At 41.0% G+C, this 288,358-nt stretch overlaps 1 protein-coding gene and 1 non-coding gene across 2 annotated transcripts; both read right to left on the minus strand.

The window, feature by feature from the left end:
• Window positions 1-6,060: 6,060 nt before the first annotated feature.
• Window positions 6,061-162,077, minus strand: IMPG1 (interphotoreceptor matrix proteoglycan 1). The gene is given in 19 exon segments (XM_052646034.1): window positions 6,061-6,135; window positions 7,567-7,639; window positions 17,006-17,171; window positions 34,479-34,698; window positions 37,672-38,216; window positions 92,030-92,108; window positions 93,088-93,164; window positions 95,330-95,577; window positions 96,939-96,959; window positions 101,390-101,448; window positions 109,366-109,518; window positions 113,301-113,319; window positions 113,321-113,355; window positions 113,357-113,404; window positions 113,995-114,046; window positions 116,750-116,778; window positions 117,044-117,210; window positions 122,833-123,066; window positions 162,011-162,077. Coding segments are annotated over 19 exon segments (2,367 nt in total).
• Window positions 162,078-239,403: 77,326 nt separating this feature from the next.
• On the minus strand, window positions 239,404-239,476 carry TRNAC-ACA (transfer RNA cysteine (anticodon ACA)). Its single transcript has one exon. It is a non-coding gene; the product is annotated as a tRNA-Cys (tRNA).
• Between the last annotated feature and the right edge of the window lie 48,882 nt (window positions 239,477-288,358).

The following is a 288,358-nucleotide window of genomic DNA, read 5'->3' on the forward strand; positions in this document are numbered from 1 at the left end:
TCCATTTTAACTGTTCTCTAGGAAAAGAAGTTTTTTTTTTGTTTTTTTTTTTTTAATGCAGAATTCTTGCTTTTTAAGGAGGCCACAGTACCATAAAACTGGAATAAAGAAAACTTAACTTCAGTTTTCTTACAAAAAGCAAGGCACTTAGAATGATCAAGGCACTGGTGTTTTTTATCTGAAAGCTGTATCCTTCCTTTACTCACTTTTTTAGAAATTCATGGAAATTTCCATCAAAGGTGGAAATTCCCCCCCCCCCCCCCCCCCCCCCCCGCCACTGTTTTGCAACGTCTTAGTTTGAGTAAAGTAATTTACCTGAAGTTCTAGAATTCTGGAGAGAGCCTTGATGTGTCTGATACAATCTTTGATAGAGAAGGTACATAGTATTCTGCACAGATTTGCTCTGCTTTTCTATCACATTGTGTTGCTATAAGAATATGTTCTTACACTCCATGAACAGATAAAGGAAATTTGGATCATTTAAATGCTTGAAAGTTTTGAGATAACTTTTGTTTCATTTAGAAAAAGAAATAGGTTTTAGGAGGCAGTTTGGCTTAACTGACTGAATTCAGATATTTCAGTTTCATCTCAGTTGCAGTTTTATATCAGAATCTTGTCCAAGTTGTTTCATGTGATTTTAATCTAGTGTTCTGCTGCAAAACACTCCTGTTTTTAAAAAAAAATTCCTATTGTCTTTTTTGGCCTTTGAGATTCTGGTAATTGTAGAGCTCTTTTATAAGCTTTGTAATTCAAAAACCCCTCTACTTAGAAATTGCTTGTTTCATGTAACTGATAATTTTAAAAAATGCTTTTGTTTGCGTGCTGTTTAGTTTTGATCAAATGTCAGCAGTTTCAAGCCTGATATTTCTAACTTTCATATTAGGAATTTGGAAACAGAAATACATCAAGGAGTTATGTTGACATAGTCCTAAGGAGTCTTGTTTGTATTTTAGAATAAAATTAGAAAATAAAATTATTCTCTGTACCTTTTTTCCCTGATGTTCAAAGACTCTAAACCTTTGAAATGAATTTCCAGTAATTTTTTTTTTCTCCTAGAGAGAGCCACCTCAGTTAGGAAAGTATTTCCCAGCTGACTAGGTTAGAGCTTGTGAGCCAGACACTGTTTTCGGAATTGCTTCTCTCATAATATGTCTTAGTGTAGAGATATTTATTTATTATGACACTGTGCAAATGATGGTCTTCTGTTAAAGAAATTAAATGGTCCTGTCTGTCCTGTTGAGAACGTCGATGTGATCATCCTTTGAAAGCTGTATTACTGCATAGACTCACCCACCCCTGGGTCATGCGGTCCCTGTGATTTGGTGACAGAAGGTCTGGTTACTGAAAATAAATGTCCTCTTCTTCCTCTTCTTATCACTTGGCTTTAACTGGTGTTTTTATTTGTACAGGATAGTGAATTAAAAGCTTTTTTTTTTAACTGGTAGCGAGTAGAGTCCTGGAAGAAAATTTAGTAACCAAATAGATTTGTAATGCCTTGTGTCTTTAGTTCTGTTTCCAGAAACAGTTTTGTGTGTGTCCAGGATCCATGCAGGCACTTCGTCACATAGGTTAAATTATGGAAACGAGAGAACGTAAAGTTGTGAAGAATTTGTGGGAAATGTATCACAGTCCGTGCCCATCTCAAGCACAGACTGGAACCTAGTGCTCTGAGAGCAGTTTACTTCTGTTTTTACAGCTCAGATCCTGTCCGAATCAAGTTTCTTTATGATGCCACAGATCATTGTCTAGGCATTGGAAAGCTTTAGTTGCTCAAAGGGTTTGTGAAATGGGCCTGACCTTTATGCTCTTTGAATCACTGAAGGGTACAGAAAAAAGTTTAGCTAAGAAATAATAATTACGAGTATTTTTTAAAAAAGAAATATATCACAGCAAAGCATTGTTACAGATCTTTATAGTGTTTTACTTTAATAGCTGATAAAATTATCGTCAGTCTGAAGCCTGAAGTCATTTTATTGCTAATTGTGTTACACAGCTGTCCTGGAACACATCTATTTTAAGTAGTCTCCTGAGTGAGTTCTGACTCCAGGAGACCTGCCCTAGTTCAGATAGACTTCCAGTCACCTCCGTATAACAGCTCCACCCACGCAGAAGCCCCTTTGCTGGAGAAGCCTAGGACCCTTCATCCTTTGAGGGAAATAGTGGAGGTGGCGTTCTGAAAAATGTGGATGCAGCTTCTTGCAGTGTTCGCAGTCAAACCCAGAAATGCCAGACGAAAACTGGATGAATCAAATGTAAATTTTAATTTTAATCAGTCATTTTCATTGGGATACAAAATTAGAAGTTTAAACCAGCATACTCTACATTAAGAGCCAATTTTTCTTAATGCTTGTCTTGCTCAGTACCAGTTCCTTCCTTAGCATATGCTTTGTAAAGGTAGATGTCCATAAAATATTAAAAATGAGAAAACAGAAAGTTTTCACATTCAACTATAGTGGAATTCCTAAGTCATTAACACATTTAAGATACATATTGTGAGCTATGGGTAGGCTCCGAGAAAAAGTTTCTCTAATACATGGTAAGAGAGAAGTGAGTTTTCTTAGTTGTGAGTCTGAGTAGATGGCACCGTCTCAAAGGATAACATGAGGAAGAAGTAAGAGTGCGCTTAGGAGCACAGGCCTGCACAAAAACATTCTATTGTAACTTACTTTCTGCGTCCGATAGTGACTTTTTATACAGCTTTCCAGCAACATAGTGAACCCTTTTGTAGAGAGCAAAACAGAAGATCATGTCAGATCACAAAAGAAAATAGCATCTTACGTGGAACCCAAGTGGTATTTGTGAAAACTTAGAGAATAGAAACTCACAGGCTCAAAGAATAATGAGGATTTTGTAGTTTTATTAATTGGATTTTTAAACAGCTATTTTCATTCACAGGTTATTGCAGTGGTTCTCAGGGGATCCAAATAGGGAGATCTTTGGTTTCTTCACCTGAACCACCTTGAGAGTACCGGATCAGTAGAATAAATAGTATTGGATTAATCAGTCAGTGAATTATCACAGTGTTAGTGCTAGGCTTGACTGCTTTTACGTAAGAGGTTAACAGAGATCCAGACAGCCCAAGTAATTGAGTTCTAGACCGTGAGAGAGAGACATGCCTTCACTCCACTCGTGGAGCGTGCAATCAAAGCAAGCAGACTTCTTCGAGTAACCCCTGGGGGTTTGCAGAGGGTTGCTCCCCTGTCACTCCCCATCTTCAGAAGGGGTGGCAGCTTTTGTCTGTGTCGCATAACCACCAGTAACAATTACTGAGTGTTTTCATTTCTCCTAGAAGATAAATTAACAAGGGAGGGGAGGGCAGAGGATACCTAAAGATTACTGTAAGGACAAGCAGGGGCAGGGGTCGGGGGCAGCTGTAACAGTAAGGAGAGAGAGGAGTGGATGGGAGAGAAAGAACAGGGGTGCATCCTGAAGAGCTGCGTGCCAGGCGGAAAGCACTGATGAGGTGTAGGGGCCCGAGCGCTCCTAGATCCTCCCCAAGTTGTAGAATGAACTGTATGCAGTACAAGAGCAGAACGCATGGCCCTGTTGAGCCTGGACCGAGACAGGCCTGGTGTATACATTCTTAGCATATAGAAATGGTATGCTGGGGAAGGCCAGTGGACATTCTGTGCATAAGCCTTGTGGAAGGATGAAATAGAGATCCTTTGAGAGGTCAAGCCTACCCATTCCTGGACCAGATCTGGAGGACAGTGAAGTTCAAGCCAAATCAGTGTAGTCTTCCTTCCCCATGACTAGCCTAATGTATGTCATAGTCTTCAACAGGAGATAACCAGGAAAAAGTTCACATCAAAAAGAAAATCTTCAATCCTAACTTTTACCTGTACCGGACTCTCACCTTCAGATCCAAGCAGGTGTATTACTTGGCTGTTTCCTTTTCATTTTGAAAATTCAGTGAATTATATCTGTTACTTAACTTTTTCTTATTTCCTAAAGATGTGTATCTGACACTGTCCTAAAATACTGATGTCCTGGAAATACAAATAATAAATGCTTTCTATGTAGAACTTCCTCTTGCTTCTTGTGCTTTTCATACAGTTGCAAGGTGTTGCAAAGTTGTAAATGTTACATGTGTTGCCATGTTGCCTCCAGTCCAGTGGAATAAACTGGAGAAGCTAGGATCTTGAAGTTGGTCCAGTCACCGGAAACTCTTGTGCCAGGAGGCGAAGAAACAGGCAAGGAACCTGGGTGATTGGAAGGCCCTTGAGCTCTGACCCCAAACTTCTGGGTTCTCCCTCCAGGGAAAAGCAGGATCATATGTGAGCCACTTTGCCTAGATTAAAGAGAAACCAAATCTTGGCTGCCTTTCCCCAGACCCTCATCAGTCTCTTTGTGAGGTGACACAGGATATAAAAACTGGGGACCCAAAGAAGAGTCCTTCTCCCTGAGAGACAGCTGGTCTCTGAAGGCTGACTTGTGTGAAGCCTACCGTGATCCAGAAGGGTCTTCTGACGGCAGGGAGGCGGGCTGGCTTACCTCAGCAGCTCCTCTCTGAGGGGCTGGAAAAGACCAAAAAGTGGGTGATCCAAAGGGTGGGGGACACTTGCTTCCACAGGAGCCCTTCCCCACAGAAGCTGGAGTCTTGCCCACTTCTCTTTCCTTAGCCAAAGCGACATTCTCTGTAGTAGTTACAGCACAACTGATGTAGACGGGGAGGCCACGTTATGGGGAGGAAATGGCGTTAGATTTTCATTTCCTGTCTTGATGGAATTGTTCTTGTATGCTTCTGGTTGGCCTGTCATGCTTCTGACAAGCACATTTTCCTCTGGGGAGTTCCAAGGCCATGGAAATGAGCAGGTGCATGTCTTGCCACCATTCTTGGCTTTGCAGCACTTTATCAGGACACAAAATGTCTCCGTCCCATATCATCACTCCTCACTTTGGGGAGGATTGGGATGAGAATAGGGGTGAAAGTTACGCCTTTGGAAGACAAATATCAGTGATTTTTTTTCCCAAGGGCTTGCATGCTTAAAATCATTGATCGTAATCTATAAAGCAAATCCAGGAGATACCTAGTAAACACACATTATAAATCTATGGAGATATAGTATATATCATATTTTATTGAAATTAAAGTTTTACATCAAGTATAATTGATAGTTGGACATTTGAGAGAGATATGCAGGAATTCATTTTTCATTAAATGCACCTTACAAACTGGCTGAACTGGAATACCTTGATGCCAGTCTACCTATGCACACACCACAGTTAGTGTCAAGGATTACCCAGTGAAGTCACCAAATTGTAGAAAGATATAGTTCATCCATGTTGGGAAAGAGGAATTAGTTATGTCACAATGTACAACCTCACTTTTTCCCCCCAATATAATATCTTCCTTTAAAATATGTCTATGTAGTTATAAGAAAAGTAAGATTTTTTCCATGGTATGTATATCCCAGTTCTTCAAAGGAACAACCTAGGAATTATTGGCAGCAAAATTATCTACTGTGTAAGCAGCAATTTCTTATACGACTAGTATGCCTAAGAACTGAAGAGGTGTGTGAGTTACGGACACTGAAGTGTGGAGCATCTGTGTACTCACCACAGTTCATGTCCCATATGCATTCATTCTGCACCTCCTTGCATGCGTAATCTTTTATGTTCATCCTAACACGTGAAGAGCTTTATTCCCCGGTATATGGTCAATCCCACCCCCCTGCCCCCAAATAATAAGTTGCACTTGTAGATGGTCGGTGAGCAATATTTTAAGGGCGGCTGGACAAAAACCTGGTCTGCTATCACCTTGACTGAAACACTGAGAAATAACCAAAATATTTAATATGTTTCACTGATTGTGTTTTGAGTTTTGATAATAAGCTTCTTTTTCTTCAGAATTTATTGGTCTTCAAGTATATAAGTCTTCTCTATTTGAAATGTGATGTTTTCTGGTTCTTAGTGTTGACTGCATGCCTGGATTTTGATGACCAGTGGATATGCCTGCCTAGGTTTTCAGAATTTTGAGAGAGTGAATCCAGTTTTCCTTGAGAAAGCAAGTCATTTCTCTTGAGATAGATTAAATGATAATATGTATACTTCCAGCTTTTAATTTCCTTCCCAATCTTGATAGTTAAATTCTTCATATCCTAGTCAGTAATTCAAATTTCTTTTCATAGTTACCTGGGAAATAAATATTTTTAAGAGATTAAGAAATGCCATCCAAGGTCAAACCAGTGATTCATTCCAGTATTACCTCTGCTGGTAGATGAGATAATATGCTTGTCATTTAGGATATATTTTTTGAAAGGTGGGAGATGTCCTCCCCCCAAATATCTCTAACTTTACAACCTATTGAGAATGTATTCAATTTCTTCCTAAACTTTCTCAGACTGAATCAGTATCTCGAAACAGGAGTGGCAAGTAGCTTGTGAATCAGTCACCATGTGCCCTTCCAAGCATTATTTTTCCAGACTGCTGCTTCATTTGAAATGTGGTTTCTGATTCTCCCTGGTCCTTCTGGATTCAGTTGGTGTACACTTCATCCGGGAGATTTTATTACCAGATCCTGTGTCCTGTTGTCATTTTATGGCCCAAGTCTGACCCTTTCCTGTCTTTTCAATGTTCTTCGTTTTAGGCAATAAAAATGGCACACATTATTCTTTGTGCACCCTTGGATATATGTGTGTGTGGTGTGATGGCCTCAGCATCCTTCTTGACTGTATATGGACTGTATGATGAGTTTCAGTTGCAAGCTTTGTCATGTTTGTTTCCATTTAGCACTGTGTGTGTGTATATATATATACATATATATATATATATATATATATAGAGAGAGAGAGAGAGAGAGAGAGAGAGAGACTTCAGGTAGACTGGGCAGGACACTGGCTGATTAACACTCATTTTTACCATGAAGATTAAGTATAATTTTTGAAACTAGGTTATTTTAGGCTATCAATTGTCCAAGGTATTTTTTGAAAAGTTATTTTAAAAGCTCTTATGCTAACTTGGTTATTAGATAGGTTATTTCCCTTTGTAAAATAAAATTATAGTAAAAAAAATATTGAATGGATGAGTATTGTGAGAGAGACATCTAGAACACTGGAAGAAACCTTTATCTGAGGATGAACTTTTAGGAATTTTTGATGCTGCTCGTTGTTCACAAATCTTGTTTCTCCTACATGTTTTTGTTTTAGCTGATTATTTGAAATAAGACATTTCACAAGATTTTATGTGTGTGTGTATATATATATATAATTACTCAACTCCAGGTATATAAATAATGATTATGAAAAAGTCAACCTGTTGAAATGCATTTGATAAACTGCATGTGTATCTTTATAAGAAAAGGTTAGAAATATAATATGCTTTTTTTTCCCCTGAAATCTTACTGTTGTGTCTACATATTTCAATTAGTGCCAGCCTCTGTCTATCCTTTTTGTACCAGGAATTGCCTTTTTCCCTCTTAAAACACAAAATTAAAAAGCCTGGCAAATAAAGGATAAGTGTTTTTTCTTATCTCTATTTAAAATATGAGTCAGGCCCGGAAATATTTTTAATTTCCTTCAGAATTCTAATTCAACAATTAAAACCAACATAAAAATACAGTCTTACCTTGTTATCTTGCTGACGTTGGAACTTTTTAACACCAGGTTCATACACTCGATTTTTAGATTGGTCTAGTGATCTACAAAAGAAAGCAAAAACAAAAGATATCCTGCTTCCTGGATTTACCAATATTAAGAGCAGCTACAGTTTTCTCATATAATGTTTTAAAATGATGATGACACGTGAAAATAGCATATTTTTTTGCAGGTGTCTTCCATTGGAGTTGGAGGAAACATGCTTCCTGCATTCCCCCACCCCCACTGAGTTTTGCCTTCCAGTTGGCTTACTATTCCATCGGCAATGGTCTCAGAAGGATTGCACAAAGCTCTTGGGAAAGAGTGATGTTTATCTTGCAAGATGTGGGGTTATTTTTGAACTCAAATTCTGACTTGTATTTGCTGAAAAACAACCCTGTAATAACATTTTGTCCATGCAATTTAAAAACGTAATGTATTTAAAATTTCTATGTGTATAGTTCCAGACTCTCATATATACATGTCATATAATCTCTGATAATACTGTACACACATTTTGCACCTTGCTTTTTTTTCCTCTTTAAGTTACAAAATGAGTGTGGTATTTGTGAGATGTTTTCTGATGTATATTTCCTTATCAGTAAACTCTTTCCCTTCTGTCAATATTCTTTCCAGTATAGTTTCAGGGAAAGGGGGAAGGAGGGAGACCCTGTCCCTGTCCTTGTGTTTGATTGGAAGAAAGTGGAAAACTGAGATGGGTGGTTTGAAGAGGATGAGTATCAAGTTCCTGGTTCCTCCTGACTCCAGCTAAGGTAGCATTTTTGGTTCGTATTTGCCCTAGCTGGGCAAATTGGGGGCTCTGAGAAAACCAAGGATCAGGCAGATACTGGCGTCAGGACTAAGAGGTCACCGCTGAGGGGACCATGGCAATAGAAACTTCTCAAAGGATCTTGTAAGACAAGGAGAGCCGTCTCGCTCTGCCATACATCCAGATACCACCTAGGAGGAGAGGGGAGCTGGGAGGACCTGTGAGCTGGGCTGTATATCCCAAGGGAGCCGAGTCGCCTTCAATGATTATTTAAACTATTAATCAAATGCAGTTTTATAAACTAGATTGGAGTATATTAAACTCTCAGCTCTCCCTCTCATATTTCCCCCCACACCTCCATTATCCAGTTGAGAAAGGGTTCAAAAGGGAGTTAGGAATAGCTTATAAAGGAAAAAAAAAAAAAATGGACCTTCCCCTGCCCCACCCTATTTGAGGTATAGTATGTGAGTAAACTTATGATCTTGCTGTAGTTGAAACATTACTTCCATATTATTAAAACCTCCTCATAGATGTCACTTTTTACCATCATGTACTTAATCTGGCCCCTATATTTGGAAATGGTTTCCATTGCTATAATGTCATAGAGGACATGTTAGGCCCTACTGAAGGACGAAGTGGAAAAGTTTACTTCGGAAGAGGGAGAGCCATGTGTAGTTCACTCTGTTAGACGCAGATTCGCATGTTCAGTGCATTTACAGTGGTAATTGTGATTAATAAAAGCCAAGCTCATCAGGCCAAAAAAAGAGACCTTGGAAAATGGAAATTTCGTTTATTCTGGGGAGCAGTTTGCCATGTTGCTAGCACAACTGATTCTATGTATAAAAATTGAAACTCGAAGGAAATGAAAAATGTATGGTCTATGTTCATAAATATTGAACACAGGAAAGGAACTGGAAGAAAAAGGTGAAAATACAGCAAATGACAATGACTCGGCGCTAGAATGAAGCCCTGAACCAGGTGCAAACATGTGCTGTGTGTCGGGCCTCCTCTTCCCAGCAGGGCCCTTGCCCTCAGTACACCCTTCTCATCTCTTTCTTCACTTTCAGGTGGGATAACAAAAATGCAGCCAAGTGTACGGTTCTTTGGAGCATGCTGCCTTCAAAGCTGTAACACTCAGTGTCCTCAGCTGATTTCCCTCTGAGATTAGTTGTAAGTTCCAGGTAGGGAATCAATGTATCCTTACAGGGCTGCCCTTTGTTGATAATCGTCACACAGCACGGAGCAGCTGACACCCAGGAGCATCTAAGGTATTGCTTACCAAACCCACGAATTTATTCTTCTTGTCCTCATTTTAAGATGAGACATTGAGGCTTAAAGTGGGGAAATGTAGCTTAAGGTCGCAACTAGTTTGGGTAGAGCTTAAACTTGGAACTTGGGACTAACTTTAAAGCCTCCAATCTCTTTTTCTTCCAGCTTAACTGAGATATAATGGACATCAGCTTTGTATAAGTTTAAGGTGTAGAGATGTTTTGACTTACATACATCATGAAATGATGACCATGATAATTTTAATGAACATACATCATCTTGGGTAGAAGACAAAATTAAAGAAATAGAAAAAATATGTATTTTTCCTTGTGATGAGAACTCAGTATTCTCTTAACTTTTCATTTATAATGTCACAGCAGTGCTAATTATACTTACCACACTGTACATTACAGTCATAGTACTTATCTATTTCATAACTGGAAGTTTGTAACTTTTGACCACCTTCATCAAATTCCCCCTAGCCCAGATCCTGCCTCTGGTAACCACAAATCTCATCTTTCTGTGAGTTGGTTTGTTTTTGAAGTGTAACTGACCTGCAATACTATGTTACACTGTGATTCAAGATTTCTGTACATTTCAAAATGATCAACACAGTGTGTCTAGCTGCAGCGTGTCACCCTATACATTTATTACAGTTATTGGCGATATTCCTCACACTCCACATTTCATACCCATGACGTTTATTTTGCAACAGGAAGTTTGTACCTTACCTGTGTGCTTGAGTCCAGGCTTCCCATAGCCCACCTGTTAGTCCCAGCCATCTTCCAACCAGCCAGGCGGCTTGTCTCCCCCATGTAGGACCCCAGGACTGGGGCGTCAAATCCGGAGCTCTCACTGTGGACCACCCAGGGAGGGTGTCTACCGGTGTCATCTCCCCTTTCCACGGAGCTCCCTTCCAGGAACACAGGTCTGGACCTGATCGCTTTTCTTCATTTCCTACCTGATGCCATGTGGATCTTTCTCACAGCCTTGGTTGTACAGGCATCTTTCTGCCAGTTTCCAGTTATTTTTCAGGGAGAACTGTTCCATGTGTAGATATATTTTTGATGTATTCATGGGGGGATTTGTTCATGGCTCATGTCCTCCTATCCCACCATCTTATATAAAGTAATTATTGATGGTGAAAGTGTGAGTGAAGTCACTCAGTCGTGTCCGACTCCTTGTGACCCCATGGACTATAGCCTACCAGGCTCCTCCCTCCATGGGATTCTCCAGACAAGAGTACTGGAGTGGGTTGCCATTTCCTTCTCCAGGGATTGGGGGTTTGGTTTTGTAGTTCTTTTTTTTTCTTTTACTCCCTTTCTGATTTATTATCTTCAGTGTTACGTTTGAATTTATTTTCTCCTTTTTTGTGTATCTATTATAGATTTTTGGTTTGTGCATACCATGAGATATCATTTAGATAATATATAATAAATAAATATGATTTATATAAAGTAATCATATATATAATTATTTTAAGTTGCTGATCTCTTAAATTCATATGCACTTTAACAACCCAGCGTTTTTACACCCCTAGATCATGTTTACCGTTTTTGTTTTACATGTTTTACATACTTTTGTATATTTCTAAACTACTTACTGTGAATATAGATGATTTTACTGCTTTTGTCTTTAACCTCCCTATTAGCTTTATATGTGGTTGATTTATTAACTTTACTATATATTAATATTTGCTTGTAACAAAAAGAGTTTCTTTCATAATTTGCATATTTCTAGTTGTGGAAATTTGTGCTTGGTAACATCCTTTTAACATTTCTTGTAAAACTAGTTTGGTGGTGCTGAATTCTTTTGGCTTTTTTGATCTCTCCATAAAATCTGAATGAAAGCCTTGCTGGGTAGGGTACTCTGGGTTGTATGTTTTTCCCTTTTATCACTTTAAATATGTCATGCCCCTCCATTCTGGCCTGCAGCGTTTCTGGTGAAAAGTCAGCTGACAGCCTTACCTTCTTGTCGCTTTTCCCTTGGTGCTTTTAGTGTTCTTTTTCTCTTCAATTTTTGCCATTTTAATTACAGCGTGTCTCAGTGTGGTCCTCTGTGGACTGTTCCTGTCTGTGACTCTCTGTGCTTCCTGGACCTGAGTGTCTGTTTCCTTTCCCAGGTTGAGGAAGTTTTCAACTTTCATGTATTCAAATATGTCCTCTTCCTCTTCATCTCTCTTCCCCTTCTGGGACCCTTATAGGCTTGATGTTGTCTCGGAGGTCTCTAAATCTGTCATCATTTTTTTTTTTGGCTCAGCTTCAGGGATTTCTACATCTCTATCTTCCAGTTCACTCTGTATCATCTAATCTACTATTCTTTCTAGTATATATATATTTTTAATTTCAGTTATTGTATTCTTCATCTCTGGTGCTTGTTTATATTTCTCACTTTGTTAAAAGCTTTTAACTTCTCACTTTATTCATCCACTCTTCTTCCAAATTCTTTGAACGTCTTTGCAATCATTACCTTGAACTCCTTATTGGGTAAATTGTTTATCTCCACTTCACTTAGTTCTTTCAGGGTCTTATCTTGTACCTTTGGAGCATATTCTTCTGCTTAATTTGCTGCTTTCATTTCTGTGTATTTGATTTGTTGGTTACATTTCCTAACCTTGAAGAAGTGGCCTTTTGTAGGAGATGTCCTGTGCATCCAAGTGGTGCACTCCCCGCTGGTCACCAGAGCTACACGCTCTAGACACATCCTTTGCGTGTGCAGCATCGGTTCTTCTGTTGTGCCCGGCTGACTGCTGCGGATGGTCTGGTAGATGTGCCTGGTCCTGGTCTATTTGGTTGCCAAACCCTGACTTGTGTGGAGGCTACCGGTCACTTGTGGGTGGGACCAGGTCATTAGGTGGCTGACTACATGGCCCTGACGGGTGACAAGCTTAGCACTAGGTCACTGGTGGGTGGAACCTGGCTCTAGGGTGGGTTGTTACAGAGCCAGTGGTCCAGGATCCAGTGTTAGCCTGCTGGTAGGCAGAGCCAGTTCCTAATGTGGCTGGCCTGGGGGTCTAGGATGTTCTAAAAGAGGTGTTGGCCCACCCATGAGTAGGGCAGCTGACTGAGGGCTCCAAGGTGTCTCAGACCTGGAGGCAGCTTGCTGATAGAGGGGCCTGTGGCCCAGGGGGATCTTCGGGCTGGTGCCTACCCACTGGGGGGTGAATCCAGGTTCCAGGGTCTCTGACTAAGGGCTCTGGGGATCCTGGAGTTGTTAGTCCACTGGTGGGTGAGGCTTTGCCCTGGGCTCTCAGAATGGCTAGGGGCTCAGGAGTTCCCAGGCAGCCAGTCTGCAGCTTGGTGTGGCTGTGTCCCCACCTATCTATACTTCATGTGTCATCTGATCCTCAAATAAGTAAATTGCCAGAGTCACACAAATGATGCATCTTGTGAGGACAGAAATAACTGATGAGACAAGGAGCAGGTGGCAGGGGTCCAGGAGAGATGCTCAGAGCACCACTGGGCTCTGACTTTCTTCAGTGAGAATCTGTCTGAAGCAGCTCATGGGGGCAGTGGGGTTTATCTTCATGCTGAGGATATAATGCTGCTGCTGCTGTTGCTGCTAAGTTGCTTCAGTTGTGTCTGACTCTGTGCGACCCCATAGATGGCAGCCCACCAGGCTCCTCTTTGCCTGGGATTCTCCAGGCAAGACTACCGGAGTGGGTTGCCATTTCCTTCTCCAGTGCATGCATGCAGGCTAAGTCTCTTCAGTTGTGTCCGACTCTGTGCAACTCCACGGAGAGCAGCCCACCAGATTCCTCTGTCCATGGAATCCTCTAGGCAAGAATACTGGAGTGGGTTGCCATTTCCTTTTCCAGAGGATATAATACTCAGGGCTTAATACTTCACATTTGAAAAGGGATCTTTAATCAAGGAGTTGGAAAGAGTAGAATTGAGGGGATGTGGCAGATTTCTCTTCTCCACCCCCCAAAGAAATTGAGTTTCTCTTCATTCTTCTGGTGTCCTTTGCTCCAACTCTCCTTCTCTCTCCCTCCCTTCCTATCTGTTGGGCTTCCCCGGTGGCTTAGACAGTAAAGAATCAGTCTGCAATACGGGAGACCTGGGTTTGATCCCTGGATGGGGAAGATCCCCTGGAGAAGGAAATGGCCATCCTCTGCAGTGTTCTTGCCTGGAGAATCCCATGGACAGAGGAGCCTGGCAGGCTACAGTCCATGGGGCCCTTTCTCCCCACCTCCCTTCCTAGCTATTACCCAGCATCTAACACGGCAACGAGCACATGGGTACTCAGACATGTTGCTGAATTGAACTGGCGTAAAGGGCGCCTTCTTCCTGTGTGACTGCATTTTGGGGTCCGTGTCAGCCCCCAGAGGCAGGCACAGGTGGAGGCAGCAGAGGCAGCAAAGCTTCCTGAGAGCTTTCCGGATTGCCACATGCGTTGCTCTGCTGACCTCATTCATAACCACCCAGAAAGCAGTCTTTCTTCCTCCAGAAGAAGGGTGACTAAAACGACAAATTGTATAGCCATCTGAAACAGGAAATAAGGTTGACTAAAGTAGAAATCATAGTCATTGTTGGTAAAGGGCACGGGCAACCCCGTTCTCTTCCGCATCTTATCGGGGCCTTGCTCGTTACTCTCTCTTCCTTTCCTCCCCCTTTCCTTTTATGTTACGTGGGTGAAGCAGGAACATATTCACATAAGTAAAAACTGTGGACCGCAAATCTGCTCCTCCCCATTGTGAAGTGGAGTGATAGTTAAGCGAACCTGTTAGTCCACATATTTGCGATGATTTCAAAAGCATATTGTATTTACTTCCTGACCCCTTGCTCAGTCCCCATCTCTCCGAGAGAGAGAAGCTTCATCTAAATTATTTCATCTGATTGATGCTTGTCATTTGTCTGTCTCCGGTATTCCTTTGGAAAAGGTGTATGGATTCATTACATATTCCAATGTATTGTCCATAGATTACAAGATGAAGTCAAGCTGATACTTTTTAAGCTGACCTGTCTCTATACTGAGACATGTCTCTCAATAGTAGGCTTCCCTCCTGGCTCAGATGGTAAAGCGTCTGCCTGCAATGCAGGAGATGTGTGTTCGAGCCCTGGGCCAGGAAGATCCCCTGGAGAAGGAAATGGCAACTCACTCCAGTATTCTTGCCTGGAGAATTCCATAGACAAAGGAGCCTGGCAGCCTACAGTCCATGGGGTTGCAAAGAGTTGGACATGACTGAGCGACTATCACTAGAATGAATCGTATAACATTGTATGAATTGTGACTGACAAAATGGCAATGCCATATGGTTGAACCTAAAATACTTATAAGTACATATTCCTGTTATTAATAATTACATAAATGGCATTTATCCTGAAATTTACTTTTCTCATTTAATGAAATGTCTTGCTCTTTTTCTACAGCAGTTCTAGTAGACTATGTTAGTGCTTTTAATTGCCATGTTTCACAATGAATATAACTCCGCACTGTGGATTTAACTGATCCCCTACCGATAGGCTGCACAATTGTTTCATGGCTCAAAGCAATGATTCTGTGAACATTGCAAAGTGCAACTATTTTTGTAAGGATAATTGTCTAAAAGTAGAGTGTCTTAGTCAAATTTAAAATATTGACAACTTTCTCTTGCAATAAGGTCTTCCCGTTTTTTCTACTGGTAACGCCTGATAGAACTAGTTTTTCCCTGATATTATCTGCACTGGATGCTATTAACCTTTTGCTAAACTCATGAGTAACCAATGATATCTCCATATTGTTTTTAGATTTCTCTACTTGTAGTGAGATTGATTATTTTTTTCCTGTGTTTCATGGGTCATTTGGATATCTCCTATGAACTGTGCCTCTGTATTTTTTGCTCATTTTATTATTAGTATGTTTACCTTTTATTGATGTGTAGGAGCTCTTATTAGTAGGGATATTCATCCTTTATCTATAAGTTGTAAATATTTTTCTCCCACCTCATTGATTATCTGTTTATTTTATTTTTGGTGTCCTTGCCCCTGTGGAAATCCTCTTCTTAATGTCTTCCAATTGTCTTCTTGGATTGATGTTTTATTCAGGAAAATTTTTTTTCAAAGCCCAATTTGTAGAAATGTAGAAAAAAATCTCCTCATATTTTCACACTTCCAGTTTTAGGTTTGAATCTTTGATGTTGATTTGTGTGTGGTAATAAACTAATTTTAATTTATTTTTCTAAATGGAGGGCCAGTTTTATACTAACTAGTGCAAAGAGTTGACTCATTGGAAAAGACTCTGATGCTGGGAGGGATTGGGGGCAGGAGGAGAAGGGGACGACTGAGTATGAGATGGCTGGATGGCATCACTGACTCGATGGATGTGAGTGTGAGTGAACTCTGGGAGTTGGTGATGGACAGGGAGGCCTGGCGTGCTGCGATTCATGGGGTTGCAAAGAGTCAGACACGACAGAGTGACTGAACTGAACTGATTGCTGTTAACTCTATACTGATCTGACTGATTTGAAATGCTTGTTAAAATAAATTTCCTGATATATAAGGTTTTGTTTGGGGCTTATATATGTTTTATTGATCTACTGTCTAGGTCTGTATCTATCTTAATTCTTTAAATCTTATTATTTTATGTATTTCTAGTTTATAGAGTGGCCTCCCCACCACTGTACTTCAAGATTTTCTCTTGTACATTTTTATTTCCAGAACGTCAAATTCCATAACGAATCCTGTCAGGGTTTTAATTGGGATTAACTCAGGGAAAATTGACAGCATCATTATAATCCCCCTTTATTTGAACAGATACTCTGTGTTTTGTGTTCTTTGTAAAGATGTTTAATAAATGCCATTTCATATACCCCCTGCAGCAAGCCAGCAGGGGGGGTTTATTAGTCTCATTATCCAGTGAAAAAATTGAGGTTTAGAGAAGTTAAGAACTGTGTCTTGCTACTTGCTTAGTAAATTGCTGAGCCAATTGCTTCTTAACCCCTACTGGATAATGGTCTTTAAGATACTTGAAAGTAATAGGGTATGTTTCATCAAGAAAAGGGCTAAATTTCTCTCATTTCTTGTTGATTGTGTAAGCAGCTAGCCATGAGCCCCCCAGTGGGAAATTGGGGTAAGTGTCCATTAGATATCATTAGAAACTGACATAGGCTCATTTTTCTTCCCTTATTGGTCTTAATGAAACACTGTGGAAAGGTTGAGAACAAGTGGTTCTCAAAGTGTGGTCCTTGGCCCAGCAGCAGCAGCCGTGCCTGGGCCCTACCCAGACTCAGTGAATCAGAAACAGCCTCGCATGGCCTGGCCATGTGTATTTCCACAAGTACTTCTCTGACAGATTCTCGCTGAAGTTTAAGAATCATAGGTTTAAGGGACCGTGTGAAGACATTCTAATGATGGGTGTCTCAGAAGTCTAAGGAACGAATTCTCGGGTCTCAGCGCCGGGATGCTGGCCTCACCTGCATGGTGTTCCCTTCCCCGGGATGTCTTCACAGTCCTCTATGGGAGAACAGGGGCCTGGGTCCCCCGATCGACAGCGACACTCAGCTTCCTCGGTCCACTCATTCCTCACACACTGGGCGAATTCGCCGCAGGCCAGGAATTTGCAGGGATCTGCTTGATCCGCTGTAGAAAACAGGGTACATTTTACTGATGCGTGGATGCCTGAGCAGTGGGACCAGCAGAAGTCAAGACAGAAGATGGAATAGGTTTGCCATCGCCCCACTGTGACGTGAGGTGTACAGGAGTGAGAACAGAGTGGAGCAGAGAGAACCAAGCCATTTCTGTATCTTTAAGGAATGAGGTTACAGACACAGGTGATGACATATTTTGCTCCGCATTTAATTTTGCACAAACTGGTGTGCATCAGAGTCAGCTAGAGGCCTTGCTGAATGTCAGACTCCTGAGCCCCACCATCACAATTTCTGATGCAGGAGGTGTAGAGACCAAGAATCTGTATCTCTAAGGCACTAACAAACAGAAGAGGGAGGCTTCCCTGGCAGTCCACTGGCTAAGCCTTCTTTCTAATTAAGGCGGTACAGGTTCAATCCCTGGTCAGAGAACTAAGATCCCCACATGCCTCATGGCCAAATCAAGCAACCAAACAAAAAACCCCAAAGGACCCACAAAAAACAAAGGCAATAATGTAACAAAGTCAATAACGACTTTAAAAATGGTCCACATTAAAAAAAAAAAAATCTTAAGAAAAAACCAAGAACATTTAAAAAATTCTCTGATGTAGATGATCTTAATGTATCTGATCTGGGGAGCACATTTTGACAACCACCTCATTAGAGAATTAAATTTTGTTTTCCCCCTGGGCATATATCTGGAAAAGACAGAAACTCTAAATTCAAAAAAATACACCCACCCCAGTGTTCATAGCAGCCAAGACATGGAAGCAACCTAAATGCCCATCAGCAGAGGAATGGATAAAGATGCATATATATATATATATATATATATATATATATATATACACACACACAACAGCAACATGGAGGGACCCACTTACTAAGTGAAGTAATCAGAGAGAGAGACAAATATCATAGAGTATCGCTTATATGTGGAATCTTAAAAAGAAATGATACGAGTGAACTTATTTACAAAACAGAAATAGATTCACAGCCACAACAAACTATGGTTACCAAAAGGGAAGGGAGTGGGGAAGAATGAATTGGGAATTTGAAATTAACAGATACACACTAGTACATATAAAATAGATTAACAACAAGATATTGTATGGCACAGGGAACTATATGCAATACATTGTAATAACCTATTATAGAAAAACTCTGAAAAGAAAAAATACATGTATATTGTATGTATGTATAACTGAATCATTTTGCTATACACACGAAACCCTAGAAATCAATTATATTTCAATAAAATTCTTTCTCTTTGTTAGAATTTTTTTTTAAGGCAAACATTTTCTGCAGCAATTAGTTGGTGAACACATATTTAAGATCAGGGTTACCTTTTAAAGTAGTAGTCAGTAGTTTCCAGAACTTCCTGGCTTGAAAATCTCTTTCAGTCTCTTGCTGATCCCTAGAGGTTCTTTTCTTTGAAAATTCAAATAGACCTCAGGTCTTTCTTTGTTTTGTTTTTAGTCATCAATTGTTCTTTTTCACTCTATTCTTTTTTTTTAATACAAATTTATTTATTTTAATTGGAGGTTAATTACTTTACAATATTGCATTGGTTTTGCCATACATCAACATGCATCTGCCACAGGTATACACGTGTTCCCCATCCTGAACCCCCCTCCCTCCTCCCTCCCCGTACCATCCCTCTGGGTCGTCTCAGTGCACCAGCCCCAAGCATCCAGTATCATGCTCCACCCACCAGAACACCAACACTCTATTCTTAATTCTGTAGGATTGTCTCAAAATCTTGATCAAGTGGATTACAAATCAACAGACAATTATAAATCTCAGACTATTTAGCTCTGGGAGAATCGTGGCCCCTTCCAGCCCCTTCCTTGTCTTTTTGGAGTTGAGCACACCTTGGTCTCCAGGGGAGAAGCAAAAGGTCAGTATCATCACATGCTGAGGGCAGAACCACAACAGGCCACGGGTCCCCAGACCACTGTTTTTCTGCCTAGAAGGGTTTCCCATTGAATCGCATCAGCTACTTATCCTTCAGATTATTTCAATAAGCACCTATCATGTGCTAGGAACTAGTGAAGTGAAAGGGAAACTTGCTCCGTCAGACTGCGACCCCATGGAGTGTATGTAGTCTGCCAGGCTCCTCTGTCCGCGGAATTCTCCAGGCCAGAATACTGGAGTGGGCAGCCCATGGATCTTCCCAACCCAGGGAGGGAACCCAGGTCTCCCGCATTGCAGGTGGATTTTTTTAACATCTGAGCCACCAGGGGACCCAAGAATACTGGAGTGGGTAGCCTATACCTTTTCTGGTGGATCTTTCCAACCCAGGAATAGAAGAGGGGTCTCCTGCCTTGTAGGCGGATTCTTTACTAGCTGAGCTACCAGGGAAGCCAGATAGGGACTAGGGGACAGGCAATCCGGTATGAAGCCACTCTTTCAAGAAGCCGAGGGGGGACAGTAAGACACACACACAGATGCTCCTCTACAAGAAGCTAAGTGTCTCGTCCAGTATAAGAACTCTAACCACGAGGATACATTAGAGATAAGGGGCCAGGGAGATTGCTGAAGCCTGTGTTTAAAGTGGATTGCATTTGGATGTGCAAAGACTAGGAGAGGAATTGCGACCGGACCCAGCATAAGCGGAGGCACGGAGGTGGGAGAGAAACAGGCATGTGAAGAGGGTGCAGGGCAGCCCAGCAAGCGGGGAGCAGAGACTCGTGGACGGGAAGGAAGGGAATTGAGCCTGGAGAGCTAAGTTCAGGCCAAGCTCTGGTAGGGCTTGAATGCCGTGCTAAAGACTTTGGACTTGACAGGAGATGAGGGGCATGGAGGATCTGAGGGCAGGGGAGGGCTGTAATCAGACTTGTGCTTTAGAAAACATGTACATAGATCTCAGAAGTTTCAGAGTTAGGATCGTTTCAGTGATCGTCTGAGCTAGTATTTCCCAAGCGGGAACATTTGCAGAGCTCGATTTCAGCCGGACTTCATGTTTTATAGGGCTTTCCAGGTGGTGCTAGTGGTAAAGAGCCCACCAATGCAGGTAGACGTAAGAGATGTGGGTTGGATCCCTGATTTGGGAAGATGCCCTGGAGGAGGGCATGGCAACCCACTCTAGTATTCTTGCCTGGAGAACCCCATGGACAAGAGGAGCCTGGCGGGCTAGAGTCCATGGGGTTACACGGAGTCAGACACCACTGAAGCGACTTAATACACACACATAATAAAAGTAGCCTTGGTGGCTAATTTTTTAAAAAAATGCTAGATGAAATAAACATAACGGGTTTCCCTCTTTCCCCTGGACTTTGGCCCCAGCTATAGTCCCCTCTCTTTCTCCTTGTAAACCTCTCCGAGTCACTGATCAGCTGAAGTCTACTGCGCATCTTAAGTGAAGGCTGCAGTCAGCTGCTTTGCCAAGTTTACTGACCACACAGAAGCCCAGCCTGTGGGTGTGGGCACCTTGTGGCATGAGATTCCACTGACTCTCATGTTCATTTCTGATCCAGTGCCTCCTTGTGGTGGAAAAAGAGAGCGGGGGAGGTCAATGACACCAGTCCAAAGAGTGGGCAAGAGCAGTTCCTTGAAAACATATTTTTGGATCTCCCAGCAAGGTAGACCTGCTAGGTATTTACGTAAAGTTGTATTTTTCTGCAATTTGAGGTTTCCTGTGGACAAAGAGGCCTGAGTAATGCGAAGTTTCCCTGCCTGACAGTTCCTAAAGCCGGCCACGTAAAGGAATCTTTGTCACTGTTTAGAAAATAACTCACATTTACCCTGAAAACCCAGGGGATTCACGTCCGGGGTCTGGCATAATAAATAGCAGCTGTCAGCAGCTTGACACCCGGGCCTGCAGCCCTGAAAGCGGAGGCCGCGAGGGGATAGCGGAGTCTCCGCCACCCTCTCTCTGCTGCGGAGAAACAGCTTTAACTTGGGAAGGAGGCTGAACGCACAGGCCTGCCCCTCTGAAACGGAATAGGAAATGTGGGGTAGCCACATGAGTTTCTATTTTAAAAAATGTTTCTGTTTTACCAATATTCCCTTTGGGCCAGCCAAGCACAGTCTATGCACCAGTAAAACTGAACCAGACACAGTAAGGCAGAAGCTGAGAAATGAATTTATCCACATTTGGGGGCCCTGAACTGGGTAAATCTGAAGAACAAATGCACTTAGTTAATAGAGTACTTGCTTTCCCTCCATTTTTGGGGGGACTAGCCTACAGAGCAGTGGCTTCTAGGTGGCACTAGTGGTAAAGAACCCACCTGTCAGTCCAAGAGATGCAAGAGACATGGGTTCGATCCCTGGGTGGGAAAGATCCCCTGGAGAAGGCCATGGCAACCCACTCCAGTATTCTTGCCTGGAGAATCCCATGGACAGACGGAACCTGGCAGGCTGCAGTCCATAGTGTCGAACGTGACTGAAGTGACTTAGCATGCACGCATGCAGAGCAGTAGGTTTGCATTTTAAAGGTCTTGAAAAGCATTCCCAAGCGCTGACTGAGGAAGGTTGTCTCTCAACTCTACATTATGTAATCAAAACGCATTTAATGAACAGTCCCTGCTGCCTGCAGGGGACACTTGGAGGCACTTTACAGTTAAAGCTAAAAAGATTATGATCCAGGTCATCAAGCAGTTTATAAATGCATAGGTCCCTGATGGTCCAAGACTGTCTTTTTCAAACCCTCTGTTACCGATCCCAAAGGTACTCTACTCATCTGCTCAGGCCTGAACACAGACTCTCCCTTCCTGCGAGCCCCTGAGGGTCTCAGGCCCACGTGTCACTAACTCTGGATCATTGCACTCACACGCCTTCCCCTAGAACATCACTTGTCCCAAATCCTTAGGTCTGTGTATTGATGCCCTTTCTGCCCTGTACTTCATCATTCTTTACCATTTTATCATCCCCTTGCCTTGTGCTGCCCTAACACTCAAATGTTGGACAGGAGGTGAGGCATCTCCTTTGATAGGGTTCCGTCCTAGGGCAGGATTTCAGCTCAGTGTGGCTGAAACCTAGGCTTCTTGGGGCTGCTCCCGGCTGAGGGCCTGTTAGGCCTTTACTGTGGACTTTTTTTTTTTTGCGATGAAATCTAGTGATCGCTAGGTGGCGCTCAATAACAAAAGAGGTAGAAACAGACTCGGAATGAAATTAAACCGTTAATAGGAGTCCGAACTGATTTCTGTCTCCTTAAAAACTGCGGAGAAGAACTGAGACTCTTGATGAAAGTGAAAGAGAAGGGTGAAAAAGCTGGCTTAAAGCTCAACATTCAGAAAACTAAGATCATGGCATCCGGTCCCATCACTTCATGGCAAATAGATGGGGAAACACTGGAAACAGTGACAAACTTTATTTTCCTGGGCTCCAAAATCACTGAAGATGGTGACTGAAGCCATGAAATTAAAAGATGCTGGCTCCTTCGAAGAAAAGCTATGACCAACCTAGACAGCATATTCAAAAGCAGAGATATTACTTTGCCAACAAAGGTCTGGCTACTCAAAGCTATGGTTTTTCCAGTGGTCATGTATGGATGTGAGAGTTGGACCACAAAGAAAGCTGAGCAGTGAAGAATTGATGCTTTTGAACTGTGGTGTTGGAGAAGACTCTTGAGAGTCCCTTGGACTGCAAGGAGATCCAACCAGTCTATCCTAATGGAGATCAGTCCTGGGTGTTCATTGGAAGGACTGATGCTGAAGCTGAAACTCCAATCCTTTGGCCACATGATGTGAACTGACTCCTTGGAAAAGACCCTGATGCTGGGAAAGATTGAAGGAGGGAGGAGATCTGGACGACAGAGGATGAGATGGCTGGATGGCATCACTGACTCAATGGACATGAGTTTGAGTAAGCTCTGGGAGTTGGTGATGGACAGGGAGGCCTGGCGTGCTGCAGTCCATGGGGTCGCAGAGTCGGACATGACTGAGAGACTGAACTGAGCTGAAAAACTGCGGTGCTGAGCGCGCCGGGAGGTGCAGGGAGGTGAGGTCTGTCAGGAATCGGGCGGTGGGAGGAGCAGCTCCAGAGGACCGGTCATAGAGCCATTAGGACTCTGACCACCACGGCAGCTCTGGCCTGGCCGGCTGGAGGGTATATTGCAAACTGCTAGCTCATCTTTTCCCATTTCAGAAAGGCAGAGCCGGGGCTCTGGAGTTCCCAGGAGGCTGAGACCAAGTCTGAAAGGAGTGGAAAGCAGGGGCCCCATCTTTCCCCAACCATGGAGGCTTTGCAGTCCTGGTTTTGTTGGTGGGGAGGAGGGGGTGTCATTCGTTTGCTTGGGGCATCAGAGAATGACACACTCACACATCCCAATCCATATAATCTGCAGGGGGACTGGATACACAGTTTTGACCGCCATACTTTTAGGAACTTAAGAACATGTTTTAAATTCTTTGAAATCAGAAAAAAAAATTTAATACAATGCAGCCTGGATTATATTTGTCGCTATACCACTGCAGATAGGATATATAATTTTAAATATTAATTAATATTAATGTTTGAAATTAATATGCATGAAGCAAAGGGTCTAGAGCCCAGGGAATCCTTAGACAGCCTGACCTTCTGACTGCTCGTTCTTAAGTCATGAGTATCGATTCAGTGCTTGGTGCTGAGTGCTTAGTCATTTGAATAACTATGGTGCCCTTCTGGGGTTTCATCTGAGATATAATGCAGATGCCTCACCTTCCACACATGTCCATCTGGCTTGTTTTCCTAAATTCTGAGGACTTCTGTGGGCTTGGCTTCACTTGCTGTGGAGTTAACCTGCTCATCCTTGCTGTCAACGCCCAAGCACCCTGGGCGAGAAGAACTGGCTGCTAGCAATTGTTTGTGGCCTTGGAATGTGGGTTAGCATCTTTGAGACCCATTTCTTCCCTCTATAAAAAGAGGTATTTAAAGAAAGTGATCACTAATATTCCTCCAGATTAAATATAATAAATCTCCCATTTGAGGTGTCCTACTGGAACAAAGCTAGCAGGAGATGTAGCCAGGCTCCAGAATTACTGTGCAGGTCAGTGACTAAAAGAACTTAAAAAAAAACAACAACTACATTTAAGTTCATATTTATCATTTTACTATTATTTTATTATTGGCAAGAAATGTTTTGCTTATGACTTATTGCTGAAGGGTAGGATTAGGAATAATTATTTGATGATACATAGGACCATGCTCATGGCTGTTGGAGCATACACTCCAAGTTTGTGGAATCGAGTCAGTTATCCATGGGACTTTTTTCTGGCTTGAAGGGGCATGTGATAAGAAGCTTGGGTTTCAGTTCAATGTTCTACTATTCTCAAGAACAACTACTGCAGCCTGTTTATAGTAGGCTTTCAGGAACACTTCCAAGGCAAACACACGTAGCTTATCCTGGACAAAAGGCTGAAGAATGATCTCCTCTCTCAGTCATTTTTTATATTTACCAAACCGAGGGATTCTGGGTGCACTGATCTTAGGGCCTGAGTGTCCCAGGACAGATGGGGACCCCGACAGCAGCATGGGAGGTGGCCCTGCAGCTGGGCAGAAGCCCAGGCTCGCCTGGAGGGTTTGCGTTAAGGGTTGGATGAAGGACCCTAGCAGCTTCTTAAGGAAGCTCCATGGGGTGGTTGGGGTGGGCTGAGGGCACAGGTTGAAACTCCGGAGCGGGCAAAAGCTGTCTGGCCGTCCAGCTGGCACTGTGGTTCCCTAGTGGAAGCAGGCGTTAGCAGAAAATCCCCTACGATGGCAGCACAGGAAACACAGGGCAGCAGGAGACACAGCCAGAGACGGAGATGGGGGAGGCTGGGGAGAGCCTCCTGGAGGAGAGCCCTGAGGCTGCCCCAGCTGGGAGTGCACTCCTAGCAGGGACAGCAGAACATGGAAAGGGAAGCTTAGGACTTTCGTTTCTGAGAATTTTTTTTTTTTTATCCTAGAATATGGTAAAATATTGTAGGAAATTTCGCTTGGTGAGATGTAGAACCTAATAGTTCATTTAGGTTTCATTAGCCTGAAGTGTGTTGTCACCTTTTCTAAGTGGATTAAACACTTGGTTGCTTAAACCAAGTGATTAAACCCAGTTGCTGTTGTTTAGCTGCTAAGGCATAAGCCGACTCTTTGCAACCCCATGGACTGTAGCCCGCCAGGCTCCTCCGTCCATGGGATTTCCCAGGCAAGAGTGCTGGAGTGGGTTGCCATTTCCTTCTCCAGTAGGAGGAGGGTTAATAAGATTCCTTTTCACAAAAAGGCAGTAGGTAGAGTTGAGGGAAGCACATAAAACTGCCTTTGAATTCAGTTCCAGCCCTTGGTGACTGTTTAACAGTAAAACGTAAGTTACTTACACTTTTAGGAAACACAGTTTCTTCAACTATGGAACGGGGGTGGGGGGGGGGGGGGAAATAACTTTGTGTAGTTATTTATTAAGATAAAAAATTTGTGTTAATTAACAGCGATTACCATTTTTATTGTCATTGTGATGAGTGACAACTACCACCTTCGCAGAGCTGGTGACTAAGTGCGAGTCTTACAAATTATGCACTTTCCAGAGAAAATGAGCATTGACCCACATTCTGGCTGGAAGCATCTTGGATGCCAGACTGTAATTAATTTCAATGTTTACCACTTACGAGCCTTGAGGTCTGCCTGTTTCTGAGGAAGATTTTTAGGAATTCAAGAAGAGAAGAAGTTGGAATAAGTTACAAGGAGTTTTGCATTTTTGAAATCTTCAACCTGCACAGCTAACTGGCGTAAAAGCCCTACATGCTTCTGAAGAATTTTCATAGCAGCTTAAATGAAAGACGACCCTAGTGGCCGGGGATGCCAGCAGAATACTGAGCAAGCTGTGATTTATTCAGCTTCTCAGTTGATAAATCAGATGGTTCTAACATTGGTTTAGACTTTTTATATCACAGATTCATTTATTCAGGGAGTTTCAAAAGGTGAAAGGCAAACCGCATGCTGTACCAACAGCGCGTGGCTTCTCCTACCTGTCTGCGCCTCTGAGATGCTCTCTGCCCTAACCGCTGCTGACCCTTCTTTAGAGGACGCAGCCCCACATCCTGGTGCTGATCTGAATGTGGAATGAGACTCACCTGGAAATCTCCGGAGGATTTTCAAATTCTCTCTTCCTGCTCTTTAGTCCCCAAGTAGTAAAGGAAGAATATTCCCCCCTCCCAGCACTGCTACCCCAATCCACTTTCCACCCTGACATTAGGCCAAAAGAAAAGAAAAAGACTGGATTGGGTTTTGTTTCAAATTTTGCAAATACACCTAAATAATTGGTCTGTCTGGGCACTGCCTATAAATATATTACAATTGGGGCAAAGAAAAGAAATGCTACATCCTCTGACTGTTAAGCCGTCTGGGACTGTTAAGCTCAACTCATCTTTACCCAGGCTTCTTTTCTTGACCTCTCTTTCCTTACTGTGAAACCGAGAAGGACCCTGTGGGGCTCCTGGCCACAGAAACTTTTCTGTGTCCCCCATTTCTTGTATGGAACAGACTCCAGCCTCCATGACCTTCCCTGAGTTCCCAAGGGCAGATTCGAACAGTTGCTAATCACAGAAGGGAAGGGATACAGTCTTGGGAGGAGCAGCCAAGAATCAATAGCGTAGCCTTCAGGCAGGGTCCTGGTTCCGCTCAAGGGATATACAGAACACTATCTTTTGAGGTCTTTATAGAACTCAATGGACATGAGTTTGAGCACGCTCTGGCAGTTGGTGATGGACAGGGAAGCCTGGCGTGCTGCAGTCCATGGGGTCGCAGAGTCGGTCATGACTGGGTGACTGAACAACAAGAATAGAACTAAAACCCCCAATAAATAGAAGAATTAGCTTCTTCATTTCAGGGAAGGCCACCTGAGACCAGCCTTCAAGAGACCTCCTGAGACCAGATTAAAGGAGTGCGTGCCCTGCACACAGCCTAGGCTTATCAGCAACCTCATACTTGAACCACTGCTATAAAACTCCTTACCAAATCCCACCAGGTTGCTACACACAGTCTTGAGGGGCATGAATCCACTGTGTCCCCCTTTGCCTGGCAAAGCAATAAAGCAATCCTTTTCTGCTTCACACGAAACTCTTGTCTCTCAGGTTTGATTTGGCACCAGTGCACAGAGGCCAAAGTTTTGGCATCCAGAGTAAGACTTTAGAAAACTTGTAACGTCTTCCTCTATCTGTTTAAGATGGAAATCTCTTTAAAGCTTCCTGCCAGAATTTGGACTCCTTACTTTCTGCAGGACCTGGGAGCCATCCCTTTGACCTGTAATCATCAAGGAAGATAGCACCCCTTACCTTCCAGTATCTGTGGAAGGGTTAGAGCCTTGCTCCAGTTTGTAAGATGGGAGGTGGACAGGGCGTGTTGACTTCCTCATTTCCCATATCGTTGCTATCTCACAGAAATGTGGCCTCTGCTCCTGCTCCTCCACTAGATTGCTTTTGCAGAGGATTCTAACGACCTATGAACTGTCAGCTTAAAGGAACTTCACCTATTCTTCACTCACCCAAATGCATCCTTTCAGTATTGTCCCCACTCAGGCCTCCAGACGCCTACTTCATAGGTTAGAGGTCAATTCACCTAATATCCATTTCCATAAAATTGGCTTCCCCAAAAATGTCTTTTGAAATATTTTTATATCTTTAAGGCATTTTATTAATTTTGCCCTTCATCTTTTAAAAATGAGTTACTTTATGTGTCCTTTGTAACTATTTATAGATTTTTAACAAGTATTTTCTAAATTTTCAGCATTTTATGAATGATAAACTCTATGTGTTTTTACTTTATCATCTTGGGAATGCTTTAAGCATTTAGTTTGAAGACTTTCACAATGTTTTTTTAAAGTTTAAAAATCCATAAATCATGAGGGGAGCTGGGGGAGAAAGAACAGAAAAATGGGCCCCAGAGAAGATGCAAATAGATTGAACAGGCGCTGTTAACAACCTGGCTTTGAGCTGCTGTAAGCAGATAGGATGGGGTTCCCGGGAGATAGAACCAGGCATGGCTTTATTGACATAAGAGAAGCCACCTTGGCCTAAGCTATTTTGTGATCTAAGCCTGGCTACAGTGTTTGCCCTTGAACAGTTTTCAGTAATTAACCTTAAGGGAACAAAAGAATGCAGAAACAAACAGCAGGAGAAATAACAAAGATAACGTATCAGTTTTAAAGTTACAAACCTGTAGCAAAGACAACAGATCAGTTGTAAGGACTCCCAGTTCTGTTTCAGTGGGAAAGATTAGCCTGAAGCTTCAGCCTCCAGGTCACCCGGAACCTGAGGGAAGATGATGTTGACCTTTTCTGACCCTGCTGACTTCCATCAACTAAAGTTCTGACTCCGTTAACCTTTGTCCTAATTTTGTCCTTAATTCTCCTCTTCTCAAGCCCCTCATGAATATGCATGTACCTTCGGCTTAAAACTTCCCCCGCTTTGCGGTTGGGGAGACACTGCTTTGGGAAGGATCCATGGGGTTCTCCTTACTGCTGCACGTAACGCGTCCTTACTTCTATTCTTTGGCTGCTGCTGCTGCTGCTCAGTCGCTTCAGTCGTGTCCGACTCTGTGCGACCCCATAGACGGCAGCCCATCAGGCTCTCCATCCCTGGGATTCTCCAGGCCAAAAATACTGGAGTGGGTTGCCATTTCCTTTTCCAATTCATGAAAGTGAAAAGTGAAAGTGAAGTCGCTCAGTTGTGCCCGACTCTTCGCGACCCCATGGACTGCAGCCCACCAGGCTCCTCTGTCCTTGAGATTTTCCAGGCAAGAGTACTGGAGTGGGGTGCCATTGCCTTGTCCGCTTGGTTGTGTTATTTAGCTAGACACCCACCAAGAGGGAAACCTTGTGTCTGGGATAACACTGCCTCATTCTTGCCTTCCCTTCCTTCTATGCTGAGCATCTATCTTTACTTTGTATCCAAAGCTCCTTTCACAGTGGGAGAAGTACCCTGCCACTCCTAGGAATCTCTTTACTTTCCTCTTGCCCTTTCTAGACTAGCCCCACCCTGAAACTGAGCTGGACACTGTGGGGTTCCTGGACATGGAAGCCTCTCTGTGTTCCCTGTTTCTTTTCTATTGAAACAGAGTCTAGTCTCCATGACTGCCTGAGCTCCAAAGGGCAGATTCAGTCAGTTCAGTTCAGTCGATCCGTCATGTCTGACTCTGCAACCCCATGGACTGCAGCACGCCAGGCTTCCCTGTTCATCACCAACTTCCGGACCTTAGTCAAACTCATGTCCATTGAGTCGGTGATGCCATCCAACCATCTCGCCCTCTGTCGTCCCCTTCTCCTGCCTTCAATCTTTCCCAGCATTAGGGTCTTTTCTAAGGAGTCAGTTCTTCCAATCAGGTGGTCAAAAGATTGGAGTTTCAGCTTCAACATCAGTTCTTCCAATGAATATTCAGGAATGATTTCCTTTAGGATGGACTGCTTGGATCTCCTTTCAGTCCAAGGGACTCTCAAGCATCTTCTCCAACACCACAGTTCATAAGCATCAATTCTTTGACACTCAGCTTTCTTTATGGTCCAACTCTGACATCTATACTTGACTACTGGAAAAATCATAGCTTTGACTAGATGGACCTTTGTTGGCAAAGTAATGTCTCTGCTTTTTAATATGCTGTCTAGGCTGATCATAACTTTCCTTCCAAGGAGTAAGCATGTTTTAATTTCATGGCTGCAATCACCATCTGCAGTGATTTTGGAGCCCAGAAAAATAAAGTCAGCCACTGTTTCCACTGTTTCCCCATCTATTTGCCATGCAGTGATGGGACTGGATGCCATGATATTAGTTTTTTGAATGCTGAATTTTTGATTAGCAGTGTCCTGATCTGTGATCTCCCTTACTATGTGCTGGGGAATGGGCACTGCTGAGAATCAGCCAAGCCTTATACACCAGAAGAGACCACACCGGCTACAGAGCCAGAGGCTGTATAAATTAGAATCTGAATCCTTGTTGTCTAGGAAGCTGAAGTAATTATCTTCACTAGGGGTCCAGGGAGCTGAGAGGCAGCACAATCAGGTGGTTGCACTGGTTTACTCTACGAGGAAGACATTTTAATCAGCTTGCCTGTCAGTCACCATGACAGCTTACACTCAAATACACCACCACAAGCAGAAAGTCTGGATTAGCTAGTCACGCTGAAAAACTGGGAGCAAAATAGCTGTCATCTTCTAGATTTAAAAAAAAAAAAGAGGAAGAAAACTATTGAAAACCATGTGCATATTTTCCCTTAATAAGGGAAAGCCCATTTCTTCTATAATCAAAATACTAATTTTGTGCATATTTCTCCAAACTAAAATTGTATAGGAGAACTAACGCTATAAACACTTTACTGTACAATGAGTATACGGGTGTTCTTTTTGTTTTAAGAACAACATTTTACATTTCAAGTTCAAGAAGTTTTATAAAATGAATAAATTCGTAGAAGTATGGAATTAATGAACTCTGCAGAAGCATTTTCATACTGTTCATGGGGTTCTCAAGGCAAGAATACTGAAGTGGTTTGCCATTCCGTTCTCCAGTGGACCGCATTCTGTCAGACCTCTCCACCATGACCTGTCTGTCTTGTAGTGTTGGAGAAGACTCTTGAGAGTCCCTTGGACTGCAAGGAGATCCAACCAGTCCATCCTAAAGGAGATCAGTCCTGAATATTCATTGGAAGGACTGATGCTAAAGCTGAAACTACAATTCTTTGGCCACCTGATTGGAAGGACTAACTCATTTGAAAAGACCCTGATGCTGGAAAAGATTGAAGGAGGGAGGAGATCTGGACGACAGAGGATGAGATGGTTGGACGGCATCATCGACTCAATAGACATGAGTTTGAACAGACTCTGGGAGATGGTGAAGGACAGGGAGGCCTGGCCTGCTGCAGTTCATGGGGTCACAAAGAGTCGGACACGACTGAGTGAATGAACCATAAAATAAAGCATATCGGAAAGTGCTCATTAGAAAGTCTTTGAAGGAAAAAGGAATAGCTTTGACCCCAGCATTGTTGTAAGGTGACCATCCTTGGCCACTGGGCATGTTCCTTTGGGCAGGGACTTTCACATATTTACAGTTCATAACTGTGGTAAATGAACGGTGGTTGTTTTGGGTTACACGTGTGTAGAAGATGGTCACGGTTTAATCAGTCTCAGCCAGTTGCTGGTCACTTGGGTGACTCTTCACTTTGCTTTCTGTGAAATGACTAAACCAGCGAGGTAGGAGGAAGCCCCACCTGCTCCCACCTTGTCCAGCTCCCTGTCGAATGGAAGGAGCATTTCTGGGGGTAGATGGCACAGCGGCTTCTCAGTATAAATAGGATCCCTTCTGAATACCGGATTTATCCACTTTTGATTTATGTAGTTCATAAAGTTCTTTGTTATTTATTTTAAACTTTTATAAAATAATTTTTGGCTTTCTAAATCTGCTGTCTTCCAGCTCGCTGGTTTAGGGAGTACTTATGTCCTGGCTGGCTCACAATAGTCATTCTTGGCAGACCTTGTCCATCTATCCATCTGTCCATTCATTCAATTATTCTATGAGTCTCCAATGTATCAAAAATTCAGAGCTTCTGAATTTTCCAACTGTCTAGCCAGACAAAGAGTAAGGTAATGTTCCAGGCTGCCCAATGCTTTCTAGCTTCCCCTACTGTTCTACCATTAAAGTAATCAGTGTAAATTTTGGCTTCAGGAAGGACCAGGTGGCACTAGCAGTAAAGAAGTCTCACCTGCCTGCCAGTGAGAAGACATAAGAGATGCAGGTTCAGTGCCTGGGTCAGGAAGATCCCCTGGAGGAGGGCATGACAACCTACTCCAGTATTCTTGCCTGGAGAATTCCATGCAACCATAGGGCTGCAGAAGAATCAGACATGACTAAAGTGACTTAGCAAGCATGCAGGGACTAAAGTCCATGTTAGCACTGTCTCATTTCTCTTGCTCTTGGCTTCTTAGAGGAAAGGCTGCACAGCAGAACTGGTCATGAGAAATTGGTGAAATAATTTCAGTTGACCCTCCACGCAAATACCTTGTCATGGTGCTTGTCATTGTTCCCACTGGTACCCTGTTCATATCACAAAGTATGAGCCCATTTACTAATGACGGGGCTATCACATTAACCACTAACATTTGTTAGTCAAACACAGTGTGTCAACAGTGACGCCAAGTATTGTAAATATAATTTTGATTGGTCCTCACAACTGTCACTATCTCCATTGTTCCTGTTGTGGAGATGGAGTGTTGCTGTTAGTGAAACCAAGCAGGACACTGTGGAGCTCCTGGGTATGGAAGCATTTCTGTGTCCTCTGTTTCTCGTTTGTAAGGAACAGACTCCAGCCAGCATGACCTTCCCTGAGTTTCAAAGGGCAGGTTTAAATAGTCCTAATCAGGGGAGGCAGAGGGTGCTCAGACAAGGGAGGAGCAGTCAGGAAGCAACAGTGCAGCCTCGGGGCAAGATCCTGGTTCCGCCTCAAGGGATACACAGAACAGTATTTTTGAGCTCTTTTAGAAACTAAAACCCCAAACAAATGGAAGATGTCAGCATTCTTCCTTCCGGAGAAGATCAGAGTATGATAACCTCTATAAGCTCATCCAGACAGCACCTGAGGACAGATGAAAGACACCCCAGAAGCTTATCAGGGGACCTCTTGAAGCCAGAATAAAGGAATGTAGGCCTGGTAGAACCCAGTCCTTATCAGCAACCCTGCCCTTGGATGATTGCTATAAAACTCCTCACCAGATCCCTCCCCCAACTCTGGGTTGGGACACAGTTTTGAGAGGCATGTGACTGCTGGCCCCCTTTACAGTGACATTATTCTTTTCTGCTTCACATTTGGCACACATGCACAAAGACTGCGTTTCCAGCGTCTTCAGCATACAGATTCAGGACCATGGTCTTACAAAGGCATGGCTTTCTGCAGTGCTTCCTCCCAGCATCACCAGGGTCTCCTGTGCATCACTGGCAAATGCATTACCAGCCTCCTGCCCTGTTTCTAAGAGGCGCCCGGTTCCCCTGCCTCAACTGGGCTCCTCGCTTGATCTCCTGTTGTTGGAAGGGTCTCTCTGCTGTCTGTCAGCTCCGCAGGGAAGAAAGGGAGAGGACTGGGCCCTTGCCTCTCTTATGCTAACTTCTCCCTATATATGTTTCTGTTTTCAATTGACTGGAAAAAATTGGTCTTCTGATTTCAACTGGCAGGGACCCCCTGGAAGTTTTCAGGGGAAGAGGAGGTATCTTACTAGCATTTAGGAGGTCTTTGATTTCCTAGGGGGTCCAGAGGGTTTGCTTAGCTGCTTGTATTCAAAGGTAAGTGCTTCGGGGCTCAGCACCTTCAGGGCTTTCTGTCTTTTTAATAATCCTATTTATTAAGGTAGGAGCCAATTTTCTTAAAGTTGCTCAAAGTTCTGCTCGGTCAAAGATAAGTATCTCCCAACAGAGGCTTTTTGTTTGCATTTTGCCCAAGGCCTATCTCTCTGCTTTCAGTCTGGGGAAATCCTGGGAGGATGTTAGAGACCCACTTCACTAATTCGTGGCCAATTAGGAAGCTTTGTTTTGAACCTGACTCGAAGGTCGCTTTGCCAGTAGATTTGGAGCCTTGCCCGCTTGCACTCCGGGGAATTAAAAAAATTTCCTTCAGTTGGTTAGAAAACAGAATTTTGAAGCTAATGGTGGAAACAGTTCCCACTTTGGGCATAGCTTCTTACACTGATACAATACACTATGCTTTATTATCAGAACAAATGTTTGCTTTCTATTATGTAGCTTCAGGCTAAGTCCCTGTATCTTTAATTTTTTTTTTTTTTTTCACCTCTAACTCTACTTTGTTGTAACCTGCACACCTGGAAGCTGATCTAGGGTATACATATAGAAAGGGACAGGATTCTCCTATTGGGTGATGGTGAAGTGGGTATTTTCGAAGTTGGAGTTTTGGTTTAATGATTAGTTTTCTTTGCTTGGGACGTTGTCTCAGTTTCATCCTGAATTATGCTATGAAGAGGTGATGACCGTAGTTAAACAGGACTGGAAGGTTTCTTAGGTGGTTGCTGTTGACTGATAAAGTGCTTTTGACTTCTGGAAGGATGTAAATTAGCTTAGGTGTGGCTTACATTAAAAAAAGGAAAATCTCTTAGGCATAGCAAAAGTTTGGTTCTGTGAGGAAACTAAAGTGCCCAGATTGTGAAGCAAGAGGTTTGCTTGCTCTTTGTTTTTTAATGAAGGAAGACCTTAACTTGCATGTCTTAGGGCCCTACCTTTCTATTATATTGATTCATAGCTTCCGAAAGATTATTTTGCTAAATACCATTATAAGTTGATTTTTTGTGGCCTCAAACTTGAGCTCCATGCTTAAACAAACAAGCAAAACCAAAAACACTCCCACGATTTTCTGGGTTGGATTCTTTTACCTGCTTCAACGTCGAGAGAGTAGCTATCTATTTCCAGATCAAGTTGTTGGGCTGCTGTGGAACGAAAATCCTCCAAGACACCTCGCACCGCCTTGGTGAGGTTATATGGCACTGATTTAGCAAACCTCACTTTGCTATTCACAATCACGCTCCCATTTCTGAAGTTAAGTATCTCAAGTTGCTTAAAACCCGTAAGATTGGATCGCAGATATGGAACCAGCTGCGAAAACAAAAGACAGTTTACTCTTAATGGTGTTCCAAGTGCTCAGCTGCTGCTAATTCCATTTATACTCACATTTCATTATCTGAGGCATAAATTTCAGTTCCTTTTTTATATTTGTGTTTGGATTTAATGTGAGACCAGAACACCACTACTTAGTGGTCTGTTTGCAGTGATTATGTCCCATATTTCCACTTTTCTGTGTATTAAGATGGATGGGCAGTGATTTTCTTCATGATGAATTGTGAGAACAGAGGATTGAAAAAGAAATCCTGGTCAACACTGTCAGCCAAGCAGGGATGCCAGGTTCAGTTATTAAAAAAAAAAATCCAAGTAAATAATAACATGTGCCAAACGGAACAGTAGCAGATTGACCTACGCCTGGTAAATGGAGCATCTGTTTGGAAGCGACCAATTTGAAATGACCTACTGAAATAAACAACAGCATAAACATGGGCTCATTGGTCTGTTCAGGGTGTTTCATGTCACCACCAACTCCCTGCAGTGGAAACTGAAGAACTCGGTCCTCAGGAGACTAGGTGTCAGTCGTCAGATTGCTGCTAACCAGACGTGTGACTTCATCAGTCCACATAACCTACTAAGTTGTACCTCAGTGCTCTTATTTGAATTGTGAGGGAGAAGAAAAATGGCTCCCTAAGGACCTTTTTCAAGCTAGAATTTAAGTATCTTAAAATGATGCTTCAGGGAGTTGTGCTTCACATTGCCACACCTGCCTCCTGAGACCCACAACCAGCCTTTTTTTTTTTTTTTTGCCACACCCTATGACACGTGGGAACTTAGTTTGCTGACTAGGGATCTGAACACTGGAAGCACAGAGCCTTAACCACTGAACTGCCAGGGAATTCCCCACAGCCATCCTGGAGATCACTTTTCAGGAATGTCTGAAACTCAGTGATGTCTGCTTTGTTCCTGGCTCTGAAAATGGGACCTCTCCTTCATGAACTGACACCCACAGACCCAGAGAGGACACAGATACAAACTCTAGTCTCCCAGGCTTGGCCCAGACCTGCTTTTCCTTTGTTCCCATCTCCACCCAACCAGACTCTGACTCAAACCCACATGTTGGTACCACCTCCAGTTAACCGGCCCCTCAAGGTTATTATGAAAATATAATGAAATTTTATACAGAGTGTGGAATTACTCCTATTTTCTCCCATGTACTTTGACTGGACTCATTCTTTGTGTCTTAACATTGCTTTGGCCTCTAGTGGGAATTCCCTGTCCTCACTTCATATGCAGACAACTAGCTGCTCCCTTTCCCCAAATCCATTCTCCTCTTCTTCATGGCTAAGAGGCTGCCTTGCTAGAGCCCACATTTCCCACCCTCCTTTGCAGCAAGGTGTGGCCACATGACCAATTCCCACCAATTGGATATGAGTTAAAGAGGTGTGGGCAACTTTGGCATCACTTGCTTAGGATATTGCTTGCCCCGGGGTTCCTCACTTTCCCCTTCTCACAAGTAGAAACAGAGATGTATCAGTTACCAATGATTCTACATGCAGCACAGCAAAGGAGACACCAACATGAAGAACAGACTTTCAGACTCAGTGGGAGAAGGACAACGTAGGATGATTTGAGAGAATTGCATTGAAACATGTACATTGCCATATGAAAAACAGATGACCAGTGCCAGTTCAATGCATGAAGCCGGGCACCCAAAGCTGGTGCTCTGGAAAAGCCTGGAGGGGTGGTGTGGGGAGGGGTGTGGGAGGAGGGCTCAGGATGGGGGGACACATGCGTACCTATGGCTGATTCATGTTGATATATGGGAGAAACCATCACAATATAGTAAAATAAATATCCTCCCATTAAAATAAATAAATAAATAAGAAAGATGTACCAGTGACCCAGCTTTGGATGTGAGAGTAAGGAAACACCCTTGGGGTTGGCAGAGTTATAAATGGAGGGAATGTGAGTCCGGGGATGACTCTGTAGAGCAGAGTTGTCCCACCCACCAAGTGAAAGAAAATAAACTCATATTCTATTTAAGTTGCTATATTCTTGGTCTCTTCATTATGGCAGCCTAGAGGCATCCTAGTTAATACACCTGGACTTGGTACCCTGGGCCTCTGTTCCTTGAGATTGTCCCAACACCAACTCACCTCACTTGGGGGAAGTGGGTACAGCACAAAGTCTTATTTAAAGTTCACTTGAAGAATTGGTTTTAATGTGGTTTTAATTTGCATAGTGATTTAACTTACATGGAGCATACAAATATTTTTTTCTTATTTTCAGAAATTCTGTAATCTTTGTGATGGGCATTGTGTACTTGAATTTAATTATCCATGGCTGTGAGAAGTTCATAGTTTAGCAGTTTTCATTGTGTATGTATTTCTACAAAAGTACGTGAAGAAACAAAATAAATATGCGATTTTGGGGGGGTGTTTCATAATCAGAGTTATATGCTTTTTGATGGTCTCACTTTCTTTGTTAGTTGTTGGGATGCTGAGCCATTTTGTCGTTTTATTTTTTTGTTGGTTTGTTTTGCAAGAACATGAAGGGAACTAAAAAAAAAAAAAAAAAAGATTTCTTATACCTGAACACTTGACCTCATCTCTCCTGGACTTTTCTAGCCTTGAAACTTTTTGTCAGATGGCTGGAAAACAGAATGAACTTAGGAAAAGTCTGCTTATATTATTTATAAATTCCAAGTTCAGTTCTTGAGTGGTTATGTATTATTCCCAGGAAAACGAAATCTAGAGGAACTATAATGAAAAGGTCTTAGAAATGTTTGTTCCCAGATAGCTGAGTGGCTGCCTCGTGTGTCTACCATAGAGTTCTTGTCTATTGGATCCAAATCCATCTCAGCACTCTAGTTGAATGCTATCAGCAACAGATATCTCAGAAGCTTGTCCCTTCCAAATTGCATTGCTCAAGACAGCAGTGATTACATTATAAAGTAACAACAAAAAGGAAAGGAGACACACAGAGTTGTAAGCGGTGTCCACTTACCAGTTCTGTGAATCGCTGCTCCAGAGCTTGATATTCAAGCGAACTCTTGTTAAACAGGTCAGTGGAGAAGGGCATGTTGGCTACACGCAAACTGAAGAACACCACCAACTCTGGGCCCCTGGCAGCAACAGTCATGGTGCTGGTGGTGATGTAGTGCAAACCTGGGTCAGGAGTGATGTTCTCCAGGAAATAATCCGGGCTGGAAACATACCCACTGAATCCTGGGAACTCAGAGGAGGTAGGAGTGTTAGTGAGATCCATTCCATCTAAGTCTTCCATTGCATCTTGGCTGCTTGTACTTAACCGGTCTTCTGAAGATGTAGGCAAGTGTGGAATTTCCGGAACCAATGGGCTGATGGCAGAATAATCATCAGTGGGGACAGTAAGCCGTGGGATTAGTACTGTCTGGTCAATGGACATTATGTCTGTGGCACTTTGATCAGTCTGAGAAAAGACGCTTGATGCAGTGAAAAAAGGTAGAGTTTCTGATAGGGAGGTAGAGGTCACAGCAGGTGGAGCCCAAGAACCATCTGTGGGCGAAGCTCCTGAGACCAATTCATTATGTCCAAGCAGCCCCACAAAAAATAGAAAGCAAAAAAGAAAATCCAAAGTTAAAATTAATTTGGAAAAGATAGCATTTGAATTAATTATTTTAATATCATATTTGGTTTTACTTATTTTTTAATTTCTAGATTTTTTCCAAGTTTTATTGAGATATAATTGATATACCTCACTGTATAAATTTAAGATGTATAGCATAATGGTTTGACTTACATATACAGTGAAGTAATTACCATGTTTAATATCACATTTCAAAAAACAAATTGGTACAGAAAGGGCAGGCAGCCCTATATCCACACTTAGGGAGACAGAGGCTTGGTGTCTATAACCATTTTATTCAGGTCCAATACTTGTGGATATGTGAGTCTAAAAGAGCACCAATTGCCTAGAATTTTCAGAATTACTGCCCAGTGAGACACAGCACACATAGGGACCAGGTGGTAAAAAATGACTAGGTCAGCAGGTGGTACAAACCACAGATGGCTTTGGGATAGACTTGGATCCCACATACTCATCTGGAACTCTCAGCCAATTAGTTGGGCACTTTTGGCCTGAAAATTTTGTTCACTTTCCAATCATGCAGTCTGAATTTTATGCAACTGGATTTTTTGGGGATCACAATTGTCACATTTTGGTAGTTTTACTAATCAAAATTTAAATCATGCTTTTCCAAAATTGGATAATCTAAATGAACAATTTGCCTGTTTGCAAAATAATATTGAAAGTGTGAAGCTGTGGGTTACACACAAATAATTTTGCATTGGCCATGCAAGTAAATATTTGATACTATTTAAAGGTATTTTCATTCCTACATGATTATATCTTGATAATACTACGACTTTGCATTACTTTCTTGAGTAAGTACATATTGAACTACTGAAGTCCACTCCCTTTTTGTTGCAAAATTAAAATCAATAAGTATTTATGAACTAAAAGAGTGGTTATATGAAGCTTTCAGATAAAGAGATTGGTGGGTTATTAAAATATTCCAATAAACCTAAATTCCACAGCTACTGACAATATTTAAGGCATTAGGTAGATCAAAACAGGGAGCTTTCTGTGATTACGTTGGTGGCATTTTGGCAAATATGTGGGAAAGCTGTGCTCAAATTCAAACGCTAAGCATGATGAATGCACTGTCTGGAGGCAGATATAATCTTTGGACTCTCAGTAAGCTAATTTACTAGAGTACAATCACCCAAACTGAAATTCCAAGTGATAAACAGCTCTGAAAGGTGGAATCATATTACTTTTATTAGTTTCTTAAAATAAAAACTGTCTCTGGTGGATTGCAAGCAGATTTCAAAGAAGTTCCCCCTTTCTTTCCCCCTTGGAGGATGCCTAGGTTTGTCTACTATTAGAATGAAGTTTCCTAACATCTAAGATATGTCTGGACATACACTTGTAGTTTTATTCACATCTCCATTGCTATGGACTGAATGTTTGCCTCCTTCCAAAATTTATGTGTTACAGTCCTCATCTCCAGTGTGACAGTATCTGGAGGAACAGTCTTTCAGAGGTAATTAAGTCACGAGGATGGAGCCCTCATGAATGGTATTAGTGCCCTTATAAATAAGAAGAGACATCAGAGATGATCCATCTCTGCCATGTGCAGATGCAGCAAGAAGGCATCTGTGTGTTAACTGGAAAAAAGACCCCTCTCCAGGAACTAGATCAGTCAGCAGTTTGATTTTGGACATTTTAGCCTACAGAACTGTGAGGAATAAACTTCTGTAGTTTAAGCCACCCAGTCTATGATGTTTCGCTATATAGTAGCAGCCCGAGCTGTCTAGACCACCCATGGAAGGACCTGGGATGAGTGAATTGAACACTTTGAGTACTATCAGTGGTTTGATTTGACCTCTTGGTGTTATGGAGAAACACATTTGAATTCATGTTCCTGGGATGCGACCTCAGCACCCTTCCAGATGACCAGGGCCAGGGAAGAAGACCAATGACATGTGTCTTCATTCTTCTCTGGGTCAGTGTCTCACTACTCACCCCTTTTCCAGTATGCAGACTTCAGTCAGATTAAAACAATCTTCAGCATTATGTTATCAGCCAACAAAAATGAATTTCTTTTTCCCTTTGTAGCCTCTTCATATTAATCATTCACATTCACAATAAACCCAACCAAGTTCGTTTCACTGATAGAACAGTTGGCTATTTAAATGTACATTGTTAGGTGAAAGACAGGGTTCCCACTGGAATATACTTATACTAAACCATCATTTCTTTATCTGAAATTTAAACTAAGTTGGTTATCTTGTATTTTTCTTTGCTGAATTTAGTATCCCTATCTAAGTGTGATTTTAAAAGACTCGTTATATTGGACTTCCCTGGTGGCTCAGACAGTAAAGCCTCTGTCTACAATGTGGCAGATCCAGGTTCGAGCCCTGGGTTGGGAAGATCCCCTGGAGAAGGAAATGGCAATCTACTCCAGTACTATTGCCTGGAAAATCCCATGGACAGAGGAGCCTGGCAGGCTGCAGTCTATGGGGTCGCAAAGAGTCGGACACGACTGAGCGACTTCACTTCACTTATGTTCTCTCAGCTTGATATTGAAACCAGTAAGGCTATAGTCAGAGACTGACAGAGACTGAGCCAGAACTGTGTTTGAGGTCAGCAGTGGCCTGCCACAGGGGCAGGGGCTCTGGGTGTAGCAGACTTGGGTATGGCATAAGCCCTCTAGAGGAGGTCGCCATTAACCCCACCATGGAGCTGCTGGGACTTACACAGGACTGGGAAACAGACTCTTTGAGGACACAAACAGAACTCTGTGTGCAGCAGGACCCAGGAGAAAGGGGCAGTGACCCCACAAGAGACTGACCCAGACTTGCCCGTGAATTTCCAGGAGTCTCCAGCAGAGGCATGAGTTGGTGGTGACCACCTGCAGGCTTTGGGGCAGTGAGTGTAGCAGTACATGTGTGGGATCTTTTGAAGGAGGTCCCCATTATCTTTATTACCTCCACCATAGTCTGGCACCAGGTAAATAGCAGGGAGGGAACACAGCTCCACCCATCAACAGAAAATTAGATTAAAGATTTACTGAGCACTCCCCAGGAGAGTGAAAAAGTTGGCTTAAAGCTCAACATTCAGAAAACTAAGCTCATGGCATCCGGTCCCATCACTTCATGGGAAATAGATGGGGAAACAGTGGAAACAGTGTCAGACTTTATTTTGGGGGGCACTAAAATCACTGCAGATGGTGACTGCAGTCATGAAATTAAAAGATGCTTACTCCTTGGAACAAAAGTTATGACCAACCTAGACAGTATTTTCAAAAGCAGAGACATTACTTTGTCGACTAAGGTCCGTCTAGTCAAGGCTATGCTTTTCCCTGTGGTCATGTATGGATAGTAAGTGTTGGACTGTGAAGAAAGCTGAGCACTGAAGAATTGATGCTTTTGAACTGTGGTGTTGGAGAAGACTCTTGAGAGTCCCTGGACTGCAAGGAGATCCAACCAGTCCATCCTAAAGGAGATCAGCCCTGGGATTTCTTTGGAAGGAATGATGCTAAAGCTGAAACTCCAATACTTTGGCCACCTCATGCGAAGAGTTGACTCATTGGAAAAGACTCTGATGCTGGGAGGGATTGGGGGCAGGAGGAGAAGGGGACGACCGTGGATGAGATGGCTGGATGGCATCACTGACTCGATGGACGCAACTTTGAGTGAACTCCAGGAGTTGGTGATGGACAAGGAGGCCTGGCGTGCTGCGATTTATGGTCGCAAAGAGTCGGACATGACTGAGCGACTGAACTGAACTGAACCCCACCCATCAGAATAAGACCTAGTTTCCCCCTCAGTCAGTCTCTCCCATCAGGAAGCTTCCATAAGCCTCTTATCTTTCTCCATCCGAGGGCAGACAGACTGAAAACCACAGTCACAGAAAACTAACGAATCTGAGCACATGGACCACAGCCTTGTCTAACTCAATGAATTTATGAACAATGCTGTGTGAGGCCACCCAAGACGGACGGGTCATGGTGGAGAGGTCTGACAAAATGTGGTCCACTGGAGAAAGGAATGGCAAACCGTTTCAGTATTCTTGCCTTGAGAACCCTATGAGCAGTATGAAAAGGCAAAAAGATAGGACACTGAAAGATGAATTCCCCAGGTTGGTAGGTGCCCGATATGCTACTGGAGATCAGTGGAAAAATAACTTCAGAAAGAATGAAGAGACAGAGCCAAAGCAAAAACAACACCCAGTTGTGGATGTAACTGGTGATAGAATCAAAGTCCGATGCGTAAAGAGCAATATTGCATAGGAACCTGGAATGTCAGGTCCATGAATCAAGGCAAATTGGAACTGGTCAAACAGGAGATGGCAAGAGTGAACATTGACACTGTAGGAATCAGCGAACTAAAATGGACTGAAATCGGAGAATTTAACTCAGATGACCATGATATGTACTACTGCAGGCAGGAATCCCTTAGAAGAAATGGAGTAGCCATCATAGTCAATGAAAGGGTCTGAAATGCAGTACTTGGATACAATCTCAAAAAATGACAGAATGATATCTGTTCATTTTGAAGGCAAATCATTCAATATCATGGTAATCCAAGTCTATGCTCTGACCAGTAATGCTGAAGAAGCTGAAGTTGAACAGTTCTATGAAGACCTACAAGATCTGCTAGAACTAACACCCAAAAAAGATGTCCTTTTCATTATAGGGGACTGGAATGCAAAAGTAGGAAGTCAAGAAACATCTGGAGTAACAGGCAAATTTGACCTTGGAATACAGAATGAAGCAGGGCAAAGGCTAATAGAGTTTTGCCAAGAGAACGCACTGGTCATAGCAAACACCCTCTTCTAGCAACACAAGAGAAGACTCTACACAGGGACATCACTGGATGGTCAATACCGAAATCAGATTGATTATATTCTTTGCAGTCAAAGATGGAGAAGCTCTATACAGTCAGCAAAAACAACACCGGGAGCTGACTCGGATCATGAACTCCTTATTGCCAAATTCAGACTTAAGTTGAAGAAAGTAGGCAAAACCACTAGATCATTCAGGTATGACCTAAATCAAATCCCTTACAATTATATAGTGGAAGTGACAAAGAGATTCGAGGGATTAGATCCGATAGACAGAGTGCCTGATGAACCATGGACGGAGGTTTGTGAGATTGTATAGGAGACAGGGATCAAGACTATCCCCAAGAAAAAGAAATGCAAAAAAGCAAAATGGCTGTCTGAAGAGGCCTTACAAATAGCTGTGAAAAGAAGAGAAGTGAAAAGCAAAGGAGAAAAGGCAAGATACACCCATTCGAATGCAGAGTTCCAAGGAATAGCAAGGAGAGATAAGAAAGCCTTCCTCGGTGATCAGTGCAAAGAAATAGAGGAAAACAATAGAATGGGAAAGACTAGAGATCTCTTCAAGAAAATTAGAGATACCAATGGAACATTTCATGCAAAGATGGGCTCGATAAAGGACAGAAATGGTATGGACCTAACAGAAGCAGAAGATATTAAGAAGAGGTGGCAAGAATACACAGAAGAACTGTACAAAAAAGATCTTCATGACCCAGATAATCACAATGGTGTGCTCACTCACCTAGAGTTAGACATCCTAGAGTGTGAAGTCAAGGGGTCCTTGGGAAGCATCACTACGAACAAGGCTAGTGGAGGTGATAGAATTTCAGTTGAGCTGTTTCAAATCCTAAAAGATGATGCTGTGAAAGTGCTGCACTCAATATGCCAGCAAATTTGGAAAACTCAGCAGTGGCCACAGGACTGGAAAAGGTCCGTTTTCATTCCAATCCCAAAGAAAGGCAATGACAAACAATGCTCAAACTACCGCACAATTGCACTCATCTCACATGCTAGTAAAGTAATGCTCAGAATTCTCCAAGCCAGGTTTCAACAACATGTGAACCGTGAACTTCCAGATGTTCAAACTGGTTTTAGAAAAGGCAGAGGAATCAGAGATCAAATTGCCAACATCTTTTGGGTTATTGAAAAAATAAGACAGTCCCAGAAAAACATCTATTTCTGCTTTATTGACTATGCCAAATTATCACCACAAACTGGAAAATTCTGAAAGAGATGGGAACACACGGCCACCTGACCTGCGTCCTGAGAAATCTGTATGCATGTCAGGAAGCAACAGTTAGAATTGGACACAGAACAACAGACTGGTTCTATATAGGAAAAGGAGTACATCAAGGCTGTATACTGTCACCCTGCTTATTTAACTTATATGCAGAGTACATCATGAGAAACGCTGGACTGATTGAAGCATAAGCTGGAATCAAGATTGCTGGAAGAAATATGAATAACCTCAGATATGCAGATGACACCACCCTTATGGCAGAAAGTGAAAAAAAAAACTAAAGAGCCTCTTGATGAAAGTGTAAGAAGAGAGTGAAAAAGTTGGCTTAAAACTCAACATTCAGAAAACTAAGATCATGGCATCCAGTCCCATCACTTCATGGCAAATAGATGGGGAAACAGTGAAAACTGCTACAGATTTTATTTTCTTGAGCTCCAAAATCACTGCAGATGGTGACTGCAGCCATGAAATTAAAAGATGCTTACTCTTTGGAAGAAAAGCTATGAGCCACTTAGACAGCATATTAAAAAGCAGAGACATAACTTTGCCAACAAAGGTCCATCTACTCAAAGCTATGGTTTTTCCAGTAGTCATGTACGGATGTGATAGTTGGACTGTGAGGAAGGCTGAGCGCCGAAGAATTGATGCTTTTGAACTGTGGTGTTGGAGAAGACTCTTGAGAGTCCCTTGGACTGCAAGGAGATCCAACCAGTCCATCCTAAAGGAAATCAGTTCTGAATATTCATTGGAAGGACTGAAGTTGAAGCTGAAACTCCAATCCTTTGGCCACCTGATGTGAACAACTGACTCATTTGAAAAGACCCTGATGCTGGGAGAGATTGAAGGTGGGAGGAGAGGGGGACGACAGAGGTTGAGATGGTTGGATGGCATCACTGACTCAATGGACATGAGTATGAGTAAGCTCCGGGAGTTGGTGAAGGACAGGGAGGGCTGGCGTGCTGCACTCCATGGGATCGCAGAGTCGGACACGACCGAGCGATTGAACTGACTGACTGAAGGCTATAGTCAATTCTTTCAAAGTAAAACTTTCTTAGAAACCTTACCACCATTTATAAATGTATTTTAAATAATTATGTTTTCACCAGATTCTTATGCAAAACACATGGCAACAGCAAAAGCCATTCTGATCTTGAAGTTTTTACACGGCAATGGAGATGGCAAGCACAAAGAGCCAAGGCCACTTATTTCATCATGGGGGATGCAGAACAGATCCAAAACAACCTGACTTTTTAGGTATCAGCCAAAGAACATTATGCAAGTTAAAAAAAAGAGAAGCAAAAACAAAGAAAATGTTAAATTCCAGGAAAACAGAAAGTAAACATATTTAGGGCAAATAGGTCTGCTGTGAATACATAATGTAAGCCCTGAATATTGATTCAATAATAGTTGTTACCATGCTGAGAGGGAAGCGTGTTGTAGAACCTCAAATTCCTAATTGCAGTAATAGGAAGTTAGTAAATAATATATGAAACAGATGGCTCCAAGGATACATATCATTTAGAAATAAGGCAAGAATAAATACCAGAAGAAAAAGCGGAGTTAAAAGGGAGTACTTTTGGTAACTGGGCCTGCACAGAAGGGAAGTGCGAGGTAGCAAAATGCCATATTTGTCAGAACACTTTAATACGATTTGGCTTTAGAAAAAATTACACTTTTTATTTTGAGGCCACTGAATATTCAAATGCAGTTCTAAGAACTGTAGAGAGGGGCATCAGTGAAAATGGCAGAGGAAGGGACTCCAAAAGTGAAGTTGGCCTTCACGTTGGAAAGTTACAGGTCGCAAGTAGCTGTGATACAATGAGAAATACATATTTGTCTCCGCCTCCAGTTCCTGACACAGAGCTCCTAAATTTCTGAACCTTGGGCAGCAGCAGCTGGAAAAGTCTGTAGTCAAATCTGTTTCAGGGAGGAAATGGGAGCCGTGCATGTTTGCCTGCTTCCCCTGTGCTAAATCCAGGGTGATGATCACAGGAAGGGCTTGATGTTCGTTTAAAACTGCTTTCGTTTTCTGTGGCTCTGGGGGACGTGTGAATGATGAATGCCATTGGCTGCCAGAGCTGGGTGACCTGGGAGTCAGTTCCTCCTATGGCAGCCATAAAAACTGGGAAAGCTCAGTTTATAACTTGTTGATCAGAAGTACAAGTGTCAGCTTGGCACTTTGGTATCTATGGTAGGGGGCAGTTTTGAGGATCTGAGCTCTTTATCTGTGGGCTCTGTACCAACTCCAGGTGTTTAGTGTCATAAATGAGTTGGAGGACACCCAGTTGATGTCTGGAAAGTTAAGCATTGATTTTAGGAAAATACCCTACACATTTGATTCTAGAAGTGCTGTGAATAGAAGAATAGTTCGTTTAGTAACCAAACCCTCAGGAACTTTGATAACCAGAGCCCTCCTCCAAGCAGTTACTTGATGATACATTCCAGCCAACTGAAAGATAAATCAAAACAGAGAACTTAGGAATGGAGAAGCTGTGATAGAAGGTTTGAGATTGAGCCTTAAATTCATTTAAACGTGGAATTCTGTCCAAGAAGCCACAGGAGTTGTAGCAGCAGAATCAGTTTTAAATTTATAAACTTTGACAATGTATAATAACTCACCTAATTATCAATACTTGGGATATGGGGGAGTGAAGACGGCTGGACTGTATTCTGATAATCCTGCCTTTTATAATAATACATCAAAATGCTGTTTAATGTTGGTACATAGACAGGAAATGTGATAATGTCTCAAATTAATATTTTAGGTAATCTTTTTTAGCCTTTAGGGATCTTTCAGTAGTGAGTATATCATAAAGTAAGGAAATATTTATCTGAAATTCAGCAGTTTCTTAAGTTTTATCTCAGTTTCACTTTCTTATGTTAAAGTCAAGTAAAATTAAATGCAGTCCATTTTATTTGAATAGCATTCCAGAAACATTTCATATTTGTAAAAGCACTTAATCTAGCCTATCTTTTAAAATGTATTGAGAGACAGCTGGAAAGACAGATTTAGCATTTAAATATTTGTGAGCAGCACAGTTTTAATATTATTTTATTTTCTCTTTTTGGTAATTTTCTTCATCCTTTAACACTTTAAATAATGAGCATGTATCACTTAAAAATATTAAAAAAATTTTTTGTAAGTCTATTGTTTAGTCTCTTAACATAAATATATGTAATTTTTTCTTGGTGAAACTTGAGGTCACTGAAATCTCCAATATTATCTTTCTGTGCACTGTGAAATATATAAATACACATTACATAAATAAACATGTACAGAAATATATAGTTTTAGAAGTGTTTCCTGTAGATGTTTTAGATTTTGTAAACTTCAGATAAAAAAGAGCTCCTTGGTTAACTGAGGTAAATGTAAAATTTCACATGTGCCTACTTATTAAGTAAAAATCTTATGCAGAGAGTCACCACAGAAGTAAAAATATTTCACTACCAAATCTTTATTACTGTTAACATTAAAATAACATTTCAATTAAAACTGAAATTGTTAAGAAATTTAATTCCTACACCTTGGAGGACCTCATTGTGCCTTATTACTATTTTAGTTAGATGTTTCTATGGGGTTATGGCCTCAGAATCTAAACTCTTGAGAGACAGGGGGAGGGATAGATTGGGAGTTTAGGGTCAGAAGATGTAAATTATTATATATAGAAAGGATAAACAATAAGGTCCTAAGCACAGAGAATTATATTCAATATCTTATAATAAACCATAATGGAAAATAATATAAAAAGAATATATATATAACTGGATCACTTTGCTGCACAGCAGAAATTAACCTTACATTGTAAAGTAACTATACTTCAATAAAATAAATAAGAAAAAAGAATATTGAGAGACAGGACAGAGGATGAAATGGGAGGAAACTAATATTTATTTGATATCTGTTATGTTCTAGGTACTGGAATATTAAAAAAAAACTTCATTTACTTTAAGGCATTTTATACATTTCCATAGGATTTTACACTTTGCACTCACTACTTGATGTCTTTGAAATATCTAATTATGTCTTCTTAAGTGATTAAAGTGAGTAATTACGAGAAGTGAGTCAAGGCTATGAAGACGAAATTCTTCTGACCAGAGGTCATCATCAGAATGAAGTATGGCTGTCAGTGTATTTTAACAAATCAAGCAAGGCACAGTTTTTTCAAGTTTAGTTTGTTACAGTTTCCCCTCATTAAACAAAAATGCCTAATCTGTGATATCTTATTACACCAAAACCCTGGCTCATATAATATAAATACTACAGAGCTCAGTCACATCTGACTACTTCCTCTCTTCCTTGTAGCATAATTTATAATAGCTTTCAATTTAGAAGCTTAGAATCAGCCCTCTAGGAAGAAATTACGAGTATGACTTGGAAAAAAAGAACAACGATCCTTGGTTTGTTGATGACAATAAAATTACACTGAAGAAGTGACTATTTTGGGCTAAATGAAGTAACCGTGACAGTATTGTGGTAGTGACTGAGGATGAAATGGGAGGAAACTAATATTTATTAGTTTTAATAACATGGTCATAGTTTGGTTCTGAATGGCTTTTGAATCATTTATTCCAAGATTATTGAAAAGGTGTTTTTCCAGCTTTGACTTGCAAAGAGAAATAATCGATATATTTTCTCTTTACTAGTAATTTCACATGTGCCTGTGGGAATAGTAAAGATTACGATTACATAAAATGTGCATTTGGGACTGTGGAAAGCTCACAACACATTACCTGATACGGTAGCCTCTCATGGGGTTACTGATAGAACTACCTCCTGTTAGTAAGATCCCTATAGATTCCCCTTCCACACAGCAGAGGGCTGACTTCCATAGAATGCTATGGCAATGATGACGCAAGACCCTGAGGTTAGGTCATAAAAGATATGACTTCTTCCACTTCGCTCTCTTGGATGAATTGCTTTGAGGGAAATCAGTTGTCATGTTGTGAGAACACTCAAGCAGCCATGTGGAGAGGCTTGAATGAGGAACAACTGAGACCTTCTTGTGGGCAGTCTGCAAGGTTCTGAGTATGTCATCTTGGAAGCCGATCCATTAGCCCCATCAGTCAAGCCTGAAGATTATCGCCTCAGTTGACCTCTTGGCTGCAACTTCATGAGCAACTCTGAGCCTGAACCACTCCGCTAAATTACTATATAGATTTCGAACTTACAGAAACTGGGAGTGACAATAAATGCTCATTGTTGCTTTTGGCCACCAGATTGTACAGTCATTTTTTATTGCAGCAACAGATAGCCAATCCACACAGAACCCCTTAAGGACCTGGTGTTGTAGGAGTTTAGGTCTCTTACTCTAGCTTTTATCAGAATACCACAAAGGATCTGGATTTGGTTTAAGATATTCCCTTTTTTTAAAATGAAAATTTTAAAAACTTTAATTTTTAATTGAAGTATAGTTGATTTACAATGCTGTGTTAATTTTTCAGATGCAGAGCAAACAAATCAGTTATATATCTGTTTTATATATATATATAAAATATATACGGGCTTGCCTGGTAGCTCAGATGGTAAAGAATCTGCCTGCAATGTGGGAGATCTGGGTTCCTTTCCTGGGGTAGAAAGATCCTCTGGAGGAGAGCATGGCAACCCTCTCCAGTATTCTTGCCTGGAGAATCCCATGGACAGAGGGGCCTGGCGGGCTACAGTCCATGTGGTCACAAAGAGCTGGACACGATTGAGTGACTAAGCACACACACACACACACACACACACACACACATGTAAATTCATATATATATTCTTTTCAGATTCTTTTTTCTTATAGGTTATTATAAAATAATTGAGTAGAGTTCCCTCTGCTATATAGTAGGTCCTTGTTGGTTATATATTTTATATACAATAGTGTGTATATCTTAATCCCAAATTGCTAACTTATCCCTCCCCCTGCCTTCTCCTTTGGTAACCATACATTTGTTTTCTATTTCTTTGGACCTACTTCTGTTTTATAAATACATTCATTTGAATTATTTTTTAAGATATCATATATAAGTGACATCATATGGTATTTGTCTTCTCTGTTTGACTTACTTCACTTAGTATGACAATCTCTAGGTCCATCCACATTTCTACAAATGGCATTATTTCATTCTTTCTTATGGCTGAGTAATATTTCATTATATATGTATGTATGTATATACATATACCATATCTTTCTTCTTTTACAGGAATATGTCATAATCTACATAATATATGATGAAAGCTGATGCTAAGTTGCTTCAGTGGTGTCCAACTCTGTGAGACCCCATAGACAGCAGCCCACCAGGCTCCCCGTCCCTGGGATCCTCCAGGCAAGAACACTGGAGTGGGTTGCCATTTCCTTCTCCAATGCAGGAAAGTGAAAAGTGAAAGTGAAGTCGCTCAGTCGTGTCCGACCCTTAGCGACCCATGGGCTGCAGCCCTCCAGGCTCCTCTGTCCATGAGATTTTCCAGGCAAGAGTACTGGAGTGGGGTGCCAGGGCTTTGTCAATATTCTAATCTGCAATGGGGATTAGATGACAACCTATTTACAGGAAGCTTTTAGAACATGGTGTATGTTTGTGTTTATGGTGGGAAGAAGGGGAGGACTGAGCAGAAGGAAGGACAGATAGACAGACATATCTTGCATGTTCAGGAATGTGGTTTCTCTCCTCAGTGTTGCTGCTCTGACCTAATTTACCTAATCTAGGTTACCATAGACAACCTCCATGCCAGGTGCCCCCAAGCCAACCAACTCACTACCCCTTTTCCTGAAAATATTTTGTAATGCTCACCACATGATCCTGAAATGAGCTTCATCAAAAATATAATCAAGGACACATACACTTTCCAAAAATCAATGCATGGTTCAAACTGTAATATAAACAAGGGGGCAGGGGGATGGTCAGGGAGTTTGGGATTGACATGTACACACTGATATATTTAAAATGGATAACCAAAAAGGACCTACTGTATAGCACAGGAAACTCTGCTTAATATTATGGAACTATCTAAGTAGGAAACAATCTGTAAAAGAACAGATACATGTGTTTGTATAACTGAATCACTTTGCTGTACCCCTGAAAATAGTACAACATTGTTACTCCAATATAAAATAAAAAGTTAAAAATGTAATATAAAAGATAAATAGAAAATAATTTACAATAGTATAATATGTAATTTGAAAGGCATTACAGCATCACAAGACATAATAAACTAGTCAGATTCAATATGTACTTACATGTAAACATCTATAAACATCACTTCTATAAACATCTATAATCACCAGGGTCTTCCCTGGTGGCTCAGACAGTGAAGAATCAGTCTGCAGTGCAGGAGACCTGGGTTGATCCCTGGGTCAGGAAGATTCCCCTGGAGAAGGGAATGGCAACCCACTCCAGTATTCTTGCCTGGAGAATTCCATGGACAGAGGAGCCTGATGCGCTACTGTCCATGGGGTCGCAAAGAGTTGGACATGACTGAGCATCTGACAGTTATCGCTTTCCTAAACATCACTATGAATTCTACATCTATAGTGGCAGATTCAGATGTTGCATCGGACACAAATACAGTGATCACCACTATGGTAAGAATAGTACATGGTTTTCTGAATTGGTGGCTAACACTTCATAAAGTTCCCTATACATATTAGTTGAATTTGCAGGAAAATTCAGGTTAAATTAAATTTTGCAAAATGTATTTTGCAAATTATATAAAAAAGTGTCGGGAAAAAGTGTGAAGGACTTCAGTGTCTTATCTAGAGCACTTTCTGGGTTTTCTGATCTATAGGAGTCCACACCATTTATTATTTATGCAATCTTTTAGTTGCAGTATACCTAGATCACTGCAGATGGTGACTGCAGCCATGAAATTAAAAGACGCTCACTCCTTGGAAGCAAAGTTATGACCAACCTCGATAGCATATTCAAAAGCAGAGATATTACTTTGCCAACAAAGGTCCGTCTAGTCAAGGCTATGGTTTTTGCAGTGGTCATGTATGGATGTGAGAGTTGGACTGTGAAGAAAGCTGAGCGCTGAAGAATTGATGCTTTTGAACTGTGGTGTTGGAGAAGATTCTTGAGAGTCCCTTGGACTGCAAGGAGGTCCAACCAGTCCATCCTGAAGGAGACCAGTCCTGGGTATTCATTGGAAGGACTGATGCTGAGGCTGAAACTCCAATACTTTGGCCACCTCATGTGAAGATTTGACTCATTGGAAAAGACTCTGATGCTGGGAGGGATTAGGGGCAGGAAGAGAAGGGGACGACAGAAGATGAGATGGCTGGATGGCATGGCCAACTCGATGCACGTGAGTTTGGGTGAACTCCGGGACTTGGTGATGGACAGGGAGGCCTGGCATGCTGCGATTCATGGGATTGCAAAGAGTTGGACACAACTGAGTGATTGAACTGAACTGATAACTAGAGTAATGCAAATTACTCTTGTTCATGAAAGACAAAGGGTTTTTGTCAGGGGGAATATAATTGACTGTTTCCATGTGGATATTGACCAATTTTGCATAAACTTGTAAATATATTTCCTCGTTTTTAAATTGCTGATTGTGCATTGTTTGAATTCTCCTTCAAACTGCTCATCTTACTGTTGCCTCATTATTAATAGTTAATTTGTAACATACAAAATCTTTGACTTGTTTATTTTATATATGAGAGTAATGAGTAATGGAAGTTTTTAATAAAGTTTTACATTAACATGGGGCTACCCTGGTGGCTTAGTGGAAAAGAATCTGCTTGCTAATGTAGGAGATTTGGGTTCAATTTCTGGGTTGGGAAGATCTCCTGGAGAGGAAATGGCATCCTACTCTAGTATTCTTGATTGGGAAATCCCATGGGCAGAGGAGCCTGGTGGACTACAGTCCATGGGGTCACAAAGAGTTGGACACAACTTAGCAACGAAGCAATAATAATAACAACTTTAACAGGAGTCAAGGTATAGGCTTAGAAATTTATAGTTTTTTTCCCCTCATATATATGAATATATGGAGATGGAATATTTGAATATTTGATTCAATTCTGCTTTTATTCCAATCAATCATTTTTAAAATAAATATTTATTGCATACTGAGTTGTGGCCCAACACGCTCTTAATTTTTGGTTACATGGTATGTACCAGACACAGATCTTTTATTTTTTAGAGTTTTAAACTCACTTTTTTCCTATTGAACTACAGTTGATATAAAATGCTGTGCTACTTTCTGCTGTACAGCAAAGTGACTCAGTTGTATGTATATATATACATATATGCACACACACATTCTTTTTTATATTCCTTTTCAGTGTGGCTTATCCCAGGATCCTGAATATAATTCCCTGTGCTATAGAGTAGGACCTTGTCGTTTATCCATTCTGTATATAATAGTTTACATCTACTAACCTCAAATTCCCAGTCCATTTCTCCCTCTAGGCACAACTGTAAGTATTTTACATACTAACGAAATCTTTGTAATAACCCCATGAAATAAGCACTGTGATACCATTTCATAGAGGGAAAACTGAGGCACAGAGATTGGTTAAAGAACTTGCCCAAGGTTGCTAGTGGTTAGTTCAGTTCAGTTGTTCAGTCGTGTCCGACTCTTTGTGACCCCATGGACTGCAGCACTCCGGGCTTCCCTGTCCATCGCCAGCTCCTGGAGTCCACCCAAACTCATGTCCATTGAGTCAGTGATGCCACCCAACCATCTCATCCTCTGTTGTCCCCTTTTCCTGCCTTCAATCTTTCCCAGCATCAGGGTTTTTTCAAATGAGTCAGTTATGGCTAACTGGAGTTTAAATGCACACAGTCACACTCCAGAACACTCCTCACTGCACGGCTGACACTAGAGTGATGAATATGGCAGGCCCAGCCCTTGTTTCTGGGAACTTTCCATCTTCAAGCAGTAACTGTACAATCAGAAGTGTGCCAAGTGCCGCCAAAGGGATCACCCGGGGTGCTTTGGAAGACATAAAGGGAGGCCTAACTCTCACTACCTGGTGTGTCTGTGTTTGCGAAAGGAGGCTGATACAACCTGCCCTGCTGACTTTAGGGGTGTGGTGAGAAGCAAAGCCAAACACAAGAAAGCAAAACTTAGCAAGTGCAATTCTTTGAACCGCAAACTGTGATCATTTATAGAAACCAAACTAGTGTACCCTGGAGACACGTCTGGCTTTAGGAGAGAGTCTCTTCAGAGAACAGCCTTAAGCAATGTTCATTGTGAACTGCTAAGATCAAAGCAAATCATTTTTTAAGAACAATGCAAACATTTTAGTGCAGGTTTGAAAGAAGATTGTTTACCTCACAAAGTTTTCCATAAGAATGTCATCAAAACACTGAAGGTATATTTAATGAGAATTTTGTTAATTGCAATAAGTATTCAACGTTGATTGAAAAGTCAAACATGTATTTTAAGGGATGATCAGAGGATATCAGAGGAAACTGATTTTTATGCAGACTTGTTTTTCTACCAGTACATGGAAGAAATACAGTCTAGATAAGAATTTTAGAAAGATGCTGCCTCTTTTTTAGGGGAAGTAGGAAGCTGTAAAATCACAGGGGAATCAGATCTAAAATGGAGTATCCCTATAAACCAGTCAGTCTTAAAGGAAATCAACCTTGAATACACTTTGGAAGGACTGGTGCTGAAGCTGAAGCTCCAATGCTTTGGCCACCTGATGCAAACAGCTGACTCTTTGGAAAAGACCCTGATGCTGGGAAAGATTGAAGGTAGAAGGAGAAGAGGGTGACAATGGATATAATGGTTGGGTGGCATCACCAATTCAATGGACATGAACCAGGCCAAATTCTGGGAGATGTTGAGGGACCGGGAAGCCTGGCGTGTTGCAATCCCTGGGGTTGCAAAGAGTCAGACACGACTTGGTGACTGAACCACACTGGTTTGGGAATGTGCGTGCTAGGAACACATGCTCTCTCAGGGTAGAGCCTGGGCCTTTGTTTAAAGGAGCTCCTTGCCCAGGGACAAGGCACAAGCCAAATAAGGACTCATGCTTGGCCTGTGAATGAGAAGCTGACATTCAGGGGTCAGTTAGTGGTGGTCAGTCACTGGTACGTACCCAACTCCTAGAGCAGGCTGAGAATATGGGTTATAAAGCAGGGTCTGGCCATGTCCTAAGCACATCTGAAATATAAGAAGTTCTGTTTGAAGTATGTTTCTGTTGTCTAGAAAAAGCACATAAGAAAATGCTCAACACCACTAATTACTAGAGAAATGTAAATCAAAACTACAATGAGTTATCACCTCATGCTGGTCAGAATGGCCATCATCAAAAAGTCTATAAGCAATAAATGCTAGAGAGGAGGTAGAGAAAAGGGAGCCTTCCTACACTGTTGGTGGGAATGTAAATTGATGCAGCCACGATGGAGAACAGTATGGAAGCTCCTTGAAAAACTAAACATAGAACTTCCATATGATACAGCCCTCCCACTCCAAGGCATGTGTACAGAGAAAAACAAGGTTAATAAGGATGTGTGTACTCTAGTCTTCATTGCAGTGCTATTTACAGTAGCCAAGATATGGAAGCAACCTAAATATCCGTCAATAGAGGAATGGATAAAGAAGATGTGGTATATAAGTCGGATGCAATATTACTCAGTGGGTAAAACAAAGTAATGCCATTTCCTGAATATTCACTGGAAGGACTGATGCTGAAGCTGAAGCTCTGATACTTTGGCCACCTGATGTGAAGAGCCGACTCATTTGAAAAGACTCTGATGCTGGGAAAGACTGAAGGAAGACGGGAGGAAAAGGGGACGACAGAGGATGAGATGGTTGGATGGCATCACCGACTCAATGGACATGAGTTTGAGCAAGCTCTAGGAGATGGTGAAGGGCAGGGAAGCCTGACATGCTTCAGTACCCGGGGTTGCAAAAAGTTGGACACAACTGCGTGACTGAACAAGAACAATAAATGCCATCTGCAGCAACGTGGATTGGCCTAGAGACTGTCATACCGGGTGACGTCAGTCAGACAGAGAAAGACACATATTATATGATACTGCTTATATGTAAAATCTAAAAGAGGGATGCAAATGAACTTATCCACAAATAGAAACAGAGTTCCAGAGATAGAAAGCAAACTAATGGTTACCAGGGGTAAGGGCCGGGGAAGGCATAAATTGGGATTGACCTACACGTATATAAAATAGCTACTGTATAGCACAGGAAACTCCATTCAATACCCTGTAATGGCCTAAATGGGAAAAGAATTTTAAAAAGAGTGGATATATGAAAATATGTAACAAATTCACTTTGCTCTACACATGGAATAACCACAACATTGTTAATCAACTATACTCTAACAAAATTTTTTAAAAAGTGAATGCAGTTTAGTTTTAATCGGGAAAAATTATGAATGATTGTGATATGGATGTAAAAGATTACTGGGTGTCTTTTCAAAGGAATTCTGAGCATCAGTGGGCAGATTTTAAGGGGTTTTCTAATTCTAGAGAATTCCGTGCTTTTCATTGTCTTTGGGTTATTTTACAACTCCATGAGCTATAAGAAACTAAAGGTAATGCAATAATTCTAGTCCATAGAAATGCAAGTGAAGTTTGCCTGATGGGGAGGTCATTGATTTCTCTCCTCTGGAAGAAATGATTTCAAGCATTATATTTTACTGCTGGGTAGATTTTGACCCAGTTTTGCATTAATTTGCAAATTCATGTTACCATCCCTGATTGCTTATATCAGGGGTTGGCAAACTTTTCCTAAGAAGGGCCCAATAATAAATGTTTTATGTTGTATGGTTCATCTGTTCTCTTTCAGAGCTACTACTGTAGCTTTAAAACAGTCAGTAGACCAAGGGGCTTGGCTGTGTTCCAGTAAAACTTATTTATGGGGGTTGAAATTGAATTTCATGTTCTTTTCACATGTCACAAAATATTCTTTTGATTTTTTTTCAGCCATTTAGAGATGTAAAAGCCATACTTAATGCAGGCTGTTTGGAAACCCTTGGTGGGCTGGGTTTGGCCCACGGGGCTGTTGTCAGTCCCTGACTTACATTTTGCCTGTCTTTGAATTCTCATCTGAACCAATTGTAACATCTTATCTGTCCCATTGTTAACTAATGAGTTGGATAAAATCTTTGACGTGTGTTCATTTTATATTTGAATGAGAGTCATGATTTTACCCCTTTAGAGAATTATTCTTTAGTGTTTGCCAAAGGCAGTCGGAATGAAATTCAACTGAGGTATTTGGAGACCATGACCACAGGCTGAAAGACTCTATGTCCTGAGTGAATATTAAAATCTTGGCAAATTTTCAGAACTGTATCTGTATCTGGGCCCTTCTGCAAAGGAACTGAACTGCACAATTAGATCCTCAGAGACGGCCCCTGCATTGTTTGAAAAGATTTCCAGGTCATTCTAACATGCAGTCTGGATGGAGAATCAGTACATTTGAGGAAGTGGCATTTAAAAATATTACTTGATATAGCAATGATAAGTTGTTTCTTTGAGAAAGACAGCATTTAATAAATAATGGATAGAACTGTGATATTAACAATATATAATATTCTTACAAAGAAATAGAGGAAAACAATAGAATGGGAAAGTCTAGAGATCTCTTCAAGAAAATTAGAGATACCAAGGGAACATTTCAAGCAAAGATGAGCACAATAAAGCACAGAAATGGTATGGACCTAACAAAAGCAATATTAAGAAGAGGTGGCAAGAATACACAGAACTATACAAAAAAGATCTTCATGACCCAGATAATCACGATGGTGTGATCACTCACCTTGAGCCAGACATCCTGGAATGTGAAGTCAAGTGGGCCTTAGGAAGCATCACTACGAACAAAGCTAGCGGAGATGATGGAATTCCAGTTGAACTCTTTCAAATCCTGAAAGATGATGCTGTGAAAGTGCTGCACCCAATATGCCAGCAAATTTGGAAAACTCAGCAGTGCCACAGGACTGGAAAAGGTGTTTTCATCCCAATCCCAAAGAAAGGCAATGCCAAAGAATGCTCAACTACCGCACAATTGCATTCGTCTCACACACTAGTAAAGTAATGCTCAAAATTCTCCACGCCAGGCATCAACCATACATGAACCGTAAACTTCCAGATGTTCAAGCTGGTTTTAGAAAAGGCAGAGGAACTAGAGATCAAATTGCCAACATCCGCTGGATCATGGAAAAAGCAAGAGAGTTCCAGAAAAACATCTATTTCTGCTTTATTGACTATGCCAAAGCCTTCGACTGTGTGGATCACAATAAACTGTGGAAAATTCTGAAAGAGATGGGAATACCAGACCACCTGACCTGCCTCTTGAGAAATGCATATGCAGGTCAAGAAGCAACAGTTAGAACTGGACATGGAACAATGGACTAGTTCCAAATAGGGAAAGGAGTACGTCAAGGCTGTATATTGTCACCTTGCTTATTTAACTTATATTCAGAGTACGTCATGAGAAACACTGGGCTGCATGAAGCACAAACTGGAATCAAGATTTCTAGGAGAAATATCAATAACCCCAGATATGCAAATGATACCACCCTTATGGCAGAAAGCAAAGAAGAACTAAAGAGCCTCTTGATGAAAGTGAAAGAGGAGAGTGAAAAAGCTGGCTTAATGCTCAACATTCAGAAAACTAAGATCATGGCATCCAGTCCCATCACTTCATGGCAAAAAATGGGGAAAAATGGAAACAGTGACAGACTTTATTTTTCTGGGCTCCAAAATCACTGCAGATGGTGACTGCAGCCATGAAGTTAAAGATGCTTACTCCTTGGAAGGAAAGTTATGACCAACCTAGATAGCATACTAAAAAGCTTTGCCATTACTTTGTCAACAAAGGTCTGTCTAGTCAAGGCTATGGTTTTCCCAGTAGTCATGTATGGATATGAGAGTTGGACTGTAAAGAAAGCTGAGTGTCAAAGAATTGATGCTTTTGAACTATGGTGTCGAAGAAGACTTTTGAGAGTCCCTTGGACTGCAAGGAGATCTAACCAGTCCATCCTAAAGGAGATCAGTCCTGGGTGTTCATTGGAAGGACTGATGCTGAAGCTGAAACTCCCATACTTTGGCCACCTGATCTGAAGGGCTGACTCATTTGAAAAGGCCCTGATGCTGGGAAAGATTGAAGGCAGGAGGAGAAGAGGATGATAGAGGATGAGATGGTTGGATGGCATCACTGAGTCAATGGACATAAGTTTGAGTCAACTCTGGGAGATGGCGATGGACAGGAAGGCCTGGTGTGCTGCTGTCCATGGGGTCGCAAAGAGTTGGACATGACTGAGCCACTGAACTGAACTGAACTGAACTGAATATTCTTTTAAAGCATAATAGAAAGATCCAATTACATGAAACAGAAGATTAAGAATATGAACATATTTAATCTTTTCTTAAAGTTTTTCTAATTGTTTGGAAACTGGCAAGTTACGGTTATTGCAAAACTCAAACATTAATTTTCATTATTGGACCCTTACTTCATTGCATAAGGAATTCAAGATGGACTGAAAACATAATAACAACCTGGTAAGTGTGATTTTCCACTCCATCTTATAGTGTTCTTAGTTTTTTGAAAAGGAAAACTTAGAGAGTCTTTTTAATGCAGGACCTCTAAATTTTCCAGATTTCAAAGTTTTGAGTAACTTAGCTGCTACTGCTAAGTCACTTCAGTTGTGTCCAACTCTGTGCAACCCCATAGATGGCAGCCCACCAGGCTCCTCTGTCCCTGGGATTCTCTAGGCAAGAACACTGGAGTGGGTTGCCATTTCCTTCTCCAATGCAGGAAAGTGAAAAGTGAAAGTGAAGTCACTCAGCCGTGTCCAACCCTTAGCAACCCCATGGACTGCAGCCTACCAGGCTCCTCCTTCCATGGGATTTTCCAGGCAAGAGTACTGGAGTGGGGTGCCATTGTACTCACTAATTGGGATGGGTTAGCTCTGAAATACCAAGTAGCTATATACTTCTCTGACTTTTTATACCTCACAAAGTATTTTTATGTATTTTGTGTAAAATTAGCTTTGAAGATTTTAATACATATTATAAGAGTTAGTTACATTGCATAAAATTTGTAATTTATTTTCCATTTGAAATCAAAACTCTTCTCATTATTTGACTCTTGTAACCCCATGGACTGTAGCCAACCAGGCTCCTCTATCCATGGGATTTCCCAGGCAAGGATACTGGAGTAGGTTGCCATTTCTTTCTCTGGAGGATCTTTCTAACCCCGGGGATAGAACTCATGTCTCCTGCATTGCAGGCAGGTTCTTTACTGACTGAGCTACCAGGGAAAGTGAAGTGAAGTTGCTCAGTCGTGTCCGACTCTTTGCGACCCCATGGACTGTAGCCTCCTAGCTCCTCTGTCCATGGGATTCTCCAGGCAAGAATACTGGAGTGGGTTGCCATTTCCTTCTCCAGGGGATCTCCCCAGCCCAGGGATTGAACCCGGGTCTCCCGCATTGCAGGCAGACGCTTTACCATCTGAGTCAGAGGGAAGAACTCAAAGTGTTCCTGAAGCCCCACTCAAATACTCACTAAATACAAGCTGTCTTTGACCTTTGTCTTGGTCCTCCCTGCTCCTCTTTGGGGGTCTTCAGAGTCCGGTCTCTTCTCCCCGACTCTCTGCCATTCACAGGCAGTGCACCCCACGGACTGTGGTGAAAAGTACGCATTGTTGTGCTTTCTCCATCTTTCCTGTTGGTGAGACCCAGTGTAGTCTTACATTGCTGGCATAGGTCCTGCTTGCTTTCTATCGTCTATGCCCATTCTTTATTTCATTTACGTCTATTAACCCCTCTTTGAGAAAGGCAAGGTAGGCATTGTTGTCCCATTTACAGAGAAAGACTGAGAAAACTTAGAAGTCCTACTCAAAATTTACTTGGGCTCCACCCTAAAATTCAGTTTTCCTAACTTATCCATTTTACTTCCACCAAGACCCTCCTGCCCCAAAGTTGTTGCTTCTCTGCCAGGGCTTTCATTCATTCGTGTATGCATGCTTGCACTGAATTCAATAAATCTACTCAATATCTACTAGCTGCTGGCTACTTACAAGGCGCGAGGGCAGAGGCAATGAACAAGATATATACATTCAGTGCCTCAGTGCTTATAGTGGCCAAAAATATGGCAATGACTCTATTTATTGAGAACCTCCTATGTATTTACGTATGTATCTAAAGTCACATCTAAGTTATAAGGTGCAGATAAAGAAATTGAGGCATAGACAGATGAATACTCTTAATAGAATCAGTCGTGTGTACTTAATAAGGCTGGTGTTGGGACCGTGGGAGACCCATCGTCTCCAGAACAACCGATAATTTAACAAGGTGCTGGATCTAATATACGCCGTGAAGAATTGGAAGGAAAAGAGGTGGGTAGGTGGGCGGGTGGATGTGGGGACATCCAAAGAAGTGGCTGTGGTGAATCTTTGTGAATTATAAGCTACTTCCAACAGAGGACAATCAGGGCATGACAATCAGGGGGCATGTGGGCTTACTAGCACCTGATCGATTGACTGAAGTCACTCAGTCGTGTCTGACTCTTTGCGACCCCATGGACTACAGCCTGCCATGTTCCTCCGTCCATGGGATTTTTCCAGGCAAGAATACTGCAGTGGGTCACATGATGTAAAACAAAAGGTTAGTTTTTTACTTTTCAATAATGAATCTCTAAACTACTTAAATCCTATTTTCCAGGTAGTTTAACTGTCTTCGGGAACTGGGACAGGCAGGTCTACTGACAACAGTGTTCACCACCTCCTCTCCATTTTGTTTAGGGGGGAGGGTCCAGGAGCTGAGATTTGAGGGAGCATTAAACAAGGAGTCTAGAGAGACTTTCTTTCAATGAAAATACAGACTTCAGAAATTTCAAGTTAAGGAAAATTACAGCAGCTATATTTCTTAATGATTTTGAGTCTGACAGTTTAGCAACATTGTTGTTTATATTCCTCATAAAGTTTCACAATAAAAGGGTAATTGTATTTATCAATATTAGTGTACAATTTTTCTCGGGAGAGCAGCTCACCCCATTCAACCTCAGGCCCTGACGAGGCTCCACTGAAATTAATGAGCCCAGGAGAAGAAGGGGAAGACCTCTGAATCCGAACACTTGTGAGGGCGAAAAAGCAGGTTGAATGAAGCTGGAGAAATGGGACTCAGATTCCATAGGGAATTAGCGGATTAGCTACTCCAGTTCCCAACTGAAGAGGCCTCACCACGCATGCCTCATGTGTTTCAAGCAAGATTGTTTCAGAGCCAATTACACACTTGGGGAATGCTGAATTTTAAAAACAAAATGTGGTCTGCTGAATAAAACATAAATCTCAAATTTTGGGTTGTATATTTTTTTCTGTTGATGGTTTATCAGGAAGAGAAAACAGTATGTACAAAGGCACAGACACGGAAGGGAGCAGGACGCTCAGCAGATGGGGACTGAGGGCTGCACGACATGGAGGCACTGTGGTGCTGCAGGTGAGGGCGCGGAGAGCAGAGGGCCTGGGGGCACTGCTAGGTTTCCAGCTTGAGCACTTTCATTGTTGGTGGTTGTAGTCACTGGTTTAGATACTAAGTCGTGTCCAACTCTTGTGACCCCCAAGGACTGGGGGCCCGCCAGTTTCCTCTGCCCGTGGGATTTTCCAGGCAAGAATACTGGAGTGAGTTGCCATTTGCTTCTCCGGGGTGTCTTCCCAACCCAGGGATCGAACCCAGCTCTTCTGTACTGCAGATAGATTCTTTACATTCTGAGCTAGTCACTGAAACAGGAAATACTTGGGGTCGGGGGAGGGGTACAGGGGGGTGGGGTAGGGGTGGGGGGTGGGAGGTGGGAAGGAAACTTCAGTGTTTTTCATTTATAATCTAAAATGGAAAGGAGAAGAGCTACTCATGCATATTATGGCAAAATTTAGAAATTAATTAATTCAATGCGAAGGCATGGGAGATCTTTGAAGATGTTAAATAAAGCCCAATAGCTATTCTTGTGGAGTGGAGTTTCTCTAAATGTGCTCCAGGCCACCAGCAGCACCTGAGCCCCCAGGAATTTGTTAGCAATGCTAATTTGCCCCACTTCACACCTACTGAATCAGAAACTCCATGGGAAGGGCCCAGTAATCTGTGTTTTAACAAGATCTCCAGGGATTCTGATTCATTGAAAAGTTTCTGAACACTGTAGAGGAGAGGTCTATAATTTATTATGGGAAAATGTACAGTGGTTAAAGTACAGTTGAGTCAGTAGATAGGTGGCCTCCATGCTGCTGCTGCTGCTGCTAAGTCACTTCAGTCGTGTCCGACTCTGTGACCCCATAGACGGCAGCCCACCAGGCTCCCCCGTCCCTGGGATTCTCCAGGCAAGAACACTGGAGTGGGTTGCCATTTCCTTCTCCAATGCTAGGCAATGAACTCCATGCTAGGCATTTACAACTAGCCTCTTGTTTGCGTTTCCTGAAACCAGAGATAGATGGGCTCCAGGTTGGGCATTTATCATCAGCCTCCTGTTTCCTTTCTGAAATGGAAGTAACAACACAAACAGGGTAAATAGCCAGGCTTTGCCTCTGGTGGACACCTTAAGAAAACAGTCCTGGCAGGCACAGAGAGGGCATAAACTGTGGTTGAGTAAAGGATCAAGAGATCACACATTATCCATGGGATTAGGGAGACACTTCACATGTCTAGAAAGGCTTCTTGGGGTTCAGAATTCAGGGGATACTGTTAGGACCAAACAGGCGCCATGACAGGCTTCAGAGGGCCAAGGTAGGCCTAAGTCTCCTTTACAGAGGGGCTGAGTTATTGCCGAGGAGGAGCTGAGATCATCCTCTGCAGGCGCCAGGACTCGACCAATCAGTATACTCCCTGTAGCCTGGTTCAAGCTTATCAGGACAGGGACGAAACCCCCCCCTGAGAAAGCCCACGTGTGCGAAAATCTAGCCAATTAGCAGATGCTAAGGAACCCTTGCAACCAATCCACCCCTGTCAACTCCCTGTCTTTGTTTTAACTCTATAAATACTCCTGTAATTCAGGGCTCAGGGCCCTTGTTCCACTCCATTGCATTGGATGAAACTTGGGTCCTGGCTCGAGCTAGAAATAAATTCCCTTTTTGCGTTTGCATTGCTGTGGATGTCTTGTTCTCTCAGTTCTGGGGATTGGGACCTTGGGCATAACAATACCAAGCCATTATGAGTCATGCTCCTCCCAGACACCTTTGCATTGGAATCTATCTTGAAAAAACTTGCACACTCATGTTGGGGAGGGTCCTAGGGCAGGTCAGGTGTAGAAAAAGAAACCGAATAACTGGCCAAAGGTCAACAAAGGCCCAGAAGAACTGCCCTAATAAATGGCCTAACTGCCTCTTTACTGTGCCCCTCCTGCTTAGGGAGAGGCCCACACCCTTTCTCTCTGGGTGTGCGTCCCTGCCTTGCTTCTATCTTAACTAAACAAATGGTTTCTCTGTGTGCTCTCCCACCTGCTGTGCTACGCCTCTAATGGTAAACTCTGTACCTGCTTTTGTAGTTCTTGCCTCCGTGAGAAACATGCATTTGTCACTGGAGTCAAGAGCCAGGGAAAGATGGCTTCTAGCCTCTCGCCTCTGCTGGTCTGGTGCTCAGAATTCCCGGTTTTCATCCAGACCGTGTGTGCGTGTGCTTAGTCACTCAGTCGTGTTCAGCTCTTTGCAGCTGCATGGACTGTAACCCTGCAGGCCTCTCCATCCGGGGGGATTCTCCAGGCCAAAATACAGGAGTGGATTGCCATGCCCTCCTCCATGGGATCTTCCCAACCCAGGGATCGAACCCAGGTCTCCCACATTGCCTGTGGATTCTTTACCGTCTGAGCCACAGGGATTCATCCAGGCTACCCAGGTTCAATTCCTGGGCAGGGAACTAACATCTAGATTCACACTACTGCTCTTCAAGATCACAGCGATGCAGGCAGCCCAGCCGATCAGCCCCTGAGGAGGATGTAAAGCAACATTGTTCTCAATCCTCGGAATCCCTACTTCACCCACCAGTGCCCCTTCATTATAGTTTACTGGTAAAGACTTGGGTCCAGAAAGGTTACATGAACATTTATGTTAAATACCAAAATCTGTAAGGGAACTCTTCTTTAGAATTAATTTATTAAAGACAAGAAAATTTAACTTTAGACAGCAGCTTTTTACTCTAAAAGTAAGAAAGCTATAATAAGATCACATTGAAGTTCTTTCAGAAACATTCTTCCATTTGACATATAAAATGCTCTTTATATCCGTGAATGTCATTTTGGGAAAAAAATTAATGTTTCCTGCTGTATATCTATAGAACTTGCTAAAAAGCAAATATATGTTAAAAGCATGTTTGAATTCCCAGGATGTTGTCAATACAGGCTGGTTAGGATCTTTCTTTGCTTACTGCTTATTGGAATATAAATCCTCCTGAGGAAGGCTGGTATGATAGTTTTTAGTGGTTTTTGTCAAGTTACAGTCACAGAAGTCATTTGTATATCAGCTGCTTAAAACCATAACATCTTGCCTCAAAGCATTTTGTAAGTTGGTTTTGTAAATACATATTTTGAAGACATTACTAGAGTACACCACATTTTATCAACTAGAGGGGATCCTTATGTGCAAAGGAGGGAAGAATGCAAGAGACTGGCTCTAAATTTCTGTTTTTCAAAGATAGTTTAGAAGCAAGAACTTCTGGGGGGCTATCTTAATAGTCTTAATTTCAAACTCAAATTTCGAGGCACCACTCAGCCTCAAGTGATTTATAAAGATCACTTAAATTGCCTTTAGTCTTTTGGATGCCTGGCTAATTTTGTGCTCTTGGTATTGACAATCATACCTAAAATATATTTCATCCGCTTTTATTTTACAATGGATTTTGAATAATTTTCAAGATTTATTAAAAATAATAAACTGTATTTGAGGAAATAATAGCCTAATCATATATTAGCATTAAGTAATAAAAATTCAGCTCCATAGGACATTGTAGGTGGTAGGTTCCGGGGCAGATTTATAGCATTCTGCAAAGGCTGAATGTACAGAGAATGTGAACATTAAGAAGAGAATCTGAATAACTCAGGCAACAGTTTATTATTTATTACCTGAATTAAGAAAATACATTCAAATGCTCCACATCTGCTGGGAGGAATGCTTGCATCATTAATATCTTTCTGAGAAAATCATCTCTTTCTACTTTTAATTTAACATTTTAACTACGGATAGAAGATAAAGTGTCATATTGATGAGGTTCACATTTTACGTCTATGACCTTGAATCAACTGTGGCACTTGTGTGTATCAACCTGCAGCCCCCAAAAGAAAGGCTGGGACTATCCCCTTATTTAAAATCCAGGGACATCATCATTGTCATTAACATCCATCCATCTTCCATCACCCATTCCTCCACCCCTTCATCCATCTATTCATCTAGAGTGTGTCTAGAGAGGCAAACAAGGTAATGTTAAAAGCCGGTGTCCAAAGATGGAGTGAAATTGCTTCAATTCACGTACGACTAAGGTGGATAACTACATCAGGAAGATGTCAGTAACAATGAGGAGTGTACCAGGTGATTACGCTGTGTACTACTTTATAGAACCTCATAGGTTTGGGTACACAAGGAGCTATTTACCTGGGAAAATAAGCAGTTCTGTTGCAATTTTAAAATTACATAACACAAACAGAAACAGACTCACAGACTTTGAAAACAAACTTAGAGTTACCAAAGGGGAAAGGCGGAAGAAGTGAAAGTCGCTCAGTCGTGTCCGACCCTTTGGACCCCAAGCACTATACAGTTCATGGAATTCTCCAGGTCAGAATACTGGAGTGGGTAGCCTTTCCCTTCTCCAGGGGATCCCCCCCAACTCAGGGACTGAACCCAGGTCTCCCGCATTGCAGGCAGATTCTTTACCAGCTGAGCCACAAGGGAATCCCAAGAGTACTGGAGAGGGTAGCCTGTCCCTTCTCCAGGGGATCTTCTGACCCAGGAATTGAACCAGTGTCTCCCACACGGCAGGTGGATTCTTTATCAACTGAGCTATGAGGGAAGCCCAGAGAGGGGAGGGATAAATTAGGAGTTTGAGACTGACATATACATACTACAATATGTAAATTAGTCATTTGTCAGGAAGCATTTAATGGGAGGCTTCCTGTGTGCTGTTTTGGATCTGTCATGAATCCTCTGTCCCTTATTAATTCCTGAATATTCGGGAATTAAGTGGAGCAGCAAGCTACTCCTGGGGGCTGAAGTAGGCATGCATTTCCATACAGTGATAAACAACTATTTATGACCCTCTTCCTTTTTATGAACCATACGGTAAAAGGGATTATTTACAACCCTCTCTCTTTCATATGGATGACCTCATGTTTCCTTGATAACTTGTAAGTTTTGATTTTCTCTCTGCTGAAAATAGTTACCTTGTAAGACAGTATAAATACCCATACAATGTTGAATAAAATACTTTTGCTCCATCAGAGCTTTGGTCCCCGTATCTTCTCTCTCTCTCCCCCTCTCTCTCTTTCTCTGTCTCTCTTTTTCAGGCTAATTCTCTGGAGTGCAGAGGCCCTCTGGGTTCACTTTCCTGCCCGGGCTTCTAAGACCCTCTGGGGAAGGCACTCTGTGCCTTCACCCCATCGAAAGGGCGCCTGAGGCCTTCGTGAACAGAGCAACCCCCATGTCAGGGACTTTATTGGTTTTCTGCATAAACCAAGGAATATCAGCCTTTTTCTCTCTCCTTTACTTTCTTATCGTCAACTCCGGACCACCAGATTCTGGTCCATTAAAGGACCTCAACAATCATTAACCAGAACCCACTGTACAGCACAGGAAACTGTACATAATTCTGCAAAAACCTGTACGGGAAAAGAATCTGAAAAATAATGGAGATATAGTCCATAACCAAGCCACTTTACTATACATCTGAAACTAACACAGCATTGTAAATTAACTATAACATAGTGCGCACTAAGCATGGCCGAGAGGAGCTACCCAAGTCCGAGGTCAGGGGCAGCCAGGAGAAGCCATCTCACGCCCGAGGCCAGGGGTGGCGGCCGGGAGGAGCGACCCGAGCAGCGGTGGCTGAGCGGGCACAGGAGGGCCTAGAGGAGGTATCCCACGTTGAAGGTCAGGAAGGGCAGCAATAAGGAGATACCCTTTGTCCAAGGTGAGGAGCAGCGGCTGCGCTTTGCTGGAGCAGCTGTGAAGAGATACCTCACGCCCAAGGTAAGAGAAACCCAGGTAAGATGGTAGGTGTTGCAAGAGGGCATCAGAGGGCAGACACTGATGCCATACTGAAACCATACTTATAGAAAACTAGTCAATCTAATCACACTAGGACCACAGCCTTGTCTAACTCATGAAACCAAGCCATGCCTGTGGGGCAACCCAAGACGGGTGGGTCATGGTGGAGAGGTCTGACGGAATGTGGTCCACTGGAGGAGGGAATGGCAAACCACTTCAGTATTCTTGCCTTGAGAACCCCATGAACAGTAGGAAAAGGCAAAATGATAGGATACTGAAAGAGGAACTCCCCAGGTCATTAGGTGCCCAATATGCTACTGGAGATCAGTGGAGAAATAACTCCAGAAAGAATGAAGGGATGGAGCCAAAGCAAAAATAATACCCAGCTGTGGATGTGACTGGTGATAGAAGCAAGGTCTGATGCTGTAAAGAGCAATATTGCATAGGAACCTGGAATGTCAGGTCCATGAATCAAGGCAAATTGGAAGTGGTCAAACAAGAGATGGCAAGGGTGAACGTCGACATTCTAGGAATTAGCGAACTAAAATGGACTGGAATGGGTGAATTTAACTCAGATGGCCATTATATTTACTACTGCAGGCAGGAATCCCCCAGAAGAAATGGAGTAGCCATCATGGTCAACAAGAGTCTGAAATGCAGTACTTGGATGCAATCTCAAAAACGACAGAATGATCTCTGTTTGTCTCCAAGGCAAACCATTCAATATCGCAGTAATCCAAGTCTATGCCCCAACCAGTAACACTGAAGAAGCTGAAGTTGAATGGTTTTATGAAGACCTACAAGACCTTTTAGAATTAACACCCCCAAAAGATGTCCTTTTCATCATAGGGGACTGGAATGCAAAAGTAGGAAGTCAAGAAACACCAGGCAAATTTGGCCTTGGAATGCGGAATGAAGTAGGGCAAAGCCTAATAGAGTTTTGCCAAGAAAATGCACTGGTCATAGCAAACACCCTCTTCCAACAACACAAGAGAAGACTCTACACATGGACATCACGAGATGGTCAACACCAAAATCAGATTGAATATATTCTTTGCAGCCAAAGATGGAGAAGCTCTATACAGTCAACAAAAACAAGACCAGGAGCTGACTGTGGCTCAGATCATGAACTCCTTATTGCCAAATTCAGACTCAAATTGAAGAAAGTAGGGAAAACCGCTAGACCATTCAGGTGTGACCTAAATCAAATCCCTTACGATTATACAGTGGAAGTGAGAAATAGATTTAAGGGCCTAGATCTGATAGACAGAGTGCCTGATGAACTATGGAATGAGGTTTGTGACATTGTACAGGAGACAGGGATCAAGACCATCCCCATGGAAAAGAAATGCAAAAAAGCAAAATGGCTGTCTGGGGAGGCCTTACAAATAGCTGTGAAAAGAAGAGAGGTGAAAAGCAAAGGAGAAAAGGAAAGATATAAGCATCTGAATGCAGAGTTTCAGAGAATAGCAAGAAGAGATAAAAAAGCCTTCTCCAGTGATCAATGCAAAGAAATAGAGGAAAAGAACAGAATGAGAAAGACTAGAGATCTCTTTAAGAAAATTAGAGATATCAAGGGAACATTTCATGCAAAGATGGGCTCGATAAAGGACAGAAATGGTATGGACATAACAGAAGCAGAAGATATTAAGAAGAGGTGACAAGGATACACAGAAGAACTGTACAAAAAACATCTTCAAGCCCAGATAATCATGATGATCTGATCACTAATCTAGAGCCAGATATCCTGGAATGTGAAGTCAAGTGGGCATTGGAAAGCATCGCTATGAACAAAGCTAGTGGAGGTGATGAATTCCAGTTGAGCTATATCAAATCCTGAAAGATGATGCTGTGAAAGTGCTGCACTCAATATGCCAGCAAATTTGGAAAACTCAGCAGCAGCCACAGGACTGGAAAAGGTCAGTTTTCATTCCAATTGCAAAGAAAGGCAATGCCAAAGAATGCTCAAACTACCACACAATTGCACTCATCTCATATGCTAGGAAAGTAATGCTCAAAATTCTCCAAGCCAGGCTTCAGCAATACGTGAACCGTGAACTCCCTGATGTTCAAGCTGGTTTTAGAAAAGGCAGAGGAACCAGAGATCAAATTGCCAACATCTGCTCGATCATGGAAAAAGCAAGAGTTCCAGAAAAACATCTATTTCTGCTTTATTGACTATGCCAAAGCCTTTGACTGTGTGGATCACAATAAACTGTGGAAAATTCTGAGAGAGATGGGAATACCAGACCACCTGACCTGCCTCCTGAGAAATCTGTATGCATGTCAGGAAGCAACAGTTCGAACTGGACATGGAACAACAGACTGGTTCCAAATAGGAAAAGGAGTATGTCAAGGCTGTATATTGTCACCCTGCTTATTTAACTTATATGCAGAGTACATCATGAGAAACGCTGAACTGGAAGAAACACAAGCTGGAATCAAGATTGCCGGGAGAAATATCAATAACCTCAGATATGCAGATGATACCACCCTTATGGCAGAAAGTGAAGAGGAACTAAAAAGCCTCTTGATGAAAGTGAAAGAGGAGAGTGAAAAAGTTGGCCTAAAGCTCAACATTCAGAAAACGAAGATCATGGCATCTGGTCCCATCATTTCATGGGAAATAGATGGGGAAACAGTGGAAACAGTGTCAGACTTTCTTTTTTGGGCTCCAAAATCACTGCAGATGGTGACTGCAGCCATGAAATTAAAAGACGCTTACTCCTTGGAAGAAAAGTTATGACCAACTTAAAAGTATTTTCAAAAGCAGAGATATTACTTTGCCGACTAAGGTCCGTCTAGTCAAGGCTATGGTTTTTCCTGTGGTCATGTATGGATGTGAGAGTTGGACTGTGAAGAAGGCTGAGCACTGAAGAATTGATGCTTTTGAACTGTGGTGTTGGAGAAGACTCTTGAGAGGCCCTTGGACTGCAATGAGATCCAACCAGTCCATCCTAAAGGAGATCAGCCCTGTGATTTCTTTGGGGGGAATGATGCTAAAGCTGAAACTCCAGTACTTTGGCCACCTCATGCGAAGAGTTGACTCATTGGAAAAAACTCTGATGCTGGGAGGGATTAGGGGCAGGAGGAGAAGGGGACGACAGAGGATGAGATGGCGGGATGGCATCACTGACTTGATGGACGTGAGTCTGAGTGAACTCCGGGAGTTGGTGATGGACAACGAGGCCTGGTGTGCTGCGAATCATGGGGTCGCAAAGAGTTGGACACGACTGAGCGACTGAACTGAACTGAACTGAACATAAAATAAAACTTAAAAAATTACTTGATATATTGGGAGACAGTCACCTGTTTTTAATTAAGTGGAAATAATAAGGGGACAGTTTCGAAGTGCAATGGCCTGTGTGTTCCCACAGTACTGGAAATGAAATGGCTGGATAGCCAGAGCTCTGTGTTGGGTGTAGATGAGCAATGAATTGCAGCAATGCCCCTCTAACATTTGTTTCTCTAGCCTCGGGTGGGAGTTGGGTAGAAGCACTGCTCTTCTGCATCTGTGGGCAGCCTCTCTCCTGTCTGGCTTCTCAGTTCCTCTGTTAACTAATAGATTCCTTGCATTAAATTATCTTTCTTGTAAATAATACTTTAAATCATTATAAAATTGCTGATGTTTGACTTTTGACCTAAAAAAAGGGCAACCTAATTCCTGAAAGAGTTTCTGGTTTTTTTTTTTTTTCCTGGTTAAATTCTGACTCTTACAGGTCAAATAAGGAAGGAATCCTTTCCACTAAAAATGGACTTTAAAATGCTGATCCTGAGACCACGTTGTAAATCAACTCTACTAAAAAAAAAAAAAAATGCTGTCCCTGGCAGAGGGGAACGCAGAGCGCAGAGAGCACAGGGGCCCGGAACACAGTGTTGGGACTGGGAGGAGGCAGAGGGCAGAAGATTTGCCTGGCCTGTCCAGGGACCAAGTTAAGGTGGCCAACATTTTCCAGCTGGGACCAGATCCAAGGTGATAATCTTACACTGACTGGGTGGGTCATTAGGGAAGAAAAATTTAAAAATTAATTCTGAACCCTTCTGAAAAGCATATTTCAGTGAATGCCTGGAAAAATGAATACATTTCCACATCCCAAAGAATGCTTTAGTGACTTACAACAAACCTTTTTGCCATCCTTGTAAATACCCCCGTCTGTACTGTTTATATTGTTATCTGGTCTATTGCACCCCTGCCACTCCATGACCTGGCACCGGGTTGCTGTACAAAGCTTGGAGGGCAGTATTGTTCATAGAACGCAAAGTTAGCAAAACTTAGTTCTATTTGCCCTGGGCCTTCTGGGTCCTGAGGCAAAAGGAAAAATGTGTGCCCCTGTATACACTTAGGAAAAATTAGCAAAAGCACTGCCAAAAAACCCCCCAAACCAAGCCAAACCATAACTGTCTATGAAACACTATGTTATTCAGTCATTTGCACCAATGTCAACCCCCAGAAACCTGTCTGAAGGGGCACAAAAGCTGCACAGGTTGGAAATGCCTGTCACTTTCATATGGTAATGCAGGATTGTAGAACCAACAACAGCTTATCTTTATTTAAAATTTTGATATTTTATTCCTCATGAGTTTTTGCATTATTTTTTTAATTGGAGCATAACTGTTTTACAATGGTGCGTTACTTTCCTACAACAAAGTGAGTCAGCTATATTTATACATATGTCCTTTCTTTCTTGAGCCTCCCTTCCACTCCATATATCCCACCCTTCTAGGTCATCACAGAGCACAGAGTTGAGTTCCCTGTGCTATACAGCAGCTTCCCACTAGCTCGTTATTGTACACATGGTAGTGTACATGAGTTTGAGTAAACTCTGGGAGTTGGTGACGGACAGGGAGGCCTGGCCTGCTGCAGTCCATGGGGTTGCAGAGTCAGACACGACTGAGTGACTGAACTGAACTGATCTGAATGTATATATGTCAATCCTAATCTCCCTGCATTAATCTTGATTTTTTTTGGAAATCTTACGTTTCAGTATTATCTTGATGACTGAGTCTTAAATCTGGGCCTCACTAAGCCCGGTCCTGCTGGGGTGCCACTTGTCACACCTGCACTTCAGGCGTGCTGAGGAGATTAGGTTGAGAGAAGCAAGAGAAAGGGCTGAATGTCTGTGCAGGAATTCATTAAGGAATTGAGAAAAAATATTCCAGTGTGCATTTGAGGTCCTAATAGTTCCTATAATAAAGTCTGAGGAAGAAAAACCAGGTCCATGGAGTCCTTGGTAAATTGACTTTATATTTGCCAGGTGGTGGGCACCCTGAAGACACAGATCTGGATGGGGATCAGGATAAAGATACTTTATTGATTATCATGGGTTTGCCAAGAAAACTTGAAATGGGAAAATGGCCTTACAACAGAAGAGAATGACATCTGTAATAGAACCTGCCTTGAGAGCACTGGAGGATTTCATTGCAGATTTATTGCTATCAGCTGTAAGAGATGTCAGATTGGATCTCTAGTCCAGCCTGTGCTTCCTAACAGGAGAGAAAATGAGAATTTCCCAGGGGAAAATGAACTGAGAAACTCATTAATTTGTGTGTGGAGTTTGCAAACTTGAAAAACAAACACAAAACAAGCCCACAAACCAACAAACCCCCTCAGATCAGTCTCATGAAAACAGGAGAGTTTCATATCTCTCATATATGATGAAACAACAGATTAAATTGCTCCAGAAATGAGCCTTCTGATATTTTCTTTCTCTTTTTTTTTTTAAGTTTATTTTTTTGGGGGTGGGGGCTGTTCTGTGCAGACATGTGGGATCTTAGCTCCCCAACCAGAGATGGAGTTCTAGGCTCCTACAGTGGAAGGGTGGAGTCCTCACCATTGGACAGCCAGAGAAGTCCCCAGAAATGAGCCTTCTACTGTAGTATGCCATCTCAGGAAAGTTTTCACAGTCTTTTTTTTTTTTTTTTTTTAGATAGGAATTAAGGGCACCCGTGAATCAGCAAATGGGCCTTCCCGGTGGCTCAGGGATAAAGAATCTGCCTGCAATGCAGCAGACACAGGAGATTCGGGTTCCGTTACTTAGTCAGGAAGATCCCCTGGAGATGGAAATGGCTACCCACTCCAGCGCTCTTGCCTGGAGAATTCCATGGACAGAGGAGCCTGAGGAATACAGTCCATAGAGCTGCAGAGTCTGATGCGACTGAAGTGACTGAGCACAGAGTAGGGATCAGTGATGCCAGCTGGCAGGTTCCACTTTCTGAAGGGAGTATTAAGGCAGTTGGGGCCTGGTACAGCAGCACTAGTTTCCTATTTTTCTTTGCGTATGCTTAGCATCCTCTTTGCCTCAGAAGCAGCCACCTCATTGGGAGGAACCTTAGAGGAGGGATTCACCCGGGGTGAAGTGGAGAAGAGTCTTGCCCCAGCCCTCATTGCAGGAAGATGGGGAGGTCCTCTTGCTCAATTTCGGTCAGACATTAAAGTCTTGCTACGTATTCTCATCCTTATGTGCATGACAGTTATTCAAAATATCCAGTTCCTTAGAGCCCTGTGAAAATCCTGTGTAAAGTTTGTAAGCGAGTCAGCTAATTGCAGGTACCCAAGGCTTTGATGTTGGGAGGGATTGGGGGCAGGAGGAGAAGGGGACAACAGAGAATGAGATGGCTGGATGGCATCACTGACTCGATGGATGTGAATCTGAGTGAACTCTGGGAATTGGTGATGGACAGGGAGGCCTGGTGTGCTGTGATTCATGGGGTCGCAAAGAGTCGAACACGACTGAGTGACTGAACTGAACTGAACTGAACCCCATAGTGGTGTGGCTTTGTCCACTCAAAGGGCAACTCTGCCCCATCCTAGAGGAGATCAGTCCTGGGTGTTCACTGGAAGGACTGATGCTGAAGCTGAAACTCCAATACTCTGGCCACCTGATGTGAAGAGCTGACTCATTTGAAAAGACCCTGATGCTGGGAAAGTTTGAAAGAAGTGTGGCATCACCGACTCAACGGACATGAGTTTGGGTAAAGTCTGGGAGTTCGTGATGGACAGGGAGGCCTGGTGTGCTGCAGTCCATGGGTTCACAAAGAGTCAGACACGACTGAGCGACTGAGCTGAGCTGAACTGCCCCCTCAAATCAGTTCAGCTTTTCTCCTTTCCCTGGTTCTTGATCAACTGGCTCTCCAGGGACCGATCAGCTCCAGTTCCATCCCCAGCTCCCTTTCCAGAAGCTTCTTTCTCCCCAGCTGATAAGTCCCCCCTCTTGCATGGTACCTCTCGCCACAGCCACTGTTCTATTTCCAGGGTCTCTATCACTGGCAGCCCTCTAGATCCCATGATTAAAACGAGTATTTCCCACAATTGGTGGTGGTTTAGTCACCAAGTCATGCCTGACTCTTGTGACCCCATAGGCTGTAGCCTGCCAGGCTCCTCTGGCCATGGGATTTTTCAGCTAAGCATTCTGTAGTGGGTTGCCATTTTCTTCAGGGAATCTTCCCAAGCCAGGGATGGAACCCACAGTCCCTTTGCATTGCAGGCAGATTCTTTACTGATGAACCACCACGGAAGCCCATTTCCCACAATTAAAAGGCCCTTAAGCTATTGCGGTTTGTATTCTATCTTATTTTCTTTCTTCCGTCTTTCCTCTTCTCTCCAAGGCCCAGTTCTCTCAGCTGTAATATTTCCTGTTCTGTTTCTTGAATATTTCTTCTCAGTTTCATGTCCAACTATCTCTACTTAAAATTATCATACAAAACACACTTAAAGCAGACAGTGGTACACCTCATTTGCTTACTACCCTCAAGTCACTCTAGCTTTCAAATTTGAAGAAATTTATAAGAATGTCACGCAATCTAGAGGGGTGGGGTGGGGTGGGAGGTGGGAGGGAGATTCCAGAGGGAGGGGACGTATGTATACCTATGGTAGATTCATGTTGACGTATGGCAGAAACCAACACAACATTGTAAAGCAATTATCCTCCAATTAAAAATAAATTTAAAAAAAGACAAAAAAAAAAGAGTGTCAAATATACAACTGAGGGCTTGACTAAAATGATGGCAAATTCTCCTGGAAAGACTCAAATCAATTGGCAGTTTGTCATCCTACAGAATGAAGGCCTGGATTGAAAACCTTAAGAGAGACATTTTTTTAAATTTCAGACCTGCTCATTCAAAGTAAACAAACAAATAGATGCAAATAGAAGTATTCGTTTACCTCTCATCAATGCTTTCAATTGTCCTACCCATAAATATAGCTTGGTAAGTTTTGTCAGTGCAGCCTTTGGATGCTATTTTGAGCATTTTATTAAAATTCTGTGAATTAGCACTTGTATTAACATTTCAAATAGCATAAAGCTAATACACATGCTCTGGCAAGGATTTTACCTAATCTGACAGTACAGAGAACTTGCCAAGTAGCATGGGAGAGTTGTTATTCTTCTATCTCATTCATTGCCAAGCAAAAAAGAAAAAATAAGAGAGGTAGATGAAATTGAAAAATCCTTTTATCTTTTGGCTTACTCAGTGGTCAAAAGAGATTAAATTCTCTCTGTGATGATAGAATCTAAAGATGAAGGTCCCATTTCCTGACATTCACATTTTTAAGGTTAGATGGATGACGTGACCTATCTCTTCGAGCAGAAGGGCCCGTCAATGACCCATTTGCTCAGTTGCCTGTGCAGACTTCCTTCTAGAAACTGACCACAGCATGCAACTTGTAGTCTCTTGATGCCTTTAGAAATGCAGTTTCATCTTACAACTAAAAAAATTAAAGGGAACATTCATGGAAATTTCTGTCCATGTAAATGGATAGGATTCCCTTGTAGACACTCTTGCTATTTCTATCTGAAGATTGCTAAAATGTCACTGTCCCTCAATGGAAGAGTTGCTTCTTTAATGCCAGTGCTGATCCTGTTGTAAACCTGCAATTCTCCACAGTAGGACCCAGGGGACAATCATTCCCCAGTCTGAAAGCTGACCTTACCTACTCCAGGTTACTCTCTGGCCTCAAACCATTTGCATAACCAGAGGCTCACACTGTAAAAATGGGCAAAAGAGGGTCAGAAACGTTTTCCTTTCCGCCGTAATTCTGATGTGACCTCATGTGGGTCAAGATAACGGATGAGACAGCAGTCCTGTAGCTGTGGACGTGCCCAGTTCCTCGAGAAGTGACTCAGGTGGGAATGCATGACTAGAGAACTGGTTAGATGTCTCTTGGACGTCTGTCTGGCCTCTGTCACGCTGGTGCCTCTCTCTCCATGGCTCTCTTCTGGGCAATGCTCTTTCTACTGTGAATTTCCTGCCCCTCTTTCTACCATGGGTTCCTCTTCCGAACAGCACAAATACTGACTTCCTATTATCACTGATAACAAACACATGCACACGATGATTAAGGGCATTCCATCAGGCCACCCTGCTTTCTGTTTGCATCAGATGAACTGTCAAACTACCACCTGGTTCTGTTTGTTCTAGTCCTGACTTTGCATCTTTTCCTGCTGAACTAAGGTATTAAGTACCCGCTGTTTTTTTTTTTTTTTTAACCTACTATTTTGAGCTCATTAAAGACATACCAGCAACAGCAAATAGGAGAAGGAGTACATCAAGGCTGTATATCATCACCCTGCTTATTTAACTTCTATGCAGAGTACATCATGAGAAACGCTGGGCTGGAGGAAGCACAAGCTGGAATCAAGATTGCTGGGAGAAATATCAATAACCTCAGACATGCAGATGACTCCACCCTTATGGCAGAAAGTGAAGAAGAACTAAAGAGCCTCTTGATGAAAGTGAAAGAGGAGAGTCAAAAAGTTGGCTTAAAGCTCAACATTCAGAAAACTAAGATCATGGCATCCGGTCCCATCACTTTATGGGAAATAGATGGGGAAACAGTGGAAACAGTGGCTGACTTTATTTTTCTGGGCTCCAAAATCACTGCAGATGGTGATTGCAGCCATGAAATTAAAAGACACTTGATCCATGGAAGGAAAGTCATGACCAACCTAGACAGCATATTCAAAAGCAGAGACGTTACTTTGTTAACAAAGGTCTGTCTAGTCAAGGCTATGGTTTTTCCAGTGGTCATGTACGGATGTGAGAATTGGACTATAAAGAAAGCTGAGCACCGAAGACTTGATGCTTTTGAACTGTGGTGTTGGAGAAGACTCTTGAGAGTCCCTTGGACTGCAATGAGATCCAACCAGTCCATCTTAAAGGAGATCAGTCCTGGGTGTTCATTGGAAGGACTGATGTTGAAGCTGAAACTCCAATCCTTTGGCCACCTGATGTGAAGAACTGACTGATTGGAAAAGGCCCTGATACTGGGAAAGACTGAGGGCAGGAGGAGAAGAGGATGAAAGAGGATGAGATGGTTGGATGGCATCATTGACTCAATGGACATGGGTTTGGCTGGACTCCAGGAGTTGGTGATAGACAGGGAAGCCTGGCGTGCTGCAATTCATGGGGTCGCAAAGAGACGGACACGACTGAGCAACCGAACTGAACTGAGTATGGTTAATTTTATGTGTCAAGTTGGCTAGGCTACGGTACCCAGATATTTGGTCAACCAGATAGCTGGTTCTGTGAAAGTGTTTTTTAGATGAGGTTAAGATTTAAATCGTTAACTTTGTGTGAAACAAATGACCTCTATAGTGTGGAAGGTCCTTATTCAATCAGTTGAAGGCCTCAGTTAAAAAAAGAAATGAACCTGACCTCCCCATAGGAGTTGGAAATTCCATCAGCAGATTCCTTCCCTGGGTCTCTGGTGTGCCAGAGAGTCAAGTCCTTAAAGTCAATCAGTCTCTCTCCAGACACACACACACACACACACACACCAACACCCACACCCACCCACCCTACTATTTCTTCCCTGGAAAACCCTGACTAATACATTTGCAGTCAAATTCTTTACCACCTGAGCCACCAGGGATGCCCGACTAATACATATATTGAACATTCAACTCACCTGTAGGTGAAATTCCAACTACTTAAGGGAGCCTTTCTCATACATATTCAAATCCCTATTCTGTGACCTGTACTGGTTTTTCAAAGAAAGAGAGAGAGGCTGAGGGGGGAAAGAGAGAAAGAGGGAATATGTTGATCATTATACTCCATTATGTTTCAGGGTGAGGAGAAATTTGATGTCTCATATATAATATGGATGACCACGGAACTGTTCAGCCTCGTGATCATGCAGGTACTTCACCTCATACTTCCCCTCCACTTACCACTAGCCCTGGTTTTAAAAATTTTAATTCTATTCTAGTTTTAAATAAAATCTTCTGTGTTTCTTCTTCCTCCCCTCTTCCTCTGCTCCTACCCTCTCCCTTGCCCCCAAAGCTTCATACTACATGTTTGACAAAATCTCTCCCTGTCCTTTGCCTCCATCAGGCTGTGGCCAGACTAACTTTCCTAAGTCCCATCTTTACCATTCCCCTTGATTTCCTGAAAAGTTGGAATGAACATTTTTTTTTTCTGATTTTCAGTCTTGCTTGATATTTGCCCTCTTCCTACTTATTTTTCTGTCTTCTATCCTGAATCTCCAACCTCTTCCTCTGTGCCTCCTTGGGGCCACTTACACCTCACATATGCCTTCTTTGGTGCTTCTGCTTTTCACTGATACACGTCCCTCTGACCTAAAACAATTGTATACATACATATGTTTAGTCCAGAAAAAATTTTTAGTCTTTATAGTTTGTACATAAAAATCTTACATTGTTCTATTTCTTGTGTATAGGTCTTGAATAAAGGAAGCAGAGGGAAAGCACACTGTGGTCCGATATGAACTAAGCCTCCCTTTCCAGAGCCAAAGTTGTGGCGTTATTATAACTGAGTTCTCTAGCATGAAACAAGAGTCCTGGAGTGGGTAGCCACTTTGTTCCCCAGGGGATCTTAACCCAGGGACTGAACCTGGGTCTCCTGCGTTGTAGGCAGATTCTTTACTATCTGAGCCACCAGGGCAGCCCCTTCAACATGAAATTTTAATTTTCCTCTAAATCTAGGCCTTGGAAACATCACAGACATATGTGACAGTGCATTCATATCTTTAAGATAGATTTCCTTCAGAATTTTTCCTGTGCAATGTCCTATTAGTTTCTTCCTTTTGTCTTACCTTTTTAATTTTTCCTGAAAATGTTCTCAATTCTCTACATGTGATAAGAGTTCTGTTAAAATTCTCATAAAAGCTTGCTTTGGAATGCATTTAAAGGTGAATGCATGCAGCGACATCGGCCTGGTTGTTAGAGCTGCTTTGCACCGAGGTTTGATTCTGGGACTTGAGTTCACCAGGTTTATTCTAATTGCCTCAGTGCCACCATGTGTGAAAGGAGACAGAACTGAGCTGGTGCCTGATGCCCCGGGAGGGACCACAGGCCTGTGGTGTGGGGCACATGTCCCACAGAGCTGGTTCTCCAGTGCTGCTGAGATGCTGGCCTTGTAGTTACAGTGAGGAAGATACAAAAACAACTCCTGGGGTGTGTCAGCAGCCACTCCAAGAAGCAAGGGGATAGGATGCAGATGCTAAACCCAAAGTGAAAAGTATGATAGATGCCAAAAATTGAAATAAAAAACCAAACCAAATGAAACCCCCTGGGTGGTTAGAATGGAACCTCTAAGTCAGTCTGTGTTGGAGGATCAAGTGCGCACAGGGGCTGTGAGCTCTACAGATGTGAAGTAATCTTGGAGACAGTTTCCTAAAGTGGGTCCTAAAGAGACATCCTGAGTCTCTAGGAATAATTATCTTGACCTATTTAGGTGGCACAGTTTTCTGTACCCATCAACCTCTTCGTTTCTCCTCTCTGTAAAATACTTAACAGATTAATCATAAGCATTGCTAATAATGGACACTAATCAATCTTCCTAGAGAAGGCGATGGCAACCCACTCCAGTACTCTTGCCTGGAAAATCCCATGGATGGAGGAGCCTGGTAGGCTGCAGTCCATGGGGTCGCTAAGAGTTGGATATGACTGAGCGGCTTCACTTTCACTTTTCACTTTCATGCATTGGAGAAGGAAACGGCAACCCACTCCAGTGTTCTTTCCTGGAGAATCCCAGGGACAGAGGAGCCTGGTGGCCTGCCATCTATGGGGTCACACAGAGTCGGACACGACTGAAGCGACTTAGCAGCAGCAGCAGCAGCAATCAGTCTTCCTCCTTATGTAAATATGAACCAGTAAAAATGGATCAGAGTGATGAAAAGTGAGCATGCCAAGCATCTGGGAACCAGGAAGGCTAGCACCTCCTAGGTTGTGCTCACTGGTCACGTGACCATAAAGCGGTAGCCGGAACAGACTATTTGGACATCTGTGAGCGTGGCCCTGACCAGCTCACTCACATATAGCACAGACACTGCAGGCTCACACAGATCACCACCACCCATACACTGTTCATTAATCAGGCCAGGCCATTCACAGCTTCAAAATTCTGCATAATGATTTCACCTCTTAAAGACCACTCTGATCAGTTCATTTTTGTCCATCTCCCCTTGGGCAGTAGTAGCCCAAGTCCAGGCCAGCAACATTTCCAGCTGGGATTGCTATTAACACTTTTTTAATTGATTGCTTGCATCTGCCCGCCTCTAGCCAATTTTCCACAATGCAGCCAAAAGATTTATTTACACTCAAATTTAATGTGTCATTCCCATGCTCAAGACTCTTTCGATGTTCTTAACAAGGCTCATAAAGCTCGATGTTTCTGGAGTTCCATTGCTTTCTAACTCTAACTCCTTTGTGCTTCCGTGACTCTGCCTTTCTCCCTCAATGTGCCGTCTACTTCCAGCTCCACCCACTCCTCTCTGCGCAAAACTCTCCCCCCACCATTGCTACTTTTGCTCCCGTCATTCCGATTTCAGTTTGAATAACTTCCTCAGGAGATTTGACTGGCTATACAGAATCAATAGTAAAATATATGTCTATTTTATTATTTATAGATTATTATTATTTGCTACATATCCTTTGCATCAGAAACATTTTATGATAAATGGCTATATGCATATATATCCCAGATTTTCTTGAGATTGGTTGTTAAATATTCACCAGCACATCACCAGTGAGTTCTGGTGGTCACAGGGTTAACTGGGTTAGCTGGCTGGATCAGTTTCCTTCCCTTCCATGTTTCTGTTGCCTGTTCCTTTACTGGGTTTCCTGAGATCATCTCTGAAACAAACTCCTTTTAAGCAAATCCTGGTCTCAGGGCCTGTTTTTAGGGAAACTCAAACCACAACAGTCACGGAGTGTCCTTAGTTTGTCCACTATTTCATCTCCATTATCTAACAAGCATAACATAAATATTTGTTGAATAAGCAAATAAATGAGCACAGCCTCCCAGCATCCCACTACCAGTTAAGTGAGCTTGTTGAAATCCTTTTTCCTCTGTGGCTTACTGGCACATGAAGAGTTTGCTTGGCTCTGTAGTCTACGGTGTCCCTGGAATTCACCAAGATGGTGACCAGTCTCGTATCTGATGCGTGGAGAAGTTATAGGGAACCACTGGGGAAATCCACATATACTAGTGCCATATAGGGTAAAACCAGGAGATAATACATGATATAGTGGAGGAAAAAGAGAGCTCCCCTGAGAAAGCGGGAGAGGAGAAATGGGGCCCTAAGGTGAGCTGAAGTGGCCGAAGTTACTGGAAACCGCCGGGTACAAGGCATCATCTGTGTTCGTGAGTGTATTCACGAGAAGGATTGTGAGCACGGAAGGGAGAGAGAGAGACAATCTCTAATGACGATCACTTCTACTTGTTTTTGCTCTTGTAGAAGTGGCAGAATTTATCTTAGAAACGTGTGGTTCAGTTTCAGTTCAGTACAATGCTGAAAAGAGATTAAAGAGATCACTCCTCTGCATAAAAAAATGGGTCATAACTTGAGGACAGAATTGGGAAGAGCCTAGAAAAAGGGTGGACACTGAGGGGAGGTTTGAGAAAATGAGGACTGAACAGCCCTGCAGCAGAGAGAGGGTGTCAGATCAGTTCAGTTGGGGGCAGAAAGTCAGAATGCACATTGTCTTGGGAATTGCCACAATTTGGGGTAAGGCACTGAATTTCCCAAATATAGAATTTGGTAACAGTAACAGTCTCAGCTTTGACTCAATTCGAGAGTTGGAGAGCCTTCACATTTCTACTTTCTCCAGGCATTGAGAAGACATTATCTAGGGAGGGAGAGTAATTACAAGCTTCTGCTGAGTGGTCATCCCTTCCTTCTTTGAGATGGGATTTTCCCCATGGACTTCACTGAACTATTTTTGTAAATGCCATATTCTGGCTGGGAAAAGTTACTGTTTGGTCCTTGATTTAGAAGGACAAGGAAGAAAAGGCAAATATATAGACCACAGTGGTCATTATGTTCAGCTGAGGTTTTCTTGCAAACCTTTCCAAGTCTTAATCATTATCTTTTCATCTTGAAGTGGAGCAACTTAAATAAAATCTTGACCAGGCCCTTCTGGTTGAGAGTTAGGATATAAAATGTTTTGGTTGGAAGAGGGGCTTATTGCCTATTTCCTCCACTTCAGGCCTACACATGAGTCAGTGTGATGTTAATACATCGCATGTGAGGGAGATGATTAAAGTTGTTCAGTAAGTTCATTTTGACAAAAGTATTTGCCAGTGAGGAATATCACCTTTCATATGAGGCTGTCTCTGGAGATGCAAGAGGACTGAAACAGGAGATGTATCCTCCAGAAACACCGATGTCAATGAAGTACACAATGGTAACAAAGAATTATGAAACCCCAAGGGTGTGTCAGACACTGTGCTCAGTACAGGATTTTTTTTTAAAGGAATAAGAATACATTTTTTCACTTTAGAAAGTTAATCTTGGAGGGACCCCAGATATGCCTAGCAATCATGTTAGTACCAAGTGGTAAATGCTTGATTAACGTATATGTACTTTTTAGAGCTAGAGAATTATGAGTCTTTTCAGGTAGCACTTGGGGAAAAGCTTCACAGAGGAGGTGGCACATTAGCTGGAACTTAAAGTGTCAATAGGAGGTCTTCAGGCTAGAAGGATGGATGGGTATTATGAGCACAAGAGAAAATAATTTGTGCAAAGCCATAAAAGTGTGAATATGGATGCCATATTGCGGGAATGGTGAGCAATCCAACCAGAAGAGACCACTCTTTCTGGACCACTTAATTGGCTCTCTTTTTACTCCTTGGAAGAAAAGTTATGACCAACCTAGATAGCATGTTGAAAAGCAGAGACATTACTTTGCCAACAAAGGTCCGTCTAGTCAAGGCTATGGCTTTCCCAGTGGTCATGTATGGATGTGAGAGTTGGACTGTGAAGAAAGCTGAGTGCTGAAGAATTGATGCTTTTGAACTGTGGTGTTGGAGAAGACTCTTGAGAGTCCCTTGGATTGCAAGGAGATCCAACCAGTCCATTCTGAAGGAGATCAGCCCTGGGATTTCTTTGGAAGGAATGATGCTAAAGGTGAAACTCCAGTACTTTGGCCACCTTATGCGAAGAGCTGACTCATTGGAAAAGACTCTGATGCTGGGAGGGATTGGGGGCAGGAGGAGAAGGGGACGACAGAGGATGAGATGGCTGGATGGCATCACAGACTCGATGGACATGAGTCTGAGTGAACTCTGGGAGTTGGTGATGGACAGGGAGGCCTGGCGTGCTGCGATTCATGGGGTCGCAAAGAGTCGGACATGACTGAGCAACTGAACTGAACTGAACTGAGCTTCTCAGATGGTAAAGTATCTGCCTGCAATTCAGGAGGCAAGGGTTTGATCCCTGGGTCAGGAAGATCCCCTGGAAAAGGGAATGGCAATCCACTCCAGTATTCTTGCCTGGAGAATCCCATGGACAGACCATGGGGTCACAAAGAGTCAGACGACGACTGCGCCACTAACCCTTTCACTTCACTTCTTCTTTCAAAAAGGGAAATAATCAAATTAACCCATCAATTCTGACTTTCACAGAGGTATTATGCTATAAACTTGTCCATTAATTCCTTCAACTCATTTAACATAGGTTAATTACCTGTCTAGATGTTCTAAGCATCTGGCTTCACATTGAAGATACTGCAATAAATAGAGACAGACCAAGTACTTGACCTCATGGAACATGAGCAGTTAGTTCTCTAACGGGTTCATTCAGTTTAGCTCATCTCACTGATTCCTTTCACTGGAGTCAAAGGCTGAGGGAAGATTAAGAAAAAACAGAAACCCGTGGTGTTTTGACCTATTACCCAGATGAGGGCTGTGATGGCTAATTTGACTGGGCCATGGGATGCCCATATATTTGGATAACTACTATTCTGGGCATGTCTGTGAGGGTGTTTCAGGGTGGAATTAAGATGTGAATGAGCAGGCTGAGTAAAGCAGGTTATTTCCTAATGTGGGTGGGCCTCATCCAATCTGTTGGAGGCCTGAATAGGACACAAAGTGAAGTAAGGTAGAGTTCACTCTCTCTCCCTGTCTTGGAGCTGGAATCCTGGTCTTTTGCTTTTGGACTTGGACTCAGACTGGGACTTACACCACTGATGCCCCTGGGTCTCCAGCTTGCTGCCTGTAAATCTGGGATGTCACAGCCTCTATAACCATATGAGCTAATTCCTTATAGTAAACCTATCTCTATCTCTATTTCTTTCTCTTTCTCTCTTTCCCAGTCTCTATCATCTCTTGCGTGCTGTGTGCTAAACTGCTTCAGTTGTATCCAACTCTGTGCTGCCCTATGGACTGCAGCCTGCCACACTCCTCTGTTCATGGGATTCTCCAGGAAAGCATACTGGAGTGGATTGCCGTGCCCTCTGCCAAGGGATCTTCCTGACCTAGGGATCAAACCCGTGTCTCTTATATCTCCTGCTTTGGCAAGTGGATTCTTTACCACTGGCACCACCTGGGAAGCCCAAGTGGGCTCTTTCTCTATCTCTGTCTGTATCTCAATCATCTCTCTATTTCTTCCTCTGTCACTATCATCTCTATCTTTCTCTATCTCTTTCTCTATATCTAATCCCCTGTTGGGATTCCCTGGTAACTCAGATGGTACAGAGTTTGCCTGCAGTGTGGGAGACCTGGGTTTGATCCCTGGGTCAGGAAGATCCCCTGGAGAAGAAAATGGCAACCCAGTCCAGTATTCTTGCCTGGAAAACCCCATGGACAGAGGAGCCTGGCGGGCTACAGTCCATGAGTTCACAAAGAGCTGGACACGACTGAGCGACTTCACTCACTCAATCCCCTATTGGTTCTGCTTCTTTGGAGAATCTAGTCTAATATAGGGTAATAAAAGGCAAGACAATGTCCAATATAAAATAGCTCTGCCTAAAGTTTGCCTTTTCACCTTTAAAATGTTGCAAATTATTGAGAGATCTGGCTTTCATTGGCATTCTAGCAAGTGAAAAACTCTGGTATTTGAGAGAACACTAAAAAGCTTCTTTTTTGATAGTTCAGGTGATCATTCTGATGAGTGAAAAGGAAAATGTATTACTGCCTACACACCCCTACACCAACCAAACCAAAACACAAAATTTTTATCCTAATGATTTGATACTACTTTTGAATGTGTTAGATGCATGTTATATGGAGAAGAGTATGTTGAGTTTATTCTGTAGGTATATGACTTATATTTATGAAATAGGTGTAACCTTAACAGATAACTGGTTCTGCAAGAAAGAAAGGGGTACCTTAAAAAAAAAATAGAAGACAGCAGAATTCCAGGCAAGATAGATACCAATTTATTTAGGGTTCCAGAGGCACATTTTGCAAGTACTTTATCTCACAGGATTAACCATTATATTTAACTACTTCAGTTGAGAGCCTTCCATGAGTACTTGACTGAGATTTTAATAGCTTAGTGGGTGTTTGGTGACACTGACCTTAAAAATTTTCCAGGCTAGAATTATCTTAGTGATGCCAAGGTGCAGGGCTGTGGAGTCCTGGCTGTCAGCTACCTGTGCTGGGGAAAGACCCAGAATTTTATGAGGAAGGGAACCCTTGGTCCTGCCTAGAGCTACTCTTTGTTCCACGACCCCCTCTGTTCTACATAAATATCCTTTTTTATCAGGGAGGTTTTCTAATTGGGGTCTTCATTGGTCATTGAGTTACATCCTTTCTATCCCTGGTTGGGCTGAGTTTGAAAGTGTATGGATCTCCCATTCATTGGCAACACAGCATATTTGTTGTCTTTGCACAGGCCAGCAAATATAGTGCTTCTTGGTCAATACTAATCAAAAGCTCAGTTGTGAGAATAATTTTTTTTTCTTTTATGGAGCATTGGCTGAGGGTTTTGCAGTATAGTCATTCCTATGGATATTCTAAAATCAGTCCTTGAGTTAAGGCAGTCGGTCAGCACCTGACCTCTCATGGAACTGCTGTCGTGAACTGGGCTTGGGAATTGGCTACGCCTCTCCAGTGAGCGCTTTCCAGGAAATATCTGACAGCAAGTTTACGCTGTAGGGAAGCTGATGCAGACAGGACACAGTTCACTGTAGCCCAGATGCTCCTCCTTAAAAGGACCTGTAGGAGAAAATTTTTCTCCTAAGCAATTACCATGCTGTAAGCACACAGATTCCAAATTGTGTGACTAATTGCATTGTCCTCACTGTACAGTCTGCCAAGAATCTCAAAGCCAAATTCATGAACCACCTAAAGCACACAAAGACCTTTCTGATGTTTATTTTGCATACAATTTTCTCTACAGAATCACGTGACTTAAAAAAAATATTATCGCGGTGAAACATAGCATGAAGCTAGACATTTTAAAGTGGTTGTTTCAACAAATGAGTAATCTAAAATACAGAAACAGATTCACAAACACAGATGACAGACTTGTGTTTGTCAAGGGGGAGGGGGTGGGGAGGAAAGTGTTGGGATTAGCAGATGCAAACTATCATATACAGGATGGATAAACAGTGAGGTTGTACTGTATAGCACAGGGAACTATATTCAATATGCTATGATATATTATAATGGAAAAGAGTAAGAAAAGAATGTAAATATGTGTTTAACTGATCACTTTGCTGTACAGCAGAAATTAACACAACCCTGTAAATCAACTATACTTCAATAAAATAAGCTGAAAAAACAAATGGTTCAAATTGTAAAATGTCAAATATACAAAAGAAGGGATGATGCTATTCAGCTAAATATTGTCTTAATTCTGTTATTCTAAAATTATTCATTAGTTATAAATATTTGATGACTTAAAAAAAATAAATGATTCAGGAATTGTGAGGAAAATTCACAATATAGTGTAACCATCACCTCTGTCTTGTTTCCAAACCTTTTACTACTGTAAAAGTATCATCTGACCTAGCTTTGTTTCATCTTTTCTTCCATTTTCTTTCAATTCTTTAAAAACAAAACCTTACTGTGTTTCATATATGTCTGTAAACCCTCATTATCTTTTTGGGGGAATGATGCAGCATTTTATTAAAAGATTATTGATAAAACCTAAGAAACAGGAATGACTCATTTGTGGAAGACGAATGAAGGAGTTTCAAGAAGGCAGCATCAGCAGGAACTCATGCCAGCAGCGTCAAGTAAAATGAAGATGGAAATGAAGCTGCTAACTTGAAAACAAAATCTGTGATTTTCGTGAAAATTGTGTCCCTGTAATGTGTGAAACGTTGTGAAAACTGTGGTGATTAGGAGGTAAGATTAGGAGGTGAAGACTTACAAGGCTAGACTACTAAAACAATGACAATGTAGTGAAATAGAGAAAGAAAAGGCTATGAATGGAGGGCAAACAAGATTGAAAGAACATAGTGTTTTAAATGATGAGACTACTTAAGCCAAGCATATGGGTGGTTCTGGCTTTGTGACCAGCTATGATGTGACCTTGAGCAAGGCACTTCCCATCTCTAGCCTTGATTTTCTTCCTTGTAAAACGTAAAGCTTAACTAGACTATGTCTAAGAGTCCTTCCAGCTTTAGTGTTCCGTGATATATTTATGAATGGAAGGCATGTATAATAAAACGAAAACAGTAAAGCAATTTTGAAAATACAATAATACTTTCATCATAGATATACTATCATTTTAGTTAATATACCTGAAATGCTGATCTTATAATAAAGCTTTTTTTGTATCATAATGAAGGAAAGGAATTCAGTGAGAACTTTATATCCCTCATGTCATCAAAAGTTGGTTTGTTTTATCCAACCAACTTTTAAGTAATTGAAAAGTCAAAGTAGTGGTTGATGTGGATTGTGGCTGATTATCAATAGCCTTAAATGCTTTGTTACTCTTTCCATCAAGAGACAAGATCTGTGTTCCCTCATCTTTAAACAAAATGGCTGCCTAACCATGGGTATGTGAGGATGTGACACTGTTTCTGGGCCTGAGGAGACTGGCACCTTCCACTTTTTTTCTCTTGTGGTAGTGGCTCTTTGAAACCAGCTGTCATGCTGGGAGGAAGCTCAAGCAGCCCCTCGAGGAGGATACATAGAGAAGAAATGAGGACTCCAGCCGGTAGCTCTGGCTGAGCACCAACTTGCTAGCCTTGCTAGTGAGCCCTCTTGAAAAAAGATCTTCAATACCAGTTGAGATAGTCTAGCTGACACAACATGGGGCAGAGAAGAGCTGTCCCTACTCATTCCCACCCGAATTTCAGATTTATGGGCAAAATATATGGTTGTTAATCTAAGACACTCACTTCAGGGGTGGTTTATAATGCAGAAATAGATAACTGTACCATGTGGCTAACATTCATTCACTGGTAATCTTGTAAACCAAATATCACCTGTATAGGTGGTTCTGCAATCATGTTATATATGTTTTGGGGAAAAACCTTGTATACAATAAAATTACATACTAATTTTACACAAGGTTTATGAGGAAAATAGAAATGAGATAGACCGCTAAAACCTGTAGAAGTTTGTAAAGAGCCCTAACTAAAACAGTAGAACTCCTGTAAAAATATCAACCATGACAATCTTCCCTGGCATTTTCACTTAGAATCACAGATCATACTTATCAGCCTCATTCTGAGGTTCCTTCCATGTTTCCTTAAAGGCATTTTTATTTAGAGCTTCACCAGAGAGCTGTATAAGGTGGGAAGCATAGAGATTCCTAAGAGGCTTCCCTGGGGGCTCAGTTGGTAAAAGGGTCTGCCTGCAATGTGGGAGACCTAGGTTCGATCCCTGGTTGGGAAGATCCCCTGGAGAAGGAATGGCAACCCACTCCAGTATTCTTGCCTGGAGAATCCCATGGACAGAGGAGCCTGGTGGGCTACAGTCCATGGGGTCACAAAGAGTCAGACACGACTGAGTGACTAACTTTCACTTTCAAAGCCATTATATCCACTATTTCTTGCACTAAAAATGGACTCTTCTGCAGAATATTGGTTTTTGTTTTCCTAAGGTCTTCATATATTGATAAAGATTTCCTCTTAAATTATGAGAAAATTTGACCCTATTGCCTCAAAATTAAACATTCTTGAAAATTCAGAAGTGAACTTGAAGCTTCAAAAAACTGAAGATAGAATTACTATATGATGTAGCAATCCTAATCCTGGGCATATGTCCAGACACAATTGTAATTTAAAAAGATACAGGCACTCGGTGTTCATAGCATCACTGTTCACAATAGCCAAGACATGGAAACAACCTACACATATGTTGACAGATGAATGACAAAGATGTGATATAGATAAATGACGGAATACTACTCAGCTATGGAAAAGGATGAAACAGTACCACTTTCAGCAATATGAATGGAACTGGAGATTATCATACTAATTGAAGTTAGTCAGAAAGAGAAAGCCAAGTACCATATGACATCACTTATATGTGGACTCTAAACTATGACACAAGTGAAGCTATCTATAAAACAGAAATAGACTCACAAATACAGAGAACAGACTCATGGTTGCCAAGAGCGTGGGTGTTCAGGGAGGGTTGGGAACTTGAGTTTAGCAGATGCAAGCCATTATATACAGGATGAATAAACAATAAGATCCCTACTGTATAGCACAGGGAACTATATTCAATATCCTGTGATAAACTATAATGGAAAAAAATCTGAACAAAATGTGTACATATGTATGAGTGTATCACTTTGCTATATAGCAGAAATTAACACAACATGGCAAATCAACTGTACTTCAATTTAAAAAAAATTACTGAAAAAGTGAAAAATATAAAAAAAGTGAGCCAGGAGGATTTCATTATTTACTGACATCCTTATAGACCAATTACACATGTGGTAACTGTGTAAAGAAACACACATGGAAGAACAGACAGTATCCATGGTCAGCCTGTATATTGTGAACAGGAATAAAACACTGATTGTAAGGGCCCAGTCCTCTGCTGCCATAGCCCTTTGCCGTGGATGTGGGCTTCAGGACCTACCTTGTCCTGACAAGCTCTCAGGTTTGAAGCCCAGCAGAGACAGCTGTTCTGTGTGGGCAGTTGGTGCTGCTTTGGTTTCAGCTTCTTTCACCAAATCTGTTGGGAAAGGGCTTACAGTGTTCTCTGTGGGACTGGGGCCGGGAGCTGAGGAAAGGAGGCTGAGGGTGATCGCCTCGTCAGAAGGAGGAGTTCAGTGGCTGGCTCTCCTGTTGGAATGCTGTGGGGAGCCAACCCTCTCCTGAGGGCTGAGGAAGACTTTAATCACTGGACTTTGAAGCAGTGTCATAGATGTAGTCCTCAAAGAGGATGCTGTCATCTAACATAGACCCTATGGGAAGGGTCTATGACTCTGGAACATAGACGCTACTCACCAGGTAGACTGTGTCCTTCTCTGTCCACTGTCTCCAGCCTGGGTTGACCAAGAGGAAGTTCTGGACTCAGAGTAGCATCCTGAAGGATTTAGAGACAGCTGTTGACAAGGGACACTGCTCTGTATCTGAGAAGGGCTATGCTCTGCATTTTTTCTTTTCAATTAAATTTAAACAAATCATTTTGTAGTTGACTTGACTCTACTGTGGATTCTGATATAGGTTCTGATACAGAAACAAGTCCTGAAAGGAAAAGATGCATTGATACAGTAGCAGAACATAACCTCTTGGCTAAGTGAGTCTGCCTGTATAGGGTTAGCTTATAACTGAAACACTTTGAAACATGCGTCAATCATGTTTGAACTTATGAATTCTTTCATTAAAAAAGGGAATAGAGCTTGGTCAGCACTTTCAGTTATGGACCCCCAGTGACAACTTTTAGTGTAAATTAAATGAACATACCTTTAAATGAAATACATAAATTATCACTGAATTCATAACTTTGTACTTCCTAAGACATTCATTTATGCTTGCAACCCCCCCCATAAATATATAAAGACCTTAAGACTTAAGAACAAATGTATTTTTATGCTTGTATTTGTGTCAGAAAGTCAAAGTCAAATAATACACTCTACTGTAAGTATTCTTTTTCACTTCACGAACACATATTTGTTTTTACAAAAAAGGCAAATTCTGATTCTAATTGGAACAAAGCTCTAACTATGTTGAAGAAAACTTTGAATTTAACAATATTTGAAATGCAAGTTGCATTATGTCTTATTAATACAGACACTGAAAGTGGGTAAGCAAGTACTACCTGTAAAACACAGAAAATAATTATATTTATTTGATTATTTTTATTGGAGTATAGTGATTTAAAATGTTGTGTTAGTTTCAGGTGTACTAAGTGACTCAGTTATATATACATGTATTCATTCTCTTTTAGATTCAATTGGCACTGCAGAGGGGATCTTGCTCTGTTCAGTCCTTAGGCTGTTTTTTTTCTGATGGAAGTTTGGAGGCTTTGTTCCTATTTGAAGGACAAAGGATAACAAACTCACCTTTGCGATAACAGTGAGGAGAGTGGGCAGCACCAACTGGGTGTCAGGATCCAGGCTTGGCAATGACCCAGCAATTTCTGCGGGTGAAAAAAATATCACAAGGGTTCAATGTCCCCTCTGCCCTTTTTTATTTTTTTGTGGTTGGGGCAGTAAAACAGTGAGGGTTGTAAAATGAGGCAAAAGTCAGTCCTTAAGGAGGACACAACAAATGATCAAGAAATCAGCATCAGATGCATTGGTGGTCATTGATCCTTTAGGATCTACTGAAGGATGGTTGCAGGGGGTGCATTGTGCAAGTCTATGCGATAGAAGTTATTAAGGTGGTTTTCAAGGTCTTTAGTTGTACACATTTGGACCAAGCAGCCAGGCTCACTGGCTAGGCCAGTGGGAACAAAATTATCGCTAAGCTGACAAAGAAAGGGATGTCTAGAATAAATACCGGAACCAAGGACCATCTGTGAGCCCTTGTGAGGCTTGCTTCCACCCTGAAGCTGGATTTTCAGATTATCCCATAGGATTTAACCAAGAGACCAACCCAGAGTATCAGGTGGCCTCGGAGATGAGCCTGAAGTTTTTCACTAAACTAGAAATTCAAAAGTGAACCAAGAGGATTTTAATGCTTACTGACATCTTTACTGACATGCCCTCTATCTAATCCCAAGAGGTCTTTGTAAAGTTTTCCAGAGCTGAGTTTGACTATCTAAATTACAGAAACAGAACTGACAGAGAATGCCAGTTTTGTGCCAGGTCACTCTAAAATGACATTTGCAGTGCTCATCTGTTATGCCTGGAGCACCGGGAATTGTGAAGAGTTCCAGGCTCCTGGGTCCCTCCAGGCACCCTCTGGGGGTCCTGCTTCTCTGCTGACGTCTTTACATCTATACACTCTTTCTCCACAACTCTGTGCCCTGGGAAGTTGACTTTTATGAGCCATATCAGTGGTTCCTCACTCCCTGTCCTTGGGATGGCTTAGATGAGCGGTCCTCAACCCTCAGGCCCATACCAGTCCAAGGCCTGATAGGGCCTGGGCTGCACAGCAGAAGGTGAATGGCCAGTGAAGGAGCAAAGCTTCATTTGCCGTTCCCACGTGGCTCCCCACCACTGCATTACTGCTGAATCAGTCCCTTTCCCCTTTATCTGTCTTCCATGAAACTGGTCCCTGGTGCCCAAGAGGTTGGGGACTGCTGGTTAGATCAGACCTGGAGGTAGTGGCGGGGCCTTGCTGCTTCCAGCCCCAGGGAACTGTTCTAGTCCTCTGGGCATAAAGTGCATGTCCAGTTGTGTCTGACTCTTTGGGACCCCATGGACTGTAACCCATCAGGCTCCTCTTGTCCATGAAATTTTCCAGGCAAGAATACTGGAGCGGGTTGCCATTTTCTTCTCTGCCTCTGGGCGTTAGGGAAACCTTTATAAATAGTTGCTTTATCAAACTCTTCTCAAATTATTCTAATTTGAGTGTGCCATCTTTCCTCCTGGGCCCTGACCAATTTACTAGATGAGGGAATCTGGGTTGTGCCAGGGGAATACAACCCAGGTTCTTCTCTCTACCTGGACTTGGTGGGTGACTGTTGTTGAGCTGGATGGAGCTTCAGCTGTTGGCTTCCCTAGAGCTATTTATGGCTTGAAGTGGTCATGAAAGCTTTATTAAATGAGACCCTGGGGACAGTGAGGAAAGACAGAAACGATACCTTCCAGAGTCGCAGTTGGACCATAAGGAAGGCAGAAAGCAGAAGAATTGATGCTTTCAAACTATACTGTGGGAGAAGACTTTTCAGAGTCTCTTGGACAGCAAGGAGATCAAACCAGTGAATCCTAAAGGAAATCAACCCTGAATACTCATTGGAAGGACAGATGCTGAAGCTCCAATACTTTGGCCACCTGATGCGAACAGCTGACTCATTGGAAAAGACCCTGAAAGATTGAAGGCAGGAGGAGAAGGGGACAACAGAGGATGAGATGGTTGGATGGCATCACTGACTCAATGGACACAAACTTGGGAAGACTCTGGGAAATAGTGAGGGACAGGAAGGCCTGGCGTGCTGCAATCTACGGGGTCGCAAAGAGAGGACATGACTTAGTGACTGAAAAACAATAGCAAAACAACAAAACAAAAAGCAACAAAAGTCGCAGAAATGATCGACTCTACGGGACCCATTAAAACATCAGCGACCAGGGGACATTCACGCCTCCTTGTCTCTATCAGAATGAGGATAATCCCAGAGCTATGAAATCACCCACTGACCTTCAGGGAACTGAATTGTCCCCACATCCAAGGACTGGTCTTCCTCCAGGGCTCTGCTGATCAGCTTCCTGAGCTCTGACGCTGTGGGATAGAGTTCTCTTTGCTTCTCTTCCTCCATCGTTCCACGAGGGTCTCCTTCACTTTCAATTTTGTTGGAATCAAATGACGGAGGGTCACTGGCAGGGCTTTTTGCTTCTGCCTTGCCTTTCTTAAAGATGGCTGTAAGTTGCATCTCTGTGGAGCTTGTCCTGTAGACAGCAGGGGACACGTTGCACCCCAAGCCATGGTTACATGCCTTGTAAAGAGGATCACTATGCTGCTACAAAGCTTCAGGACAGCTTCAACCTCTTTCCTGATGGGCTCTTGATGAATATCACACTTGAAACTAATTTCAGTGTTTATTAGAAATTTGAAAGGTGGGAAAGAATTAATGTGTATTTTAGCTCTGAATAGATTGTTATGATAAGACTTAAATCCAGCTTGAAGGGGGACTGCTAACTGGGTCAAGGGGCCACAGAGTTTCATTTCAGGTCTTTGTGAAAAAGTGTTAATTGCCAAGAGTTGCTGGTGTTGATCAGTGTTTTTCATGGCCAATCAGCAGGAAGGACGAATTGTCTTTTTTTCTCTACAAGTAGCCTCCTTTAGGAAAGACTATGAAATAGAAGTAGGATAGAGCAATAGAACAATAATGTTTGAGTGTTGTAACCAAGTCAAAGCTGCAGTTCTCAAGGCTATTTATTTCCTGTTTGTTTCAAGAAGCATTTTTTAATTAAAAAAATGCAACTCTATATTAAACATAATTTTGTCTTCCCTCAAGTTGCTTTTAAAATAACATCTTGGAAGGAAGATGTGAGAAAAGAGAAAGGGAAGTAGTTTGTGATTAACTGTATTTATTCTCATATTTATTGATTCAATGCCCTTATGCATTTATAAATGAAATAGGATTCTGTCTAGCTCTGTTGTCTAGGACCAGATTTCACCTCTTTGTTTATGCCATAAATTCGCACAGAGGGATACAAAAATGTTTTAAAGGCCACAGGAGCCAATAATGTGTATTCTCAGCAGTTCTTCAAGCCACATGATTAGTCAAAGTCTACATTTGGTTATTTCACCAATTACAGGAGCCAAGCTGGATACCTATTACTGAGCTCTCTAAGGTATAGTGGGCCCAATCATGCTGACTTTGGAGCCAAGGGGCAAATTAGTTTCTGTGCTTTATTCCACACCTAAATACGTTGCATGCACAAGTGTGCAACCAGACTGACAACTTCCCATCACAAACGACATTTCGGAAATTGTTGAGACATACTTGCACTGCAGATAGGTGCTTTTATGTTTTTCTTTTGAAAAGCTTTTGAATTTTATAGAAGACAGTTCCACTGATAAAGTCACCTTTTACCTGCGTATCTCATGTAGTGATCTTGATTCAAGAATTATTTTCTACTACTGACCAACTGATCAGTTACTCCCATTAAACTAAGTCACCAATAGTCAATGACTTATCCAGATTTTATATGTAAAAATGATCTCTAAGAGATGAGCATATAAATGTGTCTACGTGGGGGGATGTACTATATTTCAAAACAGTAGGAAAAAAAGTTCAAATTACCCATCTCTTTCTTTCTTTGGTCTTCGTTTCATCACGCACAATGGAAACATGGAAAGGAGAAAGAATTTTCAAGAAATTTACTGAGACATTCAATGAATCGACTCATATACATATTACATTGTCTCTCACATTGGTTCAGAGCTTTGAAGGAAATATATAAACTGCCATCAGAATCTGGATGGAAATTTTGAGAACCATATGAATCTCAGGAAGTAAACATTATTCTATGATATTTCTTATTAGAATATGAGCCCTAATTCAAAGATTATGCATCCTTAAACTCTTTGATTTCCTTATAGTCCTTTTATAGAGGTTGCAAATATATCCTATAGCTCTTAGGTTTTCAGGGCTACTGGTACCAGGAAGTTTTTAAAAAAAATATTTTGTAAATGGATTTCTCATCCTCTGTATGGCATTATATGGTTAGTTTATTCCTGAAGGTAATTTATTTGAGACTTGACGCTGGAACTGCAGTTTTGTTGACTGATTGTTTTTTGAATTGGTTTCATCAGGAAGACTTAAGGGGGATGGTACAATCTACTGTGCAACAGGGTGCAGGAAAAACAAATACCTGTTTACTGAGAGGGTGGTTTGTTGCAGGCAGTTTAGGTGCATCCTCACTTAATCTTTGCAACAACAACTCCCATTTCACAGATAAGGGAAGATGCGGAGAGAGGGAAAGCTATCATTTGGAAAGTGGCAGAACTGGTATTCAAACCCTGGCCATAAACCTGGGTTCATTTTGCCATGTCACTACCTGTTTGTGCCAGCAAGGTCATTTGGTCACCAGACTGAAAAAAATATTCTGGACTTCTCTGGGCATATATGTGAATTTAGTTCAGAAGCTACATTCAGTTTTCTCACTTTATGTCTCAAGTGCTGCTGCCGCTGCTACTGCTAATTAGCTTCAGTCGTGTCCGACTCTGTGCGACCCCATAGACGGCAGCCCACCAGGCTCCCCAGTCCCTGGGATTCTCCAGGCAAGAACACTGGAGTGGGGTGCCATTTCCTTCTCCAATGCATGAAAGTGAAAAGTGAAAGTGAAGTCACTCAGTCGTGTCCACCTCTTCACGACCCCATGGACTGCAGCCCACCAGGCTCTTCCATCCATGGGATTTTCCAGGCAAGAGTACTGGAGTGGGGTGCCATTGCCTTCTCTGGTCTCAAGCGCTATTTGCTGACAAAGACACTCTACACACGTGATGGGATTTGCATTGCTGCTCTTTCTGCCTGGATCACAAAGTCATTCACCGTCATTCTTTGATGTAACATGACTGAAACGGCCTCGGCTTCTACTGCTAGACATTTATTCAGGGTTTGTCTCTTGCTTGTTTTCAGCAATAGTTTTCAATCTGTGAAGCTCTGGAGAAAGACCAAGCTTCCTGGGCCAAGACCCTAGTCCTGTTAACCTCACAGAATTGTTTTGTTGAGATGCAATTGTTGTAAAACAAACTACACATGTTGCAGGTATACAGTCTGATGAATTTCATATATACACCCGTGAAGCCACCACTGCAATCAAAGTCATACCCCCAAAAGTTTACTGATGGCTGTTTATAATCTTCCCCTTTCGTCCCTCTCTGTCTCCCCCTCCTTAAGGAACAACTGATCTGCTTTCTCTCACTGTAGACTAGTTTGCATTGTGCGTGCTTGCATGCTAAGTCGATCGATTCCGTCATGTCCAACTCTGTGTGACCCTATGGACTGTAGGCTGCCAGGCTCCTCTCTCTGAGGGATTCTCCAGGCAAGAATACTGGAGTGGGTTGCCAGGCCCTCCGTCAGGGGCTGTTCTCAACCCAGGGATGGAATCCGAGTCTCTTAGGTCTCCTGCATTGGCAGGCAAGCTCTTTACCACTGGGGCCACCTGGGAAGCCCTGCTTTTCATTATCTAGAGGTAAATGCAAACGGAAGTATACCAAACTCCTTTTTTTTTTTTTCCTGCATCTTTCACTCAACATAATTATTTTGAAATGAATCTATGTTGTCGTGCATTCTGATAGTTTGTTCCTTTGCTAAGTAGAAGTCTATGATAAGAATATACCACAGTTTGTTTATCTACGGCTCTGTTGAAGGACATTGGGGTTGTTTCCAGTTCTTGGCTAATACAATTAAACTGCTATGGATATTTGTGTGTAAGTTTTTAAAGGAGTAAGTTTTTGAAGGAGTATACCCTCTAACTGGGCTTCCCTGGTAGCTCAGCTGGTAAAGATCCACCTGCAAGGCAGGAGACCCCGGTTTGAATCCTGGGTTGGGAAGATCCTCTGGAGAAGGGGTAGGCTACCCACTCAGAGTGTTCTTGGGCTTCCCTGGTGGCTCAGACAGTAAAGAATCCACTTGCAATGCGTGTAGACCTAGGTTTGATCTCTGTGTTGGGAAGATCCCCTGGAGAGGGGTCCACTTCCAAGTTCTTGCCTGGAGGATCCCCATGGACAGAGGAGCCTGGTGGGCTGCAGTCCAAGGGGTTGCAAAGAGTTGGACACAACTGAGCGACTAGGCACAGCATTTTCTAACTAGACTGAATGATTGTTACAGCAATATTTAAAGTGGAAATTTTACTGCTCCTCTTTATAATTATGGTAATAATAGGTATTCTAATTACTTCCCAGTTGTGTTGAAAGATTCAAATGAGGTCACTGATCTAAACGTACTTGTTCAATTGTAGATCAGGTTTTCTATAATTGAGCTCACAAAAAGAGGGTACTTTGAGGCTCCTGCGGTTTTAGGTCTTCTGTAAGGGGATCTGGCTCCGTGAGAAAGCAATTTTCTTTGTAACAAGTTTGCTTTATAATATTCTGAGCATTGTTTTAACAGTTAAAAGCTTGCCACACTCATAAGCATATTATTTAGTGTTTTCAGAGGTCAAAATATTTTCTGGGAGACTAATTCTATACAACATAATGGAAATCATTGACAAAATGTGATCAAATTTACATTATAAGCATCCTCGACAGAAATAAGAATAAATTTTTCCAGAGAAAAACACATGGGAAAGATGCAATTTCAAGGGATATGTCTTTACAATTTTTACCGTGCAAAATTTCATCACCTGACATTTTGGTCTCCTTCTGAAACAGTTTTTTTTTTTTTTTTTAAATTATTAGTTTTTCAATTTATTGGAAGGGTGGGGATAATGAGTATGTGAACATTCACCAAGAGAATTCCTATCATTTCTGTCAGGTTTAACTTAAAATTTTGTTCTTTCACTGCAATGATCTATCCAGAAGACCTTGCGTCTACACTAGTATCCTCCTATCACCTTTTATTCCCCTCTAATCCATCTGATTTCACATGGAGTTACTGTGGAGCAACATCTTAAAATTAAGGGAAAAAAAAAACCCAGTTTGCTTTGGTAAATGTTAAGAGTTTCATCTTTTGTTACTTTCGTGGTTCACAACGACAGTTCCTTCCTCTGGAATTACACAAACCAGAGGTGCCTGATAGCTCGGGAGAAATAAATGGATGGACAGCCCCTCACCTCTCCCCCGACTGAAGCTCTTCTCTGTGAGTGTGGGACCTGCCCTATGGACCTTCTTGCTTTAAGACATCAGATGATGATGAGCTGGGAAGGACTTTGAGTCAGGTCTGTCCTCCCATTTTATACATCCCCCTCCATGCAAGGGATCTCATTCTGCTCACACCAGGGCTGCTATATGCCCTGTGGCACAGTTTTTTTTTTTTTTAATACCGTATTTTGATCCCACTTGTAAATGTTTTGAATGACGAGAACTTAAAGCTGCAAAAAAAAATTCTTGCCCCAAATCCTCAACCCACATCAGACTGTTGAGAAGCCTGCTTGACAGCAAACCCTACGAACATGATGGAACTCTGCTTCAGTGTGGCACTATTTTATTTCATGTCTTCTATTTAAAATTTCAGTTTTTAAAATTTTGCATGGTAATACATTACTATGGTTCAGACATCTGAAAGATGTAAAAGTATGCTCAGACATCAGAATGATTAAAAGGTACTTGCCTCCCCACCCCTGTCCACCCAATTCTCTTACCCCTTGGGTACCACTCTATTAGTTTCCTCGGTCTCCCCAGGGTCAGACTGATTTGCTTAAACAATGATGGTATTTAGCACTGAATAGGAAAACAGTCACTCAGACAGCAAGGTGACTAACTGCTACTTTTTTGGGTCTGTCTTTGCTGAGGGAATTTCCTAAAAGGTTCTGTAGTGACATTGCCAAGGACAGAGGACAAGCTCTTTGCAGAAAGCCATGTTTCTGACTCCAGAGGGAGGAAGGAGCAGCTCCTGTGTTATGCCTTAAAAATCACCTAGAGTCATGTTCTAATTAGACAAGTCCTTTATCTCGAATGTATTTAGATTTCAGGATTTGGCAGAGTTAAACAACTGGGGCATAAGGGACCTTAAAATCCTCATGACATCACTTTTAAAAGAGGATAAAGAGATAGCAAATTTAAAAATTGAGAAGAGTCCAATTCTCTTACCTAAATCCTGACACATGGACCTCTTTGAATCCTGGAAGTTTCTTAAATATCTTTTGCATCTGCAGAGAGAAAAACGTTTATGAAACCCTCTTTGGTTCTACTGGGTCAGATCTTACCTAACTGAAAAAGCCTAAACACTTTTGATGAGTTAGTGGAAAAAATGAAAATGGAAGTAACGATTGAGGCCAAACTCTTTGTTCTCAGTTATTTCTGAACCCAGAGGAAAGTGCTTTGCTATTCATTGAAAAGCTAATAATTGGGTAGTTCTGAGGTGCTTTACTGGTTACCTTATATAAAGCATGAAATAATTTAAGGTAGCACTATTTGGAAGAAGGAAGCAGTACTTTTAGTTATATGTACTGGGTGATCGTTTAGTCTCTAAGTCATGCTCAACTCTTCCAACCCCATAGCCCACGGATTCTCCAGGCAAGAATATTGGAGTGGGTTGCTGTTTCCTCCTCCAGGGGATTTTTCCCACCCAGAAATCAAACCCAGGTCTCCTGCATTGCATGCAGACTCGTTACTGACTTGAGTTATGAGGGAATCGCACACACTGAGTAATGATCATATTTTCTGAGCAACTAACACACAGGGCTTCCCTCAGCTGGTGAAGAATCTGCCTGCAATGCAGGAGACCTGGGTTTGATCCCTGGGTTGGGAAAATGCCCTGGAGAAGGGAATGGCTACCCATTCCAGTACTCTGGCCTGGAGAACTCCGTGGACTGCATAGTCCATGGGTCGCAAAGAGTCGGGATGACTGAATTACTTTCCCGTTCACTTGGTCTCCCCTGGTGGCTCAGATGGTAAAGAACCTACCCACAGTGTGGGAGAAGGGAATGGCAACCCGCTCCAATATTCTTGCCTGGAGAGTTCCATGGACAGAGGAGCCTGGTGGGCTGCAGTTCATGAGGCTGCAGAGTCAGACGTGACTGAGCAACTAACACACACATTATTGTCAGTGTTGTTCAGTCACCAAGTTATGTCTGACCCTCTGTGACCCCATGAACTGCATCAGGCCAGGCCTCCCCGTCTGTCACCATCTCCTGGGGTTTGCCGCAACTCAAGTCCACTGTATCACGTGATTCGGAAGAGTCTGTGATGCTTACAGGATTATTAAAGTCAGACTGGCTGCTGTACCTAAATAAAATGGCAGAAGCCTATAGTAGATTAGTGAATATAACAAAAAAGACACAGACAGCTAGAGACAGCAGACTAGAGATTACCAGTGGGGAGAAGAAAGGAGGAGGGGCAAGAGAGGAGGATGGGGTTAAGTATAAAATACCGTCTATAACATAAGTTACAAGGATACACTGTACCATGCAGGGAATATAGCCAATGTTTTATAATAATGATACATGGAATGGAACCTTTAAAAATTATGAATCACTATACTGTACACCTGTAACGAATAATATTGTATAGCAACTATACTTCAATTGAAAGAATAAAAAAGAATGAGTAGAAAAACGGTAGCAGCAGCTTCTAATCTTATTAGATTTGCTCTTAGATTTACATGGACTTAACATTTTCTTGATTTGACCTTGCTAATGAGGCATATGATCAGAATGTTGTGCAATTGCAGTACTCAATGACTCCCTGACCCACGGCAGCCTTCTTCTGTCTCTGGGTTCCCCCAGGAGGGATGCTGCTGCTGCTAAGTCGCTTCAGTCGTGTCTGACTCTGTGTGACCCCATAGACGCAGCCCACCAGGCTCCCCCGTCCCTGGGATTCTCCAGGCAAGAACACTGGAGTGGGTTGCCTTTTCCTTCTCTAATGTGTGAAAGTGAAAAGTCAAAATGAAGTCGCTCAGTCGTGTCTGACTCTTTGCGACCCCATGGACTGCAGCCCACCAGGCTCCTCCGTCCATGGGATTTTCCAGGCAAGAGCACTGGAGTGGGGTGCCATGAGATGGTCCTCGCCAAACTCAGCACAGCATTCTCCATCCCTTCTTCACTGAGTCCCTGCTTTTCTCGGGTTCTTTTTCCATTCCTCTGGCCACTTTCTCAGTTGCCTTTGCTCCATCCTATTAATATTTCTGGCTTCACCCGCTCCTTTAACTGCAAGGATTCTGCAGGTCCGCATCCTCAGCCTCGCGTTGCACTCGTGTTTCCATTTAGGCAGGAAGTTCACCCTGGGCTCTGTGTTAGGCTCTTGGGACGCATCACCATGGAGATGTGCCCTGGGCAGCTCACTACTGGGAAAGCAGGGAGGCAACAGAGACCACGAGGAAGTAATAACAGTTTGTAGCGAGGCGTGGGAGGGAGAGGAGGGCCAAAGGAAGTCTGGAGAGGTGAGCAGGACCTGCCCTGTCTGCCATCCCCTGTGCCCACTCCCCTCTACCTCTCATGGGAGGTCTGGTTTGCTCCCACGGCTTATATGATCACCTAAGAAACAGCTTCGAGTCCTTCACTTGCAGATCCCAACTTTGCCACTAACTAAATAAGGCTGAACCAGAGTCAGTCTCATCCTTCCCGATCTGCCTGCCTCCCCCAGGCGCCCTGTATCAGTCAGGGTCCTGGATACTCATCAGCTTCCATCCAGAGAGCCCAGCAGTCCCTGCACCCCTTCCCTCTACGCTCCTCCCATCCAGTCACCAACACATGCGGGTCCAAATGCCCCACGCCTTTCGATGCCACCAAGTTCTCCTTATTCCCATGGCAGGCACACCCTCCCTGTCTGCTGAAATGGTTTTTCTGGATGATGTGCAGGGGAAAGGAAGAGTTTTGGGGGTAAGAATGGCATTTACAACCCTCCACAATTTACCCTGTCCACCCCCCAAGTACCTTTCTATTGCTCTTCCTGCCATCCTTACTCCCTTGGCAAATATCCTGTCCTTAAGTCAGTCCTCTTGCCTGGAAAATCCCATGGACAGAGGAGTCTGGTGGGCTGCAGTCCATGGGGTCGCTAAGAGTCAGATACGACTGAGCGACTTCATTTTGACATTTCACTTTCATGCATTGGAGAAGGAAAAGGCAACCCACTCCAGTGTTCTTGCCTGGAGAATCCCAGGGACGGGGGAGCCTGGTGGGCTGCCGTCTATGGGGTCACACAGAGTCAGACACGACTGAAGCGACTTAGCAGCAGCAGCAGCAGCAGCAGCAGCAGCAGCAGCAGCAGCAAGTCACACTAAACTAACCCCTGTGTCCCCCTAAATACAACCTGTGCTTCTCCCCGACTTCTGTAACTGTTCTTCCCTGTGGCCTAAGAGGCAACATCTACCTTCTGCTCACTGACTGTCCTCCCCACCCCTAATAATTCAAAGGCAGCTCAAACATCTTCTCTAATGAAAAGCATTTGTAACTCCCCAAAGTCAGGCTCCATTTTATCTTCTCCCTACTGTTCTAGAACTTATTGCCATATATCCCACAAGATAGTCCATGAGGGGCATGCTGCCTCCCTCACTGCGACTATGCTTCTTGGACTCTGGGCTTAGGTCAAATTTATTCTACTTTATCTCTCGCCCTCCCTCCCAGTCTACCACCCTTATAGTAGGGACTCAGCAAATTTTGCTTAATTGAGTTGCGTGCATCTTTTCATTCTCTAAACTCATCCTCATGCCTGCATCGTCACAGTATCTAAAATTATTGCTGATGCTATGCTGTCTACACCAAGGACTAGAGCAGTCATGCACAGATAACCCCAAGTCACTTACACTGGGCTTTGGAGTGCATTGTGGATTTTCTTTTTTCCAGCAGACTGATTTACCATCCAAATTATATTTTATTGTACCAGTGTTATAAATAGTCCCTCCCCACCCCACCACCCCGAGTGTGTAATAACTGCAGTGATGAAGGTAGCTCAGCTTTTGGGTGAGGAGGAGATAGCTGTGTACACCTGAGTTTAAACCTTGGTTCTGCTACTTTCTAGCTGCAAGCTCTTGAGTTTATTGCTTAATCTCTCTGAATCTCTGTCTTCTTAGCCAGCATAGGATAACAATACATATAGTGTAAGGTTGCTGTGTGTGTGTGTGCTAAATCACTTCAGTTGTGTCCGATTCTTTGCAACACCATGGACCAGAGCCCTCCAGGCTCCTCTGTCCATGGGATTCTCCAGGCAAGAATACTGGAGTGGGTTGCCTTGCCTTCCTCCAGGGGATTTTCCGACCTGGGGTTCAAGCCTGCGTCTCATACGTCTACCTGCTTTGGCAGGCGGCTTCTTTACTACGAGCACCACCTGGGAAGAGAGTTGGTGATGCTTTATTATTTATTTACTTCATCTCTGCCTCTCCTACTGGATTCCTAGCACCTTAAAAGCCCAATTTCCAGTTATTTCCTCAGTGCCCACATAGCACAGAGTCTGCGGAGGGCAGGGCAAGCCTTCAGTCAGTTGTTTTAGACAGACTTATGGGGGGAGGATGGAGCAGGAAATGGCAACCCACTCCAGTATTCTTGCCTGGGGAATCCCATGGACAGAGGAGCCTGGCAGGATACAGTCCACGGGGTCACAAGAGCTGGACATGACTTGGTGACTAAACCACCACCATGGGGGTAGGAAGGACAGGATGACAGTCCCCACAGAGGTCGAGGGCAGAGGGACTGGGGAATAAGTTTCCGTGCCTCCACTCATGTGCCTCACCATGAGCTTGACAGAGGTGAGCAAGGTTTTGAAGAGCCTGTCTTTATTTGGGGGCAGGTGGGAAAGCTCAGTGACAAAAACCCTACAACAAATGGCTTTGGGGCCACAAAGCAATTGTCATGCCAGTCCAGTGACAGCCTGGTGGCTCAGATGGTAAAGAATCTGGCTGCAACTCAGGAGACTCGGGTTCGATCCCTGGGTTGGGAAGATCCCCTGGAGAAGGGAATGGCAACCCACTCCAGTATGCTTGCCTGGGAAATCCCATGGACGGAGGAGCCTGGTGGGCTACAGTCCAGGGAAGCTTTAAGTGTGAGCTATAGATTCTGTAGCTAAAGGCTCGGACCCTGACTCATCCCTCTTTCTGGTTTGGGATACCAGGGATGCTATTACACATCTGAAAACAATGTATCACATACAGGATCCTTTCTGGAGAAGCCCCGGCTGCAACGTGGGCAGCAGGGAGCCTCGTGGGGAGAGCAGCCCCGCAGCCCTGGCTCTGGGCAACTGGATTGATTGCTTGTGTCCATGTCCTCTTTGTGAACCTGGCTGTAATGGATTAAGAATCAACGTTGCTTAGGAGGGTGCAGAAGGCATCCAGGGAGACGATGACAAAGGCCTTGAGTTAATTCTGCTAAATTATCTTCTGGGGACCTTCTGATCATGGAGCGCTAACCACTAAATTGCTAATTAAGTGCCCAGTTAACCTTATTAATAATATGAAATGCACAGGGGCCTTCCTGATTCTGCTGGGATGTGTGTTAACGGGGCTGTAAAAAGGCAGCCGTGTGGAGTTCTCCCGAATGTTTGCATGAGAGAAAGCCTGCAGACAACAACTAAGCAATCCTTCTGACATTTGTATTAAACTGGCCATTAAGTTTATTGTGGAAATTAAATTACTGCCGGGGACTGGCCATTAATTCCTGATTAGGCCTGGATGGCTGCGCTAATGCGAGTGCTGGGCTGCGGTGGGGCTGGCTGTTTCTCTCAGGGTAGCTGCTGGGAGGTCGAACTGCTGGGGCGCCTGGAAGGGAAACAGAAGCGCTGAGCAGAAGTGGTCCCCCGACTGTGGAAGTGGAACCAGAGCACTGGTGTAATGGTCTTTGGGACAAGACTCAGCAAGACATACTCTTCTTTGATGGACAAATTTTTCAGAGGCTAGAAGAGGCATGCGCATTTGCTGATGATGCAAAAATCCTTTCCCACACTTAGTTATTTGGGAAAAATAGAGAGTATAGCGTAATGGTTAAGAGCAGGGTTTCTGGAGTTAGTCTGTCTGGGTCTGAAACTTGACTCTGTCAGTTGGGTGAATTAATTAATCCTCCTGCACCTCAGTATCCTCACTTGTCAAAAAGAGAAATGATTTTACTTTAAGTATAGAATCATGTGAAAAATGAAATGCGTTTATATATATATATAAAATACTAAGAACAGTGCTACTATTTTGATGCAGAGCATTTTAGACTTGGAAAGGGACTTCAAGGTCATCTTTAGTTTCTAAATGAGGGATCCAAGTTCAGGGAAGATCCCCAAATTCTCATGACTACCTTGTGGGGAGAAACAAAAATTAAAACTAAGATTTGAAAAAACTATAATTTATCTGCATTATTCTACATCAGGTGGTTTTAGGTGCTTAGAGAATTAACAACAGGTCAATGAAGACAGTCAATGGCCAATTATCCAATTTTAAAATATTCTGACTCTCCTGAGGATCTGCCGAAAAGAATATTTCAAAGAGCAAATGGCAAAGTTCATGGACTATTCTTTAATTCATGCTATCTACTAATCCATGCCTCAGTCCTTCTCTGGTCCATAAACACACTGATGCTTTCCCTTTGAAGTCTGTAGAAAGGATTCTTTACCATTTTGTTGACTGAATGCTGATGCAGGAAGAGATCGGAGGTTAAGAATGTATTTCGTTATTTATCTCCTCTCCAGCTGAGAGGAGGGGAACATTGAATTCTCCAAGTATGAGAAGCTGGTACTGGTGGTTCCCTGACTATGTTGAGTAAGATGCTTGGGCACCCAGGCTGTTCAGAAATGTAATTTATGGTTACCTAATCTCACAGATGCTTCTATCTTCAGTTGCATTTCTGCAGACAATTACTGAGTAGTTAACTGCCTGCAAAGCTCTGTATTAGGAGGTAAGCGGCAGAGATGAAAGAAGCAGCTCCTGACCTCAAGGGGAAGCTTATGCCCTGGTGCTGGTGAGGGGGTCTGGGAAGCGGAGAGGAGTGGAGACCACGAAAGCCACAGATGTGTAAGCAAGCAATCTCAAGATAGGGTGATCAATGCTGTGACGACAGGGAGCCCTGGGTGTCAGCCCAGAGGGGAGGCCCTGAGCCCGGGATGGGTAGGGAGAACACTTCATGATGAAGTCTGTACAGTGCAGCTCAGGGACGGCATTCCAGGGAGAGGAGGCAGCGCGTGTAAAGACTAACGGTGATAAAAGATCTGCAAGCGGTTTCGTTTTTGTGGAGTCTGAAGACGGGGATGGTGAGGAACTGGTGTTAAGAGGAGGCTGGAAAGGAAGGCAGGAGTCTTATCATGGCACATAGATGCCAAGTTTAGCACTGACGTTCGAAGAGCTTTTAATTTAATCAGAAACAGGCAGCTATGATGATGGTCAGAGATAGAAGAGACATCTTGGGATAGCATCTCGATGGGGTTCGTATCACTTCTTCCACTTATCACCCATGGAAAATGCCTTTTAAAAATAACAAGTGTTGGAGAGGATGAGGAGAAAAGGGAACCTTTGTGCCGTGTTGGTGGGAATGTAAATGGTGCAGCCACTATGGAAGCAGTATGGAGATTCATCAAAAAAAAAATTGAACTATCATATGATCTAAAAATTCCACTTCATTCAAATTCTGGGGTTTATCTGAAGAAAATGAAGAGACTAATTTGAAAAGATATATTCACCTTCATATTCATTGTAGTATTATTTACGATGACCAAGATATGGCTATAGCCTGAGTGCCACCAATGTATAAATGGATAAAGAAGATGGAATATATCACACACAATGGAATATTATTCAGCTATGAAAAAATGAAACCTTGATATTTCCAACAACGTGGATGGATCTTGAAGGCATTATGCTAAGTGAAATAAATTAGAGAAAGACAAATACTGGAATGAATCCACGCGTATGTGGAACCTAAAACAAAACAAAACAAAAATCCAAACCAGGCTCATAGATACAAAAAACACACTGGTGACTGTCAGAGGCAGAGATGGGTGGAGGGAAGCAGAAATGGGTGAAAGCGGTCAAAAAGTAAAATAAATAAATAAGAGTAAAAGGAATGCTTGATCACCAGAAGAGTCGAGGGGATTTATGTGCAGGTGGCTCCCAGATCTAAGTTGTACCTTGGGCTCTGGTTGTGTGGGGTGGGTTTGCTCACCTGAAGCTGAGACTTGGCTGCGACCTCCTGGTAATACGGAGACCGGGAGTTATCCAGCTCTGGCTTGAACTTCTGGTTTGCCAGAGAGATGCTTAGCTCTACTTTTTGCTCCAGTGAATCCTCAGCAGCATCGGTGAATTCTATTTTTCTTTCCTGTGTTAGAGTTAGAAAAAAGAGAAGTGATTCTATTCTGTGAAACATCAGCAAATAGTTACATCATACAATATGTATGCATTGCTATTGTCTCAAGAAGCGGGCTATGAAGCATTAAGTGCTTTTAGAGTAAGTCCTATTAACTAGAATTGGCCTCTGAATTTCACTGAGAGACAAAGTATCAGAGCTCTAATGAGTTAATTATGTAGAGTCTTCAAGAACACTGTCATTTTATGACTGTATGCTCTTGCAGAAGCATTTACAAACATACACATACACACTTGTTTACTTTTTATATCCTCTGGTTCATTTAAAATAATATCTCCTCTATCATCTAGGGTGGAAATCTTTACCTTCTCTGGACCTCTCTACTGGTGAATAACATCTGAATCGCTCATTTGATACCTTTGATATATTAGATAGAGGTTTTGTTTAATGGTAATCTTGTCATCCCACAAATAATTCCCTTCAATCCAGTGTGATTCTCACACTTCACTGAGTTCCCCACAGCAAAAAACATGAGACCATTTCTGTACAAAACTCTTAGGGAATTTATATGACGAGGCAGGTCGCCTCCTCAGTAACCTGTCTTGGCTTATTGATTTCATCTTCAGTCACAGTACTTATTTTTTGTCCTTATGTGCACTATAAACTCCTCGAAGGCAGGGACTAAGTCTTGCTCATCTTAGTATCTTTATGTATAGCCCAGTGTTTGCTGAATGAAAAAACTAGATGTAGGTGGGAAAAAGGATGTTAAGAGGAGGATGTGATGAATGTGAAATAAAATCTTCGGAGCATATTTACTGCAGAAGGAGGGACCTATATCAGGCTCTGAAGGAGATGGAACACCGGTAATGTGAGAAAAGAGAAGGCAAACTGGAGTTGTCAGAAATTTTGCAGTGAATATGCTTAATCTCGTTAATTATTTTCCAGTGGCAGATTTCACTGTTGGTAAACCAGTATTTCTTAGAAAAACAGAGCATTGAAATTTGTTGTTCATGGCAATAGTTCCATCAGGTCTAGAGTCATCCAGCCTAAAATCCAGAGAGAATGGCCTGCAGGGTTCTCATCTCTGAGTTTCTGTGTGGAACTGATGAGACTGAACTTCCTGTCCTCACCTCCTGGCTTTGACCTGTGCTTTGGAGGGAGGGTCAGAGGAAAAAGAAAGGGCCAGAGAAGCCTCACAGACCACAGAGAATGGTAGACCTATCACAGTGGCAGCATAAGGATTAAATTCAGCTTCTGCTTTGGGGCTCTTTCCTTGGATTACTTATGTCATCCTGCTTATTTACCTTATATGCAGAGTGAAAGTGAAAGTCGCTCAGTCATGTCCGACTCTTTGTGACCTCATGGACTATACAGTCCATGGAATTCTCCAGGCCAGAATACTGGGGTGGGTAGCCTTTCCCCTTTTCAGGGGACCTTCCCAACCCAGGGATCGAACTGGGGTTTCCTGCATTGCAGGCAGATTCTTTACCAGTTGAGCTATTGGGAAAGCCCATATGCAGAGTACATCATGCGAAATGCCAGGCTGGATGAAGCTCAAGCTGGAACCAAGATTGCTGGGAGAAATATCAATAACCTTAGATATGCAGATAATACCACTCTAATGGCAGAAAGTGAGGAGAAACTAAAGAACCTCTTGATGAAGGTGAAACAGGAGAGTGAAAAAGTTGGCTTAAAATTTAACTTTCAAAAAAAGAAGATCATGGCATCCAGTCCCATCACTTCATGGCAAACAGATGGAGGAAAAGTGGAAACAGTGAGAGACTTTATTTTCTTGGGCTCCAAAGTTACTGCAGATGGTGACTGCAGCCATGAAATTAAAAGATATTGCGCCTTGGAAGAAAGCTATGACCAACCTAGAGAGCATATTCAAAAGTAGAGACATCACTTTTCCAACAAAATTCCATCTAGTCAAAGCTCTGGTTTTTCAAGTAGTCACGGATGGATGTGAGAGTTGGACCATAAAGAAGGCTGTAGAAGAATTGATGCTTATGAACTGTGGTGTTGGAGAAAACTCTTGAGAGTCCCTTGGACTGCAAGGAAATCCAACCAGTCCATCCTAAAGGAGATCAGTCCTGAATATTCATCAGAAAGACTGATGCTGAAGCTGAAGCTCCAATACTTTGGCCAGCTGATGTGAAGAGCTAACTCATTGGAAAAGACCCTGATCCTGAGAAAGATTGAAGACAGGAGGAGAAGGAGGTGGCAGATGGTGAGATGGTTGGTTGGCATCGCTGACTCAATGGACATGAGTTTGAGCAAACTCCAGGAGATAGTGAGGGACAGAGAAGCCTGAAGACCACGAAGAGTTGGACCCAAGTGAGTGACTGAACAGCAACCACCTTACATTACTGAGGCTTCCCAGATGGCCCAGGGGTAAAGAATCTGCCTGAAAATGCTGGAGACTCCAGAGATGCGTGTTTGATCCTTGGGTTGGGAAGATCCCCTGGAGTAGGAAATGGCGACCCACTCCAGTATTCTTGTCTGGAAAATCCCATGTACAGAAGAGCCTGGTGGGCTACAGTCCATGGGGTCACAAAGAGTTGGACACGACTGAGCATGCGGGCAACAAGGGCCTTATATTACTGCCTTCTTCTGGGTCTGCTGCCTGCCTGGTGCTTCCGCAACTCCACCACCGGAACAAAGGGAGTGATATTTGCCTGCTTCTGCACTGTCTGGGCCCAAAGGCTTTTGAAGGGGTTGAAAATATCCTCCTTTTGATTGTTGTTGCTTAGTTGCTCAGTCATGTCTGACTGATTGTGACCCCATGGACTGTAGTCCACCAAGCTTCTCTGTCCATGGGATTCTCCAGGCAAGAATACTGGAGTGGGCTGCCATGCCCTCCTCCTCCTCCTTTGGATTAGGAGATGCAAACTGCTATGTACCAAATAAATAAGTAACAAGGATTTATCATACAGCCCAGGGAATATAGCCATTATTTTGTAATAACTTTAAATGGAGTGTATAAAAATATTGAACCACTATGTTGTACACCTGAAATCAGTACAACAATGTAAATCGACTGTGCCTGCATGCTCAGTCACCTCTGTTGTGTCTGACACTTTGCGACCCCATGGACCATAGCCCGCCGGGCTCCTCTGTCCATGGGATTCTCCAGGCAAGAATACTGGAGTGGGTTGCCATGCCCTCCTCCAGGGGACCTTCCTGACCCAGGAACTGAACCTGTGTTTCCTGCATCTCCTGCATTGCAGATGAATTCTTTAACCACGGAGCCATTTGAGAAGCCCAAATCAGGTAGTCAATTAAAAAGTCCCCCTTTAGTGATAACCAACATTCAATTCCCTAACAATCCTCTCATCCTGAATGCCTTTTCACTCCAACAGGGTGGTGACCAGCATTGCTTTTTGCCAGAAAACGCTGCTTTTATTTTTCCCCAGCTTGACAGGCAGGATTTCAGTCATTTGGATATTTTTCTGGACTATTCGAGCTGGACATAACTGAGAAAAAAGCCTCTGTCCTTGCTGTCAGGGTGGAATTACACTTTGGTAGGGAAAGGACTTTGTTGATGAGTTGAGAGACGCATTCATTCATTCATTCATTCAACCATCATTTATTCACTGTAACGCTAAGTGAAAATCCTGTTAGTCAAGGTCATGTTTAAAGGGCTGTCTGTATATAATGTTGGCCCATTCTAGTAAGCTTTAATAATTAGAAGGGGGTAGCACTAATGACAGCGAATGGCCAGCCCATCCCTGTTTTACTAATAAAACCAAACAGACATGCGAAGAGCTAGACTGAGTCTGAGAACTTCTTACTCTCGTAGGCACTTTGGTGTCTGGGAGGGTGTAGTTGAGGATTTCGTTGAGCAGTGTGTCATCGGTAGGGGGAAGCAAGGGCCTGGGTGAGACACTGGCCACGTCTGCGGAAATTTTAAAAAGAACAACAATGAGACGTTAGAGTTTAAAGTAGAACGAGGTCACGATGTCACATGCTTTTCCTGTCACTCTGGAAATTACAGATATCAGAACTCATTTTCTTTCAAGATCACATAAATATGTTCTTGGGCAAAATATAACTCATACTCTTGATCCCGCTTAAATTCCTCATTACTCCTTTCCAGGACCCAAGCTTGGTGCTCCCCTAGATATGTCAGTTAAGTGATTTTTGCCAAATGAGATCTGGTGAATTTTTCTTTTTGTGACTATATTAAGGACACAAAGATATCTTATCTTGAATTTGTTTGTTGGAAAATATTGGTAATGATTGCCTCCAAGTGGTAGGATAATGGGTGATATGGTTTTCCATTTATTCTTTCCTATATTTTCTAAGATTCATGCTATGAGTTTAAATTATAAAGTTAGAAATACAGTCAGTTTTGAAGCAGTGCATTATAAACTGTGTCAACTTCAATTAAGGATTGCTTTTCAAATAACATGCTTTCAGGAGGATGTGTATTAAGGTTCAGAAGCAGATGAAATGAGGACATCTAAACTTACCTGTTGAAGACACAGGGGTTTGACCAAGCTCTCCTAAGGTCTCTGTTGTGACTACTTCATCTTTTCTATTAGCACAATAGAAAATAAAAAACAGGCGGTGAAAAGGAGCTTGGTGACAACAGAGGAAACACATTTAACACATTTTCTTGTATTTAGACCTGCAAATTAGAGAGAAAGTATGCTTTAAAACTAGGTTTACCTATTCTTTTAATCACAAAAGTAATCCTGAAATATATTTTCATTGAAGAAAAATTCAAACAACTTTCAAAAAAATTATTTTTGACTCCAGGGTTTTTCCTAAGCACCTTGGCTTTTTGTAGTCCTGGGGAGCATTTTCATGGTAGACAAAGGTTTAGGGGGCTTGATACTTTATAGTCCTACTATGCTCCAACCGTGTCCTTGACATCAAAGACAATTGGTCACATGAACTGTGACTGAAACAATCTTGCTAAAATCTCAGACCCTCAAACCAGCAAACTCAGAGAGTCATTAAGTTTATCTGATAAAGTAACTCTTGTGGTTACGATAATGAGAGAGAGATAGATTTTTGGATAATGCAGGTGTATTAAAGCTCTATTCTGGACATAATCATTGCTCACCATGGTGACCTGCTGGGGACTTGTGTGTACGCTTGCAGCGCCAGGGACTGTCAGTGTGGATGATATCCAAGGGCAAATCCAAGGTCATGGTTATGGGGCTGTCTGCATATAATGTTGGCCCATTCTAGCAAGGTTTATTTAGAAAGGAGTAGTGCACCTGCCTGGAAAATCCCATGGATGGAGGAGCCTGGTAGGCTGCAGTCCATGGGGTCTCTGAGGGTCGGACAGGACTGAGCGACTTCACTTTCCCTTTTCACTTTCATGCATTGGAGAAGGAAATGGCAACCCACTCCAGTGTTCTTGCCTGGAGAATCCCAGGGACTGGGGAGCCTGGTGGGCTGCTGTCTATGGCGTCGCACAGAGTCGGACACGACTGAAGCGACTTAGCAGCAGCAGCAGCAGCAGCAGCAGTGATATCTATTGAAGCGTACTGAGTGATTTCTTACTGTAAGCTATCAGGTCTCAAAGGATGGTGTCTGAGTTTGTACAACATAGCCATGATGGACTGTTTGATCCAAACAGCAGCTCATGCTGACAGCACACCAGAAGTAAGGGCGAGGTCCTCTGTTGTAGGGTCATGGAGAGGTGGGACTCTCCAGGGGGCTTGAAAGGAGAGCAGGATTTGGATGTGTGGAGAGGAGAAGGCAGGTTCTCCAGACAGAGAGGAAGGCCGCAGCCAGAGCCCAGGATGAGCAGGGCGTGGGCTGGACGCGGTGGGGAAGTGTCATGGTGACCGTGGTAGGGTCACAGTTTGTGGAGAAAAGGCTAGAAAGGTCAGGGGGTGAAAGCTTTGATTAATTAGTTTGGCCTCTTCCTCAGTGGAGGTCCTAACAGGGAACAGATGGCTCACTCAGAGTGTAATCTGAGCAAATTTTAACAAAGGCCTTGCTAAGTCATGGGACAAATGTGAGAGCAACCACAAGGGTGAGTGCAGAACCCACGGCTGGTAACAGCGAGGGGCCGAAAACTCCCGTCATCCAGCAGGGGTGAGGAGATGGAGCAGTGATGCCAACCAGAGGCCCAGAAGGCTCTGTGGGAAGAGACAGCTGCCTGACAGGGGCAGAGTGGAGGCTGAAGGAGGCCAACCATCTGGAAGACTTTGCAGGCAGGAAGTGCAAGAGGTGCAGGAGGTGATGCACTCCTGACCCCCACTGTCTGGTCCTTCCCAGAAGTCAGAGGCCAGGGTAGGCGAGCGAGGCAATCATTCCCGCTCAGCCCTTGGCACAGAGCAGGTGGAGATGGGTGGGGAGGGGAAAATCCCAAGGGCCAGAGGAGGATGCGGGAATATTTTCAGAAGCCATTGAACAAAGTTCAGTGCCAAAAAGGGCCTATCTCAGACATATAAATCCAGCGGAAGTTATGCAAGGTAAGCAGGGGAAGAGGTTAGAGGCAGGAAAACCTGTTAGGGAGAGCAGATTTGACTTTTTTCACCGTGTAAATAAAAAAGGTCCTGGACCAGGTGCTGGCAAAGGGAGCGGAAATGAAGGAGCAAATGTGAAAAGCATTGTCAGTAATTCCTATAGCCCATTTTGTGTCTCCCTGCAGCATTATTATCTTCAGATTTAGATTTCTAAATGTTATATAATGTGTGTGATTTGTGAGTTTAGAGTTTGGCAACAGCATCTCTCTTTTTAAATCATTTTATCGAATGTACTTTTCCTTTGCTTTTTTTTTTTTTTTGCATTTCGATTTTCTTATTTGATATTCAGTTCTTGTTGAAGGCATAGCTCAGTGCTTCAGTAATTTAGTTTGAGAAATACTAACACTTTACAGAATACCAAATGAGAGTTCAAAATTCAGGTTGCTCTCTGAGTGCATTAAATATGTTTCCAATGTAACTAATATTTTTCAACAATTCTAAAAACAACCATTTTAATTGCTCTATGTCTTATAAGTAAAAAAAAAGCATATTAGGTAATTGTCACCTGGTTAGCATTCATTTTTATCTGCAAATGTAGTGCAAACATCTATCTCAGTCTATAAGGTCTATCCATCTCCCTTTTATATACTCGTTTATCTTTAGCAAAATACATGCACAAATTGTCTGTCAGAATTACCTACTCAGATCTCAGCAGCTGAAATAATATAAAGGCATAACAGCTCAGTCTCACTCCACCGTGTGATCCTTCAAAAGTCAAGAGCATGCCGCACTCTATTTTGGGTACTTACCTCTCAAGGAAGTTTCTCTGTTTCATTCTCTGCAGAGAGATAAAAAGTCATTTTACCAAGAGATAACGCCAACTGAAGAGCCAGAGTCTATTTTCATTCCTCTTTCTCTTTAAATTTACTTCAACCTGCCTGTGCAATGTTATTTTGCAGAAATGAAATTACCATTGGCCTTTTCAGATCTTTCCAAGCATTTCTTCAACCAACCCATACCCTGGGAAAATTAATTCTAAAGGGGCCAGGGCCGGAGGCCTGGGAGCTACTTTGGACTAAGTTACATACCGTGTTTGGACTGACCTGCTGAAGAAGATCCAGGTGCTCCTGGGAGTTGCTGAAATTTTTCCCGATGTCAAAGAGGCAGAAGGTCTCCTGCTGGCAGACGCTGACCCAGTCCTGGTATTCCCCTGGCTCAGGGAGGCGATCCAGAAAGATCCGGTAGGCTTCCCACACCGCCTCCTGGCACACTGGAAGGCAGCGTGCCTTAGAAGATGCCACATCCTTAGAGGATGCCCTTCTCCCAACCCAAACACAGTCCTAAACATGGAGAGCTTTGTCATGGCTGATGTTGACACAGTAGCTTATAGCCCATAGAGATTAACGCATTCAACAAGTATATATTGAGCAGGGAGAAATATATACCTGGGAGAAATACTCCCAGGTGTGTATATATGCACCAGGGAGAAAAATAAAAGAAGGGAGATAGGAATACGTATGTGTGGGTGACTGCTATTTATAATAAGGTGGCTGAAGAAGTGCTCATGATCAAGGGGACTTTTGAACAGTTTGGGAAGAAGCCCCAAGGCTGAAGAACAGGGAGCACACTGAAAGACTAGCAAGCCGGTCAGCTGTGGCCAGGGCAAGGCTGAAAGCCACAGAGGCTGAACACAGAAGGCTGCGGTGGGAGGCGCACGGATGGTACAGGACTTGTAGCCCCGGCACCTTCTGCTGGGCCGCGGGTACCTGCCTGGACCTGCAGATTTCCCAAGGGGTAAACAGTCACACATACATTTAAACACTCAGTGTCTAGATCTCAGCTTTCCTCGCACGCTTTCCTAAATTTCCCTCAGGACACGACTTTTCCTTCCTCATCTGCCCCCTTGGCTAGCATCCTTGCCCGACTCCCCCATCCCTGACCTTTCTGTGGTATGGTGCCCCTGGGCTGCCACACAAAGGGTGTTTGAAATAATTGTGTTTGAGGTTAAGACAGGGAGGGAACTTGGTTGACGGATAGCACACGGTTTTTGCAAGTAGGGCAGTTTCTGATTCTTTGCGTTAGAAGTCCTAATGGAGTCAACAGCTGATACATCATGAAAAATAATGATGGCAGATCCTGGTGTGATTGTTCGCCTAAAATGCCAGAGGAACTTAAAGAATAAGAATATCACTATAACAGAACTCCATCTCTTCCTGTCGACTTTTTTATGTATCACGTTTTCCTAGCAGTTAAGCGAAACTAAGGAAAAGAATAGAGATAAAATTGATGTTAAGTTCTGTCTAATGTTCTCCAGTGCATAATAGAAATAACAAATAATGGCACATGAATTAACAGAAGAAAGGAACAGCCCCAAAGCAATCCCATCTCTCCAGGGCAGAGGTGAGGAGAGCTTAAGCTACAGGCTCTTCATTTAAATTGGCCCTTTCCAAAGCCTTGTTCCTAACTTTGTATTCATAAACATTAGTTACCCAAAATCAAACAACTGAGCTTACATGCATCTGTCAGGACAAAAAATAAAAACTTTTGTCAAATTTACATCTACTTACTTTAATCAATCCTATATTAAAAATAATTATAAATAGAACTGAATCCAGGAGAGATTTCTGAAAATAAGTAAAATAAGTTGTTTACTTAGGAAATAAGTTAAAATAATTAACTTCAGTTTATGTATATTTTGTTACTGAGGAGTATCTTCAAGCACCCCATAACACACTCTCAAGTATGACATAAATCACATTAAGATAAGACTCTGCAGTGAGAAGTGGGATGGAAATGTGGGTGTGTGGAGACAGAGGGACCATGTGACATTGCCTGCTGTTAGGAAGAGGTGTTCATGCATTTGTAAAGAGTATTTGATGGTAAGTATTGAGCCTGTGGTAGATTCCACTGTATATGGGAGAATGCTCTAACTCTTGTTTTATTTTCAATATCAATATTTACAGCTCACCAAATTTACACCTTATCCAGTTATTTAAGCTTATAACGAAAACTTTAGAAGAAGAATGCAGTCAGTCAGTTTAGTCACTCAGTCGTGTCTGACTCTTTGCAACCCCGTGGACTGCAGCACACCAGGGTTCCCTGTCCATCACCAGCTCCTGGAGCTTGCTCAAACTCATGTCTATGGAGTCAGTGATGCCATCAAACCATCTCATCTTTGTTGTCCCCTTCTCCTCCTGTCTTCCATCTTTCCCAGCATCAAGGTCTTTTCAAATGAGTCAGCTCTTTGCATCAGATATTGATGTGAAAGTATCAAAGTATCAGAGCTTCTGCTTCAGCAGCAGTCCTTTCAATGAGCATCCAGGGCTGATCTCCTTTAGGACGGACTGGCTGGATCTCTTTGCAGTCCAGGGGACTCTCAAGAGTCTTCTCCATCACCACCAACAGTTCAAAAGCATCAGTTCTTTGGCACTCAGCTTTCTCTATGGTCCAGCTTCCACCTCCATACATGACTACTGGAAAAACCTTAGCTTTGACTAGATGGACCTTTGTTGGCAAAGTAATGTCTCTGCTTTTTAATACGCTGTCTAGGTTGGTCATAGCTTTTCTTCCAAGGAGCAAGCCTCTTTTAATTTCATGGCTGCAGTCACCATCTGCAGCGATTTTGAAGCCCAAGAGAATAAAGTCTCTCACTGTTTCCGTTTCTTTCCCCATTTACATCTACATGCCATGAAGTGATGGCATGCAAGGGGGGACTGAATTTACAGATTATTTTAGGGGATTAAGTTACATTTTTAAAAAAGTTAGATGATTTCAGTCATAAGCAATTGCAATATATTGATTTTTTTCCCTCTGGAGGGGTGGGGAGCAAGTGGAGGCTTTGGAACAGAAGTTGACATCATCTGACTTTCTAAAGAAACCCTCCGAATGCCAGGCAGAGAAAAAGGTTTGTGAGTCGTGGGGAGGAACGAGATATGAGAAACCTAGTTTGGAGACTTTTATTCCTATGATTTACCCTCCCACACTCCCCATCTGGTCCGCATCTGGGTTTCTCTTAGCTTTCTGTTTTGAGAAATAAAGAGAATTCCAGACCAACAGAAGCTCAGGCCATTTATCATCAGCAACGTGACCAGAACCCATAGAGCTGGGGGTGGGTGCAGCTCCCACCATCTTGGAATGAGCCGTTTAACTTGTCCACCTATGAAGTGTGTGTTCCCTGGAGTTCTTCCTACATCACCAAACAGCCTAGGCTGAGACATTCAGCAGAAAGGCTGAGGTCCTGTGGTCAGATCTCAAGTAACTGTGAGGAGACTGGGGACTCAAGGCTCTGATTTCTCCAAAATTCTTGTGACAATCCTTCCCAATCGATTCAGAGAAGGATGGTGCCGAGTGGTATACCAAAGGGTTAGAAAATTCCAAATGCCTCCCAGCCCCTGAGATCTTTTGATACCTCAACTTACAAGGTTTTTATTTGCTATGCCTTCAGTAAGGATGGATGACTGTCCCGGTGAGTCACGGGCTGGTGCCCCTGTTCTCCTGATCACAAAAGGATTCTTTCTCTTGGTTTGTGCTGAGCTTCCAGGAGGGCAAAAAAATGACATCAGGCGAGTCACCAAAAAAAAAAAAAAAAAAAAAAAGAAAAATTGTCCCTCAAAAATAGTCTAAAGAAAAGACACTAGCCCCTAGATACATCCTAACATTTTGATCTCTAGAAACTACAATGTCTTAGGGAAATAAGTCTTTAAGCAGCTTCAGCCATTTGTGCTTCAGGGAGAATTTTCTCTCAGAACATTGGTGAAAAGTTTTAATGGGGACAAGGGCTTACTGTGTCCCCAAGGTGTAAGAAAAGGTGTCAGGCAAAAGAGCAGGATTATCTGGGCAAATCATTAAAATGCAGGTTATGAAGTAGGTCTGTTGTGGAGTCTGAGTACCAGCATCTCTAGTTGGTTTCCAACTGATGATGATACTGCCTGTCTGCGGACAGCAGTTTGAGCAGCAAGAACCAGGGTTCCTTCCATCTTTAGCTTTCTCTGGGTCACACAGTAACATGAAAGAAAGATCTAACTTCTATCTAACTTTTAATGTTGGGGCTGGGAGAGAGTGAAGACAGAGGAAGGGAGAGAAGAGGGAGACATGGGGAGAGTCTTCTCAAAGGACTCACAGAGGACGCTGAAGGGAGGCAGCCCCGGCAGTCGTCTAGGTGGGCGCACAGGGTCCTGCCTGGGAATCCACCAGAAATGACCTTGGCTCTTGTGTCTGTGCTTTCTGATGAGCATGCCTGTGATTCCACCAGGAAGCACAGAACGTTTTCCCTTGTGTTGCTTTAGGATTGGGAAAAGAAATAGCTCAATATTCCATTTGATTTGAGGAACGTGGATGCTGTTGCCCCTAAATTTGAAAGATAATTTTATGAAAGCAGCTATGAGAACAATAAGTGGGTTACTCTGTCAGAGAAACGCCACTTTAGAGCTGGGTCTTAGTTCTAGTTTCTTTGTGAACCAATTTGTTAGACTTAAGAACACTATGCTGATGAACAGTAAAATTTCATATCACCCAGGAGCAGCCATGAAGATAATGGGCTGTCACTGCTGTGGGGAGAAAACAGTGGCTTGTTTCATCCAGGGAAGCAAGAATGAAAGAGCCAAACCTAATCAAGGATAAAGAGCTATGAATGAAATTCAGAGCAAAGAATTTGGTTGCAGCCATGAGTAGCCTAGTCTGCAAATTCCTGTGATGAACCCTATTTGTGCATGTCATAAAAGATTAGAAGCTACATGAAAATAAGCAGCAATAGCTGTGTTCATGGTCAGTGCGATGCATACATTATGCATTTGTTTTTCTATCTATTAACAAATAACATGAAATTGACCAGCGTCGTTAGCTGACTACTGTGTCGTCACATTCAAAATGAATGCTTTACAAGCAGCACTGTCTTTTCTTTGCACGTCCAATGACTTCCTGCATTCATCAATAAGCATTTACTGAGAAACTGGTACACAGAGGTGCTGGGCTAAATATTATATTAATAAAGAATATTAATACAGTGCACTTGATTTTCTATAATTAGAGTCCTCCTTCTGACTCTGATCCAGTACCTGTCATTTCTCTGCAGATGTGGCTTCTGTCAAAAAGCAAGTATCTCTTTACTTCCGCATGAAATGAGGCATACAAAGAACATAAGGCTTGGTATTTTTGATACTGTTAGTTAACACTGCTTCCCCAAGTCAATAAGAATGCCCCACATTAATTTCAATCCTTGATGTAAATACCTAAGAATTTGGTGAGATGTTAGTGTGAAGATATACTGTTCAGTTGTCATAACGTGTAACACATCAAGGCTAGAATTGAACCAGCTTGCCCTGGTCAATAAGTCTGGAGCCGGGTGACTGCGCTATTTGTAAATCCCATTAACACCTCTGCATTTATCTTGGTAACCACTGTTAATTTGTGCATCTAGGTCTCCCAGCTTCAGGCCTTTTTGCTGAATCAGCAAACTTACCAAGAAGGAAGGGAGGATCAGGATTGTAATGCAGTTTTTGAAAAGTGAGATCTTAAGTCATAAATCAATTTGCTTAGTTCCTTGATGTTGCAATCATTCTTGTGCTTCTTTATAATAACAGCATTCAAATTCAGTACTGGGCTTTGGCAGAAATAAAACAAAGAGGTGAAACCCGTAGGTGAAGGCTTTCTGGTGGCTTGTGAAATGCCCTAATGGTTCTCTGTTGCAGAGGACATGGCTTTAAGACATACAAACACAGATCTACCATAGTTTCAAAGGTTTATTAGTCACAACTCTCAGTTCAGTTGGCTATTTTGTATAACCCTTGTGACTGAAGCAGAAACTGGAAGTCCTGGGCTGAAGACAACCTAAGTATGGATGAAGAGAAGAGACAAAAAGAGGGGAAGTCTGAACAGGCTACATCTCTTTCCTTACCTCTCAATCTATAATAAGCTTGAAGACTGGCTAAAATCTGTTCCATGGATTCCTGTGGACAGACTTTAACCCCAGTTGGGAAAAATGCTGATCTTTTGGTTCGATGCTTTGCCAAATCGAATATTCGTCTCATGGTTGACACTTTGTACGTTTTTGCGGTATTTTTGGTTGCTTCAGTTCTTGGGGCATTATCTATGTCTTTAATTTCAGAACCGTATATTTTAATGGAGAGATCTGTAAAAGAAAGATTGATTTCCTGGTAATAGTACTTAGCCATAAAAAAAATAAAATAAAATAGCACTATTTGCACCAACATGGATGGACCTAGACATCATACTAAGTGAGGTAAATCAGAGACAAACAGCATATGATACTGTTTGCATGTGGAATCTAAGAAGACAATACAGATGAATTTATTTACAAAACAGAAACAGACTCACAGACATAGGAAACAAGTTTATGGTTACCAAAGGGGAAAGGAGGGGGGAGGGATAAATAGGGAACCTGGGATTAACAGATACACACGACTACGTATAAAATAGATAAACATCAAGGTCTACTATATGGCGTGCGCTTAGCCACTCAGTCGTGTCTGACTCTTTGCGACCCCATGGACTCTAGCCCGCCAGGCTCCTTTGTCCATGGGAATTCTCCAGGCAGGAACACTGGAGCAGGTTGTCATGCCCTCCTCCAGGGGAATCTTCCCAACTCAGGGATCGAACTCAGGTCCCCTGCATTGTAGGTGGATTCTTTACCATCTGAGCCACCAGGGAAGCCTGCTATATAACATAGGGACCTATATTTAATATCTTATAATAACCTATAATGGAAAAAAATCTGAAAAAGAATATATATATGTGCATAACGGAATCACTTTGCTATATACCTGAAGCACTGTAAATTAATGATTTAAAAAAACTTTTTCGATTTAAAAAAAGATTGATTTTCTGGTGAACATATACATTTGTGTGTTATAGGTGAAGCATATGATAAATGAACAGAGAAAACTAAAAACTGATCCTGTGGCTTATGGAAGTTTTATTTTAATGCAAATGTCAAATTCCAATGATAAAGCATTTTCAGAAATCAGGGAATAGCAGAATGAGCCGATCAAGTGTATTTTTTAAAAAAGTCTCGAATCATCTTGCCTTTAGGAACTGCCAAATATTGAAACGATTTCCCACACATCTCTCTAAAAATCACTCCCCACTTAGCACTCAAGCCTCCCGAGAGATGCCTCTTTTGATAGACATTATAATTCAAGTAGGGAATGACATAGCATTGTGATACCCAGAGGTGTGCTCTTGATGAGGAAGTGGAGTGCTTCTAAAAACCTAGGGGAAAAAAATGCAACCAAACAACCTCCCTGCCCATTAGTGGCAGCCCTAGGATTTCTGTGTGGGCAGGGCTCTGGGGGTGGCGGTGTGGCTGAAAGAGATTGGAGGCGTTAGAATTTCATTCACGGAGCACGCTTGATATTTTACGAAAGATGATGAGAGAAGGGGTGGAGGACAGGCCAAAAAGAGGGTGTTGGCAGACGATTAAACTCCCGGAGCCTTTCATCTGGGCCCCACCGCGGTGTCTGGTAGGGTGAGGTCTGGATTTCATTTGTAACTTTGTGGGCCGCTCATAAAAATACCTTACATGCACAGAGCACTATTTCATTTTGAGTTTTCTTCCGTATGTATCATTTCCTATCACTGTCACAGAAGCTCTACGGTATGGATGTGTATGCATGCTAAGTCACTTCACTCTTTCAGGCTCTTTGCGATCCTGTGGACGACAGTCCACCAGTCTCCTCTGTCCATGGGAGTCTCCAGGCAAGAATACTGGAGTGGGTTGCCATGCCCTTCTCCAGGGGATCGTCCCAACCCAGGGATCAAACCCATGTCCCCCATACCTCCTGCACTGCAGGCAGATTCTTTGAGCCCCTGGGGAAACCCCACTATATAGATGAAGCAGATACTATTTTATATCTCCGTTTACCACCCAGTTGGGTTCTGGGGTCCAGAGCTGTCAGAGCATGTTAACAGTGTGGTCACATCTCCATTCCTCCCCTCCCGTTCCACCTCCTTCCTTTTAGCCAGTCTACTGTTTAAGAGGTGAATTACTGATGACCTGGGACCACTTACTCCGGCCCTTGGAGACCACCAGCATGTGGATTACAAAGACTGATGCTGTCATTTTACTAAAGAAGGCACTCCACCCCTTAGCTTCTGAAATATGGTCCAGATGAGGGGATCAAGCAGAAATGGAAGCATATAGCTGCAGAGCAACTCAAACCTTGCCGCAAAGCATACAAACCCCTCCTTCATTAGGGGTGGGGTGGGTGGGCTGACGGAGTCCGGGTAGGAACACATTCTCTGTCATATTGAGGAGGCTCAGAGGACACAGCCAGTCGTGGGGAGTGACCCATTTTTAGAGACTCGTCTGCTCACCCAGGCATGCACCAGAGCAATGGAGTGAAATCTCTGATTGCAACACAGGGATCAGCAGCTTCTGAAGGTCTCCAGGTGATTCCAAGATGCGGACAGGTTTGGGAACCACTGTTTTGTGGATCTGTAAGGAGACCTTCAGCTGAAGAGTCAGGAGAACCCTGTTCACATTGGCTTAAACAATAAGTAAGTTATTACTGCATATGAAAGAAAGCTAAAAGGTATGAACTGCCTGGTGCAGTGAAACCCTGATTGCCTTTCCATTACTCTCTCATTTTCTCTGCTCCATCCCCTCACGTGGGACTTTATTTGTAGGCCAGCTTCCACCAAATTAAATGCGCTTGCCCTGTTCATGTTGAAAAATAGCCTTTCCTTACAGACTGGCTGATCCACGCCACGTGCTTGGATGAATACCTGCTGCCAATGGGGATACGCTGGCGCTGTTAGCTTGAGCTGAGTGGCCCCAGGCAGGGAACTGGGATGATCCTGAGTGGCTCCTTCTAACCAGAGGTGGGGGTCAGCCCTCCCTCTGTCAGGTGGGCTGCACGGCAGAGTGGAAGGTGCCCATTCCACATCAGGGCAAAATCTGCCCGAGGAGGAGTCTAGAAGCTGAATACACAGCCATGAGTGGCCACTGCAGTTGGTAAGATGGGAATTTTAGTTTAGGAATGTTAATTTTTAATAAACTCTTTAACATTCACAAAGTTTTGTAATCGTATTTCAATCGCCACAAAGAATGGAAGACAAAAAAATGTGCATCATTGGATGATTCTAAGCCTCTCTGGTGTGGTGAGCACAGACCCCACTCGGGGAGCTCATGTTCCCACACTCCTGCACTCTCTGTCCTTGCCGCAGCGCCTGACTGCAGGGTGGGGCCCTACTCTTAGGCTGGTCTTGCTCTCGCCTGAGCCACCTCCAAAGTCTTTGGTCCTTTGGGGTTGGTCTGTTCTTACTTGCTTGCTATGCGCTGGTAGAACCGTCTGAATGGCTTGGTTTGGGAATAGCATTTCCATCCTGGCTCTGGGAACAATGCCCCCATCCTGGAATTTTTCCCAATCAGATCCCTTTGGATCTTAACTTTGCTGATACCCAGGCTCACTCACAGAGATCCTGCTAGATCTATGACTTTGGACTTCATTTTATCAGTAGTGGGAACAGAAAGAGAGATGAGAAGGTCACAGATTTCCCTGTTTCCCTGCATTCTCATGGGGTCTGAGCTATACCCTTTCCCTACCAGGGCTGATCTTTCACAAACCTCCATGTGTCCGTAAGTCCACGATGCTAGTGGTCAACAATGAGGTGAACTAGGAGGGTGTGGGACTTGGTGGGCTTTGGGTCTCCTGATTTCTTGCTGCTGTCCTTTCATTCTCAAATGTGTCCCTACTTGGAAAATAAACAATACAGTCACCTAGCTTTTCAGATCTCTTTGTGGGAGGAGACCTAATGCACGTACTCTGCAAATGGCTGCCTCCCTCCTCAAGGAAACGCCGAGTTCCATTTTTGAATGTCTACTTAGGTAATTCTTTCCTTTGAGCTGAAAATTCTTTTCCAATAGCGTCCACATGTTAGTTCTACTTCTGCCCTCTGGTCTAGCAAAGACCGAGTTACAGATGCTTCTGCAAGCAGTTCCTTGTATTTTCTTTATATTAGGCAATTTTTTACTTTAGGATAAACATCCTCTACCTTTCTTTGCTTTCTTGCATCACCTAAGTATCAGATTCCCCAGCGTTCTGTGTTTCTGCAGATCACATGAAGCCAACCACAGGGGACCCACTATGATGATACTCTCATTTGAGCAGGGTGCCCCCATCCCCTGTCATCTCTAGAGAAAATGTGGGCAAGATTTTTGTGAAAAGAGGCTTAAGGTTACCTGGGTTCAAGAATATTTACCAGACAGGCTACATGGTTGAAGCTTGTCTCTTTCCCAAGGATTTCAAATAAAAACAAAATATATGTAAAGAATCGAAACACGGAATGTTACAAATTTAGGGGAGGTAAAAAGAGCTGATATTTATTAGAGCTAAGGAAAGCACTCTTGGGTAAAATAATTAGTTCACATTAGATGCTGTCCTCCAGTGTTGCATAAATTGTAATGTTGATGTTGAACTGAACTCTGATTCTCTGGATACATTTTTATGAGTTGATAGTTTTAGTTTATATAAGTATTTGGAAGGTATGGGGTAAAAGTTTAATGAGAATGAATTGAGAGTTGAAAGACTTGCTATAAAAAGGGAGTGCATTTAATAGATTGGAAAATTTTTTGAGGCAGAAAATGTTTCTGTAAGACAGTGATAGAACATAAGTATAATCTGTATGATGATGAATTGACTGTCATCAACAACTGTCTCTGGATAAAACTCAAAGTTACAAAGAGAAAGACAAAGTGATTTCATTTAAAAAAAAAGCTCTATATTTTTCATAGTATTAGAAAAACAATTAAATATGCATTTGGATAACAATCAATGCAGTTGAGCTATATTATATTGTAGATTAATCATAAAGAAAACAATCCATAAGCCAGTAGTTTTGGGAAATAGTCATATCATTGAATGAAGAAAAGTGGAAGTTAATATACTTGACTATTCAGAACTTCTAAGTACCGAGGTGGTGGTGGTGATTAAATGGTGTGGGACTCTTGCAACCAGGGACTGTAGCCCGCCAGGCTCCTCCGTCCGTGGGATTTTCCAGGCAAGGATACTGGAGTGGGTGGCCATTCCCTTCTCCAGGGGATCTTCCCAACCCAGGGATCAGACCTGTGTCTTCTGCGTCGCAGGCGGATTCTTTACCGCTGAGCCGCCAGGGAGGAGTAACAGCTAATATTCATGGCGCGTAACTTTTAACTTGAATTATGTCCATTATTTGTGAAGGAAAAATGTAGCAGCAACGCAAACCACGTCCCTCCGCTATTCATAATGTTTTAATTAATAGTACAAGCGGTGCCCGTGGCCGTGGCTCTGTGACTGACCAGCTGTATAAGAGGTATAAAATTGACCTTTTTGTCTGAATTTTCTCACCTGTAAAATGGAGACTTGGTGGCTATCTTACAGGGTTTCTGTGATATTAGAAGAGCTACGGTGTTGGGCACAGCGTTAAGTGCTCAATAAAAACTCATCGGATAGATGACGGAGTTTTCGCGCCGCTATCGCCCTTCCTTGCTGACGCTCTTGCACGGTACTGCCTCGCGGTCCGCAACTAGACTGCGCCTGCCCCATGCATCCCTGCGCTTCCATGCTGCTTGTACATCTCAGGCTTGTCTTCGTAGAAAAGGGCTCTTTTCCTCCCCCCTTTTCTGTTGGGCGCCTATTTTTCCTTCAAGGCCCGGCTCTCCTTCTCTCTTTTCTCAGATCTCACTTGCAGAATTCCTGTGTTGGTTCCTCCAGCCCCTCTAGCCTGGCTCAGATCTTTTTAACGTTTACTGTATTCACTAGGTTTCTACTGGGTTTCAGGCCCACTGTGGTAGGTAAAGGTGAATTAGGTGAACAACTCTCATGGACCTTGTGTGTAGTGCTTGCTTTGCCCTGCCTTGCACAATAATTTGTTGGAAGTAAATGATTTTAGACTGCAAATACCTTTGGATTTGCAAATACCTAGAACTTTTAGACTGCAAATTCCTGTGTGTTATAATCCTATCCTCTCCCCAGATCACCTCAGTGGTTGCCTAGTACAGTGTTTTGTACACAACAAATATGCAATACTTAGCCATTAAGAGAACTAGCGAAAAATTCCTATAGAAATAGTGAGTCTTTTACGTATGGGCATGAGTTAATTTGTTTTATAAACCGTTAGACTATGAAAAATAGCTTCATATGTCCCCTCAACATACACTATTGCAATCTTCCTTTGAAACATCTACTCCTTTCCACAGTGTTAAGTATCAGAGGTTTTGGATACAGTCATCTTATTAAAGATAATATCCTCAGTGAAAAGACAAACAAAAAATTCCTTTGTGAAAGAAAACCAAAAGAACAGAAAGGAGATGGCTTATACACAAATTATAATTTAGTAAAATCATCATCTCCAGAATCTTTCAATTTATCCAAGAGTAAACAAACAACAGGAAACTGAGTCATTAAAAACAGGAGTGTAATATGAAAGGAAATTAATATTGCCTGGCTCTTTAGGAGGACAAGCCCTCCACTCTCTTACCCCCCAATTATTGTACTTGATAGGCAAAACCATAGCCAGGGTTAAACCTGCTCTTTGCCTTCTCCTCACTTGCACCCTTGTAGCTGAACTTGGCTGGAGAAAAACAACCATTAGGACTCACTTTAAATTTATGATCCTTAAATAATATCACACTTCATTTCTCTGGTCCATTGAGTTTCTCTCTCTTGGAGAACTATGCACAACTTATCTCAGATTTCCCGCACTTCTTGCCAATTCTCAGTCTCAGCTGATGACCTTGCTTCACATTTTTTTTTGAGAGCAGGAGGAGCCAGAAGATAACTTTTTGGATTTCCAGCGCTGCATCAGCTCACTGGGCTGCATCTGCCCTCAAATACTCACACTTTCTCTTCTGTGTCTGATGACTGGTCTGTGATCCTGTCCAAGGCCAGTTCATTTACTAAAGCTCTGGATCCCAGACTTTTCACCTCTCAAGGACATTCTTCCAGAAATGCTCCTTGTTCACCTACTGGATCATTTTTTTCTCTTTCTACTGGATCATTCTTTTTAGCCTGTAGACATTCTATTATTTTCTCCTTCTACTTAGAAGATTCTTAATATCACTTTCCCTCCATTTTTCTATTTGTGCTTTCAGCAAAACTCTTTGAAAGATCTGTTTTTACTTCCTTTCCTAACAAAAGCAAGGTTCCACATGAGTAAGGGAGGATTCCTGTGATGTCACGTGCAAAGCTATCGACATTTCCCTCCTCTTTTCCCTTTCTTTCTTTTTACTTTTTTATTAAAAAATTTTTGTTTGCAATGTGCTCATAAGTGAAAAATGGAAGGCAAAAATTGCTCAGTTGTGTCTGACTCTTTGTGACCCCATGCGCTGTAGCCTGCCATGGAATTCTCCAGGCAAGAATACTGGAGTGGATAGCCATTCCCTTCTCCAGGGGATCTTCCCAACCCAGGGATGGAGCCCAAGTCTCCCACATTGCAGGTAGATTCTTCCCTGAGATAGCAGGGAAGCCCAAGAATACTGGAGTGGTTAGTCTATCTCTTCTCCAGGGGATCTTCCTGACCCAGGGATCGAACTGGGGGCCTTTTGAATTGCTGATGAATGCTTTACCAGCTGAGCTATCAGAGAAGCCCTAACATACTCATAGAGCCCGTTGTATTCAACATGTTATTGCGTTTCTGCACCAGAAGGTGTCGCTATGCAACACATAATATAATGAAAGCTGACCATCGGAAAATGAAATAATCAGTTCTTTGACTTTGGGATTGTACCTGTTGAGCACTGACAATTGTTGATGGAGGTGATGGTGAGGGTTGTGATTTTGCAGAAAAGCAGACCATTTGAGGAAGGGCTGAGACTTAATATGCTGAAATGGATTTCCACTGAGCTGGGAGGTACTCCTGAAAGGCCTCCCAGATGGGAAATATTTAGGTGGTGGGAAGCAGGACCACGAGTCCACAGGAGGCATCTTTCAGCAGACTGAAGAAGGTGGTTGACATGACACCGAAGTTTTAAGTTGGGGATTAAAGTATGTTTCTTTAGAGCTAGACATCCTGGAATGTGAAGTCAAGTGGGCCTTAGGAAGCATCACTACAAACAAAGCTAGTGGAGGTGATGGAATTCCAGGTGAGCTATTTCAAATCATAAAAGATGATGCTGTGAAAGTGCTGCACTCAATATGCCAGCACATGTGGAAAACTCAGCAGTGGCCACAGGACTGGAAAAGGTCAATTTTCATTTCAATCCCAAAGAAAGGCAATGCCAAAGAATGCTCAAACTACCACACAATTGCACTCATCTCACATGCTAGGAAAGTAATCCTCAAAATTCTCCAAGCCAGGCTTTAGCAATACGTGAACCGTGAACTTCCTAATGTTCAAGCTGGTTTTAGAAAGGGCAGAGGAACCAGATCAAACTGCCAACATCCACTGGATTATCGAAAAAGCAAGAAAGTTCCAGAAAAACATCGATTTCTGCTTTATTGACTATGCCAAAGCCTTTGACTGTGTGGATCACTATAAACTGTGAAAAATTCTGGAAGAGATGGGAATACCAGACCACCTGATCTACTTCTTGAGAAATCTGTATGCAGGTCAGGAAGCAACAATTAAAACTGGACATGGAACAACAGACTGGTTCCAAATAGGAAAAGGAGTACGTCAAGTCTGTATATTGTCATCCTGCTTATTTAACTTATATGCAGAGTACATCATGAGAAACGCTAGGCTGGATGAAGCACAAGCTGGAATCAAGACTGCCGGGAGAAATATCAATAACCTCTGATATGCAGATGACACCACCCTTACGGCAGAAAGCAAAGAAGAACTAAAGAGCCTCTTGATGAGAGTGAAAGAGGAGAGTGAAAAAGTTGGCTTAAAGCTCAACATTCAGAAAACTAAGATCATGACATCCAGTCCCATCACTTAATGGCATATAGACGGGGAAACAGTGGACACAGAGGCTGACTTTATTTTATTTTATTTTTTGGCTCCAAAATCACTGCAGATGGTAACTGCAGCCATGAAGTTAAAAGATGCTTACTCCTTGGAAGGAAAGTTATGGCCAGCCTAGACAGCATATTAAAAAGCAGAGACATTACTTTGCCAACAAAGTCTGTGTAGTCAAAGCTATGGTTTTTCCAGTAGTCATGTATGGTTGTGAGAGTTGGACTGTAAAGAAAGCTGAGCGCCAAAGAATTGATGCTTTTGAACTGTGGTGTTGGAGAAGACTCTTGAGAGTCCCTTGGACTGCAAGGAGATCCAACCAGTCCATCTTAAAGGAGATCAGTCCTGGGTGTTCATTGAAAGGACTGATGTTGAAGCTGAAACTCCAGTACTTTGGCTACCTTATGTGAAGAGCTGACTCATTGGAAAAGACCCTGATGCTGGGAAAGATTGAGGGCAGGCAGAGAAGGGGCCGACAGAGGATGAGATGGTTGGATGGCATCACCGACTCAATGGACATAAGTTTGGGTAGACTCCGGAAGTTGGTGATGGACAGGGAGGCCTGGCGTGCTGTGGTCCATGTGGTCACAAAGAGTCAGACATGACTGAGCCACTGAGTGAGTAAACTGAACTGAACTGAGACACTCAGTCCTGGGGCTGATCCAGATTGCACCACCCAGGGTAGCAAAGACAAATTTGGAAATGTCTAGATGTACAGAAAGGGAAGTCAATGAAACAACTATTAGATTCAAATGCTGAATTCCAACACTAATATTACCCAAAGAAAAAGTCAAATCTGGCTGGGGTGGAGAGGCTGCTCTGAAATCCTGGGCTTTTGACCCTTCATTTATCGTGTCAAAATTAGATTGCCTGGGCACCGTCTATATATGCCCACTAGTTCATGTGAAGGGTAGCCCTTTAGTCAAAAGTATCTTTTCCACTCTAGGCTGTAGGTTGGTTCTTTGATACTGACTGGCATCCCAGAAACCATCTCCCTATCACATCACTGAAGAGTTTATTTTTTTTCTTCATGTACCAAAGTTGGCTGCTGGTCATAGATTGCTTAGGAGTCCCAGGTGGCTCAGTGGTAAAGAATCTGCCTGTTAATGCAGGACATGCCGGAGATGTGGGTTCGATCCTCGGGTCGGGAAGATCCCTTGGAGGAAGGCATGGCAACCTATTCCAGTATTCTTGCCTGGAGAATCCCCATGGACAGAAGAGCCTGGCAGGGTAGAGTCCATGGAGGGGAGGTCACAAAGAGTTGGGCACAATTTAGTAGACACACACACACACACACAGATTGCTTACAAGTTTTCCATTTCAGGGCTTAGCCGTGCCCTTGAATCTGCTTCTCTCTAGGTTATGTATTCACGTGGATCTTTACTAACCTGTTCAGACCAGACACTCTTTTGTGGAAAAATATTTTCTCACCGTCTAACCTTGCAGGTTTATAATCTAGGATTACCGCACATGCATAGTGGCAGTTATAGACTGTAGGAAGAGGAGAATGGGGTGTTTGTGGCATCACTGTTATGAAAGTAAGTGGCTGGGCTGGTAAAAGCACTTACTGAACCCATTATGTTTTCCTAAGGGAAAGTGTTTCAATGCCTAATGAATGAATTACCAGGAGTGGAGATGTCAGTTACTGGAATCCTACAGAATAAAAATCTCCATTTGAAGAACAGGACTCCACAGAGAGAAAAGTAGAGAACACGCCAGGACCAAATCAATGACTGGAAGTCTTGAAAAATAATAATTTAATTTCACATGGGCTTTCCAGACAGACCTTAACAAAAAAAAGTAAGCAGTTGTGGCCTTTCTGCAAACGCTCAGCTTGCTTGTGATCTGTTATATTCCAGTCCTCCCCCTCCATTAGAGGACATGCTCAATTACCCACTTGAAATTGTTTTTCTTCAAAGATTAAGGGCAACTAAACGTACGTCATGCTTAACATACCTGAACGTGCCTCAAAAAATTCGCAGAGGTACTGAACACCTTCAATGCTGTTCCAGAAAATAGCATGGATTTTAAGCACACTGTCTTCTGCATGATCAAGTAGGGCTCGCTAAAGCTCCTACCTTCTGCTTTCCCATTTAACGCGTAGTTCCTACTGAACTTCCACCGTGACAGCCCAGTGCAAGTGTGTTGGAGTCAATGATAGAAAAAAGAACCATAGGGATTAAGGGCAATTCCAGCGATTTTTTTTTTTAGGGGAAAATGAAGGGAATAAACATGTGCTCAGTCATTCAGTTGTATGCGACTCTTTGTGACTCCATGGACTGTAGCTCACCAGGATCCTCTGTCAATGAAATTTTCCAGGCAAGAACGCTGGAGTGGGTTGCCATTTCCTACTTGAGAGGATCTTCCTGACCCAGAGATCTAACCCAAGTTTCCTGTATTGCAGGCGTATTCTTTACCAACTGAACCACATGGGAAGCCCCTGAGAGTCAGCATGCACAGTGATTATCAGTGATGCAGCTGGTGGATGCCACACCATTGTCCTCTCTGAAGCTTTGGAAGCCTGGATGCCATCAGAGCCTTCCTTGCCTCCAGCACTAGCCTTGTTCAGCTCCACTTTTCCCTGCTGAGGGTGAAAGAGGAGTTCCTTTGAGAGGGTTCCTTCTCTCAAAGAATCAAAGCAGTTGCATTATTTTTCTTCACAATGCAAAAACCAGGTTTGGCCACTGCTTTTGCTACATCAGGAGGAAAGGATTAGGACCTGGGAAAACCATTACAAGAAACAACAGTTGCTATCTTCTGTTCTCTTGTATATTTATATGGATACATCTGTATTGAGCCCCTCTTCCATCTCACTGACCTGAGGGAAAAAAAAAGGGAAAGGACAGAATCTACAGGTGAGATGCTGGGAAATTTTGCTGAGGCCATATGCAGCTTGGTAACAGGGCAGAAACAGGACTGAAATTGAAGGGAGAAGTAGAAAAGAGAGAAGTGAACAACAGAATCCCTGCTGGATAGTTCAGGGAACTATATTCAATAATCTGTTATAAATCATAATGACAAAGAATTTGTAAAAGTATATATATATGTATGAATCACTTTACTGTCCAGCAGAAATTAACACAACATTGTAAATCAACTCTACTTCAGTAAAAAAATAAGCTAAATAAATAAAAATGCCTACCATGTTTAAAAAAAAAGAGTTCATTTGACTTCTGGGCAAACATTAAAAATGATGGTTTGAAAATGTATTTTGCTGATCCGATTTTTACAAAATAATTATGTATTCATATATTTGGAAGAATCGGGAAAGATCTGTAAAAATGTTAATTACCGATTAAAAAAATAAGAAAAGAGAAATGGAATGGTGTATCTTTTGTGTCCTGGGAGGGGGAAGCCCTGTGAGCAGCTGGGGTCCTGAGCTCTTCATATCTGGTAGGTGGCTCAGACAGTAAAGAATCTGCCTGCAACGTGGCAGACCCAAGTTTGAGCCCTGGGTGGGGAAGATCCCCTGGAGAAGGAAATGGCATCCCACTCCAGTATTCTTGCCTAAGGTATCCCATGGACAGAGGAGCCTGGTGGGCTACTATCCATGGGATCGAAAAGAGTCCGACGCGACTAAGTGAGTAACTTTCGCCTTTTTCAGGGAGTGAAGACACAAGAGTCCAGGAGGGCAGAGTCCTTCACTGTACCCTGAACAGAAACGGGTGCTTGCTCCCCACTCCCTTCGAGGGGGATGTTTCGAGGGGAAGGAGCATTCAAGAAAAGACTGGCTTTCTGTGTCCTGAGAAAGCAGAGCAGCACAACTGAGGTGCTTGTCGCGGCGTAGCTTGGAGATCGCTCAGGCTGCCTTCATCTAAGCCAAGGGAGCGCTTCACAGCGGAGCCTCTTGACCAAGGCCCATTCCCAGCCCCCTGCCGGGTCCACAGGCACTGTTTCTGTGACAGTTCAGCACCACGGGGTGCCCTTAACTCTCAAGTGCCCTCAAGGGTTGCAGTAGTGTGTCAGAGGTCGAGAGAAGCCATGCGATCAACACTTAGCTTCTTCCTGCAGTGCTAAATTTACTTGAGCATTTCAGGAGAAAAGCTGATAATGTGAAGGATTGTAAACAATTTCATATGAATACACAAGCGAAGCCAGCAAAATTCTTTCTCCCTCAAATAAGCCGGTCTTGAAAGTGAGATGAGTTGGGTATTTCTATAAGCTGTGATTAACTGTAAAGTGTATTTCCTTGGAAAATGGTGAGTGGAGTTGGTTTAGTGCTGAGGTCAGGTTGAAGTAAACGGGATGTGAAACTGAGGTGAGAACAATTATGTTGAAGTTGCTGGTCAGCCTGGTTAAGGCTTCTTTTCAGGCGCTGACAAAAAGAAACCAGTGTTTTCCCCAGCTAGATGTTTGCTGCTGCTAAGTTGAGTCAGTCGTGTCTGACTCTGTGCGACCCCATAGACGGCAGCCCACCAGGCTCCCCTGTCCCTGGGATTCTCCAGGCAAGAACACTGGAGTGGGTTGCTATTTCCTTCTCCAGTGCATGAAAGTGAAAAGTGAAAGTGAAGATGCTCAGTCGTGTCCAACTCCTAGTGACCCCATGGACTGTAGCCTACGAGGCTCCTCCATCCATGGGAATTCACAGGCAAGAGTACTGGAGTGGGGTGCCATTGCCTTCTCCGAGCTAGATGTTTAGCTATCCCTCAGATCACCCTGGGTAGACAGGTACTTTCTCCATATCCATATAGGACTAACCCTGTTAAGCCACTTGAGAAGGGGATGCCAGAGGATGTTGTCCTGGTCACCTGATGTTTGGATGGCATTGCTGATTCAATGGACATGAGTTTGAGCAAGCTCTGGGAGATGGTGAAGGACAGGGAAGCCTAGCGTGCTGCAGTCTGTGGGGTCGCAAAGAGTTGGACGCGACCGAGCGACTGAACAACGATCATCTTTTTCTTCCATTAACTTCTCCTGCCTTCCCTGGTATGTCAGTCAGTAAAGAATCTGCCTGCAATGCAGGAGACCAGGATTGATCCCTGGGTCAGGAAGATTCCCCTGGAGGAGGAAATGGCTGGATTTTTGCCTGGATTCTTGCCTGGAAAATCCTGTGGGTAGAGGAGCCTGGCAGGCTACAATCCATGGGGTCACAAGAGTTGGACACGATTTAGTAGCTAAACCCCACCACAAACTCTTACTTCTTCCCAGTCACTGACCCATCATGAAAACTTCTAGGGCACCATCTCCATAGGTTTCAGAAAGTGGAGCTTAAACAAACACACAGGTTATGAATAAGAGAATCAGAATGGAATTGTACAAATTAATCTGAGATCTGTACATGATGAGTTGCAATTGTATCTCACAAATGTTTATGGGATGTGACAGTATTTGGAGCATTTTTCTAGCCTGGCTGGACAGAAGTTTGAATGATACAGAGACCAAAGGATTTTGCTGAAACCATACAAGGTCATTCACAAGACAAGTAGCAGCAAATTGTGAAGAACTACCAAGAGCCTATTAAAAAAAATCCCCCCAAATTAGGAATAAGCTAACTTCAGGAGCTGGGAGTGCACTGAGGAAATATATCACAGGCAGGAATACAAATTTGCTTAGGGGACACATTAGTGACATGTGCGAAATACCCACTTTCTTCTGGTTCCAGCTGTGCTGGTGTGTTTCTCCCTGTGGTCCCTAGGGCTGCTATCTATTGGGGCATATTTATCTCAGTAGAGTCTAACCATGCCTGAAATACTCATACCAGAAATATCTCTAATTTAGCCCAGCATCTTTGTTTGCTGAATCTTTTTGTTACCTGTGATTCTAATATTGCAAACTATGAAACAATTCCTTTTAAATTTTAGTGCTCTCATGTAAGCTCTCAGTATATTGGGAGTTCTGGGTAAAGAGTCTTGCATGTATAGTGTTCTTGCCACAAAAGAGTGATACTGTAGCTACTCAAGGAGAGTTGGAGACAGATTAAACAGTTTAAACAGCTATAAATCTGTGTCTTTCTTTCTTTTTTTAAATTTGTGTTGTGTAATCCATTTTTTTCTTATTTAAAAAATTTTTTAATTAGAATATAATTGCTTTATAATGTTGTGTTGGTTTCTGCTGTACAGTGAAGTGAATCAGCTATATGCATACATATAGACCTTCCTTTTCGGATCTGCCTTCAACCACCCCATCCCATCCATCTCTACCTTTCTTATGCTTAAGAACCTATCACTGTTCTTGTAGAGAAGAAAGGTGAACTGCAGTTTGAGTACCTGGGGGGCTGAAGTTGCAGTAAGATAGCTCTGCTTTCCTAAGTTGTTTCCTGAACTTGGGCAGATAATCTCTACATGCTTTAACTTTCTAACCTACAAAAGGTAGAACTATAATCCCACCATAGTTTTGCTTTAATGTTTGCATGCTATATAGTTCTGTTTTGTTTTGAAGATCAAATGAGAAACTAGATGTCAGGATATTGCAGAAGGCCTGACATATTGTTGGCTGTTATTCTATTTTGAAGTTTAAGGCTAGGAATAGGATTGCCTGATTTAGCAAATAAAATATGACACCAGTCAAACTTGAATTTCCAATAAACAACTATGTAATTGTTATTTTTTTTAGTATAAGTATGTCCCATGCAATATTTGGGACACATTAAGCATAAAAGGATAAAAAAGATTCTGTTAAAAGACATAGATGGTCAGACTGCATTTAAAAAAAAGCCCACTATATCCTTTTAACAGGCACATTTTAAAAAAAGATACAGGGAAGTTGAAATTAGAAGGACGAAAAAAGTTACATTATGCAAACAGTAATCAAAGGAAATTTGGTTTAGCTATATTAATATCATATTAGATCAGAGGCCTGTTGGTAACTCCCTAGGCCTTGGGGCTGGTTGAGAAGGCCTGATTTGTAGCATTTGCCAGTTTTTATGTGTGATAAAATATGTGTACTCCTCCATGACTAATTTCAAGCCATAGAACTCAGAGAGATGTGAACAATTAGTGCCCGTAAATCAGTGTGGGCCAGTTCCAGCACACCCATGGACAAAGTTCCCTCCTTGGCAGAAAGCTTTACAAAGATGAATATAGTCACAACATAATGATAAAAGTTTAAAAGTCATCAGAAAGATGTAGCAAATTATAATTTTATATACTAAATAATATAACCTTGAAATTTATAAAGCAAAAGTTTAAACAGTAAACAATGTAAAATCAACAATAATAATAGGTAGATTTTAAGAGATCTTTCTTGGTAATGGATAGAGCTGGCAGATTAAAAATCAATAGAGGATTGAGAACATAAGTAAACTTAATCAATGGACATAGATGGAACATTATAAAAATAAACCTTCTTTCAAGCTTAGGGTGAACATATGCAAATATATGAATATTGACTATACATTGGACTGTAATGCATGTACATTATGTTCTCAATCCAACAGAAAGGTGAGTTTAAATGCAGCACAGTTTATAATAGCCAGGACATGGAAGCAACCTAGATGTCTATCAGCAGACGAATGGATAAGAAAGCTGTGGTACATATACACAATGGAGTATTACTCAGCCATTAAAAAAAATACATTTGAATCAGTTCTAATGAGGTGGTTGAAACTGGAGCTGATTACACAGAGTGAAGTAAGCCAGAAAGAAAAACACCAATCCAGTATACTAACACATATATATGGAATTTAGAAAGAGGGTAACGATAACCCTGTATGTGAGACAGCAAAAGAGACACAGATGTATAGAGCAGTCTTTTGGACTCTGTGGGAGGGGGAGAGGGTGGGATGATTTGGCAGAATGGCATTGAAACATGTATAACATCACATAAGAAATGAATCACCAGTCTAGGTTTGATGCAGGATACAGGATGCTTGGGGTTGGTGCACTGGGATGACCCAGAGAGATGGTATGGGGAGGGAAGTGGGAGGGGGGTTCAGGATTGGGAACATGTGTACACCCGTGGCAGATTCATGTTGATGTATGGCAAAACCAATACAGTATTGTAAAGTGGAAAAAAAAAAAAAAGAAAATCCCTATGTTTGAAAATTGAAAAAAATTCTTATAAATAACCTATAAGTAAAAAAATTAACCTATGAGTTAATGAAGAAATCATGCTGGGTATTAAAAATATCTTTATCAAGTGATTAAAACTTTACATAATAAAACTTGCGGGATATAGCTAAATCACTACTTGAAAGGTAAATTTAGCTCATTAAAATGCTTATTTTAGAAAAAGAAAAAAGTTAAATATTAATGAGCCAAGCATCTATCTCAAGAATTTAACAAAAGAAAACAAAATAAATTTAAAAAAGTATAAGAATAAAGATAACACCCGTGGTGGATTCATGTCAATGTATGGCAAAACCAATACAGTATTGTAAAGTAAAATAAAGTAAAAATAAAAATTAAAATAAAAATAAAAAAAAGAAAAAAAAAGAATAAAGATAGGAGTAGAGATTAACAAAATATAAAAGAAAACAAAAAAGAGAAGAAAAAGCCATATAAAAGCAAAAAATTTTTCCTTTGAAAACACTAATAACAGAAACAAAAAATATGAGAAAGAGAAGGTACAAATAATTACTATCAAGACTGAAAAGGAAGACATCTCTATACTTCCTAATGGCATGAGAAACTTAACAATGTTTTGTTGATAAATTTGAAATTTTGATGAAATGGATAAATTCTAGAAATATGCAAGTTACAAATTTATTATACAAAATGAATAGAAGCAGAGACAGAAGAGTTATAATCTTTAAAAAACTGAGTCAGTAGCCAAATATCTTTTTGTAAATATAACTCTTCACCTAAGAGTTCTATCAAACATTCATGGAAAGAATAACTTTATTTTCATACAAACTCTTACAAAACCTGATGAGGAAAGTATGAGAAAAAAATCATGGTCCAATCTCACTTATGAATATGAATGTAATACTGTGAAATAAAGTATTAGCAAATGGAATCCAGCAGAGTGTGAAAAAAGATGATGACCAAGTCAGATATATCTCAGGAATATCAGGTTGGTTTAATATTTGAAACTGATTAAGGTAATTTTTCACATTAATGAATTAAAAGAGAAAAAACAGTTGATAATCTCAGTAGGTACAAAAAAAGTTCATGATATATATCTGTATTTATACATGATTAAAACTCTTAGGAATAGAAAGGAAATTTTAAAAACTTGATGTAGCAAATTTTCAAAAACAAAACAAGCACTGAATCTAAAACAAATGCCATTCTTAATGGTGAACTATGCAAGCATTCCCTTCCAGATCAGTATCAAGGTACATGCAATATCAAGGTATATGGTGTTTGCAATCACCATTTCTCTTTATATAGAATATAAAGGAAATAAACATAGGCAATAGTGGATGGCCTATGGAAGGCAGTAAGAAAATATAAAGAAAGAAAAGATAAACATACTGAAAAGGGAGATCTTTAGTTTTCGTTATTCAAAAATGAGATAATTTTTAAGCAGAAAACTCCCAAGAATTGCTAGTGAATTTCCAGAATTAAGATTGTTCAGCAACGCTAAGGGATATAAAGCCAATTACTTTTCTACACAAAAACTGCAATAAGAGAGCCATTTACAAGATTACAGTTAATATCAGGTAACTAGGGATAAGTCCATGGTGTGGAAGCCCTTTACAATATAATTAGGTGACTTTATTATAAAGTACTAATGACAGGAGAGACAGTCCACATTTCTGGATAAAAGTCTTAACATTATAAGGGTATCAATTTTTCCCCAAATCGATCTACAGATTCAACACAACTCCAATCCAACCTCAGTGGTACTTAGTGATCGAAACATATTATGGAAGAGTGGAGGGTCAAGAATAGCTTAGACAGCCCTGTAGGAAGAGAACAATGCCAGGGAAGCGTGGTTACAAGATTTCAAGATTATGATAAACTTGTAATGATTAAAGCAATGTGGTACCAGCTCAGGTGTAATAAAAGTAACAAACCCACGTTCAGGACATGGGGAGAGAGGAGGTGAGGGTGAGATGTATGGAGAGAGTAACATGGAAACTTACATTACCATATGCAAAATAGACAGCCAATGGGGATTTGCTGTATGTCTCAGGGAATTCAAACAGCGGCTCTGTATCAGCCTAGAGGGGTGGGATGGGGAGGGAGATGGGAGGGAGTTTCCAGAGGGAGGGGATATATGTATACCTATGGCTGATTCATGTTGCGGTTTGACAGAAAACAACAAAATTCTGTAAAGCAATTATCCTTCAATTTAAAAATAAATAAATTAAAACAAGCAAATAAACCCATGTTCATGACAGAAGAGGCATCACAGACCAGAGAGAGAAGAGGAAACTATCCACTGAATGGTGCTGAAACACCTGATGATCCATATATATATATATATATGTATATTCCATATATATATATATATACATTTTAAAGAAACTGTTTTCCTGCTTCACACACATATACATACACAATAAATTTTTGCGGATTAAAAACTGAAAATAAAACTACATCTTTTATGGGACGTCCCTGGTGGCTCAGTGATAAAGAATCTGCCTGCAATGCAGGAGCCACAGAAGTGGGTTCGATTCCTGGGTCAGGAAGATCCCCTGGAGGAGGGCATGGCAACCCATCCAGTATTCTTGCCGGAGAATCCCATGGACAGAAGAGCCTGGTGGGCTACAGTCCATGGGGTCACAAAGAGTCAGACAGGACTAAAGTGACTTAGCACTCATGCACACATGTACATCTTTTATAAGGTGATAGAGTGGAATATTGTTATGCCTTTAAGATAATGAAGGATTTTTAAGGTAAGACAAAAAACTCTATAAACCATGGAGTTAAAGGCTGATGATTAAACAACATTAAAATTAAGAATATGTGTTCATTAAAGGGTACCATTTAGAGAGGAAGAGGAAAAAGCTACACCCTGAGAGAAGGTATTTGATGGGTAATGAAATGCCAAAGGATTGACATCCACAACTTCAGTAGAACTGCTCTAAACCAATGAGAAAAGACATATGTCTTATATCCTAGAAGAGGAAGCAGAAAAGGTCCTAAATGAATGAAAAGATACTGCACCTCAACAGTAATCTGAGACATGCAAAATAAAACCACACTGAGATACTACTTCATTCCCAAAGCTGACTGACAGAAAATAAAAAGTCAGGCAATACAGAGTCTGGATGAAGATTTGGAATAAAAGGAATTCTTACTCAAAGTGGCACAAACATCCAGGGAGACAGCTTGGTATCACCTGTAAAGTTGAAAATGCCTTCCTCATGACACAGTGAGCTTTCTCTTCTACTCAGTAGAGCGAGACAGGGACAGACTCTGGAGAGATTCCGCCTGGTGTGAGCCTCAGGGGACACTTGGGAATATCTGTACCAGTGTTGTAAGTAATGCGGAGTCCATCAAAAGAAGAGGGAATACCCGGTGGTGTGTGCACACCAGGCTCAGATGCTCCTGAAGTCATCTCAGGCCGGCTGAGCCTCACCTGTCTCTCAGATCGGCTCTTCACAAGCTCTGCCCCGGTATGGAGACACAAACCCACAGCTCCTTGCCTCATGGCTGTGTCACAGTGTATGCTTTCCCTGTCCCAGGATTTTCTGTTGCTGCTGAGGTGTGAGAAGCACCACGACCCACCCTCAGTCCGCAGATGGGTGCACTGCAAGTGCAGGGAAGTTAGTGTACTTTGAGGTGAATCTCTGGGGAGAGCGCATACGTTCTTCTCCATTCGCCCACAGGCTCCCAACCTCACCGACCATCTGGAGATAGTGTGGTGTCTAAACATGGCGCCTTGGGATCAGCAGTTGGTTGCACTTAAGTCCAAGTGCTGGCCAGTTTGGGGAGGCATCTTTATGTTGGTTTCCCCTCTTTTACTGTCTCACTCCTCTTTTCCTTTCCCTCCTGGTTCCCTGAGTAGCAGGGAAGCCTTTGCCTCAGGGTCTGCTATGTCCAATGATGCGGAAGACTTTTTTCTTTCTTTCTTTTTTAATCAAAGATTTTAATCTCACAATATTGAGAAGTAAAGAAAAAAATACAATTATTGGAGGACAATTGCTCTTCAGTATTGTGTTGGCCTCTGCCACACATCAACACGAACCAGCCACAGGTAGACATAGGTCCCCTCCGTCCTGACCCTCCCTCCCATCTCCTCCCATCCCAGCCCTCTAGGTTGTCCCAAAGCACTGGAAGCATCCATGCACTAAGGGTGGTTGTGGACCAGGCTCACATTGGTGTCCAGGTCCTGAAAGGCAACTATGCACACTCCCTGTTGGGAGATGGCATGTTGGTAGTCTGAAACTAGTCACGGTAGGAATCTTTATTTACATTATGAGTATTGGCAAACACTGTGAGTATGGATTTTCACCCCTTGGATAGATAGTGGCTAATTGTTTATCAGCACACCACTGGGTATGGCAATCCACTCCAGTACTCTTGCATGGGAAGTCCCATGGATAGAGGAGCCTAGCGGGCCACAGTCCATGGGATCACAGGGAGTCAGACATGACTGGGCAACTAAACAATGACAGCAACACCACTTGGTAGGATTTGGACAAACTAGATGTGAAGAACAGGAAGATGTCTTAGATGATACCGAGATTCCTGACTTTAGAGATGGAAGATGACAGCACAAAATGAGGCCAAAGGCAGAGAGCAGAGTGATTTATGCCTGAAAGCAGAGTGCTGAAGCTATTACAGAGAACAAGATGGACGTAGCTGAGAAAAGAAGCAAAGGCAAAGGAGAAAAGGAAAGATATACCCATCTCAGTGCAGAGTTCCAAAGAATAGCAAAGAGAGATAAGAAAGCTTTCCTAAGTGAACAATGAGTGCAAAGAAAGAGAGGAAAACAATAGAACAGGAAAGACTAGAGATCTGTTCAAGAATATTAGAGATACCAAGGGAACATGTCATGCAAAGATAGGCTCAATAAAGGACAGAAACGGTAAAGACCTAACAGAAGCAGAAGAGATTAGGAAGAGGTGGCAGGAATACACAGAAGAACTCCAGGAGACAGTGAAGGGCAGAGAAACCTGGAATGCTGTCATGTATGGGGTCACAAAGAGTCGGACACGACTGAGAGGCTGAACAACAACAAAGTTAAAAAGAAAGAAACAACATAATGAAGGGAATGATTATACAAGTCATTTTTATCAATCATATTCAATGAGACTGCTTCTTCCAAACTGGAAATACATTTATGATATAACATTTACTAGAAAAGTGAGAGAAAAACCAAACCCTTGGTGGCCCATATTATAATGACCCACATAAATCTTTCTAGAAGGCAATAAATCATGTTTCTCAAATCTGGCTGCATAGAAGGATCACCTGGGTAGATTTAAAAATTATTCCAGCTTGTTCTAACTGCTGTTTTGTTAATTGTTTTGGATTTATTTTTGGAGAACTCTTTCCCCTTTATTATTCTTTTGTTCTCTTATAACTTTCTTTAATGTTATGTTTGGACCTTCCCTGGTGGCTCAGACAGTAAAGAATCTGCCTGCAATGCAGAAGACCTGGGTTTGATCCCTGGGAAAATCCCCTGGAGGAGGGAATGGCTACCCATTCCAGTATTCTTGCTTGGAGAATTCCATAGATGGAGGAATCTGGTGGGCTACAGTCTATAGGATCACAAAGAGTCAGATACGACTGAGTGGCGAATACACACACTGTTGTGTTTGGATTCCTTTTCTTTTTTGTGTGTGTATCTGTTACAGATTTTCAGTCTGTGGTTACCATGAGGTTTTTGTCTAGCGGTCACCATATATATACATCCGTCCACAGGATTTTCCAGGCAAGAATATTTTGAATTGTTGATCTTTTAATTTTAAATGCATTTTAAAAACCTGGTACTTGTATTCTCCTCCCCTCATGATTATTATGTTCAATATCGTGTTTTACATCTACTCATATTTTACATCTAGTAATACTCATTTTGTATATCCCCTAACTTAGTGGATTATATATTGTAGAATAGAAGACTTTACTACATTTGTCTTTTAATCTCCCTGCTAGCTTGGACCTCAACTCAAACAACTTAAATCAGAATCTTCAATGCTGAAGCCTCAGAACTGGTGTTTTTACCAGTGTTGAGAAATGTCACATAAAATTTTGCAGGCCAGGAAACTGAAGTCAATGGAAAAGGAGATGGTCAGAGGAAAGCCTTAGAGTTGGTGGTAAATGGAGTTAACACCATAGGAGATAGAAACAACATTAGCAAAGGTATGAAATCTTTTTATTCTCTCTGAAACAAGAGAATGAAGAGAGTTTGGATGGAAACAGAGAAACTTTGAAGTGGAAAGAAGAGATGGCAAATGAAATCAAATGACCTCAGTCTCCTCAGTACATAGGAGGTGGTAATAGTAATAGTGATGATCATCACTGTCATTTAGGAGCTGGTGTCTATTGAGCAAAAGTTTCTACAATAGTAATAGATGCTTCACTAATCTTCATTACAGCTCTATGAAGCAGATTCTGCTATTATTTTTCCCATTTTATTGATTAGAAGCCATAAGATGGAGAGATGTGTGGGACCCAGCAATTTGCCAAGATCACACAGCTCATAAGCGACAGAATTCTTTCTGAATCTGTGTGCTGTACTGGGGACTTCTCAAGTGGTGCTAGTGGTAAAGAATCTGCCTGCCAACGCAGGAGATGCAAAAGACTCAGGTTCGATTCCTGGGTCAGAAGGATCCCTGGGAGTGGGAAGTGGCAAACCATTCCAATATTCTTACCTGGAAAATTTCATGGATAAACAAGCCTGGCAGGCTACAGTCCATGGGACCACAGAGAGTCAGACACCAACGAGCTGTGCTGAATGCACTGCTGTGCAAACCTGAAAGCCTTGGCTTTTAACTGTGCCATCATGGAAATGAGGAAGAATCAGACTGCAGGTTCAAAGAGAAAGAGAAGCTTTGAAAATCAACTATAGACTAGGTCAGGGAGTCAGAGAGGAGTTTGACTGTGAATAGTGTGGAGGGCCCAATTAAGGGTTTGAGGCATGAATTTGTTCATCAAGCATTTTGTCTGACATGCTCTAATGACATTCTCGAAAGCTAGTTACCCAAAATGGGGTTAATCAAAGCAAATGGAGCAGAAGGTCAATGAGTAAGGTTTCTAATGTACTAATAAGAAGACTGTTGAGAGAAGTTCAGAAGTGGATCCGAGTACCGAAGGTTAATATGAAGGATTCTGAGGGCTGGATAGGCTGAAGAATTGGAGAAATTGAGAGAGGCTTCTCAGGTGATGCTAGTGGTAAAGAACATGCCTGCCAATTCAGGAGACATAAGAGATGCAAGTTGAATCCCGGGGTTGGGAAGTTCCGTCGAAGGAGGGCATGGCAATCCACTCCAGTATTCTTGCCTGAAGAATCCCATGGACAAGGAGCCTGGTGGGCTACAGTCCATGGGGTTGCAAAGGGTCAGACATGACTGAGGTGACTTGGCACACAGCACACAGAGGGATTGGGGTGTTTTGCTGATAGTGAAAATCATATTCCATAAAGGCAAGAAGGAGAGATTATTAGAAAGAGGTGATGTTCCAGAATCGTGTATCTTGAATCTGGAAATATTACAGACCTGTGGGTGAAGATTCAGCATTTTGATAGAGGGATATTTTTGGTTCTGGAGAGGCTTTCCTGCTGTGTCTGATTTCACCCATTTGGCCAGGTACTACCTTTAGATACATAAAATACTCTTAATAAGTCACTCGCCGCTAATGTTGTTCTTCAGTCACTCATTTGTATCTGACTCTTTGTGACCTCATGGACTGCAGCATGCCAGGCCTCCCTGTCCCTCACTGTCTCCCAAAGTTTGCCCAAGTCCATTGAGTTGGGGATACTGTCCAACCATCTCATCCTCTGCCGCCCCTTTCTCCTTTTGCCTTCAATCTTTCCCAGCATCAGGGTGTTACCACTAAATTTAGACCATAATATCGGGCATTTGAAGTGACACCGTGAAAAAATAACTCTTTCTTTGAAGAGTTCAGAGTGTCATGCTTTCTTAATGAGTAATAGAACTTTTAAAATTGATGCTTCCATTTTTAGGGTAGAGCTGAAGGATGTGGTCAGCCACCCTGAGATCAGTCATGCAAACAGATGTTGGAGAAGGTCCAGAACTAGCCATCATCTGGTGCTGCTAGCAGAGGAAAGTTGGCTTTTAAATGATTAATAAAAATCATATTAATTGTACTCATTATATTATACTGAATTGATTAATAGACCAAGTAGATGTAAAATTGGACTGGATACAGCTGAAATCTCAGGTTTGGTCCTAACCTTTCCACCTCAAATGATTTTAAGAACATTACTTAGCATCCTCTGCCATAGGTTCCTGACCAGAAATGAGCACTTTGTCTACCAAGCAGTGAAATCTTAAGAAATAAGATTAATTAAAATTTGGTTGAGCTTTTACAATAAAAATATAATATTAAGCAAAAGGATTGTTAATATGCTTGCTAGCTACAAAGCATTGTGATCAGCTCTGAATTGACTATGGTTGTTTAAAAATAGTGTGGGTTTCATGCATGCCTGCTAATTTGCTTCAGTCACATCCAACTCTTTGCGACCCCATGGACTGTAGCCTGTCAGGCTCCTTTGTCCATGGGATTCTCCAGGTAAGGATACTGGAGATGGTTGCAATTTCCTCCCCCAGCAGTGCTGTGTGAGGGGATGAAAGACGGTTGGATGAAGGAACCCAAGGTGGAATGAAAGAAGATGCCTTTACAAAGGCACCCAGAAAGACACTTTCCCCAAGAACGTGCTGTGTGTGTGCTCAGTTCCTCCAGTCATGTCCAAGTTGTTGTGATCCTGCCAGGCTCCTCTGTCCATGGAATTCTCCAGGCAAGAATGCTAGAGAGGGTCACTGTGCATCTCACTGGGACTCCAGAGGACTAGGGGTGGTTCCTGCTCCACGTGGGCAATGCTGTTTCCACAAAACCTGGGTAACCCCTAGTTGCGACAGGCAGGTACCTCTAGTACCTCTAGTCATCCTTGGACTATGTTTCTTCTCCAGAGGAGTGCCCGCTTTGTGTTTTGCTGCTCCTCCCAAAATGCTCTGTGGCAGGAAGGCCTATGTCAGACGTCAGACACGCTACTGTGCATCTTAAGTTTGGTCCTTCTCGGTTACCCTCTTGCTCTGTGTGAGAACGAGAAGGAGGGGATATAAGCCCTGATTGAAATGCCAAGTTCTCTGGAGTCCTTCTGGCCCCTGATGTGGAGCAACTGGTTAGTTTTGCTTGTTGGACTGGCAACTATTGAGAAATCAAGCCCCGAGCCTTTGGAGTGGGAGCACGAGCTCTAAGACCCTAGAAGTGAAAGTGAAAGTAGCTCAGTCATATCCTGCTCTTTGCAACCCCATGGACTATACAGTCCATGGATTTCTCCAGGCCAGAATACTGGAGTGGGTTGCCATTTCCTTCTCCAGGGAATCTTCCCAACCCAGGGATCAAACCCGGGTCTCCCGATTACAGGCAGATTCTTTACCAGCTGAGCTACAAGGGAGGCCCCAAGACTATGCTAGACTACCAAAGAACTAACCCTAAGGGCATGAAATTTTGAGAACTCACACCAAGGAAACCACTTGAATATAAGACCTGGCATCACCCAACCACCAGTAGCACCCTGTGCAGGATACCTCATCTAAATAACAAACAAAACAAAAATACAAATCCAGTCATCAGTAGACAGGATTACCACCTCACTCAGCCTTACCTATCAGAGGAAAAACAAACAAAAACTCAGCACAAATCTCACCCTATATGAAACTTACACAAACCACTGGACCAACCTTAGGAGGGAAGAAAGCAAAAGGAAGAAAGAATTTAAACTTGAAACCTGGGAAAAGGAGACCTCAAACACAATAAGTTAAAAAAAATTTAATGAAAAGGCAGAGAAATACTACACACATGAAGGAACAAACTAGAAACAGAGAAGTCCAAATAAATGAAGAGGAAATAGGCAAACTACCTGAAAAAGAATTCAGAATAATGATAGTAAAGACGACCAAAAACCTTGAAAACAAGATGGAGAAAATGCAAGAATCAATTAACAAAGACCTAGAAGAATTAAAGAATAAACACGCAGAGACAAACAACACAAGTACTGAAAAAATACTTTAGAAGGAATTTAGTATTTAGAAGTATTTTAGTAAAAATACTTTAGAAGGAATCAATAGCAGAATGTCTGAAGCAGAAGAATGAATCAGGGAGCTGGAAGGTAAAATGGTGGAAATAATTTCTGAAGAGCAGAATAAAGTAAAAAGAATGAAAAGAACTAAGGATAGTCTCAGAGACCTCTGGGACAATATCAAATGCACCAACATTTGAATTAAAGGGGTCCCAAAAGAATAAGAGAAAAAGAAATGGTATGAGAAAATTTCTGAAGAGATTATAGTTGAAAATTTCCCCAACATGAAAAAGGAAATAATCAAATCCAAGAGGCATATAGAATCCCAAACAGGATAAACCCAAGGAGAAATATGCCAAGACACATACTAATGAAACTAACAAAGAATAAACACAAAGAAAGAATATTAAAAGCAGCAAAGAAGAAGCAACAACTAACATACAAGGGAAACCCCATACACTTAACAGCTGATCTTTCAGCAGAAACTCTGCAGGCCAGAAGGGAATGGCAGGTTACATTTAAAGTACTGAAAGGGAAAAATCTACAACCAAGATTACTGTATCCAGCAAGGATCTCATTCAAAATTGATGAAGAAATAAAAAGCTTTCCAGACAAGCAAAAGTTAAGAGAATTCAGTACCACCAAACCAGCTTTAAAACAAATGTTAAAGGGACTTAGATAGTCAAGAAATATAAGAGAAGAAAAAAGATCTACAAAATCAACCCTAAACAATTAAGAAAATGGCAATAGGAACATATATATTAATAATTACTTTAAATGTAAATGGATTATATGCTCCAACCAAAAGTCACAGACTGGCTGAATGGATACAAAAAACAAGATTCAGATACATACTGTCTACAAGAAACCCACTTCAGACTTAAAGGCACATATAGACTGAAAGCGAGAGGTTGGAAAAATATATTCCATGCACATGGGGAGCACAAGAAAGCTGGAGTAGCAATCCTCATATCAGACAGAATTGACCTTAAAAAATAAAGATTATAAGAGGTAAGGAAGGATACTACATAATGATCAAGGGATCAATCCAAGAGCAAGACATAAAATTGGACATATCTATGCACCCAACATAGGAGCACCTCAATACATAAGATAAACACTAACGGACATAAAAAGATAAATTTACAGTAGCACAATAATAGTAGGTGATTTTAACACCCCACTCACACCAACGGACAGATCAAAACAGAAAGTTAATAAGGAAACACAAGTCTTAAATGATACATTAGATGAAATGGATCTCATTGATATCTTTAGGACATTCCATCCAAATGCAGAAGAATACACCTTCTTCTCAAGTGCACATGGAACATTCTCCAAGATAGACCACATCTTGGGTCACAAACCACACCTCAGTAAATTTGAGAAAATTGAAATCATATCAAGCATCTTCTCTGACCACAACACTATGAGACTAGGTGTCAATCACAAGAAAAAAACTGTAAGAAACACAGACACATGGAGGTTAAACAATATGATTCTAAATAATCAACAGGTTACTGAAGAAATCAAAAGGGAAATAAAAAATTTTCTAGAAACAAATGACAATAAAAACATGACAACTCAAAACCCATGGGATGTAGCAAAAGTCATTCTAAGAGGGAAGTTTATAGCAATACAATCCTACCCAAGAAACAAGAAAAACATCAAATAGACAACCTAACTTTACACCTAAAACAACTGGAAAAAGAAGAACCAAAACCCCCCAAAATTAATAGAAGGGAAAAATCATAAAGATCTGAGCAGAAATAAATGAAAAAGAAATGAAAGAAACAATAATAAAGATTAATAAAACTAAAAGCTGGTTCTTTGAGAAGATAAAAAAAATTGACAAAATTTTCATGAGATTCATCAGGAAAAAAAGAGAGAGGAAAAAAATAAAAAAAAATTAGAAATGAAAAAGGAGATGTTGCAACAGACAATGCAGGAGACTATTATGAACAACTCTATGGCAATAAAATAGATAACCTGGGAGAAATGGACAGGTTCTTAGAAAAAGTTCAATCTTCCAAGACTGAACCAGGAAGAAGTAGAAATTATGAACAACCCAATTACAAGCACTAAAATTGAAGCTGTGACCAAAAATCTCCCAAAGAACGAAAGCCCAGGACCAGATGGCTTCAAAGGAGAATTCTATCAAACATTTAAAGAAGAGCTAACGCCTATCCTTCTAAAACTCTTTCCAAAAATTGCAGAGGAAGGAACACTTTCAAACTCATTCTCTGAGGCCACCATCACCCTGATACCCAAACCAAAGACAACACAAAAAAAGGAAACTATAGGCCAATATCACTGATGACCATAGATGCAAAAATTCTCAACAAAATTTTATCAAACAGAATTCAGCAACACATCAAAAAGCTCATACACCATGATAAAGTTGGGTTTATTCCAGGGATGCAAGGATTCTTCAATATATGCAAATCAATCAATGGGATACACCATATTAACAAATTGAAAGATAAAAACCATATGAAAATCTCAATAGATGCAGAAAAAGCATTTGACAAAATTCAGCACCCATTTATGATTAAAACTCTTCAAAAAATGGACATAGAAGGAACCTACCTCAACATAGTAAAGGCCATAGATGATAAACCTAGAGCAAACATTGTTCTCAATGGTGACAAACTGAAAGCATTCCCCCTAAGATCAGGAACAAGACAAGAGTGTCCACTTTCACCACTATTATTCAACATAGCTCTGGAAGTCCTAGCTACAGCAGTCAGGGAAGGAAAAAAAAAGGAATCCAAATTGGAAAAGAAGTAAAGCTCTCACTGTTAGCAGATGACATGGTACTGTACGTAGAAAACCCTTTAAAGATAGTATTGGAAAATTACTAGAGCGAATCAGTGAATTTAGCAAAGTTGCAGGATATAAAATCAATACACAGAAATCTCTTGCATTTCTATATAGCAACAATGAAAAATCAGAAAGAGAAGCTAAGGAATCAATGCCATTCACCACTGCAACAAAAAGAATTAAATATCTAGGAATAAACTTCCCTAAGGAGACAGAAGAACTGTACACAGAAAATTATAAGACACTAATAAAAGAAATCAAAGATGACATAAACAGATGGAGAGATATTGCATGGTCTTGGGTAGGAAGAATCAATATTGTGAAAATGACTATACTACCAAATATAATCTACAGATTCAATGTGATCCCTATCAAATTACCAATGACATTTTTCACAGAATTAGAAGAAAAAAATTCACAATTCATCAGTCAGTTAGTTCAGTTGCTCAGTCATGTCCAACTCTTTATGACCCGATGGACTCTAGCATGCCAGGCCTCCCTGTCCACCACCAACTTCCAGAGTTTACACAAACTCATGTCCATTGAGTCAGTGATGCCATCCAACCATCTCATCCTTTGTCGTCCCCTTCTCCTCTTGTCTTCAATCTTTCCCAGCATCAAGTTCTTTTCAAATGAGTCAGCTCTTTGCATCAGATGGCCAAGTAGTGAAGTTTCAGCTTCAACATCAGTCCTTCTAACAAACATTCAGGGCTGATTTCCTCATGGAAACACAAAAGATCCTGAAGAGCCAAAGCAGTCTTGAGAAAGAAGAATGGAATTGGAGGAATCAACCTTCCTGACTTCAGATTATACTACAAAGATACAGTCATAAAGACAGTATGGTACTGGCACAAAAACAGAAATATAGACCAATGGAACAAGACAGAAAGCCCAGAAATAAACCCATGCACCTATGGTGGGCTTCCCTGGTGGCTCAGAGGTTAAAGCGTCTGCCTGCAATGCAGGAGACCTGGGTTCAATCCCTGGGTCGGGAAGATCCCCTGGAGAAGGAAATGGCAACCCACTCCAGTATTCTTGCCTGGAGAATCCCATGGATGGAGGAGCCTGGTGGGCTACAGTCCATGGGGTCACAAAGAGTCAGACACGACTGAGTGACTTCACTTTCTCTTTCACCTATGGGTACCTTATTTTTGACAAAGGAGGCAAGAATATACTATGGGGCAAAGACAGCCTCTTCAATAAATGATATTGGGAAAACTGGACAGCTACATGTAAAACAATGAAATTAGAACACTTCCTAACACCATACACAAAGATAAACTCAAAATGGATTAAAGACCTAAATGTAAGACCAGAAACTATAAAAGAAAGCTGTGGTACATATACACACTGGAGTATTACTCAGCCATTAAAAAGAATACATTGGAATCAGTTCTGATGAGATGGATGAAACTGGAGCTGATTATACAGAGTGAAGTAAGCCAGAAAGAAAAACACCAATACAGTATACTAACACATATATATGGAATTTAGAAAGATGGCAATGACGACCCTGTATGCAAGACAGAAAAAAGACACAGATGTGTATAACGGACTTTTGGACTCAGAGGGAGAGGGAGAGGGTGTGATGATTTGGGAGAATGGCATTGTAACATGTATACTATCATGTAAGAATTGAATCGCCAGTCTATGCCCAATGCAGGATACAGCATGCTTGGGGCTGGTGCACGGTGATGACCCAGAGAGATGTCCTGGGGAGGGAGGTGGGACGGGGGTTCATGTTTGGGAACGCATGTACACCCGTGGTGGATTCATGTCAATGTATGGCAAAACCAACACAGTATTGTAAAGTAAAATAAAGTAAAAAAAAAAAAAACAACAACAACTCTTAGAGGAAAATATAGGCAGAACATTTGATGATGTAAATCAAAGCAAGGTCCTCTATGACCCACCTCCTAGAGTAATGGAAATAAAAACAAAAGTAAACAAGTGAGACCTGATTAAACTTAAAAGCTTTTGCACAGCAAAGAAAACTATAAGCAAGGTGAAAAGACAACCCTCAGAATGCAAGAAAATAATAGCAAATGAAACAAGTAACAAAGGCTTACTTTCTAAAATATACAGCAGCTCATACGACTCAATGCCAGAAAAACAAACAACCCGATCAAAAAGTGGGAAAAAGACCTAAACAGACATTTCTCCAAAGAAGACATACAGATGGCTAAGAAACATGTGAAAAGATGCTCAACATCACTTATTATTCAGTTCAGTTCAGTTGCTCAGTCATGTCCGACTCTTTGCGACCCCATGAATTGCAGCACGCCAGGCCTCCCTGTCCATCACCAGCTCCCGAAGTTCACTCAAACTCACGTCCATCGAGTCAGTGATGCCATCCAGCCATCTCATCCTCTGTCATCCCCTTCTCCTCCTGCCCCCAATCCCTCCCAGCATCAGAGTCTTTTCCAATGAGTCAACACTTCGCATGAAGTGGCCAAACTACTGGAGTTTCAGCTTTAGCATCATTCCTTCCAAAGAAATCCCAGGGCTGATCTCCTTCAGAATGGACTGGCTGGATCTCCTTGCAGTCCAAGGGACTCTCAAGAGTCTTCTCCAACACCACAGTTCCAAAGCATCAATTCTTCAGCGCTCAGCCTTCTTCACAGTCCAACTCTCACATCCATACATGACTACTGGAAAAACCATAGCCTTGACTAGACGGACCTTTGTTGGAAAAGTAATGTCTCTGCTTTTGAATATGCTATCTAGGTTGGTCATAACTTTTCTTCCAAGGAGTAAGCATCTTTTAATTTCATGGCTGCAGTCACCATCTGCAGTGATTTTGGAGCCCCCAAAAATAAAATCTGACACTGTTTCCACTGTTTCCCCATCTATTTCCCATGAAGTGATGGGACTGGATGCCATGATCTTTGTTTTCTGAATGTTGAGCCTTAAGCCAACTTTTTCGCTCTCCTCGTTCACTTTCATCAGGAGGCTTTTTAGTTCCTCTTCACTTTCTGCCATAAGGGTGGTGTCATCTGCATATCTGAGGTTATTGATATTTCTCCCGGCAGTCTTGATTCCAGCTTGTGCTTCTTCCAGCCCAGCGTTTCTCATGATGTACTCTGCATAGAAATTAAATAAGCAGGATGACAATATACAGCCTTGACGTACTCCTTTTCCTATTTGGAACCAGTCTGTTGTTCTATGTCCAGTTCTAACTGTTGCTTCCTGGCCTGCATACAGATTTCTCAAGAGGCAGGTCAGGTGGTCTGGTATTCCCATCTCTCTCATTAGAGAAATGCAAATCAAAACCACAATGAGATATCACCTCACACCAGTCAGAATGGCCTTCATCAAAACCATCAATAAATGCTGGAGAGGGTGAGGAGAAAAGGGAACACTCTTGCACTGTTGGTGGGAATGTAAATTGATACAGCCACTATGGAAGACGGTATGGAGATGTCTTAAAAAATATGAATAAAACCACCATATGACCCAGCAATCCCTTTCCTAGGCATGTTCACTGAGGAAACCAATATTGAAAAAGACACATGTATCCTATTATTCATTGTAGCACTATTTACAATAGCTAGAACATGGAAGCAACCTAGATGTCCATCGACAGATGAATGGATAAAGAAGTTGCGGTACATATACACAAAGGAATATTACTCAGCCATAAAAAGGAATGCCTTTGAGTCAGTTCTAATGGGGTGGATGAACCTAGAACCTATTATACAGAGTGAGGTAAGTCAGAAAGAGAAAGGTAAATATCGTATACTAACACATATATATGGAATCTAGAAAAATGTTACTGAAGAATTTATTTACAGGGCAACAGTGGAGACACAGACATAGAGAATAGACTTATGGACATGGGGAGAGGGGAGGAGAGGGTGAGATGTATGGAAAGTGTAACATGGAAACTTACATTATCATGTGTAAAATAGATAGCCAACAGGAATTTGCTATATGGCTCGGGGAACTCAAACAGGGGCTCTGCATCAACCTAGAAGGGTGGGATGGGGAGGGAGAAGAGAGGGAGGTTCAAAAGAGAGGGGATATGTGTATACCTACGGCTGATTCATGTTGAGGATTGACAGAAAACAACAAAATTCTGTAAAGCAATTATTCTTCAATAAAAAAATAAAAGAATGCTAGAGGGGATTGCCATTTCCTCCTCCAAGGGATCTTCCCAACCCAGCGATTGAACATGGGTCTCCTGTGTTGGCAGGCAGATTTTTTACACTCTGAGCCACCAGGGTAGCCCTCCTCAAGAATGACTGAATGTAAATGGGAGAATATTTATCTACTGAATACAGCCACATGCTTAGAAGTGTTTACTGCTGTTTAGTAGCTCTTTCATGTTCTTTCCACACTCACTGTGGCCAGAGGAAAGGGGCTGCAATGGGAGTACATTCTCAATAAATAATCATAGTGATGCATGCTGCAGTTCAGACTTTACAGTGACATTTCCATATGTGAATTCTCATTACCACAGCTTTGCCAGTCAACCACATCAACTCACTATAGGATAAGCTGTGGCATGCAGCTTGCCTTGGACTCAGAACAAAAAGTACACTTGTTTCCCTTATTAAAATAATTCCATCTGACTTGGTGCTTTTCATTTGTGGGGTTGACTCCCAGTGATACTGTCTCTCACTCTCAGACAGGGAACTCAAATCCTGTGGTTGCTGCTGCTGCTGCTGCTAAGTTGCTTCAGTCGTGTCCGACTCTGTGTGACCCCAGAGACAGCAGCCCACCAGGCTTCCCCGTCCCTGGGATTCTCCAGGCAAGAACACTGGAGTGAGTTGCCACTGCTGAAAACCAGACTTTTATTATGGTTACTTCCACATATCTACTTAATTATAAACTTATAGATGATTGTGAAAAACAAACTTGATTGCCTTAGATGGATTATTTTAAAACAGCATAAAACCTGTGAACATGACTGAGGCACCAAAAGTTTACAGGATCTGAATTTGCAGACAAGTTTAGCATGCAAATACTGTTGATATTTAAGGTGGTGGTTTGCTCATGAATGAGGGAAATGGCCAAGAAAATAATAGATCATGCCAGTGCTGTCTAATTAGTTCACACATACAATAGTCCTTTAGTGTGATCCTCAAAATAAGCGTGGGAGGGTCACAAGGCAGCAATCACTTTTTGAAGTATATAATCTTTTTAAAGTATATAATCTAATAAATGGTCTGAGGTGTGCTGCCATGGTTTGTTCAGTTGGACACAAAGTGTCTTCAATTTACATGACTTTAATTTTAAGGACATCTTTTCAGGTATAGTTTAACAGAAAAATCTGCCTTCAGCCTTTTGAATTACGCTGTTCTGAAACTGTAGCCGAGATGAAAAAATAGAGGAGTCACAAAGTTAATGTGATTGTCATTGGGCAGGTATCTCAGGGATATAAATGAAGCTTTGTTCTCTGTTCTTGGAGCCACAATAAAGGAAAATACCTTCCTGGGTAATTTTATGAAATGAGAACATATCCCAGTAGTAAAGGATTAGCAAGAACTGGAGAGTCTTCAAATGCAAATTTCCTGACATTTCACAGTTGCTAAAATAGTTACTTTACCTTGGGGAACTAATAATAACTTAGCTAAAGGTTTCATTTAGTATAACCAAATATAATGCAAAAAGCACAGACTCTGATAAACACCATTTCCATTTTAGGGCTTGCTAAGGCTGGGTTTTTTCTCTTCTCTTTCTTCCACACATAGGACTGTTACAAGCAATTCGATGAAATTATTTATGTGAACTGGAAAGCTAAGAGCACAATGCTGTGCTGTACACACCAGATGTAACTAGCATCCCCATTCTGAAAACTGAAGAGAGGCCCCTTTGTATCTTGATGAAGTAATTGTTCTTTGAAACTACTGAACTGTCTGTTGCCCTAAACAGTTTTATTTAATCAAAACCATTTCATTTTCATGTATCAATGGAAAAACTACATTTGGAATCTGCAAAGCTTAAAGGAAACTTTTTGAAATGTTGCCGTGTCTCCAAATCTCTTAATAATCTGTGTTGGGTACAAATACTCTAATAAATAGCAGATACTCTACTTGTGGACTCAAATTGGGAAAAATTACCAAAGAGGATAGGAAAACTTTTGAGGAGCAATTTGGCAATATGAATAAAATACCATGAAACTGTTGATATTGCTTTGACCCAATAATTTTACTTTAGTGAATTTATGCTAGGAATCTTAAATATTGAGAGTGGCTTATGCAAAAAGATATTCATTGTAATGTTACTCATCATAACAAAACAATTAGAAACAGTTCTTTCTTTTTGTTGTGTATTTAGATAAAGCAAATCATGGTGTAACAACTGAAAGGAACAGTATGCAGCCAATAAAATGATGATTATCAAAGCAAGATAACAGTGGAGACCAAAGTAGATCTAATATAAAACTTGTGCAAAAAGCTCTATGTAAAATTGTGTGCATGGTAGAACTGCAACCATGTAAATATTAAATGAGCATAGAAAAAAGACTGAGGAAACGTATGAAGATGCCAGCATAGGTTGTGTTTGGATAGGTGTACTATGGGTAATTTTCCATACCTTTTTAAAAAAATAATCTAAAACTTTTTAAAACTATTCAAGCTGGATTTAAAAAAGGCAGAGGAACTAGAGATCAAATAGCCATCCACTGGATCATAGAAAAAGCAAGAGAGTTCCAAGAAAATATTTACTTCTGCTTTATTGACTGTGCCAAAGCCTGTGAGTGTGTGGATCACAACAAACTGTGTAAAATTCTTCAAGAAATGAGAATACCAGATGACCTTACCTGTCTCCTGAGAAATTTGTATGCAGGTCAGGAAGCAACAGTTAGACCCAACATGGAACAATGGACTGGTTCTAAATAGGAAAAGGAGTACATCAAGGTATATATTGTCACCCTGCTTATTTAGCTTATATGCAGAGTACATCATGCAAAATGCCAGGCTGGATGATGCTCAAGCTGGAATCGAGATTGCGGGAGAAATATAAATAACCTCAGATATGCAGATGACACCACCCTTATGGCAGAAAGTGAAGAAAAAAAGAGCCTCTTGATGAAAGTGAAAGAGGAGAGTGAAAAAGTTGGCTTAAAGCTCAACATTCAGAAAACAAAGATCATGGCATCTGGTCCCGTCACTTCATGGGAAATAGATGGAGAAACAATGGAAACAGTGACAGACTTTATTTTCTTAGGCTTCAAAATCACTGCAGATGGTGACTGCAGCCATGAAATTAAAAGATGCTTGCTCCTTGGAAGAAAATCCATGACCAACCTAGATAGCATATTGAAAAACAGAGACATTACTTTGCCGACAAAGGTCCATGTAATCAAATTTTATGGATTTTCCAGTGGTCACGTATGGATGTGAGAATTGTACTCTAAAGAAAGCAGAGTGCCAAAACTGTGGTGTTGGAGAAGATTCTTGTGAGTCCCTTGGACTGTGAGGAGATCAAACCAGTCAATGGTTAAGGAAATCAGTCCTGAATATTCATTGGAAGGACTAATGCTGAAGCTGAAACTGCAATACTTTGGCCACCTGATGCGAAGAACTGGCTCATTGGAAAAGACTCTGAAACTGGGAAAGATTGAAGGCAGGGGAAGGGGATGACAGAGGATGAGATGGTTGGATGGCATCACTGACTCGATGGACATGAGTTTGAGCAAGCTCTGGGAGTTGGTGCAGGACAGGGAAGCCTGGTGGGCTGCATTCCATGGGGTCACAAAGAGTCAGAAGTCAGACATGAGTGAGTGACTAAAGTAGCTTACTGATTGACTTTAAATTCCCAGCTTTTAAACTCAAAAGCTAGTTTTATTGAGTTGAACTCCTCTCTCTACCAGAAGTATTTTCTATGTAAATGGTTAATTAGCCATAAATGGGAAACCAGTCATAATGCCTAATTAGCCATAAATGGGAAACCAATCTGGCTAAAGTACATAAACTCTAATTAATGTAAACCTCACTAATGAAGATTAACAGAAAATCACAGATCGGAGATTCTTTCAGAATAAAAAGCTCCAAACAAGTAACCATGTAAGATCTTTTATTATGCAGTTATAGTACTTTATTTCTTAGACATCGGCATATAACAAATAGCAGTTCTTTTGGTAAGCCTCTTTCACTTAACTTTCTATATGTAATTATGCTATTTGAAATTGTAGTAGCTGATATATAATATATGAAAATAGAAAAAAAATAGCTAAATTAGTTAGCAATTAATTAAACAAATAAAACCAAAGCTGATTTGATGGGTCAGGTTTTGGAAAGTGACAGTTGGTTTGCTTTAGCAGAGTAAGCTCAGAATATACTGAAATCTCATCATTTGTTTCTAATTAAAATGTTTTTATAAATGTAAACATTTATATATAATTGACAACTGAAAGGTAAGTAAACTTTTTCTCCATCCTTTATCATTAATAGATAGCAAAACATAAAGGGAGTTTTAATATCATTTTTCCATAAATTTTCTCTTCCCTCCAAATGCAATGACTAAGACGTTACATATAAAATAACTGTTGGAATCTGTTTTTTTGTGACTTAAGAAATGCAATCAAGTATGTGTTTTACTTTTCCACAGCCATTTTAAAATCAGTGCTTCAGTTAAAAGGTTGATGTGGAAAGTTACATCATCCTTACAGAACTAAACATTACTGATTTCAGATGTCTTAAGAAGATTAAGTATGTTATAATGATCAGTCTTATACTTTAAAAAGTGAAGTTTTCTTCAACAGGTTATTTTTAGTACACTATTTTTCTGAAATATACCTATTTTTGTGACTTGCTTTAGATTCACTTGAAGATTTGCCATAAAAACTTGCAGTGCCTAGTTCTTTCATGCATATAGCTTTACAAGCAACCAAGTTTCTGAGTTGGTCCTCATCATGGACTCTGAAGATGAAGCATATTTGCTATTTTCTAAGGGAAAGCAGCTCATGATTTAACTATGAGAAAGTAACGAATATGTTTTTTGTCTGATCATAAGTGACAAAGTATTAATTTCATGTTTTTTGTGGACCTACTAATGCTAAACATTAGTGTTATGAATTTTGTTCATTTTTTTAAAGAGCAAATAGGATGCATTCATCTCTCTTGTTTACGTAAGTTGCACTTAGCATGAAACTATAAAAAACATATAATGTAAATATAAAACAAATATTTCAAAAAAATCAAGTGAAAGTCATTTCTGACGATCATTCAGTCATGATTAATTCAGGGCCTGCTGTATACGAGCCCTCAGAAATACAGTGGTGACTTCCCTGATTTTGACTGTTCACCTTTGTGAATAGATTATATATATAAGCAGTTAAAAAAATGAAGAAGTATTTAACTTACCTTTGATTGCTTGAACTTGAAGAAAAATCCAAAGGAAAAAAATAACTCTTCTAGCTTCCAAATGCATCCTGGCTTTTGTGCACTGATATTTCTGATAATAGTCACAGAACAGCCCACACTCACATTAAAAAATATGACAGAAATATGAAAAATAATGAAATACTGAATTGACTGAGGATAACCTTCTTGGCTTACCTTTATGAGGGTGCCAATTTATGAAGAACAGGAGGCAGTGCCTGCTTCTGGAATAATCTCCTTATCTTCCCCTCAGGTGTAATCTCTGCTTAAGGACCAGCTGGAGAACCTTTATCTCATTAACCTTCTGGAAGAGCATCTGTCAGCCCAGCTCCGGGACCCCAAATGCCATTAAAAACAAGTGTCCACAGACAGAAGGAACGCTTTTCCCGTTAGTTATTCACCTATTACAGGGACACAGAGAGCCAGGGAACTCCTGACAAACGCAGATGGCGGCTGACAGTTAGGGTCAAATGTTTTCCAAAATGACATGCGCAGGATCAGCCATTGAAGGAACTTAATTGTGAGCCCATGGAAGTATGTGGTTATTTGATATGTTCGTCTCCAGAGGTAGCAAAGCTGTCTCCATTCTCACAGAATTGAACTGCTTTGACTATAGCTTTCTTTCTGGCATCTGTGAGTGCACAGATGACCTTTTAAAGTCCAATTTAAATGAAAAAAAAATTTTTTTTTTTGCACAGAATGTATAGAGTCAAATAGTTCTACAAGATTTGTGAAAAGTAATGGTACCATACCTACTTGCATTCAAAGGTAATGTTGACTTAAAAAAAATACCCCACATGAGAGTTGCTGGTTTTATTTGCCGCAAAAGGGAGACTGCAACCCAGGAGACAGCACCTCAAACAGTTCTGAGAAACTGTTCCAAAGAAGCAGAGGGGAATGGCAATATATTTGAGATTTTGGGGAAGTGGAGGTACATGCCACCAAGCACATATTTTTCCAGAAGTTTTCTGCTAGTCTGGGGAAGCTTTCTGCGGGTCATGAGGAACAGTCGCTCTTCTAGATTTGAGAAGATACAAGAATTCGGCTCATAAATTTGGCTCCTGAAAACACCTAACTATGAAGACCTGTCCTGCCAGTCCCCCTGTGCCCAGCACAGCGTGCCTCGCTCCTGCCCTCCACCCTGAGCTCCTCTCAGGGAGTTTTGACGATCAGCAGCTGCAGCAGCACGTGAGGTAATCGTGGTAGAGGTAGATGGCAAGTGCCCACGGGCATCTGCCGATTTTGTCTTGGACAGCAACCACTTTTAATTCTTTAAGCTAATTCTTCTAGTAGTCTCATTAGTACCTCTAAATAGTAGGCTTCTGTTGCTAATCTTTTTGTTTTTCACTTTCAGGCATTGTCAAATAATGAGTGTTGAGAACGCCCTCTCCCCTGGCCCCATCCAATCCTTCCCCACCCTCATAAACAAAACTCTAGTCCTATCCTTCCACCCGCCTCAATTTTATTGTATTTTCAGTGTATTGAAAATTCAGTCTTACGTTATTGTGACTGTATGCATGCTACATATTGCTGAGCCTGGAATATACTATAATTACTAACAGGTATTGAACTCATATGTTGTGATCAACATTGTTCTTACAGATTTCTGTAGATTCCCCACCCATATTACTCAGATGGTGGCATTCTTGCACTGATTCTCTGACTTTTAAAATTCACACTTTCTTCTATTTCCCCCATACTCTTTCTATTCTCATTTCTAGAACATTTTCTAACTTAATCTTTTAACCTTAAATTTTTACTGTCATTTGTAATTTCTGGGGAATTGTTTTTGGTGGTTTCTGTCTTAAATTCTTGTCTTTTTAAAAAATTTTGATAAGATACTATTTCAGGATTTCAAGGATAAAAATTCTTTTACTTCTTTAATGACATTAGTAACATTTTCAAAAATTACTTTCTTTTATTGCCTGTTTCATCCAAGCTGAATTTAAATTTTTAAAATCTTTTATATTCAAAGCTTTTCACAAATATCTGATAATTCTTGGCTGACCACTCACCTGTTTTAAAGTCTGTAAATAGTTGACTGAAAGTTTTGTGCATAATATTGGAACCTGTGAACTGTGGTCTTCAGTGTAGTAGTATAAATTTGTCACAAGCATTACATGTGACATACTATAACATTATTTGTCTATCTAAGATCCAAATTTAACTGAGAATTCTACATTTTTATGCTACATTTGGCAAATCTTTTCCCAGAATATCTAAAGTCAGTATCTTTAAATATTTCCTCCCCAGGTGGTCAGATCTTCCTGAAAAGACTATACTCATCTCTTGATTTTAGGAGATAGCCTAACTCCCAAAAAATCAGTACCAGAGTGAAAAAATAGGTCTGGAACTTGGGTCTTAATAGTCTGATATATATTTTAATTTAATCTTCTTGTTTTCAGGGAAGTACCTTTATTCTCAAATCTGCCAAATATTTAATAGTCCAGAGAATGCTTTACCCTGTTCAGAAAATAAACATTCATCCTTCTGTTGGATGGCAAAAAGACAGTTATATAAATAACGGAATGGGGGAGGGGAGTTGGAAATCTAGGTGATTATTAGCTACTTCAATTTATTCTTCTATTTTTAATGTAATCTTCTGTTAAGTTACCTACATATCTAGAAGTACTCTGCATTAAATATATATATATATGTGTATATATATTTACATTTATATGAGTGCATGTGTGCTTAGTGGCTCAGTTATGTCCAACTCTTTGCAGCCCCTCGGACTGTGGTCCACCAGGCTCCTCTACCCATGGGATTCTCCTGGCAAGAATACTGGAGTGGGTTTCCAAACCCTCCTCCAAGGCATCTTTCTGATTCAGGGATCAAACCATGTCTCCTGCATTTCAGGCAGATTCTTTACCTGCTGAGCTACTAGGGAAGAATATATATATATATGTAAATTTGGATATATACAAATATCCAAATATATATATATTTATAAATATAAACTTGTAATATATATATTTGTATACAAGTATATACAATTTATATATATAATATATATGTATACAAATATTTGTATACATATATACACAAATATATATATGTAAATGTATATAAGTAAATTTGATTGTTTACCTGCTGATTGTTTACTGGAAGATTCTTTACCTGCTGAGCTACTAGGGAAGAATATATATATATTATATATATATGTAAATTTGGATATATCCAAATATATATATTTGTATATATATATAAATATGTAATATATACGAATATATACAATTTATACAAATACTTGTTTACAAATATATATATGTAAATATATATGTAAATTTGATTGTTTCAGAGCTTTGTCTCCTGCCAGTTTAAGATTAGTCCTTCTAAGTCTACTGCCATTTATCCATATTTTAAAACTTGGCTTCAACCTACATATTCAGCTCAATAAAATTATTATGAAGTGAACACCCTGGTAACATACAAGTAAAACCAGGGAATATTAATAGTCCTCCAGAGTGATGCATGGTCCTATTCACAAAGAAAGACCTTTATTCTCCATGAAATATAATCACTAATTCTGACTTCCATGGTGATCACTTACTTGCTTTTCTTATTTATTTATTTTTGCTGCTTAACCACACATCTGCAAGCACCATTGCATACTTCTGCTTATCCCACCACCATCTGTTGAAAGAATCATTTTCTGTATTGTTTTGAAACTCCACCTTTGTCGTAAAATCTGTGTGTCTCATGTGCTCATGTTTTCCCTGCCTTTTTCCTCCCTCTAACTTTCACTATATTGACTCATCTTTTATTTCAATGTTATCTCTTCAGCTGGATATAAGTTACTGTTTTTAATTTTAGTTACTGTATTTTTCTGTTCTGGGATATCCATTTAGTTTTTTATTTAAGTTTATTTACTTTTTATTGAAGGATAATTTAGTTCTTTTTCAAGTCTGCTTCATCATTTGTTAAAAGTAGTTTATGCCTCTGTGTTAAAATCTTTAATTTTGTGTTTTATCTCATTGAGCATAGAAAGAATAGTTTGATAACTCCAAATTATGGAGCTCTGGGTGTTGTGTTTGTTGTCTTTTTCTTATTCATTATTACCTCATCTCCTTGTACAAGTGGTTATCTTTTATTATTGTATGATAAAAATTATATTTTAAGAGTTATAGTACAATAAGCAAGACATAGCATCGTATTGGTGAAAGAAAAGACATAAAGATTAATGAAATGGAATAAAGAGTCAAGAAGGGCTCACATGAATACAGTTGACTGATTTTGGACAAAGGTGCAAAAACAATTCAATGGATAAAAGGACTGTCTTTTCAACAAATGTTTCCATATGAATCCTCCCCCTCACCAAAAAATCCTATAAAAGACAAAGAAAAAATGAACCTACACACAAACATTACACTTTACCCAGAAAGGAAGTAAAAATGGATCATGCACATAATTGAAAAATGTATGTAAAATTCTATAAAAATGTAGAAGAAAATCTCTTTGAGCTCAGGCTTAATGATGAGATTCTTAAACAGAAGATGAAAGCATGAACCATGAAAGAAAAGAGTAAGTTGGATTTTATCAAAGTGAAAAACTTTTGGCCTTCTAAAGAGACTGTAAACAAAATTAAAAGTTAAGTCACAAACGGGGAGATAATATTTGCAAAACACATTTCTCATAAAAGACATGGATCCAAAATATATGAAGAAAGCTTAAAACTCAACAATAAGAAAACATAACAAGTCAGTTAAAAATGAGCCAAAGGTCTGAACAAGACACTTCGCCAAAGAAGACGTACAGATGGCAAATAATCAAATGAAAAGATGCTCAATTTCATTTGTTATTAAGAAATGAAAACTGAAACATCAATGAAATATCACTACATAGCTATTAGGGTAACTTAATACAAATTAATGCCACCAATTGCTGGCAAAGATGTGGAACAACATGATTTCTCATTCATTACTGGTGGGAATGCAAGTGGGCACAAGCAGTTTAGAGGACAGTTTGGCAATTTTTTAAAAAAGCTAAACAGTCTCACCGTACAATCCAACAATCACGAGCCTAGGTATTTACCCACCTGAACTGAGAATGTTGGTCCATGCAAAACCCTGCACTTTAATATTTATAGAAGCTTTGTTCATAATCAATCACCAAAACCCAGAAGCAACAAGATGTTCTTTGGAAGATGAATTAATAAACAAACTGTGCCTACCCATGCAAGAGAATACTATTAGTAATAAGGTATGAACTGGGCCATGCAAAGACACGGATGAATCTTAAATGCACATTGCTATGTTAAGGAAGCCATTCTGAGAAGACTGCATACCATGTCATTCCATTTATATGACACTTAGGAAGGGACAAACAGGTGAAACATTTGTAGGCATTTTGGGGTATGTGTACTTTGAATAGATGAACACAGATGTTGAGAGCATGAAACTGCTTTGTATAATACTGTAATGCATGACATTATACATTTTTCAAAACCCATAGAACTTTATAGCAGAGGAATGAATTTGAAAGCATGTAAGTTAAAAATAAATCCTTCAGGTAGTACCTAACTATGCTAATTGTGACAGTGCAGGCTGTAACTAAATAACTTTATTAAAAATGTCTGAAACCGTCACTGAAGAGGGTGGGGGAAAAGCTGACCTATATAACTTTGGCAATGTCTGTCAGACAACAGGCAAAAGGAACTGTACCTAGGCAGTGTACTCTAGTTGAAAAAAATTGTTTTTTTTTTTCATACTCATACTCAATTGTTAACTCATACTCACAAGGGTATGAGTTAACAATTCTGAAACAACTGTGTGCCTGCTGGAACTGAACAGTTATGTAAATGAGTGATCTGAGTCAGATTTCTCACTGTTGGAGTGGAGGTTGGAGACAAGCAAGTAGAAGAGGCAAAAATAACAGATATGGTAATAGAGTAGAATTGGAGAGATCAGTATAAACACATGCTTCAGTGCAGTTCAGTCGCTCAGTCGTGTCCGACTCTCTGCAACCCCATGAATCGCAGCACGCCAGGCCTCCCTGTCCATCACCAACTCCTGGAGTTCACTCAGACTCACGTCCATCGAGTCCGTGATCCCATCCAGCCATCTCATCCTCGGTCGTCCCCTCCTCCTCCTGCCCCCAATCCCTCCCAGCATCAGAGTCTTTTCCAAAGAGTCAACTCTTCACATGAGGTGGCCAAAGTACTCCAGTCTTAGCATCATTCCTTCCCAAGAAATCCCAGGGCTGATCTCCTTCAGAATGGACTGGTTGGATCTCCTTGCAGTCCAAGGGACTCTCAAGAGTCTTCTCCAACACCACAGTTCAAAAGCATCAATTCTTCGGCGCTCAGCCTTCTTCACAGTCCAACTCTCACATCCATACATGACCACTGGAAAAACCATAGCCTTGACTAGACGGACCTTAGCTGGTAAAGTCATGTCTCTGCTTTTGAGTATGCTATCTAGGTTGGGTTAGTTTTACATAGATGGAGATGGCTGTATTAGTTTGTTGTCTGTATTTAAACATTTATGGACTTGTGCATATGTACTGGCTAGTTTACACATATTTTCTTTCTCCAACAGCTGAAAGAGCCTAGAAGCTATGGTACCCCGGGAGTGAGTGCACTTAGCACCCAGATCTTGGTTCTTCCTGTTCTTCAGGGAAATAAATCAGGACTCCTGGAGAAAAGGTTGATTTTAAAACTGGGGCAGGAAGTTTGATGAATCTGGAGCATCTTGTAGTGCCAGAAAGTAAGGAAGTGCTCAAACAAAACAAGAGCCAAAAAGCTGAACACTGGTGGCATCTGTCAAAGGGATACGAGAGCCACCCAAGAGAGGTCCCAATGACCCAGACTGAAGCAATCTGAGGAATCAAGTAGTTTGGATTATAACATAAAGTGTAAAATAAATGCCCACAAGTCCATGGTGACACATAAATTGTGGAATAAATAAACAGGAGAGAATAGACAAATATCCCATGTGGAACAATTCCAAAAAATTTGTGTAGGTAACATCCCTTTAGTAAGTGTAGCATAATTCCCACTCCTTAAGTGTGACTTGTGACTTCCTTCCGAAGAGTTCAAGATGGAAAGGAGGAAGAAAAGAGTAACTTTCACAGTGGGGAACCCTGACGCACATCTCATTTGATTAAGGTCAGTTTCAACAAAAGAGTCATGTTGAGTGCATAGTCATGTTGATGGCATGTTGACAGCACCCGCCTTCCTACCGTGTGATGGCAATGGTACTTTACCTCTGCGGTCCTCCTCCAAAACACTCGTAATCCTGCTCCTATCGTGAGAAAAAAAAAGTCGGACAAATCCCAGTTGAAGGACATTCTACAAAGTGCCTGGCAGTTTCTCCTTAACAACTGTCACGATCATCAAAGATAGGAAAAGTCATCACAGCCAGGACTTGCCTAAGGAGACATGGTGACTAAATGCAATGTGGTGTCCTGGCGCAGAACAGCAGAACACGTCTTCTGTTCCTGGAACAGGAAACAGACATTAAAATTAAAAACAAACCCTAGGAAAATTTTTAAAAAGTATGGGCTTCAGTTAATGGGTTTCAGGTATCAATATTGATTCATTAAATGTACCAAATGTACCATAGTAATAGAAGGTATTAATATTAGGGAACACTGTGCTTCCATAGGGGTATAGGGGAACTCTAATATTTTCACAAGTTTTCTGTAAGTCTAATTTATTCTAATATGAAAAGTTTATTAAAATATAAAAAATAATTTTATAGAAAGAATTTGAAGTCTAGGATATTTCCTTCCAGAGAGAATTTTCCTTTGCTTCTTCTCAGCACTGAGAATTACTAGCAATCCAAGATCAGTGTAATGAAATTTCTGAGTTAGAGATTTCCTAGGCTATACAGGAGCTGGGCTCTAATTGGTGAAGGCATGGATCACCTAGTTTCACCTTTGTTTCTAGGAGGCAGCTCTTCAGAATTCACCAGGGCTCTGCTATGACCTGGACTCCAAGTTTTGTCCGCTTCCTACCAAGAGATTTTCAAAGCCCCGTTCAGCCTCTGTGTTTCATACAGATCGCAAACGCTTTGGAGCAAATGCAGCCCCCAGAGCTGGGCTCACTTGTTTTGATTCTGACCTCTTGTAAATCTCTGTTCTGCTTCATTAGTTGTTAGTTCTCTGTTCCCTTCCATTAGATGCTTTTATATTGCATCCAGCCTTTCTACATTTCTTCAGCTAGAGAATTGTCTCAGATGTCCTAATTGTTTTACCTACTGCAAAAATTTTAAAGTTTTATTACTATTGTCTCCTTTCTCATTCTGTTTATTGTTGTGGCTTTATACTTTAGAAATGCCTTTAATTTTATTTTGAGGGAGTATCTAGAGGGTAGAATAGGGTAATAAGTTTTCAGCTCTCCTCTTCAACTACAGATTATTTTGGTGATAGCTAAAGAAAATTAGAATCATCAAATTGGTGTAGGCTTTTACTCAAAATTGTGCATCTGAAAATGAGAATTGAACTCAATGAAAGATGGATCTGCCTTTAAGTAACCATATCCAGGAAAAATGGTCTGAGGACTTAGAATGGAAACATACTTACATGTGGGTGCGTGTGCTCAGTCGCTCAATCATGTCTGACTCTTTGCAGCCCCATGGACTGCAGCCTGCCAGGATCCTCTGCCCATGGAAATTTCCAGGCAAGAATATTGGAGTGGGGTGCTATTTCCTTCTCCAGGGGGTCTTCCTGACCTAGGGATCGAACCCAAGTCTCTTGCATCTCCTGCACTGGCAGGTGGGGATTCCTTACCACTAGTGCCACCTGGGAAGCCCATACTTCTGTATAGCTGCATATATAAATATTTCTAATATATATTTTTATGGGCTGAAAAGCTGATAGGTGATAACATAATACTTTCTTCGTTTGCTGTATATCCCTGTGTTATACTTAGTTTTTAACCCTGTTGTGAAACATCAGTATTCTTTCTCTAGGAAAAAAAGCAACAATTTTAAGTTTTGAAAATAAATTCTACTTAATAGCCTGCTTAATAAAACATGTTGGTTAAAAGAAAATGTAGTATAGACTACTTTGCATTCTTAAAAATATCCTATATGATATTGTTACTGAACCAAATTTGAGGCTGCTCTTCCACCTGCAGTAAAACCAATCTACTGACACTAGGTTGTAGTGAAGGAAAGTACAGCCTTTATTACAACATGAGGACAAGCAAAGAGAAGTGGCAGCTCATGCTCAAATGACCCAAAGTTTTCAATGGCTTTCAGGGAAGGGATTTTTGAAGGTCTGGTTAGGGGTGTGGATTGCAGGGTGCTAATCAGCTTCTGCATACATCTTTGATTGATTGATGGTGAGATAAAGGACAAAGTTTTGGGAATCTCAGTTATCAATTTTCTAGCTCCAACCTATCTAGGGTCTTTGTGCTGGTGATTAACATGCAATTAACTTCTTCCCATGGCGGAGGTATCAATATCTGCAAAACAGCTCAGAATATTGTCTATAGTCTTTGAAGAGGAACTAAAAGTCCTTGACTTGGTTTCATAGCTAAACTATTATTATTTTGTCTTACTTTACTGTTTTCCTCTGTTTTTGCATTTTTACTTCTCTGATTAAATTTGCTCTTTGAAACTCAGAGATGGGAAGGTAAAGCTTTTCTACAAACAAGAGGCAGGGGACACAGTGTGTGTGTGTGTGTGTGTGTGTGTGTGTGTGTGTGTGTGTGTGTGTGTGTGTGTGTGTGTGTGTGTGTGTGTGGTCTGTCCCTGGGGAATTCTTCACTGGGTCCTGCTCAGTTGCAAAAAATATGATCATGAATGCATATAATTTATACTACAATGACAAGTATTTAAAAGTTTCTTTTGACAGTAGTACCTTATTAATTTTTTTGCATTGGTAACTTAACATTGATACCTGCTATTTGGGAAGCAAACAAAAATGGTAAATACTCATTATTATTATTATTGCTTTCTGGGACCATCAGGTCTTTCTATAAGTACTGTTGTTCTTAATTGTGGGTCACTGTTAATTCAGAAGTACTTCAAGGTGGTTAACCGTCAAATAATAATTATATATTCTTAAATAAATGAATGTTCCCCTTTATTTGCTGGCAGAATTTCAGAGGTGTATTTAAAATGTACAAGGTAGTGTGAAAAGGGCAGTATATATTATTTCACCTGAAATCAGTAGAAATGAGAAATGGTTGCCAAAATGAATCATTCAGTATTATAAAGAACTTTTCCCATTTGTTAATCAACTAACATAATTGTTTGTGACCACTACATGTCAAGCTTTCCATTAGGTGCTATATATTCATGGATGGCATCTTCTCAGCACCTCTATGAGGTAAATGCTATTGATACTTTTATTTCTGCTTTATAGATGAGGAAATTGAGGCTCAGAAAGAATACTATTAATAGTAGAGATAAGCAGGGTTTTCATCCTGCATCTAAATTCCAAAGCCTGTGTTCTTTTCATGGGTCCTCACTAGTTTCCCTCTAGAAGGAAAACAGGTGTTAAGCATGTAAGTGATTTTGTTGTTGTTCAGTTTGGTAAGTCATGTCTGACTCTTTGCGACCTCATGGAGGTCATATGCTAGGCTCCTCTGTCCTTCACTGTCTCCCAGAGTTTGCTCAAATTCATGTCCATTGAGTCAGTGATGCTATCTAACCGTCTCATCCTCTGTTGTCCCCTTCTCCTCCTGCCTTCAATCTTTCCCAGCATCACAGTCTTTTCCAATGAGTTAGCTCTTCATATCAGGTGGCCAAAGTATTGGAGCTTCAGCTTCAGCATCAGTCCTTCCAATGAATACTCAAGGTTGATTTCCTTTAGGATTGACTGGTTTGACCTTGCAATCCAAGGGACTCTCAAGAGTCTTCTCCAGCACTACAATTCAAAAGGATCAATTCTTTGGCACTCAGTCTTCTTTATGGTCCAACTCTCACATCTGTACATGACTACTGGAAAACCATAGTTTTGACTATATGGACCTTTGTCAGCAAAATGTCTCTGCTTCTTAATATGCTGTCTGGATTTGCCATTGCTTTCCTTTCAAGGAGCAAGCGTCTTTTAATTTCATGGCTGTAGTTACCATCTGCAGTGATTTTGGAGCTCAAAAGAAGAAAATCTGTCCCTGCTTCCACTTTCCCCCTTTTATTTGCCATGATGGGACCAGATGCTATGATCTTTGTATTTTTCATGTTGAACTTTAAGCCAGCTTTTTCAGCCTCCTCTTTTACCCTCCTTTAGAGGTCTTTAATTCCTCTTCATTTTCTGCCATCAGAGTAGTATCATCTGCATATCTGAGGTTGTTGATTTTTCTCCTGCCACTCTTGATACTCATCAGAAAAATTAAGAACTAATGGATTCTGACCACCCATTTCGGAATGTGTACATGTAGAGGTATTTTCTCCCACACCACGAAGCAATTCTTGGATCCTTACCAGCTGGGTGTCATGTGTGCTTCGTCACTCAGTCATGTCTGACTCTTGGCGACCCCATGGACTGTAGCCCCCAGGCTCCTGTGTCCATGGGATTCTCCAGGCTGGAATACTGGAGTGGGTTGCCATTTCCTTCTCAGTGGGTGTCCTTTAACTCATCTCAATTCTGTCCCTTCCTACCTGGAGATAGTGTCTGATCCCACAGGTTAAGAGTTCTGTCCTGCTCCACCTGAAACATCAGTTGCAAGTCCAGGTTGTCATCTGGGCTTCTGACCAACTGGCTGTAGACTGAAGGCGACAGTGATCACCTTCTTGGGTTTCACAGACTTGCTGAGTGGCTCACACAGCTCAGAAGCATTTTGTTTACTAGATTACTGGTTTTATATGATAGGATATCATATAAACAGTCATATAGGAACAGTCAGATGGAAGAGATGTGAAGGGCAAGGTCTGGGGAAAGGATGCAGAGCCTCCATACCCTGAATATATCACTCTCCCCAAATCTCTATATGTTTGATAACCCAGAAGCTCTTTGAAGCTTGTTATTCTGGGCTTGAAAAACCAAATGGAGGCTTCATTATGTGGGCACAGTTGATTAAGTCATTGATCATTGGTGACTGAATTCAGTTTCCAGCCCATCTCCCCTCCCCAGAGGGGAAGTGGGACTGAGAGTTCTCACCCTCTAATCTCATGGTTGGGTCCCTGGCAACCAGCCTCCATCCTAACATGGGGTCCTAAGCCATCTCATTAACATAATCAGAGACACCCTTCGCATTATGCTCACTTAGGAAATTCTAAAGGGGGAGCTCTGTGCCAGAAACAGGGAAGAAGAGCAAGTACATTTTCTTATAAATCACGAAGTCACAGCAATATTGAATAAAAAGAGAAGATGATGAAAACATAGGGTCACATCTGAAGCCCACTGTTGGCCTTGGTCTTTTCCTTCACTAATTTGGACATCATGGATAGAGTGGCATCATAGGAATCTGGGCAGTTTCCATCTCTGGAAACTTGCACCTCTTTTCTTTGGTAGAAGAATGACTGTCCACTTAGGATTCTAAGTTTCCTTTTGCTCATGTAGTTGCTTTGCCTCTTCAATTTGGTCAGGCAAAGGGGATTCTTGAGGTCTTTCCATCACCATCAAGATGAGTGACTACCCAGGAGTGGCTGAATCACTCCTAGAAGGGACTAGTCCTAGGGAAGCAGGAAGGACAGGGTCAGGCATTAGGCAGAAAAGCAAAGCCACCTCCTTGTTTTGCACTTAGGGAGGCCATGGCACCATGGAGGAATGGCATCTAAAACAGAAACTTTGTAACATCTGAGCAAGAAACTCTGACCATGAAAGAGTTTTTATGGAGTTTCTGTGATAAAAAATACATAGGAAGCTGATGACCACTGTATGACCTTCCACATGTGGTCCTGGACTAGTAAGCGAATATTTAAGGCAGAACAACTCTTACAGCTAATGTTCAATGACTTCAGGAGACAAATGGGCAAGACCGGGGGCTGATGGAAACTGGTACAATACAGGCCCTGCCTCAACTCAATGAATATCCCATCTTTAATCAAAAGACCTCCACCCATTCAAAGGGGTAAATATAAAGTGAGAGGTGATCAACAACCCTACAGTGTTCCCCTCACTTCTGAGGACACTCACACTCTTCTTCTCAGAGTATGTAACTTCCGCTTCTGTGAAAGTTACTAAATAATTTGCTTCTTTGTTCTCATTGCCCCTCTGTGTGTGTTTGTGTTTTCCTTTGTGCTTTGTGTTCCTCACCCAAATTCTTTTAGATGAGTTGGACAAGAGCCTGGACTTCTGATAAAGCATTTCCTGTGTCAATAGGAGGGGCAGGTAGACAGTGCCATGGGTATTAAATCCATGATTTGGGGCGAAGAGGTTCTGTGACCTCTGATAAAAATGCAGTGTCCAGAATTGAAAGAGACACGTGTAGCCCAGTGTTCATTGCAGCACTGTTTATAATAGCCAGGACATGGAAGCAACCTAGATGTCCATCAGCAGATGAATGGATAAGAAAGCTGTGGTACATATACACAATGGAGTATTACTCAGCCATCAAAAAGAATACATTTGAATCAGTTCTAATGAGGTGGATGAAACTGGAGCCTATTATACAGAGTGAAGTAAGCCAGAAAGAAAAACACCAATCCAGTATACTAACGCATATATATGGAATTTAGAAAGATGGTAACAATAACCCTGTATGCGAGACAGCAAAAGAGACAGAGATGTATAGAACAGTCTTTTGGACTCTGTGGGAGAGGGAGAGGGTGGGATGATTTGGGAGAATGGCATTGAAACATGTATACTATCATATATGAAGTGAATCACCAGTCCAGGTTCGATGCATGATACTGGATGCTTGGGGCTGGTGCACTGGGATGACCCAGAGGGATGGTACAGGGAGGGAGGAGGGAGGGGGGTTCGGGATGGGGAACACATGTATACCTGTGGTGGATTCATGTTGATGTATGGCAAAACTAATATAATATTGTAAAGTAATTAACCTCTAATTAAAATAAATAAATTTATATTAAAAAAAAGAATGAAGGGGAAAAAAATGCAGTGTCCTCCTCTGCCCTTTGGGTGTCTTGAGTAAGTGTCTTTCTTGTTAATAGAAGGGTCACACTGTGTAGCTTAGAGAGCTTCCCCTGTATATGTTAGGGAGGATGGATAAAACACCCAGAAACACAAGGGGGCACGGGTGGGAATGTCATCTAAGGGGGATGCCTATCTTTTGGGTTTATCCCCCCAGATCAGCTCCTATTGACTGTCAGGATTAAACCAAAAGGGCTGCCTTGGACAGAGAGAGGGTAGGAGCAGAAGATGGAATCTGACAAAAGCTGCATCAGAACAGGGATGGAGGGAGGGAATCTTAGGGCTGAGAGAGGATGTGAATGATAGCAATATTCCAGGGATGTCTGCCTTGAATCCTCATCAAACTTGGTTATCTTCTCAGAGATGTGACAAAGAATCCTGGTGTGGGAGGACTCGGATGGCCCTGTGCTCTTGTGAACACCAAGCAGCCCAGTCTGTCCCCTGGGGCTCCCTGTCTCTCCTTCTTACCCCCTGCAAGTCTGTGGTAATAAACAGAATAAAGCAGAATAAATGGAACTAGTCTCTCCTTGGGAAAAGCAGTTCTAAGCTGAACACTAGAAAAGCAGGTGACTTTTAAAAATATCTTAAAGGTGTCAATCTGCATGCATTTTAGTTAATTTTTTTTCACAGTCTGTGAGCTTTTATTTCAATCAGGAAGTGATTAAAACTATATACAATCTAAAAAGGTCTAGAAAAAGTAAATGAAAAGACCTGCAGTCTATGTAAAATGGGGACAGAAGGTGGGATGGACCAGATTTTTCTTGGTACCTAGACAGAGGGTGCTGAGCTTTGTCCTGGAGGCAAATGATGGCAGGGCCAAGCAGACGGAGGCTTGTGGGGAATAGGGTGGGAGGGAACTGCCCGGCTGGCTGAGCTTGTCTATTTAGCCTGCTGTCTTGTCTCATAGTGTAAGCAGAGACCCTGAGATCACTTCTGTGGTCAGTCCAGTTCAGACAGGCCTAGGAAGGGGCCAGAGGAAGTCAAGAGCTGGCCTGGATTCCCTGTGAGCAAGTCCAGACTTTCCCAGCACTGACTGTGTTATCCTTGAGCGACCATAGAATGTGCTGGAAACTGATCTGGTCTGGTGACAAGAGGCCACAGCAGGCATGCTGCTCACATGGCCCTCCAAGATCTGCACCTGCTGCTTGGACTTGGTGTCACACATGTGGATAAGGTTCTCCTGGTGCGGCACATTGTGGTGATTCATCGTGGTGACCCCTCTGCCAATGTCTGCAGGTCGTGGATGCAGTTGAGTGCCCAGACATCCCAGATGTTGGCTATTTGCCTAGGAGTGGCCTTCCAGGTACAGGTGGCTCTGGGTGGTCAGCAGGGCCTGCACCTAGTGGTTGAGGCCCATGTGTGGCTTCTTCAAGGTCATCTCAGTGCCCATCCATGATGTTCCAGACCCGATGGCCTTCATGGAGCTGCTGAAGAGAATGCTGAGTGATGAGGCCAGCATGCACAATGCTTGTCTGGGCCCAGAGGTGTTCTCCTACAGGCTCTGGATGTCCCTCAGGTGACGGCACAGTCTACCGAGCTGCCATACCATACCACTGCTTGCCATGCAAGCTTGCACCCTGATGCAGGGTGCAGACACAATTCTGTCAGAGCCCTGCAGCATCTTCTGACACTTGCTCATGGTACAAGTGTCTTGTTACAGGTGGTCACCCATGGAGTGGACATAGGGGCACCAGACAGGGCCCTGATGACTCTGCAGTTTCCTTTGCACTTAAGGATCTGCTGAAGGTCACAGGAGCCTTGGATGTCCATGTTCAGCGATACACTGATGCAGGATATGCCTATTGAAGAGTTCCCTCCAGAACTCCTTGAGGTCCTTGCTGAGTTTGCCTCTGGCTTCACTCCAGGGCAATCAAACCTAAGTTTAGGCTCTTTTCCAGTTGGTCAACCTTCTCCGAGGGCTTGTCCATTGAGGAGGACAAGAAAGCCATCTCCTGGTCCTTTTGGGCCATGAGTACGTCCGTGCTAAGTCACTTCAGTCGTGTCTGACTCTTTTGTGACCCTATGGATTCTCCAGGCAAGAATACTGGAGTGGGTGGCCGTGCCCTCCTCCAGGGGAGCTTCCTGATCCAGGGATCAAAGCTGTGTCTCTCAAGTCCCCTGCATTTGCAGAAAGATTCTTTACCATGAGCACCACTGGAGAAGTGGTAAATCTTGTGGAAGTTCTTGGCCGTCTGCTGCAGGCAGGAACTCTTTCAGGTCCCCTTAGGAAATGGCAACCTGCTCCAGTACTCTTGCCTGGAGAATCCCATGGATGGGGGAGCCTGACAGTCTACAGTCCACGGGGTCACAAAGAGTCGGACATGACGGAGCAACTAAATTACAATAATAATCATGGCTCCTGGCCAGATGCACATCATGTGTATCTGGCTCCTCTATGAATGTGCACCTACCTGTACTGGAAGTGGGGAGACCTGACTTGTTCACACTGTTAGAGATGGAACTCCAGGTTCATCTCCAGGAGGCAAGAACAGCTGGGGTTGTTGGGGCCCCACAGGGGCCCTGAACTTGCAGCTGCCTTCTTGATCCTGCCAGCTGCAGAACTTGATAGTGAAGGGGCACCCTCAGGGGTCTTCCAGAAAGACCCCTGGCCCTGCCCCTTGTCCCCCATGCCTGACAGCCGTACTGCAGTGGATGAAGAGCTCTGGGCATGCTCACCACCATATCAGCTTGGGATCATCCTTGGGACACTTCTCTGACCTCAAGGCACATCTTTGACTGAGCACACTGGGGAAGAGCTGCCAACAGAGCTTCACTGAGGTTGCCCACAAACGCCAGTGAATCTGCTCATCCCTGTCCTCGGCTTGTGAGACAGGGGGCATAGGGACAGGCTGGACTCAGAGGCAGGGAGCAGCTGGAGGTGAGGGGGGCATCGGGCTGGTCCCATCTCAGTTTTGTGATGGTGTGACAGCCTCAAGGTCATTTCCATTCTGGCCCTGACGGTGAAGTCTGGGATGGAAATGTTGGTGGGCTCCTGGGAGGAGCGGTTGTGTTAGCTTATTCTCCAGTAGCATCCCCTGACAGTGGCACCAGGACCTTCAGCGCCGTCCTCCCACTTTATAGGGCTCCCTTGGCCTCTGGTGGAAAAAGGGACCTGCATGCATTTTAAAATACATCATTTTCAAAATAATTATCAGTCTTATCTACTAAGAGAAGCAATAAGGTATGATCTGATGTCAGCAAGCTACGTATATTCCTTTCAATATGAAGCCATGATGCACATTCTGAGAGCTATAGCATTTTCATCAGTGACTTGAATTTTATAGACATTAAAACCAGTTTAAATGATGTTATTGAAAGATCTTCCATGGCTGAATTCCTCCAGCGCTTGTGGCCTGACACAGAGCAAGATGGAGTGGGTGGTCAGCAAGGTCAGGAGGTGCAAAGAGAATAGAGACTATGAGGCTAAGGAAGTCCTGAGATCTGTGGTAGGGAGAAAGCCACCACCCCGGGAGCATGTCAGTAGCACAGTAGAGACAGAATCCACTGTGTTATACAGTAATGGGGTAGCAAAAGAGGGACAGTGAGTGAGACTTCTCTTTGTAGCAGTGAAATATGGGAGAGAATTAGTTCAACAAGCGAGCTGGGTCAAAGTATAATTTTTTGAAAATTTTATTGAAGTTGATTTACAATGGTGTATTTAATTTCTTCTGTACAGCAAAATGACACACACACACACACACACACACACACACACATATTCTTTTTTCATATTCTTTTCCACTATGGTTTATCACAGGATATTGAATATAGAACCCTGTGCTATAAAGTAGGATCTTGTTGTTTATCCATTCTATGTGTAATAGTTTGCAACTGTTAATTCCAAACTCCCAATCCTTCAAAGTGAAAAATTTTAAAGGATTGTTTATATGCCCAGCAGAAGGGGTGGGAGAGATATGCATTCATAACAGAGTTCAGGGTGGTACAGGGAGGCAGAGAGAGGCATTTGCTGGCAAACCTTCCCAGGAGCAAGGGCTCAGTCAGCTTGATAAGCAGTTACCAAAAAAGTAAGTTTACAAGACTGCCTAGTTGTTGTAGGACTCAAAGGAATTTCAGAGCATGAAACACATAGACATTTGTCCTGGAGGGGCTGGCAAAAAGTGACACAAAGCACATAGAGATAATGAAATGGACTTACCGGTTCAGCAGCCTTCAAAATGATACCAGCCGAAAGATTTTAGCCAGAACACTCTAACCAGAAGAAAAAACATTGCATGACTTTGTTTGGGATATTTACCTAGTATCCATGTCAAGTTCGTACTGTTATCATTTTGCAAATGAGGAAACTGAAGTTTAGGCATGCTATAGGCCAAGGAAGTCCCTAAGAAATCAATGTTAGTCATAGCTAGTCAATGGTTTAAATCCAGCCTCTGATCACAAGCTGGGCTCTCACCTAGTCAGTAGAACTCCTGAGTAAAGCTTGTGACTTCAACTCTCCAATGAAAATGCAATAATGTCTGTATCTTACTTTATGTAGGATAATGAGTCTTACTTTAAAATATTTGGGCATAGGTCCACATGTGTGCACATGTATTTGTATGTGTGTTTGCCTGTGTGAGTTTGAGCTACTACTCCATTTATGGCCAATTGCCTGCTCTCAGTACATACTCTAGAAGGAGAAGGGGATGGTCAACTTTTAATAAAAAGGCCACACTCCAGAGATAAATACAGCAATCTTCAATAGTCTTTAATTCCAGTTAATACTAGATTTTAAAATAGTATCATAATGAAAGATGGAGATGGGTATTCATTGGTGAAGTCAATGGATTATTAGTTAGATAATAAATGTTGAAAATGGGCTTTCATTAGTGAGATTAGTAACAGCATGTACCATATAGCCTTTTGCTAGATTTCAGAGAGGTTAAGAAAAACTATCACCCACTTCTCTCACACTTTCTTAAGCAAGCATTTAAAAATCAGGCCAGCAAACAACCTTGGTTTCTTTTTCTCAATCTGAGTTTATCCACAGATTTTTCCCATATGTTAATGTCAATATTCCGAACTTTCTCTCTTTGGTTGGAAATTTCCTTTTGATTTAAATTTGATTTTAAATTTGAAAATCAAGAGCTGTTCTCATGTGTGAATATGCACACTTTTACCACTTTTTTTTTTTAAACAGTGGTTCAAAATACTCAGAATGGCCTTTGCCCGTGAAGATTAGGAGCAGTAGATTAGAAGAATCTGCCCGACTGGATTTACTGTGCGTGAACCTCAATTGCCCTGCTTAACTTTCCATTTTTTTCCAGGAGCTTCTTAAGGTGGTAATGAGCACAGTTCTAATGAGCTGGAACCTTCTTTCTCAGCCACTGTTTTGACAGGTTGTTTGTGTCTAGCTTGAAGAGATTCTTATGGAGCTTAAATAGAAGAGGCGCAGAATCAAGAGAAATCTGTAGATTAGGAAATTAAAATGTATCTGCGTCTTCTGTTTTAAAATAACTGCTGAATGCAGTGCTTGGCCAATTTGTTGACAAATCACTCCAGAATGTCTTAAAAGGCAGCAGCATACACACCTTAGTTGGTTGTTTTTGCCCTCAAAACTTGATCAAAAACTTCATTGACTCATTGCTGTGAGCCCAGCATTTGATTAATGCACTTGACTTTGCAGGCATATTAGAAGCCATGAATTTGATTTGCTAATTTTTTGAGGATTTTTGAATTTATGTTCATCAGTGATTGTTGTTGTTTAGTCACTAAGTCATGTCTGACTCTTCTGTGACACCGTGGACTGTGGTCTGCCATGCTCCTTTGTCCATGGGATTTCCCAGGCAAGAATACAGGAGTATTATATAGGCAAGAATACATTCCCACAGAAGTGGTTTGCCATTCCCTTCTCTGGGGGATCTTCTGGACCTAGGGGTTGAACCTGCATCTCCTGCATTGGCAGTCTCCTGTATTGCAAGCAGATTCTTTACCACTTCATCAGTGATATTGGTCAGTAATTCTCTCTCTCTCTCTTTTTTTTTTTGTGTGTGGTATCTCTGTCTGGTTTTTGTATGGGAGTGATGCTGACCTCTTAGAATGAATTCAAAAACATTCTTTCCTCTTCAATAGTTTGGAATAGTTTGGCTGGTCACAAAGAGTCAGACACGACTGAGAGACTGAACTGAACTGAACTGAACTGAACCTGCTGGTGGGTGGGGCTGGGTCCCCATGTGGTTGGCTGTGGATCCCTGTTGTTCCCAGAACTGGTGCCATTTTGCTGGTGGGCAGATAAACCCTTCACGCCACTGGGCTAGAGGAAGGGCTCCACAGTAATGCTTGCCAGCACTGTGTCCTCGTGGTAGAACGTGCTCCCCAAAATGACTGCTGCCAGTGTGCTGTTCTTGTCGTCATTCAGTTGCTAAGTCATGTCTGACTCTTTGTGACCTCATGGACTGCCGCACGCCAGGCTCCCTTGACTTTCACTATCTCCTGGAGTTTGCTTAAATTCATGTCCATTAAATTGATGATGCCATCCAACCATCTCATCCTTTGTCACCTCCTTCTCCTCCTGCCTTCAATCTTTCCCAGCATCAGGGTCTTTTCCAATGAGTCAGTTCTTCGCATCAGGTGGCCAAAGTATTGGAGCTTCAGCTTCAGCATCAGTCCTTCAAATGAATATTCAGGATTGATTTCCTTTAAGATTGACTGGTTTGATAGCCTTGCTGTCCAAGGGGCTCTCAAGAGTCTTCTCCAGCATGACAGTTTAAAAGCATCAACTCTTTGGTACTCAGCCTTCCTTTTGGTCCAACTCTCAGTAGTCCATACATGACTGCTGGAAAAACCATAGATTTGACTATATGGACCTTTGTCTGCAAAATGATGTCTCTGCTTTTTAATAGGCTGTCTAGGTTTTTCATATCAGTGTGAATGTTGTCAAAGGGCCTCCAAGTTGTCTTCTGCCTGTCTGGGAGATTTTCCAAGGTCAATAAGTGGATCCAAATCAGGTACCTTTCAAATTACTGTCTCTACACTGGAGCTTGGATCATGTGAATTTTGTATGTACTCTTTAAGGGCACAGTCACTGTTTCCCACAGCCCTCCAGCTCTCCTCCTGTATATGGCCCTGCTGGCCTTCAAAGCCAGATGTTCTAGAGGCTAATCTGCCCAGTGCAGGACCCCTGGGCTGGGGAGCCCAGTGTGGGGGCTTGGAACCCTAGCTCCTTGGGGAGAACCTTTGTAATTATGATTATCCCCCTGTTTGTGGGTTACAGGAGAGTGGGTCTTGACTGTATCATGTCTCTGTCCTTCCTACCCATCTTGTGGTTTCTTCTTTATGTCTTTAGTTGTGGAAAGCCTTTTCTGTTAGTCTTTAGGGGTTTGTTACAGATGGTTATCAGTAGCTTTAAAACTGGTGTTCCCTTGGGAAGTGAGCTCAGAGTCTTTCTACTCTGGCACCTTGGCCACACCACCAAATAAAACTTTATTTGGGGATACTGCAGTTGAAATCGCATATCATTTTCACAAGTCATAAATATTATTTTTCTTCTAGTTTTTCCAACTGTTTAAAATTGTAAAAGCCATTTTGAGCTCACAGGCCATAGGAAATGTGGCAGGCCATAGTTGACCCTTGAGCAGCAGTTTTCAGGGTCATGATGTGCACAGAAATGTGTTTAATTGCAGCAGTAAAGAACATAGCCATATGTAAAATACTTGTGAAATGAGGCTGTTGTAGGAAAAAATATTTTATATATAATTATAGATGTCAGAGACAGATGGGTTGCAAAATGATCTAAGCCAAGTGGGCTGTGTACAATCAATGGAGAAGTCTTAATTGGTAGAGCTGTTATCTAATTTCATGTAGGTGACAACTAGAGGTGTCCCCTAACCACACCTCCATGTCTGATAGGCAGGTTACAGGCAAAGCAAGTCTCACATCAGATTTTGCATATGTTTAAACATCAAAGCCTTGACTGATGGTCATGCAGGTGACTCCTGCTGGGTGCTCCCCAGGACTAAGACTGGTGGGCACCACCTTTGCATCTTTCTTTTAAGCCCAGCATGCCTGTGTGCTAAGTCGCTTGGTCGTGTCCTACTCTTTGCAACCCTATGGACAGTAGCCCACCAGGCTCCTCTGTCCATGGGGACTCTCCAGTCAAGAATACTGGAGTGGGTTGCCGTGCCCTGCTCCAGGGGATCTTCCCAACCCAAGGACTGAAGCCACATCTTCTGTGTCTCCTACACTGCAAGGGGATTCTTTACCGCTGAGCCACTGGGGAAGCCCATCATTGGGCAAATGCCATTTAAAAGCCCCCAAACTCTAATCCCCTCTTCTTTTTTTCCTCTTTCCTCTTTAAAGAAAATTTCCCAGTGATTGCCATCTTTGTTTTCTCCCTCTGCAGTGTTCCAGAGCACCAGTCCCTCCTGTGTGGAGGGAGGGGGAGTTTTATCCATATCTTGTGCCCTGGCTTTATGTCTGGTGCTTTGTTTTAGCGGCTTCAGCCAGGGAACATTGCCTGACTCTGGTGTCACTGTAAGATACTCTTGGATCCTATAAGACTAACCAATGGACTAAACATCAAGTGGATTAACATTGACATTACAGAGACTTTACTTTGTATCCATCTTTATACCTTTTCTCTCCTTTCCTGACCCTGAAATACTGCTGAGATTTGGGGAAAAATTATTTTTAAAAGCTTTGTAAAGTGGAAAAGAGACCATAGATGAAAATAATAAATACAAGTATTACTGCTGCTGCTGCTAAGTCGCTTCAGTCATGTCCGATTCTGTGCGACCTCATAGATGGCAGCCCACCAGGCTCTGCCGTCCCCGGAATTCTCCAGGCAAGACCACTGGAGTGGGTTGCCATTTCCTTTTCCAAGAAGTATTACTGCTATATCCCAAATCACAATAAAACTGATAATAAAAAATAAATAAAACTCTGTGATGGAATTGTAGATGTTTCTGTATCCTTTCTTGTGTTTTTAAAGTTTTAAGCCTCTTGATGCAGGTGAAAGAGGAGAATGAAAAGGCTGGCTTAAAACTCAGCATTCAAAAAGCTACAATCATGGCATCCTGTCCCATCACTTCATGGCAAATAGATGGGGAAGAAATAGAAACAGTGACAGCCTTTATTTTCTTGGGCTCCAAAATCACTACAAATGGTGACTGCAGCCATGAAATTAAAAGACACTTGCTTCTTGAAAGAAAAGCTATGACAAACCTAGATAGCATATTAAAAGGCAGAGACATTATTTTGCCAACAAAGGTCCATTTAGTCAAAGCTATGGTTTTTGCAGTGGTCATGTATGGATGTGAGAATTGGACTATAAAGAAAGCTGAGCACTGAAGAATTGATGCTTTTGAGCTATGGTGTTGGAGAAGACTCTGAGAGTCCTTTGGACTGCAAGGAAATCAAACCAATCAATCCTAAAGGAAATCAGTCCTGACTATTTATTGGAAGAACTGATGGTGAAGCTGAAACTGCAACACATTGGCCACCTGATGTGAAGAACTGACTCACTGGAAAAGACTCTGATGCTGGGAAAGATTAAAGGCAGGAGGAGAAGGGGACAAGAGAGGAAGAAATGGTTGGATGGCATCACTGACTCAATGGACATGAGTTTGAGCAAGCTCTGGGAGGGAGATAGTGAAGGACAGGGGAAGCTTGGCATGTTGCAGTCCATGGGGTCACAAAGAATGGGACATGACTGAGTGACTGGAAAACAACAACAGGTTTTCAGCACAGCATTAATTAGAACATTATCAGACCGTGATACTTCTCAGTTCTTCCTTTTTCTATAATCACATTTTTACAATTTATTTATTTTTAAAAAATTACAGCATATGTGAAACATATCCAACAAGAGAATAACTTTATCTAATCTCATTTCAGCTATGTCTCCACCTCCTTGCTCTGCTCCCAATATTATTTTCAAGAAAATCTCATGTTTTTTCACTTATAAATAGTTTAGCTTTTTTTTCTAGAACATAGAAGCTCATTTAAAAATAATCATAATTCAAATATCACCCCCCAAAATTAACAATAACTCTTGTTGTTGTTGTTCAGATGCTCAGTCATGTCCAACTCCTTGCAACCCCATGGACAGCAGCATGCCAAGCTTCCCTGACTTCACTATCTCTGGAAGTTTGCTCAAACTCATGTCCATTTAGTCAATGATGCCATCCAACCATCTCATCCTCTGTCATCCCCTTCTCCTCTGTAGTATCATCAAATATCCAGTGTTTATAATTCTAATTATGTCATAAGATCCACAGATTGCAATGGCTTGATATGTTATTTTAGTCTCCTTTAACCTATGAATCTATAAATCCTTTCCTCTTTTCTCTCTCTTCCTTGCAATTTTCTAAGTGAACATACTTTTATATTTTGGGGAGTTTCCCAATAATCTGAGCTTTGTTAGTTTTTATTTGATTCTGAGAATTCCCTTTAATTTCTTAATATTTTCATTATATTTCAGCATATGCTCATTGTGTTTCATGTTGCAGATTATTTTTAAATATAGAGAAATCTAGAGAGAAATATTTTAATCTTTCTTTTAAATATTTTAGAAGACTAGCCTCTCCATTGTTAGCATAGTCTTGCCACTAGATCTTTTTCAATTGGGTTAATGTCTTGTGGTCTCTTATGAATGAAACTGTGTCCTAACGAGTATCTTCCCTCCTACTATCCCTCTGTCATTCTTTAATTCAATGGTTCTTGGTTGGATAGTATTGTCCCCAAGGGCTGTTTCAGAAATTTCTGGGTTTGCTTCCATTGTTAGATGTTTGAGAGAGTTGGGAGCTAATGGGTTCAGCAGGCAGGGTTGGGGAGGTAAGTATCTTGTATTTTGTCCTTCACAGTGATGAACTGTCCCATGTATTTTGCTTGTATCATTGCTTTTGAATGTCAACACCAAATTCATGTAGGTAAAAAACTGTCTGTTCTTATCTGAGACTGGATCTTAGTTCTGTTTTCTTATAACCACAAAGTAATTTTTCCATAGTTTTCACTATTCATTGAATTTTCTATAAAAACAATTACTGGGTACTTTGAAGGAAGATGGAAAGCTGTTTTGTTTGGCTCTTTCCATTTCAGGAAACTACTAGTAGAATTGCTACCTACAGTATTTAATTCATCAACACAACACACTCTCATTAATGTGCTGTTTGGCCTTTGCCTTCACAAGGCTACCCCTAAGTACAATCTGTTGTTATTGTTCAGTAACTCAGTCATGTCCCACTCCATGAGACCCCATGGACTGCAGCACACCAGGGGGCCCTTGTAGCCTAAGTACAAGCACGTGATGACTATTTTGTTTTCTCATTCAGTGTAGTTCCTCCCAAATGTTAATGTGAGGATGTTATTGTAGTTTGCCCAAGAATTTATGTCCTGGAAGTAATAGTATTCTATTATAATTTTTTATTTGTTGTTGTTTAGTTGCTAAATCATGCATAACTCTTTGCGACCCCAGGGACTGCAGCACACCAGGCATCCCTGTCCCTCACTATCTCCTGGAGTTTGCCCAAGTTCATGTCCATTGAATTGGTGATGCTATCCAACCATCTCATCCTCTGCTGCCCTCTTCTCACTATCTCCAAGGTTTTTTTTTTTTTTTAATATCTCCTATTTATTACAGTTGGGGCATTATATGAATTACTTTGAGATTATGTACTTAGGTAGGTTATATTACCAATGGATGGTAATTTCAGGACCATGAGATATTTGTATTAAATGGGGAATTGGGTCTGAAGGGCTTGAGCCCCACAGATGTAACCTGGGGTAGGAAGAGTCCAGATTGCACTGACCAGTCAGGGATCCTTGAACATGTGAAATATTTAAATAGTGGAGTTTACATAATACAAGCTGATACTTTATGTAGTGCTTGCTTAATATGTTTGGAACTCTTCTTTCTAAGTGCTTTACCTAAATCAACTTCTTTGATTTTCGCAACAGCGCAAGGAGGTCAATAGGAGCTATCATTCTCTCCATATTATAAACAAGGAGTCATTTAATCCATTTTGAGTTTATTTTTGTGTATGGTGTTAGAAAGTGTTCTAGTTTCATTCTTTTACAGGTGGTTGACCAGTTTTCCAGGCACCACTTGTTAAAGAGATTGTCTTTTCTCCATTGTATATTTTTGCCTCCTTTGTCAAAAATAAGGTGTCCATAGGTGTGTGGATTCATCTCTGGGCTTTCTGTTTTGTTTCATTGATCTATATTTCTGTCTTTGTGCCAGTGCCATACTGTATTGATGACTGTAGCTTTGTAGTATAGTCTGAAGTCCACTCTCTGACATAATTCACAGCAAGATCCTCTATGATCCACCTACCAGACTAATGGAAATAAAAGCAAAAATAAACAAAGGGGACCTAATTAAACTTAAAAGCTTTTGCATGATGAAGGAAACTGTAAGCAAGGTGAAAAGGCAGCCTTCAAAATGGAAGAAAATAATAGCAAATGAAACAACTGACAGAGAATTAATCTCCAATATATATAAGCATCTCATGCAGCTTAACACCAGAAAAATAAATAACCCAATCAAAAAATGGGCCAAAGAACTAAACAGACATTTCTTCAAAGAAGACAAACAGATGGCTAACAAACACATGAAAATTTGCTCAACATCACTCATTGTCAGAGAAATGCAGATCAAAACCACAATGAGGTACCATTTCATGACAGTCAGAATGGGTGCTATCAAAAAGTCTACAGGGTGCTCAGGGCTGGTGGACTGGGATGGCCCTGAGGAATGGGATGGGGAGGGATGTGGGAGGGGGGTTCAGGATGGGGAACACATGTACACCCATGGCTGATTCATGTCAATGTATGGCAAAACCACTACAATATTGTAAAGTAATTAGCCTCCAATTAAAATCAATAAATTAATTTAAAAAGTCTACAAATAATTAAAGCTGGAGAGGGTGTGGAGAAAAGGGAACCCTCTTACACTGTTGGTGGCAATGCAAACTAGTACAGCCACTATGGAGAACAGAGTGAAGATTCCTTAAAAAACTGGAAATAGAACTGCCATATGACCCAACAATCCCATTGTAGGGCATACACACCAAGGAAATCAGAATTGAAAGAGACACGTGCACCCCAATGTTCATTGAAGTACTGTTTACAATAGCTAGGACATGGAAGCAATTTAGATGTCCATCAGAAGATGAATGGATAAGAAAGTTACGGTACATATACACAATGGAATATTATTCAGCTATAAAAAAAGAATGCATTTGAGTCAGTTCTAATGAGGTGGATGAAACTGGAACCTATTATACAGAGTGAAGTAAGTCAGGAAGAGAAACACCAATATAGTGTATTAATGCATACATATGGAATTTAGGAAGATAGTAATGATGACCCTATATGCAAGACAGCAAAAGAGACACAGATGTAAAGAACAGATTTTTGGACTCTGTGGGAGAAGGTGAGGGTGGGATGATTTGAGAAAATAGCATTGAAACATGTATATTACCAAATATAAAATAGATGACCAGTCCAAGTTCAATGCATGAAACAGGGCACTCAAAGCTGGTGCACTGGGACAACCCAGACGGATGGGATGGGATGGGAACAGGTGGGAGGGGGTTTCAGGAAGGGGACACATGTACACCCATGGCTGATTCATGTCAATGTATGGGGAAAAACCATCACAGCATTGTAAAATAATTAGCCTCCAATTAAAATAAATTAATTTTTAAAAAAATCCAGAAAAAGGCAAAGTAGCTATGAAATAGGTATAATTAGACCCTTAATTAGTAACGATTGAGCATATTATAATGTTCATGTGGATTTTATGCTATTGCCTGCCATTTTTAAATTTATTAAGCAAATAATTCTTTTCTTGATGTATTTTCCTTGAAAGCATTTTAAAAATATACAGTCCTTCTTTAAAAAAAAATAAACAAGGAGACATTTATAAGATGGGGAGAAGCGAAGTAATTTACCAAAGATCACATAGTTAATAAGTGCCAGAGCTGGAGATCAAACCTGGTGATTAGCCTGTAAAGTCTATTCTATTCTGCATTTAGTTGCTTTTCTTTCTTTTTTTAATATATATGTTTTTTAATTTTTATTTTTTTACTTTACAATACTGTATTGGTTTTGCCATTCATCGGCATGAATCCGCCATGGGTGTATATGAGTTCCCAATCCTGAACCCCCCTCCCACCTCGCTCCCTATACCATCTCTCTGGGTTATCCCAGTGCACCAGCCCTAAGAATCCTGTATCCTGCATCGAACCTAGACTGGTGATTCGTTCCCTGGTGACTCAGAGGTTAAAGCCTCTGCCTCCAATGCGGGAGACCTGAGTTCAATCCCTGGGTCAGGAAGATCCCCTGGAGAAGGAAATGGTAACCCGTTCCAGTATTCTTGCCTGGAGAATCCCATGGAAAGAGGAGCCTGGCAGGCTACAGTCCACGGGGTCACAAAGAATCAGACACGACTGAGTGACTTCACTTCACTTCACTTCACTTCATACATGTTTCAATGCCATTCTCCCAAATCATCCCACCCTCTCCCTCTCCCACAGAGTCAAAAAGTCTGTTCTGTACATCTGCGTCTCTTTTGCTGTCTCGCATGCAGGATTATCGTTACCATCTTTCTAAATTCCATATATATGTGTTAGTATACTGTATTGGTGTTTTTCTTTCTGGCTTACTTCACTCTGTATAATCAGCTCCAGTTTCATCCACCTCATTAGAACTGATTCAAATGTATTCTTTTTGATGGCTGAGTAATACTCCATTGTGTATATGTGCCACAGCTTTCTTATCCATTCATCTGCTGATGGACATCTAGGTTGCTTCCATGTCCTGGCTATTATAAACAGTGCTGTGACGAACATTGGGGTATATGTGTCTATTTCTATTCTGGTTTCCTCGGTGTGTATGCCCAGCAGTGGGATTGCTGGGTCATAAGGCAGTTCTATTTGCAGTTTTTAAAGGAGTCTCCACACTGTTCTCCATAGTGGCTGTACTAGTTTGCATTCCCACCAACAGTGTCAGAGGGTTCCCTTTTCTCCATACCCTCCCCAGCATTTATTGCTTGTAGACTTTTGGATCGCAGCCATTCTGACTGGTGTGAAATGGTACCTCATTGTGGTCTTGATTTGCATTTCTCTGATAATGAGTGATGTTGAGCATCTTTTCATGTGTTTGTTAGCCATCCGTATGTCTTCTTCGGAGAAATGTTTCTTTAGTTCTTTGGCCCATTTTTTTGATTGGGTCATTTATTTTTCTGGAATTGAGCTGCAGGAGTTGCTTGTATATTTTTGAGATTAGTTGTTTGTCAGTTGCTTCATTTGCTATTATTTTCTCCCATTCAGAAGGCTGTCTTTTCACCTTGCTTATAGTTTCCTTTGTTGTGCAGAAGCTTTTAAGTTTAATTAGATTCCATTTGTTTATTTTTGCTTTTATTTCCAATATTCTGGGAGGTGGGTCATAGAGGATCCTGCTGTGATTTATGTCTAAGAGTGTTTTGCCTATGTTCTCCTCTAGGAGTTTTATAGTTTCTGGTCTTACATTTAGATCTTTAATCCATTTTGAGTTTATTTTTGTGTATGGTGTTGGAAAGTGTTCTAGTTTCATTCTTTTACAAGTGGTTGACCAGTTTTCCCAGCACTACTAGTTAAATAGACTGTCTTTAATCCATTGTATATTCTTGTCTCCTTTGTTCAAGATAAGGTGTCCATAGGTGTATGGATTTACCTCTGGGCTTTCTATTTTGTTCCATTGATCTATATTTCTGTCTTTGTGCCAGTACCATACTATCTTGATGACTGTGGCTTTGTCGTAGAGCCTGAAGTCAGGCAGGTTGATTCCTCCAGTTCCATTCTTCTTTCTCAAGATTGCTTTGGCTATTAAAGGTTTTTTGTATTTCCATACAAATTGTGAGATTATTTGTTCTAGCTCTGTGAAAAATACCGCTGGTAGCTTGATAGGGATTGCATTGAATCTGTAGATTGCTTTGGGTAGTATAATCATTTTCACTATATTGATTCTTCTGATCCATGAACATGGTATATTTCTCCATCTATTAGTGTCCTCTTTGATTTCTTTCATCAGTGTTTTATAGTTTTCTATATATAGGTCTTTAGTTTCTTTAGGTAGCTATATTCCCAAGTATTTTATTCTTTTCGTTGCAATGGTGAATGGAATTGTTTCCTTAATTTCTTTTTCTACTTTCTAATTATTAGTGTATAGGAATGCAAGGGATTTCTGTGTGTTGATTTTATATCCTGCAACTTTACTAGTCTTTAGGGTTTTCTGTGTAGAGGATCATGTCATCTGCAAACAGTGAGAGTTTTACTTCTTCTTTTCCAATTTGGATTCTTTTTATTTCTTTCTCTGCTCCGATTGCTGTGGCCAAAACTTCCAGAACTATGTTGAATAGTAGCGGTGAAAGTGGGCACCCTTGTCTTGTTCCTGACTTTAGGGGAAATGCTTTCAATTTTTCACCACTGAGGATAATGTTTACTGTGGGTTTGTCATATATAGCTTTTATTATGTTGAGGTATGTTCCTTCTATTCCTGCTTTCTGGAGAGTTTTTTTTTTTTTATCATAAATGGATGTTGAATTTTGTCAAAGGCTTTCTTGCATCTATTGAGATAATCATATGGCTTTTATTTTTCAATTTGTTTATGTGGTGAATTACATTGATTGATTTGCAGATGTTTAAGAATCCTTGCATCCCTGGGATAAAGCCCACTTGGTCATGGTGTATGATCTTTTCAATGTGTTGTTGGATGCTGATTGGTAGAATTTTGTTGAGGATTTTTGCATCTATGTTCATCAGTGATATTGGCCTGTGGTTTTCTTCTTTTGTGGCATCTTTGTCAGGTTTTGGTATTAGGGTGATGGTGGCCTCATAGCATGAGTTTGGAAGTTTACCTTCTTCTGCAATTTTCTGGAAGAGTTTGAGTAGGATTGGTGTTAGCTCTTCTCAAAATTTTTGGTAGAATTCAGCTGTGAAGCAGTCTGGACCTGGGTGTTTGTTTGCTGGAAGATTTCTGATTACAGTTTCAATTTCCGTGCTTGTGATGGGTCTGTTAAGATTTTCTATTTCTTCCTGGTTCAGTTTTGGAAAGTTGTACTTTTCTAAGAATTTGTCCATTTCTTCCACGTTGTCCATTTTATTGGCATACAACTGCTGATAGTAGTCTCTTATGATCCTTTGTATTTCTGTGTTGTCTGTTGTGATCTCTCCATTTTCATTTCTAATTTTATTGATTTGATTTTTCTCCCTTTGTTTCTTGATGAGTCTGGCTAATGGTTTGTCAATTTTATTTATCTTTTCAAAGAACCAGCTTTTGGCTTTGTTGTTTTTTGCTATGGTCTCTTGTTTCTTTTGCATTTGTTTCTGCCCCAATTTTTAAGATTTCTTTCCTTCTACTAACCCTGGGGTTCTCCATTTCTTCCTTTTCTAGTTGCTTTGGGTGTAGAGTTAGGTTATTTATTTGACTTTTTTCTTGTTTCTTGAGGTATGCCTGTAATGCTATGAACTTTCCCCTTAGCACTGTTTTTACAGTGTCCCACAGATTGTTGTTGTGTTTTCATTTTCATTCATTTCTTTGCATAATTTGATTTCTTTTTTTATTTCTTCTGTGATTTGCTGGTTATTCAGAAGCGTGTTATTCAGCCTCCATATGTTGGAATTTTTAATAGTTTTTCTCCTGTAATTGAGATCTAATCTTACTGCATTAGGGTCAGAAAAGATGCTTGGAATGATTTCAATTTTTTTGAATTTATCGGGCCTAGATTTATGGCCAAGGATGTGATCTATCCTGGAGAAGGTTCCTTGAGCACTTGAGAAAAAGGTGAAATTCATTGTTTTGGGGTGACATGTCCTGTAGATATCAATTAGGTCTAACTGGTCTATTGTATTATTTAAAGTTTGTGTTTCTTTGTTAATTTTCTGTTTAGTTGATCTATCCATAGATGTGAGTGTGGTATAAAAGTCTCCCACTATTATTGTGTTATTGTTAATTTCTCCTTTCATACTTGTTAGCATTTGTCTTACATATTGTGGTGCTCCTATGTTGGGTGCATATATATTTATAATTGTTATATCTTCTTCTTGGGTTGATCCTTTGATCATTATGTAGTGTCCTTCTTTGTCTCTTTTCACAGCCTTTGTTTTAAAGTCTATTTTATCTGATATGAGTATTGCTACTCCTGCTTTCTTTTGGTCTCTGTTTGGATGGAATATCTTTTTCCAGCCCTTCACTTTCAGTCTGTATGTGTCCCTTGTTTTGAGGTGGGTCTCTTGTAGACAACATATAACGGGGTCTTGTTTTTGTATCCATTCGGCCAGTCTTTGCCTTTTGATTGGGGCATTTAATCCATTTACCTTTAAGGTAATTATTGATAAGTATGGTCCTGTTGCCATTTACTTTATAGTTTTCAGTTTGAGTTTATACACTTTTTTTTTTTTTTTTTTTTGTATTTCCTGTGTAGAGAATATCCTTTAGGATTTGTTGGAGAGCTGGTTTGGTGGTGCTGAATTCTCTCAGCTTTTGCTTGTCTGTAAAGCTTTTTATTTCTCCTTCGTATTTGAATGAGATCCTTGCTGGGTACAGTAATCTGGGCTGTAGGTTATTTTCTTTCATCACTTTAAGTATGTCTTGCCATTCCCTCTTGGCCTGAAGGGTTTCTATTGAAAGATCAGCTGTTCTCCTTATGGGAATCCCCTTGTGTGTTATTTGTTGTTTTTCCCTTGCTGCTTTTAATATTTGTTCTTTGTGTTTGATTTTTGTTAATTTGATTAATATATGTCTTGGGGTGTTTCGCCTTGTGTTTATCCTGTTTGGGACTCTCTGGGTTTCTTGGACTTGGGTGATTATTTCCTTCCCCATTTCAGGGAAGTTTTCAACTATTATCTCCTCAAGTATTTTCTCATGGTCTTTCTTTTTGTCTTCTTCTTCTGGGACTCCTATAATTCGAATGTTGGAGCGTTTCATATTGTCCTGGAGGTCTCTGAGATTGTCCTCATTTCTTTTAATTCGTTTTTCTTTTTTCCTCTCTGCTTCATTTATTTCTACCATTCTATCTTCTTTTTCACTAATCCTATCTTCTGCCTCCATTATTCTACTATTTGTTGCCTCTAGAGTGTTTCTGATCTCATTTATTGCATTGTTCATTATATACTGACTCTTTTTTATTTCTTCCAGGTCCTTGTTAAACCTTTCTTGCATCTTTTCAATCCTTGTCTCCAGGCTATTTATCTGTGATTCCACTTTGATTTCAAGATTTTGGATCATTTTCACTATCACTATTCAGAATTCTTTGTGTGGTAGATTCCCTATCTATTCCTCTTTTGTTTGGTTTGTTGGGCATTTGTCCTGTTCCTTTACCTGCTGGGTATTCCTCTGTCTCTTCATCCTGTTTATATTGCTGCGTTTGGGGTGGCCTTTCTGTATTCTGGCAGTTTGTGGAGTTCTCTTTATTGTGGAGTTTCCTCACTGTGGGTGGTGTTGTATCAATGGCTTGTCAAGGTTTCTTGGTTAGGGAAGCTTGTGTCAGTGTTCTGGCGGGTGGAGCTGGATTTCTTCTCTCTGGAGTGCAATGATGCGTCCAGTAATGAGTTATGAGATGTCAGTGGTTTTGGAGTAACTTTGAGTTGCCTGTATATTGAAGCTCAGGGCTGTGTTCCTGAGTTGCTGGAGAATTTGCGTGGTATGTCTTGCTCTGGAACTTGTTGGCCCTTTGGTGATGCCTGGTTTCAGTGCAGGTTTGGAGGCATTTGATGAGCTCCTATCAATTAATGTTCCCTGGAGTCAGGAGTTCTCTGATGTTCTCAGGATTTGGACTTAAGCCTCCTATTTCTGGTTTTCAGTTTTATTTTTACAGTTGTCTCAAGACTTCCCCTTCTATACCACACCATTGATAAAATATCTAGGTTAAAGATGAAAAATCTCTCCACATTGAGGGACACCCAGAGAGGTTCACAGAGTTACATGGTGAAGAGAAGAGGGAGGGGGGAGTTGGAGGTGACGTGAATGAGATGAGGTGGAATCAAAAGAGGAGAGAGCTAGCTAGCCACTAATCACTTCCTTATGAGTGGTCCACAGTCTGGACCACTCAGAGATGTTCACGGAATTATACAGAGAAGAGGAGAGGGAGGAAGGAGACAAAGGTGGTCAGGAGTATAAAAGAGGGGAATGAAAAGGCGAGAGACAGATCCAGCCAGTAATCAGTTCCCTAAGAGTTGTCCACCATCTGGAACACACAGAGATTCACAGAGTTGGGTAGAGAAGAAAAGAGGGAGGGAGGAGACAGGGGCAATCTAGTGGAGAAAAAGGAGAGTCCAAAGGAGGAGAGAGCAGTCAGGCCAGTAATCTTGCTCTCAAGTATAAATGGGTACTGAAGATAGGGTTTTTGAAGGTACAAAATTGATAACAAATACCAAAAAGCAAAGATTAAAAATCTAGAGTAGAGGTTGGATTTTCAAAAATACAATATTAAAAAATAGAAGAAGAATAAAAAAGAAAAAAAAACAAAGTCACAAGAATTATTAAAAAAAAGTAATAAAAAATAAAATTAAAAAAATATATACAAAGTTTGCTTTAAAAATAGGGTCTTTTTTGGGGGGGAGTAATAGTAGGTTATAAAAATGAAAACTAAAGGAGAAATAGAGGACTTAAAAATTAAAAAGTGTTAAAAAAAAGAAGAAAAAGAAAAGAAAAAACAAACATCAAAAAAAAAGAATGATCATAAAAATGGTAAAGATATATCTAGGACTTTCTCTGGTGTTGTCGTGGGCAGTGTGGGGTCACTTCATTTTCGGATAGTTTCTTGGTCCGGCTTATATTTCTCAAGATCTACAGGCCCTTTCCTATGTAGTGGGTACTAAAGACAGGATTTTAATCTATTGCACCTGTCACTTCCAAGGCTGTGCCCTCTGTTTTAGCTTCTTCTATTTGCTGGTCTCTTCAGTGTCCGATTTCCACCCTGACATAAGGGGGGCGGTGGTGGACAGTTTTTTTTAAGCTCACTTGTTCAGTTGTGCTGTGGGGAGGGAGGGATGCAGCAAACCAATAACACTGGCGAGTGCTCGCAGTGTCCCAGCCACGCTGGGCCTGTCCCTGCTCACGGAGCACAGAGCTCAGGCTCTAGGTTGCTCTACTGGGAACCATCTGAGGCCGGCCCTGGGCTGCATGCACCTTCCAGGTATAGCTGCTCAGGCTCAGGCAGTCAGGTAGTCCCCAGAGGCACAGACTGGTTGGGCCTGTGTTTTGTGCCCTTCCCAGGTCAGAGTAGCTTAGGTGTTTGGGGAGCGCAGTCGCTGAGACATATCGCCTCTCCCGTTCCTGCTGCTCAGTTTTCTGGGTGTACAGCTGGCGTACCTTCTCAGGCAGATGATAACTGTCCAGAACCCCAAGAAGTCTTAGTTAGCAAAGAAGCCTGTTTGCAGTTTTGTAGGTAATGTCTCTCTGGGGCTGTGATTGCCCCCTTCCGGCCCTTCCGACTCTGGCTGCCTGTCACCGGAGGGGGATTGTCTGCAGCCTGCTAATTCTGTTCCATCCTTTGTTCTGTGCACAGTCCTGGTGGTGTCTTATGTTAGAGATTTTCACGTGGTAGCTATCCCACAGCCTGGTTTGCTAGCCCAAGTTAGCTCACTCTGGTAACACTCGGGGCAATTGGGGCATTCAGGGCATTCGGGCCGATCCTTGTAAAGCAATGCAGCCCACGCCTCCCTGCCCAGCCCCCACTTGCTAGTGGCGGGTGCAGGCGTCTGTGCTGCTTCTCTGCTGGGGGAGATACCATTGGGCTCGTAATCTGTGGGTTTTAATTATTTATTTATTTTTTCTCCCTGTTATGTTGCTCTCTGTGCTTCCAAGGCTCTCCACAGACTCGGCAGTGAGAGTGTTTCCTGGTGTTTGGAAACTTCTCTCTTTTTAAGACTCCCTTCCTTGGACTAAGCTCCCTCCCTACTTCTTTGTCTCTTTTTTTGTCTCTTATATTTTTTCCGACCTCTTTTCAAAGACAATGAGCTGCTTTTCTGGGTGCCTGATGTCCTCTGCCGGCATTCAGAAGTTGTTTTGTGGAATTTACTCAGCGTTGAAAAGTTCTTTTGATGAATTTGTGTGGGAGAAAGTGGTCTCCCCATCCTATTCCTCCGCCATCTTAGGACTGCCCCCCCCCCCCATTGACTCTTAGTTGCTTTTCTTTTGAAGTCTAATTTACTGAGCACAAAGGAAGGAAAATCAAGCATATTGGCAGAAAATATACTGATGATAGGTTTAAAGGGAAAATGGATTTGGAAGTTGCGCTTTTTAGAGAACAGGTAATCTGAGCTGGTGGTAGTGTGCCAAGAAAGCACATACTAGCTTCCTGGAGGGGCTTGATAAATATTTGGTGAGTGAGTGAATGAAGTAGTTTCTCAAAGTTAATAAAGCAGGACAATACTTGGGCATCTGTATTACACAAGGGACTAGACTAGTTTTTGTCAAGTGGACATATATGGACGGGGGGCCTTAACAAGAATAATTTCATATGGAAGTTGCTTCATTCACCCACTCAGAATCACAGAACTTTATCTTCAGTTGTTAAGTATCAAATATCCATCTTGACCCTACTTGAAAGGAGGTAGGGTGGGAGGGGAGTGCTTTTTTTAACAGAAAAATTTAAATGAATTGCCAGAATTTATATTATATAAAGAGCCATATACTTAAAGTGTTAACTATGGAAACAAATTTATTCCCAGCTGTTCACTAGCAGCATCTGCAGGAACTGTCTTGGTCCTAGTCTTACTGGGAGTCCTGTTTGGTTCACCCTTTGATCCTCTGCAGTGTCCTTCACAAGTCTGGGTCTCATGACAGCTCTGTCTGAAATTGCCTTTGCCTTGCTTCTGCCTGCAAACGGACAGTGTTTAAAAGTTCATACTAACTGTAGATTTTTGCTAACTGAATTTCTACAGCTCTAGCTTCCCAGCTGGCTCAGTGGTAAAGAATCCACCTGCCGATGCAACAGACCCAGGAGACTCAGATTTAATCCCTGGATCAGAAAGATCCCCTGAAACAGGGCATGATAAACCCCCTCCAGTGTTCTTGCCTGGGAAATCCCATGGACAGAGGAGCCTGGCGGGCTACAAGTCCGTAGGGTCACAAAGAGTCAGACACGACTGAGTGACTGAGAATGCATGCTGTTATTACACAGAGTGGAATAAAGCAGAAACTTCTGCAGGTTTACTTCCTTCATATGCCTTGTGTTTTCCACGCAATATATTCTCAGGTTAGCAGATCTACTTAATATGTTGGCTTATTCTTAATTTTCCCCAGGATAGCATATTAACAAATAACACGTTAGATACAAAATGGAGACATTCACTTATTAAATACAATAAATGGCTTAGGAGAGCAGTAGGATTTAATAATCTCATGAAACTTGTTGAGGGCAGCTATAAAAGCCCACCCTGGACCAGCGATGCCCACTGAACAGCTATTTTGAATGTTGCTATGTGGCTACAACATGGTTATGGAATCCATTTTAGAACTGCACCATTGGGCACATCTGAACATCACTTCATCTCTAAGTCTCCTGAAGGCTGACATGGAGCGTGTTACCTGCCAAGTCAGTACTTGATGTCATTTTTAGTTAATTTCTTGCTTCATTTTTTTTTTTTTAAATTGCCAGTCAACCCCTTTGAGGCTAACAGTGAGTGATGATCATCTTTGACATATTTCTGTTCCCCTCTAACAATGTACTAAAATTGGGAACTCATATCAGCTGTGGCTCTGACATAGGGTTGGCCTTACTTGGAAAAGTCTTCTTGAGGCAGCCAAAGTCTGTGGCTCTAAGTTACTTCCTATTAGCAGTGACTTCCTAGATTGCTTTTAGAAAACTCCTTTCTTTATACTCTTGGTAAATCCCTTTTTGATAGGTGTTCACTTTTCTATGCACTATACCCTTAATTCTCACAAAATATTGTGAGGGAGAAGATATCAAGCTCCCTTTTAAAGAAGATGAAACCAAATTGCCATGGTTAATAAACTTTTAGAAGTCATTATTTGTAGCCCTCAGACTTCCTATATGATTCATCCTTGTATCCTGTCATCTCTAAGTCTACAGTGATCCTCGACTCTATCCCTCATTTCTATTCTCACTGCAGCTGCCCTAGAATAGCATCTATTAGCTCTCACCTGGAGGTTTGAACAGCTTCCTAATGGGCTTCACAGCTCTAGTCTCTCCATCTTCTCACTCTTTCTACCTCCTGTGGTCACAGGTATTTTTCTCCAGTACAAAATTTGTCATGCCATTTTACTTCTCTAACCCCTCCTCCTTCCCCTCCATACACACACTGACTATAGAATACATTTTCAGAAACCTCAGTGTGTGATTCAGGGTCTTCACCAATCAGGTTCCAACTTACCTTTTCTGTCTTTCATATTATGTCTTCAGGCACTTTATACAACATCCAAATCACAGTCCTGCTGTTTCTAGAACAAGTCCTCTGGCTTCTAGGCTCTAAACTTTCCTACAGTCTCTCTTGCCTGAGAGGCCTTCCTTCTTTCTTGCATCTGTGTCTATGCAGGCTACACCAGTCTCCCCGTATCTAACCAAGACTTCGAGAACTTGAGCTGAGGAATCCATCCCCTGCCTTTACCCCTCAGAGTTTACACTTTTCATGACACTTGCCACCTTTTCTGACCCTTCATTGTAGTCATTTGTGTGCTTTTCTATCCTCCTTTGGAATGCAAATAGAACCCTAACTCCCGTGGTTAAGAATGCTGCCCTCTGCTTTTAAACATGGTAAAACTTAAGACAGTTTTCTAAATATATATCAGGTTGTCAACAAATGTTGACTGTTTGTAACCCCATGGACTGTAGCCCACCAGGCTCCTCTGTCTATGGAATTCTCTCCAGGAATACTGGAGTGGGTATCCAGGGACTGAACCCGGGGTTTCCTGAATTGCCAGGTGGATTCTATACCATCTGAGTCATCTTCTTTTAAAATGAGCATATATTTAGAAATACTTATAGGGAAACACTTGAGCATTTATACCTTTGTTTAGTGGTTCTTGACCATGAAGATCATATGTGAGGCCTTGAGCTACTTCCAGTATTTTAGGAGGCATAATGGAAATCACACACTTATCTACAATGAGACTAACTAAAATGTCAAATTTTCTTGCTTTTGTTTGCAAATAACTCTGTAGGAAGAATATTAATCTTAGTCTAGTGTTGTTCGGTAGAAAGTAACAGGATATAGTAAATCCACTACATACAAACAAGTTCTATTCAGAGAGTGCATTCCTAAGTCGAATTTGGTCATAAGTCCAACATAGTCTAGGTACCCAAGTAACATGATCTGCTAAATAGTAATGTACTACTGTAATAGGCTTATAATACTTTTCACACAATACGTGTAAGACAAACACAAAAATAAAGAAAACATTTTTAATCTTACAGTATAGTACCTTGAAAATTACAGTAGTATAGTACAACAGCTGCACACAGGGGCTGGCATCGAGTGAACAGGCAAGAAGAGTTACTGACTGGAGGAGGGAGAGGAGGTGGGAGATGGCAGAGCCGAAGGATCGTCAGCAGTGGAGGATGGAGGGCGAGCTGCAGTTTCACTCCCACAGGTTCTGGTTCCTTGCTGGACTCAATTCTGTCTGCCCTCTTGAAAAAACAATCCCGCGATGTTTGGCCAGAGGGTCTTTTTTTCTTGTCCTGGATGACACGGTAGCGCTGGATTGCATTCTGAATAGCTGCTGCAACTTTGTGTACTGTTCTACATTCAGGTCCTGCGCCTCAAAACTAACAGGGTCTCCTTAAATAAAGAAAGTCCCCTTGTCAGTTCCTACATCATGAATCCCTTCAGTTCTTCTGTTACTTCTTCCTCTTGTCTCTGTCCTTTCTCTGGCCCTCCAATTCCATCAGGTCTTCATCAGTCAGCCCCTTGTGATGCACCGTAAGGAGTTCAATAATGTATTCTTCTTGTAGACTTAGCTCCAGCTTCTCACTGAGAGTCACTTAACTGCTGCAAACCTCTTTAGATTCTTTCTCCACTATCTCAAATTCACAAGAATTGTGGACAAACTGTGGGCAAAGGTTCTTCCAAACCCATTCATGGTGGGGGAAGGCATGGCAACCTACTCCAGCATTCTTGTCTGGTGAATCCCATGGGCAGAAGAGCCTGGAGGGCTATGGTCCATAGGGTCGCAAAGAATTGGACATGAATAAGTGACTTAGCATACACATGATGATGTCTAGGATTGCCTGTATCAGCTATGGCTCTGTCGACTAAGGTAGAGTGTGTTACAACCCTCCTGGACACAACTGAAGTGACTTAGCACACTATTTATTTTTTGCTTCACTTCACTCTCTCAATCATTTTCACTATTGTTTCCATCTTTATTGCTAGGCACTTCTTAGCAGTACTAGCTACATCACTGCTGCTCTCATGCTTGCTTCCTGGGCTTGAAATAAAGATCCTATACTACGGTCCTCTATACAGTACCGTACCATAAAGTACACAAAAGCACAACCACTTGCCAAGGATGCACATATGTGAGAATGTCCACCAGATACATGTGCTAATTTACCTGCTTGGATATACCAATGTACAGTCCTGTCTTTGAAAGTTTGAGACTTGAAGGTTTGTATATAGGGGACTTACTTGTACCACTCAGATTCGTTAAGGAAAAGGGAAAATTGAATATACTGATATTGGTATCTTGTACAAGCCAAAATCAGGAAGTACAGCTAGGTCTCATACAATATTGAAAGCAGAAGGACAAAATTGACCAAAGATGAAGGCAGCTGTCTTGAGTGCTCACCTTGCAGCATCAGATGTCCCCTATCTGCTTTCTTGTGGGCACAAGTTTTACCCAGTTCCCTGTAGGCTGGATACTTAGGCTCTGCCAGCAAATGGCTGTTATGTTTATTTAAAACACTTCAATGAAGATAATCTGTGTATTTATTTATTTTATGTGTATCTATCTACACTCATGTATTACACATGCACTCATGTGTATATGTATGTATGTATATACACACATTTGTACACATATACTTAATCTGTTCTTCAGGGACCAGTTAAATTTTGAAGTACTAAGTCAAGTACTTCTTCAGGAGTATTTGACAACCTACACAAGTTAGTTAACATTTGAAAGAACTTAAATGGAAATCTGAAGACAGTTACAAGTTTCAAATATATTTACTTCATCTTAGCTCTCTCTGTGTTAGTTGCTCAGTCGTGTATGACTCTCTGTGACCCTATGGACTGTAGCCTGCCAGGCCCCTCTGTCCATGGAATTCTCCAGGCAAAAATACTGGAGTGGATAGCCATTTCCATCTGAGCTACCAGGGAAGCCCTAGACAGTTTTGAAATTAGCACTCAGGGCAATAGAAATGACTTTGCATGAGTGACATGTGTGATATTCAAGATATAGAGATTGGTCAGAAGTATTATATGTATAAGTCTTTATATGAGCAAGTATAAAGTTACATTTTTTGAAGAGGCATTTCTCGTCCTTCGACTCAGTTCCATTCTGTTTCTGGATTCTGTTATCCAGCTGTGGTGAGAAATTTAACTCACCTAAATGTTGCTAAAATGTTCTTGTCTCTGCCTTCAATAAATATATAAATGGCCAACTTATTCGAGGTCTGCTTGCAATAAAGACACATCATCATTATTCCAAAACAAGCATATAGGCTCTTAGATTCCATTCCAGATAACTGGAATCTCTCAGTTCCATTTCCAGTTTCTCTGGAAAGAGAACAAATTGGCTCACTTTGGTTAAGTTGTCCTGGCCCAGTTGTTACTGAACTAGGTTTGTTTGACTGAAGTACAACAAGGCAAATGCTGAGCTCTGAGGTCTGCAGCACAAAAAAGGTTTATTCATCAGGCAGTCAAGAGAGGAGACGGAAGAACAAATTTCAGATCTGCCTCTCCCGAGGCTAGGGTTTAGGGATCAGTTTAGTTCAGTCGCTCAGTCGTATCTGACTTTTTGCAACCCCATGAACTGCAGCATGCCAGGCCTCCCTGTGCATCACCAACTCCCGGAGTCCACCCAAACTTATGTCCATTGAATCGGTGATGCCATCCAGCCATCTCATCCTCTGTCGTCCTCTTCTCCTCCTGCCCTCAATCTTTCCCAGCATCAGAGTCTTTTCAAATGAATCAGCTCTTCGCATCAGGTGGCCAAAGTATTGGAGTTTCAGTTTCAACATCAGTCCTTCCAATGAACACCCAGGACTGATCTCCTTTAGGATGGACTGATTGGATCTCCTTGCAGTCCAAGGGACTCTCAAGAGTCTTCTCCAACACCACAGTTCAAAAGCATCAATTCTTCGGTTCTCAGCTTTCTTCACAGTCCAACTCTCACATCCATACATGACTAATGGAAAAACATAGCCTTGACTAGATAGACCTTTGTTGGCAAAGTAATGTCTTTGCTTTTCAATATGCTGTCTAGGTTGGTCATAACTTTCCTTCCAAGGAGTAAGCGTCTTTTAATTTCATGGCTGCAATCACCATCTGCAGTGATTTTGGAGCCCAGAAAAATAAAGTCAGCCACTGTTTCCACTGTTTCCCCATCTATTTGCCATGAAGTGATGGGACCAGATGCCATGATCTTCGTTTTCTCAATGTTAAGCTTTAAGCCAACTTTTTCACTCTCCTCTTTCACTTTCATCAAGAGGCTCTTTAGTTCTTCTTCACTTTCTGCCATAAGGGTGGTGTCATCTGCATATTTGAGGTTATTAATATTTCTCCCGGCAATCTTGATTCCAGCTTGTGCTTCCTCCAGCCCAGCGTTTCTCATGATGTACTCTGCATATAAGTTAAATAAGTAGGGTGACAATATACAACCTTGACATACTCCTTTTCCCATTTACAACCAGTCTGTTTTTCCATGTCCAGTTCTAATTGTTGCTTCCTGACCTGCATACAGATTTCTCCAGAGGCAGGTCAGGTGGTCTGGTATTCCCATCTCTTTAAGATGGGTTTAGGGATAGTTATGGGATTAAAAGGCAGGGTAGTCTGAGGCACGGGGAAAGGTGATTGGAGGTAAGAAAAGTGGGATAAAAAGTGGTCTGGAAAAGTATATCCAAGCTGCGTGACACTTTTTAGGAGGCGTGTTCAGAAAATGGTGGCATTAGGCTGTTCTGAGGGTGGGATTTTTGGCTCTGTGATGTCATACGGTCATCCTTTGGATGCTCACACAGATCCAGTTGAAAGGTCGGTGGTCTCAAGCAGTCTGAACTGGCTAAGAACTAGCTCCAAGTTCCTGAAAAACAATTTAAACAACAGTTACTCTAGTCATCCCTGCATCAGAGGTGATATCTCTTAGGAGGCTAGTGGAAGTTAGTTGAGGTAGGGTAGGTTTTGTTATTGTTCAGTCTCTCAGTCATATCCGACTCTTTGTGACTTCATGGACTGCAGCGCACCAGGCTTCCCTGTCCTTCACCAACTCCTGGAGCTTGCTCAAACTCACGTCCATCGAGTTGGTGATGCCATGCAACCATCTAGTCCTCTGTTGTCCCCTCGTCCCCTTCTCCTTCTGCCTTCAATCTTTCCCAGCATCAGAGTCTTTTATCATCAAGGGTAGTTTTGGTGAGCCTAATCAGGTTGACCCTCACTTTCACAATCAGTAGTGGCCAAGGAAGCCTCCTGGTTGTTTAAAAGTCAACAATGCTAAAGAAAGTCTCTCCCAGGAGCTGGGGGGTGCACCTTTGAAAAGGGGGTCCAGGCTGGGTTGTGGATGAAGCACAGATTTCATAGAAAGGAGCGTTCACAATGTAGGTGCTTGGAGACTTCATCATGATCCGATTCAAAGCTAATATGTGTCTTTGATCTGAAAAAGGATATAAATTTCTTAAAAATTCAGCAGACATTTAAAAAAATACATTAAGTTTTACAAATAACAGTGTTGATTGGTAAAATAATAAAATGATTCTTGATAGGTAATAATTTTCTTTTTCACAGCTTCATTAATGTGATACATTTTCCAACCGGACTTGCATGAGCATCCAGTGGCTGACCATATGACATCAGAGGGCCAAAAATTCCACCCTAACAGCCATGTAGCATGGCTATGGTTTTCCAGACCACCTTTTACCTAACTTTTCTTACCTCCAATCACCTTTCCTCATTTCCAGTGGAATGGGGACTGATCCTTGGAAGAAGGAAGGCAGTTTTGCAGAAGGTAGGGAAATAGACTACTTGCTTATTATGGGATAGAAGCAGGGAGAATGGTGAGAAGAGGAGCAAGCAGGACTTTGCAGACAAACGAATAATTTTCATATTTATATCTAAGGCCAGCTCTGCCTGCTTACAATGCAAATAGCAAACAATACCCAATTAAATGTTTTTCTCTGGGGAGAATGACTCTGACATGCAGTGTGATTATGACAAGGCCATGGAACAGCAAGTGTTTGTTGTGCAAAATTTGTTTTGACTAGACCTACAAGGCTGTTTCGATGGGCCATCTGCTAGGACATCTAACTTTGTAGGGCAGAATCTTTGTTTAACCTACATCTATGAACAAGGGGATGCTAAGGAAATTAATAGAGTAAACAAGGGACATCTTATGCTGATTTAGAGTGAAGACCTTCAGCTGAGGCATTTGTATTCAAACAATGGATGCGCTAATTATAAATATACTATCGGTTGAAGTGCTTCCACAGCTTGCCTTTCTGTGACAGTGGTTTCATTGCTTTGTCCTGGAATATTTTGAAACCTAGTTCCTTTAGGAAAAGTTCTCTTCCTCAAAGTTTCCACTAAGTTATATAACCTTTTTTTCCCTTTCATGATTATGATGAATTACAGAAATTTCACTATATGAAAAAACCTTGAATTCAAACATCACAGCTTTCAGGAATCAATATGGTGAGCTGGCGGGAAGGTAGAAAGGAGTTTAAAATAGGAGTGAACGAAGAAGTGTACGTGCTTAGTCCCTCAGTTGTGTCCCACTCTTTGTGACCGCAAGGACTGTAACCTGCCAGGCTCCTCTGTCCATGGAATTCTCCAGGCAAGAACACTGGACTGGGTTGCCATGCCCTCCTCCAGGAGAGCTTCCTGACCCAAGGGTCGAACCTGGGTCTCCTGCATTGCAGGCAGATTCTTTACCAATGGAGCCACCAGGGAAGCCCAATGAATTTGGCAAAAGGAGTTCAAAGTAAAGAAAGAAAAGTGAAGAGAGAGAAGGGGAAAATTAGAAAGAATAATGAGCAGAAAGGAAGTGGGATAAAGAGAAGCAAGGATGAAAGAACTGTTGAGGTGCAAAGAAGAAGAAGATGAAGGGTGGCTGGATGGAGAAGAAAGCGAACAGTGGCAGGGTATAAGATTTATTAATCATGTAAAAGCTAAGTAGTGTCAACTGAAAAAAAGCATTATGTTTTATTCAGTGGACAAAACTGAGGACTTAAGCCCGGGCCACATTATCTGAGATAACTCTGGGAGACTGCTCCAAAGAGGCAAAGGGGTGGAGGGGAGTCAGGATATGCAGGAATTTTTGCAACAAAAACCAGGTAGTCAGAACATCAGAAGATTACTGCTAATTAAGAACAACCAGATATCCCAAGTTAACAAATTTAGCACTTTTCTGTGCATGGGAAGATGCAAGAGTCTGGGTTCATAGAAATCATTCCTTTGATCTGCACCTCAGCTATCTGGGGCCAATATCCCATATTTTCATATCCCGAGTCTTCTGAGGTGCACCTTTGTGGGTGACCGCAGTAGTTGACCCCCAGCTGTGGGGAGGCATCCTGACTCCATCTTGCTTTCTTTCAGGGCTCACCGTCAGGGCAGCTGTAATGTGATGGCTCAGTGGCTGCAACATTCTTTGTTTACTGATATGACAGACTATTTTTCATTCACAGTATAAATACAGCTAGCAGTGAACTCAGAATGAAGTATCTTTCAAACTTGCTCTCTTTGTGATTACTACAGGAAGCATCAGAACGAGATTGAAAGATAATATAAACAAAGAAGAACAAGATAGCATTGCCCACCACCAGTTCTACAAGGATTAAGTCATTATCCACTGCAGTTGCCCACCCACGGTGCTACCAAGAGGAATCCAGGATGAAAAATACTCTGAGTCACTCTGGGCTTTAGATAAACAGGCTTTTACATAGTCAGATGCATATCTCTAGAAGAATTTCAGTGACTCTAGATTTTTGTGTCTTCCCATATGTAGAAAAGCATTACAATTGTTAACTGTTGTTAATTGTTCTTTGTGATTAACAGTTTATCAAGATGTCTGCTTGACTCCATGTTTTCCCAGACAAAAATGTCATATAGAAATTGGCCTCTCCTCTAAGAGTTGGACACGACTGAGCGACTTTACTTTCACTTTTCACTTTCATGTGTTGGAGAAGGAAATGGCAACCCACTCCAGTGTTCTTGTTTGGAGAATCCCAGGGACGGGGTGCCTGGTGGGCTGCCCCCTATGGGGTTGCACAGAGTTGGAAACGACTAAATCAACTTAGCAGCAGCAGCAGCAATATCCTGGGGAGCAGTTCCTCAGTGCTAACTGAGATGCTGTCTCCTGGGCTCTAGTCCTTGATAAGACTCTGAATAACACAGACTCACAACTCATACTTTGTGTTTTTCTTTGTCAACAACAGGCGCCTGAAAAAGGCTACTGTTTGTTCTGACTGCAGCTAATTGGCTTGACTATCTCTCCTCAGACCTAGAATTCCAGCATAGATCTCCATTAACCAGAATTCCTGTGGGCAAGGTGATTGAACAGGCTGATCTGGGATGTGAAAGAAATGACATGACCTTGGGAACAGAGTTCATGTTCAGGAGCTGTCTCTCCTTACGCCCTTCTTTCATCTCTATGCTGGCTGTTTCTCTTTCCTGTCTCTTTGCCTTCCTCTCTCTCTCTCTGTTGACCTATCCTTTTGTCTTTCTTTCTGTCTGTCTCCCCACCCCACACAATAAGACACACACGCAGTAGAGGCGGAGTATCGAGTTGCTTTAGGAGGAGGCCATGCTTGGTGAGAGTAGGATGTCTCTACAGTTTATACAGTTTGGGAAAAAACTCTCAGACTCAGACAAGGACCCTGCATATTCCTTATTCTCTGCCATATCTATGCATTTCTTTTGGGTATAGCATAAGTATCAGATGATTTTTTCCTCTTAAAGTAAGTGTGCTTTAAGAGTCAAAGGCAGATTGCATGCTACATTTTTTCTTTGCCCAACCTACATCTGTCTGGGGCAATTTCTCCCTAAAGCTGAGGTCTAGTGGAGGGAATGTTCTTTTTGCGCACTGAGATTAATTTCCTGGTTGAGAGTTTTCCAGGGAAATTTATAGGCTTGATGAAGTCATTTGGAAGCAGATTAATGATAATCTCTTATTTTTCTTGGCAAATCTGGGAGACTAGACATTTTGGGGGATTGGGGCTGTTATTAGCGCATCCTTTTAAATCTACTGTACATTCTGCACTCGTTACATGATACCTGGACTCTGAGACCCATTATGTTAACGGATGCTTATTTTCTTGCCTTAGTTCCCTGTCAATGATTTTCCCTGAAGCTGGTTTCATTATAATTTTAAAAATACCACCTGTCTTTCTAAAAGCTTTCCCCCTCTCCTTTGGACAGGCTTATATCCGATTTCTCTCATATGGTTCTACTGAACTTCCCAGGTGCAGAGAGTAGCAACTATACAGTTTCTGTCTAAAGTCATCTTTTTTTCACATGATTGCTGGGCAACAGTTGGGGAAGTTTATCACTGTTAACCTGGGGCTTTTGTTGCAGAAATGAAGTACCTTAATCGGTTTATCCAGCATGATACCAGCATAATTTAAATCGCATCCTCCTCTATGCAGTTCATTGCTTTCACCCCAATATTTACAAGATGTCCTTCAGTCTTTTGTATTTTGCATCTGTTTTTTTTCTGCCCGTGGTACTCCTCTTTACTTGTGTGTTACATGTACTCCAGTGACCACTGCATACTGTGCTGGTGTAGCTAGCACTCACAACGGCTCCAGATGTGTTGTCTAATTGACTTTTTAGCTACTAACATTTTTGGTGGTGACATCTTGAAAATTAAACACAAGAAAAATGTGGCAGTTCTCTGGATGATCACTTTTATTATTTTTTTGTTTTCCTCTGAAGATTTTCCCTTCCTTAAAGCATTTTTTAAAAATATACTTTGCCTCCTTCTAATAATTTCAATCATTCCCATATTCTTAATTCTTCTCGCCTTTCCCATAGTTTCCAGCTCACCTATAAAGTATGTTTTTAATGTTACTTTTTAAAAAAGATTCAAAGCACATACTTTAGCAAAGGGTCAGACACACCTGAGCAACTGAACTGAACTGAACTTTAGCTTCACAAGCTGGAATCAAGATTGCTGGGAGAAATATCAATAACTTCAGGTATGCAGATGATACTATCCTAATGGCAGAAAGTGAAGAGGAACTAAAAAGCCTCTTGATGAAAGTGAAAGAGGAGAGTGAAAAAGCTGGCTTAAAACTCAACATTTGTAAAACTAAGAGAATGGCATCTGGTCCCATCACTTCATGGCAAATAGATGGGGAAAAATGGAAGCAGTGACAGACTTTATTTTCTTGGGCTCCAAAATCACTGCAGATGGTGACTGCGGCCATGAAATTAACAGACGCTTCCTCCTTGGGAGAAAAGCTCTGACAAACCTGCTGCCGCTGCTGCTAAGTCACTTCAGTCATGCCCGACTCTGTGTGACCCCACAGACGGCAGCCCACCAGGTTCCTCTGTCCGCAGGATTCCTCAGGCAAGAGAACTGGAGTAGGCTGCCATTTCCTTCTCCCATGACAATCCTAGAGATTGTATTAAAAAGCACAGAAAAGGCTTTGCCTACAAAGGTCCATCTAGTCAAAGCTATGGTTTTTCCAGTAGTCATGTATGGATGTGAGATTTGGACCATGAAGAAGGCTGAACACCAAAGAATTGAAGCTTTTGAACTGTGGTGTTGGAGAAGACTCTTGAGAGTCCCTTGGACTGCAAGGAGATCCAACCAGTCACTCCCAAAGGAAATCAGTCCTGAATATTCATTGGAAGGACTGATGCTGAAGCTGACGTTCCAATAGTTTGGCCACCTGATGTGAGGAGCCGACTTATTGGAAAAGACCCTGATGCTGAGAAAGATTGAAGGCCAAAAGAGAAGGGAATAGCAGAGGATGAGATGGTTAAATAGCATCTCCAACACAATGCACAGTGGACATGAATCTGAGCAAACTTTAGGAGATAGTGAAGGACAGGGAAACCTGGTCTGTTATAGTCCGTGGAGTCTCGAAGAATCAGACACAACTTAGTGACTGAACAACAATAACAGTTTTAGCTTTATTTTATCTTCTTGCTCTGCCCTTTCATTATTCTGATTTTAGCAGTCACGTTATCTATGGCCCAATTTACAGACAGATCCATTTCTTTTCACGCTTTGAACAAACAAGATTCAATGCCAGTGATATTCGTGGATGGGTGACTATCCAGACTTCATAATGTAGAGAGTGAATCACCGTCATTCACTCTTCAACCTTTTTTTTAATATTCCCAATGTTTGTTGTAAAAAATGAAACTCTCACTAATCATGAACAAGGAAACAACTCTTCCTTGTTTATACATCTGTTGCAAGAGGTAGCCCATCACAAAAAACTGTCGCTATTTCTTTGAAACTGAAGACAGCCAATATCACCTCCATAATTTTGCCTTACGGTCAGCAGAAGAAAATCTTGTGCAGAGCTTTGTATTAGCCCTTCTTTTCTCTTTCTGTTTTAATTTGGATTCCCTACCAACCCCCCAAATTCTGGAGACTATTTTTCTTAAAAAACACATTTAATTTTCTTCCTTTAATGTTAAAGCTTACTGCCACTGTTGATGATTGCAGCCTTCTTCCAGGTGGCTATTTTTTTCTCATATTTTCTCACCCCAGACCAAAAGGTAAAAATTGGTCAAACAAGCCTTCAGAGAAAGTCACCATGTTAGGTTTTTCTTGCTCAAAAATATGCCTAGATTTTTTTTATTACTCACCCATTGAAGTCCTGCTTTCAAGTTCCCCCCAAATTTGCCTCTTTAATTCAACCCAACCACATTCTTCCTGTGGCCCCATATACACCCTTGTATTGCACTTGACTTTAGCACATGTGATGCCAATTCTGGCTCTCTGTCTCTCTCTCTTTTTTGTTTATTTTTGGTTGTGCTTGGTTTTCATTGCTGTGTGCAGGCTTTCTCTAGTTGTGGCAAGCAGGGGCTACTCTTGAGTTGTGGTGCATGGGTTTCTCATTGTGGTGGCTTCTCCTGTTGTGGAGCACTGGCTTAGCCACGTGGACTCAGTAGTTGTGGCACATGGGCTCGGTTGCTCAGCAGCATGTGGAATCTTCCCTGACCAGGGATCAAACCCATTGACAAGCAGATTCTTAATCACTGGAGCACTGGGGAAATCCCAACTCTGGCTGTCTGGCTTGGAAAACACTTCTTTATTCTCCACATCAACATATTCTCTTTACAAACTTCACATTCACCCATGTAAACAGAGAGGATGTCAAACCCTAACTCTTCCTTGGCATTCTCCCTGACTGCTATAGATCTTCTTTTGTGGAAACTGAGAGCTTCATTATCTGAGAGGCTGAAAGCATGAAGTAAGAACAGATGAAAGGGTTTATACCAGAGAAGACATTGTCTTGTTTGTGAGATAGGTTGGATACCTAATTTTTCTACTTGTTTAGACTCTCTCAGGATAATTTTATAGCTGATGATTGCTGTTTTCTATCTTCTTCTCTGGTTTTATTTGAATTCTATTTGGAAGCTTCCCACCAATTCTGCTGAATTGGAATTTGAGTGAATTTGAGTGAATGTGGGACATGATCATGACCCACAAAAGTAGGACCAATCACTTAACTTGTGGAGACCAGGGTAAAATGGGGCCCCCTTGTTCAAGAATTATTTAGAATTTCAAGACAGTGATATCAGAGGATTAAAGCAAGCATGAGATACCGTGAACTGCATTGGTCACAGGCCCACAAATTTCCCCCCTCTCAGATCGGAATATATTAGACTAGTTCATGTCTCATCAGTCTAAAATAAATACATTTACTATATGCATTCAGTTGCATGGTTAGAAGTAGGACCAACCACTTAACTTGTGGAGACCAGGGTAAAATGGGGGCCCTTTGTTAAAGAATTATTAAGAGTTTCAAGACAATGATATCATAGGATTAAAGCAAGCATAAGATACCGTGAACTGCGTTGGTCACAGGCTCACAAATTTCCCCCCTCTCAGATCGGAATATATTTGACTAGCTCATGTCTCATCATCACTAAAATAAATAAATTTACTATATGCATTGAGTTGCATGGTTAGAAGCTCCAACTCAATGCATATAGTAAATTCATTTATTTTAGTAAGTTCCTAAACCCATAACCTTGAGCTACTGAAACACCATGTGATATGAGAATTTTGAACTCTGTAGGTGATTGTGAGAGATCATAAAAGGCAAGGTCAAATTGATGATCTTGACTTCTTAAAGAAAGTTATTTTGATGTGGACCATTTTAAAGTCTTTTAAAATTAGTTACGATATTGTTTCTGTCATTTATGTGTTTTTTGTTTGCTGTTTTGGCTGTGAGACATCCCAATCAGTGAAAGAACTTGAATTCCTTTGTTGGAAAGTGAAGTCTTAACCACAGGACAGCTATAGAAGTTCCCAACGTTTACATTCTAATAGCAAGTTCAGTCTTTCACACGATGAGACAAAAATGAGTATTTGTGCATGTGTGTGGTGGCGGGGCAGAGGGGGGGGCAATAACCTTGAGTATCATCTGAACTCCACACTGTGTGCCAGGACTTCTAGAGAAAATCAGTAGGAGATATTGAGTAGCTATTACAAGCTTTTGACTGAAAGAAGTCACGCCAACTGAGGGATAAAGGACAGGGGAGGAGCAGAAGGTATAAGCCAGGTAGGTGTCCAGGGTGATGGCTGAGAGAGAGATTCAGGAATAGAGACCGAGGACTTGGATCAGCTATCAGCCCAGGGGGAGGATCTTGGGAGGACAAGGCGGGAGGCTCTATTATTTATGGATAGGGGATGAGAAATGGAAGTGTGGAAAACATAGAGAGGATGATCTCACTTGTCCCAAAGAATAGACATGTGGTGGGTGTTTTTATTCCTACTAATCCATCCCCGAACTCCTTGCTGATTCTAGACACTAATATCACCGTCTTAATCTCTACAAGCATAAACGTGTTTCTCCAGCACCAGGTTCACAGAGTCACAAGACCAGCTCAGCCAACGTCAACTTCCTGGAAGCCTCATCTCCCATCACTGCTTTCTGCTCCCAAGAAGAGTGTGCAAGGACTTCCTGGCGGCAATGCATTGCCTTTGCTCCCTGCCTCTCTGCTGCTCGAGCGTGGGTGCTGCTGCTCTCCTGCCAACGTTTTCCCCAGGGGGCATACGGCCAATGCTGCTTTCGCAGCAATTTCCACTCTCGTGGCTGCCACTGCTGCCATCTCTGTGGTCATCCCTGTTGCTTTCGTGCCTGGTTCTGGGCCTTTCACCAGCCTGAGCCCTGGACCACAGCAGCTGAGATGCTGCAAAAGGTTTTGTGCACGTGAGCCAGGGTGATGGGAATGAATACCTGCTTTGGCCTAACATGGCCTGGGGCTATGATCCGCTCTGTTTCACCCTCACAGACAGTTGGAATTGTTAGGGTCTGAGAAGCATGAGGTCTTCTTTATTTTTTTCCTGTTAAAAATCTTTATTATCTTTTTTTTTTAAGATTCCTGGTACCTCACTGGCCAGGGAGCAAGGAGGACCTTCTGCCTTCTCATCCACAGCCCTGTCTTCCATCCCCCAGAGGCCTCCTGCCCTGGACTACCAATACAAAAGTGGGGATGACCGGGTAGATGGTGATGGTGGTGGCAATAAAAGTGGACATTGCAGTGGTTTCATGGGCAAATTTAGACCCCTTTATCTTTGGGCTTTTTCTACACAGGACATTTAGCAGAGCCACTGGCCAAATTAACTCTAGGAGAGAGCTGCAAGACCAGCCTCAAAGGTGATTCTGAATGAGTTGGGGCAATGCTGTTTTCTTATTTCCAAGACAGTTCAGAACCTCTGCAGGCTATTTGTGCTCTGAAATCCATGGTTGCTGACTGTGGCCAATTATCCTGAGTGCCGTGTATCACAGACAGAGAAGGAAATAATTGTGAAAACTTTACTAGGGAGGGATCTTTAATTCAGTTTCCTAGGACTGTGCTGGACAACATCCAGGTAGTTTTGACTGTTCCTCCAAAACTTTTCTGAGAAGGTCAAAATCATTGGAATCTTTTATTATGTTGACCTATTTCCAGGATAAACTTGAGCAAAGTGATTTTCTTCTCTTCAAAGCACAGATTCAAAAATTTCCTCATGTGTTTATATAGTCACTCTTCTTGCAATTATGTAATTCTCATCCCAGTTTATTTTATGATTATTTTGTTGTATCTTTCTTCGTGCAATGAAAGCTTCATGAAGACAGGGATTGTATAGGTCTCTTTCACCACTGCATGTCTAACATTTAGTAGAGTCTCTGGTAAAAACAGGCACTGAAAAATGTTTGCTGAATGAATAAATGAATGATGATGATGACCCAGTAGTGCCTTGGATTCAGACAGGATGACACATGTCTACAGGACTGGGGGGACAGGTCTGCCTCACTCGCTATATGAACAGAGAAACCTCTTTGGAGAGAAATGAAGCAAAGGAAAGAGGAACATCAAGGCACATGCGCCTGCTGTCACAGTCAACTCTTTGTGGCCCTATGGACTGTAGCCCGCCAGGCTCCTCTGTCCATGGGATTCTCCAGGCAAGAGTACTGGAGTGGGATGCCATGTCCTCCTCCAGGGGATCTTCCCCACCTAGGGATCGAACCTGGGTTTCCTGCATTGCAGGAGGATTCTTTCCTGCTAATCCACCAGGGAAGCCCAACATCAAGACATAAACTAAGCCCAAAGGACTGTGGACTAGTGTCTGAGAGGAGGAAGGATTTTGATGATGGCGCATGTCATCATTCAGGTTTCACCCTGTCTGCAGCCTCCTAGAGCTGAGCTCTGGGGTGAGAGAGCTCAAATTATGCTCCAGTGAAAAGGAAAGGAAATAGAAATAAAATATCTGCCACATCAACGCCACTTACAGAACCATTACAGTGACCACAGTTAGCCCTGGAAGGGATGAAGACCCTGGGAGGTATCATGGTTAGCAGCTTCGCACCATCAGCACCTGGGAGGGTAGCACATGCTTGCGTGTGAGGGCATCCACAGTTGTGACCTTGACTTTGGTGAGCAGAGTAGCAGAGATCCCTCTAACAACACCGTTCTGGGGCAGGCAGTGCAGATTAAGAGAAATGGGGGATGCCTGTATGGTGGAGAGGATGCCCTGCCCTCTCTCAAGATTCCCGCTGGGGCTGCTCAGAAACGTGGGTGGGGAATTTGAGCGGAACAGAGTGCTAGCAGGTGGCTCTGGGATTGTGCTGTGCTGCACTTAGTTGCTCAGCTGTGTCCTAATCTGCAACCCCGTGGACTGTAGCCCGCCAGGCTCCTTTGTCCATGGGATTCTCCAGGTAAGATTACTGGCGTAGGTTGCCATGCCCTCCTCCAGGGGATCTTCCCAACGCAGGGATCGAACCCAGGTCTCCTGCACTGCAGGCAGATTCTTTACCGCCTGAGCTACGAATGGGAGATTGTAATTTCCAATGGCGATTTCCCTCTCTTTCTGTTGCTGTCCCCTCCACTGCTTTTCATTAGCTTGGTATATCCTGGAAAACATAAATTAATAAAAAGAAACTAATTGGCTAGGGTTGGAGTTATCTCCATCTGGAGTTTCAGCACAGGCAACTTTGCACCCCCTGTCCTGGGATCCACAATGCCTTCAGATCAGGGGACCTCATTTACTCCCTCACTCCAGAAAAAATGCAGCTTTAATTAAAAAAACAAAACAAAACAAAACAAAACTTAAAATAGTAGAGGTCCTACTGCAAACATCCCTTGTTTATCTGGTGAAAAATTGAATAGCTTTTCGGGTTAGGCTAGAGGTCCCACAGAGCATTATGTGTAACGCCAGGACTCACTTCCCAGTGGAAAATCACTTTACTAACAGTCTTTCCTTGGACTTAATTTCCCACCTTTCTTGGCTTGAATTCATTTGTGCAGTTCATTTGAGTTCTTATACATAGCGACCCCATTTTCCCCGTAATTGAGAAACTCAGTCAGTTGACTCCCCTCACATTTGCCCAATTAAAAAAAAAAAAACTTGAATGTAATCTCTTTCATTTTCTCTTTCTGCAGCCTGGTGTTTAGTCCCACGCCCATCCAGTTTCATTCTCATCAACTCCTGCGTGCTCTTGGCCCACAGAGCTGGCTGACTTCCCCCAGCAGCCCCTTTTCTTGAGATGTTAACTGAAATAGTCTCTAAATTCTCCCACTTTGGGAAATTGGTCAGGTGCGGTGTATTCACCAGGCTTGTCAAACCCTGTCAGAGTCAGCAAATCAGGAACTGGAGACACATTCTATGTGAAGTTACAAAAGGCAAGCAGCTGCATAGTCCCTGATCCTGTCAGCTCTGAATGTTTCCAGAAACAACAAAAAAGAATTGTATCTTGAAATTTGGCAGGGCAGGGAGGTAAACACACTGGCTGCCTCCTCAAATCTTTTCCTCTTGCTTCTTTCCTGGGGGGGTCCTTGACGTGCTCTGCCTACTAGTAACCTGAAGAGTAACTTAGCTTTATGTTCAAGGTCTTAGGTTTCTTCTCCATGATTTTTTCATCAGATAATGAAGTTAATAGCTCAAGGGGATCAGTATTGTTAATTATTTATTGTATTGATGCTCTTGATCACTGGCTAAAAGTGATAGCTTCTTTGATACCCCAATTCCCCTCCTCAGAATAGAAGGTGTGACGGGGAGAATCAGAAAGTGCAGAGAGAAGAAAAGCCTTTTGTGCCATCAGTATTCCTCTTGCAGTCCAAGGAACAGACTAGGATTTGCTGTGTGAGTGCTCCGTCACTCAGTTGTGTCCGACTCTTTGCGACCCTATGGACTCTAGCCTGCCAGGCTCCTCTGTCCATGAGATTTTCCAAGCAAGAATACTGGAGTGGGTTGTTGTTTCCTTCTCCAGGGGATCTTCCTGATCCAGGGATTGAACCTGAGGCTCAGCCATGGCCATGTCTCCTGCACTGTAGGCAGATTCTTTAGAGCTGGACCACCAGGGTGATAGCCTGATTCACTATGGATGCTTTTTGTAAGATATTTCTTCATTAGTTTTTATTGCCCTTCCCAATTAAGCACAGCTTAACATCAGAAAAGCGTGTGTGTGTGTGTGTGTGTGTGTGTGTCCTCAAGTGTGGTCCCTGGATTTTTTTGATGTGGTTCCTAGTAGAGATTATAGGGCTTTCTAATGAAGTTGTTGGTAGGGGGACAGTGAATGCTAGGTGACTAGAAAGGATGCTTTGTATTGTTACAGCTGGATCAGATGCCTGCCGAGGTTGGGATGAGCCCGAATGTTAAAGCAGCTCTCTCACTCTGATTAGACTGTCAAGGATAAGGCAAAGTAAAAACCATAAAATAAGATGAATATGATGATGTATAGGCTTCTTGGGTGGTGCTGGTGGTAAAGCGCCCACCTGCTCACGTAGGAGACATGAGACGTGGCTTTGATCCTTGGGTTGGGAAGATCCGCTGGAGGAGGGTGCAGCAACCCACTCCAGTATTCTTCCCTGAAGAATTCCATGGACAAGGGAACTTGATGAGTTACAGCCCGTGGGGTCACAGAGTCGGACATGACTGAAGCAACTTAGCACACACATGATGCTGTGTAGGGTTGTCAGTATCAGCTATGGCTCTGCCAACTAAGGGAGAATGTCTAACACATTCTCACACAGCAGCTGACACACCTTAGATGGTGGTGAGTCTGTGGATAAGCAGCTGAGGATAAACATTCTGAGGCAGGATAGGAAGCCTGTGGGTCAGAGAGTTCCTAAAATTGAACTTTTATTTTTCTTCTAACCAGGAATTCCTCAGTCACGTGTGTGGTTCAGTACCAGGTAACTTCTGAATGTCATATAGACATGCTAGAAGCTCATTACTTGCTCCACAGTAGCTGACTGATTGGTGGCTGATGCTGTCCTTAGCTTGGGACTTGGGATTCAGGCACGTTCTAGAGATGGGGAACCGGCCATTTGTAGATTGAAAAGCTTTACAGATTCTTCTGGTTTTCAACTGTAGTTGGCTAACAAAAAATGAATAACATGTCCAGAGAAGATTTTATGTAAGTGCTCTTGAAACTCTTTTCTTACTCTGAGTGTGAATTCTTGCTATATCAGTTATTCTAATTCACTCTCCATAGAAGGAATACAAAGTATGATCTCATTTGTCTTTACAAATCTTGACCACTCACCTCCATGACATGTGCACCAGGATTCTGAACAGCCTCTCAGATGTTCACAACACTTTGTTTCTAACTTTGGTATCAGTTTTATAATCTGCCTTGTCATTGTGGTTTTGATTTGCATTTCCTGATAATTAGTGATATTGAGCATCTTTTCATGTTCCTATTGGCCATCTGTATGTCTTCTCTGGAAAAAAGCGTTTATTCAGAGCCTCTGCCCATTATTGATTCAGGTTTTTGTTGTTGCTGACTTGTATGCATTGTTTATATAATTTGGATATTAACACTTCATTGGATATAAGATTTGTAAATATCTTCTCCCACTGGGTAGATTGTCTTTTCATTTCCTGATGGTTTCCTTTACTGTACAGAAGCTCTTTAGTTTGATGTAGTCTCATTTATTAATTTTGCTTTTGTTTTTCTTATCTTTGGAGTTAGATACACTAAAGTGTCGCTAAGACAGATTTTAGTGAAATCACCACTTATGTTTTCTCATAGGAATTTCATGGTTTTGGGTCTTTAATTCATTTAGAGTTCATTGCTGTGTATAGTGTCAGAGAGTGGTCTAGTTTCACTCTTTTGCATGAGGTCTAGTTTCACTCTTTTGCAGTTTTTCCAAACAATTTATTAAAGAGGCTAGAGCTAATCAATGAATATAGTAAAGTTGCAGGACATAAAATCCACACACAGAAATCCCTTGCATTCCTATACACTAATAATGAGAAAGTAGAAAAAGAAATTAAGGAAACAATTCCATTCACCATTGCAATGAAAAGAATAAAATACTTGGGAATATAGCTACCTAAGGAAACTAAAGACCTATATATAGAAAACTATAAAACACTGATGAAAGAAATCAAAGAGGACACTAATAGATGGAGAAATATACCATGTTCATGGATCAGAAGAATCAATATAGTGAAAATGAGGATACTACCCAAAGCAATCTACAGATTCAATGCAATCCCTATCAAGCTACCAGTGGTATTTTTCACAGAACTAGAACAAATAATTTCAAGATTTGTATGGAAATACAAACAACCTCGAATAGCCAAAGCAATCTTGAGAAAGAAGAATGGAACTGGAGGAATCAACCTGCCTGACTTCAGGCTCTACTACAAAGCCACAGTCATCAAGACAGTATGGTACTGGCACAAAGACAGAAATATAGATCAATGGAACAAATTAGAAAGCCCAGAGATAAATCCACACACATATGGACACCTTATCTTTGACAAAGGAGGCAAGAATATACAATGGAGTAAAGACAATCTCTTTAACAAGTGGTGCTGGGAAAAATGGTCAACCACTAGTAAAAGAATGAAACTAGCTCACTTTCTAACACCGCACACAAAAATAAACTCAAAATGGATTAAAGATCTAAATGTAAGACCAGAAACTATAAAACTCCTAGAGGAGGACATAGGCAAAACACTCTCTAACATAAATCACAGCAGGATCCTCTATAACCTACCTCCCAGAATTCTGGAAATAAAAGCAAAACTAAACAAATGGGATCTAATTAAAATTAAAAGCTTCTGTACAACAAAGGAAAATATAAGCAAGGTGAAAAGACAGCCTTCTGAATGGGAGAAAATAATAGCAAATGAAGCAACTGACAAACAACCAATCTCAAAAATATACAAGCAACTTATGCAGCTCAATTCCAGAAAAATAAATGACCCAATCAACAAATGGGCCAAAGAACTAAAGAGACATTTCTCCAAAGAAGACATACAGATGGCTAACAAACACATGAAAAGATGCTCAACATCACTCATTATTAGAGAAATGCAAATCAAAACCACAATGAGGTACCACTTCACACCAGTCAGAATGTCTGCGATCCAAAAATCTGCAAGCAATAAATGCTGGAGAGGGTGTGGAGAAAAGGGAACCCTCCTACACTGTTGGTGGGAATGCAAACTAGTACAGCCACTATGGAGAACAGTGTGGAGATTCCTTAAAAAATTGCAAATAGAACTGCCATATGACCCAGGAATCCCACTGCTGGGCATACACACCGAGGAAACCAGAATTGAAAGAGACATGTGGACCCCAATGTTCATTGCAGCACTGTTTATAATAGCCAGGACATGGAAGCAACCTAGATGTCCATTAGCAGATGAATGGATGAGAAATCCGTGGTACATATACACAATGGAGTATTACTCAGCTGTTAAAAAGAATACATTTGAATCAGTTCTGATGAGATGGATGAAACTGGAGCCGATTATACAGAGTGAAGTAAGCCATAAAGAAAAACACCAATACAGTATACTAACACATATATATGGAATTTAGAAAGATGGCAATGATGACCCTGTATGCAAGACAGCAAAAAAGACACAGATGTGTATAGCGGACTTTTGGACTCAGAGGGAGAGGGAGAGGGTGGGATGATTTGGGAGAATGGCATTGAAACATGTATACTATCATGTAAGAATCGAATCGCCAGTCTATGTCTGATGCAGGATACAGCACGCTTGGGGCTGGTGCATGGGGATGACCCAGAGAGATATTATGGGGAGGGAGGTGGGAGGGGGGTTCATGTTTGGGAACGCATGTACACCCATGGTGGATTCATGTCAATGTATGGCAAAACCAATACAGTATTGTAAAGTAAAGTAAAGTAAAAATAAAAATTAAAAAAAAAATAAAGAGGCTGTCCTTTTTCCCATTGTGTTTTTTTGCCTCCTTTGTCATAAACTGACCAAATAATTGTAGGTTTGTTTCTGGGCTCTCTTCTCTGTTCAGTTCCATTGACCTGTGTGTCTTTGTCAGTATCATGCTGTTTTGAGTACTGTAACTTTGTGATTACAGTAGAGTTTGATCAGGGAGCATGGTAACTCCAGCTTGTTCTTTCTCAAGATCATTTTGGCTCTTTAGGGAATGGAGTGTATTTTTTCCTTGGCATGACTGTATATCTACTTCTCCTATCCTCAGTGCTGTTCCTTTACCCTTCATGTGGACACTCTGTTCATCTAGTATTCAGGTCTCCTTCAGAGGGAATTATTTCACATGCGGTTGTAGATTTGCTATATCCTTGGGAAGATATGAGCTCAAGATCTTCCCAGGTTGCCGTCTTGAACCTTCCCTCTCCTCTTCGTTTCCTTCTTTCTGCATTTCTCTAATTTTTTTTTGACTCTCTACTTTTTGCTTTTATGTTATTTACTGATTAGTTCAAATGTTGGATTTGGTAAACATTTTAGTATTTACATTATATATTACTCAAATATTTTTTGAGTTCCTAGTAAGTTCCAGGAACAGTCGTAGGCTTGCAGGGGGAGGGTTGTTGGAGAATTTAGCAAGAGGATATTCCTTGTATTTTAAATACTTATGATTTTTATAATCTTTGCTTTTGTTGTGAACTGCCTCACAGTATTTTGGGAGAATTAAATGTAATATGTACTTCATCTCTCCCTACTATTGTGACAACCCAAGCTTTCCTTTCCTACAAAAAAATATCTCTCCAGTTAGATCTCAAGGTCTGCAGATCACGTCTGAAAATTGCTTCTGGGCATGTGCTGTTATGGGCTTCCTTGGTGGCTCAGATGGCAAAGAATCTGCCTGAAATGCAGGAGACCTGGGGTCAGATCCCTGGGTTGGTTAGATCCCCTGGAGAAGGGAATGGCTACCCACTCTAGTATCCTTGCCTGGAGAATCCCATGGACAGAGGAGCCTGGAGGGCTACAGTCCATGGGGTGGCAAAGAGCAGGATATGACTGAGTGACTAACACTCTCACTCTTCAGCTGCTCTTGGGGCTTTACGTCTTCTGTTCCTTCCCTTCTCTGGCTTCTTTTCCGTTTTTCCGTGTTTTTCTTTAGAGCCTCTTGAAGGCATCATCTTGCTGCTGTTGCTTCTTGTTTGCGGCTGGCCCCCTTTCCAAACTATCCTGCACCAAGGCCACCTTGAACAAGAGCATTCTGGCAACATGGGTGGAATCTCTTTTCCTCTCTTCCCCTACTCTCCAACTCATTCTGCCATGGTAAACCCCCAATGTTGCCTTACTTGTCCAGTGTTATTGTTGCAGGAGGTCTTCAGGAGGATGTGACCATCAGTTGACCCATTTTCTGGACTGGGGCTAACAGAGGCTCCTCACCCCTTCCCCTGACTTGAACTGTATACGCTACACACTGTTCCCACAGTGGGAGCCAGCCCCACACAGCCTTGAGAGAACAATGTGTTATTGAATCTATCTGGGTATATATGTGACTAAATCCTATCAAGGTCTCTGGATAACCTCTCAAGATTCTGACAAGCAAGGGTGGTGATCTATTTGTCATGCAGCTGCCCAAGACAAGGCTTGTATGTAAGTTCCCTTGCTTATTAAACCTCCTGCATATCAATCTTTAGTGATCTGCCTCTTTCTTTGGATTTTCCTTGCCCTCCATGTATGGGGGCCAGTTTTAGATTTCACCTGGGAAGCTCCTGAGGTTTCAAACCAACAGTTTCATAGAGATTTAATGAGACAGCCATACCTGTAGCTTTTTTTTGGCACCTCACTCTCTGGAATTTTAGTCCTTGCTTCTGGCGATCCAAACGCCCCAGAGCTCCTAGTCCATCCAATATTTGTCTTTTATGTTAATGTACATCACTACAGTTAACTAAATGTGAGTATAAGCTGATGTGGCATTTCAGAACTTTTCCTGTGCTGCTGTATTGGCTTTATCCTCATTGATCAGCACTTCAAATAGCTTGGATGATGATATTTTCTATCAGTGCTACTGAAGTCATAGAGAAAAATTACAGTTAATGGTTTAGTGACTCACAAAAAGGAACATATGATTATTTTCAAAACCCCTTATTTCCTTTCCTTGAAGATCAGGAAGTCAACCCCTGATTTTCATTAATTGGTTGGCTTTTGCCAAATCTATGTTATCTTCTTTGGCAGTTACCATGACACCCCAAGAAAAGGTAGTTGTATTCTTTGTTTCCAATACACAGTCAAGAGAACAATTAATTACCTGTAAGAAAGTTGAGAAAACTTATCATATTAGCATTTTAGTGCAGGGTATTAAACATTACACCAGGGAAGGGAGACAAAAATTGAATCTGAAAAATATTATGCTGAGTGAAATAAGTAATGTCCAAAAGAGTACCTACTGTATGACTCCATTTTTATGTCATTCTAGAACTAATCTGGGGTTGCTTCTGGGGGACAGATTAACTTGGTGGGATGGTGGAAATTAGAAGTGTTCTAGATCTTGGTAGAGGTGGTTATACATAGGTTCATGTATTTGTAAAAAATGATTAAATTTTACACTGAAGATCTATGCATTTCACTCTATGCAAATAAATCTCAATTAAAAAATTAAAAGAATTCAGCTACCAGAAGCAATAGGGTAAGGAATAAACCAAATCATCTTTTGCTTATCTTTTTGGTCAGCCACTTGGTACTCCTAGGAGACCAACCAGAAACATCTTGCTGAATTATTTATTAAAGTCAGAAATAGAATTAGCCTTTGGATTTTGTAGCTATATCAGAATACTATGATGATGGCTGGGAGAGAAATTTACTGAGAGGTGGATGGGTCTTAGGCATGTAAGAAAACATCATGAACCAGGCATAAGAAATGATTTACTATACATAACGTGTAGCAATTCTTTCCAGGATTCTGAAAGACAATTTGTTTTTGAAAATACCTAAGAGACTCTGTGCTAACTTTATCAGTTAAGATAATAGGGATGGGTGGGATGGGGGAGTGGGAGGGAGGTCAAAGAGAGAGGGGATATTTGTATACATATAGGTGATTCACTTTGTTGTACACCAGAAAGTAGTACAACTTTGCAAAGCAATTATACTCCAATTAAAAAAAGAGAGAGTAGGGCCACTTTGAGTTTACGAGATAAAAGATTTCTTTAACACTAGCCCATGCACAATTGGGGAACTGGAATGTGAAAGTTCTAGGGTTAGAGGAGGAATCACTAATTATTCTGCCTGCTGGACCAGCATTAGTGGACAGACAGGAACTCACAGGGCAATCTGCAAAGCTAGCACATCCAGCTATTGAACTGGAGTGAAGGGGCAATTCAGGGAATGACCCATGAGAAGCAGCTGCTGTGCAATTACTGCTTCTGTGTAGCCAAATGTTAGGTGGCTGATAGAACCAACACCTGGGATGGCGGTAGAGCGGAAGAGAGTCGAGACCCACCAGGCACCCCATCATCCTTAATAGTAGCTTACCACAAAGGCTTCTAATAGTTTTGTTTTGCTTCTGTTTTCTGGTCTCACGCAAGTTCCTCTTTCATCCAACTCTAACTCAGATGTACATGTATTAGGAAACACTGTTAAACAGTGTTCCCAGATTAATCAAGTTGAAATAGCAAAATTCAGCAAAGTCCTTCACCTGTAAAAAAGGACTCAGCTCTGACCAGAGGATGGGATACTATGGAGAGAGTGCCCATATTCATTTCTGTAACACTGTGATTCCCCCAAGGCTGTGACCTAGTTCATAATGGTAGCCTCTGGCAGCTGTCTCTGTGCTGGTCTCCTGAGTAGTTGCATAAATATACACTGAATGAAAAGGACGGATTCTAAATCAGAAGCTCTGAGTTCAGGTCTCTTTCTGCCACTGTGTCACTTATCTGTCTTCTGGCTCTTAGCGTCACGCTTGCCATTTTGTATTCTCTGGACTGCACAAGCCTGGCAGTCTAAAAATGTTATTTCTTATAGGCGCTTGACTTAGTCAGTGGAACAACTTGTATAAGATCTTAAGATGGGAGAAAGAGAGCAGCTGTATTTTTTTTCTGCTTCTGGCTTCAGCAGCTGCAGGAGCTGTTGCAAGTGACTATGGAAATTAACAGTGAAAGCGACCAGTCAGAAGCTTCAGCAGAGCCGTCAGGAGACACCTGGGGTCCTGCATTTCTCAGTAGTGCAGTGACTATTGGTTCAGGACAACGTCACTTTCTTTTCTGTTCATTCTGCTCTAATGATGATAGTGGTTCTGTGCCATTACTCATCATCTTCTCCTTTTCTCTCCTCTAGGCTTTTTGACACTTTGGTAGCCAATTCCTTGTCCCAAGTCACCTTCAGTTGAAATAATGAATGTGTTTGCAGTTTGGATGGATACAAACTGATGCAAACTTCTCTTGCTTTGGAAACTTTAGCATTTGGCTCTCAGTTACTGCAACTGGAAAGTGGTGGTGAGAATTCTCAGGCTATTGTAAAGGGCTAAGGCAATGATGTTTGTAAAGGTGCCCTGAATATTGTCAACCAGTCTGCACATATAAATTATTATTGGATAACATATGGTTTTTCTGAAAGGAGAGTAATATAGTGCTTGCATGCATGGTTTCTGCCTGGGTTCAGAGTCTCTTCAGCTATTGACCAGCTGTGAGAAGTTGGGTGAATAGCATATTTCTCTGAGATGAATTTTCCTTTATATAAATGGGATAATAATAGCACTTGTCTCACCAGATAGGAGGTATAAAGTGGGGCATCACATATAATATATATATATATAAAGTGGGCTATCATATAAAATATATGTAAAATGAGGTATCACATATATAAAGTGGGGTATCACATAAAGGCCCCTGGTGGCTCAGATGGTAAAGAATCCGCTTGCAGTACATAGGAAACCTGGGTTTGATCCCTGGGTTGGGAAGGGAATGGCTACCCACCCCAGTAGAATTGCCTGGAGAATTCCATAGACAGAGAAGCCTGTTAGGCTACAGTACATGGGGTTGCAAAGAGTTGGACAGAGTCTTAATACACATCCCAAACCCAAAGTGAATGTTCTTTTTTCATCTTCTTCCTTCCCTCAATCTCTCCAATCCATTGTTGATCTATATATTTTTCACTGCTCCTAACAGTGACTTATATACGTTGCAGACCCTTAATGTCAATTAAAGTCAGACATGGTTCCTGGACTAATATAAATCCTTAACATGATCTTGAAACACTTGCAAGGCAACATATGGAAAAATGCAATATTCTCATGACGTAGTGTAGACAAAGTAGAAGTAAACCTTTATTATAACTAGAAAAAAAGCATATAAAATAAGCTCATATGGAAGATTATTCTCCATTTCTAGAGGCACTTACAAGAGAAGATGGAGAAACATGGCATTTATTTTATGTCGCAGGGTTAGCCTTTAATAAAATTGAAAATACTTTTTCTTCTCTTTTTGTAATCTTTCTTGGTGAGCCCCTTCTTTCTTATACTTCTCCAGACTTTTAATTCCCTTTTATATAAGAGAACACCAGAGAGCTCTCCTCAATTAACCCAAATGTATTTGACAACCATCTTCCCAAGGGCCTGTTCCCCTGTTTGAAAGGTAAACTGCAGTGGTGAGTATTTCAGACCTGGAGGGAGGCACTGTCATGCCAACTTGCACGGAGACATTTTTCAGCTGACGGGCCTGCTGGCATCTTTCTCATTACTCTGAGGAGACATGTTCCCTATGAATATGCAAATATTTCACTCCAAGACATAAAAGATCCCTTCGAACTCAATCATGCTTCAAATCTCAGAGTGGAGTTTCTGTCAGAATTAATCATAATTTTGAAACTGATGTTCAGCAAGAGGAAAATTTGTATGTTCGGTTTTGCTCTCTTTCAACAGCTTTTGGTTCCAATATTTTACATTTAATTTGTGAATGACTTCATGTAAAATATGTTTTTTTGTTGTGCAAAAAATTTAAACAGTTGCTGGATTAGACCAACGACATAAATAACATTGCTGGAAATCACAATCAATTTCTGTGACTTCATACACTGTTTTGTTGTACGATGATTCTCTAAATGGCACTTCTTAAAAATTTAGATCCAGGATCACCTCAAAGTCTTTGCCTGTGCAGCCGCGTTCTAGAATATCAAAAGAGCTTGGAAATAATGATGACTAATTATGTATTCTGTGAAAACTGCAACTTTTTTTGGCATTAATGGTTTTGCTAAGGTGAAGAAAAGTTCAGGTTATCACCATCAGATTTACAGCTCAACGTCTAAGACAGAAAAACAGAGCCTGGCTCCTTTGCCTCCTCCTCCTGTGTGTTTGGAACTCTGAGCAATTTCACATATCCACGAAGAAAATATTTCAAATGAGATGTCTAATACTGATAGTTTCATAATAATTGGCTTTCTGGAGGCACAGTAGGGTGTGTATATTTGCCTTTCAGGGTGTTAATCATGCCCTTCTCAACTCTGTCTCCAGTGTTAGTGGAAAACTTAGAAGACAGTAGGGATACTCTACAAATGTGTTAACGAAAGAATTCAGATTGAGAAGTCTTGGGTTTAAGTACTAGTTTACTGTTTATCACTCTGCCCATTTCATTTACCCGTTCCCTTTTTTCCTTTCATTCTACCTCCATAGATAGAGCACCTGCCCCATGTCAGATGGTGTGCAAAATTTTAGGAATAGAGAAGCAAGAAATGGTTATGGGTGCTCCCTCAGGATCTACATGGAGGCGTAGGGGGCAGACGAGGTAAAGTCATGTGATAAATTCGTGAAAAGGTGAGTACAGCAGGAAGCAACCTGTATCTAGAGAAAGTGGGAAAGGAAAAATCAAGACTGACTTCTTTTAGGAGGCATAATGCTTAAATTAAACCTGCTTCCCTGGTGTCTCACATGGTAAAGAATGCACCTGCAATGTGGGACACCTGGGTTTGGTCCCTGGGTTGGGATGTTCCCCTAGAGGAGGGCACGGCAGCTCACTCCAGTATCCTTGCCTGGAGAATTCCCGTGGACAGAGGAGCTTGGCGGGCTACAGCTCCTGGTGTCGCAAAGAGTCAGACATGACTGAGTGACTAAGCACAGTACAATGTTTAAACTTAGTCTATCTTATTTAACTTTTTATTTTACGTTGGGAGATAGCTGATTAACAATGTGATAATTTCAGGTGCACAGCAGAGGGACCCAGCCATTACACATGCATAGATCCATTCTCTCCCAAATTTCCCTCCCATCCAGGCTGCCACATAACCTTGAGCAGAGTTCCCTGTGCTATATGGTAGGATCTTGCCGATTATCCATTTTAAACATAGCAGTGTGTACATGTCAATCTCAAACTCTCTACTTATCCCTTCCTCCCATCCTTTTCCCCAGGGAACCATAAGTTCATTCTCTAAGTCTGTGAGTCTGTTTCTGCTTCTTGTATAAATTCATTTGCATCATTTCTTTTTAGATTCTGCATATAAGGGATGTCATATGATATTTCTCCTTCTTTGCCTGACTTCTTTCACTCAGTATGACAATCTCCAGGTCCATCCGGAGAAAAACATGGCTTGAACATAGTCTTGATAAATAAGTAAAAGTCAGCCAGGTGGCCAGGAGTTAGCCTAGAGAGGAGGTGTTTCATTCCTATCCAAATGAATGGGGTTGGTGAATTGAAAGAAAGTGATGTGGCTTGTGTGTAGGACCACCCTAGGGAAAGAGACCGAACTTTATCTTAAAGATGAAAGATGAAACAATTTAATGTGTGTGGTGGGGAGTGACATGATGGAATTTATGTTATTTAACCTGATAACTAAACTTTTTATATCCATAAAATGTAGAAAGTACTAGCTATCTCTGAAAGTTACTATGAAGAGTGAATGAGATGATAAGCTTGAGGGTCTCCTATAATGTGACAGAAATGTTTACCAGTATTATTGATATTAACTACACACACTTATTATGCATTTATTTCTCTAAGTACTCTATGTGAATTAAGTCATTTAATTCTTACTGTATAATTAACTGAATCTGTGAGTGGGACACCCACTTTGTATTGTTTTTGTAATGATAATGCTGAATTTGACTTGATTTCTCATTTAAAATATTCATTTATCTTGATGATAGTTCTAGATGGTCTTTCAATGAGCTAAAGAAGAAAGGGGTTTATTTTACTTTTCTCCAAAATCACCTACAGGTGGATGTGAAATGAGCTTTTGGATTTATATATATATATATGGACTTGCCTGGTGGCTCAGATGGTAAAGCGTCTGGCTACAATGCAGGAGACCTGGGTTCGATCCCTGGGTTGGGAAGATCCCCTGGAGAAGGAAATGGCAACCCACTCCAGTATTCTTGCCTGGAAAATCCCATGGACGGATATAAAGGTGGATTAAGAACCAAATTACAGGGTAGAAAGGGGAAAGAAATAAGTGGTATCAACCAACACGTTTCTCTCTTCTTTCTTTCCTGCCTCAAGACAAGACACACCCATGGGCTTCTCTGGTGGCTCAGTGGTAAAGACCCTGCCTGCCAATGTAGGAGACGTAAGTTTGATCCCTGGGTCAGGAAAATCCCCTGGAGGAGGAAACGGCAACCCACTCCAGTGTTCTTGCCTGGGAAATCCCATGGACAGAGGAGCCTGGCGGGCTGCAGTTGTAAAGAGTCAGAAATGACTTAGCAGCTGAGCACGTGTTTTCGGTGAGATGCTTTCAGTGAGGTGGAGGTAGCTTCTCTAGAAGCATGCCTGGGCTGAAGTGTCTCTGTCCAGGGTCCTGGCCATGGGTTGCTTCTAGAACTGGCTCAGGTCTCAGGCCATTGTCTGAACAGGAAGGACACGTCAGTCAAGTAAGGCCATTCTTATTATTCCATCATTAAAAAGAATCAAATAATGCCATTTGTTGCAAATTCATAGACCAAGAGGGTGTCATACCAAGTGAAATAAGTAAGACAGAAAAGCGAAGTCACTCAGTTTTATCTCTTTGCGACCCCGTGGACTATAGCCTATCAAGCTCATCCATCCATGGGATTTTCCAGGCAAGATACTGGAGTGGGTTGCCAATTTCTTCTTCAGGGGATCTTCCTAACCCAGGGATCAAACCCAGGTCTCCCACATTGCAGGCAGATGCTTTACCGTCTGAGCCACCAGGGAGGCCAGGAAAAATACCATATGACATCCTCTATATGTGGAATTTAAAAAGAAATGATGTAAATTAACTTATGAAAGAGAAAGAGATTCACAGACTTAGAAAATGAACTTATGGTTGCTGAGGGGAAGATATAGTTAGGGACTTTGGGTAGCTCTTGTACACACTGCTATATTTAAAAAGGATAGCCAACAGAACCTATTGTAGAGTGCATGGCGCTCTGCTCAATGTTATGTGCTGGACTGGATGGGAGGGGAGTCTGGGGGAGAATGGATATACGTTTATGTATGGCTGAGTCCCTTTGCTGTTCACCTGAAACTACCACAACATTGTTGATCAGCTATACATCATTACGAAAGGTTTTTGGTGTTAAAAAACAGTAAGGCCATTCTTCCTCCTGGGCTCTGTCCTGTGAGAGTGTTTCCTCCTGTTCATCATAAGCAGATTTCCTCCTCATCATTTCATCTCCCCTAAGACTGATTTATTAGAAGTAATTGATTATTTATCACCATAAATAAAGATGATGTATCTTTGCACTGGTTCAGAGAAGTGAAGTCTAAATACTATTGGCTCAGTGGCTTCACTGTGTCAAGGGAGACGATATTTAGTAAATTAGACTCTGAAAGCAAATTATTCAAAGTCAGAATATTTGGTAAGACTCTCATTTTTCTTTTCCCCAAGCTGAGATAATTGTAACAGTATTCTTAGAATTTGTAGAAATTCCACAAAGAGCAACAGCATTTTCTAAGTACCACATATTGTTTAGGTACTTACTATTTGTGTATCAGATACTAATCTTTACTCAAGGCAAATCGAATGTTTAATCTTAGCTCCAATGATGCAAAGCAAAAACAGTAATACAAAGCATTTTCAAAATCTGGGTGAATAAATCAGTTATTTAACTAACTAATTAATTATGATGCAGACTACTGAAGCCAAATTTTCTTTTATTATAGAAAATCTGCCCAGAGCTCAGTGTGATCAAATAACAAAAGGCACACTACCTAACTTAATCCTTAAAAAATGTGGCCATTAACTAGTACTGCATTCTGAATGATTGTCAATCATATCTATAGTTTATAAACAGTCTGTGACAGGACATAAAAATTTTAAAGCAAAGTCATAATTTTCAATTGCATTTGGTATAAACAATGGCATCTTAGAAGTTTCTTACACACGGAAAGTCTTTGATAAAAATTTTTAAGATAAAATTACATTTTAAATAAAATTATTACTAGTAATTTTCTATAAAAGGAAATTAAGAAGTAGAGTGCTTATTCTGCATTTTGGGTCTATTTTTCTAGTTAGCTACTAAATTGCTCACAGTCACAAAAATTTCTGGGCTTTATTGACTCAATTGTAAATACAAACATTTATTGTGCTTTCCCAATGTCAGCAGCATAATGAAGTTTTTCTGAAACAATGAAATTTTTTTCAGTGTCCATTAACATTTTTTAAAATTTCAAGGTAATAGATAAAATTAACAATAACTTTCTTTGCTACTTTTCTATAACCAAAAGGTAATATTCACTATACAGGCTTTGAAATTTCTCACCCAAGATTTTGAAACAGAAGCTGCTTCATGGATGCTATAAATTTGCACATAACAGTATAAAGTAAACTTTTGATGAGAAAGAGATGGCACATGAAAGTCTAGTACAGACCTCACTGAAAGAGAGTATTCTCCTAACCATGAATAATCATGTAGGCTGTTTATCATAGTGATGCCACAGGGAAACAGAAAGAAAAGCAGCAAAGCCTTTTTGAAGTTTGGACCATCTGATAGGAACCACTAATCTGTTTAGGACATGTATCCCCAGTGAAAATACGTGTCCAACGGTGTTTCAATAGTTACTGACAGCTAATTTGCAGCAAAAATGCAAACTTGCCAACTCTATTAACGGGTGAGTTTTTGAAGGTGGGCAAGCAAGTGATATTTGGTATTTAGACTTTCAATATGTAGTTATGTGAATTTTTTCTCTCACTTTGAGTAGTATAGACAGTAAATTTTCATCCTGTATTGACCTCTCCCCTAAAAGCCACCATCCATCTTTGAACCTTACCTTAATACTCTTTTTCAAGTTAGTGCAAACACATTTTAATTTGAGCCCAAGGGAGGCAATTCAGAAAAGTGAATCTTTTAAAAACCAGAGCTTGTATTCTGGTTATAGTCACATCTTTGCTTTGCTTCCTCAGAACAGATAATAGAAAGTTTACTAAAATCATGAGCGTCAATCCTGAACAAGGGAGACAGGATCGCTGGTGGTCTGGTAAGCCAAAGTCCACGTGAGAGACCCAATAGATTTTAGACAGAAAAAAACTGAAAAGTTTTTTACAGCATGTTTAGGAGTTTACAGGAAAATGAAGTTATATTTATCAAGTTCAAAGTGTTAGTTTCAATTAATTAATTTATTCTTGCATCCACTATTTTCTTATAGTGGATTGGGTGCTGTTTGGAATATATAAAAATAAAACTAATTTTTACTCGGGAAATTTCCAGTTCATTATTAGTTTTCTAGGTATAGATGGTATAGGAAGAGGTTCTGTTAAGGAAAATGATAATAAGAAAAAGTGAAAATTGTTTGTGACCTAGGCAGTTCTAGAAATGTGAAATTTATTGAACAAGGGATGACATAAAATTTGAAAGAAAGAAGTACTTTTATCAGTGAGATACAAAGAGGATGATCAATGTCAGACAAAGCTTCCATCAGTAAGATACCATAAAAATCATGCTGAAAAAGTTAGCTTAGTTAAGTTTTTTGTATGAAGCTAAATTGCCCCTTATCCTCATTTTTTTAATTGAATTTTCTAATTGTGTAGAACTCTGACCCACTTCTGAAAAAAGGGTGTATTTATGGGTTATCTGTAGATGAAAGCTTTGTAAAGTCTTGTTTGAGGGCTCAGAACTTCACAGTCATTTTGGCTTCATGTAGACACACAATATCTGTTGGAAAATAAGAAGATAAGACAAAATTTATGGCTTAATTTTTAAACAGCTTGAAAGTATAGGACACAGCTAAAAGAAAATTTCTTGCCTAGAAGGATGCCAGTAGGTGTAGATATTCTAATTTACATGAAAATCTAAGGTGTATTTCAGGCCTTATCTGTGAGAATTCAAGCCTCTTCTGCAAAGTGATAACCCAATTCCTTCAAATTATGATTAGATGGAACATAAAGGCAGACTGATATTAAGAAATGTTTTGGGAACTGCATAAAGTTCTAGAACTTCAAAACTTCACTTTTGAAGACGTGTGAAATCAACATGACTTCTGAGATGACAGCAATAAAACAGATGTAGTACTTATTTTCCTGACTTTGGTTGAATTTTCTGACCTATGAAAGGTGGAAAATTAAATTTGCTTGTGTTTTCATGCATGTGTAACTCGAGGAGCATATCTGTGCAGAAATATGCCTGGCCAGGGAGAGTTTCTGTAACGGGCTCACTGCTTGTCTACCCTGATATCTGGATTTTGACTGCAAGAGTTAGAAAGGATCTCTTCATTTTAGCTCTCTAACTATGGCTATATTTGGAGGGACTTTTAAAAAACCTTTTTATTTTGTATTGGGGTAGAGCTGATTAACATTGCTGTGACAGTTTCCGGAGAACAGTGAAGGGGACTCAACCATGCATATATGCAATGATATATGGCAGCCTGGATGGAAGGGGAGTTTGGGGTAGAATGAGGGATATTTTTAACCGAGGAGTTTATGGAGATGATAGAAAAGTCTAGTGGAGAATGCCTGGATGCTCACTAATGGGTGAGAACTTTATATAGTTGATTTAACCACAACTTTTCCACTGCAGTGTGATTCCAAATCCTAATGCCTAAGAAAATGTTAAACCCAGTACCCCAGCTTCTAGCCAATATATTCAAATCTGTTTTTGATTCTTTCTTTCTTTCTTGTTCTGAATTTTTCTTATGTTCCAAACAGTTTCTGACATGTGCCATTTTTGAGCCAAGGTGCCGTTTCCTAGTATTAGAGCACTTTCAGGAAAGTTGGGACAAATAATCAGTTCCTAGTCTGTAACCGCTTATGGTTTCTATCTTTCTTTCTATTTTCCTCCCTCCATCCCTCCTTTCTTTTTCTCTCTCACTTTTCCTTTTTTTTTTCTTCCTGTGTAAAAGTGTTTTATTTCATAGTTCACTAAAAAGTTTAGGTGTATAGGATGCAAAGTAAATAGGCAGTTTTCAATCACAAGTGGATGGAACAACTTTTACTGCGGAAGCATATTTAATGTAAACTCTTCAACATTATGTATAATTTTTTTTAATGATGCAGTCCAAGTTCTGGGTTTAAAAATATTAAATCTGCACATATAAGACATTTGCAGTCAAATTTTAAGATTGATAAAGCCAAGGACTTCCCCAGCAGTTTAGTGGTTAAGACTTCACCTTCCAATGCAGGGGTGTGGGTTTGATCCCTGGTTGGGGAGCTAAGATCTGGCATGTCTTATAGCCAAAAAAATAAAAATAGAAAAAACCCAAAACCAAACCATAAAACTGAAGCAGTATTGTAACAACTTCAATGAAGGCTAAAAAAAATGGTCCCCATTAGAGTTAGTCCTTTCTTTATGTTCTCTTGTGCATTACTATATTTTGGTATTGGCTATAATGTATACTGTGGAACTCTATTTTCATCAGTCTGCCCCCAAAGCATATATACATATTACTCAGTTTCCTCAAGTCTCTATCACAGTACTTGGTGCATACAGGCACCAGTATTTGCATGATCTTTCAGTGATGAGGTTATCAGTCTTGGGCCTCTCTGCATATTGGTCAGGTCAGCGCAGAGCACCAAGGATGCACAAGTTCTGCAAGGCTTGAGTGTTTTTGCAGGTTCTGCTGTATTTCACCATAGACTCCAGCCCATCATCATCTCCTGAGACGTTGATTTTCAGAGGCTATTTTTCTCTGCCACTATTGAAATCATAGGGATGGTTGTTTTAAAACAATCCTTATTGATACTTGTTTGATTGTTTGATACTAACCATAGGGAAGGAGAAGATATTTTGAGGATTTCTTTAAATCTGGTGTGATGTGCTGACTTTTAGGTTGTGTATAACTTCAAAGGATGGGGAAGGGACTATTGCAAGGAACTGTGAGCATTTCCATAATTCTTTTAACGAGGCTGCTATGTTCTAAATCAGTGGTGGAGGCTGAGCGATCTGATCAGTCTATTCTCAGTTCCTGTGGGGAGCGCAAGATGCCTTTTATGTAAAGCCTAAACTTTTGACTTTACCTGGGCAATACCATTAATAGCTCACATAAGCAGAAAGGGACTAAAAAAAAGATGGATTTGTTGTTTCAAAACAGACATGCAATTTTAGTTTAAAATAGCTTGTTTCAACAATATTTGATGCATTCTATAAAGACCTGTAGATGCTGATTGTTCTCTATTGAAAATTATTTCCTGTTAAAAATAATCAAAAATGACTATTCTTTATACATGCACACATAGAAGAGATTCAGTAGATAGATAGTCTCAAACCTGCTGATAAAGAGCTTTGATTTTTGGCTCAGTGTCTACTATAGTTAATAAATTGTAGCTGTGATTTGGAGCCTCTTATTAGAAGTCTGTCAGCTTTATTCATAGGAACAGAATCAGTTTGGAGGAAGAAGTTTTGAACTTCAGGATTGCTGTCCCATTTTCACAATTGCAAACCCCTGTGATGGGAAATTTACATGCTCTTAGAGATTTTTTTGAGCCAGGGGTACAAAAAAAAGAAAGTGAGAAATAGGAGAGTGAGAGTAGAGACAGCTGCTGAAACAGACCAAGGAAGACCTTAATTATTCAGTGGGTCTTTGTCACTTTTCAGCCAGGGACATATTTTTGCAAAAAGAGGAAAACTTTGATTTAACTAAATAGCACATAGAACCCATCTTAATGAGCTTCTGCTAGAGTTTTCTTTATCTTTTAGAATGTCCTTGTTCTCTCTGAATCCCCGGATCTCTGGTCTTTCAGTTACAATATCATTTTTCAAAGGGAAAAAATTGAACAACCCTTTGTATTTTGTAAAGTTTTGTAAGGCATTATCTGTTATAGATAACAGGCTTTTTACAACAATCCTTTGTATTTTGGAAAGTTTTGTAAGGCATTACCAGTTGTGGAGTTGGGATCTTTACAAACTCTAGGAGAAAATAAAAACCAAAAGGGGGGAGTTCATTCTGAGAGATTTAGTTCTACTCTACGGGGTCGCGCAGAGTCGGACACGACTGAAGCGACTTAGCAGCAGCAGCAGCAGCAGCTACTGCATGAAACTAGAACATTCAAAATGTGATAAAAATAAGGAAATGGTTAAATAAATTATGGTATTTATTTATGGGATATAATGGGATATAATATGGTATTTCTTATGGGATATAATGCAGACTTTTATTTTTTGATATTTTAAAAATTGAAGTATAGGTTTTGCACAACGTTGCATAAGTTATAGGTATATGACACAGTAATTCTATTTTTAGAGGTAATATTCCATTTATAGTTATTGTAAAATACTGGCTATATTCCCTGTGTTGTACAATACATCCTTGTATATAATGCACATTTTGAAAGAGCAATATGAATATATCTAAGCATGGGTAGCAAACTTGGGGATTTAAAGGGCCAGCCTGAAAGTGGGGCTGGGGGTTGCAGGAGTCTGTGGTGTACTGAGTATGCATTGCATCAGAGGGCCTCCTGCTTCTGGTCGGACAATGTTGCTGGATATTTTCATTAAAAGAAAATAATGACTTTGTATGATGAAACAAATACAATTTTTAAAAAATATTTGTGAACTGCGAGCTTCTAGTTGGCAACCTCTAGTCTATACACAATGACCTGGAACGATGTCTGAGACAAACTGTTAAAGGAAGAAAAAGCATCCATAGAACAACAGATATAGAATAAACATTTATTTAAAAAACACTCTCCTCCACTACAGATGTGTATGTATGTTTGTAGTTGCATAGATAAAAGTTTGTAAAATACTCTTGGTTTGTTAACTGCTATTACCAGTGAGGAGGGAGGTGTGATGTGTATTTTGGGGGATGGGATTGGTATATTTTAGGGAGGCTTTTGTTTTCATACTGTACACTTGTTGTATTCATTGGCATTTAAAAACTACAGTGTTTTTATGTATTGCTGTTGAAATTAAAAGCTCATTAAAACTGGATCTCAATGTTCAATTGCAAAAAAAAAATCTTGAAAAAGATTGGTAAAGCCAATTTCAAGCTCCTTTTCTTTTGAGTACAAGTTCACCATTACAAATATATGATGCTAACTAATGAAATAGTAATCCTCAAAGATCTTTGCGTTGTCCCACACAGACACATTTGTAATCTGAGTCCATGTGTTAAGTTTCCTTTCTGTAGTTACTCTTAAAATTACAGTGGTCATGCATTGAGTTCCATATGCATTTCTCACACCTCCTTTATCTCAGCCATCCCATACTTTGCCATTCTCTTCTTTCTGGAAAAAAATAGTGCAGTGATCCCAGACATGATCATTATTGCCATGACCACAATGATAGTAACAACACCAGCTTTTAGACCTCGTATTAAAAATCCAGGTGCTTTAAAAAAAACAAAACTGGGGTGTAGTGCTTTATAATGTTGTGTTAATTTCTGCTGTACAACAATGTGAATTGGCTATATGTATACATATACCTTCTCGCTAGTGAGCCTCCCCCCAACCCCACCTCCCTAGGTCATCACGGCACTGATCAGAGCTCCTTGAGCTATATAGCAGTTTGCCACTTGCTGTTTTACATATGGCTTTAAAAAATTAGCATAGTAAATTAAAGTTTGACCAGGACTCAGGCATTCGAATTTACCTTAAATATTTTAAAGGCCTTATATGAGGTGTTTGTAAGGAAACATTTTCTAAAACGTCTGCCAATAATTACTAATGGCTTTTGTTCTTTCTTTGCTTGCCAAGACAGTGTTTTTGCAACAGTTTTCATTATGATTCACAGTAAGAAACACATTTTACATTGTTATTCCTTACACAAACATGTGTACATATACTAATGAAACAGAAGTGAGTTCATGGTAAAGTATTTTCATCATTGTGATCCACAATGCACTCACCCATGTTTCTATCCTAGTCTCATCTATTTCATTAAGAAATATGGTTTGAACTTATAAAATTGATTTAATGACAGGTTTACATCAAACCTCAGTTGATAAGCAGTCCGACTTTTTGCGACCCCATGGACTGTAGCCCGCCTGGCTCCTCCATCCATGGGATTCTCCAGGCAAGAGTACTGGAGTGGGTTGCCATTTCCTTCTCCAGGGGATCTTCCTGACCCAGGGATCGAACCCGGGTCTCCTGCATTGTAGGCAGACGCTTTACCATCTGAGCCACCAGGGAAATCCAAGAAATATGGTTTGAACTTATAACATTGATTTAAGGACAGGTTTACATCAAACCTCAGTTGATAAGCAGTTGCTGAGAAACACATCTTGGCTTCCTCTCCAACCACTTTCTGCTTTCAAGCTCCCCTATCTCCTCCTGTCTTGATGAAAGGAGTCCCAGGAGTCAGTTCCTTTAGGCAGGAAGAGTGACATCTGGGGCTAGGACTGTGTTGAGCATTTTTCATTTTTGGTTAGAACCACAGACACCACAGCACCTGTTATTAAATTCACCAAGTGTCCCTCCTGGAAAATGCAATAACTTTCTCAACAGTCTGAGGCTCACTCTGCACTCTTTCACCCCATCCGTCGTTGTACGGCTCTACAAGGGACTTTCTGACATGTTTTCTTATTTTCTGACAGTGGTCCTGCTATGCTTGGGTTGTGTTAGGGTTCATGGGGCAGAATGAGCCGATGTGCTCTAGATTCCATTCTGACTTCTAAGCTATAAGCCATGATAGGTGATGCCCAGGAAAATACATTTTCTCCCTCAGATTTATTGAGATATTAATGATATACAATATGTAAGTTATATGTCATATAACAATGTGATGATTTGATACACACACACATATATACACATTGCAAAATGGTTATAGCAATAAGGTTAGTTAGCACCTCCATCTCCTAATGCAGTCACATTTTTGTATGTATGTATGTATGTGTGTGTATGTTATTCCCTCAGTTGTTTGTGTCCAACTCTTTGTGACCCCATGGACTGTAGCCCACCGGGCTCCTCTGTCCACGGAATTCTCCAGGTAAAAATACTGGAGTGGATTGCTGTTCCCTTCTCCAGAGGATCTTTCCAATGCAGGGATCAAACCTGGGTCTCCTGCATTGCAGATGGATTCTTTACCATCTAAGCCACCAGGGAAGCCCATATGTGATATTTAAGATTTGCTTTCTAAACATGTTTCAAGTATATAAAGCATTATTGTTAATTACAGTCAGCACACTGTATCTTGGATCCTCAGAATGGATTAATCTTACAGCTGGAAGTTTCTGCCCTTCAACCAAAATCTCTCCGTTTCCCCAGTCCCCAGCCTCTGGCAACTACTTTTTTTTTTTCCCCCCCAGTCAGGGTTTCTAATGATTTTATTTATTTCTTATTTTTGGCTGTGCTGGGTCTTCTTTGCTGCACGGCTTTCTCTAGCTGCAGCAGGCAGGAGCTATTCGGTAGTCGCAGTGCATGGACTTCTCATTGTGGTGGCTTCTCTCGTTGGGGAGCACGGGCTTTCAGTCTGCGAGCTTCAGTATTTGCAGCATGTGGCTCAGTAGTTGCAGTTCTTAGGGTCTAGAGCACACACTCAGTAGTTGTCCCTTGGCATTTGTGATCTTCCTAGACCAGGGGTCGAATCTGTGTCTCCTGAACTGGCAGGTGGATTCTTTACCATTGAGCCACCAGGGAAGCCTCTACTTTCTGTTTCTATGAGTTTGGCCTTTTTAGATCACATAAATCTGTGTCTAAATAGATCACATACAGCATTTTCTTTGTCTCACGTATATCTCTTAGCCTATCGCCCTTGTGTTGCTTCAATTGGCAGGATTCCCTGCTTTTCCTTCTTTTTACATAGAATGCGATGGAATAACATTCCCTTATACCTATGTCTCTGTTCCTGTTTCTGTCTCTCACACACTCTATCCATTCATATACCCCAATTAAAATAAAAGATAAGCTCAAGAAAATGTAGCTTTTGGGGACATCTCTAGTGGTTTAATGGTTAAGACTCCTTGCTTCCACTGCAGCAAGCATGAGTTTGATCCCTGGTCCAGGAACTAAGATCCCACAAGCCTTGCCACTCTTGGGTAAAACATTAAGAAAAACATATATGTAGCTTTTAAAACTAAAGATTCACTTGAAATGCTTTGATAAGTCTTGTGTGACTTGTCCTAAATGAAGGTAAAATTTCAAAATACATATTATATCTGCTCGGTGGTATTGATATTCATAATATTAATAGACTAAAATCATACAAAATACATATATAATACCCAAGTACATTTAAACAGAATGATCACTGTTAAATGATTTTTTGATATAGAGTTGTCTGCTGTGATACGTATTTTCATTTTCAATACAAGAAGGAATAGATTTAATTTCCTTTGTGGAGAAAAGACTTCCTGGGAAAAATCCAACAGGCTCCATAGAAATTCATATCACAAGAAGAAGACTTCTTACTCAGCATTTGTTCTATTATTACTAGATAAATATCCTGGAGTATTTAAGAGAAAAATGCTAAAAATTAGCAGAGAGGTAATTTCCTTTCCATTCAAATTTAATGACTTGCTTCACTGATGAATCTTTGTACCTTTCACTGCCCAAACTTTGGTGGTCAACTTTCCTTGTTATTAATGAAAGTAATTAAAAGAAACAATTATAGATCTTTCTGTGGAATTTAAGCCATTTCATCAAATATTCTAAAAGTTTCCATTTCACCTGATAGAGGACTTGAAAAAAATAATGTCTTTGAGGCACAAACCTTAGAGCCCAATATGATACCACCTCTATGCATAGTCCATTACCCTACAAGAAATTATGTCCTTGGAAATTGCCAGCAACTATTTTTAGAAAGAACAATGTATTCTTATTCACAGTGGTTAATAGAAAAATGAACGTGAAACTACTTTAGAGGACAAAACAGATGTCTTAGAATTTATTTAATTAAGCTGCTTCTGGTGTCCCAAACTCACTTTCAATTAATAAAAAGTTTTAGAACTTTTTCACACTTTATGTTGGAAACAAAATAGTAAAAAAACTTTCTTGATAATATTCATGCAAAATTTGTTTTTTTTGTTGGTTCCTTTCTATCTAATGTCTGAAGTCGTTTTTTTTTTTAAAGAATAAATGCACTTACTGCATTGTTTTAGTACACGTTTGTCTTTTTTTAAAATTGGAGTATAATTGCTTCACAGTGTTGCATTAGCTTCTGCAATGCAACAAAGTGAATCAGCCATATGTATCTATATCCCTTCCCTCTTAAGCTGCCCTCCCAGCCCCATTATCCCACCCCCTAGGTCATCAGAGAGCACAACACTGATTTCCCTGTGCCTTATAGCAGCTTCCCACTAACGATTTATTTTACACATGGTAGTTTCTCCCTGAAATTGAGACTAATATCACCAATTTTGCTTACTCTTTGGCTACTAAGTAGACATTAGTTTGTAAATACATTTAAAATACAGTAATTGCCATGGATGGGAATACCAGAGCACCTGACCTGCCTCTTAAGAAACCTGTATGCAGGTCAGGAAGCAACAGTTAGAACTGGACATGGAACAACAGACTGGTTCCAAATAGGAAAAGGAGTACGTCAAGGCTGTATATTGTCACCCGGCTTATTTAACTTATATGCAGAGTACATCATGAGAAACGCTGAGCTGGAAGAAGCACAAGCTGGAATCAAATTGCCGGGAGAAATATCAATAACCTCAGATATGCAGATGACACCACCCTTACAGCAGAAAGTGAAGAAGAACTGAAGAGCCTCTTGGTGAAAGTGAAAGAGGAGAGTGAAAAAGTTGGCTTAACGCTCAACATTCAGAAAACGAAGATTGTGGCATCTGGTCCCATCACTTCACTGGAAATAGTTGGGGAAACAGTGGAAACAGTGTCAGACTTTATTTTTTTGGGATCCAAAATCACTGCAGATGGTCAGTGCAGCCATGAAATTAAAAGACGCTTACTCCTTGGAAGGAAAGTTATGACCAACCTAGACAGCATATACAAAAGCAGAGATATTACTCTGCCAGCAAAGTCCGTCTAGTCAAGGCTATGGTTTTTCCAGTGGTCATGTATGGATGTGAGAGTTGGACTGTGAAGAAAGCTGAACGCCTAAGAATTGATGCATTTGAACTGTGGTGTTGGAGAAGACTCTTGAGAGTTCCTTGGACTGCAAGGAGAGCCAACCAGTCCATCCTAAAGGAGATTAGTCCTGGGTGTTCACTGGAAGGACTGATGCTAAAGCTGAAACCCCAGTACTTTGGCCACCTCATGGGAAGAGTTGACTCATTGGAAAAGACCCTGATGCAGGGAGGGATTGAGGGCAGGAGGAGAAGGGGATGACAGAGGATGAGATGGCTGGATGGCATCACCAACTCTATGGACATGAGTTTGAGTAGACTCCGGGAATTGGTGATGGACAGGGAGGCCTGGCATGCTGCAATTAATTGGGTCATAAAGAGTCGGATACGACTGATTGACTGAACTGAACTGAACTGAATTGCCATGGGATTACTACATTTTAAATGTATTTACAATCTAATGTCTACTTAATAGCCAAAGTGTAAGCAAAGTTGGTCCTATCAGTCTCAGTTTTGGGGGGAAATTGTCTGTATGCTGGAGAGTGTGCTTTTTAATCATTCAACATTGAACTTAATTTTAATAGAGGAATTAATCAAGTCACCAGCAATTATAACCTAGAAGAACTATTGCTGTGCTGCAGGCTTGCGAGGGGAATGATGGGAAAAGAGGGGGGAAAGCAAATCTGAATTGAGGGGTGTGTAGCCAGAACATGAGCTAAGAAAACCATACTGGAGGGGTTAGAGCTTGACCCGGGGGCTGAACGATGTGTGGGATCCGGGCAGAACAAATCAAATATAAGAAGAAACTTGTGTCCATGCCCCAAAATTGGTGTAAAAGACGTAGTTTGGAAGGCTGAGAGATTCCATTGATGAGGAAAGAAGCAGTGGCTACATCATGACAGGCCTTACATGATGCACTATGAAATTAGAACCTCACCTTGAAAGATTTAGGTAGGTGAGGGAAATGATGATATTTCTACTTATAAAGATGCATTTCCATGCTGCAGGAATCATGATAAGCATCATCAGGGATTTTTTTTTCAATTGTGCACTTGCTATGTCCCAGAGATTGTTATTATAGGTAACCCTCAAGGCAGCACTAGTCATCTTATAGCCTACAAAATAGGCTCTGAATTGTTGTTACTTGCTTAGGGTACACATGTTGGGAGAGGCTGAACTTGAATGGAGGTCAAGATGGTACAGCTGATAGTAACTTGATTTCCCTGAACACTGTGCAGTCTGCCTTCCATAAATCCTAAAGGAACCTAAAGTTAAGCAGATCAAAATCAATGAATTTTCATAAACTCTCAAACATATTCATTTGGAGAGGTTGTTTCATTTTCCATGATTTTCTGTTAGACTTGCTTGCCCAATTACGTGCACTTGTTAAGTAAATTTTTCAGAGGAAAACCTTTAAAATATCATGGCAAACGCAAAGTTTGTTGCCAAGTTGATATGTCAGTGTGATGACACACTGTCGCCTTGCAGGAGGGAGAGAAGCATAGTAGTAGTAGTGTGAGAAGAATGTATATTTGGGGGCAGAGAGACATGTGGTGGATGCAGAACAATTAAAATTTTGCATGAGACCTGGGGCTTCCCTAGTGGTTCAGATTGTAAAGAATCTGTCTGCAATGTAGGAGACTCGCGTTCAATCCCTGGGTCAGGAAGATCCCCTGGAGAAGGAAATGGCTACCCACTCCAGTATTCTTGCCTGGAGAATTCCATGGACAGAGGAGCCTGGCAGGGGATACAGCCCCTTGGGTCACAAAGAGTCAAACACGACTTAGTAACCAACACTTTTCACTTTCACTTTGAAGGAAGGAGGAGCATTAGCTTCCTCATACTCCACTTTGTTACTGATAAATAGAAATAATAATAGCTACCTTTCAGGGTTGTTACCTACATTAAAAGAGATAATACATATAAAATTCCTAGTTTAGTGCTTGAACAGATCATTGTTACCTCTGATCCATGGATTTTGATTTTGATATATGGGACACCTTGGAGAAAGTGTTTCCAAATATTTAGGGAACATACTGGCGCAATCATAGTTGAGCTTATTCAAGAATTTTGAAAATTCTGTTGCAAATTTTCAGAAGGCAAGATAGTAATGTATATACAAGTTTCTATTACCCAATGGTAGAAAGATTGTAGACGCTTAAGTGATATTTTTATTGTTGGATGCCCATGAGAATTAAGATATTTCTTTATCATTTTGAAGCATAGAAGTTACGCAGTGAAGAGTGAAAGAAAGAAATAAAGAGAGGCCATATAAAGTAATTACAATTGTAAAACTAATAGGACCACGAGGAAGAAAACAGCAAGCAGCAGAATTATGAGAGCTTAAATGTGAGTTAACAATATGGTAATACAGACCGGGGAAAACAACTCAAGATGAAAACATGGCGCTAATATTCTATGGCAGTTAGTGCGCAGTTCCTGCGTTTATGAAGTGTGTTAATTTTACTGTGAGGAGCATTGCTTAATTGATGTGATCCATCAACCAGGGCTAGAAAAGGATTTTGCTAGGCATGCAGTCCCTTTGGGTTGTTACTTCTTGTAGGGACATTTGGTTATATTGCTTTAACTAAAATTGTTTTTAGCTGTGGGGATTAGAATTGGTATATTTAGACCAATCAGTGCTTTTGCCCAAGTATTGCTGTAATTGCTGTATGAGGAATCAAAGATGGAAAGAGAAAGTGGGCAGATGGACAGACTGAGTGTGGCCCAAGGACTTATGTGGCCAGGAGGATGGGCTTTAGTTGAAGGCTCACCCTCCTTTGGTCTGGGATGGACACATACTACTTGTGAGCCACAAACACTAAACTGAAAACAGCTACTGGTCCTTTAGGCAGAAACTGGAAATTAGAATTGCATTTTCATGTGTTAAAGAAGCATGGCATATGACTTTGGGTTATCAAAATGACAAATCAATTTTCTATTATACACCAGTTCTTATGGGTAAATCACTCTATCCCTATTGCCCACATTCTCTGAACACAACTGTTGTCTAATTCTATCATTGTGGAAATGAATCATTTAGTATTTCTGTAACATCTTATGGAAAAATCTGAATGATCTTTTTGGCCAACCCAATACATTGTGGCCCATCATATGTTGTTTTTAAAGTCATTTTTGGTTTAGATTAATATTTAAGCAACATTGGTTGACCCTCATGTTTGCTTTCCTTGTTTGTCAAATATATCATAAGCTATCCAGGCAAAGAGATAGGTCTTATTGATCTCTGGGACCTCAAATTTCTTAGCACTGTGCCCTGTAGTGCTTAATAATTGGTGATTAATTGAAAATTAGTTTGGTTGTCCTTAAAGCTGCTACTCAAATACAAAAAGGCAAAGTAATTTCAAACAAATCAAGTTTAAAATGATGAACAATTTGATAAAATTGCATGTAAGTTTTCAGTAGGATTAAAAAAATAGATAATGATACTTTAATTGTATAATATATTTTAATTGCATAATAATTCCATTGAATAACCATTGTTGTTGTTGCTGTTCAGTCACCCAGTCATGTCCAACTCTTTGAGACCCCATGGGCTGCAGCATGCCAGGCCTCCTTGTCTCTCACCATCTCCCAAAGTTTGCCCAAGTTCAGGTTTACTGCATCGGTAATGCCATCCAACCGTCTCATCCTATGATGCCCTCTTCTCCTTCTGCCCTCAATCTTTCCCAGCATCAGGGACTTTTCCAATGAGTCATCTGTTCACATCAGATGACCAAAATACTGGAACTTCAGCTTCAGCATCAGTTCTTCCAGTGAATGTTCAGGGTTTACCTCCCTTAGGATTGACTGGTTTGATCTCCTTGCTGTCCAAGGGACATGCAGGAGTCTTCTCCAGCACCACAGTTTGAAGGCATGAATTCTTTGGCATTCTGCCTTCTTTTCGTTCCAGCTCTTGCAACCCTATGTGACCTCTGGGAAGACCACAGCTTTGACTATATGAACCTGTTAAATGGCAGAGTAATGCCTCTGCTTTTCAACACACTGTCTAGGTTTGTCATCGCTTTCCTGCCAAGAAGCAATCGTCTTCGGATTTCATGACTGCAGTCACTGTCCGCAGTGATTTTAGAGCCCAAGAAGAGGAAATCTGTCACTACTTCCACATTTCCTCCTTCTGTTTGCCATGCAGGAGTAGGGCCGGATACCACGACCTTAGTTTTTTAACGTTTAGTCTTAGGCTGGTTCTTTTGACATTAGGGTTTCACATTAGGGTTCACCCTTGGTGTTGTATATTCTGCGGGTTTGGACAAATATATTATGACATTTATCCATCACTGTAGTATCATACAGTGTTAATTTCATTGCCCTAAAATTCCTCTATGCTTCACTTGTTTATCCCCCCCTTTCTGTGGGGCTTCCCTGATAGCTCAGTTGGTAAAGAATCCACCTGCAATGCAGAAGACCCTGGTTCAATTCTTGGTTTGGGAAGATCCGTTAGAGAAGGGATAGGCTACCCACTCCAGTATTCTTGGGCTTCCCTGGTGGCTCAGCTGGTAAAGAATCTGCCTGCAACGTGGGAGATCTGGGTTTGATCCCTGGATTGGGAAGATCCCCTGGAGAAGGGAAAGGCTACCCACTCCAGGATTCTGGCCTGGAGAATTCCACGGACTGTATGGTCCATGGGGTCACAAAGAGTGAGACACGATTGAACGACCTTCACTTCACTCACTTTCCCCAGTCCGTGGCGACCAGTGACCTTTTTTACCATCTGCACAGTTTTTATACTTTCCAGAATGTCATATGGTAGGAAGCGTGCACTATGTAACCTTTCCATGTTGGCTTCCTTAATGTGCATTTAAGTTTCTTCCACGTCTTTTCATGGCTTGATATCTCATTTCCTTTATGCACTGAATGACTTTCCACTGTCTGGAAATAGTGAATGTGTGTTAGTCACTCAGTCGTGTCTGACTCTTTGTAACTCCCTGGACTGCAGCCCACCAGACTCCTCTGCCCAGTTGATTTAACCGTGCACCTACCTAAGGATATTTTGATTGCTTCCAAGTTTTGGTAGTTATGAATGAATGAAGTTGCTATAAACATCCATGTGCAGATTTTGTGTGAACATAAGTTTTCAACTCCTTTGTGTAAGAACCAAGGAGTGGGATCCTGGATAGTACGCTAAATGTATGTATAGTTTTATAAGAAACCACAAAGCTGCCTTCAAAAGTGACTGGACCATTCCACCTTCCCATCAGCAATGAATGTGGCAGTTCTTGCTGCTCCACATCTTCACCAGCGTTTGGTTGTCAGGGCTCTGGATTCTGGTCATTTTAAGACGGGTGTAGTGGCATCCCATTGTTGTTTTACTTTGCATTTCCTTGATGACATATGATGTGGAGCATTTTTTCATATATTTATTTGCCATCTGTATATCTTCTTTGGGGAGGTTTCTATTTAAGGTTTTTGGCCTGCCCTTTAATTTGGTTGTTTGGGCTTCCCTCAGCTCAGTTGGTAAAGAATTCGCCTGCAATGCAGGAGGCCCCAGTTTGATTCCTGGGTCAGGAAGATCCACTGGAGAAGGGAAAGGCTACCCACTGCAGTATTCTGGTCTGGAGAATTCCATGGACTATACAGTCCATGGGGTGGCAAAGAGTCAGAAATGACTGAGTGACTTTCACTTTTACTTTTCACTTGCTTTTCTCATTGCTAAGTTTTAAAGAGTTCTTTGTATATTTTAGACAATAGTCTTTTAACTGTTATGCCTTTTGAAATATTTTCTCCCTTTCTGTGGCTTGTCTTTTCATTGTCTTAATAGATAGTCTTTTGACAAGCAGGACTTTACATTTTAATAAAATGCAATTTATCCATCATTTCTCTTATGGATCATGCCTTTGGTATTGCATCTAAAAAGTTACAGCCATACCCAAGGTCATCTAGGTTTTTTGCTATGCTTTCTTCTAGGAGTTTTATCTTTGTTTTTTACATTTAGGTTTATGATCCATTTTGAATTAATTTTTTTGAGGGGTGTTAGGTCTGTGTCTAAGCTCTTTTTCTTACATCTAGATGTCCAGTTGTTTCAGCACCATTTGTTAAAAAGACAATATTTTCTCCACCATGTTGCCTTTATCTCTTTGTCAATGATCAGGTGACTATATTTGTGTGAGTCAGTTGCTTTTCTTAAAGAGTGAGATATGAGGGTTCTGAATTAGCTGTTACAGTTTATGTTAATTTATCGTCATCATAATCAACAAATATGTGCAAGTCACTTCAGATTTTTCCAAAACAGGCTTCTTATTCTCAGGCAGTACAAGGCAGATTATGAAAATCCTTACTGGATCTCCCTTTTAAAATCAGTCCTTGTTGAACTGTCTTCAGTGATTGAGCAAGGTTTTGATCTTTTGATTGAAACAATTTAATTAAAATAACATCTCATTTGGTTCGCCATACTTAGAGGTGCTCCAGGAAAGCAGGTTTTGGAGATGGAGGGAGTTTCATAAGCTTACCTTGAACACAGTACTTGGTACCTTAGAGTGACATCTTATAGGTAATGTCAAATGGTACCTCTCAGGGGAAAAAGAATTCTGCAGGGGAAAAAAAAAATTGTCCTGCCCTCCCTTGTTAGCCACCCAGTCTCAGTTCCTTGAGGTAGGAGTCCACTTCTGCTGTTTTCTTGGGTTAGGAGTTGTAGTTTGGCCTAGAGAAGCATGGGATATGAGACTCTTCTATCAGTTGTTACTGATTAGAGGACAGCAGTGACACAAAAGTACCATCCTGTTCCATCAGCACTGCCTGCTTTTTCGCAACAGCTTCTTAATTGGTCCCCCTGACTCTCTTCTCAAAGCACTCAAATCCATTCTATAGATTTGTCAGCTAGAGTGCTATTTCTAAGGTGATAAAGAGTATGGAATGGTTTTACTTTTTTGCTTACAACACACTTAGGACAGCATCCAAAGCCTTGGCTGCTTCCCTGGGCTCATTCCTTGGGATCCTCTCCCATACTTTATTTTTGAATATTATTGTTTCTCTGGATATTCTGCCATTTCCCCCCTTTCCTGTTGACTATGTATATTGTTGTTGTTCGGTAGCTCAGTCTTATCTGACTCTTTGTGACCCCATAGACTGCAGCATGCCAGTCTTCCCTGTCCTTCACCATATCCTGGAGCTTGCTCAAACTCATGTCCATTGAGTCAGTGATGCCATCCAATGATTTCACACTCTGTCATCCCCTTCTCCTCCTTCCTACAATCTTTCCCAGCATCAGGGTCTTTTCTAATGAGTCGGCTCTTTGCATCAGGTGGCCAAAGTATTGGAGTTTCAGCTTTGGGATCAGTCCTTCCAGTGAATATTCAGAACTGATTTCCTTTAGGCTGGACTGGTTGGATCTCCTTGCAGTCCAAGGGACTCTCAAGAGTCTTCTCCAGCACCACAGTTCAAAAGCATCAATTCTTCGGTGCTCAGCTTTCTTTATAGTTCAGCTCTCACATCCATACATGACCACTGGAAAAACCATAGCTTTGACTAGATGGACTTTTGTTAGCAAAGCAGGGTCTCTGCTTTTTGATGTGCTGTCTAGGCTTGTCACAGCTTTTCTTCCAAAGGTCAAGCATCCTTTAACTGCTGCTGCAGTCACTATCTGCTGTGATTTTGGAGCCCAAGAAAATAAAGTCTGCCATTGTTTCCATTGTTTTCCCTTCTATTTGCCATGAAGTGATGGGACCGGATGCCATAATCTTAGTTTTTTGAATGTTGAGTTTTAAGCCAGCTTTTTCCCTCTCCACTTTCACCTTCATCAAGAGGCTTTTTAGTTCCTCTTCACTTTCTGCCATAAGGGTGGTGTCATCTGCATATCTGAGGTTATTGATATTTCTCCTGGCAATCTTGATTCCAGCTTGTGCTTCCTCCAGCCTGGCATTTCTCATGATGTGTACTCTGCATATAAGTTAAATAAGCAGGGTAACAACATACGCCCTTGATGTACTCCTTTCCCAATTTGGAACCAGTCTGTTTTTCCACGTCCTGTTCTAACTGTTGCTTCCTGTATGTTTCTGCATACAGGTTTCTCAGGAGGCAGATAAGTTGGTCTGGTATTCCCATCTCTTTAAGAATTTTGCACAATTTGTTGTGATCCAAAGGCTCTGGCATAGCCAATGAAGCAGAAGTAGATGTTGTGGAATTCTCTTGCTTTCTCTATGATCGAATGGATATTGGCAATTTGATCTCTGGTCCCTCTGCCTCTTCTAAATCCAACTTGAACATCTGGGGAGTTCTTGGTTTATGTACTGTTGAAGCCTAGCTTTGAGAATTTTGAGCATTACTTTGCCAGTGTGTGAGATGAGTGCAATTGTCCAGTAGTTTGAACATTCTTTGGCATTGTCCTTTGGGACTGAAATGAAAACTGACCTTACCAGCCTTATGGCAACTGCTGAGTTTTCCAAATTTGCTGGCATGTTGAGTCCAGCACTTTCACAGCATCGTCTTTTAGGATTTGAAATAGCTCAGCTGGAATTCCATCATGCCCACTAGCTTTGTTTGTGATGCTTTCTAAGGCCCACTTGACTTCACATTCCAGGATGTCTGACTCTAGGTGAGTGATCACATCATCGTGGTTATCTGGGTCATGAAGATCTTTTTTGTACAGTTCTTCTGTGTAGTCTTGCCACCTCTGGTTAATATCTTCTGCTTCTATTAGGTCTGTACCGTTTCTGTCCTTCATTGAGCCCATCTTTGCATAAAATGTTCCCTTGGTATCTCTAATTTTCCTGAAGAGATCTCTGGCCTTTCCATTTCTCTTGTTTTCCTTTATTTCTTTGCATTGTTCACTTAGGAAGTCTTTCTTAGCTCTCCTTACTATTCTTTGGAACTCTGCATTTAGATGGGCATATCTTTCCTTTTTCGCTTTGCCTTTTGCTTCTCTTCTTTTCACAGCTATTTGTAAGGCCTCCTCAGACAACTATTTTGCCTTTTTGCATTTCCTTTTCTTGGGGATGATAATACCTACCTGGGGAGCTAGGTGAGTGGGTCTGATGTCATCGTCATGTTCAGTCACTCAGCTGTGTCTGACTCTTTTGCAACCCCATAGACTGTAGCCCACCAGGCTCCTCTGTCCATGGGTTTTTCCAGGCAAGAATACTGGCGTGGTTGCCATTTCCTACTCCAGGGAATCCCTCTTGCATTGGCAGGGGGATTTTTTACCACTGCACCAACTCAGAAGGATCTATATACACACATATATTTCAATTCAATGTGTTATATAGATATTCAATGTATATATGTGTATATATGTACACACACATATATATGTGTATATATATGTTAAGGTCAACACTATTTTCCCCTAGATAAAAACACTGCTCAAGTATTATTTCTTTTCAGAAGCCTTCCTGACTGCCATAGACAAATGTAATCACTTCTGGCTCTCTATTTCTGTCTTTCATATATACTATGCCTCCTTTAAAAAATATCATTTGTAATGTCATATTGCATTTCAGTGATACAAGTTATGTTTCAGACTATGAGAAATCTGAGAGGTGTAATCCTGCTGGCCTTTGGTCATGGTGGTGTTATCCCATAAGACGTTGTAGAAGCTAATTAGGCTGAATTGCATATCAGAGAGTCATGCATGACTGGAAGTGAGGGACTTGAATTGTAGCAATGAGAAAACTAGGTTTCAGGTAGAATGGAGGCTAGTTACAAGTTTTCTTTTGGCAGTAGATTTTATCTTACTTACCATTTGTTATTTGTCTTAAAATCACCATGACTATCCTAATGGCAATAAAAAACGTTGTAAAGAAATGACCCAAAGACATGCTGGTATATATGAATGACTCTTAAATTTTTAACAGTTTTGATCCAACAAAAATTATTGAGTTGATAATCATAGGTTAATCATTAGAATGTGACTCTGGACCCATTGAGACAGATTTAACTTAAGTGTTTATGCAATACCTACTGAGTGCCAGGCATTTTGGGAGATGTGAGGATAGAAAAGGAAGTGAGCTTAGCATGGCCCCCAACTTCCCAGAGTGCATTGGCCAGTGGAGCTTCTAGATAATCAACAGGAATTAGCATGCTTGGAGAAAGGAGTTGTGATGTAAGTGCGGGTTTCTGTATGATGGAAGGACACGTAGGGATGCTTCATGCAGATGTGAGGGTCAAAGTATGCTTTCCTGAGGGAATTAAAAAACCTAAAGAGGATATCAAGCAAGATGTGGGGGTGTGGCATAGATAAAATGATAGAGCCTTTCATCACAGTGCATCGCACATATTTGTTTAAATGTCTAGCTGGTATATATTCTGTTGGAGAAATTACTTCAAAGTTCACTATATCCTTGGTGTCTTATTTTCGGTAATTAGCATCTGTAATGTATACATTCTCCAAGAGGCAGTTAATGGACTTACATTACCCATACTTTGGATGCTTTGAACAGTTTTCAAAGCATGATCTTCCTTCATGAATATTTTAATACATCATCAATCATCATTTAAATGATAAAATGCTAAATTGATTTTTCCCCATCTCCTGTCACAGGACATTAAGTGTAGCCTAGAGGAAGAGGGTTGCAGAAGGCAATGTCACCCCACTCCAGTACTCTTGCCTGGCAAATCCTGTGGATGGAGGAGCCTGGTAGGCTGCAGTCCATGGGATTGAGAAGAGTCAGACACGACTGAGCGACTTCACTTTCACTTTTTACTTTCATGCGTTGGAGAAGGAAATGGCAACCCACTCCAGTGTTCTTGCCTGGAGAATCCCAGGGACAGAGTTGGACACGACTGAAGTGACTTAGCAGCAGTAGCAGAGGAAGAGGGTTAGTTGCTGTCATGGCCATTTTCTATGTAGAATTGAAATTAGATTCATTGACCTCAGGATCAGAACACTTTTTCCTTTTTCCCTACCTAGTTTCCTGTCTCTTACACATATGAAAATCATAGATTGACACTAATTTTAATATTACAGTCATGTTCCAGACAAAAACCATGTTGACATATATTTTCCATTATTCTATTAATATAGCTGAGTCATTGAATAAGATTTCTCTTGATGCATTTTACATGAAGAAAATAATGTCAAGTTTGAAAAAGAAAGGTGGTGCTAGTTTCAGAATGGGCCTGAGGCGATGTTACTGAATCCAAGCTCGTACTGCTCACAGCACCACAGGCCAACAAATAGAGAGACGAACTGCTGAGGCAAGGAAAAGCAACTTTATTCAGAAAGCCAACTGACAGAAAAGATGGTAGACTACTGTCTCAGAGAACCATCTTAACTGAGTTAGAATTCAGGCTTTTTTTATACTAAAAGAAGGGGATATGGCTGGCTGTTGCATACTTCTTGGTATCAGAATCCTTTGTTCTTTTAGCTCTTTACATAGATTAGGTCACAATGTTCTTATAAACCTCCAACAAGAAAAACAAACAAACAACAACAACAACAAAACCAAAAACCTCCAACAAAAAAAGCCTCCAAAAATATTTTTTTTTAACTTTCGCTGTGAAACTTTTAAAGAATCAACTTTTAATCTCTATATGAATGGACCTTTATGCCTTTAAAGGTCAGAGCCTTGAGAATGGGCTATATCGTATATATCAGGCTATATGCAAAGTCTTTTAAAAAAGTGTAGGGTCAGCATGACTATGCACAGGCAACAGAGCACAAGGGTTAGAGCTAAAGAAATAGATCATATACAGAATCAGGTTTGTTCTTGGCTACACAGGCACAATTTGTATAGCTATGTCTTTCTGTGATTAACTTCTCTTCTCCAATTAGCTAGAGTTTCTCTTTTCCCAGCCACCAAATTTTTAGCCACAGCATTATAACAGAAACTTGTGTTTCGCCTATTTGGGCTATTGTAGTTAAATTATGCTTGTGGCTACTAATTGCCAAATTTATAGTAATACAGGTTACATTTTTAAATCAAGCTAGCCTCATGTGTGGACTTAAAAAGCTCTGTTCCTGACTTCAGACTATATTACAAAGCTACAGTCATCAAGACAGTATGGTACTGGAACAAAAATGGAAATACAGATCAATGGAACAAGATAGAGAGCCCAGTGATAAACCCATGCACCTATGGGCATCTTATCTTTGACAAAGAGGGCAAGAATATACAATGGAGAAAAAACAATCTCTTCAATAAGTGGTGCTGGGAAAACTGGACAGTTATGGGTAAAAGAATGAAAGTAAAACACTTCCTAATACCATACACAAAAATAAACTCAAAATGGAATAAGGACCTAAAGGTAAGGCCAGAAACTATAAAACTCTTAGAGGAAAATATAGGCAGTACACTCTTTGACATAAATCACAACAAGATTCTCTTTGACCCACCTCTTAGAGTATGGAAATAAAAACAAAAATAAACAAGGGACATCTAATTAAAATTAAAAGCTTTTGCACAGTAAAGGAGACCATAAACAAGATGAAAAGACAACCCTCAGAATGGGAGAAAATAGCTGAAAATGACACAACTGACAAAGGATTAATCTCCAAAATACATAAACAGCTCATGTAACCCAATATCAGAAAAACAAACAACCCAATCAAAAATTGGACAGACCTAAACAGTCATTTTTCCAAGGAAGACATACAGATAGCCAATAAACATATGAAAAAAATCCTCAACATTGCTCATTATTAGAGAAATGCAATTCAAAAATACAATGAAGTATCACCTCACACTGGTGAGAATGACCATCATCAAAAAATCTATAACAATAAATGCTGGAGAGGATGTGAAGGAAAGGAATCCCTCTTGCACTGTTGGTGGGAATGCAAACTGATACAGCTACTATGGAGAACAGTATGGAGACTCTTTAAAATACTAGGAATAAAACTACCATATAACCTAGCAACCTCATTCCTGGGCATATGTGCTGAAAAAATCATAATTCAAAAAGACATATTAAAAAAAAAAGACACTTGTACCCCAGTGTTCACCACAGCACTATTTACAATAGCCAGGACATGGAAGCAACCTAGATGTCCATCGACAGATGAATGGATAAAGAAGTTGTGGTACATGTACACAATGGAATATTACTCAGCCAGGAAAAGGAATGCATTCATGCGAGGTGAATAAAGCTACAGCCTGTTATACAGAGTGAAGTAAGTCAGAGAAAAACAAATATTGTGTATTAAGACATATATATGAAATCTGGAAAAATAGTACTGATGAACCTATTTGAAGGGCAGCAGTGGAGATGCAGACATAGAGAACAGACTTGTGGGCACACTTAGGGGAAGGAGAGGATGGAATGAACTGAAAGAATAGCATTGAAACACATACATTACCACGGATAAAATAGACATCTAGTGGGAAGTTGCTATATAACATAGGGAGCTCAACCAAGTGCTCTGTGACAACTTAGTGGGGTGAGAAGTGGTGGGGTATGGGAGAAAGGTTCAAGAGGGAGGGGACACATGTATACTTATGGCTGATTCACGTTGCTGTGTGGCAGAAACCAACACAACATTGTAAAGCAATTATCTTCCAATTTAAAAAAGAAAAGCTCTGTGAGAAGCTTTCCTTGTAACTACGCTGTTGACCTGTAAATACTCCTTGCAGCCTGATTTCTTTCTTTTCAATTGTTTAGTTTCTTTACAATGTTTTGTTAGTTTCTGCTGTACACCAAACTGAATCAGCTGTAGGTATACATATATCCCTTCCTTGTTACCGCGGAGCATTGAGTAGCATTCCATGTACCATACAGCAGGTTCTCATTACTTATCTACTTTATTCATAGTACCAACAGTGTCTGTATGTCAGTCTCAACCTCCCAATTCATTCCACACCCCTCTTTCCCACCTTGGTGTCTGTATGTTTGTTCCCTACATCTGTGTCTCTATTTCTGTTTGGCATACAAGGTTCATCTGCATTATTCTCTAGATTCCACAGTAATAACTGATATTTGTTTTTCTTTTTCTGACTTACTTCACTCTGCGTGACAATGCAATATTACTCCGGCTTAGAAAGGAATGAAATTGTGCCATTGCAGGGACGTGGATGCATCTAGAGACTGCAGCATGATTTCTAAGTCTGCATTTCGATGGTGTTGCCATTGTGGGGGCTGATTTAGAATGTGTGGTGGCACCTGGATCTGCATGCATGCACTATTCAGGAGGAGTTAGGAGAAAGTCCTAGGTGATGGCTGTTTCATAGAGCAGCTTTTTCAGGACCTGTTGTTTCTTTTGCTTCTCCAGCACTTTGAAGTGTCAATATTCTGCAGGACTAGGGCCTTTCATAATAGGAACATTCTAACTCCCTGCATTTTTATATTTCTGTACCAAAGAGCTCTAATATTTTTTAAAATACATTTTATTAAGCACAACTCATGTAGAAAATGGCTTCCCAGGTGGCACTAGTGGTAAAGGCCCTGCTCGCCAATGCAAGAGACATAAAAGACTCAGGTTTGATCCCTGTGTTGGGAGGATCCTCTGGAGAAATGGCAACTCACTCCAGTATTCTTGTCTGGGAAATCCCATGGACAGAGGTGTCTTGTGGACTACAGCCCATGGGGCTGCAAAGAGTCAGACATGACTGAGTGACTTAGCACACAGTAGAAAATAAAGTTGATGGTGAGAAAATCACTATTTGTCTTTTCACCAAATGCCAGTTCCTTCTATCCTCATTCTCCTAGAAATTTAATAGGGACCAAATGCCACTTCGCTTAATATTTCTCTAGAAGCTCTGGTTGGTGCTGAGTATACTTGTAAATTATCCCAGAGAGTAATTTCTCTGTGTGACGGTGAGAAGCAGCAATGTGCCTTACTGGATGCCTTTGGATATTAAATGAGGATTAACTCTATTTCTCAGAACAATACCAATTATTTGGAAAAGAAACCAAGGGCTTAGAGTAAAATGAAACAGACACTTTTCACCAGTCTCCATCTAAATTCTCTCACAAACATCCAATTTTGCCAGTTTCCTGCTGTCAGCTTTGACTTTCTTTTTGTGGGCATGGTTCTGTGAAGTGGAGGGGCCTTCCTGTACTGAGCATCTTGACCACCCCTGTTCTCTCTCTCCTAACATCTATGAGACCCAGCACAGGGGCACAGATGGATGCTCACATACCATATGCCTCGTCAAAATTATTTAAAGAAAGCTGGCCTTTAACTTAAAGTATTTCATTAAATTTTATTTAATGTTTTATCAGACTATTTGCAGTTCTAATCACTGTCCATTTTGTTGGCAATGGAGAAAATTCATATTTTCCTGAAGGTCAGACTAGATATTGCAGAATTTATGAAATGGGTATACAAATTAGTGATACCATGTCCCACACAGTGTAGAATGAGCCAATATTTGAAACTATTTCATGCTAGGACAAGGAAAGTAGTATTACTGTGTTTATTTCTGAAATTTGAAAGCTCATGTCTGATCACAGGAAGTTAACAACATGATCACAAAGTTTAGCTCAAACTATTTTGAACCTGGTAACATCAGTTCACTTCAGTCAATCAGTCATGTCCAACTCTTTGCGACCCCATGGACTGCAGCATGCAAGGCTTCCCTTCCCATCACTAACTCCTGGAGCTTGTTCAAACTCATGTCCGTTGAGTCAGTGATGCCATCCAGCCATCTCATCCTCTGTTGTGTCAGTCTCTTCCTGCCTTCATCTTTCCAGGCATCAGGATTTTTTCCAAGGAGTCAGTTCTTTGCATCAGGTGGCCAAAGTATTGGAGCTTCAGCGTCAGCACTGGTCCTTCCAATGAATATTCAGGACTGATTTCCTTTAGAATTAACTGGTTTGATATCCTTGCTGTCCAAGGGACTCTCAAGAGTCTTCTCCAACACCACAATTCAAAAGCATCAACAACTGGTAACATAGTTCTCTAATATTATAATTTTAAATTTATTGAGCTTATGGAAATCAAGAAGAACTGTACAAAAAAGATCTTCACGACCCAGATAATCATGATGATGTGATCACTCACCTAGAGCCAGACATCCTGGAATGTGAAGTCAAGTGGGCCTTAGAAAGCATCACTATGAACAAAGCTAGTAGAGGTGACAGAATTCCAGTAGAGCTATTTCAAATCCTGAAAGATGATGCTCCGAAAGTGTTGCACTCAATATGCCAGCAAATTTGGAAAACTCAGCAGTGGCCACAGGACTGGAAAAGGTCAGTGTTCATTCCAATCCCAAAGAAAGGCAATGCCAAAGAATGCTCAAACTACCACACAATTGCGCTCATCTCACATGCTAGTAAAGTAATGCTCAAAATTCTCCAAGCCAGGCTTCAGTAATACATGAACTGTGAAATTCCAGATGTTCAAACTGGTTTTAGAAAAAGCAGAGGAACAAGAGATCAAATTGCCAACATCTGCTGGATCATGGAAAAAGCAAGAGAGTTCCAGAAAAGCATCTATTTCTGCTTTATTGCCTATGCCAAAGCCTTTCATTGTGTGGATCACAATAAACTGTGGAAAATTCTGAAAGAGATGGGAATACGAGACCACTTAACCTGCCTCTTGAAAAACCTATATGCAGATCAGGAAGCAACAGTTAGTACTGGACATGGAACAACAGACTGGTTCCAAATAGGAAAAGGAGTATGTCAAGGCTGTATATTGTCACCCTGCTTATTTAACTTATATGCAGAGTACATGGGAAATGCTGGACTGGAAGAAGCACAAGCTGGAATCAAGATTACCGGGTGAAATATCAATAACCTCAGATATGCAGATGACACCACCCTTATGGCAGAAAGTGAAGAGGAACTAAAAAGCCTCTTGATAAAAGTGAGAGAGGAGAGTGAAAAAGTTGGCCTAAAGCTCAACATTCAGAAAATGAAGATCATGGCATCTGGTCCCATCACTTCATGGGAGATAGATGGGGAAACAGTGGAAACAGTGTCAGACTTTATTGTTTGGGGCTCCAAAATCACTGCAGATGGTGACTGCAGCCATGAAGTTAAAAGACACTTACCCCTTGGAAGAAGAGTTAGACCAACCTAGACAGCATATTCAAAAGCAGAGACATTACTTTGCCAACTAAGGTCCGTCTAGTCAAGGCTATGGTTTTTCCAGTGGTCATGTATGGATGTGGGAGTTGGACTGTGAAGAAAGCTGAGCACTGAAGAATTGATGCTTTTGAACTGTAGTGTTGGAGAAGACTCTTGAGAGTCCCTTGGACTGCAAGGAGATCCAATCAGTCCATTCTGAAGGAGATCAACCCTGGGATTTCTTTGGAAGGAATGAGGCTAAAGCTGAAACTCCAGTACTTTGGCCACCTCATGCGAAGAGTTGACTCATTGGAAAAGACTCTAATGCTAGGAGGGATTAGGGGCAGGAGAAGAAGGGGACGACCGAGGATGAGATCGCTGTATGGCATCACGGACTCGATGGACGTGAGTCTGAGTGAACTCCGGGAGTTGGTGATGGACAGGGAGGCCTGGTGTGCTGCAATTCATGGGGTCGCAAAGAGTTGGACACGACTGAGCGACTGAACTGAACTGATGGAAATCAAACAAAGATTTCTGGTTACATGATTATAACTTAAATATTAACTCAAACATAGCTGCAACTATCAATGAGTGGCTTTTGACCCCTCTGTATTCAGAATGAGAATGGAAAAGAAAAATAAATATTGACATAAAGATCATGACTTCAGATTGACCCCTGAGACAAGGATTTGAGCATAAGAAGTTTTATTTGGGAGGTGATCCCAGAAAATATTGTCAGAAAAAAAAAGAGCTATTAAGTGCATTAATAAACAGACTATCACTGTGGGCACCTGAAACTCAATGTCAGTGTGCTGCTGCTGCTGCTGCTGCTGCTAAGTCGCTTCAGTCGTGTCCGACTCTGTGCGACCCCATAGACAGCAGCCCACCAGGTCCCCCGTCCTTAGGATTCTCCAGGCAAGAACACTGGAGTGGGTTGCCATTTCCTTCTCCAATGCATGAAAGTGAAAAGTGAAAGTGAAGTCGCTCAGTCATTTCTGACTGTTAGCAACCCCATGGACTGCAGCCTTCCAGGCTCCTCCATCCATGGGATTTTCCAGGCAAGAGTACTGGAGTTGGGTGCCATTGCCTTCTCAGAATGTCAGTGTAGACCTCTTTAATACTATGTAGAACAAAGCAAGGTTGTCCCTCAGAGGGACAAACAAACCTACTAGCTCCTGCCCACCACTGGTGAAGAGTTACCCCTGAGGCATTAACTTCCCAGCATCTCTGACTTTCCCATCAATACCTGCTTCTTTAGTCTGAGAGGCTACTCAGACAGACTTGCAATGAAGCTCTTGGCCTGAATGAGAATGACGAGAGATGAGGAACGTGCGTGGGGCAGAATATGTCTGTTGCATAAGGATTCTTACGGGAGAAGTGAATTTCAGAACAGAGATAGAAAATGGTAGAGAAGATAAGAAAACTAGGGGGAAAAAGCAGGGGACTTTTATCAGAAGTGAGCAAAGATTTTCATCTTCTTGTGCTTAGGTTCAATTCAGTTAAGTCGCTCAGTCGTGTCTGACTCTTTGTGACCCCATGAATGCAGCACGCCAGGCCTCCCTGTCCATCACCATCTCCCAGAGTTCACTCAGACTCACGTCCATCGAGTCCGTGATGCCATCCAGCCATCTCATCCTCGGTTGTTCCCTTCTCCTCCTGCCCCCAATCCCTCCCAGCATCAGACTCTTTTCCAGTGAGTCAACTCTTTGCATGAGGTGGCCAAAGTACTGGAGTTTCAGCTTTAGCCTCATTCCTTCCAAAGAAATCCCAGGGTTGATCTCCTTCAGAATGGACTGATTGGATCTCCTTGAAGTCCAAGGGACTCTCAAGAGTCTTCTCCAATACCACAGTTCAAAAGCATCAATTCTTTAGCGTTCAGCTTTCTTCACAGTCCAACTCCCACATCCATACATGACCACTGGAAAAACCATAGCCTTGACTAGATGGACCTTAGTTGGCAAAGTAATGTCTCTGCTTTTGAATATGCTATCTAGGTTGGTCATAACTTTTCTTCCAAGGAGTAAGCGTCTTTTAACTTCATGGCTGCAGTCACCATCTGCAGTGATTTTGGAGCCTAAAAAAATAAAGTCTGACACTGTTTCCACTGTTTCCCCATCTATTTCCCATGAAGTGATGGGATTCGTCCCATGTAAATGAGAAATCATGTGTTTGATGAGATGATGAGAGACTGATGAGCAAGTGTGACCAGTTGGAACTGTGGATTTAGTGCTTCCACATTGGGATTAACCCATGCAATACAATTAAAATAAAACAAATGAATTGATTTATAGGTCAAAGTTTTGTGAATTTCTTATTTTCTATTTGTCAAAAGTCTGATGAATTTAACCGAGGAATACATTAGTTACAAGAAACTATGAAAATGATAAATGTAAAAGATGTAGAGACTGGGTAGATGAAACCACTCCTGAAATTAGTATACTGGTACTTCCTTCCTGAGCATTGGTAGGACTTTGGTAGTTTTATGTGTAAAAAAGTCAAATTAACTTCATGAGGTGAAGATAAACCAATAATAGGTAGCTTTAGGAAGATAAAATTATTATTTTTCAGATCAGTTTATGTGGACTGACTCTCGTGTTATTATAATTCATTGTCAGACATATCTTGTTTAACCTCAGCAGTTATAAAAAGAGAGGTCAGTGATTCTACTTGTAGAAAGGAAAAGGCTAGAATTTTGAAAGTAATTGCTTTATTTTATGAGGTTAGTTCTTTTATTTATTGAATTAAGGACTGTCCATAATAACCTAATTATGGAGCATGTACTAAGATAGTCAAAATATGCATTTTGAATGCTAAACACTTGGTTCTAGAAAAGTTACAGTGGTGTTTCAATTTGCACAGTGTTATTTTGGAGAAAGATAATATTTCAGTGACAATATAATTTCTGTGTTTTAGGGCAAAGTTCTGGCCTTTTTTTTTTTAACTGCAGAAGTCTGAGTATGGCTTAAGAAAAGGGCAAATCTGAAGGGTGAAATTTAGCGGTGCTGTTATAATGCTGCAAGTCTGCTAAATAGTTTGTTCTTTTGCACTGTTGAGACTTTTTAAAAAAAGAGGTTAAAAAAAATCACAAAGATGATTAAAGACAGAAAATATGACCCATGAGGGAAGAGGTGAAAGAATCAAAAAGTTATTTGGCCTCCAGACTAAAGGTCGTTTTCATAATTGTCTTTAAGTACTCGTACAGCATTTACCCACACTATGGTACACCACATTCATGTCTTCATCTAGAAAAATCAAAAGGAAGATGAGCCAAAATTGTAGTATAATGAATTTAATTAGATTGTAAGGAAGAGTTTGGGGGAGGAACAGTAAAGTAATTTGATTGTAATGATCATCAACTGATGAAAGGTTTGGGTCTTCTATTGAGTTCTTTAAAATGTAGGAAATAACTACATTTGATATTGTCTTAGAAAAAAAGAAAAAGTCTCTATTTTTTGCCATTTTTAGCATTTACCTGGCCATTCAATGTGAGCAGTCATTTCAGTATTCACCTTGCGTGCTTCTGAGTATCACTGACTATTCCTATTTATTGTATTATTAATATATTTTTATTTTTTAGATTTTAGGTTATCAGAATAATATCACACTTATGGAAAAGTTACAAACAGAGTGCAGAGAGTTCCTGTATATGCCCCACCCAATTTTCCCTTTGGAGGTACATGTTAGTGTGTATATTACACTGCACTACATTAATAAGGTGCATTTATTCCAACTAGTGAACCAATATTTATTTACTATTGTTGACTAAAGTCCATAGTTTATTCAGATTACTTAATTTTTAACCTAATGCCTTTTTTCTATTCCAGGATCCAATTCAGTATACATACTGAATACATACATTACATTTTAGACACTGTACTTCCTTAGACTTCTTTCATTTATATAGTTTTTAAGATTTTCCTTCTTTTTGATGACCTTGACAGTTTTGAGCAGTACTTGTCAGATATTTTGCAGAAGAAGATTAAGCATTTAAAAATATGACCCATAAAAGAAAAGGTAAAAAACAGACATGTGACCTCAGGACTAAATATCATTTAGTTTTTTATTTCCTCAATAAGAATTTGCCTGATATTTTTCTCATGATTAGAGTGTGGCTATCAGGGCAGAAGCGCAAGTCTGAATTTCTGGAGAGGAAGACCATAGAGGTAAAGTATCATGCTCATTTCATCATTTGGGTGATACTGTTAACAGGATTTCATATTTGGTATTGGCCTTGATCACCTAGCTGAAGCAGTTTTTGTCAGGCTTTCCCGTTGTAGAGCTCTCTCTCTCTCTTTTGACTGCATTGGGTCTTCACTGTGGCCCAAGGGCTTTCTCTAGCTGTGATGTGCAGGTTTCTCTTGTGGAGCACAGGCTCTAGAGTGCTTGAGCTTGGTCGTTGTGGAGCATGGGCTTGGTTGCTCCACAGCATGCAAAATCTTAGTTCCCCAATCAGGGATTGAACTCTTGTCCCCTGCATTGCAAGGTGGATTCTTTACCACTAGATCAACAGGGAAGTCCTTGTATCTTCTTAATTATATTCATTCATAGGTATTTTATTCTTTTTGATGTGGTTATAAATGGGAATGTTTTCTTGGTTTCTATTTCTGGTATTTTGTTGTTAGTGTATGAACAAACAGATTTCTGCATATTAATTTTATATCCTACAACCTTACTGAATTCATTGATAAATTCTAGTAGTTTTTTTTGACAATGTCTTTAGGATTTCATAGTATCATGCCATCTGCAAACAATGACAGTTTTACTTCTTCCTACTGATTTGGATTTCTTTTATTTCTTTTTCTTGTCTAAACGCTGTGGTTAAGACTTCCCATATTATGCTGAATAAAATTGGTGAGCGTGGTCATCCTAGTCTTGTCCTGATCTTAGACAAAATGCTTTCATCTTTTCAATGTTTTGTATGATGCTGGCTGCATATTTGTCGTGTGCATGCATGCTTAATAAGTTGTGTCCAACTCTCTGCCACCCTTTGAACTCTAGCCCACCAGGCTCCTCAGTCCAAGGGATTCTCCAGGCAAGAAAACTGGAGGGGATTGCCATGCTCTCCTCCAGGGGATCTTCCTGACTCAGAGGTTGAACTGCATTGCTGGTGGATTCTTTAGCTGCTGAGCCATTGGAGAAGCCCAGGTTTGTCATATATGGCCTTTATTATGATGAGATATATAGTCCATTGGTGGACTCAAAATGAGTCCTTGCTCATCAGTATTTTGGAATAGTTTGAGAAAAATAGGTGTTAATTCATTTTTAACTGCTTGGTAAGCCATCTGGTGTTGGTATTTAGTTTGCTGGAAGTTTTTAAAAATACTGATAAATTTCATTGCTGGTAACTGGCCTGCTCATGTTTTGTATTTCACTTGATTCAGTCTGGGGATATTTCTATGAATTTAGAAATTTAAATTCTAAATCCATTTTCTCTAAGATGCCCATTTTATGGGCATTTTCTGAGTTTTGTTGCTGTTGTTGTAGCCATCCTAATGGATATGAGGTGGCATCTCACTGTGATTTTGATTTGGAGTTCCGTAGTGATTCAGTTCAGTTCAGTCGCTCAGTCGTGTCCGACTCTTTGCGACCCCATGAATCGCAGCACCCCAGGCCTCCCTGTCCATCACCATCTCCCGGAGTTCACCCAGACTCACGTCCATCGAGTCCATGATGCCATCCAGCCATCTCATCCTCTGTTGTCCCCTTCTCCTCCTGCCCCCAATCCCTCCCAGCATCAGACTCTTTTCCAGTGAGTCAACTCTTCGCATGAGGTGGCCAAAGTACTGGAGCTTCAGCTTTCGCATCATTCCTTCCAAAGAAATCCCAGGGTTGATCTCCTTCAGAATGGACTGGTTGGATCTCCTTGCAGTCCAAGGGACTCTCAAGAGTCTTCTCCAACACTACAGTTCGAAGATCCCCTGGAGAAGGAAATGTCAACCCACTTCAGTATTCTTGCCTGGAGAATCCCATGGACGGAGGAACCTGGTGGGCTACAGTCCACGGGGTTGCAAACAGTCGGACACGACTGAGTGACTTAACTTTCACTTTCAAATTTTTTATTCTGTGACATAAGAGTCCAAATTCATTTTTTCCCATATGTTTATACACTTTCTCCAACACCATTTGTTGAAAATACTGTCCTTTCTCTACTGAATGATCTTGGCATCCTTGTCAAAAGTTATTTGACTGTGTACCTGAAGTTTTATTTCTGGCTTCCCAATTTTATTTCATTGGTATATATGTCTGTGGGAAGGTACACTCTAAAATACATTTTATGTCTGAAATATCTTTGAAAATATCACCAAAACTAGCTAATATTTTGGCTGGGTAGAGAATTGAGTTTCCTTTTATAATTTAAAGGCATTATTCTACTAACTTTTATCTTCTAGGGTTGCTGTTTAAAACCAGTAAGCTGGATGTTTGGTGTAACCTTTCAATCTGGAAATTCAAGGTCTTTTTTTCTGTTGAAATTTCCTGTAATATCTCTTAAATAATTTTCTTCCTTCTACTGTCTCTCTTCTCTCTTTTGAGCATATATTATATGGGTGCTGCACTTCATGAACTGATTCTCTCCTCTCTTATTTTCTTTCTTGTTTCCATTTCTTTTTCTTGTTGCTGACTTTCTATGGACTTGTACACATTTATCTTGCAATCCTTCACTGATATTTTTAAATTTTTGCCTTCCTGAATGTTGTTTCCAAAACTGCTTTATTGCATTCTTTATATTTTTACAGAGTTAGTATCTTCTCTCATTTTTTCAAGATGAATAATATACTTTTGGTTTTATTCTCCTACCATAGTCTCAGTTTCTTTTATTTTGATCCTGTTTTCTTATCTTCCAAGTTATAAGTCTTGCTCAGGGGTCTGATAATTCTTGGTTCCCAGTTCCCGGTTAAAAATGGGGGACAAAAATCATATTGGTAACTTTGACAGATTGTCAGGAATTGTGAACTTTGAATTTCTCTCTGGGCTAGGATTTCTCAACCTCAGCACTATTTAAAATTGGGGATAGATTTCTTTTTTCTTTTTTTTTTGACATTAGAGGTGGAGACTGTCCTGATACATAGCAGCATTCCTGACCTTTACCTGGTAGATGCTAGTAACACTCCTTTCTGTTGTGTCAGCAAAATGTGTCCAGATATTGCTAAAATTTTCCCTGGGGGAGTGGGGTGGGAAAATTGCTCCCAGTTGAATACTACTGCTTTAGTGTAGGCTGCTTTTTAGAAAAACTTCCTAGAATTGGGCTTCCTAGGTGGTGCCGTTAGTAAAGAATCTGCCGGCCAATGCAGGAGACACAACAGATGCATGTTCAATCCCTAGATTGAGAAGACCTCCTGGAGTGGGAAATGGTAACCTGTTCCAGTATTGTTTCTTGGGAAATCCAAAGGACAGAGGAGCCTGAACGGCCAAAGGTTTAGAAAGGTTTAGAGGTTTACAAAGAGTTGGACATGACTGAGTGAGGACGTGTGCAGGTGAGTGCACACATGTGCTTACACGTGCACACACACATGCACACGCACGCGCACACACACACACACATACACACACACACACTCTCTCTCTCTCTCCTAACTCCTCTTGGGCTAGTCAGATTTCCAGGAAAGAACCTTCTAATCACTTGTTTGTAGGATAAAGGTGTGACTGTCAGACTTCTGAGTGGGGCAAGGGTATTGGGAATTTCTGCATTTATGTTGGTCTGCTGTTTCATTAGTTTCCCTTGTGTAGATGTAATAATTAAGCCCCCAACTCTTTCCAGTATTCATCAGTCTAGAGACCTTCTGTTTTCTTTATCCAAAAGTATAAACTTTCTGTCAAAAACGGGATGGGGCAAGAGATTTAAACATGTAAATATCCTTTAAAACTAAATTTTCCTTAATTGCCTCCATAGTTAAGCACCTCTACAGGAAACACCGAGTGCTGCCTGTTCCTGAGCAGTTTGGAGACTCTATGCTGTAAACCTGGCTGATTCTTAGCTTTCCTTCTTACTGACTTGGTTTCTACCTTTCTTGACTTTAGGCTTTTTAACTTCCAAAATTCTGTGTTGTAGTCTTCCAAATATATTTGTGGGTTTTGTCTTAGTTTAGGCTGCTATAACAAAACACCATAGACTAGGTGGCTTATAAATAACCAAATTTCATTTCTCATATTTCTGGAGGTTGGAAGTCTGAGATTAGGTGTATTTATTTGTTTAAAAAATGTCTTTTATTATGGGTTTTAGTAGTATTTCAGGAGAGAAGACATTTAGATATGTCTTCACATTTTTAGCCCAAAAGATTCTTGTTTTGTTTTCCCTAGATATTTGAAATGTGTAATAAAATATGACCTGTTGAAACAGTGTGTGACTTAGACTTACAAGAGTGATGTTCTAAGAAAATGTATTTGTTCAACTTGTAAGTCTGCCTTTTTGTGTTTAACATAGTTGAGAGAGTCAGGTATACTGAGTGGGTAATTAAGACTTGAATTGTCTAACAGGATTTGATTAATTATGTATGTAAGTGGTATTAAATGTTTTAAGAGGATTTAATTTGTTAAACATGAATTATTATGTATTTATTATTCAAAGAACAAATGAAATTTAGGTTTTTATTTTTAGCTAAAAGTTCAGAAATAAAATAAGATCTTTCAATTTATCTTATGGAGCTAAGTAAAGCTATATTTTAACGTGTATAAATTTAATAAATTAAATATTAATCAAAATATGGAAAATATCACAAAGAATTTCTTTCCATGTATGAAATCCTGCCCTTTCACCTCCATATGTTAAAAGACCACTGACAAATATCTATCTCAGATTGTAGATTACATAGAAATGCAAAATAAACAAAAGATAAGCTGTTATAACAGAGATAATACAATTAGGATACAACAGTTAAGGCAGGGAAGACTAGTTCTGAGGGTTTGCAGTAGTTCAGGTGTGAGATGAGGATGGAATGGGCTGGAATGAGGGCATAAACCATGGAGAGAAGTGGATAGAGGAATGCTTTTGAGAAGAATTGCTACTTGGTTACAGGCAAGTTATGGGATGTAAGGAGAAGGAACTTTCATGGAAGGCTCCAAGCTTTCTGGCATAAGCAAATTTGGGGATGAATGGGTCATTTACTGAGACTTGGAAAATTGGAGGAAGACTAGATTGTGGGTGGGATCTAGCCTTTAAGAGCTCAATTGCAACAATAATCTTTTTGAGGTACCTCTTGGCTATATAAATGGAACTATAGAGTAAGAGATATAGATATGGAGCTCAGAAGAGTGATCTGGGCTAGTGATAGATGGTATCTCAAGTCTTGTGGTGAGGGGAGTTTGTCAGTTCAGCTCCGAAAAGAGAAAAGTAGAATGAAAAGAAAAGGAAACCTATATATGGTTTGTCACACATAATGGTAAATTAATTAGTAGTCTGTATAGCCTATAAAGTGTTAAACTTGTAGGATATATTTAAACTACATTTTAAACTTAAATTTATTAGACAACATATTATTTTGATGTGTAGAAAAGTTTTCTTTATTTAGAGACTATTTATTAAGCCACTTATGAGTATGGCACTATGCAATTAATGTGCTGTCTGAAATAATTTAAACAAGCAGAAGTGTGTAACTTCTGTCAGATTAAAATCTTCCTACTCCTGTTCACACATAGAATTACAAAGCTGGAAGGGATATAGTAAGTTTATGTATTCTGAGCCCTTGTTTCTTGCCTGGATTGCTTGCATAATACTTCTGAGAAGTGATGGTTGGCCTTTTGATTGAACACCTACAATGAAAGTAAACACTCATATTCTTAAAGAAGTTCATACAATTTTGTTGTTGTTCTTTAGTCATAAGTTGTGTCTGACTTTTTGCGACCTCATGGACTGCAGCATACTAGGCTCCCCTGTCCTCTACTGTTCTAGGATTTGCTCAAATTCATGTCCATTGAGCTGGTAATGCTACCCAACCATCTGTTGCCTCCTTCTCCTCCTACCCTCAATCTTTCCCAGCATCAGGGTCTTTTCCAATGGATCAGCTCTTTGCATCAGGTGGGCAAAGTACTGGAGCTTCAGCTTCGGCATCAGTCCTTCCAAGGAACACCCAGGACTGATCTCTTTAGGATGGACTAGTTGGATCTCCTTGCAGTCCAAGTGACTCTGATGAGTCTTCTCCAACACCACAGTTCAAAAGCCTCAATCCTTTGGTGCTCAACCTTCTTTATGGTCCAATTCTCACATCTGTACATCTGACTACTGGAAAAACCATAGCTTTGACTATGTGGACCTTTGTTGACAAAGTGATGTCTCCGCTTCTGAATACACTGTGTAGGTTTGTCATAGGTTTCCTTCCAAGAAGCAAACACCTTTTAATTTCATGGCTGTAGTTACTGTCCTAGTGATTTTGGGTGCCATTTCCTACTTCCGGGGATCTTCCCTCCCCAGGGATCTAACCCTTATCTCTTGTGTCTCCTGCCCTGGCAGGCAAATTCTTTACCAGTATTGCCACCTGGGAAGCCCCTCATACAATTTTATGTGACTTTAGTTGCTTCTGAAAGTTTCCCTTATAGTGAACTGAAACATTCTTCTCTGAATCTTCCAATCATGATTCTTATTTTGCTTTAAAGGGCCATCTAGAATATGAAACTTTCAAATATTTAATGATCACTAGTGTGAATTTTCTGGTACAGTGTCAGAACTTCAGGGTCCAGTGTGGCAGATTTCTGAGTTCTCGGCTCTGTTCTATCATCATTTTCTCTAAAACTGACTGAACCCTGGTACTCTGGACATGATCCAACCAGTGAAAATTGAGTCTCATTATGGTCCATCTTGTTTGGACACTGAATTTCCATTAAAGTAGCCTTAGATAACTTTGACTGTGTTGGGGGGGAGTTGTTATATTACAGTATTGTCTCCTGGAGCTTGAAATCTACTAAAATCCTTTTATGTACCAGCTACTAATCAGGCCTGCTCTCTTCAGAACAGGTACATTTGAGTTTTTAAATTTAATTACAGGGCCTGGCTGTTATCCTGTGAAATTTCCTCTTGTTAATTTGGCCAACCTTTAGAGCTTGTCAAGGATATTTTAGAGCTGAGTTTTGTCCTTAGTACATTAGCTGGTATTACCTGTGATTTTGTAAGCAAAGCTGACATTTTTTGTGCTAGCCATTTCACATGCACTCTTTCACCTGGTGCTTCTGACACCGGTGCAGTGTTGATGGCAGATTTTTTTCAGTCCCTGGAGGCAGCGTAGCACGTGGTGGAGAGGAAAGTGGGACATGAAGTCGAGGTCAACCACATGAGCTCTGTGGTCTGAGTGTTTCAACACTCTCTGGGCTTGTCTTTCCTTATTTCTAAAACAGGGATCATAATAAGTGCCTTGTGAATTTGTTCTGAGGACAAAATGAAATAATTCCCATAAATCACTTACCACAGCTCACGAACAAAGTACATTTTCAATAAATGTTAGCTTTTGGTTTTATAGTAATTCCTTTCCAGCAAGGGGACTGAGGTCTGGCAGGCTTAACTCACTTTCCCAAGGTCACAAGTTGGTCAGAGAATGAATTAGGGCTTAGTCCACAGGTGCTAGAGTCAGAAATCATGGAATTCTAACTTTGGGCTTGACACTTGCTAATTATTGGTCAATTCATGACCTTGGATTAGTGATTTAAACCCATTTACCTTCAGTTTTTTCACCTATAAAGTGGAGAATTTAGTGTCCCCATCAAAGGTTGTTAGGAGAATTCAATTAATAATATGAACAAAATCCATAATGTTTAACTCCTCAAACAATAATTCTCTTTACCATCTATGTTAACCTACCTCTTGGTTACCCAGACCCATTAGGTTTAAATTAAACAAGATAGGAAAAACACATAGCCTACAGTATGGAACATAGAATGCATTCACTAAATAAGAAGTAATTTTAAATAACTTACACCTATGGGATTTGAGGAAATCAGAAATATATTTCTGAATGTTTTCCCTAGGGTTTAGTTAACATAAAGGTATAATTTCCAATAATTTCCAAGTGATTTTAGTTTTTGTTTAAATTGTTTTCAATTTTAAGATATGCAGCAATCTGAGATAGTGACATTCAGACTATATAAAACCCTTAGGAATTGAGGAAAGGCAAGGTGCCAACTTGCCTGTTATAGTCAGAAAAGATTTTTGACAGAAGTTCTACTCAAGATGGACTGTAAAACATGGGTAGCATTTGAAAAATTTTATCAGAAGAGGAATCAATAAGAGTTAAGAGAACAGGTCTACCTCCAACATGGAGAGGCAGTCACCAAATTATGTATGAGTGGTGGGGAGAAACAGACCTGAGAGACAATTTGAACTTATTGATTTAAATACTTACCTGAGAAAGACTTATTTGAATAGAATTTTAGCTAAAATAAAACAGAGCTACATTTCCACATATGCCATTTGCACATGCCATTCAATCTGTTTCAGCCTGAACTTTGCCAGGCAGAGAGGGCCAGTTCCTTTCCCAGGCACTGAGCTCATGTGGAGAGAAGGTGGGATGGACCATCACACTGTGTTTAATGACTGTTAGTATGTACCATCCTGTGTGCACACTTACTCCTCACAAGAACCCTATGTTGAGGAAGGTACAATTATTGTGTTCATTTCACATGTGAGGAAACAGGCTCAGAGAGATTAAATAATTTACTGGAGGCCACATGATGAGTCAGTGATGGAGCTGAGCTTGACTGGGAGAGTTGGGTTCAAGAAATTTTGCTCTCATAAGTGTGTGTGTGTGTGTGTATATATATATATGTATATATACATATATATATATGAAAGAATCTCATCTAAGAAATGGCCATAATTAACAGTCACACACACTGATGCTAAGCAAAGAATTTTCACCTCTAGAGAAAGCATTTTTCAGAAATGTCACTTACATTCCATTAAATATTCCTAACAATTTCAAACTCAACATGGGATCAATAACAGAATTATACATCTCACTTGCACTCAAAGAAAGTGAAATTATTAGTTGCTCAGTCGTGTCTGACCACAACCAAAATTTACAGTATGATTTGAAACAAGCCCATGTTTTAAAAAGCGTTCGTTAAAGATAATTCCATGAAAGGAGAGGATAAAGAATGAGATGAGAAGAAATATTTGGTTATTAGATATATATATATATATATACACCTTAATATATATATATCTTAATATATATATATACACCTTAATATATATATATATACACATACCTTAATATATATACCTTAATATATATATACATACCTTAATATATATACATACCTTAATATATATATATACCATATATATATACCTTAATATATATATACCATATATATATATATATCATATATATATACCTTAATATATATATACCATATATATATATATATATATATATATATCAGGTAGGGACAAGGTAGAATGAGAGGGATCACCTACACTACGTTTAATGACTGTTTACTATATATCATCCTGTGCGCACACTTAATCCCCACGAGAAACCTCTCAGGAGGGTATATATTATATAAACATATCACATGTGCATGTGTGCCAAGTGGCTCCCTTCATGCTCGAATCTTTGCATCCCATCGACTGTGGCCCGCCAGGCTCCTCTGTCCACGGGATTCTCCAGGCAAGAGTACTGCAGTGGGTTGCCATGCCCTCCTCATGTATATATCACTTCCCTGTATAATCATGGCAGATTTGCGTGGCTGTACGGCAGAAACAAACACAACATTGTAAAGCAGTTTTCCTCCAATTAAAAAACAAATAAAAAAGAAATACTTAGCCTTAATAAGCAATGAAATGTAGACCTATTAATCTTTAATTTTAAAATATGATTTAAATAAAGCTGTTATAGTTATTCTCTCTCACAATAGTCAAGCATGTTGGCTTTTAAGAAATTTTTTATATACATTTATAAAATACTGGAAACCAATCAGATCAGAAATGAACACATTACAACTCAACTTTTTTATGAAAAAAATAATGCTAAAGACCAAAACTGATGTCATCATTGAAATTAACAGCTTTCTATAACAATAGAATGGGAAAGACTAGAGATCTCTTCAAGAAAATTAGAGCTATCAAGGGAACATTTCATGCAAAGATGGGCACAATAAAGGACAGAAATGGTATGGACCTAACAGAAGCAGAAGATATTAAGAAGAGGTGGCAAGAATACACAGAAGAACTGCAAAAAAAAGATCTTCATGACCCAGATAACCACAATGGTGTGATCACTCACCTAGAGCCAGACATCCTGGAATGTGAAGTCAAGTGGGCCTTAGGAAGCATCACTACTAACAAAGCTAGTGGAGATGATGGAATCCCAGTTGAGCTATTTCAAATCCTAAAAGAAGATGCTGTGAAAGTGCTTTCAATATGCCAGCAAAGTTGGAAAACTCAGCAGTGACCACAGGACTGGAAAAGGTCACTTTTCATTCCAATCCCTAAGAAAGGCAATGCCAAAGAATGTTCAAACTACCAACAATTACATTCATCTCACATGCTAGCAAAGTAATGCTCAAAATTCTCCAATCCGGACTTCAACGATATGTGAACTGTGAACTTCCAGATGTTCAAGCTGGATTTAGAAAAGGCAGAGGAACCAGAGATCAAATTGTCAATATCCACTGAATCATAAAAATAGCAAGAGTTCCAGAAAAATATTTACTTCTGCTTTATTGACCACGCCAAAGCCTTTGACTGTGTGGATCACAACAAACTGTGGAAAATTCTGAAAGAGATGGGAATACCAGACCACCTTACCGTCCTCCTGACAAATCTGTATGCAGGTCAAGAAGCAACAGTTAGAACTGGATACGGAACAACAGACTAGTTCCAAATTGGGAAAGGAATACGTCAAGGCTGTATGTTGTCACCACGCTTATTTAACTTATATGCAGAGTACAGCATGAGAAATGCCAGGCTGGATGAAGCTCAAACTAGAATCAAGATTTCCAGGAGAAATAACGATAACCTCAGATATGCAGACGACACCACCACCCTTATGGCAGAAAGTGAAGAAGAACTAAGGAGCCTCTTGATGAAAGTGAAAGAGGAGAATGAAAAAGTTGGCTTAAAGCTCAACATTCAGAGAACTAAGATCATGGCATCTGGTCCCATCACTTCATGGCAAAGAGATGGGGAGACAATGGAAACAGTGAGAGACTTTATTTTTGGGGGGCTCCAGAATCACTGCAGATGGTGACTGTAGCCATGAAATTAAAAGATGCTTGCTCCTTGGAAGAAAAGCTATGACCAACCTAGACAGCATATTAAAAAGCAGAGTCGTTGCTTTGCTGACAAAATCTGTCTAGTCAAAGCTATGGTTTTTCCAGTCGTCAGGTATGGATGTGAGAGTTGGACTATAAAGAAAGCTGAGTGCCAAAGAATTGATGCTTTTGAATTGTGGTGTTGGAGAAGACCCTTGAGAGTCCCTTGGACTGCAAGGAGATCCAACTATTCAATCCTCCAGGAAATCAGTCTTGATTATTCATTGGAAGGACTGATCCTGAAGCTGAAACTCCAATACTTTGGCCACCTGATGGGAAGAACTGACTCATTAGAAAAGATTCTGAGGCTGGGAAAGATTGAAGGTGGGAGGAGAAGCGGACAACAGAGGATGAGATGGTTGGATGGCATCACCAACTCGATGGACATGAGTTTGAGCAAGCCCCGGGAGTTGGTGATGGACAGGAAGGCTTGGCATGCTGCAGTCCACGGGGTCACAAAGAGTGAGACACAACAGAGCAACTGAACCGAACTATTTGTATTTTAAGTCACAATGGGAAAATTGAAAATTCTTATTATTTGTGTAAACCATGGAAGATTTTAAATGTGATGTTGTGTTGACAATGTTTTAAATTTGAGTCACATTTTTTTCTGATCAGAATTTTTATCAAGACATTGAATTTTGGGATTTTGAAACTAGTTTGTCATAATATATTATGCCTAATCATAGTGTTTCTTTTCTAGGACTATTGTGAATGTGTAGATTTATGTTTAGGGACAAGGGAATAATTTATTTATAAAGTAATATTAAATCCAGTTTTAGCTGCCTATTTTAGACCCTTAATACTTGCAGAAATCCATGTTAGATTTACCACACTGAAGTTTTTTTTCTTTTCTTTCTTTTTTTGAGAGTGACTCTCATTGTTAAGTTAATGTACGCTTAGGGTGCAAATTTTTGTGTTCTGATAAGCAAATGATTATATTAAGGTGGTAGTGAGGGGGAAGACAATTTTGATTCCATTGGGAATCTTGCTGCTGCTGCTGCTAAGTCGCGTCAGTCGTGTCCGACTCTGTGCGGCCCCATAGACAGCAGCCCACCAGGCTCCCGGAAAATCATTTTTCCTATACTGTTGAAGTTTCTTTTTGGTAAACAGTATTTTCCTAATAGAAAAAGGGTGATGGAGAAATTGAGGGGTGTACATTTCTTCAAATGATCAGCATTGTATTCTGGGTATCTTGCAATGAACAGAGTAAAACCTGTTCAGTTTTCATTCTGAAGTGAAATACTTTCCAGAACCTTTAGTTTGTTCGTCCGTTTGTTTTATACATTTCATCACTGTTTGTGGCTCCTGTCTTTTTTCTGTTTCTAAGTTTTAATACTTTCTATAAAGATTTTGTAAATATGTCAAAAACTAGAGACTCCGCTCTCAGAAATGTGATGGAAGAAAGACTCAGCCAAGAGCGTGAGAGCAGATATCACGGAGAGAAGGCAAGGTTTGAGGGACAGCTGGGGTTGCACAAAGGTCAGACTCTGACCCATTTAGGTTTCGGTCTTAGTCTTTAGTCCAATAGTGATGGTACAATTCTTTCAACATGAAGTATTGAGTGGACCTTTGGGGCTTTTGCAGACTGAATCTGTCTATTGTGTCAGTTCAGGGGACAGAGCATAAGACATCAATAGATCATAGTTGCGCTGCATTTTTGTGCACAGTTTTCAAAGCTTTTCTATTTTATGGCTTAGAGATCTCCTCTACCATGTAATTCAATTCTCTCAGCTCTTGAGATCTGTTGAAAGTTCTGTGCTAATTTCCCTGTCTTCTCTTGTTCCCTGCTGAGCTTTAGGCAGTATGATGAGCATTGGAGCCAGAGTTGTGAACCAGTCAATCAGAAGCCCATGGACAGCCTATCATTAAGGTACCTTGAACAGTAGCCTCTTAAGGCTGGAAAAGTCTGTTCCAGTATATATTGTTTTGCTTAGTACCAGTTGTAATTTGACTTCAGAAAGCTATAGTTAAAGGAAAGATAAACTTTTCCCTAGAGCCAATTTTACTGCTTAATAATCACCACACAGTATCTGTCTTCAGGCAAAGGTAGTGGGACTGCAGACTGGCTTCCACTTCATTCCATGTGATGTAAAGTGGAAACCAACAAACTAGACAAGCAAAGCAGAATGCAAACAAACTAAAATCCCTATCTTTTCTCTGCACTATACTGAAGAGACACTGGGAAAAAAAGTAACATTATCATCAAACCATATGAATAAAAAAATAAAGATTAAACTTTATTGATGGGATTAGCACTTTGGTTTGTAATATTGTCTTTCTGCCTCCTGTAAAAAATTTCTGCATTACTATTCTGGATGCACAGAAATGGCATACTAATTTTATTGGTCCATGGAAGCCTGGGACATATAAGGAGTTCACAATGTATTTACTAATCTATAACACCTTAAACTTTTTGCAAAGAGCTGGATAATTAACAATCATGCAGTGAAGTACACAGTAGTAGTTTCTCCTTGAAACTGAATTACTTTAAGAATGTATTAATACTATAATCAAGAATCATTGATAATTAAGGTAACAACTAAAGCTGTGAAGAAGTGTTTGTATACTTTTCTCGGTTGGGATGCTCATTATCTGCTGATTTGGGGCAAGATTTTGATGAAATAGCTAGTATTTAAGCTATAATTTGCCTGAGAAATGATCTATGTATATATGATAAAAAGTTCTCATGTACAATTCTTATAAAGGATTCATAGAGTAAAAAGAACAAGAACAGCAAGTAAACTATACATTTTAACAGCAAACTTTGAAAATAAAATGCACTTTACAACAATGATGTACATGCATTGAAGAAAGCATGATCTATAAAAGGACCAATTGATAAGCTGGACTTCATCAAAATGAGAAGCTTTTTCTCTTCAAAAGAGATTGTAATAGAATGCCATGACAAACTACATGCTGGGAGAAAATATTGGCAAATGTTATATCTGATAAAGGACTTGTACCCAGAATACATAATGAACACTCGGTTCTTAGCAATAAGAAAACAACAAAAAAAAATTAATTAAAAAAGAAATGGATTTGAAAAGATACTTCACAAAGAAGATAAATAGTTTGCAAATAACCACACAAAAAGATGCTCAACATCATTAGTCATTAGGGAAGTGCAAATTAAAATTCCCAAAGAGATTCCACATTATCCGTTAGAATAGAAACAATTAAAAAGATTAACCTTACCAAGTGACTAGATTCCCCTTGGAGTTTAAATACATTGGTAAAAATAACACATGCCTATTTATGGCAGCCCTGCTCAAAGAATCTGGAAAGTTAACTTGCAGAAGAAATCAGGAGAATTAAAGTTGCTTTGAAAATTAAATTGAGTCACAGACAGAATACCTTGAAACTGCTTATGTATCATAGTATTCTTTCCTGGAAAATTGTGTGGATAGAGGAACCTAGTGGGCCACAGTCCATGGGGTCACAAAAGAGCCTGACACAGCTTAGCACAGCAGAGCACAGTGGTTGCTCACAAGATTATTTGTTAAATTCCTTCCAAATGATACATTAATTGTTTGGAGACTTTCCAACCGAGCGGGGTTAGCATGATGGATAAGCTTTACGTTTCCAAGGTGTCTGTACCTCTTCATATTGGAGGCAGTGAAATATAAAACAGAGATTCTACTCACTGAGGTCCCTCTAAGTCAAAACTCTCAGGCTGTAATTAAATTCTATTCTGTTGCTAAAACTAATGAATGAAGAAAGCTAGTATCCGGTCTCCTACTTACAATGAATATCCCTCACCTAAGCTTGTTTCATTTACTTGACTCTAAATAGGGAAACAACCTAAACGTCCATCAACAGAAGAATGGATAAAGAAGTCATGGTACATATGCAATGGGATATTACTCAGCCATAGAAGGAGCAAAACCGGATCATCTGTGGAGCTAGTGCTGGACCTAGAGACTGAGTGATGTAAGTCAGATAGAGCGAAACATACTGTATGTTAACACGTATATGCAGAATCTAGAAAAATGGTATAGATGATTATACTTGCAAAGCAGAAACAGAGGCACAGATGTAGAGAACAAACATATGGATACCAACTGGGGAAGGGGGTTGATGGGATGAATTGGGAGATTGGGATTGACGTATATACATTACCATATATAAAATACACCAGCTAATGAGAACCTACTGTATAGCACAGGGAACTCTGCTCAGTGCTCTGTTATGACCTAAATGGAATGGAAATCCAAAAAAGAGGAGATATATGTATATGTATATCTGATTACATATGTATATCTGATTAACTTTTCTATACAGCAAAAACTAACACAACACTGTAAAGCAACTATGCTCCAATAAAAATTAATTGAAAAATACAATGCAGACTCAACATCGGAGAAACAAAGGGGGGCGGTAGCTAGCTAGATAACCAAAGGGAACAATTATTTTGTTGCAGGCGTGATGCTATTTCAGCTGCTACTGACTATAGTTCACACACTTGTACTGAAATATCAGCATCTGGACAACAGAGGAAAAGCCATTGGACTTGCTGTTCAGAATGGCAGATCCCAAAGGGCAATGGGGCCTTCTTTTAGCATCATTTGTGATTTTGAATTAAGTAAGCTTCACTATTGGGAAAAAAAAACTTACATGCATGGAAAAAAGATATTGTTGGTTAAGATCTGTATTGCATTTACAGTTGGAACAAGGAATGAATGATAATTTGTAATGTGCTTTTGCTTACGTGCCAACTCCCTGCAGTTTATTCTAACACATAATTTGTAGCACAATACTGTCTGAAACTGAAGGGCTGCTTAATAATAAGTGGAATAAGAGTATAGTAAGTCCCTTCCTGAGATAATTTAAAAATACTGGAAGAAGTCTAATTATATTATATGAAAAATTTAAGGGCAAATTTTTTCTTTTAACCTTATACCTTTGACAGAAGAATAAATAAGTTCCTGATGAAATAAGAAGCCCTTGAACACTGAAAATTAACACACACACACTCTCTCTCTAGAAGGCAGCACCTTCTCCCGCTCTTTCTATGCTCTTTATTGCTGAAACAGGGTCTTTGTATAAATTAAAAAAAAATCATGGGGTTGAGGTCTTCTAGTGCAAATACAAAACAAGAGTAAAATTAACCTTTCCTAGCACTTGCTTTTTGCTAGATTATAGTCAGAAAACAAACACTTTTGGATAAAATTTTAGGAAGAGTGAGAATAATTATAGCAACTACTAATAATCTCTCCCCTAAAGTTAAATTATGGTACAAAAGAAGAACTATACATATGCTAGTCTTGGTTTTACATGATGTATCTAAAAGTTATTGGATTATATCTAATTACTAGTTATAGGGTATAGATTGCAGGGTGCTTTTGGCAGTCAAAAGTTATATTTGCAAAAATAGATGAACAGTCTCATTACCTGAAAGATACTTAGTCTTATTATGCTAATCTTTTCTAAAATAAGTTCAGAAAACGTCATGTCTTGAAACATGGCAAAAACTGCAATTCAACAGCATTGTATGAGGATCAAATAAAATCTTCTCCAAGTTTATCTCTTTCTACCTCTTAAGTGAAATTGCTGTTATATCTAGACCTGGCTACTCGTCAGCATGCCTGTCTTACCACTTCTAAAGCAACCCAAACTCTGTCTCTAACGTTCTTCCCTCATGACCCTACCCTTCTCTTCATCATGAATCCTTGGCTTTGCTCTGATGTCTGTCCTCCCCATTTTCAGAGTAACTTCTCTCTCCAAATCTCCTTCTCTGCTTCTTCATGTCCAAGTCACAGGTCTTCTGAAAAACTATCCCAGTGATTTCTTTGTTCTCTTCATTCCACAGCATACATTGTTTGTATCATAGTTTTGGGGCAATTGATTTAATGTAGTGTCAGTATACTTTAGTTAGTAGGCTAACTAAAAACCCCTATGTTCAAGAGCGTCGAGGCATCAGGACAGTTTTGTGTATATAGTATCATTTCAACTATGGATAGAAAATGCATAAAAAATAAATTTTAGTAAAAAATAATGATTGATTTCATTTTTGTGCATATATGTGTGTGTGTGTGTGTTATACACACACACACACACATATATATAGTTTTCTATAATGAGCATGCATATTCAGAGGAAAAAGGAAAAGAAAACATGAAAGAAACATGAAGAAAAAAGGGAGTCTCCTTGGACAAAGTCTAATAACTATGTTATGCTATTTTAAAAATAGGCAGTATGAAAGTGAAAATGTTAGTCACTCAGTTGTGTCCAGCTCTTTGCGACCCCATGGACTTTAGCCTGGCAGGCTCCTCTGTCCGTGGAATTCTCCAGGCAAGAATACTGGAATGAGCTGCTATTCCCTTCTCCAGGGGATCTTCCCGACACAGGGATCTAACCCGGGTCTCCCTCATTTTGTGCAGATTCTTTACCATCTGAGCCACCAAGGAAGCCCAGGCAGTAGACTTCATTTTAAAAACTTAATTTAAAGCAAAAATGAATTAAAAAAATGAACTTTCATTTTTACTTCATTTTCACTTTAGATATTTTCATTACTATTATTTCACCTAAGTGAATTTAGAAAATATTTCCACACATTTTTTCTGTACCTGTGAGTAGCTGGGTAGAAAGCAGGCTATTTTAATCCCACATGAACTATGTGCAGAGACTGAAGGGTAGAGAAGCCTGAAATCCAGTCTCTGATAGTTCTTCCCTATGTAATGGGTAAGGCGTGATCTTTGGAGGTGTGTAAGGACAACTCTGGAAAAGAGTAGGAGGTCAAATGCAAATTATTCTGTATAAGGAAGTGAGAAGGTGGAGCTTTTGGAAGGGATCCAGAAAACAGGAATCTGGAGGCTCCATTGCTGGAATCAACAATAATCTGTGTGCCTCATATGGGCAGACACTGGTCTATGTGGCTCTTTATGACCCCATGGACTGCAGTCACCAGGCTCCCCTGTCCCTCGGGTTCTCAAGGCAAGAATACTGGAATGGGTTGCCATTCCCTTCTCCAGGGGATCTTCCCCACCCAGAGGATCGAATCCATGTCTCCTGTGTTGCAGTTGTAGGCAGATTCTTTATGTTTGAGCCACCAGGGAAGCCCCTGGACAACCAGGGAATTCCCCTGGCCCATTTCCTTCAACCCAGGATAGAACTGGCACACCTTCCGATGCCTATGGACCCCCTCTTTGGACTTGCTGGAGCTGAGTCCATCACATGGGTCCTTAGGGCCTTGGCACAGTTTAATCTTTCCATCCCTAGCCTCTGGCTCCTCCCTGGTTACATCTCAATTTGTCTCTTCCCCAGAGAAGCTTCCTTTGACTTCCCCAGGTTACATCTCCCTGTTTCAGTGCTCTTACACAGTCTCACAGCCCCGTGCACACTGAGCCCACCTGGAGCAGCTTGCTCTGCAAGGGCTCGATTTCTGTGCTGGAGGTTAAGTTTTAATTGTTTATTGACAGCTTTATCTTTCTCACCTTTGTATCCTCAGAGCCCAGTCTAGTGACCAGCAGGAGCTTAATTGAGCAGACAGCAGTTTCTGGGCATCCGGAGATCAGTTAGAGTGACAAACTCCAGGCTGTGTTCAGAATTTACCTGCTTTTCCATGACCAAGGAGCTTTGTGTCTGAAGGTGGGTGGAGAGGGGACGGGGGTGGGTGGGGGGTGGGAAGGGGTGGGTGAGGGGTGGGGAGAGGTGGGGTGTGGGGGGTTGGAGGTAGGGGTGGGTGGAGGGGAGGAGTCTCTCTCTGCTGAGATGTTGCCACTCCTCTGAGATGACTCCGTATTGTTCCAGGTTGCACGTTTCTCTCTAGCTTGTCTGGGCCCAGGATGGGACCTTGGGTGCAATCCATTTGTAAATCTTAGATCAAAAAAAATCCACATGATGTCCAGAGAGAAATAAAAACCAGATAGCCACTGTGGACCAGCAGCTCTGCAAGAGTGACCAGTAGTGCCCTGGGGGACGCTAACTGCCTTGCTCGTACAATCCCTAGGGCGAGGAAAATCAATAGGAAAAGGAGTACGTCAAGGCTGTATATTGTCACCCTGCTTATTTAACTTATGTGCAGAGCACATCATGAGAAACGCTGGACTGGAAGAAGCACAAGCTGGAATCAAGATTGCTGGGAGAAATATCCTCAGTAACCTCAGATATACACATGACACCACCCTTATGGCAGAAAGTGAAGAGGAACTAAAAAGCCTCTTGATGAAAGTGAAAGAGGAGAGTGAAAAAGTTGTCTTAAAGCTCAACATTCAGAAAATGAAGATCATGGCATCTGGTCCCATCACTCCATGGGAAATAGATGGAGAAACAGTGGAAACAGTGGCAGACTTTATTTTTGGGGGCTCCAAAATCACTGCAGATGGTGATTGCAGCCATGAAATTAAAAGACGCTTACTCCTTGGAAGAAAAGTTATGACCAACCTAGATAGCATATTCAAAAGCAGAGACATTACTTTGCTGACTAAGGTTAGTCTAATCAAGGCTATGGTTTTTCCAGTAGTCATGTATGGATGTAAGAGTTGGACTGTGAAAAAGGCTGAGCGCTGAAGAATTGATGCTTTTGAACTGTGGTGTTGGAGAAGACTCTTGAGAGTCCCTTGGACTGCAAGGAGATCCAACCAGTCCATTCTGAAGGAGATCAACCCTGGGATTTCTTTGGAAGGAATGATGCTGAAGCTGAAACTCCAGTCCTTTGGCCACCTCATGCGAAGAGCTGACTCATTGGAAAAGACTTTGATGCTGGGAGGGATTGGGGGCAGGAGAAGAAGGGGACGACAGAGGATGCGATGGCTGGATGGCATCACTGACTCGATGGACGTGAGTCTGAGTGAACTCCGGGAGATGGTGATGGACAGGGAGGCCTGGGGTGCTGCGATTCATGGGGTCGCAAAGAGTCGGACAGGACTGAGCGACTGAACTGAACTGAACTGAACTGGCAAACAATTTGAGATTGTTCGTGTGTGGGCAAAATTACTTGTATTTTGGAAAGGCCTAGAGTTGCGTGATCTATCAGCTTCCTCCACCTCCTTCTCTTCCCAAACTACGTCACTCCGCTTGACACGCGCTGTGCAGTTTCGTCTTTAACACGCCGACTTCAAGGGTGTCCTGCGCTTCCGCCGCTTCTCACAACTCATCTTGGCGGGACGCTAGGGTTCAGCGACGCCTGGCTTCAGTTTGTGTTTTAGATTTATTCATTTGTGTCAACCCAAATTGTTTCAGAATGTCTGTTGTCATTTTTATACAGGCTCTGGCCTTGGCGCTGATCTGTTTTCTTATTAGAGACTCTGAAATCCTTGGGGATCTAAGAGGCAGAGTGAGGAAAAACCAATTGCAGAAAAGCTGCTTCAGCTGCACAGTGAAGGGCCCTTGTCTGTGTGCCCGGCGAGCCCTCCTCGTCCAACTTTTCAGTTCTTCCTGAAGCCATGTTGTGCTCTAACTTGGAGGGCCGTATGTGCTGACAGAAAAACACATCCACGTCTATTCCTTTCTTCTTATCATCCCAGAAGTTTTAACAATCTCGGTGAGACTAGGATCGGGTTACCAGAGGATAATTTGGGTTGGTCTGTTTTTATTAAACACTAGCATCGGTGTTGCATCAATTCTATTTTCTACATACTGTTAGTCCATGCCATTTAGGCCAATTAAGTTTACAAAAATTGAATTTGATTGGAATTATTTTATCCTGTGCAGAGAAATTGTCCTGGAGCTATTAACCTATAAGAGAGAATAAAATTGGGAAAGTCACACGTTTCCTTCTCTTTTTTTGGAAACAGATCACAAAATCTGAGTATCAACTTCAAGAAATTAGGTGCTGTTGCTACTTGATTCTATACAAAAGCTTTGCCTCTTCTCCTTGTTGGCCACCTCTGTTGTCACGGTAACAGCTGTGATTTCACAGATTCAGCAGTGCATTTGCTGAGGAGGAAGATAAGACCATTGTTTATGAGAATAATTATTTAGGAGCAGGTGATATTAACATAAAACTCATTGACAAACTGGTTGGAAAAAGGACAAAGTAGAATATTGTTATAACATGAGATCAGGAAAATTTTAGAGGAAATATAGCATAAATATATACTTGATGTACAGAGCTTCTTTTGTGTGCTTATTCAGTTTAATTATGAGAATACATGGAATATAAACATGAGGTCATTGAAATTTAGCCTTGGAAAGGACTTTAGGAACAATCTAGTATAGCTATTAACTTGTTCTAATGCAAAGAAAAAAAAAAAAAGCTCTGTTCCTCAGCAAACTGCATGTATAATTTCTTGTGGGAAATCAGTGAACCCTGGAAACATATTGGGATCAGGAGAAATGTGGAGTAATCAAAGTAGACATCATAAGGTTTCAAATTCACTTCTTTATTAATGAAATAAATATATTTTCTCATAATATCAAAGAAACTTCTGTTTGGAGTACACGTTTTTATGGTAATGAGCCATTTCATCTAGGGAGGTGATCTCAGCAAAGTAACTGAGTTTTTAATGCAATTTTTTCTTGTATATGTGAGATAACTAATTATTCACTACTGAAAATGAAGTTGAGCTAAATTACGTTATTCTTGAAGGTATAAGGAATGACTCTGAACTAAAGAGCAGTTGCTGATTGCCCTCAAAACTGCCTTATTCATCTTTAAAACTTATCTAATAACATTCTCCTATTGGAATTATTTGAAAATAAATGGACAACATAAGGGTCTCTCAATTTCAAGAGAACTCAGGATTAGGTGAAGTGCTAATGAATAGTTGTGAACCAATAGAAGTCTGCTCACAGATTTAATAACATATCTGAAATCCTGGGGGGCATCTCTCTTCTCACACTGTGATTATCATAAGGTTGAACTTTCAGTGACTTCCCCAAGGTTTAAACTTTGCCTTCTCTAAAATTTATAAGACATTTTCAACATACCAGGCACGGTTCAATTTGCTGATTTCTGAAAGTAAATGATATTTTCCTGTCAATTGCTGCTGTGGAATTCTATCAGCTGTGTCTTGGCCTTATTTCTAAGAACATTTCGTTTCATTCTAAATGTTCCTCTTACTGATAAGATGGGGCCAAATGGATGTACGGATTGTAGGATCAGATTCATTTTCCACATTCAATAATAGGACCCAATTTTTAGATATTGAAACCAATAGGAAAGTGTCGACTTTGTGACTTGCTATATTATTTTGGATCAAAGATAACACTTAACCTAAAAGAAATTTTTTAAGTATGTGCAGTCATTGGTACTAAACTGAAATTTCATTGCAGATTGTTGAGGAGATGTGAGAAGCAGGAAAGATAGATTCACTATGTAATGAAGGGGTTTGACTATTGTGGCAATTTTGATACAAATATTTAGTTGGTGGATGAATTAAAACTAACAACCTAGTTTAGCATAAACTCTCAAAGGCAGTCAATTTTAACAGTCTGGGACTCCACATTAGTCATGAACATGTCAATAATCATTATGATTAGCTCAGAGCACAGTTCTGATGGTTTTAAGCTGGTAAAAAGAAACAGTTGTATTGGTTCATGCATGGGAACAATGTATGCACAAGAAGCAATAAAATGTTTGTGGTTAAACGGAGGAAATTTGGAGTCAGAGAGAAGGTTCTAAATCCAAGCTTGGACTCTTACCTGTTGTGAAACTAGGTAAGTTAAACTCCTTAGGCCTCTCAGTTTTGCTTCTGTAAAATGGTAATAATAATTTCTGACTCATAAAGTGGAGTATCAATGTGTTAAAAAAAAGTAACTTACAATGTATAACAGGTACTCAACAGTAATAATAATGATTACTGCTTTGATAGGTTTAATGAATCTTTGTATGGTGGAAGTAAAATATTATGACTCATTATCATTTTAATTAAAAATACTATTGTTCCAGCAAATTAAGTATTAATTCCTAAGTCCCAAGTATTTACCAGTTGGCACTCCAGTAGGAGCCAGCTTCCGCATAGCAGCACCAAGTTCTAATCTACTCATCCTGTTAAAATTTCCTGAAGACTGCTTTCATGAGTCCATTCCTGTCTGTCATTGAAAACTGGTTGTCCCCACGCTGCCTGGGGATAATAAGACAAGCTTACTGTGTAATGACATGTTGTGATTGGAGAAGCAAATTTGATCTTTATCTCCAAATGTAAGGTCCATGGAAAGAATTACAGTTCTCTTTGCTGGAATTTACAATTGCTAAGGTACAAACTAGATGTATCCCCATAAAAGAAAATGTCAGTTAATTCCTTTTTTGGATCTTCAATGCTTGTAGATATTCATGGAAATTCAGAAGGCAAAGACGTTTTCTTTGGGTATTTATGACTGTGAAGTGAAGTGAAGGCGCTTCCCTGATAGCTCAGTTGGTAAAACATTTACCTGCAATGCAGGAGACTGTGAGGAGAGGGCAATTTATTTATATATGTGAATAATACACATTTATACACAGAAACACACACTGTAAGTAGAGAATATATATGTGTAATTACATGCTGCCCTTGATAATAATTGAATTAACTATAAAGACAAAATTTTACCGATCAGATATGTTTATAATTCTTACATTTTATAAATACTATTAAGTAATTTGTGAATGTATTTTATCTCATTTTGGTTAAAGTATTATAATTGATGCTATTTTGGGGAGCAAATTAGCACTAACATGCAGATGTCTGATGGAAAAGAATGTTCATTTTGAAAAGAGATGTAATTGAAATAATTGAACCTTTCATTATAGTTGCAATTTCCTTCTGTCTCTTTCTTTTTAGCAGTCACGATAGATTGCAGAATTAATTTCTTTTACATTCTTTAGCTTGATTAGATGTCCTTAAATATTCTAGAGAGAAAATGAAAAAAAAAGAAACCCACCCAATTTCTTGAAAGTCCTGGAATTGACTTTCTGACATGGCATTCTTCCTAGGTCAGCTTAGAGGAAAAGTTTTGTTGCTGTTCAGTTGCTAAGTGGTGTCCG

This window comes from Budorcas taxicolor, chromosome 9 (genome assembly GCF_023091745.1).
Source record: "Budorcas taxicolor isolate Tak-1 chromosome 9, Takin1.1, whole genome shotgun sequence".
NCBI classification, from domain to species: Eukaryota; Metazoa; Chordata; class Mammalia; order Artiodactyla; family Bovidae; genus Budorcas; species Budorcas taxicolor.